At 36.2% G+C, this 288,358-nt stretch overlaps 2 protein-coding genes across 19 annotated transcripts; one reads left to right on the top strand and one right to left on the bottom strand.

Annotated features, from left to right (window-relative positions):
* Positions 1 to 47,737: 47,737 nt before the first annotated feature.
* POF1B (POF1B actin binding protein) lies at positions 47,738 to 161,166 on the top strand (the record flags this gene model as incomplete). 5 transcript variants are annotated; one of them, XM_082715975.1, is made up of 17 exons in its annotated part: positions 47,738 to 47,818; positions 47,944 to 48,267; positions 62,773 to 62,847; positions 65,580 to 65,660; positions 78,990 to 79,091; positions 84,438 to 84,620; positions 112,704 to 112,834; positions 123,282 to 123,309; positions 125,839 to 125,913; positions 139,448 to 139,540; positions 140,378 to 140,491; positions 141,296 to 141,448; positions 142,171 to 142,290; positions 143,356 to 143,484; positions 144,505 to 144,587; positions 156,973 to 157,087; positions 159,457 to 161,166. In XM_082715975.1, exons 2-17 carry the CDS (start codon positions 47,986 to 47,988, stop codon positions 159,460 to 159,462), a joined length of 1,770 nt encoding a protein of 589 aa, XP_082572101.1. In that variant the 5' UTR covers positions 47,738 to 47,818; positions 47,944 to 47,985. The 5 variants fall into 5 exon arrangements, with proteins under 5 accessions (XP_082572101.1, XP_082572102.1, XP_082572103.1 ...); XM_082715976.1 differs by having other exon boundaries at positions 62,773 to 62,820; XM_082715977.1 differs by lacking the exon at positions 78,990 to 79,091.
* Positions 161,167 to 165,356: 4,190 nt separating this feature from the next.
* Positions 165,357 to 189,515, bottom strand: ZNF711 (zinc finger protein 711). 14 transcript variants are annotated; one of them, XM_082717434.1, is made up of 12 exons: positions 189,320 to 189,472; positions 187,460 to 187,587; positions 186,262 to 186,517; positions 185,796 to 185,900; positions 178,874 to 179,434; positions 173,113 to 173,268; positions 172,078 to 172,215; positions 169,854 to 169,991; positions 169,088 to 169,165; positions 168,957 to 169,004; positions 168,531 to 168,674; positions 165,357 to 168,054 (listed from the first exon to the last, which is right to left on the bottom strand). In XM_082717434.1, exons 4-12 carry the CDS (start codon positions 185,872 to 185,874, stop codon positions 166,877 to 166,879), a joined length of 2,520 nt encoding a protein of 839 aa, XP_082573560.1. In that variant the 5' UTR covers positions 185,875 to 185,900; positions 186,262 to 186,517; positions 187,460 to 187,587; positions 189,320 to 189,472; the 3' UTR covers positions 165,357 to 166,876. The 14 variants fall into 14 exon arrangements, with proteins under 14 accessions (XP_082573560.1, XP_082573566.1, XP_082573569.1 ...); XM_082717440.1 differs by having other exon boundaries at positions 186,257 to 186,517; XM_082717443.1 differs by lacking the exon at positions 169,088 to 169,165 and having other exon boundaries at positions 189,320 to 189,494.
* Between the last annotated feature and the right edge of the window lie 98,843 nt (positions 189,516 to 288,358).

Consider the following 288,358-nt stretch of genomic DNA (forward strand, 5'->3'; position numbering starts at 1 on the left):
AACCTAGCTATTGCTTGGATAATTGTTAGCCTGAATTCTCTTTCCGACATATTGTCTATATTGATAGCCATTAGCTCTGTGCAGAAGGTCCATCCTCTATATTTTTCTTCTGTTGGGCATTCCTCCTCCTAGTCATTTTGGTGAGAGATGGCTGAATGGGTGTAGCTGGGTGTATTGACTGTGGTGCAGTCCAGGTGCACCCTGGAATGCTTCTGAGCAATCAGAGTTCCCAACCCAAATAAGAGGAAAAAGAATAGGAAAAGAAAAAAAGAGAGAGGGAGAGAGACATGAAAGAAAGTTGAGATAAAAGAGAAAGTTCAGCCCAAATCGTCCCCAAGGTAAGATTTATGAAGTAGACAAACAAAAACAGACAAACAAAAAGACTGATAAAAGTATATGACAAGAGAAAAACTATATATATATATATATATATATATTTGCATATATTTATATGCAAATAAAGGAAGAACCTCGTCAAAAACAACCCAGAGTGTAAGATTTATATACTATCAGGACAAACACAAAAACACAGAAATACTGGTGGACAAAAAAGATGGGAGAGTAGTTGTAAATTCTCAGTGTGGGTTAGGAAGGTTGTTTTGTTTCTTCCTGGATGTATCTTGATATCTTTGTTAAAGGACTCAACTTTCCTAAGATAAGGGGGGATTAGGAATTGGTTTACCTATAGGGGTGGCATTGATTGGGGAAAGGGGATTATCTTGAACTTTAACTCTATATGAATATTATAAGTTCAAAATTTTAAAAAGGAATAAACTAAACTAAAATATTTTAAAAAAGAAATTTAAAAAATAGAAATGCAAAAGGAAAACACAGGTGTATGTATTAAAAAGTTCAGGTTAGAAGGTTATTATGGAATTTGATATATTGGACATCTCACTGTGATGGTAAATATGTTAAAAATTATCTATATAATAATAAAAAAATTAACTATATTTAAAAAAAAGAGCCAGAAATGTAAGATCGAATTAATAATAAAAATTGTCCTATGAAGTAGTGGTGGCTGTTCTCTTGTCGTCTTTTTTTTTTTTTTTCCTTTCCTGGTTGGTTTTCTGGGGTAGGGGCCAGCCAGGTGGGTTTTCAGTGAATGATGTTCTCAGTTAAGTCCTCCTGCCTGCCTCAAGGGGGTGGGCTCTGAGGAAACTGGTTTTTTCAGGCTTTTGTTCTCTGGAGGTTTTTATATTTGTTCACTTTTGTTTTTCTTCTTTCGCCTTGACCACTTTTGATGGTTTTTGTAGGTTTAGAGGAAAGCAAACTGCACCCTGACCTCCCTCTCAGAGAGAAGCCTCAGTCTGGCTGCAGAGCCCAAATAAATCCCCCCTTGGCCGCTGGCAGAGCAGGTTCCCAGTCGCGGTCCCTGGGGACTCAGGATTTTTTGCTTGTACCCAAAACCATGGCAGCAGTGGCTATCTGGGCAGCTCCAGACTGCCCGAGAAGTTCCAAGCAGCGATTGCACACTGAGATCTTCCCACTGGCCCGGGCTGGGAGTGCCTGGTCTTTCTGGTCTGAGAGCACCCGGCTGGTGCCTGTGTGCACCTCTCTCAGGGGAGGGCGCTGGGCACGACTCAGACTCTGATGGCACGGTGGGGCACTTGTGTGGGGACTGCAAAAAGGCTGTGCTTCTGTTGGCTGGCGAGGCTCTCAGCCCCCCTCGGGAGCCGGGCGCCACACACTCTCAGGCGCGCTGGTGGTTCAGGGACTGAGACCTGGTTTGTCTGCTGCACTCTCTCTGGCTCTGTGCCAGGGGTGGCTGTCCTGGGTCTGGGGACTTAAGCCCCTGACCCTAACACCCCAATTCCAACAATTTCCCCTCAGTGATCCTTTGCTCTTTTTGAGTGCTTTCTACCAGACTTCTGAGTTAATGTTGGTCCCCAGGCGCAGGGCACTCTCATATTGGGATATTACTTTCCAACGGGTCACCTCTGGTGGCTCCCTCCCCCTTTTGTTTATCTTCCGAAATCAGTCCGACTTTCCCACTCCGCTTTACCTGCCCACTGGTGTCTTCTGTTCCAATAGAGATCCAGACGTGTATAATTCTGATCTCAGGCTGATTTCGTGGGTGGTTGCGGAGTTCTTTGGAAGGTAATCAGCTCACTTTAGGGTACATGTTGAAAGGGCACCTCCTCCTACTTCCCAGCCATCTTGTCTCTGTCCCATTGTTCTTAATTTAGTATAAGAGAAAAATACACTGAGAAAATTAACAAAATTTCTCCCCTTGCAAATAATTTTTCCAATTAAGCACACAAAATAGCATTAAAAACACTCATCTACAAATAAAATATTTATGATAATTAGAAATGTTCTCATTTAGGGGAGCCTGGGTGGCTCATTCAGTTAAGTGGCTGCCTTTGGCTCAGTTGATGATCCCAGTGTCCTGGGATTAAGCCCCACCTTGGGATTCTTGCTCAGTAGGGAGCCTGCTTCTCCCTCTCCCTCTGACAACTGTTACCCTTGCTTATGTTCTCTCTCTGTCAAATAAATAATTAAAATCTTTTTTTTTAAAGTCCTCATTTATTCTTTCAATTAAGTTAAATGAACTAATGTGTGACAAAACACACTGTAAGATACAAATGCATTATTTTTTATAAACCCATTACTAAATATAAGCTTTAAAAAAATTTGGAGTCTAGAGAACATCAGCTTAATAATTTTCTTGAGCAAACTATCTAGATGCATGCCTGAGATTAGAAGTCATGATAAAGATGTCCCTATTATATACTATATTCAGGAGCCAGGGGAAATAGATAGCTGTCCTTTTTTTCTCCTGCTATGTTTCTTTTAGCATCCTGAAGTACTTTAATCCTAATGTTTTCATCTGTTCACTCAAGTAACTTATTTTTTCCTGTTTCCTCCATCTCCTGTGTTTGTGAGTAAATTCATATGATTAAATACTTATTAAATGGAATGAAATACTAGTGATCTGAAGGGGCACGTGCACCTGAATGCTCATACCAGCAATGTCTACAATAGCCAAACTATGGAAAGAACCTACATGTCCATCAACAGATGAATGGATCAAGAAGATGTGGTATATATACACAATAGAATATTATGCAGCCCTCAAAAGAAATTAAATTTTGCCATTTGCAACGACGTGGATGCAACTAGAGGGTATCATGCTTAGTGAAATAAGTCAATCGGAAAAAGACAACTGTCATATGATCTCCCTGATATGAGGAAGTGGAGATGCAACATGGGGTTTTAAGGGGGTAGGAGAAGAATAAATGAAACAAGATGGGATCGGGAGGGAGACAAATCATAAGTGACTCTTAATCTCACAAAACAAACTGAGGGTTACTGGGGGGAGGGTTTTTCGGAGGGGGGGTGGGGTTATGGACATTGGGTGGGTATGTGCTATGGTGAGTGCTGTGAAGTGTGTAAACCTGGCGATTCACAGACCTGTACCCCTGGGGATAAAAATACATTGTATGTTTATAAAAAATTTAAAAATAAATAAAAAATAAAATAAACACTGTAGAATAAACAAGTGCAATAGAAAAATAAAATAAATTGAATGAAATACTTTCTGAATGCTATGTCATTTTAGAGAATTTCCATTTTAAAGAGAATAAACCTTAAAGACACTCCATCGATGACATTTTCAACACTATATAGCATGAACACTTGTAGTAGGTATTCGGAAGTACAGGTGGATCAGAAATCATATCACATTGGAATTATCCACTGTTACTGGAATTAGTTTTTCAAGTAAGTTGCTAAAAAATATGCCTCCTTCACAGAAGCCCTAAGACTCTTCCATTTGCAACTACTGAGTTGCACAACAATAATGGGATGAAGGTCACAGAGCTGATTGCTGAATTGTTAATGTTGGGGCATACTTGAGGCAAGACTCCTATCTTTAAGGAATACAAATCTCAAGGGCCTTGGTTCCTTACACTCAATAATTCTCAATTTAGCTATAATATCAAAAGAATATGAAGTTTTCATCCTGAACTAAGAAGGAACTTGCAGCTGCAGTTAAGCCACAAGCAACAGAAAAGTTGCATCCTATAATTTCCTTATGTAATCTATCCCTCTATTCATACACCATGTTCTCCAAACTACTCTTCACCTGCCCCCACTTCAACCTTCAAACTTCTTATTGATAGAGAAGATAGAAGATATTTCCCAAACAAAAACTAAAAGAGCTTGTGAACACTAAATCAGCCCCACAAGAAATATTAAAGGTGACTCTTTGTGTGGGAAGGAAAGACTAAAAGTAACAAAGACTAGAAGGGAATGGAGAAAATCTCCAGAACCAATGAAAAACAAGTAATAAAATACACTAAATGTATATCTATCACTAATTACTTTGAATGTAAATGGACTAAATGCTCCAATAAAAAGTAATAGGGTGTTAAAATAGATAAAAATGCATCATATAGACTCATCTATATGTTTCCTACAAGATATTCTTTAAAAAAAAAAAAAAAAACCAGGACACTTGGGTATCTCAGTAAGTTAACCATCGGCCTTTAGTTCAGGTCATGATCCCCAAATCCTAGGATCAAGTCCTGCATTAGGCTCCTTGCTCAGTGAAGAGCATGCATCTGCCTCTGCCTGTTGTTCCCCCTGCTCGTGCTAGCTCTCTCTTTCTCTCTCTCTGACAAATAAATACATAAAATCTCTGAAGAAAAATAAGCCAAAAAAACACCTGCACATTGAAAAGTAAGGGGATGGAGAAACTTTTCTCATCCAAATGGACATCAAAAGAAAGCCCAGATTGCCATTTTTTGGCAGACAAACTAGATTTTAAACCAAAGACCGTACCAAGAGATGAAGAAGGACACTGTATCATAATAAAGGGGTCTATCCAGCATGGTATAACAATTGTAAATACTTGTGCTCCCAATGTGGGAACACCCAAATATATAAAACTATTAATTTCAAATACAAAAGAATTCACTTATAATAATGCAAAAATAGTAGGGGATGTTAACACCCCAATTACAGCATTGGACTGACCATCTAACCAGAAAGTCAACAAAGACACAATTACTTTGAATAACACATGGGACCAGATGGACTTAACAGATATATTCAGAACATTTCATCCTGAGGCAGCAGAATACACATTCTTTTTGAATGTACATGGGACATTCTCTGGTATAGATCACATACTAGGTAATATACTAGGACTGAACAAATACAAAAAGATTGAGATCATACCATGCACATTTTCTGACTACAACAATATGAAATGAAATGAACCAAAAGAAAAAATTTGGAAAGACAAAAAATACATAGAGGTTTACAGGACATGTTACTAAAGAATGAATGGGTCAACTAGAAATTAAAGAAAGAAACAAACAAACACATGGAAACAAATGAAAATGAAAACATGACTGTCCAAAACCTTTAAGATGCAGCAAAAGCAGTCACAGGAGGGAAGTATATATCAATACAGGCCTACTTCAGGAAGCAAGAAAAACCTCAAATAAACAACCTAACCTGCACATAAAGGGGCTAGAGAAAGAATAACAAACAAAACCTATGGCCAACAGAAGAAGGGAAATAACAAAGATTAAAGGAGAGAAATAACTAATAAAGAAACAAACAAAAACTATAGAACAGATTAATGAAACCATGAGTTGGTTCCTTGAAAAAATTAGTAAAAGTGATAAATCCCTAACCAGACTTATCACAAAGAGAAAGGACCCAAATAAGTAAAATCAAAAATAAGAGAGGAGAAATAACCAACACCACAGAAACAATTAAAAGAGAATATTATAAAAAATTGTATGTCAACAAATTGAACAATCTGGAAGAAATGGATAAATTCCTAGAAACATATAAACAATGAGAACTAAAACAGCAGGAAATTAAAAAAAATAAAACTTGAGCAGACCAATAATCAGCAAAGAAATTGCATCAGTAATCAAAAATATCCCCCCCCCCCAAAAAAAAACCCAGGGTAAGATGGCTTCAGAGGTGATTTTTACCAGATATTCAAAAAAGATTTAATATATATTCTTCTGAACTTCATTCTTAAAATTATTCCAAAAAATAGAAAAAGAAGGAAAACTTTCAAATTAGTTCTATGAGGCCAGCATTACCCTTATTCCAAAACCAGACAAAGAATCCATAGAAAAAGAGAACTACAGGTCAATATCGCTGGTGAACGTGGGTGCAAAAATTCTCTACAAAATATTACAAAATCGAATCCAACATTACATTCAAAGAATTATTCACCACAATCAAGTGGGATTTATTCCTAGGTTGCAAGGGTAGTTCAATATTCACAAATCAATCAATGTGATGCACCATATTAATAAAAGAAAGGATAAGAACCATATGATTATTTCAATAGATGCAGAAAAACCATTTGACAAAGTACAACATCCATTCATTATTAAAATCCTCAACAAAGTATGGTTAGATGGAACATACATCAAAATAATAAAAGATATATATTGAAAAAAAAAAAACCTCACAGCTAATATATCCTCAATGGGAAACAACTCAGAGCTTGTCCTCTATGGTCAGGAACAAGACAGGGATGTCCAATCTCATCATGGTTATTTAACACAGTACTGGAAGTTCTAACCTCAACAATCAGACAACACAAAGAAATAAAATGTATCCAAATCCACAAGGAAGAAGTCAAATATTCATTACTTGAAGACAAACCCAAAAGACCCACCAAAAAATTGCTGGAACTGATACACCAATTCAGTAAAGTCACAGGAGACAAAATCAAGCTACAGAAATCTGTTGCATTTCCATATATGTATAATGAAGCAGAAGACATAGAAATCAAGGAATTGATCCCATTTACAACTGCATCAAAAATAAAATACCTAGGAATAAACCTAACCAAAGAGGTAAAAATCTGTGTGAAAACTAGGGTTCACTAATAAAAGATATTGAAGTTGACACAGAGAAATGGAAAAACATCTCATGCTCATGGATTGGAAGAACAAATATTATAAAAATGCCTATATTACTCAAAGAAATCTACACATTTAATGAATTCCCTACTGAAATACCACCATCATTTTTCACAGAGCTAGAACAAACCATCCTAAAATGTGTATGGACAACCACAAAACCCAAATAGCCAAAGCGAACTTGAGAAAGAAAAGAAATGCTGGAGGTATCACAATTCCAGACTTAAAGTTGTATTACCAAGCTTTAGTGATCAAGACAGTATCATACTGATGGAAAAAATAGACACATTAATCAATAGAACAGAACAGAAAACAGAAAAGAACCCACAACTAAATGGTAAGCTAATCTTTGACAAAGCAGGAAAGTATATCCAGTGGAAAAACACAGTCTCTTCAACAAATGTCGTTGGGAAAACTGGACAGCCACATGCAGAAGAATGAAACTGGACCACTTTCTGACAACATGATGGCAGCAAATGTATTTTTACTCTTGTTTATGTATGACCCACAGTAGGATCTTGATAAATGTTCATTTAATTAATTGGTAAATAACAAAATAAATATTCAGATAAAATAGGTATTTTGTTGATGTGCCATCCCTTGTAAATTGGCTAGTCTATTAGTTGGGTCCACGTTGGTATACTGGGTCTTCTTTCCTTTTTATAAGTTTTTATTTAAATTCTAGTTGGTTAACATACAGCATAATATTACTTTCAGATGTATAATATAGTGGTTCAATACTTCCATTCAACATCACAAGTGTACTCTTAAATCCCCATTATTTATTTAACCCATTGCCCACACCCACCTCCCCTCTCATAACCACCTATTTGTTCTCTATAGTTAAAAGTCTTTTTCTTGGTTTGCCTCTCTCTCCCCCAACCCATGTTCATTTGTTTCTTAAATTTCACATATGAGTGAAATCTTATAGCATTTGTCTTTTTTTCTTACTGTAAACATTCTCCATAGATTATCTCATATGCTTTCAATATTGGAATAGCTATCACCACTAATGACTCTCAAATATCTATCATTTATCCCAGATATTTCTCCTAGGTTCCAGACCAAATACTCTCCACCTGGATGTTTCTCAACCATTTCACATGCTATACATTCATATTTAAACTCATCTTTATCCTCACTAGCATATCTGTTCTGCATTCTCTGTCCCAACAAATGGTATCACTCCCTATCTAATTGCCTAATTCATAATCTAGATGTCATCTTTGATTCTTCCCTCTCCCTCATGTCCTACATTTTATCAACTGCTGAATCAGGTTGATTCTATCTATTTATTAAATTTTTAATTTATCAATTTATTTTCATACCCAACATCACCACCTTAGATCAAGTTGCCATTGTTCCATATATTAACTACAACAACAATGTCTTAACAGGTCGCCTTCCTCAAATTCACTTTCTCTAGTTAAACAAAAACTTTCAGCTGATAAACTCAAAATGCATTTTACCATACAATAACCTATAGGCCAGCTCATTTTTATCTATCAGATTTTAACTTTATTTTTTTTATTTCTCTGACTTTGGATCAGTACAAATTTTATGCTTATATAACATCCCATATTTCACCTACCCTTGTACTTATCACATTATATCATAATTATAGATTTACTATTCTGCATATCCTCATAGACTATGAGATCCTAGAGGCCAGGGGTTAAGTCTATTTCATGTACCTGTCACCTAACCAGTACTTGACACATAATAAGCACTTAATTATTATTAGCTATATGAATAAAAGAAAAGTGGAAAGAAAGGGATAAAAGAAGGAAATAAGGATGGAAGGAAGGAAGGAAAGAAGAAAGGGATAAAAAAGAAATAAAAAAGAGTTTTATCTATCCATCCAGTTATTCCAGTTTTACTGGGGCAGGAGAGACAAAGTAGTCAAGTTCTTAAAAGCCATGGAATTTAGTAGATGTTTTTTTCAGAGTATGTGCTCTATTTGAATTAATCAGTTGAAGATAACACAGATAATTGACAATGCCTTCAGATAACACATAATCTATATGCTTTTTTAAATTAAATTAATTTATTTATTTTCAGAAAAACAGTATTCATTATTTTTTCACCACACCCAGTGCTCCATGCAATCTGTGCTCTCTATAATACCCACCACCTGGTACCCCAACCTCGCACCCCCCTGCCACTTCAAACCCTTCAGATTGTTTTTCAGAGTCCATAGTCTCTCATGATTCACCCCCCTTAAAAAGGTTTTATTTATTTATTTGACAGAGAGAGACATCATGAAAGAGGGAACACAAGCAGGGGGGCTGGGAGAGGGAGATGCAGGACTTGATCCCAGGACTGTGGGATCATGACCTTAGCCGAAGGCAGGCACTTAATGAATGAGCAACCCAGGTTCCCCTGGGTTTATGAGTGAGAATGAGATTTATAAGTGTGAATGAGATGAGACATGAGTGTTTTGGAGAAAGGGTAATCTTTGACCTGGGACATAGGTTTTATTTACTGTTGGGTTTATTTTGTTTGTTTGTTTTGTAGTTTGTTTTTAATTTGGTCTTTTTCTGAGTCAGATCATAGCTGCAAGGTCTTAGTATATTGCAAACAAAAATGTGCCATGTGAGATGCATCATTGTACTTACCCTTCTATTCTACAGAGATAAGTGAACCTGCTCTTTGTCTCCTTCTAGCAAGAGCAAGGGAGTCTTGGGGTTCCTAAATTTCCTAATACAGGATGTCATTATGTTGACTGGTTTGAAATCTATTGAATGATTCATTTGAACTGTAATGGCCTATATTTGCAGTTTGTCTTATCATTTTACATGGTTATTCTGTGATTGGCACTTCTTGCACTTTTACATTTATGCAGACTAATATTTAAAGTGAGTTTTCTAAGCTAAGAGCCATGATGTTTTTATTAATCATGATTAAAGATTACATCTAAGTACCTGACAAACAAAACCTATAATATTTCATGATTTTTTTTATGGACAGTGATAGACAAAGTGGGGATGAAAAGGAAAGACAATAACTGTTTTAGCTCTCATTTCTAGAAAGCAAAAAAGCCAGTTTCTTATTTATCTTATTTAGGGAAAGAGAAATTAGAGTTATGTAGCTTTGCCACAATAAGCATGGTGGTGTTTGTTTTCTGTCTTTGTGTTACTCCTAGCCACATCATATTCTCTGGAAAGAACATCTGAAAATAATCAACTTAGAGCCTCTGGTTGGCTTTGTGTCCCAACCCAAGAGACCTTAAAGTGAAGACTTCTTACAGCACCATCTAGAAAGTATCTACCAGCTGTTAGAAAATGGCAAATTCTACATGTCCATAAGAATAATTCAAGTAGAGAAGACCAATCAATATGAATGCACTCAAAAGATGAAAACAATAGGAATTTGACATCTTGATTACTCTGATAGTATATAGTTCCCATTTTTCTAATGTTAGAAAACATAACTAGAAAGTCTCTTTCTTAAATTTTTATTTAAAAAAATTTCTGATACCTTTCTGACTGTAAATATTCATGTAAACACCATTTTTCAAGCTCAGAAGTACATGAATAGAACAATACTCACTAATGATGAGGGAGCAGGAGGCTGGCTGAGGACAAAGCAAAAGCTGGCGCCTTGCACCCCCTCTTCACCCACTCCCCTCCATATGTGTAGCATTCCTCAGGAACCCCTGACTGCCATAAAACGATAAATAGTTAACTTGCAGGTATCGCAATCCTGCAGAACAGGAATCTCCCTTGCTCTACAAGATGTCCTAGAGACCTAAACAGGGAGGTTAACTTATCAATAGCACAAATTTCCAGAGGCAAATAACTTTCGATTCCTAAAGCCCTAATGTCTCCCTCCCACCATAAACTGGAGGAGATGAGGTAGAAGGGAATGTGAATGATAGCCGGATCATAATACCCCACCAAGAATCCCCCAATTATCTTGATGTTAGTGCCTGACCTAAAGACGACATTGATCAAGCCATAAGGGCAAGGACTCCCCCGGGCACCTTGTAGGCCCTCCCTAACATGTGAGAACTCTGTTGAAATCTCCCATCCCTTCACCACCTCCCCCCAAACGTGGGGTATATAACATGCCTACCCTCACAATCCGGGGCAGCAGCACTTCCTGCCCACGGGTCCTGTCCCCGTGCTTTAATAAACCACCATTTTGCACCAACGACGTCTTAAGAATTCTTTCTTTAGTCGTCGGCTCTGAACCTCCTCACCCCACCGAACCTGACTTAGGTTCTGGGACTTCATCATTTTTGACAAGCCAGCCAGGAGATTTGTGAGTCTTTACATTTGGATTCTGAGCTTTGGTGCAAAATTGGTGAGTACTTTCTCTCATTTTCCTGTACTCTCATTCCAGGGCTTTTTCAAGGAGTATGGTCTTATTGGAACACTTGCATGTCAATTGCTCAGGCTGTAATCCTCTAGCCCGTTGCTACTCCACGGGGAGGAGAGCATCTGCCTTTTGGCTGTAAGTTAGTACCCTGGCCGGAATGGCAATAAGACCCAGAAACTTGATGGCCTCAATCTATTCCTGTTCTTATAGAAAGTTGTCTCTCTTGGGCACGGGACAGCCACTTAAGTCACCAGGACGGCTGCCAATCTTAAGACTCCCGTGTGAGGTTTCCTCCTGATTGATCTAATGTGATCCCCTCCACATCCCTGGTCTAGCCACTTCTGGCCGTGGGACCTCCACTGGGAGCAGGCCGAAACCAGTACCCGATTGAATTAAAACGCAACCGGGGACCGTTTCCTAGGGAAGTTGGCTGCAAGGGCCACATGTGTTGGAATGTCGCATAGACCATGATGGATTTCAGACTTTACTGTTTTTTGTCAGTGTCTTCTACAAACCGCCTAAAGCTATGAAATTGGGTAATTTCCCCTTGCCAAACTTTTCTAGTATTTCCATGGGTTAATATGGCAAAACAGTATGCAGTTTTCAGGACAGACAATGGCATGGCACAATTTCCTAGTCCATTCACCAGGCACCCATCTGTAGCCTGGGATGCGATGGGGAAGTGGAGGGACGCTGGCACCCCTCCAGGGCCTTTTAAGGCATGATGGTGATCAATAGCGTATCTTGAGGTACGCCTCTGGTCGCTTTTAACACCTAAAACCTCTGACATACCCTGTGTGGGACGCCACCCAGGAGTCAGGGGATTTGGTAATAGACCTTTATTACTTTTCTGGAAGCATGGCCTCAGTAGGCTTCTTCAGTTCCCAAGGACTCTACCTTGGCGTGCCTTTTAACACACTGGAAATAATTTGGATTGCAAGACTTAGGAAAGGACTGAGCTCCTGTAACACCGCACGGCCTCAGTGGGATCTATCAGTTAGATCTCCTCTGCAGGAAGCAGGGCAAATGAACCTAGGGTGCCTGCATTGCTCATACCCAGGCCTTCATTGCTCTACACCAGGACCCCAGACTAAGGGGTTTTTGTGGAATGTGTTTGCCCAAATGAGTCAGCTAGTAAACTTTCTCCTGACATATTGGATGGTAATTACGTAAATAAGCCTTCTTCTAGTAAACCCAGGTTGCTGGGCCATCCCTCGCAAAGGGGACTCTGGCTTTATTTCTCTGTTTCTCCTAATAGATGTGGGGGCTTCACCCTACCTCACTTCCCATGTTAATGGCTATAACTGGAGCCAACTGGGGTTGGTCTAACTCGAGACAGAGACCATAAGGAATATTCCCAAGCAGCTGCCGAAACTCTCTTTGTTTCCGGGAAGTTTCCCTGTGTTCTCTGGCCTGACTTGGACTGCCTAACCCCTCCCCCCTTGCTGGTGGGAAAGCATGGTGTCTGCTCCTCTGTTGGGGCTTATGAGCTCTGAAACCAGGAATCTTTTCTCTGCCTCCTGGCGGCGCTTTGTTTCCTCTGTTTTCCCCTTCTGTTTCTGCACCAACGTGTGTGCAGCCTGCATGACTAGCCTCTAGATCATGCACCACAGCTCCTCCTCTCTTCACTGTCAAGGAGCAAGAAGAGCACCCCCTGGACCTAACACCCCCCACTCCAGATCTTCCCACGCATGTCTCAGGTAAACACATTCAAAGTGGAGTGGGCCCAGGTGGAACATAAATCACTATTGGAACTAAGTTAAGTTTGTTGGTTTAATTAAGATAAGACGTGACTTTGAAGTTACAGCAGTAAATGTGAAAGTTTTATTCTATCAAAGTTTACTGAAGGTCAAATAAGCTTATGTTACTTGTTAAAATTTGTTAGCAAAGAAATGACTAAACTGATGGTTAATTGTCTGTCTCAAAGTTCTAATGGGTAATTGCTGAAGTAGCTTTCAAAGTCTTTGGTAACCCGAAAGTTTTAAAGTTTTGCTTGGATGACAAATGGAATTGAATTGTGGACATCTATATCTTAACCAAACAGGATAAAGTGCTAAGTCGTTAATTACTGGATGTAGGGTTGGGCTTTTGACTTCGTACTGCAAAGAAACTAAGAGTATTTAAATCTGCTGGTAAACTTGTTTTCCACTTAACTGATTCATAAATTGCCACCTGAAGAATTCTGTTGTAACAGTTCACAATTGGTTAATAACTAAAGGTGTTTCTAAGAATACAAAGTTCTGCTTAGTGTAACTAAGACTGATGGAAATAAAGGAAAACTCTGTATGTAGGAAAGTAGGAGATATGTAAGAAAAATTTAAGGAATGGGAATACATTTTGTTGAAGGTAAAGGAAGGTAATTTTGTCCTAAATGAGATGATTGTTTGGAAGGAAATGGCTTGGGACAAAACCTGAATGCAAAGGAAAGTTGTAGAAGGTTTGTGAAGGGAAATCTCCAGAAAAGGAATTTTAGCTATGGTCAAGAATGGATTAAGATTGAAATGAATGGGTTTTAAAGGTACATTGGTACAAGACTGAAATTGTCTCTGTTCAAAAGGACAATGTTTTCTTAGATCAATTGATCTGCTGTTAAGAAAATGTAAATGGTTTTCTCTTTGCCTGCCCAGAAAAACCAGTTTCTATGATCAGTTTTATCAGGTGTTTAACAACCCTAATTATATTTAGGCATGTGCTTCAAAACTTTCTAAGATTTTAGCAAATGTTGACAAGATTTAAATCGTAAATCTCTTTAACTCAGGCTTTTCCTTGGTATGTGAAGTTGCTCATGAAGTACTACTGAACCAATGATATACCTTGGATTACAATTGGGAAAATACTATAACTATTCTAGAGATTCTACGCACTTCCTAAAGTTTTAACGTTTTGAGAGATCATCGCTTGATACTGTAATTATGGAAATGTTATGTATCACAGAAATAACCTGATTTCCTTGCAGCTGAATTGTAAACTCCCGTGTCTCTTACCATATCCATTCTGAGTTTTTGTCATTTATAATTGTTTTAATTCTCTTGCAAAATGAGTTTTATCTTCAAGGAGATTCCTATAAAGGACTTTCAGGACAAATACAGATATTTGATATACTTGAAAATCCTAAAACTGAAATGGGTAAGAATTTCCAAAACTGACTAAAGCCGCATTCACCAGAATTAGTAACATGGGACTAAATGAACTAAAAGATTGTAGTGTTGTGTCTCTTAATGTTTTGTCTTACTTTAAACATTGCCGGTTCTCTCTAATGTTTGCTCTTCCAGACTAGGGATACTTGCTCCTAGTTATCTGTAACTTATAGAGATGTAAAAGTGCTCATTTGTAAAAGTGCTCAAAGCATTCACCTTTTCTCTCTATCTGAACCCTCTGAAACCAAAAGGTCTCAGTTAAGTATTCTTTCTTCCAAGGCAATCAGTCATTTGCATAAGTTCAATAAGAATCTGTTCTCCTTGTAACAGGACACCTTTGGAAACTGGTTATTTTACCAAGGCTTTGACTGGGATGTCATATTTGAAAAGACTCAGATATGACCAGACAGTTTAAAGGAACTAAGGTTGACTTTATGAAACCTGGAGCCACAAATCCCCTTGGGACTGTTGGCCTGATACCTTGCTTACAGAGTTCCCAGCAGCCTCACCAGGTGAGTAAAGAATGTCACTCCTTGGTAGGTGCAGTCTCGGGAAGAGGAATTCCCCCAAAGGTACTGCAGGCATGCCTGATGGCAAGTACAGGGCTTGGCTTCTGGCCCGGAGAGGCTACTAAAAGTTCAACCTAGAGATTCCTTATACAAAGTTCCAGCAAAGCAGATTCTAAAAGATCTATTGATCATGCTCACTGTTCTTGCTGAGCTTATGTAAATAATAGGCCAAACAAGTTTGTTAAAACTGGACTTGTTTCACAAGTGAATTAGTCCTGATTTGGCTATCTCTGTAAAAGAGGGTTATTTTAGAGAGAAAAATTATGTTTTAGTAACACGCCTTTATGGATATTAAATTCTAGATTTGATTGTCTTTAAATGTTTGTTTACCTAAGCTAAACAATTTGAGGTAAACTTCAAAGAAGTTGCACAATAGCTTCTTTAGTTTATCTTATTATTTTGTGGGGATATTAGCAGAACCCCGTGGCACATGATTAAACAACTGAAAAAATGGGATTGATTCCCCTACAATTATATAACTTAACTACACCTTATGTGTTGCTAGGATAATGAAGTTGCCTAAAAGCCAGCCTATCACACTCCATAGGATTAACTATGGACTTGTGGAGATAATGGATGACCCCACTTTCTTTATGATAGGATCAAATGATGCATGGGGGACTCCCCTTATCTCTTGACAAATTTTCTCACTTGCCAGTGATCCTCTGTAATCAGGATATTGTTAAGCCTGGACCACTCAAAGGTCTTCTTATTGGTTTCATCCCTTAGTCATATTTATCCTAGAGGCCACCTCTGTTGAGTTGCAATTGCAAACAGATGCTTTAGCTAAGCATAGAGCAGCCCTCCTCATAAAAAGAGCCTTAAATCTCACTATGGGACAGTCCCTGACTGTAATGACTTCACATCAGGTCCAGATTTGTCTTAGAAGCCAAAGGCCACCAATGGATGATGGAGGCCGACTTATTAAGTACTGGGCTACACTAACAGATATGCCAGAAATAATACTTAAAACTTGTCAAATTTTAAACCTAGTTACCTGTATGCCTGAACCTGACCACTGTACTTCTTTCTCTATAGAGCAAAAAAGGTTATTGATCTTGCTTACTCTATTTGGCCAGATTTAAGATGCCCCTGTTAAAAATACGAATGACAGTTGATTTTCTGATAACAGTAGTTTTCATAGAAAGAATAAGAAAAGCTAGGTATGCTGTAGTGCTCACTACAGCAATTGCTGTTGCCAAAGCCTAAGAATTAACATCTATACTGACTCCAAATATGCTTTCCTGGTACTACATGCCCATGGGAGCTATTTGGAAGGAAAGGGGATTGCTATCAAGCCATAGTTCCCCAATCAAATATGGGCCTAAGTTACGAAACCCTCCTTATCACTATACTAAGGATGGTATATATCAAATCTAGGATACATATTTGTGTTTCATACCCACACCCATTGGACAGCTCACTCAAAATGCAGTTTTATGCTGGGAACAAAAGAATCATACGTATGATACTTGGGCAAATAACCTACGACATATGGGATGGCTATCATTAGAAATGTGTTCCCAAATAATAGTACTCCAGACTACTGACTGGTTTGCTACTGACTGGGTAAGGCGACCTGGCATTAGATGGCCAGCTCCAAATGGAACCCACTGGATATGTGGAACCAACCTGTGGCCCTGGCTTCCTCCAGGGTGGATAGGTCGCTGTACTTTGGGATTTGCCTGGATCCATGGGCGCATTACTAAAACCATTACAACTCCAGCAAATCTCTCCAATTTAAAACAAAGATGGAAGCGATCTGTTTTTAAATGGTATGATTACTTAGCATCCATTTTTGTTCCATCTGCGGGACTAGAGGATGTCATGTGACATGTAGAAGCCCTTAATAAATATACTACAAAGGCACTCAATGATTCACTAAATGGCATTTCCCTCCTTAATACCGAAGTCTCACAAATACGCAAGGCAGTCCTACAAAATAGGATGGCCTTAGATGTCTTGACAGCAGCCCAGGGTGGCACATGCGCAATTATCAAGACAGAATGTTGCGTATACATCCCAGACTATTGCAAAAATGTCACAGGAATAATAAAGGATATGAATGACCAGATTAAGGCTCTACAAGGTCCTTCTCTCTCTCTCAGTGAATAGATAAGTTCCTGGTTTGAAGGAGGACTGTGGCCAACAATTAAAAATCTCTTTCTTGGGGTTCTCATTCTTATCGCCTTATTAATCTTAATATGTTGCTTTGTTCCATGTTTCTCTACTTGGTGCCGAGACTCCATTGCTACAATGACTACACCACGGCAGACGATCCTTGTCACGCGCGAGGACGCCTCTTCACTGTCAGCGCTGGATTCAGCTGCCTCACCTTTCGTAACTCCCTTATACGTTCCTACCCTGACCAATATTGACCCGAGCAGGTAGGGACAGCTCTACGCCCCTATTCAGCACAAAGAAGTTACAGAAGATGAGACCTTCCACCTTCAACCACCTTAAAGATTTAAGGGTCAAAATTGTTCAGGGGGGAATGATGAGGGAGCAGGAGGCTGGCTGAGGACAAAGCAAAAGCTGGCGCCTTGCACCCCCTCTTCACCCACTCCCCTCCATATGTGTAGCATTCCTCAGGAACCCCTGACTGCCATAAAACGATAAATAGTTAACTTGCAGGTATCGCAATCCTGCAGAACAGGAATCTCCCTTGCTCTACAAGATGTCCTAGAGACCTAAACAGGGAGGTTAACTTATCAATAGCACAAATTTCCAGAGGCAAATAACTTTCGATTCCTGAAGCCCTAATGTCTCCCTCCCACCATAAACTGGAGGAGACTGAGGTAGAAGGGAATGTGAATGATAGCCGGATCATAATACCCCACCAAGAATCCCCCAATTATCTTGATGTTAGTGCCTGACCTAAAGACGACATTGATCAAGCCATAAGGGCAAGGACTCCCCCGGGCACCTTGTAGGCCCTCCCTAACATGTGAGAACTCTGTTGAAATCTCCCATCCCTTCACCACCTCCCCCCAAACGTGGGGTATATAATATGCCTACCCTCACAACCCGGGGCAGCAGCACTTCCTGCCCACGGGTCCTGTCCCCGTGCTTTAATAAACCACCATTTTGCACCAACGATGTCTTAACAATTCTTTCTTTAGTCGTCAGCTCCGAACCTCCTCACCCCACTGAACCTGACTTAGGTTCTGGGACTTCATCATTATTACATAAGGCTCTGCCTTGCTGACTGGGTTCCAATTCCTTTTTCCCAAAACGTGGGTAATCTGAGAAAGGGGAAGTGTGCTTAATAAAGAAGGTGAAAAAGAAATAAAGAGATTGAGCTAGTTTGCTGAGGTAGCTGGGTTTCCCTTTATTTACTCCTAGCAATACTTTCTACCTAACCATTACATTAAAAATCTGTCACTATTTAAAATAACAATCACAAAGCTAGGAAGTTTCTTATGTTAACTGATTGGTTTAGTATTTTAAGGTTACACAAAAAATCTATGAACATATTATTATTGTAGAAAACTTAAAAATTACAAAAGCACATGCAGTATAAAGTGAAAGGTCCATTAGTTGTGCCCACTCACATCTGAATCAACTCCCTAGTAGTAGCTATTGCTAACATTTAGATGTTATATCTTTCCAAGTCACTTTAGAAAACATTTTTTAATGTTAAAAATACTATATTTTCAAAGAGCAATGACCATGTTTACATGTCTTTTTATTTTTACCCAGACCTTCATACATTGCAATCTCATTGTAAAACTTTATTTTATTTTGCGGGGATATTTAGCAAAAGACATGTTTATCATAGTTTCTCAGGCAATAAAGTAGAAAGAGGACCTCCATAGAAGTCTGTTTCAATTATGAAAACATCTCATTTGGATTCAGAAGAACAGTGGGATGCTAAGGGCTTCCACATACAATGTAGTGGCATTGATTAAAATTAAATAAATGTTTTTCTACATTCTGCCTGATTAACCCTACTAAGAAGAATATATTTCTGTTATCAATCAAAAATATGTGTGTGCCTACTTCATGCAGACTTTGTATGTTAAGTTGTTCTAAAATGTTTTCACTCTTTTGACCCTTTTGATGAGGAAAAATACTTTTTAGACCATATATTACACTTTCAAAAAGAAAGAAACAAAAAAACCCAATCAGATCTTCCCAGAATTAGGGAAAGTCCTACTTTTGTTGAGATGGAATGAAGTTACATCTACATTTTTATGAAATACATAAATTCTACATAACAGAAGGCATAACAGGAACAAAGAATATGCATTGTTATATTATTTTTATTAGTGATATAAGATAGCCTGTAGGTCACCTGGAAAACCCATAGGGACAATGACTTGCAAACCAAAGTTCTATGTCAGAGTTATCACAGAAGTTTGACATACTGGAACAATCATATGAACATGGAGTCAGGCAAACGTAGGTTTGAATTCTGAGCCACTTAGTAGTTGCAATATCTTAGGCAAATTATGTAACCATTTACAGCCTCATTTTCCCTTTCTCAAAATCAAGAAATACCTACCTTATTGGGTTACTGTGAGCATTAAGTGGGAAGTGTATGTGCCTCCTTTCTCTCATTCCTCTCCTCTTTCCCTCTTTTATCCACTCTCCCCTCCCCTTCCTTTTTCCTTTATTTCATCTTAAAATTTGTATTTTTTCTAACTGGCTCTAAGAAAATTGTATAAAATGTCCCTTTTAAAGGATCCATACTCAATGAATCCATTTCTGAACACAAAGAGTCACAGGAATATAATCATAACATTCAAGTTGTATCACTCCTTTAACCAAACACTTTCCCATCATCTTCTACTACCACTTTATTCCCCTTAAGTATAGCTGAGTTTTGGTGATTCAAATCAAGTCTCATGTAAAAACATGTTCTTCAAAGTTGTATCATTACATATATTCCTAGGTTTTCTAACCCCTCCCAATCATTTCCTCCTTGTTTCATGTTAAATTCTATCTTGTTGATTGGTTTTCGAAGCTGCTTTGTATAATACATTATTGGAGAAGTATACATGATTTGATATTTGAATACTTGACACTCTCTGAGGAAAGAGTTACAAACTTGGGGAATGACTAAAATCTTTATTTTATTTATGCATATGATGGTAGCAAAATATTTATGCAAAAAATCCTTAGGAGTTTCTTTCTCACACTTCAGGTGTTGCAGTAAATATGATTTAGCTTGAATCACATTGTTACTGGAGCTACGCCTACAGAAACTGCCCTAGTAATGTGTTTGCCTGGCACGTAATTAAGTGCATGATTTAACTTGTTCCTATTATACATATCAGTTTGGACAATGTACAATATGCAATCATAAAATTAAGGCCTGTGTTATTTATTACATCTGTCAAATTTCCCTAATTTTAAGAGAAGTTGTGACCATCAAAAGAAGTCAACATAAAACATAAAGTCATGGTGCCTGGGAAACACTAGATAAAACAAATGGGGGAGACTTGTTATTTAATTTTACCAATACTTGTCTACCAGAAAAGTCAGATTCACTTCTGGTCTAGCCATAGCAATAGAACTTTCTTATCAAAGTGTTAATGCCCTTTCTTGACATGTGAGCTCCTGCACTTGGGAAGTGCCTTCACTTGTCCAGACCACTGTATGTTATTGCAGGGTAGCCTTAGAGAACCAGAAGTAACAACTACCATCTGGAAACTTTAGTTCCAGAAACGTAGATAGGTTGGGGCACCTGGGTGACTCAGTTTTTAAGCATCTTCCATCAGCTCAGGTTATAATCTCAGGGTCCTGGTATCAAGCCCTGCATCAGGCTCCCTGCTTTCCAGGAAGCCTGCTTCTCTCTATCTCACTCTCCTGTTTGTGTTACCTCTCTCACTCTGTCTCTCTCTGTCAAATAAATAAAAAAAAATCTTTAAAAAGAAAAAAAAGGAAATGAAGATGGGCGCAACTAAGATAGAAAATCAGAAAAGAAGGGAAAAGACAATAAGAACAAAAAGAACAACAGAAAAACAAAACAAAACAAAAACAGAAAACAAAACAAGACAAAATAAGAAAAAATCAAACAAGAAACAAAACAGAACAAAAGAAAAAAAAACTAGATCCTGGATGTGTTTTGATACCAAAAGAAAAACTTATATATGTACAAAAATAAAGTAAAATACAGTGAATGGAAACCAAAATGTGTGTGTGTGTGTGTATGTGTGTATAACATATATATGTAAATTAAAATTTAAAAGTTATAAAAAAGAAGTGAAAAATATTAAAAATTAAAATTAAAAATATTAAAAATAGCTGAAAAATAATGCTGAAGACTAAAGAATGAATAAGAAACCCATGAATGCTATATATTGTGTTCCCCAAGAGTTGAAGCTTTGTAATTTTCTATAATCAGTAAACTTGGTGTTAGCCAGTTGTTCCTGCTGGCCTTCTGGGGGAGGGTACTGTTGCACTGATTCTCAGGTGCCCTTGCCCTTGTGGAAATGGACCTCCCCTACCAGGGATCTGGGCTTAGTGTTAGCAGTTCCCAATTCCATTATGTCATACTCCTTTGCTCCCTGAAGGCTTTTAGACCCAAATGGGGAGATGACAATGTTGGGGTCCCACTGTAGCCCCAGACTTTATACTTTACAGACTTCTGTGGTGTGGACACTTGGAGTTCCTCCCAGGGAAGTGTGTGTGGGGGGTCTTGACACATGCCTGGCTTTTTGGGCCCCTGCCAGGAGAGTGGTCACAGAAATGTGCAACAGTTTACAGTTTATGGCAACATAGAGCAGAAAGTTAATACCTAAACTCCCTGTTTTCAGCTGGCTTTCCCGCTCCAATGCTTGGGAACTCTGTTGCACTTAGGTGCCCTGGTTCTTGTGACTCTGGGGATGCTGAAACCACAGTGTCATACCTGGGATTCCTACCTGCTTTATTACCTGAACACCTTTAAGCTAGGTACATTCCCCAGTGTAGCAGACTCCTAAAATTTTGATTTTGTGCTCCACTGCTTATAATACTCTGTGGTAACTTTCTTAAGCCAGCACCTTCCCCTCCACCATATCCTTTGATATATTGCCCCAGATTCAAGCCTCTGCACTTCCTATCTTCCAAAAACTCATTACTTTTCTATTTATAGAATTGCCGCATTTCTCTTCTCACATCTCCAAATGACACTGCAAGTGTTGAGAATGATTTGATGCTATCTAGTTGAATTCCAGAGACCAGATGAACTTAGGGTCCCTTACTCCTCTGCCATCTTAACTCTTTGAACACTTTGACTGATTTTTACAGATATTATTATTTTTATTGAATTTTTTGTTTCCTACTTTCCTTACTCTTGCTTATGATCTTTACTTTCCCCTCAAGGAGTTTCCTTTAACATTTCTTTTAGTGCTCACTTAGTGGTCATGAATTTCTTTAACTTTTGTTTGTCTGGAAAACTTTTTATCTCTCCACTCATTTTGATTGGTAGCCTTGCTGGATAGAGTACTTTTGGCTACAGATTTTTTCCTTTTAGTATTTTTAATAGATTATGCCACTCTTTTCTGGACTGTGAAGTTTCTGTTGAGAAATCCAGTGATAGTTTTATAGGTTTCCTTTTTATATAACTTATTTCTTCTGCTGTTTTTTGTTCATTTTTTTAAGATTTTGTTTACTATTTATTTGACAGACAGAGATCACAAGTAGGCAGATTGGCAGGCAGGGAGAGAGGGGGAAGCAGGCTCCCCGCTGAGCAGAGAGCCCGATGCGGGGCTCGATCCCAGGACTCTGGGATCATGACCTGAGCCGAAAGCAGAGGCTTTAACCCACTGATCCACCCAGGTGCCCCTCTTCTGCTGTTTTTAAAATTCTCTCTTTATCACTACTCTTAGACATTTTAATTACTCTGTGTCTTGATTTTGTTGGGGGGGGGGATCTCTGGGCCTCCTGGATCTGGATTTCTGTTTCCTTGCCTGGACTTAGGAAGTTTTCAGCTATTATTTCTTCAGATAAACTTTCTGCCACCTTTTCTTTCTCTTTTCCTTCTTGGATCCCTATAATGTGACTGTTATTATGCTCGATGTTGTCAGTGAATTCTCTAAGTCTATTCTTATTTTGCATAATCCTTTTCTCTCATTTGTTTAACTTGATTACTTTCCATCAATCTGTCCTCCCATTTGCTGATTTATTCTTCTGCTTCATTTAGTCTATTATTTAATTCATCTAGTTTATTTTTAATTTCATTTATTTTGTTCTTCATCTCTGATTGGTTCTTTTTTATATTATTTTTAAGGGTGTCACTGACGTTCCCTATTTCTTTCTCAAAACCAGTAAGTATGTTTATAATCATTATTTTAAATTCTCCATCAGGCATATTACTTATGCCTGTTTCACTTATATCTTTGCTGTGATTTTATCTTGCTCTTTCATGTGGTACATACTCTTCTGTCTCATCCTTTTATCTAAATTTCGGAGTCTGTTTCTTTGTTAAGAATGACAGTTACATCTCCTGCACTTGAAATTAATGGTCTTATGAAGAAGAGATTTTGTAGTGTCCTACCGTGTTTATACCCTGTTCACCAGAACCTAGTGCTCCAGGGTGTCTTCTATGCGTGATGCATGCACTTTCTATTGTGGCTGAGCTGCTTTTTTTGTTCGGTGCAGTCATATACAATGGGTCCCTTTGCCTGTTGTGGGCAGTGTTTGTTTCCTATGATGTTAGTTTGCCAGTCTGGGGACTCCCTGGGCTTGAGTTGTGTCAGAACATGTGTTTCTGTCAGACAAAGTATTTGCCAGAGATATAGTAGTGATATGGGAAACAAAGGCAGAAGGGGATGTAAATAAATTTAAATGTCCTTATAAGCTGCAACCCATTGACAAATACTCAAGACAGGCAGAGTATAAAGTTCCTTCATGAAACTCCCAACTGTCTTAATGTTAATGCTTTGCTAGAGGGGAAAAACAACCTTAAACTGATAATAGCCAGGCCTCTAGTACCCTGAGTCTTCTTTAGCATAAGAAAGTCCTTTGAGACACCTCCCATTTTCTTACCTCCTCCAACTCCCAAGTATATAATCAACCATTCCTCATAAACCCAACACAGCAGCTCTTTTTTGACCATGGGTCCTGTCCTCATGAAGATGTCAATAAAAATCACTTTTTTGTACCAAAGATGTTTCAAGAATTCTTTCTTGGACATAAACTCCAGACCCCAACATTAACACTACTCAAAACTACATCACTAGCACCAAACTGCAGGGTGCTTTTCCTGCATTGTTTCCTTAGAAGATTTCATTGGTGGTTGGGGCTTGCAGTCAGACTAGTTGTCTGCTTCTAGCCCATTCTTGTGGTCTCTGTCTGACTTGTGTGTGTGGTTATCTTTCCCTCTTTCTTGGACAGTAGTCACTTTGGAATGGCGCTGGACATTGTAATGGCTGCTTGCACACTGCCAGGCCTATGGCATCACCTTATATCAGCTCTGGCCAAGAGCATACTGGAGAGGGTGGATCTGCTGAACCACAGCTTGGGGTACAGTTGGGATGGGCACAGTGTGGTGGTGCTGTCAAACTTTGAGTCCTACTGTTCCTACTGTGTTCCCCAGTGATTCCTATCCCTCCAGGACATGCTCTGAGATTAGCAAATAGCTATCCCTCCCATATGCCTAAGGTGTTTTTCAAACTGCTGCTTTGATGCTGTATTTCCTGGGATTGTTTGTTGTGCCTTCAGTTAAATGGTGGGGACTCCATTTCCTCTCACCCACTGGCTTTCCCTAGTGAAGCCCACTGATTTTCTTAAATTTCAAGTTTAAAGTCACATTGGTTGTACAAACTTAAGAAGTTCATTCCCTTTTGTTTTCAAAGCCAAATGTTATGGTAATTCATCTTTCCCATGGGGACTCCCCAGTGGGAGGGTCTGTTTCTTTCCCCTCTCCATCCCCATGATATCCCTCCCACCCATGGACATTCTTGGTTTAATTTCCAATGATATCTCCACCCTTTCTACCCTCTTCAGTATGGCCTCTTCCTTACCTTTAGTTGTGGAATTTGTTCTGCCAGTCTCAGGGTCAATTTCTAGGTTATACACAGTGATGTGTTATCTGGTTGTGTCCAAGTGATGAAGTGAGTTTAGGGGCCTCTTACTATGCCATCTTCTCCAGAAGTCCTCTCTTGTCTTACTTTCTCTCTTACTTTCTCATTGTGTGGAAATGCTAGTTTAAAGTCATTGTTGCTTCTCTCTCATTCTCCACTCTTCAACCTCTTTTGATTTGCCTTCCACTTAATCACTCCACTGAAATTTATTTCACTAGTGTCACAGTGGACCTTCCAATTGCAAAATTGAATGCACAAATGTTAGTGTTTAAATTAAAAAAAAATTCAAACCATATTTCCTTTGTCCAGATTGATAATGTGGCCCTTACTTATAACTTTAGTTTTATCCCCCTATCTCTTCTACATAACTTGATTTCCAAATATGTTTAACTATTTGCAATTCAAGAGCATACAATAATTTTTCCCCAAGACTTCTGTATATGCTTTTTTTCCATAATGGAAAACTCATATACCTGATGAACTAGTTTTAAGACTAAACAAAATGTGACAACCACATGAAACTTTACTAGATCTCCTTAGTCAAAGATAAATTCTTCTGTAATTGCACCTCATACATGTAGTATTAATTACATTACTCTAATATTTCACTTTTAAGTCTTTTCTCCCCTCCCAACTATGAGATCTTGGGGGAAGGGAAAAGACAACTTTTAATTTTCTTTGTATCTTTAATTCCTCAGAACTTAGAACAATGTATATTTGTGTTTTGTAAAAACTTGATGAATAAATAAATGCATATTATTATCAATAAACATTTATTCAAAATCTACTATTCTCAAGCACTGAACTAGGTGCAGAGTAAGTCAAAGTATATGATATTGTTTTGACACTCAAGTGACTTCCAATCTACTTAAAGAAACAGAATAAATATATATATATATATATATATATTCATATATATATTTATAACAACATATATATTTACATATATAGACATATATATTTATAACAACATAGGGTAACCTACAACAAATGCCAAATGGATGATAAGGATAAATGTTATGGGTAAGGATATATGTTATGGATATAAATGGATATATATGGATGATAAGGATAAATGTTATGGATAAGGATAAATGTTATAGGACTATGAATGAAGAAATACTATGAAGAAGAAAAAAGTAGTCTGGACTAGAATGGTCACAAAAAGCTTGAACCTGATCCCAAAAGTTTGATAGAATTTTGTTAGAGTGAAGAAATGGCCATTTTTTGTCAGAAAATATGAAATGAACAAATATGCAAAGACATGAATACATGTACTGTGTTCAGAAAATTGTTCAAAAAAAATCTGATAAGAGAGGAAAGTTCAAAATTCTACCACTTTCTCACTGTATGATCTTGAATTCCCTCACCAGTAAAAGGGGATTAGAATGTTTCTTATCTTATAGGATTGTTGGGAAATTAAACATTTACTTATTGTGTTTTTTATAATTTATTAATATATTTATTATCAAGACCTGAGCTGAGATTAAGAGTCAGATGCTTGGGGTACTCAGTTGGCTTGGCTGGTTAAGTGTCCAAATCCTGGTTTCACTTTATGTCATAATCTCAGGGTCATGGGATTGAAATCCACATTGGGCTCCATGCTCAGGACAGATTCTGTTTGGAATTCTTTCCCCTCCCTCTCACTTCCCCTCTGCTCCTCCCCCTGCTCACTCTCTCTTTGTCTCTCCTTTTTCTCAGATTAATTAATTAATTAATTAAATCAAATTTTTTTTGAAGTTTATTGCTTTAATCATTTTTTTTCATTGACATTTTCTATTTTATTGTTTATGTTCTTTTGCTTTAATCATTTTTTTTAATTTTTTATTTTTTATTTTTTTTTTTTTATTCCTTAAATTTTTTTTTTTTAATTTATTTTTTATTTTCAGCATAACAGTATTCATTATTTTTCACCACACCCAGTGCTCCATGCAATTCGTGCCCTTTATAATACCCACCACCTAGTACCCCAACCTCCCACCCCCCACCCCTTCAAAACCCTCAGATTGTTTTTCAGAGTCCATAGTCTCTCATGGTTCACCTCCCCTTCCAATTTCCCCCAACTCCCTTCTCCTCTCTAACTCCCCATGTCCTCCATGCTATTTGTTATGCTCCACAAATAAGTGAAACCATATGATAATTGACTCTCTCTGCTTGACTTATTTCACTCAGCATAATAATCTCTTCCAGTCCCGTCCATGTTGCTACAAAAGTTGGGTATTGGTCCTTTCTTTTTTTTTTTTTTTTTTTTTTTTTATAAACATATATTTTTATCCCCAGGGGTACAGGTCTGTGAATCACCAGGTTTACACACTTCACAGCACTCACCAAAGCACATACCCTCCGCAATGTCCATAATCCCACCCCCTTCTCCCAAACCCCCTCCCCCCAGCAACCCTCAGTTTGTTTTGTGAGATTAAGAGTCACTTATGGTTTGTCTCCCTCCCAATCCCATCTTGTTTCATTTATTCTTCTCCTACCCACTTAAGCCTCCATGTTGCATCACCACTTCCTCATATCAGGGAGATCATATGATAGTTGTCTTTCTCTGCTTGACTTATTTCGCTAAGCATGATACACTCTAGTTCCATCCATGTTGTCGCAAATGGCAAGATTTCATTCCTTTTGATTAATTAATTAATTAATTAAATCAAATTTTTAAAAAGAGTCAAACATGTTGTGTTGAGCACTGGGCCTTTTATGCAACTGATGAGCTGATGAACACTACATCAAAAACTCATGATGTGCTCTATGTTGGCTAATTGAAATTAAAAAAAAAAGTCAGACACTTAACCAATTGAGCTACCCAGGCTCCCTGAGACAAACTAGGTTTTAAACCAAAGATTGTAACAAGAGGAGAGGAAGAGTACTATATGATAATAAAGGTATCTCTTGAACAAGAAGATCAAACAATGGTAAATATTCATGCCCCCAACTTGGGAGAACACAAATATACAAAACAATAACAAATATAAAGAAACTCACTGACAATAAAACAATAATAACAAGGGAATTTAACACCCCACCTAAGCAGAAAATCAACAAGGAGAAAATGGCTCTGAATAACAGAGTGTATAAGATGGACTTAACAGATATATTCAGAACATTTCATCTGAAAGCAATAGAATACACATTATTTTTTGGTGCTAGGGGACATTTTTCACAATGGGTGATGTACTAGGTCACAAGTTAGACCTCCACAAGTCCAAAAAGATTGAGATCATACCATGCATTGCATATTTTCTGACCACAACATTGTGAAACTTGAAGTTAAGCACAAGAAAAAATTTGGAAAGACCACAAAGTTAAAAGAGGTCATCAGTCTGTTGAAGTTCTCTATTTCTTCCTGTTACAGATTTGGTTAAAGAACATGTTACTAAAAAATGGAGATTAAAAAATATGTTACTAAAGAATGAATTGTTCAACCAGGGAATTAAATAATAAATAAAAAATACATGGAAACAAATGAAAATGAAACCATGATGGTCCAAAATATTTTAGATGCAGCAAAAGAGAGAAGTATATACCAATACAAGCCTACCTCACATAGCAAGAAACATCTCAAACATGCAACCTCACTTTACACTGTAAGTACCTAGAAAAAAACAACAAGGCTAAAGTCATTAGAAAAAGGGAAATAATAAAGATTAGAGAAAAGATAAATGATATAGAAACAAAACAAAACAAAAAAACCCTAGTAGAACTAATCAATGTAAGTGGGAAATGGTTCTTTGAAAAAAGATAAATAAAACCAGCTTTATCACAAAGAAAAGGGGAAGGACTGAAATAAGTACAATCATGAATGAGAGGAGATTTCTTAGCCTGGCCCCTGGCAAGGTCAGTGCATTTCTGCCTCAGGCAAAGACACTTGAGAAGCACTACGACAGGCCCCTCCCTCAGAAAATCAGCAAGAACATACAGCCAAGACCAAGCTTACTGATCAAGGAGAAGAGTAGAACTGCAGAACTAGAGGAAAGCAATAATGGAATTTGTGGTTTTCTTCCCATGATCCCTTAGTCTTGCAAAGTGGTAAATTTTTGTAAACTATTTTATTCTAATTTTTTAACTTTTTTTCTTTCCTCTCTTAATGTTTTTGTAACTAGTTTACCTTACCAATAACTTTCTTAAAAAAATCTTTTTAAACTTTCATTATTATATTCATATTTTATCCTTCATTGTATTTAACCTTATATTTTGTATACATAGAGGGTATTCTTTTCTAAAAAATTTGGGATACAATTTCTTCTAATTGATCAAAATATACCCTAAATCTAGCACAGGGCTTTGTTCTAGTCTCCAGCCTAAGAACATTCTCCCCCCCCCCCTTTTTTTCTTCTTTCTTTTTCCAACCAACTTATCTTATCAGTTCATTTTTTAAAACTATTTAAAATTGTCATCTTTACAGTCATATTTCATCCTTTCATTGTGCTTAACCTTATTTTTGTGTATATATATATAAGTTTTGCTGTCTTTAAAATTATGGGAGGTAATTTCTTCAAAGAGACCGAAATACACCCAAAATCAAGTGGGTAGCTCTGTTCTATTCACCAGTCTAATATATATATATATATATATACATATATATGTATATATATATATATATATATAGCAAGTATGTATGTATGTATTTATTTATTTATTTATACCCCCTTTTTTATCTGCCCTGTATGGGATCCCTTCTGATTTGGTTAGTGTACATTTTTCTGAGGACTTTGCCACACTTTAAATATTTTAATCTCTCATTCATATATTCTTATCTGGAGAAAATGACAAAATGGAAAAACTCACCTCAAAATAAAAGAACAAGAGGTAATACCAATGGTTAGGGACCTAATCAATACAAACATTGGTAATATGTCAGATCTAGATTCAGAATGGCGATTATCAAGGTGCTAGCTGGAACCAAAAAAGGCATGGAGGATATTACAGAAACCCTGCCTGGAAAGACAGAATCCTTTCCTGGAAAAATAAAAAAACTAAAATCTGAGCAAGTTGAAATAAAAAAAGCTATTAATGAGGTAAAATCAAGAAGGGAGACTCTTACTTCTAGGATAAATGAGGCACAAGAGATAATTGGTGATACATAAGACCAAGTGAAGGAGAGTAAAGAACCCGAGAAAAAGACAGAAAAACAACTATTGGACAATGAGGGGAGAATTCTAGAGATAAGTGATACCATAAGATGAAACAATATAGGAATAATTGGGTTCCCAGAAGAAGAAGAAAGGGAGACAGGGGAAGAAGGTACGTTGAAGCAAATTATAGTAGAGAATTTCCCTACTTTGGCAAAGGGAATAAGAATCACAATCCAAGAGGCACAGAGAATCTCCCTCAAGATCAATAAAAGTAGGACCACACTCCGTCATCTAGTAGTAAAACTTACAAGTCTCGGTGACAAAAAGAGAATCCTGAAAGCAGCTCAGGACGAGAAGTCTGTAATGTACAATGGTAGAAATATTAGATTGACACCACACTTATCCACAGAGACCTGGGAGGCCAGAAAGGACTGGCATGATACCTTAAAGGCACAAAAGTGAAAAATATGCAGCCAAGAATACTACAGCCAGCTAGGATGTCATTGAAAATAGAAGGAGAGATAAAAAAGCTTTCAGGACAAACAAAAATTAAAAGAATTTGCAAATACCAAACCAGCCCTACAGGAAATATTGAAAGGAGTCCTCTAAGCAAAGAGAGAGCCTAAAAGTAGTAGACCAGAAAAGAACAGAGACAATATAGAGTGTCATTTTACAGGCAATACAATGGCACTAATTGCATATCTTTCAGTAGTTACCCTGAATGTAAATGGACTAAATGCCCCAATCAAAAGACACAGGGCATCAGATAAAAAACAAAACCCATCAATATGCTGTCTACAAGAAACTCATTTTAGACCCAAAGACACCTCCAGATTTAAAGTGAGGGGGTGGAAAATCATTTACCATGCTAATGGTCATCAGAAGAAAGCAGGAGTGGCAATCCTTCTATCAGATCAATTAGATTTTAAGCCAAAGACTATAATAAGAGGTGAGGAAGGACACTATATCATACTTAAAGGGTCTGTCCAGCAAGAAGATCTAACAACTTTAAATATCTATGCCCCTAACATGGGAGCAGCCAATTATACAAACCAATTAATAACAAATTCAAAGAAACACATTGACCATACTACAATAATAGTAGGGGACTTTAACACCCCCCCTCACTGAAACAGATAGATCGTCCAAGCAAAAGATCAACAAGGAAATAAGGGCTTTATGTGACACACTGGACCAGATGGACATCACAGATATATTCAGAACATCCCATCCCAAAGCAACAGAATACACATTATTCTCTAGTGCACGCGGAACATTCTCCAGAATAGATCACATGCTGGGTCATAAATCAGGTCTCGAATGGTACCAGAGGATTAGGATCATTCCCTACATATTTTCAGACCCCAAAGCTTTGAAACTAGAACTCAACAACAAGAGGCAGGTTGGAAAAAACTCAAATACATGGAGGCTAAAGAGCATCTTGCTAAAGAATGAATGGGTCAACCAGGAAATTAAAGAAGAATTGGAAAAAAAATTCATGGAAACAAATGAAAATGAAAACACAAGTCCAAAATCTTTGGGACACAGCAGTCCTGAAAGGAAAGTATATAGCAGTACAAGCCTTTCTCAAGAAAGAAGAAAGGTCTCAAGTAAACAACCTAACCCTACACCTAAAGAAGCTAGAGAAAGAACCGCAAAGAATGCCTAAACCCAGCAGGAGAAGAGACATCATAAACATCAGAGCAGAAATCAATGAAATAGATATCAAAAGAACAGTAGAACAAATCAACAAAACTAGGAACTGATTATTTTATAGAATTAATAAGATTGATATACCCCTGGCCAGACTTATTGAAAAGAGAAGAGACCCAAATAAATAAAATCGTGGATGAAAGTGGAGAGATCACAACCAACACCAAAGAAATACAATTTTAAGAACATATTATGAGCAACTATACGCCAGCATATTTGAGAATCTGGAAGAAATGGATGCATTTCTAGAGACATATAAACTACCAAAACTGAACCAGGAAGAAATGGAAAACCCGAACAGACCCATAACCAGTAAGGAGATTGAAGCATTCATCAAAAGTCTCCAAACAAACAAGAGCCCAGGGCCAGATGGCTTCCCAGGAGAATGCTACCAAACATTTATAGAAGAACTAATACCTATTCTTCTGAAACTCTTTCAAAAAATAGAAATGAAAAGAGAACTTCCAAACTCATTTTTAGGAGGCATTTACTTGATCAGCAGGCAGGAAGGACAAAGACCCCATCAAAAAGAATTACAGACCAATATCTTAGATGAACATGGATGCAAAAATTCTCACCAAGATACTAACCAGTAGGAATAACAGCATATTAAAAGGATTATTCACCATGACCACATGAGATTTATTCCTGGGCTGCCAGGTTGGTTCAACATCTGCAAATCAATCAATGGATACAGTACATTAATAAAAGAAAGAACAAGAAACATATGATACTCTCAATAGATGCAGAAAAATCATTTGACAAAAAAAGCATCCTTTTCTGATTTAAACTCTACATGGGTAGAGATGGATGGTACATACCTCAATATCATAAAAGCCATCTACAAAAAACCACAGCAAATATAATTTTCAATGGGGAAAACAGAGATTCCCCCCTAGGTCAGGAACATGGCAGGGATCTCCATTATCACCTCTATTGTTCAGCATAGTACTAGAAGTCCTAGCCTCAACAACCAGACAACAAAAATAAAAGACATTTGAAACAGCAAAGAATAAGTCAAACTCTCACTCTTTGCAGATGATATGATACTTTATGTGGAAAATCCAAAAGACTCCACCGCAGAACTTCTAGAATTCATACAAGCATTCAATAAAGTGTCAGAATATAAAATCAAGGCACAGAAAAAAGTTGCATTTCTGTACACTAACAATGGGACCAAAGAAAGATAAATTGAAGAGTTGATTTCATTTACAATTGTACCCCAAAATCATAAAATACCCAGGCATAAACCTAACCAAAAAGGCAAATATCTATAATCAGTTAACTACAGAATACTTATGAAAGAAATTGAAGACACAAAGAAATGGAAAAAATGTTCCATGCTCATGGATTGGAAGAACAATTATTGTGAAAATATCGATGCTACCTAGAGCAATCTACACATTCTATGCAATCTCTATAAAAATACCATCAACTTTTTCAAAGAACTGGAACAAATAATCCTAAAATTTGTATGGAACTAGAAAAGATCCCGAATAGCCAAAGGAATGTTGAGAAAGAAAACCAAAGCTGGTGGCGTCAAAATTCTGGACTTTAAGATCTATTACAAAGCTGCAATCATCAAGACAGTGTGGTACTGGCACAAAAAGTAACACGTAGATCAATAGTATAGACATTTTAACAATATTTTTTCTTCCAAACCATTAGAATACAATGGTTTTCATTTTTTTGTATTGTCTTAAATTTCCTTTCATCAGTATTTTATAATTTACAGAGTGCAGGTCTTTCACCTCTTTTGTTAACTTTATCCCTAGATATGTTATTGTTTTGGGAACGATTGTAAATGGTAATGTTTTCTTAATTTAACATTCTGCTGCTCCATCATTGTATAGGGATGCAAACTTCTATACATTGATTTTGTATATGTGACTGTTTAATTCATTTATCACTTATAGTTGTTTTTTGGTCAAGTCTTTAGGATTTTATACATACAGTATGTCATTTGCAAATAGTGACAGTTTTACTTCTTCTTTACCAATTTAGATGTCTTTCATTACTTTATGTATTCTAATTGCTGTGGGTAGAACTTCCAGTATTATGCTGAATAAAAGTAGAATGTAGGAAGCAGAAAGAGTCAGCACCCTTGTCTTATTCCTGACCTTGGGGGAAATCAATTAGTTTTTCAATAATGAGTATGATGTTTGCTTTGGGTTTTTCTTTTCTTTTTTCTTTTTTTAAAAGATTGTATCTATCTATCTTTCTATCTATCTATCTATCTATTTATTTATTTATTTAACATAGATAGAGATCACAAGTAGGCAGAGAGACAGGTGGGGGGGGGTAGTAGGCTCCCCACTGAGCAGAGAGCCCAAAGCAGGGCTCAATCCATGGACCCTGAGACCATGATCCGAGCCAAAGGTAGAGGCTTAACCCACTGAGCTACCCAGGTGCCCCAACTTTGGGTTTTTCATATAAGGCTTTTATTATGTTGAGGTATGTTTCCTCTGACCTTACTTTGCCAAAGGATTTTATTATGAATGAATATTATACTTTTCAAGTGATTTTTCTGTATCTACTGAAATGATCATATGTTTTATATCCTTTCTGTATCTTTTCTGTTATTTATATACAACATTAATTTGTGAATTTTGAACCACTTTTACATCTTGGAAATAAATCTCACTTGATTGTGGTGTATGATTTTTTAATGTTTTTTTGGATTCAGTTTCTTAATATTTTATTGAGGATTTTTGCATCTATATTCATGAGAGATATTGCCCTCTCTTTCTTTTTTGTTGAATCTTGCTAGAAATTTATCAATTTTTTTGGTCATTTCAAAGAACCAGCTCCTGGTTTCATTGATCTGTTTTATTGTCTGTGTGTGTGTGTGTGTGTGTGTGTGTGTGTGTGTTTAGTTACTATATCATTTACTTTTGCTCTAATCTATTATTTCCTTCTTTAGCTGGATTTGGGTGTTACATGTTCTTCTTTTTCTCCCTCCTTTAGATGTAAGCATAGGTAGTTTATTTGACCTTTTTCTTACTTCTTGAGGTAGGCGTGTATTGCTGTAAATCCCCTTCTTTGAACCACATTTGCTACATCCCACAGATTTTGAACTGTTTCGTTTCCATGTGTTTTTCGATTTTCTTCTTTGTTTTCTTGGTTGATCCATTCACTGTTTAGGAACATATTATTTAACTTCCATTCATTTGTTCTATTTCCGTATTTTTTCTTGTGATTGATCTCTAGTTTCATAACATTGTGGTCAGAAGAGTTGCATGCTATGACTTTTGTTTTGTTTTGTTTTAATTTGCTCAGACTTGTTTTGTGACCTAATATGTGATCTATTCTGGAGAATGTTCCATATGCACTTGAGAAGAATGTGTATTCTGCTGTTTTATGAAGGAATGGTCTGAATATGTCTGCTAAATCCACCTGGTCCAGTGTGTCATTCAAAACCATTCATTGATTTTTCTTTTCTTTTAAATTTTAACTTATTTTATATAAATTCAGTTAGTTAACAAATAGTGCATCATTAGTTTTATATGTGGAGTTCAGTAATTCATCAGTTGCACGTAGCACACAGTGCTCATTGTATCATGTGTTCTCCTTAATGTCCATCATCAAGTTACCCCATCCCCCCCACCTCCCCTCCAGCAACCCTTAGTTTGTTTCTTATAGTTAAGAGTCTCCTATGGTTTGTCTCCCTCTCTGATTTTATCTTATTTTATGTTTCCCTCCCTTTCCCTATGATCCTGCTTTGTTTCATAAATTCCACATGAGTAAGACTATACAATTGTCTTTCTCTGATTGACTTATTTCACTCAGCATAATACCCTCCAGTTTCATCTGTGCTGATGTCAATGGTACAATATCATCCTTTGTGATCACTGGGTAATATTCCATCCTATATAATATAGGTATAGGTATAGATATACAGTATATGTACACACACACACACACACACACACACCATATGTTCCTTATTCATTCACCTGTCAATGGACATCTGTGATCTTTCCATAGTTTGGCTATTGTGGACATTGCTGCTATAAACATTGGGGTGCAGGTGCCCCTTCCGATCACAATGTTTGTATCCTTTGGGTAAATATCTAATAGTGCAACTCCTGGGTCATGGATATCTGTCCATTGGTGTAAATGGTATGTTATTAAAGTTCCCTCTTATGATTGTATTACTATCTGTTAGTTCCTTATGTTTGTTAACTGTTTTATGTGTTTGGGTGACCCATGTTGGGTACATAAATATTACAATTGCTATATCCTCTTGTTGGATTGTCACCTTTATTATTATATAGTATCTTTCTTTGTCTTTTGTTACAGTGTTTATTTTATGCAGTTTTTTTAAAAATAATTTTTTATTTTTTATAAACATATATTTTTATCCCCAGAGGTACAGGTCTGTGAATCACCAGGTTTACACACTTCACAGCACTCACCAAAGCACATACCCTCCCCAATGTCCATAATCCCACCCCCTTCTCTCAAACCCCATCCCCCCAGCAACCCTCAGTTTGTTTTGTGAGATTAAGAGTCACTTATGGTTTGTCTCCCTCCCAATCCCATCTTGTTTCATTGATTCTTCTCCTACCCACTTAAGCCCCCATGTTGCATCACCACTTCCTCATATCAGGGAGATCATATGATAGTTGTCTTTCTCTGCTTGACTTATTTTACAGTGTTTATTTTAAAGTCTGTTTTGTCTGATACAAGTATTGCTACCCCACCTTTCTTTTGACATCCATTTTCATGATACATTTTTCTCCAGCCCCTCACTTTCAATCTGCAGGTGTCTTTAAATCTGAAAGGACTCTCTTGTAGGCAGCATATAGATGGATCTTCTTTTCTTTTCTTTTTTTTTAAGATTTTATTTATTTCACATAGAGAGAGAGATCACAAGTAGGTAGACAGACAGGCAGAGAGAGAGGGGAAACAGGCTCCCTGCTCAGCAGAGAGCCCAATACAGTGTTCGATCCCAGGATCCTGAGATCATGACCTGATCCAAAGGCAGAGGTTTAACCCACTGAGCCACCCAGCACCCCTAGATGGATCTTATTTTCTTAATGATCTTGTCACCCTGTCTTTTGATTGGAGGAGTTAGTTCATTTATAGTTAAAGTTATTTTATTGATAGATGTATTTATTACTCTTTTGTTACCTGTTTTTTGGTTATTTCTATAGATTTTCTGTGATTCTTTCTTCTCTTGTCTCTTTCATGGTTTGTTGGCTTTCTTTAGCAAAATACTTGGATCCCTTTCTCTTCATTTTTTGCATATCTATTCAGGTTTTTGATTTGTGGTTACCACTAGGATTGTATACGACATCTTCTTTATGTAGTAGTCTACATTAAGTTGATGGCCACTTAAGTTTAAACCCATTCTTTACTCCTCCCCATCCCACATTTTAGGTATATGATGTCATATTATTAATCCCTTTATTTTATTAATCCCTTGGCTGATTTTCATAGAAATATTTATTTTCACTGCTACCCCACCTTTCTTTTGACATCCATTTTATGTGTTTTTGTTTTTGTTTTTGTCTTTGTTTTGTTTTGTTTTTGTTTTTGTTTTGTTTTTTACTTTTACTTTTACTTTTGTTTTTTACTTTTCATATTCTTATTTATGGTATTTCCTTTCCACTCAGAGTCCTCTTTAATACTTTTCTGTAGAACTAGTTTAGTGGTCATGAACTCCTTTAGTATTTGTCTAAAATCTATCTCTCCTTCTATTCTGAATTATATCCTTATTGGATAGGATATTCTTGGCTGCAGATTTTTCCTTTCCAGTACTTTGTATATATCACCCTATACTCCTCTTGCCTTCAAAGTTTCTGCTTCAAAACCCACTGTTAGGCTTATGGGGTTTCCCTTGTATGTAACTGTCTTCTTTCCTCTTGCTGCTTTAATTTTTTTCTTTATTGTTACTTCTTGCCCTTTTAATTACTAGCATCTTGGTGTGGACCTCCTTGGGTTCAATTTGCAGGGGGATATCTGTGTATCCTGGATCTGGATATCTGTTTCTTTCCCCAGATTAAGGAAGTTTTAAGCTATTATTTCTTCAAATAAGTTTTCTGACCCCTTCCTCTCCCTTCTCCTGAGATCCTTATAATGAGAATGTTAGTATGCTTGATGACATCACTGAGTTACCTAGAACTCTCCTTAATTTTCATAATTTTCTTTCCTTTAATCAGGTTGGTGACTTTCCATTTATCTGTCTAATAACTAATTCATTCTATATATCTAACTAATTCATTCTTCTGGTTCATCTAGCCTGCTACTTGTTTTATCAAGTGTATTTGTAATTTCATTTATCCTGTTCTTCATCTCTGATTGGTTCTTTTTTATCTCTTTGTTAAAAGTCTCACTGATGGGGTGACTGGGTAGCTCAGTGGGTTAAGCCTCTGCCTTCGGCTCAGGTCATGATCTCAGGGTCCTGGGATTGAGCCCTACATCAGGCTTTTGGCTCAGCAAGGAACCTGCTTCCCCCCACACCACCTGCCTGCCTCTCTGCCTACTTGTGATCTCTGTCTGTCAAATAAATAAATAAAATCTTTAAAAAAAGTCTCACTGATGTCCTCCAATCTTCTCCGGTCCAGTGAGTATCTTTATGATCATTACTTTAAATTATTTATCAGGCGTGTTACTTTTATCTGTTTTGCTTTGGTCTCTTGCTTTGGTTTTATCCTATTATTTCATTTGACAGATAATTCTCTGTCTGATTTTGTCTGACTTTCTGTATTTTTTTTCTGTGTGTTAGGAAAGTGAGCTACTTCTCTTGCTATTAATGATAATAGCTTTATGAAGAAGTCTTATAGCTACAGTGCAGTTTCCCGGGTTCCCAGGGGCCTGGAGCTTCAGGCAGCATCTCCTATGTGTGTTGTATGTGCTCTGTTATTGGTTTTGCCTCTTTTTTTATTCAGCCTACTTATTTGAAGATGCTATTTTTGCCTGTTGTGGGCAATGTTTGGTAAACAGGAGGGTTGGGGTGCATTTTAGGTAGGTGTGCAGTGGTCTGCTTGAGATATGAGACCTACCCCTGCTTTTGTCAGAACTGAGGCCCCACAAAACACACATTTAGGAGATATGCTGTTGACAGAGTTTGGGCTGGTCTTCTGGGAGAGGGGCCTACAATGCTGAGAATGAGGCCAGTATGACTGGGAAGGGTGGATCTGCTGAAATACAGAGGATGAGGGTTTGGTGCAAACCAGTCAGGTGGTGAGTGTTGGTGCTGTGCTAGTTCTTGCAGGTGACAATTGTTTATGCAGGGCGAGTAAGGGAGAAATGTTACCTGCCAGGTCCTTTTTTCCTGGAGGGATCACCCCATGATCCCTGTCTCTTTAGGGCACAGTGAGATGAGCAAATCACTCTCCCTCCCATCTGCCCCTGACATTATTCCCACAGATTATAAGAACTTATAAAATTTGGTCCCTCTCACTTTCAAAGGCAAATATTATGGGAATTCATTGTCATAAAGTCTGGGGTTTTTTGCTCTTCTCTGTACCACCAGCTCCCTCCCTACTGTGGATGGTGATGGTCTGTTTAACTCTTAGACCACATCTTCACCCTTCCTATCTTCTCTAGTGTGGCCTCTTCTTCTACCTTTAATTGTGGAGTTTGTTCTGCCAGTCTTCTGGTCATTTTTTTTTTTTTTACACAAACATCAGTGTTATCTGGTTGTATCCAGGGAATGAGATGAGCTTAGGGTGCTCCTACTCGTCCACCTTCCCAGCAGGCCAATTTTTAGTAGAACTTAAGTGATACTCCTCCTACGTTGTTAATTTTTTTTTTTTTTCAAAATTTGTATGGCTATTCTAGTAGCTTTATCTTTCCATATAATTTTTAGAATCCACTTGTGTATATCTACAAAGAATCTTGTTGGGATTTTTATTGAGATTGCATTAAATTTGTAGACCAATTTGGAGAGAACTGTCATCATAACTATATGGAATCTTTCAATCTATGAACATAGGATCTTTTTCATTTATTTAGGGCTTATTTGATTTCTTTCTTTCATTGGCATTTTGCAGTTTTCAGTATGCAGCCATTATTTTATTTGATATATGCTTCAATATTTCTTTTTTTTCTTTTTTTAAAAGATTTTATTTTTTTATTTGAGAGAGTAAGAGACAGCATAAGAGGGGAGAAGGTCAGAGAGAGAAGTGGACTCCGCATGGAGCTGGGAACCCGATGTGAAACTCAATCCTGGGACTCTAGGATCATGACCTGAGCCAAAGGTAGTTGCCTAACCAACTGAGCCACCCAGGCATCCTGCTTCAACATTTCACTGGGGGTTATGAATGTTATCAGTTTTTTATTTCAGTTTCCAATTATTCATTGTACTATATAAAATTCTATTGATTTTTGTATTTCACCTTGTATCTTCCAGTCTTTCCAAACCCACTGATCATTTCCAAGAGTTTTTTTTGTAGAGTCCTTAGAGTTGTCTGCATAGACAATCATGCCATTTTCAAATAGAGGTAGCTTAACCTTTTTCCTTTCAAATGTGAACTCCAGACATTCTTGCTAGCTCCTAATTGTAGGAGGAAAGCATTCAGTTTTTTATCATTAAGTAAGGTACTATAAGTTTTTCATAGATGCTTTTTATCTGATTGAGGAAGTTTCTGTTTATCTAGTTTACTAAGACTTGTTATCAGGTACAGATGTAGGGTTTCATCAAATGCTTTCTCTGCATTCACTAAGGTAATTTTATGTTCTGTTTTTTTGTTTGTTTGCTAATACGGTGAATTATATTGATTGATTCTCAAACATTGAATCAGTCTTGCATTCCTGGGGTAAATCCCACTTGCCCATAATGTATTATTCATTTTGTGTATTGTGGATTTGAATTACTAATATTTTGATGGGACTTTTAAATTTATGTTCATGGGGGTTGTTTTTCTGTTGTTTTTCTGTAGTTTTCCTTTATTGCCTATTTTTAACGATTTTATTTATTTATTTGACAGAGAGAGATCACAAGTAGATGGAGAGGCAGGCAGAGAGAGAGAGAGAGGGAGGGAAGCAGGCTCCCTGCTGAGAGAGAGAGAGCTTGATCCCAGGACCTTGAGATCATGACCTGAGCCGAAGGCAGCGGTTTAACCCACTGAGCCACCCAGGTGTCCCCTTGTATTGTCTTTTTAATATCAGGGTAATGCTGACTTTACAAAATACATTATAAAATATTCCTTTCTTTTCTATTCTGTGGAAGGGATTATATAGAGACTGTATTAATTTTTCCTTAAATGTTTGGTGTAATTCAACATTTTTCTTTTTGGAAGTTTTATTATTTATTTTAGTTATTTTATAGATGTAGGGTTGATCAGATTATCTGTATCATCTTGAGTGAGCTGTGGTATTTTGTGGCTTGCAAGGAATTGGTCCATTTATTCTAAGTTGGAGAATGTATGTGCATAGTTTTTCATAGGGCACTTCATTATCTTATTAATGTAGGTGGAGTCAGTAGTGTTATTCATGATTTTGGTTATTTGTACTTTCTTTTTCTGTCTATCTTATTAGAGGATTATCAATTTTATTATTTATTTTCAAAGCACCATCTTTTGGTTTTATTACTCTTCTCTATTCTTTTGCTTTTCTCTTATAGATTTTAGTACTTTTTTATTTGTTTGTTTGTTTCAAGTTGTTACTTAATTTCCATTTAGTTAACATGTGGTGTAATATTAGTTTCAGGAGTAGAATTTAGTGATTCGTCGCTTACATAAAATACACAGTGCTCATCACAACCAGTGTCCTCTTTAATAGCCATCACCCATTTAGACCATCCTCCACTAACCTTCCCTCCAGCAAGCCTCAGTTTGTTCTCTACATGTCTGTTTTATGATTTGCCTCTCAGTTTTTCCCCTATGTTCATTGGTTTTGTTTCTTAAATTCCACATATGATAGAAATCATATGTTATTTGTCTTTCTCCGACATTTTGTTTAACTTTATACAGTTCTTATATTTATTATTTCCTTTTTTCTGTTTGATTTGGGTACTTTTATACAGAATTAAGGGAGGTGAGGGAATGGGTGAAATAGATAAAGGAGATTAAGAGTACACTTATCTAGATGAACACTGAGTAATGTATAGAATTGTTGAATCATTATATTTTACACCTGAAACTAATGTAACACTCTGGTTGTTATACTTCAATAAAAAGATGTTGATTATTGAAGATACTCTAATGGATCCCCCTCTAATGAAAATAGCCACTCCCCCAAGGAAACAAAACTCCTTATAATTTATCTATATTGCACACCAATATCTAGAACAGATATCAAAAGACTTGGTTTTTTTAAAAAGATTTTATTTATTTATTTGACAGACAGAGATCACAAGTAGGCAGAGAGGCAGGCAGAGAGAGAGGAGGAAACAGGCTGCTTGTGGAGCAGAGAGCCTGATGCGGGGATCAATCCCAGGACCGCAGGATCATGACCTGAGTGGAAGGCAGAGGCTTTAATCCACTGAGCCACCCAGGTGCCCCCAAAAGACTTGTTTTATCTCCTAACTAAACTCTTTAGTCCAAGTCAAGCTTTTTAAATAAATGATTGCCTTACAATCAAGCTTCTTTATACCTTCTCCTTTTTGTTAAGTTGATTGGGGCTTCTCGGTAACTAAGTTACCTAGTATTTCCCCACATTTTTCCCCTTTGTAAGTCCAGTCTGCCTCATATATTACTTTCTACTCTAAGCAAATTTCCACTGGCAAATCCATAGCAAGCTCTTTTTCCTTTATCCCAAACCAAATTTGGAGCAGAATCTTTAAGAAATGCCATTTATTGTGTAGTTACTATGTACCAGACACCATGATAGACACTTTATATGCATTTTATCTAATCCATACAACCAATCTTTTGTTATAGGCTATTATCCATTTCACTGAGAATAACAGAAGCTCAGAGAAGTAAATGATTTACCAAGCCATAGAGCTAATATGTAGTACAGCTAAAATTTAAATCTAGGTCTTTCTAACTTCAAAACTACACTCATCAACACTATATAGTCTTTTGGTATCTCCAATATTTTCCTTTTATTAAAATAAAAATATTTTATATTTAACATCAGATAATTTAGATAACATAACTGATGTACTACACCATAGTTCATTCTTATTCTAACTTCTCCTTATATATAAAACAGTTTGACTCTTACCAAGGGTTGTAGCTCACCTCTATTATAATCACCTGAGCTGCTTGTGAGTTTTTACTTAATATACTGAAAGTCTCATCCCTCTGGCACTACCATCTTCCTCTTTTATCCAAGCTTGTCCAAAACATACTGATATCCTTGGAATCACCAGCAGAGTTTGTTAAATAGATTGTTGAGCCCCACCCCAGAGTTTCTGACTCAGGAGATCTGGGGTGGGGCCCAAGAATTAACATTTGTAAAACTTTTCCAGGTGAAGCTACTGCTTTTGTTTCAGGGACTATTGATAGAATTATAAATTAGGTGTGAATTCCCACCTGCTTTATGAGTTTAGTTTAGAGGAAATAAGCATAAAGAAGAAAACATCTGAAGAATACAAGTAACTGAAGTTATTCCACTCAAAATATATTACATCACTAACAAAACTTGAAAAACTCTGCACATTACATCGTCTATTTAGATCATAATGTATATTAGCTTATGAAAAGCTATAATTATGTCAGTAAAGCTATTTCTCAAATGATATTTAACCAAGTATTTCTTGAACTCATTTGGAGGCAAAGCACTTCTCTTTTCTAGGTAAAACACTCTGGTGTTATTCAAGACATACTTTTTTTAAAGGAAAGGTCAGATATCCCTGGGGGTCTGCCAGAATCACTGAGGCTTGGTCTTTGTTCAACTGCATTAAAATCATACCGAGGAGTGATTTACTTTGTCTAGAAATGAAGTCTCGTTTTCTCTAGTGTGGCTCTTGGAACACTGAAATTAGTTCTGAGCAAAATTATGCAGTTAAAATTTATCCACAAATTATCCACAGTTAAAATTTACTAAAGGACTGAGATTCAGAAACCAGGATAAAGGATAACCAAAGGTCTTTTAGAGATCACAAATTTCCATTCTAAATTTGTGTATCATCAGATAGCTGATAATCTGATAAAGACTTTTGACTGGATTGCTGTTAGACTAAGCTGTTCAGTTTGTAAACTTTACCATTCATTTTTTTAAATCGAAACAATGTTTCTTCATATCTGTTATTCTGAAACATTTCCCAGTCTGAAGTTTCCCAATAGCAGTTAAGCAAGCTCATCTTTAAGATCTGTCAGAAGGCTGGAATGGAGTTCTGCTAGATCAAGTGACTTGGACTCATTTAGTAAATCAGAGGTGCTTTCATATAATATCTCATTATCTTGGGCTTCAGCTCTCTCTGACCAATGATTATTGACTCTTTCCATATGAACATACTTCTCTTCGATCATAGAGAAGGCAGAAGTAAAAAGACTTTAGTAACTTCACTTTAACTTTCTACCCTTTGACATTACACCATAAGCTTTAATAGTGGACTAGGGCTTGAGATAGACCTGGACATCAATCCCATAAAACAAGAGGTGGAGTACAAGATTAGTTATACATATAAAAACATTACTGCTGATGCTGATGAAATTCATTTGGTGTTAAAGTTATAATAACTTAAATTGCTTAATATTCTAAGATAGTTCTGTATACCCATTTTGGTAAATTTATTACTGATCTATTTTACCTCAATGTTTTAGGTAGCTAAGCTTTTCAAAAGCCAGGCCCATCATATTTGCTTTTCAAACCTTACTATTTTACAAAAATCACATACATCATCTATAAGTAATATTTTTAAGCTTGTATATGGATAGTGCATTATAATTAGCAGACATTTTCTCTTTTGATTCTAAGAACAATTTTATGAGGTAGGTAAAATCAAGACTTTTTCAGATGATCTTCAAAACATCTCAGTCAAAATATAATCAGTTTTTTAAATTACTGATAATGTATACAGCAAATATTCCTGATCTTTAGCCCATCCCTTTCTCCTACGATCAATATGGGAAGTTTCATTTTCTACTTTATGCATCTCTTTAATTATTTGAATTTTTAAAATAAAGATTTATTTATTTGAGAAAGGGAGAGAGAATGGTTAGGGGATTGGGCAGAAAGAGGGGGAGAGAGGCAGACACTGTGCTGAGTGCAGACCCCAACATAGGGCTCAATCTCACTACCCTGAGCCAAAAACCTGACCTGAGCCAAAAACAAGTCAGTCACTTAACTGACTTAGCCACCTAGGTGCCCCAATTATTTGAATTTTTAAGAATGAATTATTTTTATAATCAGGAACAATAAAATTTATTTTTAAAATATCTGTGAGAGTGGTGCCTGTTTGGCTCAGTCCTTGGGCATCTGCCTTCAGCTCAGGTCATAATCCCAGGGCCCTGGGATCAAGACCCACATTGGGCTTCCCTGCTCTCCAGGAGGCCTGCTTCTCCCTTTTCCATCCCCCTGCTTGTGTTCCCTCTCTCACTGTGTCTCTCTCTGTTAAATAAATACATAATATCTTAAAAATAAATAAATGAATAAATAAATAATCTGTTAGAATTGAATTAGTTTCTAAGAGTTTATTAGTTCTAAAGGGAAATCAAATGTATCATATAAATGAGTTTTTTCAGTAATAAACATAAAATATCTATATTACTGAGTAAAACAAAATAACTGCCAGAAATATAATTTAGAATTATGTGAACAAGTCTGGAGCTGAGAATAAGGAATCAACTCTGATTATTCTATCCACCAATGTGAGAAGGGTAGCATAGTCATGAAGCTTGTAGAATGCAGTGTCAATCCCTTAGGTTTTCAAGTAGAAAACAGGCAAATACCATTATTAAACAGTCTAATATAGTTATATGCATTTATTAATAAAAATAGATGAGAATATCATTTGCATTAAGGAGAAATAAAACAATTGGAAATTCAGATCATTAAAAGCACAAGTGAATTCTCAGAAAAGGAGCAGGAACTTTGATAAGAATATTGTTAATCCTCTCTAAGGTGAACTACGGTGGTCAACATATATTTCATAGTTAGATGTGGTTTGTCTGCCAGATAACGCCTAATCTCATTTCTTATACACTATTCCTGAGCTTTAAGCTCTCTTTCTGTCTCATACCCACAGATGGGGAAGAATATTGGACAAGGCTGGAGGATATCACATGTTAATTTTTGCCCAAGTTAGGGCAAAATAAAGGTGGTTGCCTCAAAATGCCATATATCCAAGCAATATGCACAACAGGTATAGTCACCCTTTTATGGATGAAGGAAGTTTTATTATTCATTGCCATTTCTATTTAGTATGCCATCTTTTGGCTGAAATATTAACAGTACTATGTTTATGTGTTTGTTTGTGTGTATTTTAAATTCAGATTTCAACAATCAGAGCTGACTGGATGACCTCACTTACCCATTCCCTGTTCACACATGAAGCCTATCCAAAATGATACTGTTAAGGATATTAACAGGTTATCAATCTGATATTTTCCAAGACTGCTCTGCAGGTCACTGTTTCTAATTAAATTTTTATTGATTCTTGAGAAATAGCATTAAAATGAAAAAGGATTAGATTGGCAGCATACAGCATGCAATGTAAATACACAATAATTTATTTTTAATAATTTTAAAGAGTTTTCAAGGTTGATTTTCAGCATTTTGCTTGCTTCTCTCCCATAAAAAATCCAAAGATGCCTTTAGAGTCACTTACAAGCCAGCAGTTCAAAACTATACTTTGATTTCCCACATAGAAGATGAGGGATGGTGCAGAGCATAATTTTGAAATGTATATAGCAGAATAATGCAGTAAATAAGAGCTTAACCTCTAAAATGAGCTAAAATCCTAGACCCACCATTTACTAGTTGTTTCACTTTGGGAAATGTCTGTGGCTTTCTGTGTCTGTGCCTCTGTTTGTTTCCTATACACATGCATAAAGTTGTGAGGATGACAGCTAATCCATGTAAAGCTCCTCGCACAGTACCTGGTCATAGTAAATTACCATTAAATCACTACTTTTTGTTCACTTAGCAGATAAAAGACTGGCTAGCCAGCTCAATGATACTCTCCTCCTCTCCAGAATGATGATGGTGTGTTAGGTTCTGTGATGTATATACACAGCAGGAAGACACCCCTTTTCTGAAGACATACTTAGTGAGTATTCTATAGTTCAGTGATGCTAAAGTATCCTGCAGGGCAAAATATGGTGTGTAAGTAGGCATTATTATTGTAATTTCAAGTAGTAATAAATATAAGTGCTGAGCATGTTTAAATCTCATTTCATAAAGTCAGGCCCCTTTCAAGACTCGCAGCTTCCTTAACAACTAGATACTAAAAAAGAAACCAAACTCAGTATTTTTTAGGACACACATGAAATCAGAGTACATTCCTTTGTAAAAATGCAAAACAATAAATGTAAATGCTGAAATGCAAAGTATTTGTGGAACGGTAAGATCTTTTTTGACCAATCTCCCATTTATAGACAACAATCATGTAGACAAATCTACTTCAATATAAGTTAAGAAAGTCATATGAGGTCTGGAGCAAGATACACAGGTCCATAAATTAAAGTTGTTAGAAGGAGACCCCATGACAATCTTCCTTAAATGAAATTACCAACTGGGTTTTCAAAGAATGCAAATTTATCTGTGAAAATTAGTGTGTTCCTACGCTAATACTTTGTATTTTGATCTGGGACTCTGGAATGATAATATCCATGCCCGTAATTTTCTTTAGTAAGCTTAAGAACCATGGGAAAGTCACTTTCATGTGATGTTTGTTACTTTTTCTCTAATAAGCTTAGACACAAGCATGTCTTTGTATGCTTATTTACAGTTAAATGAATTTCCAAGACTGTGGACTTGGAAGCTCTGGCTTCAGCCCTAAAATTTTTCATTTCTATTCTTTCCAGATTCCCTTACCTACTTGAATGCAGCCTTGTATCTCTGTGGCAAAGCAGGGCCTCTCTTGGCAAGTAACGCTGCCAGGTGAATCCACCCCTGAGGGGCGTGTCAGTACCATTTCCTGGAGCAATCTCACAGGGTGGCTCTACTTTTCATTTGCACTCAAATAATTTTGCTGCCTCCTCTGCAGCTGCCAGACCTGTTCCTGCTGCTGCTCAGGTAACTCTAACCTCTCCAGGGGCACCACTACAGGCAGAGGGGGTTGATAAATGACTTCTACTTGTGCCTGCTTGCCCTCTTACCCTTATTCACCAGCGCTTTCTCTCTCTCTCTCTGTTCCATAGGGAGAGCGTCTGCAGAGTACCTTGCTGACCACTGAGAACATCATGAGCTCAAGCTATTGGAGTGAGATGAGCAGCAGCAGCTGTGGGACTCCACAACCTCCAGAGGTGCTGCAGTGCCAGCCCCAGCATTACCAGTGTTACCATCAGTCAAGCCAAACCCAGCACCCACCAGAAAAAAATGTAGTGTATGAGAGAGTGAGGACCTACAGTGGGCCCATGAACAAAGTTGTTCAGGCGTTGGACCCCATCAGCTCACAGGAAGTTCTCTCTCCTCTCAAAACTGCCTCCTCCTACCAAAATTTGGTTTGGAGCAACCATTCTCAGGTACCATTAAGATAACTCTGTGTGATTTATAGAGAGTGGATATCTTGAACCACATATATTTTCTTTCTGCTTCTCTGCCTCTGGTCTACAGGATGTTATCTTTTGGTGGATTGTAGCTATACAAGCAATGTATGGTCACTTAAATTCCATCTCTTGCAGTACTTTTCTTTACTAGTTCCTGTGGTTGTTTAATGGCTCCTATGAGTTTAATGATCTAACTAGAGCACAGTTAGATCAGATATCTGATCCGGGGTATTCCCTTGCTCTTACCATAAAGCAATCTTCAACTTGAATACAATAACTTTTATAGACTAGTTCCCACTGATTCACTTTATTTCAGAAGTAAACAGATTTTTTAGATAAAATATGGTAGTTCAGAGATAATGGCTCATATGGAGTAATGAGCAGTTATTTGTGTTCAGCAAATAGTACTCTGTTGCTGGGTAAGTGACATGCACAAATATCTGTTCAAATTGTTGTATGTGTTTCATCTTGTGAAAATGACACACTGGTTCTTATACAGCCAAAGTGAATAATTCATGAATATTGGTCGAAAGAGGATTGAAAGAATAGATATAGGATTGAGGAAGGCAAGATGTAATCAATTGTTATATAAATGCTTAAAAAAGCAAAACTCTAAGACATTTTTAAAAATAAAATACAGTTATTTTTAAAGGGGTTATTTTAGCACCAGTATCTGTGCTAATAATCTTGTCAATGAATGTAAAGGAACATTGCAAGACTATAAAATAAGAGCTCTATGTCTATTTTCATTCTTTAAATCCCTTTACATTAAACTTGCATGACTTTAAGTTTTCTGGAAACATCTGTCCAAACTAAAATTATGTTTTCAAGATAAAATTTAGACTGTAAAGAATTAAAAAAGTAACCATTGCGATGATATTATCTGATGTTCCATTATTTTACCAACCTGGAATAATATGGGTTATTTTTCCCAAAACCACAATTTAAAATAGGATATGAAGCAAAATTTCTAAAGTATGTAATAAAACTATTTTAAAAGAATTTTTAAAGACAGAGATAAAAAGGCCACAATTTTACAGATATTTCATGCTTAGCTTAATTTGAGAGAAAAAATATGAAGAAAAAATCTAGGATTTACTGTCATTAATTTCCTAACTGAAAAAAACAAAACAAAACAAAACAAAAACAACAAAAAACAAACAAAAAACCCTCCACCTGTATTGAAGTCAAAGGAAAGAAAAATACAAAGGGAAAAAATACTGCTTTGCATAACTGATAAATAATTATGTGAATGTACATTCCAATATATAGTATTAGGTTGTTAATAAACAGTAAAGTGGGTGACATCTATGTTCCTTAGTAGCTCCAAAACAATACAAAACCTAGTTACCGTTATTATAGAAATGTTAAAATCACCCTAACTGTAATAGTTATTTAAAAACAACCTATTTTCTTGTCATCTTGCTAATAAAGACAGATAAAAATTTAACAGCATAAATTTAACAAGTTACAAATACTGACTACAGAGCAAGTTTTAGGAGCCCTGTATTCTATTGTATTTAGTTCAACTTTCTTTTTTTAGTCATCTCAGGACCAAGCTGATCAAGATTTTTACATGGCTTTTTCTTCTTTCTACCTGATAATTATTAAAGTGATCCTTATAAAACTATCTCCATCCTGGGACACAGTTCCCCATAGAGGAGTTTATAAAGAACCCTAGGCACAGAAAATATGGCCACAAAAACTGGGATATGAGATTGGAATGGAGTGTTCTGAAGTCTGAAGTTATAATTGGAAAGAAAGAAAAATAAGGGCTGTGTGAAGATGAGATAGGTGATGTATAGTGAAGGACAAACCAAGAAGCTTCATTCCCTTAGTGAAACAAGAAGAAAGAAAATTTGACTATAAAATTTCAAACTGAGTTAGATATCAAAGGGCATTCACAAATCCACTAAAAGATAATTTGGCAAGAAAGCTTTGAGATAGTTGTCACAAATAATGTGATGAAGAAACTCTTCTATTTTATTTTTCTTTCTTCTTGTTTCTTGGCAGGATGGTATTGTGTAAAGTAAAACTTAGATTTGATCTGAAATTACCTTCATGTTAATGTAATGGGTAAGATGAGGCAGCAGCTTTATTATATACCATGAGAGGCACAAGCAAATAGTACATATTACTCAAAACCCTTTTTGTTCGTTTTTTTTTATGTTTTAATAAAGTCTCTCTTTAATATGACATATTTTAGAAACATTTTGAGTTGGTATGTAGCAACTATTCTGATGCTCGAGCTTGTGATCCTTGCAGGTAGTAAAACGTGTAGTATAATCAATTGTTGGTTATCATAAAGTCAGTCAACCTCTTACTTTGTCTGTTAGCATTTTGGTGTTTAGATAACATTCAGATAATTCATAAGATTTAAAAATATGCATAACTGGGGCACCTGGCTGCCTCAGTCAGGTCTTGAGTCTTGAGACTCTTGATCTCAAGACTGAGTTCAAGCCCCATGATGGGCATGGAGCCTACATAAAATAAAATAAAATGAAATATAAAAAATCTATAATTTTCAGTAGTACAATATGTTCCCTTTGAGAAACTGAAATTGGTGTCACTTTTCTTTGTTTCCTGATCTTAATTTTAGCTCATATAGTAGACATTTTAGATTTAACTAAATGTTTTTTGCAGCACTTCAATATTTTCTATTTCTGGCTTTTTTTTTTTTTTGAAGATTTTATCTATTTATTTGACAGAGAGAGAGAGATCACAAGTAGGCAGAGCAGCAGGCAGAGAAAGAGGGGGAAGCAGGCTCCCTGCTGACCAAAGACCCCCCCATGGGGGCTAGAAGCAGGCTTGATCCCAGGACCCTGAGACCATGACCTGAATTGAAGGCAGAGGCTTAAATGAGCCACCCAGGTGCCCCTATTTCTTCTGGCTTTTTAGTATGTTTTTTCCTTTATGGCCTTCTTGTGCACTACACTGGTATTTATAAATACAAACATATTTTAAATTTCTCCAGATATACTGTTGCTTTGTTTCTTGTCTATAATTAATAGATACATTTTATTATTCTCTCAGTTATTATTTTATCTGATTGCTAGATCAGAGAAAATTGAATGTAGAAAATAGTTGCTGGTGAAATTGCCTAAATTAATTCTAGGATTAAAATTACCAGGTTTATCCATATAGATAGGTAAAATTAAACATGAGGTAATCAAGGGCATGGATGCATTTTTAAAACTAAAAGCAGTCTTATAAATAAATGAAGTTCTAGAAACTACATAAAACAACTTACCACTCAGCCTTTTAAAAAGCTTAAATATTAACCTACCATCATTAACTCAAAATGAAATACTGCCTTAATGAATACCATCGATGTAAAATCACTCAACATATATATTTCCCACCCACCAATTAAGCTTTTCATGAAGTTCAAGATATTTTCCACGTATGCAAAGGAATTCTGTTGTTTGAGAGAGAATTGAATCAAAATAAAATATTTTTAATAGCAGCCTTCATTGAATTTAATGTTTATTAAGTGCCTATTACATAGAAAGCACTGTGATTATTTGGATAAATAACCACTGCCTTATCCCAGGGAGAGTCGACTTTGAGGATAGATGTGCGGGACCTGGTCTGTAAGTGTTCCATATGTCTATATTTCATTTTTAAATATTATTTTGTGCTTTGGGCATTAGTATTTTATTGAACAAAACAAGTTTTATTTAAAGAAAGGATCTTATAATCTGTGTGTCATGTGGGTTACCATTCTTTTGAAGTTAAAACTTACAACCAAATTTAACTCTAGAAAGCAGCTGGGGAGAATGTGCTTTTATGTGTGTTATTGACAGGCTCTGCTATCAACAATTACTCAGCTTGGGTTTATCTTTGTTTACATGATTTTTTTCCCCTTTTCTTTGGTTACAAAGATTGTGGATAGCTCCTTTGCTGTGCCAGATTCCTATACACTATCAGAAAAATTTCCTGTTCTGCAGGGAGGAGTGTGTTGCTTTGATAAATTGTTGTTCAAGGGTGTGGTCACTAAAAGTCAATGATTGTTCAGGGAAGTAGGTTGTAGAAAAACGAATGAGGTCATAGGATAAAGAGGCCCATGTTTTCAGCTTCGGTCAGCCCTTTTATGCTTGCAGTTAAAAGCTATAGAAATCGTGAATGCAACTAATTGCTGAGTAAAAATGCCCATGCCAATTGTGTCTTGTTTAAGGGAGGTTTGATAAATTGCTGGGCCTGTTTTCAGGCCGTGACATTCACAAGCTCTGTGTGTTTGTGTGTGTGTGATAGACAAGGTGAGAAAGGGAGATAGGGCAAGGGGAAAGGAGGTGAACTGGTCCTTTAACTGCTGTGATCCAAATTTCTTTTCTTGACAATTCATGGTAAAACAACTGGGAGATTTGCCATTTATTTTTATTTAATTTTTGTTATTTGACTATAGTTGACACACAATGTTCCATTAGTTTCAGGCATACTAATAGTAACTCAAGTTCTCCATACATTATGCTGTGCTCACCACAATACAGCTACAATCTGCCCCCATACAATGTTATTACAATATCATTGACCTTAACTCCTATGCTGTGCCTTTTATTCCAGTGACTTATTCATTCTATAACTGGGAGCCTGTATCTCCCACTCCCCTTTACGCATTTTGTCTATACCTTCACACCTCTTCCCTCTTGCAACCATTAATTTGTTCCTTGTATTTATGTCTGATTCTGCTTTTTGTTTGTTAAACCCCATTTAAAAGTGAAAACTTTTTTAAATAAGTGCATTTGAGCTAACGTTTTTTTTTTACACCAGAAGCTACTTCTTTTTTAAAAAATCTCCAACAGAGCATATGTACTTTCAGTTTTTATTTTTGTTTTATTTTATTTTATTTTTAAGATTTTATTTATTTATTTATTTGACAAAGGAAAAGAGAGAGCACAAGCAGGGGGAATGGGGGAAAGAGAAGCAGGCTTCCTGCTGAGTAGGGAGCCCAATGCAGAGCTCAGTCCCAGGACCTAAGATCATGACCTGAGCTGAAAATTGACACTAAACTTATTGAGCCACCCAGGCACCCTATATACTTCTAAAGTCAAAAAGCATGTACTGCAAAGAGACTGTATACTTATTTTCTCTCCTAGTTTCCTTCAGGAAAAGAGAAAGAATGAGTCTCTTAAATGAGAAATTTCTTTTGGAGGAAAGAAATGAGGGGAAGAAGTTCTATTTCTAGTACATTCTATTGCTTTCTTTTTTTTTTATTTTTTATAAACATATATTTTTATCCCCAGGGGTACAGGTCTGTGAATCACCAGGTTTACACACTTCAACACACTTCACAGCACTCACCAAAACACATACCCTCCTCAATGTCCATAATCCCACCCCCTTCTCCCAAACCCCCTCCCCCCAGCAGCCCTCAGTTTGTTTTGTGAGATTAAAGTCACTTATAGTTTGTCTCCCTCCCAATTCCATCTTGTTTCATTGATTCTATTGCTTTCTTAACATGAGAATAGAGTTACAGATTTTATCCTAAATCAAGGAAGTGTTTGTTTCATCTAAGAAAATCAGTATAATTTATGTTTCTTCCTGTACAAAGTTCAGAACAACACTGAACAATAACCTAAGGCAGGTACTTAACCATGTTATTGATTTCGAAAAGTTTTAACAAAAACATCTTTTAAACTATTCAGAGAATGTATTCGAATAGCAGTTTGCCTTGGCAAATTCTGTCAGCATAAATGTCAGTTGGTATTTAAAGATATTGCCTCTTTTTAAAGATTTTTAATTATTTATTTGACAGAGATCACAAGTAGACTAAGAGGCAGACAGAGAGAAAGAGAGAGAAGGAAGCAGGCTCCCTGCTGAGCAGAGAGCCCGACCTGGGGCTCAGTCACAGGACCCTGGGATCATGACCTGAGCCAAAGGCAGAGGCTTTAACCCACTGAGCCACCCAGGCACCCCAAGATATTGTCTCTTTTGAAACTATTGGTCCTAAACTGTTCCTAAGTCACTATTATTACTTTTGGTGATTCTCAGTCATTTTAAGACTCTGTCTTGGAACATTATATTATTTATTAGTTTTTCAAAGTTTTAAAGTTCAAATTAGACAGCATGCAAGTTCCATATTCATTTCAACAAGCTTCCAAATATTTAGAGAACAAAGTCCTATATTGTGTATGTAATCTCTATTGCCTAATTCTCATTCCCAGCAATCTTGCCATTTCTCCCGTATTTATTGCACCAAAGACTTGAATTCTTTGATAAGTTATCAATAGTAAATGAAAGATAATAGGTGTTGGCTGCAGAGGTTCATATTTTGCAGAGTATAAAGATGAGTCACAGAAAACACTGTGCAGAGAAAATTCCCATACAAATGAATCTATGGGGAATAGCTCATAGAGAGCTGCAAATAATAAATGAGCAGTGATGAGGTAGACTTTAGCAGACCCAAACTATGAAACAGTCTAGTGTAGTGGCTAAGAGTGTAGGTTTATGTTTTAAATGTCCTGGATTTAATTCCTGGTTCAGGGACATGCTAGTTATAGGTCTCAGTTGCTTAATTGGTAAAATGAGACAATAACACCTAATTCATAGGATCATTGTTAGAGTCAAATTTGATAATACGTGATGGAAAACACACAGCATAGTGTCTGACGCATAGTATTAGTGTCATAGAACCTAGAATACATTTTGACCTCTCAGGACCTCAGTGTCCTCAATTTTAAAATGGGAACAATGATACCTTCCTTCAGGGTTTTAGTGAGCATTAAATGAGATAATATGTGAAGGTGTTGAATACACTGTCTGGACACTCGCTGATTCTTTCCATTTTTACCACTGCTGTGAAAATATGGCCAACAAAAGTCCCTAGTTGCACAGACAAAATAGGCTAATAGATAATGAATGAATAGGCTATAAAGTAAGACTTCTTTTAATACTGGAAAGATTACGTATGCTTGAAAGGCTTATTAAGGTTCTATTAGCTAAGAAAGACTGATGAAGAAAACCATTAGAGCAATTTTCTAAAACTCATGGTATATGATCAAAAGACTGGAATGGCAGGAATATATTTATAATGTTTACTGGCATAAGACTCCCTTAGAAAGAGTAATTTGGAAGTTCCCATGCTCTTAGAGTCTTTGAACTTGAACCTTAATATTTGAGATGGAGTTTTTTTAGTTTGTGCTTACTTTTTTCTTTTTAAAATGCAAAGACACTGGGCATTAAAACTTGTTTGCTATCTGCCTCTTAATGTTTCCTCTAGAGCTACAGTTCTAATAGGATATCATGAGGCTTTCCATTTATATCTAAATTAATCAAAATCAAATAAAATTAAATATTCAGTTCCTCATTGAACCAGGCACATTTTAACTGTTCAACAGACATATGTAGCTGATGGTTACTATATCAGACAACACAAATGTAGAACATTTCCACCATTGCAAAGTGTTCTACTGGACACTGCAAATCTATACAGCCAGGCTACACATTTGAAGACAGAATTACCTCTAAGATCATCACATTCAAGGAAATTTATGGTGGTACAAAGTGCTTCCAATTTACATGATCAGCTATAATGGATAGATAAAAATGAAATAAAAAATGAAGCTACAAACTCTCAAAGTAAAGTGTAGAGTGACTATTTTAGGAGAAATAGAATTAAATTCATAAACCTTTAAAAAAGAAATTCATAAACCTAAATAAAACATTGTTATGTATGTAATCTATCCTTCTGTTTGTCTATATGATTTTCCCAGAACCTCACTTTTTGGCAAAGCAAATGGTTAAGAAGAGGAAAAAGATAAAAAATGACCATCCTCAATCAAAATGCATCTTTATTTCTTTTAGGAACAAGATCTATTTTTTATAACCTCTCTGGAACTTCCTATTTTCCTTAATCCACTGAATTAATTTTAAACTTTAGTAAGTAAAGTCCAAATATCATTCTCATCTTTACAGATGTGATAACTGAAGCACAGAGATGTTATATGACTTACTGAAGTTCATATAGCTAGTATGTGATAGAACTAGTATTTAAATCTAGCAGTCTGGTTGTAGGTCAATGCTTGTAACCCCCATGCTATGCTATATATTTTGGTCTACACATTCGACTCTTACTTATTTTACACAATAACATCTCTGATACCTGTTTCTTATTTTTACTTCATGATCATGTATATGCTTCTATTTATGAATGACTTAAAATCTTTTGACACAAACCAAGGCCTAGATAATAATGTAATGAACATTTCAATGTGTTAACAATTTGTAATTTATCAAGAAGGCAGACATTTTTTGCTGTTATTCAGAATTCTTTTTTAAAAAATATTTTTCTCATAAATTGTATTGATTGTTTTGTATCAAAATATATAAGGCTCTAGCGCTGGGTAATAAGTTGATTAATTTTTAGTTGTTAAAAATTCATCAGTGCTTCAGGAGAACTTTGATAGAAATATTATGAAGAAATAAAATCAATTTTTACTTTGATGTGGGATTAATAATCTCAGCAATAAAATGTCATTTACTTTGTGGTACAGAATTTTTTCAAAAACTTTAATTATCAAGTTCCAAAGGTAGGTTCAAACTCCTCACCTCGAGGACATCAAAGTGTCTCCTTAGAATAGCACTATTCTAGGGGTGCCTGGGTGGCTCAGTGGGTTAAAGCTTTTGGCTCAGGTCATGATCCCAGGGTCCTGGGATTAAGCCCTGCATCAGGCTCTCTGCTCAGCGGGGGGCCTGCTTCCCTTCCTCTCTCTCTCTCTCTCTGCCTGCCTCTCTGCCTACTTGTGATCTTTGTAAAATAAATAAATAAAATCTTTTTTAAAAAAAGAATAGTCCTATTCTACTTTTACTATGTCACTTCCCACTACCCACTTCCTCCCACCTTGTGTCCTGGACACACTCTACTGCTGTTTCTTGAAGAAACTCAGCATTTTGCCTCTCTTCCACCCCTGCCTTTGTTCATTTCATTCCCCACACTGGCAACAGCCACACTTCCCTCACATCTTCTCTGGAATCCTACTTAACCCTTAAAATACATCTGGAAAATTTTCTTCTTAAAGACACATCCAGTACTGAATCTTCTTACCCTCTCCTCAATGTAGTACTCCATTCCCACCTCCATCTCAAATGTGTTCTCCTAGATAGTATCACTTTTTACTATTTAACTGTAATGTACTTATTTTTTTTGTTTTGTTTTTGTTTTTTGTGTGTGTGTCTGGTTTTTTTTTTTTTGTTTTTTGTGTAATGTACTTATAATACTGAGTAATATATTACAGATGTGGTCCTTCCTCCCCTCCACTATAGACTGTACACTAACTGAGGGTTAAGATTTTTAGAAATCAAAATCTTTAAAAATCAAAAATCAAAGATAAACCAAAATAAATATTTTGGGCAATGGGATGGAACTGGAAATTCTCCTGCTCTTTCTCCCATCTTCCTTTTGCCTTCTCCCCTCTCCCTTCTCCTCTTCCCTCTTTCTTTCATTTCCTCTTCCTTTGCCCTTTGTGATTATGGTTTGCAAAATGCCTGAATGTGGCTTTAAGCAATGGCATTAATAAAGATATATGGTTATGATTATTTGTGATTTTCACTCTTCAATGCCTTCTCTTTGAACAGAAAATGGAAAGTAGGGCACAAATTCCTTCTTTAAAAAAGTGAAAAACACATAAAGTAAGTATTAGGAAGCTACTTAATAGGCCAGTTAGTTTCTGTTTTAGTCCTTGGGTCACATTAAGAATCTGGACTTGAGTTGTTTATATTTGATTTATGCCTTTTTCCACTATGAACAAATATTTACCATTACTTATTAAGGCAAATGATGTAGAAGGGTTAGTGATTCTGATCTGTCATCACATTATTTCCCTGGGATCTTGTTGTGTTGCTTCTTTTAAGCAAATTACTTTGAAGCTGCTAATTAGTAGTCTGCTTATAAAGATATCTCCTTTACTTCCCCTGCTACTTAAAATCTGTCTGGGTAAAGCGACTTTATTTACTGAATCTTGCTCAGTTACCTTATAATTGTTTTAGTGTATCAGTTGTGTGCCCAAAGATTCCCTCATAAAAAACTACTACTACTGCTCAGTACTCAGCCAAAATTATTTTAAAATATTCACAAACATATTAAATCTAAGACCATGTTATCTAGAAAAGTTGCTTAAATTCCCTACAAATACCTCATATCACTCTTCTGCTGAAGAAACCATCAATAACCCTCAGTATTTATAAATTTCTTAGTCTGACTTTCAGATCCCTTCATTATCTGGCTTCTAGGGACCTTAATTCCTGGAACTCCCCTTCTAATATTCTATTTCAGCCAAAATGTAAACTGTTGTTCTCTAAATATAGGCCCTGAAGTTCCATAAATATGCCTTTTTCACTGTTGCTCTTACACCCAAAATGTCTTATTTCCCCATCCTCACCAATCTAGATGAGCTGAAATTAAACCAATTTTTCAAAACTTTCCTCAGGTATAACCTTGTGATGAAATCTTAAATTGTCCCAGGCTGAACTCATCTCTTAGCCCTCAAAACACTCATACTAAGCTCTTCATAGCTTTTATAATAATCTATTATTATTTACACTAACAGTTTTTACTCCTTAAATAATTATACGCCTGGTGAGAACAGAGAGTGTATCTATCTATGCTTTATATCTCTTCCAATACTATTACATAACAAGTATTGAACAAATTAATTATACATGTAACCAATCCAGTAAAAATAATGCCTCACAGTAACAGATGGTATTTCTATTTTTCAAAATTCTTTTACATACATTATTTACCCACTGGAATTTAAGAAATTAAGTAGAAAAACATTATTACATCCATTGTATAAATTGTACAGTGTACACATAAAAATAGGCATTGTGCATTATTTTTCTGTTGTACAAATAAAGAAATTGAGATGCAGATATGTCAAAATAGCCTGGCCAAGTTAAAACAGCTAGTTAATAAATGTCCTGGTTTAGAAATCAGCTCTTGATAGTTTCACTATATCAACTATCAACCTTGATTAGCCTTAGTTCAATACTAAAGTATGTTCAGTATAAACAAGTTTATATTTTTTTGGTTTCAACAAGTCATTTGATGATTACCCTTACAGCAAATCATTTGGCAGATTTCCCCCTTCTAATATTCTATTATCAGAATAGAAAGTATAAATAAATAAATAAATATACATACAAACATATATATGAACAAAAAGAGTTTCTGTTCAAATTTTCAAGGCCTTGCCCTGAAATAATCCTGGAATTCAGAGTATGTCTTAAATTTTTAAGATTTTTCTTCTACCTAAAGGAGAATAACACCTCTCCAGCTTCTGCTTTCTCTCCTTTCTACCCTTCACTGAGCTACTTGTAAGCGCTTTCACTAAGGTAAGTAACTGAGAAATTGTAGCTATTTGCATTCTATATGATTTGTTAATTCTGAAAAACATTGCTTTTTAACAAACAGAAATAAAATGCAGTTTTATTAATTCTCTCTAGGAAAACTAGAGCTTCCCAGCTCTGATTTGGGTATACCAAGGTATGGACAATTATTTCAGGTGATGTAGTGAAATTATCCCAAAAAGCAGACTGATTTTAATCCACTCTGATATTAAAATTGGTAATGCCATATGTGCTTTATAAAAGGAGAAGGAAAAAAAAGGAAAGGAGGAAGAGGACTGATACAATTTTACAAAGTTGAAAACCATTACCTTAGAGAGTGTGGGAAAAGCAGTCTGGATTTTATAATAAGGCTGAGCCCACCTAATTATAAACAAAATTATTTTTTATGAGAATTCTACCTAAAGAAAGCTGCCTGTAAGATAATAGTTATGTATTTAGCACATATGAGCCACAGAATAAAAAACTCAATACTATGCTTAATATTTAATCAAAAAAAGTAGGGCCTTCCTAGAAAATTGAATATGAATATTAAAGAAAAATTCAATGTTTTATCAAGTTTGGAGTCCTGTGAATACACTCTGCAAATATATCATATTATCTACCAAAAAAAAAAAAAGAAAAAACGATTGGATTTTTAGAAGTTTAAGTTATTTAATCAGGGTTATTCTTTCATACACTTTTGGGAGGATCTCTTGTTTTCAGCCACTCAAAAGTTACTTTTGATAATAAATAATAAAAAAAATCATATATCTAGCTTCCTATTATAAGAACTAGTCAAATCTAACAGTAGAATTACGTTCAACAACTTGAAAAACAAAAAATATAGTGTGACATCCTATAGATGCGGCAAAAATGAGCATTTAATGGGAAAAGCTACATTTACCTAAACCAATTCTAATAATGAAGGCTCAAAACAATTATGTAAATTATAATTTAATTATAATTATATAGGCATATCTAATTTATAATACAAAAATATTTACTTGTACTGCAGAATAATAAAAATAATAAATATTATTATTTATAGATACATATTTATGTTAAGGTATACCAGATAATAATGGTTATTTCTGGGTAGGGGATTTGGATAAAGGGAGAATGATTAAGGGAAGATCTTTGACTTCATCTGTATACATTTTTATGTTCACATGTATTCATGTACTATTGCATAAATAAAAAACACCTTTTATTTTCTTCCCTCTCTTTCTCTTTCTTACCTGCTCCTCTTGGCCCTGTGGGCCAAACCCACCTGTACTTGGTTGTATTTATAACCATTATCCTGAGCTGAAGACCACATACCTGTTTGGCCTACAATCTTTAATTCTCTGCATTTGTCTGAGAAATTCTCAGCTATAGCAGGAAATCTGAGAACATATTCAAAGGCTGCCTTGAAGTATTAAGCTTGCAGTATTACTGCTGATGTAACACGGAAAGGGAGGATGAAAATGTTATAAGGTGAACCAAAAGAAAAACAAAAAAAAAAACCCCACAGCATGAAAAATATTTGGCAATTTGTTTTAAGAACAGCACATTACACCTACATTATAGCTATACTTCCATATGAATCTGCCGGTGTTTCCCTTGCAAGTCTGTGATTCTGATTTTCAATAGTCTCCTTGTTCTAAAAAAAAAAAAGAAAGAAAGAATTGTTTTTATTGTGGAAATATATCCTGGAGTTCTGTCAATTGGTTGTAAGTTATAGTAATGTATGAAGAGATTGACTAATGCTATCAACTCTTTGCACACTAATAAAGCAACAGTTTCGCTGATTTGGGAAAAATGTAAAGAATGTCAGCATAATCAATAAAGTGACTTTTATCTAATCATCATTAAAAATCGTACTATCACTTTTATAGACCATTTTCCTTTAACATCAGAGCCTAGTCTTTGAAATTTCACCAGAAGCAGATCAGACAAACCATAATTAAAAGTTAGAATGAAGTAATCTCAGAGCAGTAGTCTTTTTTTTAAAGATTTTATTTTAATTCCAGTTTGTTAACACACAGGGTTCTATTAGTTTCAGGTGTACAATATAGTGATTCAAAAATTCCATACATCACCCACAGCTCATCACATATGTACTCCTTAATCCTCATCAACTATTTAACCCATTCCCCCTCCTACCTTCCCTCCAGTAACCAGTAACCATTAGGTTGTTCTCTATAGTGAATAGTCTCTTTCTTGGTTTGTCTCTTCCCCCAACCCTGCCAACTCATTTGTTTTGTTTCTTACATTCCACATATGAGTGAAATCATACAGTATTTACCTTTCTCTGACTGTCATCTCACTTAGCATTATACTCTTTAGCTCCATGTATGTTGTTGCAAATTTCAAGATTTCATTCTTTTTATTTTTGAATAATATTCCATTGTATATATATACCACATCTTCTTTATTTGTTGGTCAATCAGTAGACCCTGGGCTGCTTCCATATCTTGGTGATTGTAAATAATGCTGCTATAAACACAAGGGTGCATGTATCCCTTTGAATTAGTATTTTTGTATTTTTTTGATAAATATCCAGTAGTGTGATTGATTCTGGATCACTGGGCAGTTCTATTTTTAAATTTATGAGGAACCTCCATACCATTTTCCAGAGTAGCTGCACCAGTTTGCATTCCCACCAACAGTATAAGAGGGCTCACCTTTCTCCACATCCTCGCCAACACATGTTGTTTCTTGTGTTTTTTATTTTAGCCATTCTGACAGTTATGAGGTAATATCTCATTGTAGTTTTGATTTGCATTTTCAGGGCAGTAGACTTAGTTGAGTTTTCAAAGGTAGTTTTCTATCATGGTTAGAAAATTTTGTATTTTATGTTGATAAGTTTTGCATCTTGTTAAATTACAGACCTATAATAACATCGGGATATATATTAGCAGAGATCTCAAGAAGAAAAGAAGGATGTAACCTAGAAATACAAGAAGAATGTGTTATTATGAAATTATTCAAGAAATTATTTTATCCTTAGTTTACTAGCAAAGCTGACAAAGGAATTCAGTACTGTGCTTTTTGGAAGTTCTTCTGACAAACTGGGTTATTATAAAATTAAAGGAAGTTATACCTAAAGAAGGTAAGATATTCAAATGACACAACTTAGTAACAGTTTCTGAACATCCCTTTTTTTCTCAACAGGAAATCCATTCTCCAACTCTGAAAATATCTACTTTTCCTCCAAGCACTGTACGTATAACCCCAAATACTGAACAGGTAAAAGAAGTTATGGATTAGATTAGATACTTTTCTTTTTATGTAAGCCTTGCTCATATGTTTAAGTAATCTTTAAGCTCTCCTAAGGCTTTACACATTTACAAAATGTCAGGAACACAAAACTAGAAAGGGGATTCTCATATATGAGAATTATCATATATGATAATCAGCTCAACCCATTAAAAGAATGTGAAACAGATGCTGAAAAAATGCTATGAACTGAAATTTTTCAGTTTCATTGTCTATTCAATCTAATTGCTTTTAGTTTGAGTGTAGTTTATTTTTAGTCAAGGATCTCCAGCATTTATATTATATTAATTATATTATATTATATTATATTATATTATTATATTATATTATAAAATATATATTTTAGGTTCCTTGAGTTTAGCACAAGTAAAGTACTTAAAGATTTTATTTATTTGACAGAGAAAGAGAGATAACAAGTAGACAGAGAGGCAGGCAGAGAGAGGCGGAAGCAGGGTCCCCACTGAGCAGAGAGCCCAATGCTGGGCTCGATCCCAGGACCCTGAGATTATGACCTGAGCTGAAGGCAGAGGCTTAACCCACTGAACCACCCAGGTGCCCCACAAATAAAGTACTTAGATCTTGGATTGGTCAAGGACCTGACTTTGGGAGTGATAGCACTGTCAGTTTGCATTCAGAGAGAAAAGCTTATAGTGTTATAACTAGACCTTCTGAAAGGTACATGATTTGGAAGATATGCAAGGATCTAGTTCCCCTAGTTTTTAAAACTTAATAACCCCAAGTTTAAGACTACCCTGGAGTTTAGGCACTATATCTCCAAAAGGTACCTATAATAATAATTGAATACCATGTTAACAAATATGTATTTAATGAGCTAGTCACCATTCATTAAAAAGTGAATCCAAAGGAAATAAAATAAAAAACATCCTAAATTTGTTACTACATAGGACAGGAGTATAAAGGATGTGACACTTGGAGGCTAGGAGGGAGAAAGATGGTGTTCTAAGAAAGCAGTCCTGCCCAGATGAGGTACCAATGAGCTTGAACAGTAAGGGAACAAAGGGACAAAAACGGGTCTCTAGACTTTAGTACAGCAAGGAAAAGCTGATCTTATGCCAAACAAATAAGATTATCAAAAGTTTGTCTACCATTTCCCAATTTGGCCTAGCCTAGAGCTGAGTCGGCTAGAGTCATGCTTTTATTTATTTATTTGTTTATTTAGAGAGACAGAGAGCAGGAGTGGGTAGGGAGGAGGGCGGGGTGGGGAGAGAAGTAGACTCCCTGCTGAGCATGGAGCCCTGTGTGGGGATGGATCTCAGGACCCTGGGAAATCAGGTCAGTCATTTAAGCCACTGAGCCACCCAGATAACCCTAGGGTCATGCATATATTTAGCAAACAATTGCTGAGTGCTATGTATCAAATATTGTACAAAGATGTATTAGATCCAATTACTATTCTCAAAGAGCTCTCAGACTAGCATGGATCCCACACACAGCAAAACATAAGTGGGATAAAGGCTACAACGGTGATAGAAATAGAGCTCTACAAGATCACCAAGACAAGATTACCTTGGAAAAGTAAGCCCACTTAAATCACAGAGATATTCACTACATTCAAATCCAGGCAGCAAACTGCATTAGCTGTTATTTTTTATAATGAAGGCTTTAAAACTGGGTTTACAATGTGTTATTTATGATAATACAAATATGCTTATTGTGGAGAATTTTGGAACCATAAAAAATGTAGACAAGAAGAAATAAAAATCACTCATGATCCCTTCTCTTACCCACAGATAGTATTATTAGCATTTTACATTTTCTTCCATTCAAATAAAGAATTGAGATCATACCATATATGCAGTTCTATATCTTCATTTCTCACCTAACCTTATATAATATTATGAGCTTTTTCATGTAAATTTGTATTACTCAAAATCATTATTTTAGTAGCTACATATTTTAGCCTGTAGATGATTAATCTTTCCCCTCTCCATAGGAAAGTGCTCCTTTTAGTGTACCTTCATCAGTATTATTATTTGAAATTTATTTCCAGTTAAAATATGGTACCTTTGTTATGTTTATTTGATTCTTAGTTTGGTTGAATAGTTCTTGCTATTTATTAAACATTTGTTTTTCTTTTATAAATGTTCATGCCATTTGCTTATTTTTTTATTAGCATGAATCTTTTTCTTATTGAAGTATAAAATCTCTATATTAATGATATTGATTCTTTTTCCATCAAAAGTTTACAAATTACTTTATTCTAATGTTTTGTCTCACTTTTAATGTTATTTATGGCCCTCTGCCATCACCACACTGAAGATTTACGTGTTTAAGTACACACACACACACACACACACACACATGCACATTTTTCTCTCTGTATTTCTTTGATTTTTAAAAATTATAAGATAATAAATATTAAGCTACATTTTCTTCTAATATTGCGGGGGCATTACAATGCAATGAAGATTTTGAAACTTCCATCAGCTATAGCTTGGAATGTGTAATGAATTATCATGAAATGAGTATTTAATAGAAATACCCAGCACAGTGCTGAACACATAAGCACATGCTTTCATATATGTTTCTAAGACTGAAGTTAACTAGAACCATAAATTCATGTCATCATTTATGCAAATGAATTTTAAAATTTCACTCTGAAAATTGCTTCCTATTATTATTAATGGCTTCAAGGTCATTAAGCAACTATAATTATATGAAGCTTTTATCTTTCTTTACAGGAACTCCATTCACCAACAGTGAAAGTCAGTGCATATCCACAGACTACTATTAGGAGATACATAGTACAAAATCCTGAACAGGTGAGCTATATCACACAAACTCCTGTTCCAACCTATAATTCCTTAGAAGTTGATAGCCTAAACGAGAAGGGTGACTCAGTTACCAGATCCCTAAAATCAGATCATTGGGAGTTTCTTCTAGTTTTAAAGCTAATTTCTAATCATTAGTATTAGAAATCATTTTAAAATATTTTTAAAGATTTTATTTTTTAATTTTTAAAATTTTTTAGTGGTTTATCAGTTGCATATAACACCCAGTGCTCATTACATTAAGTGCTCTCCTTAGTGCCCATTACCCAATTATTCCTTCCCCTTACCCCCTTCCCCTCCAGCAACTATGTTTGTTTCTTAATTAAGAGTCTCTTATGGTTTGCCACCCTCTCTGTTTTTATCTTATTATATTTTTCCTTCCCTTCTTCTATGCTCATCTGTTTTGTTTCTTAAATTCCACATAGGAGTGAAGTCATATGGTATTTGTCTTTCTCTCACTGAATTATTTCACTTAGCATAGTACACTCTAGCTTCATCTATATCATGGCAAAAAGCAAGATTTCACTCTTTTGCTGGCTGAGTAATATTCCATTGTATATATGTACCACATCTTCTTAATCCATTCATCTGCTGATGGACATCTGGGCTTTTTCCATAGTTTGGCAATTGTGGACATTGCTGTTATAAACACTGGGGTGCATGTGTCCCTTTGAATCACTATTTTAAAGAGTCATTTTTAATTCCAGACAACTATGTGCCCATATACTCTGATTTAGTGATGCAACTATTCCAAGCAGCATGGACATTCTTGGGTTATAAAATCTTTCTACTTCTATACCACCACCTTCATACTACAAAGGATTTTGTATCCTTTGAACCAAAGGAAAAAAAGACAAAGTTCTTTCACAGATTTCACATAAAAGTTATCAGCTATTACATCAGAGGTTGGAGTCCTTAGTTTATTTAGATTTGCCATTGAGACATGGGCTAGGAGGAAGAAAATGAAAAATCAAAAGTTCAAAAGTGTCTCCATGCCTTTATTGCCTATGCTATGAACTTCTGTGCCTAGCAATAAGCTCTTTTGAAAATTATAGTTATATCTTCTACTGAGATATATAACCTTATATTTTGCAAACTATGATATTATTGTCTATCTCATTTTGAGGAGAAAATTAAGAAAACTTCCTACAGTAAAAAGCTTTCCTCTACACACATGCAAAACCATATGCAGCCCTTCTTTAGCTGCAACAGGATGTTCTGTGGGTTTATAAGGACAAAGTTTCACAAATAGAAACAGTGTACCACAGATAATAATACAGCAATTATTTGTGTTGTTCTATATTTTATTTCTCCACAATTGCAAGAAAGAATCCTCCTCTCTGTCACAAAATAAAATCAATTATTTGCTTTAGCTGTGGAAAGCAAAGGATTAAATTAGAGTAACACACTTGATATTACTTCAGGTGCATGGGTGGGGGTGCACTGTTTTTTTGCTATCTGTTCTCCCCTCTTCTTTCTTTGTTTATTTTAAAATCATTTTCTCATGTCCTTTCAGCTACAAAGGGAGTTAGTTATGTACATATGCATGTGTGAACATATGAGCATGTAAGCTCTGTGGTGGTGGGGATGATTATTTTGAACACTTGCTTCAGTTTTCACATATCCATTATAAGTATCAAAACTGAATGTGATTACACTAAAGCAATTGCTTGTGCTTTCTTTTGCAGAATCAAATGTTTAAACAACAAATCTCAAAAGTGTGTTGGGGGAAGGGAGACATAAAGAGAGCTTGAGAGATGACATGACCACTTTACCCTTTCCCATTCTTCCTCCCTTGTTCTCCTTTTTCTTTCTTTCACCCACAAGCTGGGGAATATGTGTACTTGGATGCATATTACATTTGATATCCCTGGGTTTCAAAGAATTAGTTCTGGATAACACTTTTTTTTTTTCATAATGTGAGTTGCTGTGTTTACCTAGCATATATTCACAGAATAATTTTTAAATATCAAATAATTTAAATTCCAACACATTTTGCCAGTGATTCTTATGTGATTTTGGATAAATTCTTATTATTTTTCTTTAGATTTTATTTATTTATTTGACAGAGATCACAAGTAAGCAGAGAGGCAGGCAGAGAGAGAGGAGGAAGCAGCACCCACCCCCCAGTAGAGAGCCCAATGTGGGGCTCCATCTGAGGACCCTGGGATCATGACCTAAGCTGAAGGCAGAGGCTTTAGCCCACTGAGCCACCCAGGTGCCCCGATAAATTATTATTCTTAAGTTAACGGAGAAAAGGAAGAATTAATGTTTATTGGATATATGCTCCATGCTAAGAAATTACATATTTTATCCTGTTTAAATCTAAAAAGTTGAGAAAACAGAAGCACAAAGAAGTTAAGTTATTTATTCAATGAATATTTATCAATTGCCTACTATGTACTACAAATCGCTCCAAGAATTAGGGATAGAGCAGTGAACAAAACAAAGTCCAATCATCTTTAAACTTAAGCTTTTAACTAGCCTCAAACCATTTAGTTAAAAAGTGACAGAGTGGGAACAGAAATTGAACAATTCTCATCTGGGAAAGATATGTTGAGGATATAGTTGATTTAGGATCCAGAGACTCATCTACATACCAACTTTCCCCCATCATTCCCTGTGACAGTGTAATACAAAGGCAGAGAAATTAGATGTATGGAAACACATATTTGTAACACTGAGCCTGCCCATGTAAAAGCGTATTATTATGGCTGTGTTCAACTACAAAGAAGCAAATGGTTTCTTAGGGACCCCCCTCCCGCAGAGGGTAATGATTATTTTAAAGCTTTTAACTCTTTCTATTATTGAGGAATAAAACAAATTTCAATCTCTATGCTTTGTAAACCAAAATAATCTGATTTTGCAGAGCAGCTTGAATATCCTATTTAAATATATTCCTCATTTTGTTTATCTAAGAATATGCCTTTTTGTTGGTTCTTGTAAATCCCTCCCCAGGAGAAGATTCTGGCTTAGTTACAATATTTATAATAAACTGAGCCTCCTAAATGGCAACTTTATCCTCTTTCACCTCCCAGCTTGCCTAATCTTCACTTCTCCTCCTTGTAATTAAAATGATCTCAATCTACTTCTCATTATGATTTCCTTCTACCTCTGTTCAGCCTTTTTAAATTTTTCATTGCTTGTGATCTTCTTTAGCTCCATTTATTGTCATTTTAGTCAAAGTATTCATGCATTCTGGTATATAACTTGACCTAGAAATGATGAAACTATTTTTGTTCTGCCAGTAGAGAGAATCCAATTGATATTAATAAGTTTTATTAATTTTCTAGTTGTGGAACTCCTGATATGGACAGGAAACTGTACAGCCTTCATATGGTTGGGGGTAAGGAAACAAGACATGGTTCCCATAACAAAAGAGTTCACAGTTCCTCTTGGCAAGGGAAATAAGATATGTCCACAAATAGCCATGCAAAATACATGGTGGGGTGTATGATAGATGACACAAGAAAATTACAGATGAAGTCTTATTGAAGTTCTAGGGGTTGGAGACAACACATTTGTTTCAGAGAATCAGAGAAGGATTTACTGTGATATTCAAGGTATTATTACAGTTAACATTGTTGCTAGTATCATTTTACTAATGAAGAAACTAAATCTTAAATAAATGTGACTTGTTCAGGTCTTCTGACTCCAAATCTATTATTGTCTTTTCTGAGTTATTCTGGGCTTATTTTTGAAAAGATTTGATAAATTATGTTGAATATGGTGTTAAAAAAAGAAGAAAAGTTGGGTGCCTGGGTTTCTCAGTTGGTTAAATGGCTGACTCTTGATTTTGGCTCAGTTCACAATCTCAGGGTCCTAGGATTGAGCCCCATGTAGAGCTCCATGCCCAGCAGGGAGTCTGCTTCAGGATTCTCTCTCTCCCTCTTTCTCTGCCCCTCCCCCTGCTTGTTCTCTCTCTCTCTCTCAAAAAAAAAAGTAAATCTTTTTTTAAATTTTTTAAAAAATTTTCACCATAACAGTATTCATTGTTTTTGCACCACACCCAGTGCTCCATGCAATCCGTGCCCTCTCTAATACCCACCACCTGGTTCCCCCAACCTCCCACCCCCTGCCCCTTCAAACCCCTCAGATTGTTTTTCAGAGTCCATAGTCTCTCATGGTTCACCTCCCCTTCCAATTTCCCTCAACTCCCTTCTCCTCTCTATCTCCCCATGTCATCCATGCTATTTGTTATGCTCCACAAATAAGTGAAACCATATGATAATTGACTCTCTCTGCTTGACTTATTTAACTCAGGATTCTCTCTCTCCCTCTTCCTCTGCCCCTCCCCTGGCTTGTTCTCTCTCTCTTTCAAAAAAAAAAAAAAGTAAATCTTAAAAAAAAAAGACCTGGAGAGGGCAGCTAGGTTGCTCAGTTGTGAGTACCTGATCTTGATCTGAGCTCAAGTCTTAATCTCAGGGCCATGAGTTCAAGCTCCACTTTGGGCTCCACACTGGGTGTGGAACTTACTTAATAATAATAAAAAATGACCTAGAGAAATGTCACATTTGAGATAGTTATTGGGAGTTATTCCTTTGAAAATTGTCATTGTAGCTGTGAGAACGAATGAAAAACCTGATGGGTAATGGAGAGGGTTGAGGCACAGAACCTTGAGAAATGCCTAGCTTAAGTCATTTAAGGAAAGGCATGTTCCTTAATGCTGTTAAGGAAACAGAAATGATCCACTTTCATGGGCAGAGAAGTTGTCAGAAAGAAATGTGAACACAGAGTAACTAAAACAAATAGGGGAAAGGAGTGGTCAACTGTCTCAAATAGCCAAAAGGCCAAAGAGGATGAGGATGAGGTTTGAGAATAAAGAGTTCGACCATTAAGTAATGGTGATATTTGAGAGTTTCCTTATAATTTTGGAAGCAAAACCCAGATGTGCAAAGTTAATGGGTGAATAGATCAAGACGTGGAGGAAATAAAAGAGGATTACTCTTCTAAGAAGGATATTGCTCAAAAGAAGCAGATAGGATGGTATCTAAAGGAGAAAACAAAATCCTGGCGATCTGAGAGATTTACAGGCAGAGGAAAAAGAACCAGTAGTAAGACTAAAGATGCCACAGGGCAAGGGGACAAATGGACACAATTGTGGAAGAAACAAGAGGGGATAGGATTCCAGGTATAGAGAAGTGACTTCAGTATAAAAGGAGGAGTTTGTCTTTCTTGGTAATGAGATGGAAGGAGCAGAAATTGAAGAGAGGCTTTTCAGGTAGGAAGATGAAGGAATCTCATTGAATAGGTCTTTGTTTTCTCAATAAGAAGGAGAATGAAGGAATGTGACCATAGGGGATTGAGGAAATTGAACAGAAAATTGCAACCACAGTTACAGAGAATTTGATAAATACAACTATGACCATGAAGGTTAGAGGTGCTCTTAAATTTAGATAACTTGCATTTGTACTGAGTCAAATCAGCAAATATTTTTTTTAAGTTTCTCCAACAAGGTTTCATGGCCTGGGAACAGCAAAGTAGATGCTGGGGATTATGTACTTTGTTAGATGTGAGAACTACAGCCAGAGGTTCTAAAAGTAACAATTAAAATGATAAAATCAACTATCTTTGAAGACACCTACTAATTTTTAGGGTGGCTCTGGCACCAATTCAAATGTACAGATTAAAAAAAAATAAGCTGCCAAAATAGTAAAGCTGTCTAACAGCTCATTTGTGAAAAATCTAAGACTTGTAATTAAATTTATTTTGGTGAACTGTTTTACTAAGAATGATATATTCATATATACTAAAATTTGGTTTTACTTCTTTGAACATTTTGGGGAAAAATAGCTCCCTAAATTTGGAATTTTTTTCAGTAAGTCATTTAAAATAATAAGTCAAACACACATTTAGGAGAGAATCGACACTGTTAGGACCCAAACCATTTTTCTTCTTAAAAATAATGATGATTCAGCATTTATAGTGAACAGAGAGAAATTTTCTTTTGCTCTGTTTTCCCCTGTTAGAGGGTACTTAAATCCTTAAGATAAATATTCATATCATCTCTCCTCATCCAGTCATCTGTTCATTTACTATTGCGTATTCAAGATGAATACAGTCCTTGCCTTCAATAAGCCTATTTTTGTATATACTTTATCTTGACATCTTAGAATAGTTCAAACAAGGTTTTCATTAACTTTTTAAAATGCAGTACAGAGTTAAAGTATTATATTATTAAAAACCAGTATCATTTGTACATTAAAATCACAGATTAAATGTAGTTTAAAATACGTTTTTTTTTGCTTGGTATGAAGTATTCTTTTTTAAGATTTTATTTATTTATTTGACAGAGAGAGATCACAAGCAGGCAGAGAGGCAGGCAGAGAGAGAGGAGGAAGCAGGCTCCCTGTGAAGCAGAGAGCCCAATGTGGGGCTAAATCCCAAGACCTGGGATCATGACCCGAGCCAAAGGCAGAGGTTTAACCCACTGAGCCACCCAGGTGCCCCAGTATAAAGTATTCTGCGTTACTATCTCTGTGATAAGAAAACTAAGCCTCAGAGAAGGTAAATGACTTTCCTACATTTCCACAGCAGGTGGGTGATAGAGGCAGAGTTGAATACAGGGTTTATGACTCTAGAATTTTTTTTTTTTCCATTATCCTTCTTTCACTAATTTCAGTAGTCAGATCCAATGGCTCTATAGTAGTCCGAATCAAATCCACTTTAGAATTCTCATCTGTTGACATCTCTGAAGTGTGAAGTGTTTTTTGTTTTTTTTTTTTAATTTTTTATTTTTTATAAACATATATTTTTATCCCCAGGGGTACAGGTCTGTGAATCACCAGGTTTACACACTTCACAGCACTCACCAAAGCACATACCCTCCCCAATGTCCATAATCCCACCCCCTTCTCCCAAACCCCCTCCCCCCAGCAACCCTCAGTTTGTTTTGTGAGATTAAGAGTCACTTATGGTTTGTCTCCCTCCCAATCCCATCTTGTTTCATTTATTCTTCTCCTACCCACTTAAGCCCCCATGTTGCATCACCACTTCCTCATATCAGGGAGATCATATGATAGTTGTCTTTCTCTGCTTGACTTATTTCGCTAAGCATGATACGCTCTAGTTCCATCCATGTTGTCGCAAATGGCAAGATTTCATTTCTTTTGATGGCTGCATAGTATTCCATTGTGTATATATACCACATCTTCTTGACCCATTCATCTGTTGATGGACATCTAGGTTCTTTCCATAGTTTGGCTATTGTGGACATTGCTGCTATAAACATTCGGGTACATGTGCCCCTTTGGATCACTACATTTGTATCTTTAGGGTAAATACCCAATAGTGCAATTGCTGGGTCATAGGGCAGTTCTATTTTCAACATTTTGAGGAACCTCCATGCTGTTTTCCAGAGTGGCTGCACCAGCTTGCATTCCCACCAACAGTGTAGGAGGGTTCCCCTTTCTCCGCATCCTCGCCAGCATCTGTCATTTCCTGACTTGTTGATTTTAGCCATTCTGACTGGTGTGAGGTGATATCTCATTGTGGTTTTGAATTGTATTTCCCTGATGCCAAAAGATATGGAGCACTTTTTCATGTGTCTGTTGGCCATCTGGATGTCTTCTTTGCAGAAATGTCTGTTCATGTCCTCTGCCCATTTCTTGATTGGATTATTTGTTCTTTGGGTGTTGAGTTTGCTAAGTTCTTTATAGATTCTGGACACTAGTCCTTTATCTGATATGTTGTTTGCAAATATCTTCTCCCATTCTGTCAGTTGTCTTTTGATTTTGTTAACTGTTTCCTTTGCTGTGCAAAAGCTTTTGATCTTGATGAAATCCCAATAGTTCATTTTTTCCCTTGCTTCCCTTGCCTTTGGCGTTGTTCCTAGGAAGATGTTGCTGCGGCAGAGGTCGAAGAGGTTGTTGCCTGTGTTCTCCTCAAGGATTTTGATGGATTCCTTTCGCACATTGAGGTCCTTCATCCATTTTGAGTCTATTTTTGTGTGTGGTGTAAGGAAATGGTCCAATTTCATTTTTCTGCATGTGGCTGTCCAATTTTCCCAGCACCATTTATTGAAGAGGCTGTCTTTTTTCCATTGGACATTCTTTCCTGCTTTGTTGAAGATTAGTTGACCATAGATTTGAGGGTCTATTTCTGGGCTCTCTATTCTGTTCCATTGATCTATGTGTCTGTTTTTGTGCCAGTACCATGCTGTCTTGATGATGACAGCTTTGTAATAGAGCTTGAAGTCCGGAATTGTGATGCCACCAACGTTGGCTTTCTTTTTCAATATCCCTTTGGCTATTCGAGGTCTTTTCTGGTTCCATATAAATTTTAGCATTATTTGTTCCATTTCTTTGAAAAAGATGGATGGCACTTTGATAGGAATTGCATTAAATGTGTAGATTGCTTTAGGTAGCATAGACATTTTCACAATATTTATTCTTCCAATCCAGGAGCATGGAACATTTTTCCATTTCTTTGTGTCTTCAAAATCTGTGGGACACAACAAAGGCAATCCTGAGAGGCAAATATATAGCGGTACAAGCCTTTCTCAAGAAACAAGAAAGGTCTCAGGTACACAACCTAACCCTACACCTAAAGGAGCTGGAGAAAGAACAAGAAAGAAACCCTAAGCCCAGCAGGAGAAGAGAAATCATAAAGATCAGAGCAGAAATCAATGAAATAGAAACCAAAAAAACAATAGAACAAATCAACGAAACTAGGAGCTGGTTCTTTGAAAGAATTAATAAAATTGATAAACCCCTGGCCCGACTTATCAAAAAGAAAAGAGAAAGGACCCAAATTAATAAAATCATGAATGAAAGAGGAGAGATCACAACTAACACCAAAGAAATACAAACTATTATAAGAACATACTATGAGCAACTCTACGGCAATAAATTTGACAATCTGGAAGAAATGGATGCATTCCTAGAAACATATAAACTACCACAACTGAACCAGGAAGAAATAGAAAGCCTGAACAGACCCATAACCAGTAAGGAGATTGAAACAGTCATTAAAAATCTCCAAACAAACAAAAGCCCAGGGCCAGACGGCTTCCCGGGGGAATTCTACCAAACATTTAAAGAAGAACTAATTCCTATTCTCCTGAAACTGTTCCAAAAAATAGAAATGGAAGGAAAACTTCCAGACTCATTTTATGAGGCCAGCATCACCTTGATCCCAAAACCAGACAAGGATCCCACCAAAAAAGAGAGCTATAGACCGATATCCTTGATGAACACAGATGCGAAAATACTCAACAAAATACTAGCCAATAGGATTCAACAGTACATTAAAAAGATTATTCACCACGACCAAGTGGGATTTATTCCAGGGCTGCAAGGTTGGTTCAACATCCGCAAATCAATGTGATACAACACATCAATAAAAGAAAGAACAAGAACCATATGATACTCTCAATAGATGCTGAAAAAGCATTTGACAAAGTACAGCATCCCTTCCTGATCAAAACTCTTCAAAGTGTAGGGATAGAGGGCACATACCTCAATATCATCAAAGCCATCTATGAAAAACCCACCGCAAATATCATTCTCAATGGAGAAAAACTGAAAGCTTTTCCGCTAAGGTCAGGAACATGGCAGGGATGTCCATTATCACCACTGCTATTCAACATAGTACTAGAGGTCCTAGCCTCAGCAATCAGACAACAAAAGGAAATTAAAGGCATCCAAATCGGCAAAGAAGAAGTCAAATTATCACTCTTTGCAGATGATATGATACTATATGTGGAAAACCCAAAAGACTCCACTCCAAAACTGCTAGAACTTATACAGGAATTCAGTAAAGTGTCAGGATATAAAATCAATGCACAGAAATCAGTTGCATTTCTCTACACCAACAGCAAGACAGAAGAAAGAGAAATTAAGGAGTCAATCCCATTTATAATTGCATCCAAAACCATGAGATACCTAGGAATAAACCTAACCAAAGAGACACAGAATCTATACTCAGAAAACTATAAAGTACTCATGAAAGAAATTGAGGGAGACACAAAGAAATGGAAAAATGTTCTCTGAAGTGTTTTTACTGTCACTCACCCCTCCACTGCTTTATGGAAATTCTTCTTCTCTTGATTTTATGTCATTTTTCTCTTCTGATTCTCATATCCCTTAAGACTTATATAGTTATGTCTTTGATATTCACTTGGCTTTTCAGCAATTGCATGATTTTAACAGGAACTTCTAAGCATATGATTCTGAAATCTAGAACTAGAACTGTAGCCATGAAATCTCCACTCATGTGTGTGCTGGACATTTATAACCTGAATGCCTTCCTGTGCATTTTGGTAAAAGTCCCTTTGCTAACTCTTCGCAGTAATTTAATACATGTTTAAGGGGTTGCTATGCACTACATATTTACTAAATGTTATAAGGAATAAAAACATGAATCAGACCTAGATTTTTACCAGGAGCGCATAAAATTCAGTGTGTCTCAACTTTCCTTGTTTTTGTTTTTGACACCATCAGCTATGTAGTAGATTTCTCAGATTTAAGATCTTAGAGTCATCTTTGGAAAGTACTGTCCTTCGTGATTTAAGATAGTCTCTTAACTGGTCTCCTTACCTGTACATTTTTGTTTCTCCAACAAATCTCCCTGAAGTAGATTTATATTCACCTCAGTCCATTCTTAAAAGCATTCAAGGACTCATTTGTGTCCCTTACATGTAATTTACACTTTCACAGGCTTGGTTTCGTGAGTTATTTTGTTTACTTCATTTGGAGTACCATTTTCTTCCATTTCCTCATATTCAAGGCCCACTTTAATCTTCTCTCAAATGCCACTTGATCCAAATAACTTAACCTGAACACTGCCAGATGGAATTCAATTTTTCCTCTTCTGAATTCCATTCCATAACTTATTTCTCTGTACCTTTTACAGGGGTTAGCTTCTTTCTACCTTGTATCCCAGATGTTTATGTTCATATATTATCTACACTGGGGATCAAAAAAAATGTCCTGTAAAGGGCAATATAGTAAATATTTTAGGCTTTTCTGTCACCATAAGGTTTTGGCCATCTTTGTACTTGTAGTTCTTTAAAAATCTAAATATCATTCTTAGCTTGAGGACAATATAAAAATAGGCTGCTGGCTACAGTTTGGTGAATACTGATCAATATTCAGTGTTCTTGGTAATAAGCTAAGTGTGATTCATTCCTTATAAAACTCAGCACTGGTTGTTATACACAACTAATGAATCATTGAACACTACAACAAAAACTTATGATGTACTATATGTTGGCTAACTGAATATAATAAAAAAAGAATTTCAAAATAGCAAAGCAGAAAATGAGAAAAAGAAATGTATTTTTTGTAAGAAAATGTAGCCACTTTCTAAAAAACAGATCATTGATATACAGCCTACATTTACATAAATGTGCATATTTCAGTCGTCACCTTTTGTATTTTTAATCTTTACTATTACCAAAAATATGTACTAAGCTAAAGTATGTTGATATCATTAAATAGGTATAATGACTATAGTGTTACAATTTGAAGCTATTGTAATGCTAGACTTATATATAACTGTAAGTATTAAATATCTCAGTAAAAATGGTCAAAAAAACATAGCAAAGCATATTGTGCATAGTAAGCTCTCAAACATGTGTTATACAATTGCAAATAACTACAAAAAGTCTTTTTTAATGTTTTACAAAGACATAAAAACACAAAAGAGCTTCTAGGAGAATCCTTCTAAATATATCTACCTTTAGATTTAAAAATTCATCAGCTAGCCAAATTTAATCAATTGCATATTTGTTTCACCAAAATATTCCAGGAACATTTAGTTAAAGCACTCTTTTTTAAAGATTTTATTTATTTATTTGTCAGAGAGAGCGAGCGGGAGCGAGCACAGGCAGACAGAGTGGAAGGCAGAGTCAGAGGGAGAAGCAGGCTCCCTGTGGAGCAAGGAGCCCGATGTGGGACTCAATCCCAGGACGCTGGGATCATGACCTGAGCTGAAGGCAGCTGCTTAACCAACTGAGCCACCCAGGTGTCCCGAGTTAAAGCACTCTTTATTCAAACTTGAATATAAGAAGTAAATAGCTTTGGATTTAAGAGTGTCTTGCATTCTCAACAACCAGTGTTTTCATCCAGTTGTTTTGAGAGTTTTTACAATACCAGATGACAAAAACGCTAGCATGTTTTGATTTTGAAATGGTCTTAAACACATTAACTAGTAGCAGGTTTGGTCAATCCCCTTCTGTACTGTTACCCTGTATTATAAAAATAAATGAATGCAATTAATCTTTGTAGTAAAACAACCATAACTTCCCCCATACAAATAGACATATGAAAACTAAAAGAAGGATAGGAAATATAGTAGTATTCCATTTATTTTATTTTATTTTTAAAGGTTTTATTTATTTGACAAAGAGAGACACAGCGAGAGAGGGGGACACAAGCAGGGGGAGTGGGTGAGGGAGAAGCAGGCTTCCCATTCAGCAGTGAGCCCAATGCGGGGCTCAATCCCAGGATCCTGGAATCATGACCTGAGCCGAAGACAGAGCCACCCAGGCTCCCCTGCATTTGTTTTAAACTATTGATTTGATCCTTATTAGTCCTTCCCTGATTTCTTTCAGATACTAGACATGTCACCAGCCTTTATTTCATTGGCTGATATCTTTCAAGCACTTGGATAATCCTGCATCAACTTAGTTGATTATATGGGGATACCTTGGCACTTACTGACTCTACTCTGTTCTCAGTATTCAAAACACATGTTGTAACAACAGCCTTAGCTTTGGTTATAATCACAAGTAAGAATTGTACACTTCAAGGGCACCAAAGCTAAGTTCCAGGGAAAAAAATCTTTAATATAGTTTTACCTAATTTACAGCTCAGTGATGAATTGTTTATTTTACATATCTCCAATAATACTTTTCCAAAGAAAGAAACCTGCCAGTGAACTCAATTTAAATGAAGTTGACCTAATGCCTGTCTACCTCAGAGGAAACTCACTGTAACTTGCCTTAAGAACAGAATAAACTCTTTTCTGTCCTCTGGAAATTTTTGTATGACGTTGGGGTTGTCTGTTTGAGGCTTTATTTTTTAAAAAAAGGAAAAATATCTTTCTCAGCCCCTTCCTATTTCCCCTGAAATACTTTGTTAGGCCTAGTAAAAGGTAGTAGGAGAGATCCACATTACTCTGTTTAAGAAAACAGACTATCTTTGTTACTATTTCCTTACATCTTTCAAAACTTTATTGGGTCCTCATTCTATTCCTAATATGCTACTAACTCAGAGTTTATTAAAGACTAGATATTTGCTTAAGTTAAGGTTCCTCTGAAAAGGTATCTTTCAAAAAAAAAAAAAGACAAAAACACAGTCATTATTGTCTTTATAGGAACCACTTTCTCCATTCCTAAGAGGAGGCCATTTCTTCCCAGGAAACAATGTTATTTATGAAAAAACAATAAGAAAAGTAGAGAAACTGAATATGGATCAGGTATGTAAAATTTGTTTTAAAGCTTATTAAGTGTATACTTTTGAATTGCCAGCATTTTAATAAAGTGAAAATGACACTCAATTGTCAAGTGCCCATCAAGGCCACTATGAGTCATAATAATACCTTATTATGTCTAAAAGTCCTTCATATCATCCTTAACACTTTCATATTCATTCTATCCATGTGAAGTATTATTGTCCCTGTTTTACTGAAGGGGAAACTAAAGTAAAAATGTGTCAAGTCACATACAAAATTAATGGTAAAAACTGAATTTAATACAAATGTCCCAATGCTTTGTATGTCTCTTTTGAAATGGTCTCACAAAAATTATAATTTAAAACATTATAACTTTGTCTTAATTGTGGAATTTGAGAAGAAAAACAGATGAACATAGGGGAAGGGGGAAAAAGACAGAGAAAGAAACCATAAGAGACTCTTAACTATAAAGAGCAAACTGAAGATTGATGGAGGGGAGGTGGGCAGGGGATAGACTAAGTGGGTGATGGTCATTAAGGAGAGAATTTGCTGTGATGAGCAGTGGGTGTTACATGTGAGTGATGAATCACTAAATTCTACTACTGAAACCAATGTTGTACTACATGTTAACTAGATAGGATTTAAATAAAAACTTGAAAAAATGCAAAAAAAAATAAAGTGAATTTTCAAATGAACACTACATATGAATAGATATGTACAATACTATATTCTGTAAAAGTATAGAAAGCTGTAGTTCAAGTCTCATTTTAAAAAATTTCATTAATTCATCTCAGAGAGCAACTACAACATTCAAAACTGTAGCAGGGCAATGGTAATTCCATAGCATGTAAATATACTAGACCTACAAACAGGGTTGTTACTGTAGCCAGCAGAAGTTTCACATTGATCTCAGTGGATACAAACATTTCCAGCCCAGAAGAGCCTAGGACTTGTCTTTTGGACATACTTGAAATGGGGCAGTGTGTTAGTTTCTTAGGACTGCTGTAACAAAGTACCACAGTCTGGTTGGCTTAAAACAACACAAATTTATTGTCTCACAGGCCTGGAGGTCAGAAGTATGAAATCATGGTGTTGTCAGGGCCATGCTCCCTTTGAAACCTTCAGGGAAGGATCTCTTCTATGCCTATCTCCTAATTTCTTGTGGTCTCAGGTGTTCCTTGGTTTGTAGATGCATAACTTTAATCCTTTATCTTCACATGGCATCCTTCTTGTCTTCATGTCAACTTCTCTCTGCGCAAGTCTGTCTCTGTGTCCAAATTTTCCCTTTTCATGACAATACCAGTCATATTTCATTAGGACCCATTCTAATTACCTCATTTTAATGTCTTACTTCTATAAAAGCCTTGTTTCAAGGGGAAAACAAAGGAGCAGCTCCAGTTTCTAAACAAGGTCACTTTCTGAGGTACTAAGGATTAGGACTTTAACATTTGCATTTTTTGGGGGGGACAAAATTTAACCTATAACAGGCAGTTAAATAATACCAAATAAATTTTTATCACAAAGTCATTTTTTCTCATATGCAATTGAAATATTAAAGTATGTTAAATTCTTTTACATTTTCTTGGAATAAGAACATATCTTATTTTTATGAGTATTTACAAGCAGTTGTTATCAGATTCATAGGAACTAATACATTATTACTTATCTGATGCTTATTAAAAATAAAATAGTGTAAACTCTCAGAATAATAAAAATCCAGACCTTTAAGACTCTGGTCTACTTAGAAAGTTGGATATATTAGAAGGCTTGGTATGGTATGTATTGAACACATATCTTTCAGAAGAATAACAGAATATTTCTGGACATTATGATTCCAAATAGAAAAATTTTATCAAATATGTCAGTTCTTTAAGGGGCACTTTCCTCAAGCTATCAAATTATAACATCTGGGGCGCCTGGGTGGCTCAGTGGGTTAAGCCGCTGCTTTCGGCTCAGGTCATGATCTCAGGGTCCTGGGATCTAGTCCCACATTGAGCTCTCTGCTCAGCAGGGAGCCTGCTTCCTTCTCTCACTCTCTATCTGCCTGCCTCTCTGCCTACTTGTGATCTCTGTCTGTCAAATAAATAAAATCTTAAAAAGAAATTATAACATCTGTCCTTTATCCAACTAGACTGACAAAACAATAAATCTGACATATTTTAAAAAGTAAGAAATTTTTGAGACACATCATTTCATGCTCTTTTTAATTTCTTGTCTCAAAAAGGATAAATAATTTTTTAAATCTTGGCTCCTAGAGGAAAATGCTGAATATCCTGTACATTCTTATTGCTATACATATGGAACAGTTAAAGAAGAATTCCTTTGAAAGAACAATACAGTTACTTACCATTAATTTCAATATTTACCTTTTTATGTACACTTTTTTTTATTAGTGCCTTAAATGATTTGGGAGTTTGGGGACTGCCATGAGAGACTACCCAGAATAAAAGGAACCACGCATATGGAACAAACTACAATTGCCTTGACCTAGTTGAGTTTCCTCGGTGATAGAGATGCAGTAGGACATGAAGTAATTAATGTTATATGAGACTAGTTCAAGTAGGACTAGCTCTTAGGAGATAAGACCTGCCCAAAACAGAGGTCTTTGTCATGAAAAGGTGGTAAATTGGTGCCAGTTGCAAGATAATTATGTAGTTCTTATGAACTGTACTCTGTATATTTTTTTCTCTATCAAAGAAAACAAAATATATGATTATTCAGAAATGTTTGATTTTTATACATTAGAAATCTACCTTGTGGTACACATCAAAAATATGAGTAATATATGAATATCATGCTTTAGAACAATAATTTTAGTAATCAGGTATGATAATTGAAACTGAAAATCTGCTAAGTCTTCAGTGATACTATGAGTGGTTCAGAGGCCAGATAGGCTCAGCAAAACCACAAGACACCCCAGATGGAGAGACTGTCAGCATTCTATTTAAGAGTCAACTAGATATATTAATAAAGAAAGATGATTGAGAAATTAGTTTTGTTTTGTTTATTGTCCTACATTGATATGTCTTTCCAAGTGTCTCCTAACTTGCTTTTTAAAGACAGTAATTTTTTTTTTCAGGAGGAATTCTATTGCAGTAGTGTACAAGTTCCCCACTGGGTGAAGGTTTTCTTAACCTATCATTCTGACTTTATTCTAATCCAGTGTATGAGGGTATTTTGTAACATAAAAGAACATTCACCCATACAATTTGTACCAAAATAGCTGATAGTACACAGTCTGACTTCTAAACTGTACAGATCTTAGTGTTAGCATATAAAGTGCATCATATTTGAAAAGATCCTGGAGAAAATGATTCTATGAACAGATTCTATGACCTTTATTATCAATTACTACTAAGATGGTTTCTATTTGTAAAATATGTTTCTTTATATCTTTTTCTTTCAAAATAATTTGGTACACATAAGATAATTTGTATACATGTTAAAAATCTCAAAGCATAAAAAGTATAAAAAGGTCTAAAAAGTATATAAAAAAAGAATAAAAATATATACAGTAGTAAAACAAAAAACAAAAAAACCCAAACCTTCTCTATCCTAACCCTCTTGTCTTTCAGTTCCTCTTCCCATGGGCAGTCACCCTTAAAAGATTTTTGCTCTATGCATTTAAAAGAAGTTGTATATATTTGTAAATATACACATATGTATATATTTTAAAATGTTATATAAAAGGGAGCATAGCATATTATCTCTTATGTACCTTGCTTTTTTCATTTAATATAGTTTGAAATTGCGCCATATTAAAAGAAATATAAGATTTGAAGTGCTTTACTTTATTAATGCATGTCAGCTTTCCACTGTCAAAAGGAAATAGAGGATTCAATTTATACTTCCAAAGCTAAATATATGTGCATAGATGTGTTCTTTTTAAAAAAATATTATCTATCTATTTATTTATTTATTTATTTGACAGTGAGAGAGGGATCACAAGCAGGGGGAGTGGAACAGGGAGAAATGGTTTTCTCGCTGAGCAGGGAGCCTGATGTGGGGCTCAATCTCAAGACCCTGGGACCATGACCTGGGCCAAAGGTGTGTGTCTACATAATGACTGGGCCACCCAGGCACCCCTGAATGTAACATTCTGATTCAAAATAGAGAATTTTTTTTGAACACTATCTTTCAGATGCCTGTTATTAAAGTAGAATAATAACAAAATAATTTAGGAAATTGAAATATACCTGAAATCCTCAAACCTGAAAAAACCTTTATTATTCTTTAAAGGATATATAGTCTTTAAAGGATATTTTAAAATATCCTTTATTATTCTTTGACCTATACTTTATCAGAAAAAAGAAAACCAAGACAAATGAACAAGCAGATAGTAAATATTTAGTTTAAAAACAAGTTCCAGACTATTTTGAGGGCTGTAAAAAGTCAGCTTTATGTTCTGAAAGAAATTTGAGCCAGAAATTATCAATTCCAATCACAGTTTTTCCAAGAATTAGTCATGTCATTATAAGTAAAACATCTTACCTCTCTGGACCTTAGGGTTTTTTTTTTTTTTTTGGTTGTTGTTTGTTTGTTTTTGCCACCTGCAAAATTAGTGGGGTGGATGATGATTCATGATAATAAAATAATAATATAATAATAAATGTTTATTACCCACCTACTTTTTAATAGGCACTTTATAAACATTAGCTCATTTACTCCTCACAGCAACCCAATGAGACACATGTTATCTCCATATTTGCAAATGAGAAAACTAAGGCTCATAAAGATTGCATAGTTTCCCAAAATCATAGAGTAAGTGGTAGAATTAGTTAGGATCCCCGTTTTCTAGATCTGAAGCTTCAGTCACTGTTTTCTAATCTTTCCTCTTAATTTGTGCTTGATTTTCATAAGCATAAGAATTTTGTCTGCCCCCACTGTGATTCTAATAAGCTTCCTGATATTGAAAATAACTGCATTATATTATTATCTAATTTTATATCAATCTATATCTTCAGTATGATAGTATTGTTATGAAATTAGATGCTGAAGTGCCTGTTGAATCACCAAAGATTAATTAATATTCATTGTAGTCTTAGTGTTAAGTGTAACTGGAATATTAATTTAATCAGAACATGCAATTCTCTGGCCAATTTAGAATTTAGGCAAGTATTTGGATGGTCACAGCCACCTGATCAAAAAAAAAAAAATATATATATATATATATATATATATATTCAATAAAATTTCTCCCAATGAAATACTTTGAAAAAAATAATATACCATATACTAAAACTACAAATCCTAGGGATTGAGTTACCTTGTGAAAGAACACATTAAATTTTTACAAATGTTTTCAGTGGGTTTTTCTCAATTAGTAATTTGTATTCTCAGTGGCTATTTTGACGTGTATGTGTGTTTTAGGAATACTATCCACAGATCCAATGCCATCATCACATTGTCCAAGAACCTCGGATCATCCACTCTCCACATTGTCATCAATCCCATTCTAGCCAACAAATCCAAACCATCACAGGAAGTGATTCAATTTCTACAAACACTGGAAATGAACTGTGCCATGGTGGATCAAGCCATATACATGATCAGGTAAGATCAATCAACTGATTCCTTATAAAACTGAAGTAACTCTTAAATCCTTCTCACTTCACTGTATAGGCACCCACATTGAATTTTCAACAAAATATTGAGGTATTTGTGTTTCATTAGCACCATTTCTAAAACAAAACTTTCTACTTCCTCTCAGAAGACAAAATAATTCATGTCTATTAGTTCATTAAATCTGAGGAAAATTATAAATTGATTAATGAATACTTAATTTCTAGCTGGTCCTCAGTTCTAAAATGGGTTCAATGGCTGTGCAACATTAAATATTTTCATGGGGAATGGTATTTAAATGAACAGTGAATTGGAAATAATATTATCTAAGGCTTATAATGGTCACTTTTCACAAACTGGCAATTGCTTCCTATATGCATTCTATGAAAATATGGTATATTAATTTGAGTCAGAAAATATATATATTTTATTGTATATTACATCAACAAAATAAAAACTAAAGCTTGGTTGCTAAGGAGAAATCTCTTAGGATACAATCATCAGTGACTAATTTATATTCCAAAGACTTTGGAATCTTGGAAACATCTGTTATACAAGTGTTAAAAGAAAAAAAAAATTTCTTGTATCTTGGTAAAACTAACAACAATAACTGAAACGGTGGGGAAATCATTCATCATTTGTATTTTTTCAGGTCTTCTTTCCTAGTAAGGAATAGCTTGCTCAAATTGACCTCTTTCATAAGGAAGCTCTTAATAAAAGATAGAAGGAAAAGAATAAGAAAAAATAAAGTAAAAGCTTGCACACATAAGAGTTTTGTTTTATATTAAATATACACAAGATTATTTCTAAGAACTAAAACTTTGAAATATGTACTTTGGCAGGGCGCCTGGCTCAGTGGGTTAAAGCCTCTGCCTTCGGCTCAGGTCATGATCTCAGGGTCCTGGGATCGAGCCCTGCATTGGGCTCTCTGCTCAGCAGGGAGCCTGCTTCCCCCTCTCTCTCTCTGCCTGCTTGTGATCTCTGTCTGTCAAATAAATAAATAAAATCTTAAAAAAAAAGAAATATGTACTTTGACTATATTGGTCAAAATAACCATAAAAGATTTAAAATCCATATTCTTCTACTCTAAAAAAAATCTAAAATTATATTTTCTTTGAATTTCATGTATGGAAATATTTTGTTATCTAGGACTACGCTAAAACATGGTTCAGATGGTGTTGAACATCTTACATTGATAATGCTTAAAAACATTTTATTGAGTTAAGTTAGATCACTTAAAATTGTCATTTTTATAGGGCAAAGTTTGTCAAATAGCAACAATTTCATACAGTTTAGTCTAAGTTTTTGCTTTGCTTCAGTTTCCTCATCATAAAAATAGAGATTTATTACTCATAAGTTAATTGTAAAGGTTTGCACAGCTATCATGCAGTAGAGCCAGGATTCATACAGAGAAATGTGGGGAGCCCTTTATCAATAGTGTAAACATAAATAGAGCAATGGACTAAGAGCCTGCTAGTGGAGAAGTATGGGTAACATAACAGAAAGTGGACCAGATTTAGAGAAGGAAGAACTGGGCTCCAGTTCCAGACTCTGTACCTCTCAAACTGTGTGTTTTTAATAAATACTAAATCTCTCAGAAACATCTTCATCCATAAAATTTGGATAGTAATGTCTACCTCACAGTGTTGATGTAAAGTCTAAGTAAAAACATATGTTGAAAGTTCTTTATAAACTATAAAGTCTACAACTTAAGAAAATGGGTGGCTCAGTGGGTTAAAGCCTCTGCCTTTGGCTCAGGTCATGATCCCAGGGTTCTGGGATCAAGCCCTGCATCAGGCTCTCTGGCAGGGAGCCTGCTTACTCCTCTCTCTCTGCCTGCCTCTCTGCCTACTTGTGATCTCTGTCTGTCAAATAAATAAATAAAATCTTTTCCAAAAAAAAAAAAGAAAGAAAGAAAGAAAGAAAATGACAGAGAGAAGACATTCAGGGATTATTATTAGAAGCTATTTCAAGTGTAAAACATAAGCTAGAATAATAACAATAAGAATGGAGGGGAGGGAGCAATCAGACAACAAAAAGAAATTAAAGGCATCCAAATCAACAAAGAAGCCAAACTCTCACTCTTTGCAGATGATATGATACTATATGTGGAAAAGCTAGAAGACTCTACTCCATAACTGCTAGAACTCATACAGGAATTCAGTAAAGAGTCAGGATATAAAAATCAACACACAAAAATCAGTTGCATTTCTATACACCAACAGCAAGACAGAAGAAAGGGAAATTAAGGAGCCAATCCCATTTACAATTGCACCAAAAACCATAAGTTATCTAGGAATAAACCTAACCAAAGAGGCAAAGAATCTCTACTCAGAAAACTATCAAGTACTCATAAAATAAATTGAGGAAGACACAAAGAAATGGATAAACGTTCCATGCTCATGTACTGGAAGAACAAATATTGTGAAAATGTCTGTGCTACCTAAATCAATCTACACATTTAATGCAATCCCTATCAAAATACCATAAATTTTTTTCAAAGAAATGGAACAAAGAATCCTAAAATTTATATGGAACCAGAAAAGACCCTAAATAGCCAGAGGAATGTTGAAAAAGAAAACCAAAGTTGGTGGCATCACACCTCCAGACTTCAAAATCTATTACAAATCTGAAATCATCAAGGAAGTATGGTACTGGCACAAGAACATAAATCAATGGAACAATATAGAGAGCCCAGAAATAGACCCTCAACTCTATGGTCAACTAATCTTTGACAAAGCAGGAAAAAATATCCAGTGGAAAAAAGACAGTCTCTTCAATGAATGATGGTGGGAAAACTGGACAGCTACATGCAATAGAATGAAACTGGACCACTTTCTTATACCACACATATAATATCATAGTTAACTAAAAATAAGCATTCTTAGTTACAAATGTAGTGATCTGGAGGGGCATGTGCACCTGAATGTTTATATCAGCAATATCCACAATAGCCAAACTATTGAAAGAATCTGGATGTCCATCAACAGAAGAATGGATAGAGAAGATGTGAGATATATATATATATATATATATATATATATATATTACGCAGCCATCACAAATGAAATCTTGCCTTTTGCAATGACGTGGATAGAACTAGAAGATATTATGCTAAGCCAAATAAGTCAACCAGAGAAAGACAATTTTTTTTTCATTTTTAAATGTTTTAATAGGATTTTTAGTAATTTCCCTAATTTTACTCTTTACATATATTTGCAGGCTTTGGATTTAATTTCTCAATCATTCACGTTAAACTATTTATGCCATTGCTTCTAGCTTTTGAACTTTAATTTAGTGTTTTGGGGGGAATGATATCATCAAGGTGGCAGAAGAGATGGTTTCTAACTTCAGTGGCCCTCGCAGAAAGACCCACTAGCAGTAGCTGTACATAGAAGGACACCTACGTGAAAATCTCATAACCTGGTGGTGAGGCTGAAGCACCCTCTTTGACCAGAAAACGATTGGAAAAAAGGAAGGAGGGAGGGAGGAAGGAAGGAAGGAGGGAAGGAGGAAGGAAAGAAGGAGATATAGAGGAAGGAAGGAGGGAGGGAGGAAAGGAGAGAGGGAGAGAGGAAGGAAAAAAAGAAAAGAAAAACCACAAGGGAAGAGTAAGAAGAGTTTGCATTGCCCTTTCCCCTGCTGGCACAGAACATCATAGAGATGGTCCCCTGGACCTATAATTTCTCCAGTGGGATCAAGAGAGCCCAAAGTGAACATCCAGCTTCTCCAGTACTATAGGATCTATAGGATGTCTTCTTTTTTTTTTATTTTTTATAAACATATATCTTTATCCCCAGGGGTACAGGTCTGTGAATCACCAGGTTTACACACTTCACAGCACTCACCAAAGCGCATACCCTCCCCAATGTCCATAACCACCCCCCTCTCCCAGCCCCCCTCCCCCCAGCAACCCTCAGTTTGTTTTGTGAGATTAAGAGTCACTTATGGTTTGTCTCCCTCCCAATCCCATCTTGTTTCATTGATTCTTCTCCTACCCACTTAACCCCCCCACATTGCATCTCCACTTCCTCATATCAGGGAGATCATATGATAGTTCTCTTTCTCCGATTGACTAATTTTGCTAAGCATGATACCCTCTAGTTCCATCCATGTCATCGCAAATGGCAAGATTTCATTTCTTTTGTGGCTGCATAGTATTCCATTGTGTATATATACCACATCTTCTTTATCCCTTCATCTGTTGATGGACATCTAGGTTCTTTCCATAGTTTGGCAATTGTAGGCATTGCTGCTATAAACATTCGGGTGCATGTGCCCCTTCGGATCACTACGTTTGTATCTTTAGGGTAAATACCCAGTAGTGCAATTTCTGGGTCATAGGGTAGTTCTATTTTCAACATTTTGAGGAACCTCCATGTTGTTTTCCAGAGTAGTTGCACCAGCTTGCATTCCCACCAACAGTATAGGAGGGCTCCCCAAGAAAGACAATTATTATATAATCTCTCTGATATGAGAAATTTGAGAGGCAGTGTGGGGTAAGGGTAGGAAAAAAGGCTGTGAGAAGTGTGCAGGGTAGGGAAGGAAAAAAGAAACAAGATGGGATCAGGAGGGAGATAAGAGATTCTTAATCTCATAAAACATACTGAGGGCTGCTGGGGGGTGGTGGGGAGGGATAAGGTGGCTGTGTTATGGACATTGGGGAGGGTATGTGCTATGGTGAGTGCTGTGAAATGTGTAAGCCTGATGATTCACAGACATGCACCCCTGGGGCAAATAATACATTATATGTTAATAATTTTTTTTGAAATAATAAATAAATAAATAAGAATGGAGTGAGGGACAATTATCAGAGATGGGAACAATATCGCAGGATTAAGGATCTTGTCCAGTGGCAGTGGTGATGCTATGATATCCTTTCACTAACTTAGTACAACTAATAGTATATTTGACCAGACTAGATATTGTCTATTTTCAAAATGGGAAGAGTTGAATTACTAACATATTAATTTATTTCATTATTTATGCTTCAGTTTGAGATTCTGATGTAGCTTTGTTAAATATTGGAGGGTTTTGTATAGATTAATTTTTTCTCGTTTTTCTGCTTAAAACAGGATAGTGCCCTGGGAAGTAGAGCTAGTAATTCCATTTATATAGATTGCATAGGATTTACTCCTGATCAGACTGAGGATGGGGTAATCTGTTTGTGCGGATCCCATAAATAAAGAAGGGAAGAAAATGAGTTCTTGCAACTAGACTCCTTGATATTTGTTTTTTTAAAGATTCTATTTATTTATTTGAGAGAGATATATATATTAAAAGAACAAGTGGGAGGAATGGCAGAGGGGGAAGCAGACTCCCTGTGGGGCAGGTAACCTAACACAGGACTTGATTCCATGATCCTGGAATCATGACCTGAACTCAAGGCAGACATTTAGCAGACTGAGCGACCCTGGCACCCCCTAGACTCCTTGGCATTTAAATGTCTCTTCCACATGGGTGGGAGAGTCTCTTTATTTTATTTATTTTTTCTTTTTTTTTAATTAATTTTTTATTTTTTATAAACATATATTTTTATCCCCACGGGTACAGGTCTGTGAATCACCAGGTTTACACACTTCACAGCACTCACCCAAGCACATACCCTCCCCAATGGGGAGGGAGAGTCTCTTTAAATAGTTATAGAGCAGATATAAGTCAGACTCTTAAATCTAGGGATTGGCCATTTTTAGTTTGTTTTTAGAGTTAAATTGTAATTTGGAAGTAGCATAAGGTGAAAATAAATAAACCTAACCAAGACATAAAAGATCTGTATTTTGAAAAATTTAGAACTGTTATGAAATAAACTGAAAATGACATAAAGAAAAGGAAAAACATTCTATGTTCAATGATTGGAAGAACAAATATTGTTAAAGTGTCTACACTTTGCCCAAAACAATCTATACATTTAACGCATTCCGTATCAAAATACCAACAACATTTTTTTCAGACAGCTAGAGCAACCAATCCTAAACTTTGTATATAACTACAAAAGACTCTGAATAGCCAAAGCAATCTTGAAAAAGAAAATCAACACTGGAAGCATCAAAGTTCCTGACTTCAATCTCTATTACAAACTGTAGTCATCAAGACAGTATGAACTGGCACAAAAAAAGAGACATAGATCAATGGAACAGAATAGAGAATCCAGAAATGGATCCACAACTCTATGGCCAACTAATTTTTGACAAAGCAGAAAAGATATCCAGTGGAAGGAAGACAGTCTCTTCAAAAAATGGTGTTGGGAAAATTGGACAGCAACATGCAGAAGAATGAAACTGGACCACTTTCTTATACCATACACAAAAATAAATTCAAAATGGGTGAAAGGCCTAAATGTGAGACAGGAAACCATCAAAATCTAAGAGGAGAACATAGGCAGAAACCTCTTTGACATTGGGCAAAGCAACTTAGCAAACATCTCCTGAGGTAAGGAAAACAAAAGCAAAAATGAACTATTGGGATTTCATCAAGATGAAAATCTTCTGCATAATGAAGAGAACAATCAACAAACTAAAAGGCAAACTACAGAATGGAAGAAGATACTTGCAAGTGACATATCTGATAAAGGGTTAATATCCAAAATCTATAAAGAACTTAGGAAACTCAACACCCAAAAAACAAATAATCCTATTTTAAAAATGGGCATAAGACATGAACAGATGTTTTTCCAAAGAAGACATCCAGTTGATTAAGAGACACATGAAAAGATGCTCAGCATCACTCATCATCAGGGAAATATAAATAAAAATCACAATGGGATACCCCCTCACACCTGTCAGAACAGCTAAAATTAACAACACAGGAAGCAACAGATGTTGCCAACGTTGTGGAGAAAGGGGAACCCTCTTACACTGTTAGTGAGAATGCAAACTTGTGCAGCCACTCTGGAAAACAGTATGGGGTTACTCAAAAAGTTAAAAATAGTGCTACCCTATGACCCAGCAATTGCACTGCTAGGTATTTACCCAAAAGATACAAAAATACTGATTTGAAGGGGCACATACCCCCTGATATTTATGGCCACATTATCAATAATAACCAAATTATGGAAAGAAACCAAGCATTCACTGATGGGTGGATAGGGGAGATGTGGTATAATCTCAAAAAGAATGAGATCTTGCCATTTGTGGTGACTTGGATAAAACTAGAGTGTCTTATGCTAAGCAAGGTAAGTCAGTCACAGAAAAATAAATATGATATGATTTCACTCATATGTGGAATTTAAGGAAAAAAAACAGATGCACATAGGATAAGGGGAAAAAAGAGAGAGGGATGCAAACTATAAGAGACTCAACTATAGAGAACAAACTGAAGGTTGCTGGAGAGGAGGTGGGTTGGGGATGGGCTATTAGGGTAGACCACATGTGATGAGCACTGGTTGCTATATGTAAGCTCTATATATACTAAGTTATATACTAAGTCCTTCTCCTGAAATCAACACTACACTATATGTTAACTAAGTAGAATTTAAATAAAAACTTAAATTTAATTACTTAATTAATTAAAATAAAGGAAAAAAACCCACAGTGAACATTGTAGTTTTTAAAATGGAAGTGTAATTGACATACATTATATTTCAGGTGTGTAACATAATGAATTGATATTTATATATGTTGTGAAATGATAACTACAGTAAGTCTCATTAACATCTGTCACTTTCTACAGTTTCCTTAACTTCTTTCTAATGATAAGAATTTTTAAGATCTATTCTCTCAGCAACCTGCTTACATGTAATATTGCATTATTAACTGTAGTCACCATGCTGTATATTAAATCCCTGTGACTTATTTATTTTCTAATTGCAAGTCTGTTCCTTTTGAAGCCTTCATCCATTTCACCTACCCCCACCCCTATGTCTCCATCATCTCTTCACTCTATTTATGATTTTTTTGGGGGGTGGGGTTGTTGTTAATTTAGATTGCACATATGAATGGGATCTTAGGGTATTTGCCTTTCTCTGACTTACTTCAACTAGCATTTTGCCCTCAAGGTCCATTTATGCTGTCACAAATGGCAAGATGTCATTCTATTTTTATGACTGAATGATGTGTCATTGTGTGTATGTACCACATCTTCCTTGTCCTTTCATCCACTAGTGGACACTTAGCTTATTTCTGTGTCTTGGCTATTGTAAGCAATGCTGCAATAAACATGGGGGTGAACATGTAAAAAAATACATAAGGTGAGGGGTACCAGGATGGCATAATCAGTTAAGCACCCAACTCTTGGATTTGGCTCAGGTCATAATCTCAGGGTTGTGGGATCAATCCTATGTTGGGCTCTAGGCTGAGTGTGGAGTCTGCTTGAGTTTCTCTATCCCCCTCCCTCTACCCCTCCCTGCTGTACACATTCTCTCTCTCTCTCTCTCAAATAAGTAAATAACGGACATATTGACATAACTGAACCTCAATTTCCCCCTCTATTGTATTAAGGACAATAAAATATGTAAAGTATTCAGCTTAGAGCCAAGTACATAGTAGATGCTCAAATAAATATTTGACACTATGCCTTCTTTGTTTTCCACCTCCAGGCTCCAAATCCTTAAAAACATCAATAGAAGACATTGGTTCCCATTGTAACGATATTTTTATTTTTTAATTTTTTTTTTACATTTTTAAGATGATTTTTGTTTGTTTCAAGTATTTGCTTAAATTCTAGATAGTTAATGTATAGTGTAATATTAGTTTCAGGAGTAGAATTTAGTGATTCATCACTTATATATAACACCCAGTGCTCATGTAATGATATTTTTAAATGAAACTAAATCACATTTAAAATTCTTTCCACTAAGAAAAGTCATTAAAATATTTCTAAAAACCAAGTATCCAAAAACCTGGCTTCAAAATATTTTTTATAAAACTAATTTATGTATGTTTTCCATAAAACATCATCATTTTGACTTCAAACTCAAAACATCAGCAGTTCGGCCTGTTTCCTCTCTCATGAAAAAGTGGTTAAAGTCTTTTTTCATATTTCTTGCTTTCTTCATCCCCATTGTTGAAAATGAGGGGTTATTTTGTGCAAACCTCTATCTGATGCTTACCCCTTCCAAAAATTTAATCCGTATCTATTTTGGGCCTTTCTTTTCCAAACTCCATTATCTGTCTGTGGCTATTTCCTGCATTGGTGCCTTTTTAAACTCTGTTTTGTGGCCAGCAAGAATTGTTATTTTCAAAAAGCAGTTTTTATGCTTTTAAGTCAAAGTAATGCATGTATGTAGCTTAAAAATTCAAATAGTACTAAAAGACATATTTTAGTAATTCTATTGCAACCCTTTTCTTGCATACCCATTCCTCAGAGACAACCATTTTCAATCCTTAGCGTTTTCTTTTGGTATTTACTTCCATACAGTAAAATAGTATGCAAATTCTTATGCTATTTCTTGATGTTATCAGTGTTGTATGATATCTGTTGATAATCCCAGGTATATAAAGTTTTAGTTCTATTAATCCCTCATCCATCTGTTTTTATCCCTTCCAACATCCCAATATAGTTAAATCCCCATTTCTTAGCTAAAGCAGTATTCAGTGTTTACACTATTATCGTTATGGAAATATTATTCACTGCTGAACCAATTTGTGTACTATTTTGTTTCTTTTATTAATACAACTGGGTAGTTTTTTTTTTTTTTTTTTTTGGTGGTGTTAGTAATTCCCTAATTTTTTTTCATTTTTTAAAAATATCTATTACTAATTCTTTTCTCAATAAAGTTTTACACACTCAGGTGGTTTGGGTTTTTTTGATCAACCATCTCCTTTCTCTAAAACCCTGCAAACCATATATAGAATATGTTTTGGCTTGAATTGTCACTATTATTGATCTAGTTACTCTCCCCGTATTTTGACAGTTTCATTGGTAGGTTTACAATCTTCTCTCCACTTCCTGCTGACTCCTGCCCTGGAATCATCTAAGAGAACTTCATCACTCATATCAGTGATATGCCTCACACTCTGTCCTCATGGTTCTTTATCAATTTCTTCATTTCCACTACATCTTTAGGCCTCACAGACTTTTGCTACTCCTTGAAACTCATCAGTTGAAACTATTTAATGTCTGTTCTCTTATCATCACCTTCTTACTTCATCTCTTACTCCCTCATTCCTACTGAACCTCACCCTCATTAAGGTCGCCAGCCCTCATTTCCAAGCCAGGCTGGACTCCACTGTTATCCAATCTAACAATGCTTTTTCTATGAACCCTTAAAATCTGTGTTGTCTTCTCTGATTACTGTCATCATTTTGCTGATTCCTTACTTTGGGTAGCTACCATCCACTTTCTCTGCCCCTAGATTTTGACTTAGAAAAAGTCCACAGACTAGGCCAATTTAGTCTAAAACAGATGGTCTCTATCCTACTGGACTCCCTCTTTTGCTAGACATTCTTTTTAATCACTCTAATAGACTTACTACTGCAGTCGTCAATACCTAATTCTTATCTTTCCGACCCTCCTCATATTCTGGGTTCCTCTGCTCTTCTCTCTTTGCAGGTGATTTTACCTTCTACTGAGAATGGCCAGTGGAACTCAAATTTTATTGTGCACCATAATCAGCTGGAGGTCTTGTTTAAGTAGAGATTGCTGGGACTGGATAATTTGCATTTCCAAGTTCTCTGATTATCCTAATACTATTGGTCCAGAAATCACAATTTGAATTCACTATGAAAACTCCTTCAATGTCCCACTTCACTGATTTTTTTTCTGCATTTTCAGCAAACTTCTAATTCTTTTTATTTTCAAGAATTAAGAATCATGTCTTTAAAGTGACTCCCTTAGTAACTCTACCATTCTATTGACTTATGTTTTCATTTCCTTCAATCTGCAAAATTCCTGAAGGAGGAAAGCATGCTCACTATGGCCATTTTCTCAGTACCCACACATTCCTTAACACTTTGAAAAGCAGATTCTAGTTTCAACCTGCTCCTAAAAATGCTTCTATTGACCTGTAAGTTGCAAATTTTATTTCCTTTTCTTTGTTCTTATCTTATTCCAGCCCTATAGCATGTGACATCATTGATCCATTCTATTTTTGATATTTTTTTTCTTCCCATTATACTGTACTGCTGCTTCTAAGGCTTGTTCTCAGGCTTCTCTTGATTGTTTCATCAGGTGATCTTCCGCAAGGACCCATCCACGGTTTCCTTCTCCTTTCTCTACCCCCTCTCCCTTGACTATATGATATAAAATCTTGACTTCTGCAACATTCTTATGCACACCTGCACGTGATTATCTTTATATGAACAACTTCCAAAACTTTCTTCCTCAGCTCTAATTCATCATTTTAAGGGACTAGTTGACATTTCTACTTGGCTGTTCCACAGTCACCTCCAAAGGACTCCATAATTTTTTCATTCTATGTCCCCTATTTATATTAATATTTCCAGTGTCCTAATCACAAAGCTTAGAATTCAATGTTATTTTTACTTTCCTTCTCCTTTGCCACTCTAAACCTAATCAGTTGTCATAGTCTGAAGATTCGTCCTATGATTAACCTCCTTCATATGGCTGAAAGTTAAGTTTCCTTCTTATAGCTCCCTTAGTATTTGGTCTGTGACTCTCTTTCTAGCCCTTACTAATTACTCAATCTACTCCTTACATTAAAGTTATTTAGTTACATACCTTACCTCTTCTAAAAGAAGAAGTTCCTCCAATGGGTTACCTTACATAAAGATGTGGTTCCATTTCTTGAATAAATTATATACTAAAAATGACAGGATATAGAAATGACAGAGAAATAGAAAGGACAAAAAGTACCAACAAAGATGTTACCAAGAAGTTATGTACTAAAAAATACACATTCATTTAAAATTAATTTCTTTGGTATATATCCCACTTCATTACAAAAAAAAATTAACTATCTTAAGAGAACAAATAAGAGGTAATAGAATAGAAAAAGATGTCATGGACAATGTAAATATAATGAAGAAAAACAACCAGAAGAAAAAGAGAGTACACAGACATGGAGGCCACAGACTTCCATGTCATTGGTATAAATGGGCTAAAAACATCACTCTGAGCTTCCTCAAAACCATAGAGGGGAAAAAACTGATTAGTGACAAAGTTTCCATTGTCCATGAGAAAAAGCTTCATGAATTCTTGATAGTCACTTGTATTAGAGGAAAACATTAAATATTTTATTTTCTAATCAGAAAGAATAATGTAAGCTTTCATAAAATATAAATTCAATCACCTGTATTCATTATAAAATGACAACCTAAACCACCTACTTTTTTTTCACTTGATTGGGAGTGAAAAAATCATCTTATTTTATAACATTTAATGTCAAAATGTACACACACACACACCAAAGAGGAATAAGGACAGCCTTCATTAAGTTTCACTAAAGTCCATGTTCAGTGTGTTTTGTTAAAGCACCTCTTTCAGCTACGGCTTTTCCATCTATCATACATAATATTCAGCCCCAACTTCATCCTTTATTGAAAACAACTTTCTTACTATTTACCTTGCAACAAATGTTTACTTAGTATCTACTATATTCAGGTACTACCCTATATGGTGGAATTAAGGAAAGATATAAAGACAGTGTCTCTCCTCTTGGGCAGCTGAGAGTTTTGTAGAAAATTTACAAGGGTCTTCTACTCCTACTATTCAAACAGCCAATTGTCCATTTGCCTTAGGTTAAATAAAACCATTAATTTGTATGATGGTTTGACAATTTGCCAAAAAATGTGATATCTCCAGTAATTTGATAAAATAGGTCCTAAATTATCTACAATTTACCGTTGGAGTTGAGGTAAAAAATATACTTAACCTCCAACTAGGAAGTGGAAGCCCTAACTTTGGCTCCAATTTCCATTCTTTCAACATTTTACTGCCTGTGTTTACTCACACAGAAATTTAAATTGGGCTTTTATGTCAAGTACAAAACTGTTGTTATGAGTAAAGTCTTATTTTAGAATTGTGATTGTTGTATAATACATTCAATTCACTGTCAACATTTATTGAAAACTTTCTACATATTAGGTACTGTATAATGCAACCTTTCTTTATTAAAGTATCTAGGGAGATTAAATAGAAGTGAGGATTTTCAGAACCTAAAATTCTGACACTTTTTATCCTGCTAGAATTTCTTCTTGTGGTAAAACATAAGACAAGACCGATGAATTTTTTTACCTTATTAGCCAAATGATTTAGCTAAAATGCACTTAATTTCACCAGGATTAACTATGTCTGCAATCAGTCTGACAGCTATTAAATTCCCAAATCAAAGCAAAATTAATGAATCAGTAACATTGTTTATCTATAAATGTCACTATATCATTATGAGCTTTGCAAGATAATGATCTATATATCGCAACCTTTTATTAATATTGACATTTTCCATTACCATGTAGCAAAAAAGTTACTATTCAGAGGTCTAAACACAGCAGATCTTGTTACATAAGATGTTCATAACCTTTTGAAGGGTTAGATATTTATGTATAATCACTTTTATATAACATGACACTTAAAGTACTTTATAATCTGCTAACCAGCCCTTCTAAGTAAATGAAAAATGTACACACTTAAGCCAGTTACACTTTGGAAATAAATATAATTAAGCCAATGCTCTGTACTACTGGATTATGTTTTATGCCTTGATCACAAACTACCCCCAGTTCTGAGCAGTATTCTCACAAATGTGTGTCATTAAGCTTAAGGGGCACCAGGCAAGAAAATATAGATGGCTCAGCTGAAATCCACTATATGTCTACTATCTGCAGAAGCTCTATAATCACTACAATGAACTTTATAAATATGGTTAAAAGTATCATTTTTGAATATCAAAATCTATATAATGTAGATGCTAGCAAGAAATTTCCACTCCTGGAATATCATAGACTTCAAATAATAAGCAAAACCCCAAAATGGAACCAGGACAAAAACTTCCAAGGCAGAAGTAAAGTAAGGCCCATGGTTTCCCTTTATAAGGTACTTACTTTCTACAGATTTTCTGAAAAATGAATGCTAATCTGCCTCTGGTTTCACTCCTAACTATTGTTGCCTGGCCTTGGGTTTGTGGCAGAAATTCTAATCAAAGGCTTGTTTGTTTGGTTTTTTTAACCTGAAATCAGACATAAGAAGTTGGACTGCCCACCATTATTACAGTCAAATAATAATCTGATTGAAGGTAATTGATTGATGCATGCTACAGAGTCTTTAAAGATTTTTGTAATTTTTTGGAGAAATATCTCATTTTTTGGACCTGGGAACAACTATTCTTCGGCAAAGCTTGTATTCCTGCCTTGTTTATATGTTAAAACCTAAAGCTATTATCTAAGATTGACATTTAAGTTCACTCTCATTCATCAGGAAGATGAGTAGTTAAGGGTATACCTATATCTCAAGTATCCTATCAATTCAATATTTATCACAGAGAAAACCTCCAAACATAAGAACTACCATTATTCTGATCCCCAAATCCTTGTTTTCTTGGGACACTCCTTATCTTGGCCTTTCAAAGCAATGAGAACATGGATTTGAGCCAACTCTAAAAGATATTACACAACATACATTAAAACAGATACTGCTATGCTGAAAATAAATAAATAAACAAACAAACAAACAAACAAAAAACAGTTCAAATAATGCTAAGGAGCTTCAAGGATCTGTGATTTAGTAATAGAAAATATTTCTAACTAGCACATCACAGTCCAGGGTTAGGAAATTTCAACTTATTGTTAAGCATAGTTCTGTAAAATCTTAACACTATATGAGAATCTCACTTCTGTCTGTCCTGTCCCTCAAACTTTTTAATCCAACTGGGTTTTGGTTTTTGCTGAGTATTACTCAGATGTTAATGTAAATCGTAGACTGTACAAAACTGACAAGAAATATACACACAAAGGAATGATATTTTGTTTCCTGCTTTTCCATTCTGACATTTTTTTTGCCAAAAGAACCTCTTTTTCTTCCTTCTTTTGATGGTATTTATACCTTATTTTTTTTTAAAGATTTTATTTATTTATTTGACAGAGAGAGATTACAAGTAGGCAGAGAGGCAGGCAGAGATAGAGAGGAGGAAGCAGGCTCCCTGCTGAGCAGAGAGCCCGATGCGGGACTCGATCCCAGGACCCTGAGATCATGACCTGAGCCGAAGGCAGCGGCTTAACCCACTGAGCCACCCAGGCGCCCCTATACCTTATTTTTTTAAATGTTATTTTTTTCAGTGTTCCAAGATTCATTGTTTGTGCACCACACCTAGTGCTCCATGCAATATGTGCCCTCCTTAATACCCATCACCAGGCTCTTCCATTCCCCCACTCCCCTCCCTTCCAAACCCCTCAGTTTGTTTCTTAGAGTCCTCAGTCTCTCATGGTTCATCTCCCCCCTCCAATTTCCAATTCCCTTTTCCTTTCCTTCTCCTAATGTGCTCCATGTTATTCCTTATGTTCCACAAGTAAGTGAAACCATATGATAATTGAATCTCTCTGCTTGACTTATTTCATTCAGCATAATCTCCAGTCCCATCCATGTTGATACAAAAGTAGGGTATTCATCCTTTCTGACAGAGGCATACTATTCCATTGTATAAATGGACCATATCTTCTTTATCCATTCATCTGTTGAAGGGCATCTTGGCTCTTTCCACAGTTTGGTGATTGTGGCCATTGCTGCTATGAGCATTGGGATACATATGGCCCTTCTTTTCACTGCATCTGTATCTTTGGGGTAAATTCCCAGTAGTGCAATTGCAGGATCATAGGGTAGCTCTATTTTTAATAAAAGAACCTCTTCTTCAATTCTAATGCTCTTACCTTTTCTTTTCTCAGACTGATTAAAATTTATTACCTGAAATTCAGACATATTTTGAAAAGTTTCACACTGATAAAATCATACTCCTACTGTTTCAAGTCCTAGCCTAAATAAACTCCAAAATAATGCAGTTAGGAAGAGTATAATTCTAAAGTAGTTGTAAAGACAAATATAAGAGGTCATCTGGGGAGACAATATTATGTAGTGGTTATAAAAAAGTATCGCTTCATTTAATATTTATGTAGAGCTCATAGCACAATATCTGGCACATAGTAAGGACTAAATATATATTATTTATTATCATTTCTCAAAATAATCTGGAGGTGTCTGGGTCTAAAATGAGTTTCTTGCAGATAGCATATTGATGGATCTTATTTATTTGTTTTATCTATTCTGATACCCTGTGTCTTTTCATTGGGGCATTTAGCCCATTTGCATTCAGGGTAACTATTAAAAGCTATGAACTTAGTGCCATTGTGTTGCCAGTAAGGTGACTGCTACTGTATATTGTCTCTGTTCCTTCTGGTCTACATTATTTTGGGGCTCTCTTTGCTTAGAGGACCCCTTTCAGTATTTCTTGTAGGGCTGGCTTGATGAGAACAGATTCTTTTAGTTTCTGTTTGTCCTAGAAGATTTTTATCATTCCTTCTATTTTCAATGACAACCTAGCTGGATAGAGTGTTCTTGGCTGCATATTTTTCTCATTAAGTACCCTGAATATATCAAGCCAGTCCTTTCTGGCCTACCAGGTCTCTGTGGAGAGGTCTGCTGCCAATCTAATATTTCTACCATTTTAAGTTACAGACCTCTTGTCCTGAGCTGCTTTCAGTATTTTCTCTTTGTCACTGAGACTTGTAAGTTTTACTATTAGATGACAGGGTGTAGACTTATTTTTTATTGACTTTGAGGGGGATTCTCTGTGCCTCCTGGGTTTTGATGCTTGTTTCCTTTACCAAATTAGGGAAATTCTCTGCTATAATTTCCTGAAATATACCTTCTGCCCCCCTCTCTCTTTCTTTTTCTTCTGGGATTGCAATTATTCTGATACTGTTTTGCTTTATGGTATCACTTATCTCTCAAATTCACCCTTCATAATCCAGTAATTGTTAATCTCTCTTTTTCTCAGCTTCTTTATTCTCCATCATTTGGTCTTCTATATCACTAATTCTCTCTTCTGCTTCATTTATCCTACCAGTTAGAGCCTCTATTTTTTATTGCTCTTCATTAATAACCTTTTAAATTTTGACTTGTTGAGATATTATTCTCCAGAAAGAGATTCTCTAGCTTTTTTCAAGCCCTGCTAGTATCTTTATAATTGTTATTCTGAACTCTAGTTCTGACATCTTACTAATGTCCATGTTGATTAGATCCCTGGCACTCTAGAGAACAGTAGATGAAAGGGAGAACAAAATGCTAAAAAAGTGTAACAATAACCCCAGAGAAATACACACTAAACACATCAGAAAAGACCCAAAACTGAGAGAAAAAGAATATGATCAGGCTGGTGAATAGAACAGAGCCATACATTAGATGTTGGGTGTATTTTGGTCTGTTATAAGAATCTGCATCCCAAAATTTTAAAGAAAGAAAAACGTAGATATACAAAATAAGGGTAAATACAATGAAGAGATGGAATATGACTGTAAAAATGAAATTTAAAGAAGATTTGAAAAAAAGAAATTGATAAGATAAGAAGTTGGTTGAAAAAAAAAAGAAGAAAAATTTTAAAGATGTAATCAGTCGGGTGAATAGAACAGTGTCATACACTAGACTTCGGGCTATTTTGGTCTTTTAGAAGAAACTACATACCAAAATTTTAGAGAGAGGATATATATATATATATATATATATATATATATATACACATATGTATATATATACATATTTGTGTGTGTGTGTAGAAAAAATAAGGTTAAATACAATGAAGGGATAGAATATGACTATAAAAATGAATATTAAAAAAAATTTAAAAATTTAGAATTTTTATATAGAATATGACTATAAAAATGAAAATTTAAAAAAATTTAAAAATTCATAAGTTGGTTTAAAAGGAAAGAAGAAAAATAAAAAAATAATAAGAATAAGAATAAAAGTAAAAAAAATTAAAAATTAAAGTTGAAAGACAAATAATCATAGTAAAAAAGCCATGAATTCCATCAGCTGCATTTCCCAAGTACTGGAATTTTGCAGTTCTCATCGATTGGTAAATTTGGTCTTGGCTGGATGTTCTTGCTAATTTTCTGGGTGAAGGGCCTGTTGCATTGGTTCTCAAATGTCTTTGGTTCAAGTAGAATTGCTTGCCAGGGGCCAGGCTAAGTAATCTGCTCTGGTTTGCTCTCTGTAGCCTCTCTGTAGCTTTTTTTTTTCCAGATTCTTTATTTATTTGTTTTGTTAGAGAGAGACAGAGAGAGAGAGAGCACAAGCAGGGGGAGAGGCAGAGGGAGAGGGGGAAGCAGGGAACCCTCTGAGCTGAGAACCTAATGTGGGGCTCAATCCCAGGACCTGGATATCATAATTTGAGCCAAAAGCAGTTGCTTTTTTTTAATTTTTTTATTTCTTTTTAGCGTAACAGTATTCATTGTTTTTGCACCACACCCATTGCTCCATGCAATCTGTGCCCTCCCTAATACCCACCACCTGGTTCTCCCAACCTCCCACCCTCCTGCCCCTTCAAACCCCTCAGATTGTTTTTTCAGAGTCCATAGTTTCTCATGAGTTCACCTCCCCTTCCAATTTCTTTCAACTCCCTTCTCTTCTCCATCTCCCCTTGTCCTCCATGCTATTTGTTATGCTCCACAAATAAGTGAAACCATATGATAATTGACTCTCTCTGCTTGACTTATTTCACTCAGCATAATCTCTTCCAGTCCTGTCCATGTTGCTACAAAAGTTGGGTATTCATCTTTTCTGATGGAGACATAATACTCCATAGTGTGTATGGACCACATCTTCCTTATCCATTCGTCTGTTAAAAGGCATCTTGGTTCTTTCTACAGTTTAGCGACCGTCCTTCTTTTCACTGCATCTGTATCTTTGGGGTAAATACCCAGTAGTGCAATGGCAGGGTCATAGGGAAGCTCTATTTTTAATTTCTTGAGGAATCTCCACACTGTTCCCCAAAGTGGCTGCACCAACTTGTATTCTCACCAACAGTGTAAGGGGGTTCCCCTTTCTCCACATCTCCTCCAACACATGTTGTTTCCTGTCTTGCTAATTTTGGCCATTCTAACTGGTGTTAGGTGATATCTCAATGTGATTTTGATTTGAATCTCCCTGATGGCTAGTGATGATGAACATTTTTTCATGTGTCTGATAGCCATTTGTATGTCTTCATTAGAGAAGTGTCTGTTCATGTCTTCTGCCCATTTTTTGATATGATTGTCTGTTTTGTGTGTGTTGAGTTTGAGGAGTTCTTTATAGATCCTGGATATCAACCTTTTGTCTGTACTGTCATTTGCAAATATCTTCTCCCATTCCGTGGGTTGCCTCTTTGTTTTCTTGACTGTTTCCTTTGCTGTGCAGAAGCTTTTGATCTTGATAAAGTCCCCAAACTTCATTTTTGCTTTTGTTTCCTTTGCCTTTGGAGACATATCTTGAAAGAAGTTGCTGTGGCTGATATCGAAGAGGTTACTGCCTATGTTCTCCTCTAGGATTCTGATGGATTCCTGTCTCATGTTGAGGTCTTTTATCCATTTCGAGTTTATCTTTGTGTATGGTGTAAGAGAATGGTCGTTTCATTCTTCTACATATAGCTTTCCAGTTTTCCCAGCATCATTTATTGAAGAGACTTTTTTCCATTGTATATTTTTACCTGTAGGCCATTGTTTAATGATCTGAGCCACCCAGGCACCCCTCTCTGTAGCTTTTGTTCCCTGAAGGCTTTCCACACAACTTTAGAGGAAGAAAATTAAAATGGTGACCTCCCAATCTCTGGCCCCAGCACTGAAATCTCAGAGCCCTACTCTTCAGTGGGCCCTCATAGAAAAGTAGTCAATCACTCCTGTCTCCTGGGTTCTGCCTGCACTCAGTGCTCACCCAGCCTGTGTAGAAGCATTTCTATTTCTGGCACAGGGCCCTGCTTGGAGTCTCCAAATCTAGCACATTCCTGCAGTGTGCACCCAAGCCGCTCCTCTCAGGGGAGGAAGAGGAGTCTCCCCAGATCTGATGCTTGTTGAACCCCTGCTTGGGAGGCAGTCACCCGATAGTGTGGATCCTCTTTTATGGCTACTCCTTGGCTTACTCTTTACAGCCAACTTCCAAGCTCTGACACCTGGGAGAACCTGCCACACTCAGGGAACCCTAGTCTTTCTGTGACACCAAGTGTTCTGAGACCACACTGTTCTAGCTAAGGTTCCACCCCCTACTTAGCTACCAGAGTGACGTTCCTCAGTGGAGCAAACTTATTATAGTTCTGATTTTGTGCCCTATTGCTCTATCACTTGATAGTAGCTGGCTGAGAGAGGTTCCCTCCCCCATGACCTATCTTCCAATATATCACCTCAGGTTCACTATTCAACATGCCCTACCTTGCAGAAAGTGATCATTTTTCTGTCATAAAGTTGCTGCTATTCTTTTCTTCAATCTCTTGTTAAGTTTGTAGGTGCTCAGAATGGTTTGATAGCTATCTAGCAGAATTCCAGGGACAAGAAAAAATTTAGATCACCTACTCCTCCACCATCTTGAACCACCCCTAAGAAAGAAATATTTTAAGACAGTTTGAAATCATGAAATAACTCTGTGAAATGAATCATACTGAAAGGAAAAAAAAAAGATTTTCAAAGCATTATATTTCACAGGGGATTATAAGAATCTAAGAGGAAAATATGCAAAATACTAATATCAAATATCAAATTAGTTCTTTAGAGATTCTAATGGGAGCTTAGCTCTTGAATATTATTGGCTAATGAAACGCCCTCTTCCACTTGGGAAAGTTATAGCTTTGCAAGGAACACACAGAGAGACAGGGAGAGGTTATCTATCTGTCCACTTACAGCAATGAACTAACCTGAAGTTTGTAGAATGACACTGACATGACAGCTAGATTTTCCTTATATCCAGTTAACCTTGAATTTTAAAGTCATATTGGAAAATGTGTTTTTAAGCCACTCCCAGTTTGGTAAATATATATAGATGCTTCATGCTTCATATGGGAGAAATGTATGTGTAAAACTTGAAATAAAAAAATATTTTCAATTATTTTGAATAAAAAGTTGCCTAATTTGATCTTCATTTCCTGAGAGTGGTCTACCACTAAAGAGCTGACTGCCAAGTTCTAGAAATCTGGGTAAAACTCAAATGTCAGTCTCTGACTCGGCAAAGAATCCAGTTTAGTTGCTGCAATCAGACTTAACCTACCCTTAGGAAGAGAATGTAAGGCATCACCATGACATTCTGGAGGAAGTGCTTCCTATGTTCTTTTTGTCTTTAACCATTCTTGGTCAGCTTCTTTGAGAAACCTCTAAAAAAAAAATCTTTCCAGAATCAGCCAGCATTTGGGATCACTTCTAACCAGGTAGGTAGATGACTTCTTTCAATTCAACGAGTATTTACTGAGCAACTAACTAAAAGGGTGTTCAAGCAGTATTGTGCTAGATACTATGGCATATATCAAAAAGTATGACTCAGAGTGATGGGAGCTCAGCAATGGCTGCCCCGCAGGAACACAAAGAGCTGTTGCAAAGCTGGCGAGCCAGGGCCCAGGGCCTTCACTATCTATGCTGCAGTTCCTGACTGGGCTCCTGGTCCTTAGAGCTTTTATATTTAAAGTATCCAGAAAAAAAAGGTAGTGAATGCTAGCAAGCTAAGATTAAGTCTTACATTTTAAAGGAAGATTACAAAAGCTAAGATTGCTTATGAAAGCTAAGATTGCTAGTTTCTAGAAGAAAGGGATATCACTTCACAGATAAGAAAAGATATATAACAGAAGAGAAATCAGCAGTTAACTCATTTGGCAGAGACAATAAGGACAGAATGGAAAGAATCTGCAAACTCAGAAAATAAAGAACTTGGAAAAACTCTTATTTGGCAGGTTTAAGAGGTATGGGAAAGGGGCACCAATAGCCCAAAGAAAATGAACCTTATTTAAGTGCTCTGGCAGAGCAGGCAGCAGAAAAAAGAAAGGCAGAAATAAGGTATAAAATGTCACTGAGATTACAGAAAAATAAAAGAACTAATGGGGCAAAATGTGGCATATAACAACTGGAAAGGAAGCACTGTTTATGGGAGAAGAAAGATCTGCCAAAATTACAAGTCTACCACCACCACCACCTCTAACTCTTTTTGATAACATTGATCTAAAGAGAACTTCTAATGTGAAAACCAGTGGTTCCACCTATTATCATCTTTGCACTTTTGTGAATAGAGAGATAGACACAAAGCAGGTGATTGACTTACTGTTGTTCACAATCCTCATTTTATTTCTCTGTTCATTGAAGTGAGTTATATCTATACATGTTCTTTGTGAAACATTTGGAACTATACACATAAGCATAAATTATATGAAAAAACTACAATTCCATCACCAAAAAATAACATGATTAATCCATTAATGAAGTCATTGTAACATTTATATAAAAATATATACACACACTTATCAAGACATAATTTTTATAGATAGTTAATATTTAATCATAGATGTAACCATTGTTCTTTTGTTCTTTTATTTTTGCCTCTGGAAGTAATGCAAGCATAATAATCTAGTACATTTTTATCTACAACTCTGAGGTATGTGTAGTGTAGACTCCTAGAAGAGAAATTACTGTTCCAAACTATATAACATTGATACAGATACTTGATATGAATCATTAAATTGCTTTTTAAAAAGTATTGGCAACATAAAAGAATGGCCATTTTATCATATCCTTATCTATCTTCATATATGGATTATTACAGTTTAGAAATTATTGCCAGTCTCAAGAGTGATAAATGATAATCCTAGTTATTGAACTTGCTATTTCTTTGTAACTGGATTTTAATTTTTTTTCACATTGGATATATTTGGCTACTAGGAAGACAAACTTTCTCAATATAGCTTTCCTGTGGAAAGAGTTTAGAATGTAACAAATACACATTATGGTTAACTGCTTAATGGAAGTTACTATTCAGTCAAGATCTAAGATGAGTATTCTCATTATATAACTAACTTCTAAGAAATAAGAATAAATCTTGATTTGTTTAAAATTGTAAATTATTATTACAACTTCAGTATTATTATAACATAGAAACAAAAATTCAGTCTGTGATCAACTTGCTTTTTTTTTTTTTTTTTTTAATAAACATATATTTTTATCCCCAGGGGTACAGGTCTGTGAATCACCAGGTTTACACACTTCACAGCACTCACCAAAGCACATACCCTCCCCAATGTCCATAATCCCACCCCCTTCTCCCAAACCCCCTCCCCCCAGCAACCCTCAGTTTGTTTTGTGAGATTAAGAGTCACTTATGGTTTGTCTCCCTCCCAATCCCATCTTGTTTCATTTATTCTTCTCCTACCCACTTAAGCCTCCATGTTGCATCACCACTTCCTCTTTTTTTTTTTTTAAAAGATTTTATTTATTTGTCAGAGAGAATACACACAAGCAGACAGAATGGCAGGCAGAGGCAGCGAGAGAAGTAGGCTCCCTGCCTAGCAAGGAGCCCAATGTGGGACTCAATCCCAGGACCCTGGGATCATGACCTGAGCTGAAGGCAGCAGCTTAACCAACTGAGCCACCCAGGCGTCCCTGCTTTTGTGGTTACCAAAATGTAGTTACATTTTGCAGTACTAAATAAATGTTCTCTCTCAAATTAGATTGATGAAGAAAAACACATTTTTACCTAGCTGTAATATGTGGTACCACTGATGGTCTTATTGAACTTTTCTCTTTGATAGTAACTAAAAGACCTCTCTCCTCTTCAGTTTCTGGATTGAAGATTGAATCAGTAGTTATAATTTATAAAAACGGTCCCACAAACTAAAACATTCTGATATTTTCTTTATTTTCAACTTAATACCATCACTTAAGAAAAATTTGTCATAGGAGATCTGGGTGGCTCAGTTGGTTAGGCATCTACCTTCAGCTTGGGTCATGGTCCCAGGGGCCTGGGATCAAGTCCTGTATTGGGCTCCTTGCTCAGCAAGAAGCCTACTTCTCCCTCTGACTGCTGCTTTCCCTACTTGTGCTCTTTCTCTCTCTCTGACAAATAAATAAAAAATTTAAAAAGAGAGAGAAAGGAAGGAAGGAAGGAAGGAAGGAAGGAAGGAAGGAAGGAAGGAAGGAAGGAAGGAAAAAGAAAAGAAAAGAAATATCTTTCTATGTCTGGTTTTCCAGATAACAAAATTACCTCTGAATTTTCATCTGCATCTAAGCTTATGTCACATGAACAATAATTTAGCATTTTTTTCTGAAGTAGAACAATAGCATCTTCACAGCAGGTATCATGTGAAAAATATTTGCACCTCTGGCATACATAATTGGTGATTTCTTTAGCAGCTTTCTGCAAATAAACTATTTTCAAGTGTTTACTCAGCCTTTTTAACATGTATCAGTGCTATCATGTTTTTCTTGAATATCCTGATAAAGTAGTTCTAAAATCTCTAATATGTCATAGTATTTGTCCTTGGCTAAAGGATGATCAGCCAGCATCCTATATCCTCACTTAGAGCCAGTTTTTCTATGAATTATGTTTAGCTACGTTTACTTTCTATGCACACAACTAATAAAACATGCTTGCAATTTCTGACTTACTTGTGCCCTTCATTGTGTGTGTGTGTGTTTTCTGTCAACAACAGTTGCACAGCATTTGTTAGAAATGGAATTTTTTTGTCCTAGAAGTGTTTTCCCAATCAGGTACATTCTATTATTTGCTGTGAGACCCAGCAAAGTACACAAAGCAAAAACTGTTAAATTCATCAGTTTACTCTGCTGTTATAATTTAAAAGGTTTTTATCCAAATGTCTGGTGTATAAGATTCAGAAGTACCATATTTAATAATAGCATTTACTGATTTGTGCCCTGCAGATTGTAATTTATGGAAACATTTTATAAACATGTTTTCTAAAAAGAATTTTTGCTTAGAATTCACAATTTTTGCAAACATATACGTTTTGAGTTCAACTACTAAAATGTAATCTACCAATTATTTAAACCAGATTATTGTGTCAATTTTTATTGTCATTAATACAAATATATAAGGGATTGTCTTCCTAAAGAATTCTTGCAAAATCTTGTTTTGAAGTTTGGGCAGTCACTCTAACCCTTTATTTTCTTAATATTTTCTATATACCTTATTATGTTTGGGCTGAATATATTTATTGTGAATGTTGCATATTTTGAAGTTTTTCCTTCCCTTAAAATTTTGGTTTAGTAAAATTGACATTCTGCTATCAATTCGCCCTCAAATGATGTAAAAATTTCCAAACAACTTTTTTTCTTAAAAATGTCATGGGCTAAATGGAATGAAATATTGTTCCTGGAAGTTATTTCATTTAATGTTATGCATTTTAATTCCTAAAATAAATGTTTTGGAGCCAAAAAAATGTATTACTTATTATTTTTTAAAGATTTTATTGATTTATTTATTTTAGAGAAAGAGTGTTAGAGGGGCAGAGGGTGAGGGAGAGAATCTTAAGCAGACTCTGCACTGAGCATGGAGCCCAATGAGGAGGCTCCATCTCACAATCCTGAGATCATGACCTGAGCCAAAACGAAGAGTCGTATGCTTAGCTGACTGAGCTACCCACGTGCCCCTCCTTCTTTACGCTGAAGTTTACCTTTTCAGGGTAGGGAGAGGGTCCTGAGAGAACAAGATTTATATACATAAAATAATATGAAAACAATTTAACATAATGGAGCACAGAGAACTAAGTTGAACTATCTTGTTAGCTGGTATACTTTCAGTTTTCATGGTGGTATTAAATCTTGAGATGGGGGCGCCTGGGTGGCTCAGTGGGTTAAAGCCTCTGCTTTCGGCTCAGGTTATGGTCCCAGAGTCCTGAGATGGAGCCCCACATCGGGCTCTCTGCTCAGCAGGGAGCCTGCTTCTCCCTCTCTCTCTGCCTGCCGCTCTGCCTACTTGTGATCTCTATCTGTCAAATAAATAAATAAAATCTTAAAAAAAAATCTTGAGATGGTTTTCAAAGTGTGGGTAAGATTTTGATACACAGCAAGAAGAAAAGAGTATTCCAAGGAGTGAAAAATGTAAGACTAGAGACAGGAATAACATAATGTGTGCCCAGGTCAGTGAAATCCCTTATGGTTGGAACAGAGAAAATGTTGGGAAATAGAAAGTGTTACTGTGTGTTAGCATTTTTTTATAATTTATTTTTTATTTATTTTCAGCATAACAGTATTCATTATTTTTGCACCACACCCAGTGCTCCATGCAATCCGTGTTAGCATTTGAAGGTTTTGTATTGAATATTCCCAAGTTAGTAATTCTATGGCATGTAAACATATTATATGATGATATTGACTTTACCAGTTTATCTACTCATGCCTTTATATAGGACACTTTACTTTCTTTAGGAGGCAATCATTACTTCTCTAAGAAACCAACTTCAAAGGATACATGGGCAAGATAAAACCGTGGCGTATTCATCAGACTTTCAAAATGTGAAAAATCTATGTATCTTAATGAAAACATGAAGATACTATACTGTACTTTGAATATGACCTTTTCTATTTATCTGTACTTTTTATTTTATTTATTGATTTTTTTATTTTGAGAGAAAGAGAGTGAGTGGGAGGGAGGGACAGAGGGAAGAGAGAGCCATGTTGGGGAACCCAATATGGGGCTTGATCTCATGATCCTGAGATCATGACCTAAGCTGAAGCCAGGAGTTGGATGCTTAACTGACTGTGCCACCCACATGCCCCAATTTATCTTTATTTTAAAAGTTACTTATCATATCACAGACATGGTTATGAAAATTCATCTTTGTTTACTTTGTAATATTTTCAAATCTTCCATTTGTCTCAGCATACATGATTTTTTAGGGTCAGAGGACCCTGTCAGAGGACAGGTTGAAAATGAAGTAATAGTGGTCAAAAATTTGAAGTCCATTTGTCAAATATATACTTAGGAATAAATGCATTAATAGGACAACTTTGGTCCCACATGCAATATCAAAGGTAGTATGGAATACAATCTAAGTTATTAACCTTCAAGTAGTGTTTTGGAGATGGAAAAAAAGGCGATCAGCATTTTTTAAAAGATTTGTACCAAATTACATGAAGCCAAAAGAATAGGTCTTATTTAGGACACTGTTCATAGTAATTTGTGTTTAGGATTTCAAATGCCTTTGAAGTCTATTATTTATCTACATTTGGCCCTTAGCTACTCTTTCCCATGTCAAATTGACTAGATTTTCAGTCCAAATAATAACTGGAGGGAATATAAGAAGAAATACATAAAAACATATTGAATTGAGAAGGTTAATTTAATCTAACTTTAATATATGCTAATAAATTAAGCTGTCTTTCACTGAGAAGATGCAAGTCCAAATAAAATTAATTATTTTATGTCAGTATAATTCAAATAATTCACATGTACTTTTCCAACAGAAGAGTAAGCCATGTGGTGATAATAGGCAATTTAGAGATTTTGGTTAACTTGTTATGTGTGTGTGTGTGTGTATATATATATATATATATATATATATATATATATATATGATGGGCAATTTAGAGATTTTGATTAACTTGTTATGTGTGTATATATATATATACTATGTAGTATATTATATATAGCATATATAATATATATTTATATTTTATACAATATATACATTATATACATTTTTAAGGATTTTGTTTATTTATTTGACAGACAGAGATCACAAGTAGGCAGAGAGGCAGGCAGAGAGAGGAAGGGAAGCAGGTTCCCTGCTGAGCAGAGAGCCCAATGTGGGGCTCGATCCCAGGACCCTGGGATCATAACCTGAGCTGAAGGCAGAGGCTTAACCCACTAAGCCACCCAGGTGCCCCCATGATATACATTTTCCATAAATTATTTTATAATTTTATATATATTTTTAAATAAATTATATAAATATAATTTTATATAGATTATTCAAGTTTTGCATTCATTAGATCAATTGGATTAGTGAAATAAAATTGAGAATGCTATTGTAATGTTGTTCTTCCTTTAAATTCCTCTTATATTGAAAAATGTGTACCTCAGTTGTAAAGAAAATTTAGTGGGTTAGCTCATGTGATATCTTTGTAATGAGTTACTTGTATTAATAGGTTATATAACTTTTTCTTATTTGACATCAAAACATCTATCAACTTAGAAATACTTAATGTTGTTTATAATGGTGCTTGATGCTTTCTTCAGGTGATAATTCAAGATGATGGCCCTGAAAAGTTGGACCCCAAATATTTTGGAGAGTTACTTGCTGATCTAAGCCGTAAAAATACAGATCTGTATTATTGTTTATTAGAACATTTGCAGAGAATTGGAGGAAGGTACTGTAAATATATAATATCATTTGCCTTGATATTGTAGTTATCAAACATTTTATGATACTTTGGTATTTTTTAATATACTTTATTTTTTACAGCAGTTTTAGGTTCACAGAAAAACTCTAGTATTTTTTTAAGGTTTTATTTTTAAGTAATCTCTACACCCAACAGGGGCTCAAACTCACAACCCCAAGATCAAGAGTTACATTCTCCACTGACTGAGCCAGCCAAGTGCCCCAAAACTCTAGTATTTTAATGGAGAAATGGGGTAACTATATGAGCATATCTGATTAAATGTCTCATTTTAAGAGTTAATGTATTTCATGAAAATCATCAAAAGAGATCCTATCAGTCCTTTTAGGTTCAGTAAAGAATTCTTTGAACTTTCTTTCATAACATACTTTGATAGTAAATGCAACCTCTTGGACAGGAAGCTCAAAAAATGCATGGCATACTATGACTTGTTATAAGATATTATACTGATGATATAAGATGCAATCCATTGTCAATACACCACTATTCGTCTTCCATTGATTTATGCTCAATGTACAAAGGCCAGAATTTAATATACACTTAGTGTTATATATTAGAAAAAGTGTTATGTATTATTTTAATATATTACAGTACCTATAAAAATTAAATGTAAATTATATAAGTATCTATATATTTATATAAATATGTATGTTTTATAATTATATACTAAATAATTACATATATTTAAATATATACACATAAATAATTTATCAGTTATTCATGCATAGATGAGAGCATATTATATCATGAAATGAATTCCATAAGCTACGTAATTTATAAAAGTTGTCTTTTACTACACAGTCACATCCTATATATGGCCAACTATAAGACAAATTCTAGGAGAGCTCTACAAATACAGAAAAATATGTAGGATAAAGGAATGTTGGTAGAATTTTTTTTTAGTTTACACTTCACTAATGAATTCTTTTTGTGTGTGTGTGTCTTAAAGATCTTTAATCTCTTATCTAGCTTTTTTCCACTCCATTTATTGCACTCCTTTCTTTCCACATTTAGCTCCATTCTCTCTAACTTTCCTTGCTTTCATATTCATGACTGCAACCATTCTCATACTATCATCCTCAAGTGCCTTACCTTCTTATCTTATTGTCCCTCCCACTTAGCAAAATCCCAATTCTTGAGTACTCTAGCTCTCTTCTTTATTTATTGATTCTTTTTACCACTATCTACTCCATCCAATACATAACACTCACTACTCTCAGAATTCAGAGGGCTCTGTGAAGACTGTTTTATTCACCCTGGTTTCCTTGGGGTTTAGCATGGTGACTAGTTTAGTGTGGTGCTCAATAAACATTTATGGACTATATGAATGTCTTTTTTTAATTTTTTTAAGTTTTTATTTTAATTCCAGTTAGTTAACACATGGTGTACGATTAGTTTCGAGTATATAATATAGTGTTTTAACACTTCCATACATCACCTAGTGCTCATCACAAGTGCCCTCCTTAATCCCCATCACCTATTTAACACCCCCCCACCTCCCTTCTGGTAACCATATATGTTATAGTTAACTTATGAAACTCAGCACACAAAAAATAAATAATCCAATTAAAAATAGGCAGAAGACAAAGGATACATGTATCCCAATGTTTATAGCACCATTATCAACAGTAGCCAAACTATGGAGAGAGCCCAAAATCTCCATTGACTGATGAATGGATAGAAAAGACATGGGGGGTATATATATATATATATATATATATATATATATATATATATGAGAAAGACAAATACTGTATTATCTTGCTCATAATTGGAATTTAAGGAAGAAAACAAGAACATATAGGAAGGGGGAGAAGAAGGGGGAAATAAAGTAAGACAGTATTTGTGATTCAGAGCACATGGATTTGACAAAGTTGTTACTCAATAAAGGGTTATAGAATAAGAGTTAAATATATTCCAAATTTATTAGTTTCATACTAATTAGAAGTAGACAAAGTAACTGAGCAAAGGAAGTTATGTTATTTCATAATGATTAACCCAGTAAACGTGTAATCTGTGGTTTTGGAACAACTCTTTCATTGAGGGTTTTGATAAACATACATAGATGACTTAAATATGTGATTAAGCAATACAAAGCCTTGAATTTAATTCTTAGAGTACCTACAGTACTACACACACAAAAGAAATAGAAAGGTGGTGTCTGCACATTACTTTTAAAATTTTGGTGATTTAGACATTCTATTAGAAGGTTGTCAATTTAAGGGGCACCTGGGTGGCTCAGTGGGCTAAGCCTCTGCCTTCAGCTCAGGTCATGATCTCATGGTCCAAGGATCAAGCCCCACATTGGGCTCTCTGCCCAGTGAGGAGCCTGCTTCCCCCTCTCTCTTTTCACATGGTATTTGTCTTTCTCTGACTAACTTATTTCCGTTAGCATAATACTATCTAGCTCCAACAATGTCATTGCAAATAGCAAGATTTCATTCTTTTTATGCCTGAGTAATATTCCATTTTATGTATACCACCTTTTCTTTATCCATTCATCTGTCAATATTTGGAGCATTATACATGGAATATTATATGTGGAACATCTTCTTTATCCATTCATCAGTCAATGGACATTTGAACTCTCTCCATAGATTGGCTATTTTTGATAATGTTTTCTGCCCATTTTTACATTGGATTATTCATTTTTGGGGTGTTGAATTTCATAAGTTCTTTGCATATTTTGGGTACTAAACATTTATCAAATATGTCATTTGCAAATATCTTCTCCTAATCTGTAGGCTGCCTTTTATTTTGTTGATTGTTTCCTTTGCTTTGCAGAAGGTATTATTTTGATGAAGTCCAAATGGTTCAATTAAAAAAAAATCCCTCAATTTTGCTTTTGTTTCTCTTGCTTTGGGATTCATTTCTATAAATAAGTTGCTATGGCTAATGTCAAAGAGGTTACCTGTGTTCTCTAGGATTGTTATGGTTCCAGGTCTCACACTTAGGTCTTTAATGCATTTTGAACATTTTTTGTGTGTGTGTGGTTGGTGCAAGAAAGTGATCAGTTTCATTTTCTTTTTCTTTCTTTCTTTTTTTTTTTTTTTTGTATGATGCTCTCCAGTTTTCCCAATACCATTTTTTGAAGACACTGTCTTTTATTCCCCCATTGGATATTCTTTCCTGCTATATTGAAGATTTATTGACCATATAGTTGTGGGTTCATTTCCGGGTTTTCTATTCTGTTCTATTCATCTATTTGCCCATTTTTGTGTCAGTACCATAGTGTTTTGAACACTACAGCTTTGTAATATAACTTGAAGCCCATGATTGTGATGTCTCGAGCTTTGCTCTTCTTTTTCAAGATTGCTTTGTCTATTCTGGATCTTTTCTGGTTCCCTACAAATTTTGGGATTGTTTGTTCCAGCTCTGTGAAAATGTTGATGGTATTTTGATAGGGATTGCATTGAATGTGTAGATTGCTCTAGGTACCATAGACATTTTAACAATATTTGTTCTTCCAATCCATGAGAATGGAAAGTCTTTCTATTTCGTTGTGTTTCCTGCAATTTCTTTCATCAGTGTCTTGCAGTTTTCAGAGTCTAGGTCTTTCACTTCTTTGGTTAGGTATCATACTGGTTTGGGCACAATTGAAATTGGGATCGATTCCTTGATTTCTCTTTTGGCTGCTTCATTACTGGTGTGTAGAAATGCAAGATTTCTGTATGATGATTTTGTGCCCTGCAAGTTTACTGAATTCCTGTATCAGTTCTAGGAGATTTGGTGGGGTCTTTTGGGTTTTCTATATGTTGTGCCATGGCATCTGCAAATAGTGAGAATTTGATTTCTTCTTTGCTGATTTGGATGCCTTTTATTTCTTTTTCTTGTCTGATTGTTGTGGCTAGGACTTCCAGTACTATATAATAACATCAGTGAGAATGAACATCTCTTTGTTGTTTTTGACTTTAGGGAATATCCTCTGGTTTTTTCCCCCATTGGGAATATTAGCTGTGGGTTTTCATATATGACTTTATTATGTTGGTGGTATGTTCCCTCTAAACTTTTTTGAGGGTTTTTCTCATGAATGGATGTTATACTTTGCCAGATGCCTACTTTGCATATATTGAAATGATTATATGATTCTTACCCTTTCTTTTATTAATGTAGTGTATCATGTTGATTGATTTATGAATATTGAACCACCCCTGAAACCTAGGAATAAATCCCACTTGATTGTGGTGAATGTTTTTTAATGTACTGTTAGATTTGGTTTCCTAGTATTTTATTGAGAATTTTTGTACCTATGTTCATCAGGGATATTGTCTTGTATTTCTCTCTCTCTCTCTCGGAATCTTTATCTGGTTTTGCAGAGCTGGTTTAGTGGTCATGGCCTCCTTTAGTTTTTGTTTGTCTGGGAAAGTCTCTCTCCTATTCTGCATGTTAGCCTTGCTGGATAGAGTATTCTTGACTGCATATTTTTCCCATTCAGCACATTGAATATACCATGCCGCTCTCTTCTGGCTTGCCAAGAAGAATCTTTATCTGGTTTTGGTGGTATCAGGCCTCACAGAATGAATTTTCAAGTTTTCTTTCCTTTTCTATTTCATGTAATATTTTGAAAAGAATAGGTATTAGCTCTTCCTTAAGTGTTTGGTAGAATTTTCCTGTGAAGACACCTGGCCCTGGACTTTTCTTTGTTGGGAGTTTGTTTGTTTGTTTTCTGATTCAATTTCTTTACTGGTTATTGGTCTTTTCAAGTTTTTTTTTTTTCCCTTCCTGTTTCAGTTTTGGTAATTTATATCTTTCTAGGAATTTATCCATTTCTTCCAGGTTTTCCAACTTCTTGGCATATAGCTTTTCATAATATTCTTTTATAATTGTTTGTATTATTGTGGTATCAGCTACTATTCTTCCTATCTTACTTACAATTTATTTATTAGGGTGCATTCTCTTTTCTTTTTGATAATTCTGACTAGAGGTTTATCTTTTTTTGTTTGTTTGTTTGAAGACCATTCCCTGGTTTCATTGATCTTTTCGGTTTTTGTTTTTTTTTTTCAAATTTCGTTATCATTTATTTCTTCTCTAATATTTATTATTTCCTTTCTTTTTGTAGCTTTTTTATGTGTAAGTTTAGGTTGTTTATTTGGGACTTTTCTTGGTTCTTGAGGTAGGTTTGCATTGCTATATATTTCCCACTTAGGATCACTTTTGCTGCATCCCAAAGGTTTTGAACAATTTTGTTTTCATGTTCATGTATATTTAAAATTTTTTCTTTGATTTCCTGTTTGTCTGATTCATTGCTTAGTAACATATTGCTTAAACCTCATGTATTTGTGGTCTTCCCAAGTTTTTTTCTTGTGGTTGATATATTTTTCATAATGTTGTGGTCAGAAAAGGTGCATGGTGTGATTTCAAATTTATGTATTTGTTGAGACCAGTTTTGTGATCTAATATGTGATCTATTCTGGAGAATGTCCTATGTGTACTTGAAAAGATGGTATATTCTCCTGTTTTAGTATGAAATGTTCTGAGAATACCTGTTAAGTCCATCCAGTCCAGTGTGTCATTCAAAACCATTGTTTCCTTATTTTTTGTTTAAATTATTTGTCCATTGATGTAAGTGAGGTGTTAAAATCCCCTACTATTATTTTATTATTATCCATTAGCTCCTTTATGTTTGTTATTATCTGTTTTATGTATTTGGATGCTCCCATGATCAGTGCATAAATATTTATAATTGTTGTATCTTCTTGTTGGATTTTCCCTCTTTAGAATTATATAGCCCTTCTTTGTCTCTTGCTACAGTCCTTGTTTTAAAGTCTAGCTTGAGGGGCACCTGGGTGGCTCAGTGGCTTAAGCCTGTGGCTTCAGCTCAGGTCATTATCTCAGGGTCCTGGGATTCAGCCTTGCAATGGGCTCTCTGCTCAGCATGGAGCCTGCTTTCCCCCTTTCTCTGCCTGTCTCTCTGCTTACTTGTGAGTTCTTTCTCTCTCTCTCTCTGTCAACTAAATACATAAAATCTTTTAAAAAATAAAGTTGAGTTTGAGTGATATAAGTATGGTTCCTTGGGCTTTCTTTAGACACTCATTTGCATGATAAATGTTTCTCTATCCCTTCATTTTCAATCGGGAGGTATCTTTAGATCTAAAATGCGTCTTTATAGGCAGCATAAAGATGGGTCTTGTTTTTTAATCCATTCTGACACCCTAAGTCTTTTGATTGGAGCATTTAGTCCATTTATATTCAAAATAATTATTGGTTTATATGCATTTATTACTTTTTTGTCATTGTTTCTGGAGATTTTCTCTGATCCTTTCTTGTCTATGTCACTGTTGGTCTCCCCTTTGTACTCAGAGCCCCTTTGAATACTTCTTGCAGAGCTGGTTTAGTGGTCATGACCTCCTTTAGTTTTTGTTTGTCTGGGAAAGTCTCTCTCCTATTCTGCATGTTAGCCTTGATGGATAGAGTATTTTTGACTGCAGATTTTTCCCATTCAGCACATTGAATATACCATGCCACTCTCTTCTGGCTTGCCAAGTTTCTGTTGAGAAATCTGCAGCTAGACTTATGGGTCTTCCCTTCTATATTAAGGACTTCTGTCTTGCTGCTTTTAAGATTTTTTTTTCTTTTTCACTATATTTTGCAAATTTAACTACATTATGTTTTGGTGTTGGCCTGCTTTTGATGATTCGATAGGAATTCTCTGTGCCTCCTGAATCTGGATGTCTGTTTCTTTCTGCAGATTAAGGAAATTTTCAGCTATTATTTCTTCAAATAAATTTTCTGCCCCCCTTTCTCTCTCTTTTTCTTCTGTAATCCCTATAATATGAATGTTATTTCATTTGATGGAATCATTGAATTCCCTAAGTCTATTTTCATATTCCACTAATTCTTCTTTCTCTCTTTTGTTCATCTTCATTATTTTCTATTAGTTTGTCTTCTGGGTCACACATTCATTCCTCTGCTTCTTCCATCCTGCTGTTGACTACATCAGGCTTGTTTCCAATTCATTTATTCCATTATCCATCTCTGGCTGAGTCTTCTTTAACTCTTTTATCTCTGCAGTAAGGGTCTCACTGATGTTCTGCATTCTTTTCCGAAGCCCAGTGAGTATTCTTATGATTGTTTTTTTAAAGTCTCTATCAGGCATGTTACTTATATCTGTTTCACTTAGATCTATGGCTGTGGCCTTATCTTGTTCTTTCATTTGGGATAAGTTTCTCTGTCTTGGCATTTCATCTAACACACTTCTTTGTGTTAGAAAAGCCAGTTATGTCTCCTGTTCCTGAAATTATTGGCCTTATGAAGAAGAGGTTTTCTTGTGCTCAGGACCTAGCACTTCAGGGAGTATCTCTGGTATATGCTGTGTGCACTCTGCTGTGATATTTTGGCTATGGGATCCTTCAGGCCAGTCATATGCATAGGCTCTTGTTGACTGCTCTGGGCAGTGTTTAGTACCTGGCCTGAATGTGGTGAGTTTTTACTCAGTGTGATCTGGTCTGCTTATAAAATAAGACCTGAACCAGCTCAAAGCAGGACTAAGGCCCTGCTTATCTCTTGTTAAGAGATGTGGTGTGAGCAGGGGTTTAGGCTGGTCTTCTGGAGGAGGGGCCCACAATGCTGTGAGGTATGCTTGACTTAGGAGGTCAGTTCCACCAAAACGCAGGCAGATAGGTTTGGTATAAGCAAGTTAGGCAACCAATGTTTTTGCTGAGAGGCTTACTCTCCCTCTATATATGTGGTTCTCTGTTTATGATGAGATGGGAGTAAGAAATGGCGTCAGCCTGCTCCTTTCTTCACAGAGAGGCCTCTACGTGAAAGCTGTCTCTCAGAGACTTGCTCTGAGAGGAGTGTAAAATCTCTCTACTGTGTGCCTCAGGCATACTTTAGATCTTTGTTGCCATACCATCTGCTCTGTAGATTGTCTGTCTCTCTTCTCTCCAGGAGCAGAGCAGTAATCTCAGGGCTCTAGATCAGCCGAACCTGCTGTCCTTTAAAACCAGGCTTTAAGCCCTGCTGGTTGTAAGGTCTGACTAAATTCAGCCCTTCTCATTTTTTAGGCCAACGGCTTTGGGAAAATATTTTCCATGTGGGTTTCCCTGTGTGCTCCCCTCTATCTCTCTCTTTTTTTTCTCTCTCTCTCTGACCCCTCTCTGTGACCATGGCTCACCCCTCCTCATCACTCAGAATCCATTTCTCCCTTAAACCACATCTCCACACTTTCTACCTTTTCGATGTGACCTCTTGTCTCCCTTTAGTTGTGAAATCTGTTCTGTCAGTCCTCAAGTTGATTTTTAGGATGTTTAGGATGATGTGATAATAATCTAGTTTTGTTCATGGGTCCTCCTACTCTGTTGTCATGTTCCCTCCTCTCCTGCCACTGTTTTTTTTTCCCTACTCATTGTAATTCTAGTCAACACCCCCTGGTGAGAATGGAGATGTAATCCACATTGGCCTCTCCACTTCCTTGCTCTGCTGTCTTTGTTTTCACTCTTTCTCTTTTCCTCTCCTTTTTCCCGCATTTTTCTTCTTTTTCCATGTTATGATTTAGCAATGAGAGGGTACAGGGTCAGAATTAAGGAAGGTTGTCTCACAAAACCATTCTGGTTACCTTAAAACATTACAGTATTAAGTACTGTTAATTTTTCATTGCTTTATTTCCTTGTTTTGTTTTGTTTTGTTTTACTTTAATAAAAATATTTATTTTTTTAAAATTTTTATTGTTTTATGTTCGTCACCATGTAGTATATCATTAATTTTTGATGTAGTGTTCCAAGATTCATTGTTTACATATAACACCCAGTGCTCCATGCAATACATGCTCTCCTTAATACCCACCACCAGATTTCTTATTTGTAGAAAGAAATAACTAGGGACATGTGTACTAGCTTTGCTTGGCAAGTGGAGGTTTTTTTTTTTTTTTAAGATTTTATTTATTTATTTGACAGAGAAAGATCACAAGTAGGCAGAGAGGCAGGCAGAGAGAGAGAAGAGGAAGCAGGCTCCCAACTGAGCAGAAAGCCCGATGTGGGGCTTGATCCCAGGACCCTGGGATCATGACCTGAGCTGAAGGCAGCGGCTTAACCCACTGAGCCACCCAGGCGCCCCGGGAAGTGGAGTTTTTAACATAAAGTTCCATTAATACTGTGACAATTCCAGTTAGTAATGGAAGATGACTAAAACTGCATTGATTCATATTTTTAACTTGTTGTAACTCCCAGTATATGCATGCCATTACTTTAGTAAATCATTAAAAAAGTATATGATACTTTATTTATTTATATTTCTAGGACCTCCCCACAAATTTCTATTTTGGGCAACAGAGGAATGCCACATATTTGTTGTTGCCAAACAACAGCAAATATGTAGTCATGCTTCTGGAAATTGAATCTGCCATTATCTTCCTCCACATTAGTCTTTTTTTTCTTTTAACATATGCAAGATGTTCTGTACAGTGAATGACCCTCTTATCTCTGTAAGCAATATATTACTCATAAACACTTACTTAGAAGGTAAAGGTAGGAGATAATGTCCTAATATATCTCTAAGATACTTATCTCTTATACTGAACATATGGCACTTCTATACCTCTGACTTTATAAGACCATCTTTAAAATATTCTGCCTTGCTCTCAGAACACGTGTACTGTTCTTGTTTGAGGTGTTGACCATATATTTTGTGCCCAGTACTTCAATTAAGCACAGATGGAACAAGTAGACAGAAATAAAGGCCTGTCTCTTGCCCCTAACACTAGAACTGTATGCTTTTCCACTATCATTATTTTCTAAAGGAGCAAGTGCCAGACTGGCATAATCACTAACAATTCTTTTGCAGCATTTGGCTACTTAACATGACTTCACAAAAGATCTTCCAACCCTGGTACCCAAACATTCATTTTGATACTGAAAGTTCTATTATCCCACTAGAATTTTGGTCCTGTTGCCTAAGGCTCTGACCCTATTCAGATGCCTTCTAAGTTTCTTCACTGCCATATATATACTGTAGTGTAGAATGAATGAGTTAGCTTTGTCTTGCAAGTTTTCATTTTGATGAAAAGGGTATGAATAACTTGGAGGCTCTATGGAAAGAAGCTAGATTCAGTCCTGAAAGTGAGCAATATAGGAGAAATAGGAGGTGGAAATAGAGAACAACTATTACAGTTATTCATTCACTCAGGTAGCATTATTGCCAGTGTCAAGAACTTGTACATCTATCCACAAATGGACAAGTCCTAATGGATGGCAGTAACTGATTCTCTATATTCTTTTGGTTGGTTGTTTTGATATTGTTTATTTTTAATAGATTAGCTAGTTCCAGGAAAATTATCTTTAGTTTTGTCAAGTTCTAATAATTGAAATGTTGCTATTATGATATATTAAAAAGTAAGATAAAATAATTTGAACATTACAATTTATATATGATCATTATATACACTTTCTTAAGATTGTTTATTTTTTTTTCACTCTTACAGCAAAGAGGACTTTGAGTCTACAGATGAAGTAAGTACAAAAATAGTTGAAAATCAAATTTAGTTGATAACAAAGCAGGTTATGATATTTTCACTAATGATATTTTTTAGTTTGGTACCTTTATTAGACTGGAAACACGGATTAGTGAAAAGCATGATGATTATTTTACCTTTAAAATGATATAACTATTTATATATTTGTAATGGCTATAAAAAGTAATAATCATTGGGTTGCCTGGGTGGCTGTTGGTTGAGCTTTGAACTCATGGTTTCAGCCCAGGTCATGATCTTAAGGATATGGAATCGATAGCCACATTGGACTCTGTGCTTGGTGTGGCATCTGCTTAAGGTTCTCCATCCCCCTCTTCCCCTCCCCACCACTGTCTTTCTCTCTCTTTAAAATAAATAAATAGACAAAATCTTTAAATTGATAATAATAAAAGTAATAATTATTCATGCAAAATGTTTTATCAGCTGTTATTTATGATTTAATTTGTCTTTGCTTATCAAAACATTTAAAATTTCATTGACCAAATGCTCTGATTTAGGAAATTTAAATCTACATTAATTAAATCAATAGCAAATTTAGTTTTAGTATATTTTGAAACCGTATATGACCCATGCCAAATAGAGAACAACTTAAAGTACATTTTTTCAAGTATTAATTCTAATATATATGTCTTTATTTGTTAATAATTACTTTTAATGGAATAAGTAATCAAATAAAGAAAACTGATTTCAATGTAATAAAAAAAGCACAGTGGCCTCCTTTGTGTTATTTTTTTTTCTTTATTTCCAATGTAGTGATAGACTGTTTCATTACAATAATTCAGAAAGCCCTAGATTGCCATTAAGAAACACTACTTCAATTTAGCTTCTCACTTAAAAGTAGTTGAAACTTGTAACCAAAGGGCAGGTTGGTGGGGTGACAGGTAAAATAGATAAAGGGGCTTAAGAGTACACTTAATTTGATAAACACTGAGAAATGTGTACAGCTGTTGAATATTGTATACCTGAAGCTAACATAAAAGTGTGTTAATTGCACTCAAATGAAAAATAGAGAGACAATGGTGTTTGGTGGACTAGGCATGTCTGACTGTGATATCTTAGCTTTAGTACATGGCTCTCTGTGTGTGTTAATTAATTTATTTATTTGAGAGAGCATGTGTGTGAGTGGGGGTAGGGGCAGAAGGAGAGGGAAAAAGAGAATCCTAAGCAGGCTCTGTACTCAGCACTGAGACCAGGGTGGGGCTTGATTCCAGGACCCTGAAATCATGACTTGTGCCCAAATCAAGTGTCAGACACTTAACTAACTGAGCCACCCAGATGGCCAGCAATCTGGGTTTTTGTAAGGACATCATCCTTCTATGGTTTGGAGGAGAGATACTGAAGTCAGAGGTACTGGATGATATTGTAATGAACTTGTCTTGCAACAGCCATAGAGAAAGGTCACCCCCTGTGGAGGAGGGCAAGAAGTGACCTGAGGATGTGGATTCTCAGTCAGTCATCCAAGGAGGAAGTGGAGGGGGAGGTCCTGCCTTTACTAGATTCTCCCTCTTTTGGATCTATACCTCACAAAGGGAACCATATACATATGAGCTTCAGAATGAGGGCAATAACATCTTATTGGATGATAAGTATAATGCCCCCCCCAAAGATGTCCACATCCTAATCCCTGAAGTCTTTGAATATGTTACCTTAACATGGCAAAGTGACTTTGCAAATGTGACTAATTTAAGGATCTTAAAGTAAGGAGATTATCCTGGATTATGTGGTTGGCTCCAATGTAATTACTAATCTTTAAAGGAGGGAAGCAGGGGGTCAGAGTTAGATATGACAAGAGAAGCTGAGGTTGGAGTGATGAGGCCACCAGCCAAGAAATTTAGGTAGCCTGTAGAAACAAAAATGCAATGAAATAGATTCTCTCCTAGAGCCCACCAAAAGAATGCAGTCCTGCTGACATGTTAATTTTAGCCCACTGACTTCTAATCTCTAGAATTATGAGATAATACATTTGTGTTTCTTCAACCCCCCCAAATTACTTAAATCTTCTCAATGTCGTAGCAACATCTTAATTTTTCCGAAGTTATCATAGCTCAGTGTAAGTCATCAATAAGCCCTCAATTTAATTTCTCCAAATTTACATTATTTTAAAACAACAGCCTTTAAAATATCATATTTACCACCCAAAAAATCTTCCATTTGTTGAAAGATACACTGAAATAAAGTGTTAAATGGGATTTGAGAACCATCCTATTGTTTTTTAAATTGCTCTTTTAAAAATGTAGAAATGTAACGTCTGGTTGGTTGCACAAAACTTTTCCCTAAAATGCCTGAAAATCAAGGTTTTTTCCATAGTGTATATAGTATAATCAGTTTTTAAAAGTAAGAACTGATAAGGTTAAAAATGAAGTTGGTAGCAACTATTGCCCAGAAGGTGAAAAATCTTTTGATGTTCCTAAAAATATGCTCTGCTGCACAGAAGTCTATAAACTACTCACCCTAAGATAATGATACTAATATGTATCTGTTAAATGTATAACCTTCTCTCTTCTTACAGTCAGAAGACATTGAATCCTTGATTCCTAAAGGATTGTCAGAGTTTACAAAACAACAAATTCGTTATATTTTGCAGGTAAGGTGGGGTCAAGAGTGAGTGTGAGATCAACAATGACAAACCACTAGCCAAGAATGCTTCCCTTAAATAAGAAAAGAAAGTTCTCAATAAAAATCCTGTTTCACAAAAGTTGATTATACTTTGATTAAAAAAGTGTTGCATTATGGTTTGTTCAGACTTTCACTTATATTGAAAAACATTCAGGTAAGCATTCCAGAAATAATGTTCCCTGCTGTGGAATCGTCTTATTCTCTCCTCACTGCTATGGCACAACTTGACTCTAATTTATAGTTTTGCCCTCATCTTCATTTTACATTCTACCTCCACACTGCCACCCCTTGTGGTAAGAGATGGGAGAGGCCAATGCCTTGCTTTTTCTGATTTGCTGAATGATAGAGATTACTGGAGCAGTAAATTCCCTTACAATGAAGGAAGAAACAGAAGAAGACAGATGTTAAGGGAATATGGCTAAAGAGTACATCTTTTTGTAAGAAAGAATTGTAAAGACAACCTAGCTCTGTTTAAGTGAGGCCAATTTCTAAATTATTGGTCTTAAACCTTTGTTGTTCATCCAGCAAAGGTCCAATATTGGACCTGATGTCATTTTTGTGAAATTTAGATAAAATATTTTTAGTAGAACACAGTATGTATTATAAAAAGACAGTGGTGTAGGAAACACATATGCTTCACAAAATCTGAATCTTGGAGACACCCTTGATATTGACATCTCTGGTGGTGGGGATTTTCAGTAGAAAATTGAAAGGTCTATTTCTTTGAAAAACTCCTTCAGAGGATTTTACATCTAAGTTCATGAGAAACATTGGTCTATACTTTTCTTGTATTCTCTTTGGTTTTGGTATCAGGAGAATACTAGCTTCATAAAATGAATTGGGAAGTGTTTCTTCTTTTATATTTTCTAGAAGAGAATGTATATAGACTGGTATTAATTCTTCTTCAAACATTTGGTAAAATCCTTTAGTAAAAATATCTGGGCCTGGAGATTGTTTGGGGAGTTTTAAAAAAATTCCAAATTCAACTCCTTAATAGTTAGAGGTTTATTCAAATGATCGGTTTCGTATTGGAGGAGTTGTGGTAACTTATATTTTTCAAGAAGGTAGTCTATTTCATCTATATTGTCAAATTTATAGTGTATAATTGTTCATACTATTCCCTTATTATCTTTTTTGCAGGGTTTGTATTACTATCCTTTATTTAATTATTGATACTAGTCATTTGTGTCTTCCTTTGTCTTTGACAGGTTTGCTGGAGGTTTTCAATTTTAACAATTTTTTTCAAAGAAAGAGACTTCAGGTTTATTGATTTTTCTCTATTATTTTCCTGTTTACACTTCCACTGATTTTTGCTCTTGTGTGTATTATTTCCTTCCTTTGTTGTTTTTGATATGTTGCATTCTTTGGTTTCTTGATATAGAAGGCTAGATTATTGATTCAAGACATTTTCTGTTTTCTAATGTGAACATTTAGTGCTATAAATATCCTCTTGGCATGGCTATAGCTGTGTCCCACAAATTATGATATGACTTTCATTTTCTTTCAGTTCTATGTACTATTTAATTTCTTTAGACTTCTGCTTTGACCTGTGGATCATTTAGAATTATATTATTTAGTTTCAGAGTGCTTAAAGATTTTCCTGTTGTCTTCTAGTGCTGGTTTCTAGTTTAATTCTACTATGGTGAGAACATACTTTATAAGAGATCAATTTCTTGGTAATAGTTAAGTTTTGTTTTATGGTCAAGGACATGATCTATCTTGGCATATGTTCCATGGGCACATGAAAGGATTAGACACTTTCTTCAGTGGGGTTGCTGAGTTATTTTATATTTTTGCTCATTTTCTGCCAAATGGTTCTTAATCAGCTGCTGAAAGAGGCATATACCAATCTTTAGTTGTAACTGTGGACTTGTCTTTTTTTTCCTTTCAGTTCTATCAGTTTTGCAGTTCTATACATTTTGCAGTTCTATTGTTTGGTGTATAAATGTGTAGATTGCTATGTTCTCTTGGTGGATTGACTCTTTTATCATTATGTAATTGTCCCTTTCTGTTCTTGGTAATTTTATTTGCTCTAAAGTCATTTTTATCTAATATCAATATAGGACTTTTACTTTCTTCTATTAATGTTTGCCTGGTATCTTTTTTCCCTAAATTTACTTTCATCATATATTTTTAAACTTTTACTATATTTGAAGTTAGATAGAACACTTGTAGTGGATCAAATTTTTTTCACACTCTGTAAATCTGTTTTTAATTGATGCATTTAAACCAAGTTGTAATTATTGATCATCAGGGCTAGCTCTGCTATTTTTATTTTTCGTATTCTTTTTGTTCTAGTTTTTTTTTTTTTATTGCTTTCCTGTGTATTAGTCAAAAATGCTTTTAGTATTCCATTTTTATTTCTCTCTGGTACTTTTTCTTTTTTAATTTATTTTTTATTTTCAGCATAACAGTATTCATTATTTTTTCACCACACCCAGTGCCCATGCAATCCGTACCCTCTCTAATACCCACCACCTGGTACCACGACCTCCCACCTCCCGCCCCTTCAAAACGCCGAGGTTGTTTTTCAGCATCCAAAGCGTCTCATGGTTCGCCTCCCCTTCAAATTTCCGCCAACTCCCTTCTCCTCTCTTTCTCCCCATGTCCTCCATGCTATTTGTAATGCTCCACAAATCAGTGAAACAATATATAACTGACTCTCTCTGCTTGGCTTATTTCACTCAGCATAATCTCTTCCAGTCCCGTCCGTGTTGCTACAAAAGTTGGGTATTCATCCTTTCTGATGGAGACATAATACTCCATAGTGTATATGGACCACATCTTCCTTATCCATTCGTCCGTTGAAGGGCATCTTGGTTCTTTCCATAGTTTGGCGACCATGGCCATTGCTGCTATAAACATTGGGGTACAGATGGCCCTTCTTTTCACAACATCTGTATCTTTGGGGTAAATACCCAGGAGTGCAATTGCAGGGTCATAGGGAGGTTCTATTTTTAATTTCTTGAGGAATCGCCACACTGTTCTCCAAAGAGGCTGCACCAACTTGCATTCCCACCAACAGTGTAAGAGGGTTCCCCTTTCTCCACATCCCCTCCAACACATGTTGTTTCCTGTCTTGCTAATTTTGGCCATTCTAACTGGTGTTAGGTAATATCTCAATGTGGTTTTAATTTGAATCTCCCTGATGGCTAGTGATGATGAACATTTTTTCATGTGTCTGATAGCCACTTGTATGTCTTCATTGGAGAAGTGTCTGTCCATATCTTCTGCCCATTTTTTGATATGATTGCCTGTTTTGTGTGTGTTGAGTTTGAGGAGTTCATTATAGATGCTGTATATCAACCTTTTGTCTGTACTGTCATTTGCAAATATCTTCTCCCATTCCGTTGCCTCTTTGTTTTCTTGACTGTTTCCTTTGCTGTGCAGAAGCTTTTGATTTTGATGAAGTCTCAAAAGTTTATTTTTGCTTTTGTTTCCTTTGCCTTTGGAGACATATCTTGAAAGAAGTTGCTGTGGCTGATATCGAAGAGATTACTGCCTATGGTCTCCTCTAGTATTCTGATGGATTCCTGTCTCACGTTGAGGTCTTTTATCCATTTTGAGTTTATCTTTGTGTACGGTGTAAGAGAATGGTTGAGTTTCATTCTTCTACATATAGCTTTCCAGTTTTCCCTGCACCATTTATTGAAGAGACTGTCTTTTTTCCACTGTATATTTTTTCCTGTTTTGTCGAAGATTAATTGACCATAGAGTTGAGGGTCCACACCTGGGCTCTCTACTCTGTTCCACTGGTCTATGTGTCTGTTTTTATGCCAGTACCAGGCTGTCTTGGTGATCATGGCTTTGGAGTAAAGCTTGAAATCAGGTAACGTGATGCCCCCAGCTTTATGTTTGCTTTTCAACATTTCCCTAGCGGTTCAAGGTCTCTTCTGATTCCATACAAATTTCTGGATTATTTGTCCCAGCTCTTTGAAAAATACTGGTGGAATTTTGATCGGAATGGCATTGAAAGTATATATTGTTCTAGGCAGTATAGACATTTTAACAATGTTTATTCTTCCGATCCAAGAGCATGGAATGGTCTTCCATCTATTTGTGTCTTCTTCAATTTCTTTCATGAGTGTTCTGTAGTTCCTCGAGTACAGATCCTTTACCTCTTTGGTTAGGTTTATTCCCAGGTATCTTATGGTTCTTGGTATAGTAAATGGAATCGATTGTCTAATTTCCCTTTCTGTATTTTCATTGTTAGTGTATAAGAAAGCCACTGATCTGCACATTGACTTCGTATCCTGCCACGTTGCTGAATTGCTGTATGAGTTCTATTGGTTGGGGGTGGAGTCTTTTGGGTTTTCCATAAAAAGAATCATGTCATCTGCGAAGAGAGAGAGTTTGACTTCTTCATTACCAATTTGGATACCTTTTATTTCTCTTTGTTGTCTGATTGCTGTTGCTAGGACTTCTAATACTATGTTGAACAAGAGTGGTGAAAGTGGGCATCCTTGTCTTGTTCCTGATCTCAACGGGAAGGCTGAAAGCTTTTTCCCATTGAGGATGATATTTGCTGTGGGTCTTTTATAGATGGATTTGATGAGGTTCAGGAATGTTCCCTCTATCCCTATACTTTGAAGCGTTTTAATCAGGAACGGATGCTGGATTTTGTCAAATGCCTTTTCTGCATCAATTGAGAGGACCATGTGGTTCTTCTCTCTTCTCATATTAATTTGTTGTATCACATTGATTGATTTGCAAATGTTGAGCCATCCTTGTAGCCCAGGGATGAATCCTACCTGATCATGTTGTATAATCTTTTTAATGTGCTGTTGGATCCTGTTGGCTAGGATCTTGTTGAGAATCTTAGCATCCATATTCATCAGTGATATTGGTCTAAAATTCTCCTTTTTGGTAGGGTCTTTGCCTGGTTTGGGGATCTGGGTAATGCTGGCTTCATAGAAAGAGTCTGGAAGTTTTCCTTCTGCTTCAATTTTTTGAAACAGCTTCAGGAGAATAGGTGTTATTTCTTCTTTGAAGGTTTGGTAGAATTCCACAGGGAATCCGTCAGGTCCTGGTCTTTTGTTTTTTGGGAGGTTTTTGATCACTGCTTCAATCTCGTTATTAGATATCGGTCTATTCAGGTTGTCAATTTCTTCCTGGTTCAATTTTGGTAGTTTATATTTTTCCAGGAATGCATCCATTTCATCTAGGTTGCTAAACTTATTGGCATATAACTGTTGATAACAACTTCTGATGATTGTTTCTACTTCCTTGGTGTTAGTTGTGCTCTCTCCCTTTTCATTCATAATTTTATTAATTTGGGCTTTCTCTCTTTTCTTTTGGATTAGTGTGGACAATGGTTTATCGATCTTATTGATTCTTTCAAAAAACCAGCTTCTAGTCATTGATCCATTCTACTGTATCTCTGGTTTCTACCTCATTGATCTCAGCTCTAATCTTGATGATTTCCCTTCTTATGTGTGAAGTTGGTTTGATTTGTTGTTGATTCTCCAGTTCTTTAAAGTGTAGAGACAGCTGTTGTATTCTGGATTTTTCAATTATTTTGAGGGAGGCTTGGATGGCTATGTATTTTCCCCTTAGGACCGCATTTGCTTTATCCCATAGGTTTTGGACCAAAGTGTCTTCATTCTCATTGGTTTCCATGAATTGTTTCAGTTCTTCTTTGATCTCCTGGTTGGTCCAAGCATTCTTAAGCAAGGTGGTCTTTAGCTTCCAGGTGTTTGAGTTCCTTCTGAACTTTTCCTTGTGATTGAGCTCCAGTTTCAAAGCATTGTGATCTGAGAATATGCAGGGAATAATCTCAGTCTTTTGGTATCCGTTGAGTCCTGATTTGTGACCCAGTATGTGGTCTATTCTGGAGAAGGTTCCGTGTGCACTTGAGAAGAATGAGTATTCTGCTGTTTTACGGTGGAATGTTCTGTATATATCTATGAGGTCCATCTGGTCCAATGTGTCATTCAATGCTCTTGTTTCTTTATTGATTTCCTGCTTCGATGATTTGTCTAATTCTGAGAGAGGCGTGTTAAGATCTCCTACAATTAATGTATTCATATCAATATGACTCTTTATCTTGATTAATAGTTTTCTTAAGTAATTGGCTACTCCCATACTGGGAGCATAGAGATTTACAATTGTTAGATCATCTTGGTGGATAATCCCTTTAAGGATTATGTAGTGTCCTTCTGTATCTCTGACTACAGTCTTTAGATTGAAGTCTATTTTATCTGATATGAGAATCGCTACCCCAGCCTTCTTTTGAGGCCCATTGGCATAAAAGATGCTTCTCCATCCCTTCACTTTCAGTCTGGGTGTATCTGTAGGTTCAAAATGGGTCTCTTTTAGAAAACATATGGATGATTCCTCTCGTTTTATCCAGTCGGCAACCCTATGCTGTTTTATGGGCACATTTGGGCCATTCACATTGAGGATGATTATTAATAGATACGTTTTTATTGACATTGTGTTACCTTTGGAGTCTTTCTTTCTGTAGATTGTCTCTATATTTCTGTTCCATGCTATTCTTGGGCTTTTTCCTCCTTTAAAGGAGCCCTCTTAGTATTTCCTGCAGTATCGGCTTGGTGGTTGCATAGTCTTTTAAGCCTTGCCGGTCCTGGAAACTCTTTATCTCTCCCTCCATTCTGAATGTCAGTCTTGCTGGATAAAGTATTCTTGGCTTCATGTTCTTCTCATTCAGTGCCCTGAATATATCTTGCCAGCCCTTTCTGGCTTGCCAGGTCTCTGTGGACAGGTCTGACGTTATTCTGATGGGCTTTCCTCTGTACATAAGGATCTTCTTTGTCCTAGCTGCTTTCAAGAGGTTCTGCCTACAATTATAATTCTTCATTCTTACTATTAGGTATCTTGAGGACTTTCGAGAATCTACAGGTAATCTTGGGGGAACCCTTTCGGCCTCTAGTAATGAATGCTGGTTACATTCACGACATTTAGAAAAATTTCCTGAAGAACTTGTTCCACTATATCTTCTAGACTTCTTTCTTTCTCCTCCCCTTTAGGGATTCCAATAATTCTGACATTGGAACATTTCATGGCACCATTTATTTCTTTGATTCTGTTTTCGTGGCTTCTAAGCTGTTTGTTCCAAGCTTTCTCCTGATCCTTTCTCTCTATCAGTTTGTCCTCCAGATCACTAATTCTATCTTCTGTCTCAGTTACTCTAGCATTGAGAGAATTTAGATTAGATTGCAACTCATTGAGAGCATTGTTGAAGCTCATCCCTGGTAGCTTTCAGCTCTTCCCTAATATTGAGAACATGATCTCTGGTCGTTTTCAGTTTGTCCCTAATCAATTCCATTTGGTCACCCATGGCTTTCTCCAACCTAGCTATTGCTTGGATAATTGTTAGCCTGAATTCTCTTTCCGACATATTGTCTGTGTTGATAGTTGTTAGCTCTGTTGCAGAAGGTCCATCCTCTGTATATTTCTTCTGTTAGGCATTCCTCCTCCTAGTCATTTTGGTGAGAGATGGCTGAATGGGTGTAGCTGGTTGTATCAACTGTGGTGCAGTCAAGATGCACCCTGGAATGCTTCTGAGCAATCAGGGTTCCCCACCCAAATGAGAGGAAAAAAGAATAGGAAAAGAAAAAAAGAGAGAGGGAGAGAGGAAAGAAAGGTGAGATAAAAGAGAAGGTTCAGCCCAAATGGTCCCCAAGGTAAGATTTATGAAGTATACAAACAAACACAGACAAACAAAAAGACTGATAAAAGTCTTATGACAAGAGAAAATATATATATATTTGCATATATTTATATGCAAATAAAGGAAGAACCTCGTCAAAAAGAACCCCAAGTGTAAGATTTATATACTATCAGGACAAACACAAAAACACAGAAATACTGGTGGAAGAAAAAGATGGGAGAGTGGTTGTAAATTCTCAATGTGGGTGAGGAAGTTTGTTTTGATTCTTCCTGGATGTATCTTGATATCTTTGTTAAAGGACTCAACTTTTTTAAGATACAGGGGGATTAGGAATTGGTTTACCTATAGGGGTGGCATTGACTGTGGAAAGGGGATTACCTTGAAGTTTAACTCTATATGAATGTTAGAAAAACAAATTTTAAAAAAAGAATAAACTAGACTAAACTAAACTAAAATTTTTAAAAAAAGAAATTTAAAAAATAAAAATGCAAAAGGAAAACACAGGTGTATGTATCAAAAAGTTCAGGTTAGAAGGTTATTATGGAATTTGATGTACTGGACATCTCACTGTGATGGTGAATAGGTTAAAAAATTATCTATATAATAATAAAAAATTATCTATATAAAAAAAATGAGCCAGTATAGTGGGATCAAATTAATAATAAAAATTGTCCTATGAAGTAGTGGTGGTTGTTCTCTTGTCTTCTTTTTTTTTTTCCCCCCCTTTCCCAGTTGGTTTTCTGGGGGAGAGGCCTGCCACGTGGGTTTTCAGTCAATGATGTTCTCTGAGTTAAGTCCCCCGCCCCCCTCAAGGGGGTGGGCTCTGAGTAAACTGGTTTTTTCAGGCTTTTGTTCTCTGGAGGTTTTTATATTTGTTCACTTTTGTTTTTCCCTCTCCCTTGATGGCTTTTGATGGTTTTTGTAGGTTTTGAGGAAAGCAAACTGCACCCTGACCTCCCTCTCAGAGAGAAGCCTCAGTCTGGCTGCAACGACCAAGTAAATCCCCCCTTGGCCTCTGGCAGAGCAGACTCCCAGTCATGGTCTCTGGAGACTCAGGATTTTTTGCTTGTACCCCAAATACAGCAGTGGTGGCTGTCTGGGCAGCTCCAAACTGCCAGAGAAGTTCCAAGCAGCAATCACACACTGAGATTTTCCCACTGGCCCAGGCTGGGAGTGCCTGGTCTTTCCAGTCCGAGAGCACCCGGCTGGCACCTGTGTGCACCTCTCTCAGGGGAGGGCGTGGGGCACGACTGGGACTCTAATGGCACAGCAGGGCACTCGCGTGGGGACTGCAAAAGGGCTGTGCTTCAGTTGGCTGGCGAGTCTCCCAGGCCCTCATGGGAGTCGGGCACCACACACTCTCAAGTGCACTGGTGGTTCAGGGACTGAGACCTGGTTTGTCTGCCGCACTCTCTCTGGCTCTGTGCCAGGGGTGGCTGTCCTGGGTCTGGGGACTTCAGCCCCTGTCCCTAACACTCCGATTCCCGCAATTTCCCTCTGGTGATCCTTTGCTCTTTTTGAGTGCTTTCTACCAGACTCCAGAGTTAATGCTGGTCCCCAGGCCCAGGGCACTCTCGTATTGGGATATTGCTTTCCAATGGGTTGCCTCTGCTGGCTCCCTCCCCCTTTTGTTTATCTTCTGATATCAGTACGACTTTCCCACTCCACTTTACCCGCCCACTGGTGTCTTCTGCTCTGGTAGAGATCCAGATGTGTATAATTCTGATCTCAGGCTGATTTCGTGGGTGATCGGAGTTCTTTGGAAGGTAATCAGCTCACTTTAGGGTACAGGTTGAAAGGGCGCCTCCTCCTACTTCCCCGCCATCTTGTCTCCTCTACACACTGCACTTTTTAGTACCTATCTTCAAGTTGGTGACAAGTTGGTGAAGTCTTCAGTCAAAATGAAGGCTGAGTCAGCGGGGCTCCGATGCCATCCCTCACACCCTCTGCTGGCAGTCCAGCTCTCTCTGGTACTTTTCAGTGTATCTCTTAGTATAGCCTTCTTAGTGGTTGCTCTAAGAATTACATTATATACCCATAATTTATCCAGTGTATTGGTGTTCAACATTTTGTAAGTTTCAGTGAACTGTAGAAAATGTTGCTTCTTTTATCACTCTTTACTCTCCACATCTATAACATAATTTTCTTAAATATTTCCTTTTTGTGCATTAAGATCCACTGTTAGTTTTTTGCTTCAAACAATCAAATATAATTTAGAAAATGAGAGAGAAGGAAAACCTACTCTGTTTTCTCATATTATTATGATTCTATTTCTTCTTGATGCTCCAAATTCCTTCCTTTGTCATCTCTTTCTTTGCAGAGAACTTCCTTCACCCATTTTTTTAGAGTAAGTCTGTTAGTGACTTTTTTTTTTTTTTCAGTTTTCTTCATCTGGTAATGTGATTTCCCCATCACTTCTAAAGGGTATTTTCATTAGACAAAGAATTTATAGTTGACAATTCTTTTTTTTTTTTTTTCGACACCTAAAAATGGTGTCCTGTGTTCCTCTGGCCATTAAGATTTCTGATGAAACGTTTACTGTCATTTCAATTGTTATTACCAATAGTTAAGATTTATCTTGCTCCTTTTGGAATTTAAAAATTGTCTTTAGTTTTAAGAAGTTTGATTGATTTGTCTGAGCATGGATTTCTTTGGGTTTATCCTGTTCGGGCTTTCATCAACTTCTTGAATCTGTACTTGTGCTTTTTGCTAATTTGGAGAATTTTACACCCATTATTTCTTCAAATACTTTTTCAGTTCCAGACTCTCTCTTCTTTCTTTCTAGGAATTTTATGAAATGTGTGTTAGATATGTCTTCTATTCTTACAGGTCTCGGAGGATCCTTCAATTATTCTGCAATCTATTTTCTCACTGATGTCCTGATAAAGTACTTTCTTATTGTTCTGACCTCAAGTTTACTGATTCTTCATTCTCTTCTTTCCATTTTGCTTTTTAGTCCATCCATTGAGGTTTTTCTTTTTCTTTTTCTTTTTTTTTTATTTATTAAGCTTTACAATTCTAGAATTTCTATTTAGTTATTCTTTATATCTATTTCTTTTCTGAGAGTTTCTGTTTTGCTGCTGAGACTTTCTATTGTTAGGTCTGTTTTTAAATTTTTATTGAAGTATGTTTATGATGGCTGCTTTAAAATCCTTGTCAGACTATCCTAACAGTTCTGTTATCTTGATGTTGTCATCTATTAATTGTTTTTCTTATCAAGGTAAGATAGATATTCCTGCTTCTTAGAATGACTAGTGATTTTTTTAATTGAAACCTGGACATTTTGAGTATTATGTTATGACTCTGAATCTTATTCAAATCTTCTGTTTTAGTAGATCTGATTTGATACCGAAAAAAAAAAAAAAAGAGCACATGGGGGCACTGCCTGTTACTGCCAGCTGGGGTGGAAGTCTAGGATCTCCTCTCAGCCTCTGTTGACACCAGTCAGGGAAGGAGCTCCTTGTTTTTTCTGGGCAAGGGTAGAAAATGTGGTTCTCTTTTGGGACTTCATCAAGATCAAAAGCTTCTGCACAGCAAAGGAAGCAGTCAAGAAAACAAAGAGGCAACCCACGGAATGGGAGAAGATATTTGCAAATGACAGTACAGACAAAAGGTTCATATCCAGGATCTATAATGAACACCTCAAACTCAACACACACAAAACAGGCAAACATAAAAAAATGGGCAGAAGATATGGACAGACACTTCTCCAATGAAGACATGCAAATGGCTGTCAGACACATGAAAAAATGTTCATCATCACTAGCCATCAGGGAGATTCAAATTAAAACCACATTGAGATATCACCTAGAATGGCCAAAATTAGCAAGACAGGAAACAACATATGTTGGAGAGGATGTGGAGAAAGGGGAACCCTCTTCCACTGTTGGTGGGAATGCAAGTTGGTTCAGCCACTTTGGAGAACAGTGAGGAGATTCCTCAAGAAATTAAAAATAGAGCTTCCCTATGACCCTGCAATTCCACTACTGGGTATTTACCCCAAAGATACAGATGTCGTGAATAGAAGGGACATCTGTACCCCAATGTTTATAGCAGCAATGGCCATGGTCACCAGACTGTGGAAAGAACCAAGATGCCCTTCAACGGACGAATGGATAAGGAAGATGGGGTCCATACACACTATGGAGTATTATGTCTCCATCAGAAAGGATGAATACCCAACTTTTGTAGCAACAAAGATGGGACTGGAAGAGATTATGCTGAGTGAAATAATTCAAGCAGAGAGAGTCAATTATCATATGGTTTCACTTATTTGTGGAGCATAACAAATACCATGGAGGACAAGGGGAGATGGAGAAGTGAAGGGAGTTGAGGGCAATTGGAAGGGGAGGTGAACCATGAGAGACTATGGACTCTGAAAAATAATATGAGGGGTTTGAAGGGGCGGGGGGGGTGGGAGGTTGGGGGAACCAGGTGGTGGGTATTAGAGAGGGCATGGATTGCATGGAGCACTGGGTGTGGTGGAAAAGCAATGAATACCGTTGCGCTGAATAGAAATTAAAGAAAAAAAAATTGTGGCTCTCTATGAGGACCCCACTGATTTCACCTTGGTTTGGATGTAGAGGGGTGTCTTTTTATTGTTCCTGAGTTGGCCTTCACTAACACTGCAAGGTGAGTGGCCTCATTTCTATTGCAGTGTTGAAAGTTTTGACTCCTCATTGAGAAAACTCAGATATCACCCCAGCAGGGAGACAGAGCAGTGCATAATTACTACTAGATAACTTGGAAGCCTGGGTTCCTTTCATACTCTCAACTGAGCCACAGTGCTTGGGGTCTCATTTTTTCTTCCTGGTGGGGATGAAAGTCCTATCTCTCCACTCTGCCTTCTCTAACACCAACCTGAACAACAACCTGGTAAGTGATGTTGGTGAACCTTTTCAGAGCCTGTTGAGGGAGAAGGTCCAGGTTCCCTTCTTGGCCTTTGATGGTTTGGGTGGCAGTATAAATTTGAAGGTTATTTTCTGTGGTGTTTGGTTGGAATAGAGTGATTATTATCTAAAAGGCTTCTGCCTTGCTATTTTCATGGTCCTTTGGCTAGAGAGAGCAGGCTTTCCTAAAGAATTTTGTTGTCTGCATCCAGTGGTGTTTCTGGGTTCTGACTTCTCCAACACTAGTCTGTGATACATGAAGCAAAAAAGAAAACCCAGGAACTCACTTCTGTGTCATTCTGGGGGTCACAATGTTCCTAACCAGACTTCCCTCTTCTTTCCACCTTTCTGAGTCTTTTCATGTTTGTTTTATACATAGTAATGTCTAGGGCTTTCAGTTATACTTATAAGGAATAGGGGAAAGTATTTCTACTCCATCTTTCCAGAAATGAAGTTGACTGTTTTTTAAAGCATTTTTTAAATAAGCGAGTTTAATCTAGTAAAAACACTTTTCTCACTCTTCTTTAAAATTTGGGATGTTTCTATACTTCAAGGTTAAACTTAGTACTATATTCCTCTCATCTCAGGAAAATCCATACATTTGGCAGCACACTTAAAGATATGCATTTTATTATTTGAAGTTTGACTGCCTCATATTTTCTAACCTTTAAATAAAGAATAAAAGCAAATTTAAGAATTTGCTGACAGAGTTCTGTCTTATGAGAAAGATGATACTTCATCATGGAAAAAATAATAGACTCTTTTCTATTACATAGTTATGATGTCTTCAGAAATACTGATTAGATTACTTATGCATGTTATTGACAAAATGCCTTGTATCAGTATTCTAATATTGCTATACAAAAAATAAAACTGTTAGTAAGTTTGCTTATGGTAATGGAAAAATAAGACTACTATCACTTATACCTACTGTTTATAAATGCTGTAAATTCAAACCATCAATCCTTTTCTTATTCCAGATGAGGGGTATGTCTGATAAATCACTCCGGCTAGTGCTGTCCACATTCAGCAACTTACGGGAGGAGCTTGGACATCTTCAAAATGACTTGACAGTAACATTTATTTTGATTTTTCTTTCCAAAGCCTTCCTAGTTCCTAACTTCCTAACATAAAAATGAAGTCATTTAGTCTACATTTCAAAATTTAATACAATGCAATAATATGCTCACCCAGATATACTTATTTTCTTGAAACAATTAATTGAGGTTGAAAGAGGAGATGAGAGCTCTCCAATGTCAAAATAAAATAAAGTTCGGTATATACTTATTTAGTTTACCACTAAGGTAATTTAATACCTATAGCCAGGAAGTAGCCTGAAAAATTAGAATAATCTAACTCACTGAATGGGAATTTCCCTTTTTTTCTGTAACAATAAAGCACACTCTGAATTTCTGTGAATACATGACAACATCTTCCTCCAAGAAGTTAACCTTTTCAATTTTTCATTTTGTTGGTGTTCTTGATGCCATCAGCTAAATACATTAGGAATGCCTTCCATATAATAAATAACTCCCTAAAAACTGGAGTGGGTTATTTCATTTCTGGGGCCGGATAAAAACATTTAGATTCTAATTTCAAAATTCACCACCTGTCGGAGTTAACAAGGAGTCTCTGTAGGTTCAGGCAAAACATTAAAATATTTGAAGGTTTTGTTTCATTGAACTTATAATGAAATCAATTCATCAAAACTTTTCTAAGAATGCAGGTTTTTAAAGTTTCATCAATTTGGATCCTATATTTTGCTTGATTTTTTAGAATTCTGTTTCATCAAGCAAATGCAAGTGAAAGAAGTGCTTATTTAATCCTTCCAAAGTAAATTAGTCTTTGTATTATATAACTGTTGACAAGTTTCTGTAATTCTGAATCTTAACAACTAATTTTGCTTCTAGTCACTGGAAAATGACAAGGTTAGACTTGAGAAAGATGTGGCATTCAAAGAAACTCAAATAAAAGAGTATGAAGAACTTTTAGCATCAGTGAGAGCAAATAACCACCAGCAACAGGTAAGTTGATCTCTTCATCGATGATAAGCTAGATTAATAGTTTTTCAAATGCAGAATTACTGACACACTGAAGTATGATACACAATCCAGACATAATTAAAATGCAATAGCTGGAACAATGTATTCATATAAGAATTGAGTGGCTTGGATTATTTCCATTGACTTAAAACTCTCTCACAAAAACAGATAACTTCATATACTTTAGATATAAAGTATATACTAATCCACAATTATCTGTGCTGTTGGGTGACAAGAATTGTATAAATAATGAAAAGTTAAGTTCATTCATTCCTTTAATCTACTAATGTGTTGATAAAAAAGGTTTTGTTGGTCTTAAGACATGTTTGTGCAGTGAATAAGCAAATTAAGCCTAGAAATACTCTCCAGATGTCTGAGCAGAGATGACTTCTAAGAAATTGAAATGAGTCTCTAAGGCTGATCTGTTCCTAATCTTCATTCCCATGACAGTCTCAGTTTTTTCTGTTTCCACATAAATAACCAGGTATATACTCATATCAGTGACTACTAGAAGGAAAAATATTGTTGAAGAGTACCAAGGGTCAGATTGAAAAATTGAAACATTGAAAATTTGCCCAGTCTTGATGACTTCTCACTCAAGCATATCAGACTAGGGGCAAGAAACACTTTCATGGTTGATTGAACTTATCATTTAAGGGTAAATATATAAGAAAACTGAGCATGGAAAAATATTTGCTTTATTTCATTGAATTAATCAACTAAGAGAGCACTCTCCTCCAAAAAAGAAGAATCCTATTGTCTTACTTATTTGTGTCTTCTTTATAGCAAGGACTTCAAGATTCAACCTCAAAATGCCAAGCATTGGAAGAAAACAATCTCTCTCTTCGACATACACTATCAGATATGGAATATAGACTAAAAGAACTGGAATACTGTAAGCGTAATTTAGAACAAGAGAATAAAAATCTTAGAATACAGGTATTAATATTTTGTTTTAAATATATGTTATTACCCTAGTTATACCATTGTATTATATATATATATATATTATTCCTTTTAAGAAAACACATGGTGGGGCACCTGGATGGCTCAGTGGGTTAAAGCCTCTGCCTTCGGCTCAGGTCATGATCCCAGAGTCCTGGGATCGAGGCCCGCATGGGACTCTCTGCTCAGCAGGGAGCCTGCTTCTCTTCCTCTCTCTCTGCCTGCCTCTTTGCCTACTGGTGATCTTTATCTGTCAAATAAATAAATAAACTCTTAAAAAAAAAAAAAAAGGAAAGGAAACACCTGTTGGGGCACCTGGGTGGCTCAGTTGCTTAAGCGACTGCCTTTGGCTCAGGTCATGCTTCTAGAGTCCTGGGATCAAGTCCCACATCAGTCTCCCTGCTCAGCAAAAAGCCTGCTTCTCTCTCTCCCTCTGCCTGCCGCTCTGCTTACTTGTGCTTTCTATCTCTCCGTCAAATAAATAAATAAAATCTTAAAAAAAAAAAAAAAGACATGGACTTCTTTCTGATATCTTAGATGTAGTTATGTCTCATCTCACTGCCATTTGAGATGTATAGTGCAATTCCTAAAAATCACTCATATTATTTCAATGTCTCATTTAATCATGTAGTTTTCATCTAATAATAAATATTATAATATAATATGTATATCTTTCATAACAATCTAGTTACAGAAAGTTATTTTGCCTTACGTAGGTTTCTGAGACTTGCACAGGCCCAATGCTGCAGACAAAAATGGATGAGATTGGGAACCATTACATGGAGATGGTAAAAAACTTAAGAATGGAGAAAGATAGAGAGATCTGCAAGCTAAGGGTATGTTGATCCTACAGTACATAAATACACAGGTCAGGACAAATTTTCTAATAAGATAATGATGGTTTCAAATTTAAAGTTACAAGGAAAAATCAACTGAAGGTAGAGTCAGGAATATGACATAGAAACATTTGTTTAAATATATATTACTGTGTGTAGAATATTGCTAAATTGTTTTCTAATTTAGGTTAATCAAAATTAGGGTGATATTTGTGAGATTAAATGTACATTGCCTTATTTTATAATTCTAGATTAAATTGACTAACTCTTAATTACTGATCTCTAAATATAGTTAAATATACTAAAATATTTAATGGAAAAAACAACCGTAGATTTTTCTCTCCAAATACCACTGTAGAATTTTTTCCAAAAACCAAAATGATACAAAATACAATCTGCTCAAAAGCCCACTATGTTTTCTAGCAGTTTTCCTTCACTTGTTTCTTTTTTATCCCAACATTACTTATAACACTTTAACTTAACAGCCATCTATGCACACATGATGCAGTAAAAAGGAAAATGGGCAGGATTTGGAATCAGAATACCTGTGTTGGAGTTGCAGCTATGTTGCTGACTAGCTGTAGGGCTGTATGTAATGTAATCTCTCTCTCTGGTAATCTCATTTACCTGTTTTGTAAATAAAGATTTTCATAATATTTCACAGAGCTGTTGTAAGAATTGAGATAAATCATGCAGGAGGAATATTTTGTGAAATGCAAATCACAATATAATATTAGTTACTAGTGAGTTTTCTTTAATTAGTATTTGAAGAAATCTAAAGTACCTATTTTCTTAGCTTTATTTTAATTATTGTGGCTTAGGACTGTTACTTAAGTAATGCCTAGCCCAACAGTAAAAGGTATCTTTAAAAAATGAGAAATGCCTAATTGGCATTTTTATTTGTATTTTATATTCATCAAACTCTACAAAAGTTTACAACAATTGGGACTTTGTTCTTCATTTCTTAACTTGGTGTCTGACTTTATGTCACCGAACCTCTTGAAACTCAATTACCTATCTCATAAATCAGATTTATAATAATTCTCCTTTCTTTTAAATCACTAGACTCAATTAAATCAGTACCAAAAAGATGTTTCAAGAAGAGAAGGAAGTTGCAGTGACTTCCAATTCAAGCTTCATGAACTGACAAGCTTGCTGGAAGAGAAGGATTCCCTTATAAAGCGTCAGTCAGAGGTAAGAAAGGAAGTGGTAGAGATGGAACTCAGCTAAGTATGATAAATACTTCCCACAGACTAGAGAAGGACACATTCCCAAAACTCATTTTATTCATGAAATAGAATATAACTGACTGTGAAGAAGTGGAAGGTTCATATTTTAGGATATATAATTTAAGTGAAACCAAGAACTGAAACAAAAAAAAAAGAGTGTTATTGGGCATTTATTACTTTTTGAAGATTTTTTTGAGAGAGAGAGAGGAGAGAGAATGAGGAGGAAGAGCTGCAGAGGGAGTGGGAGAAGCAGACTCCCTGCTGAGCAGGGGGCCCAATGCAGGACTTGATCCCCGGACCCTGGGATTGTGACCTGAGCCCAAGGCAGACCCTTAACCAACTGAGCCATTCAGGCATCCCATGCATTTAATATTTTTAATGTTATATCTCATTAGCAATGAAACTTCCAGAAAGACTGTGAGGTCTTTGCTCCTTATTATTAGTTGCTTCAGTGAAGGAATGTGTTATATTCCTCTCTGTATCTGTAGCATATGGCCCAGGATCTGTTATAAAATAGGTACTGAAGGAAGGAACTACCAAAACATTGTGGCTGATGTTATACCCCTGTTATTGAACTAATGGTGCTTATAGTAATGATCTGTGGTAACCTTCTGCTAGGAAACAATACCTGCTTCCATACTGAAGTTTCAGTACTTTTCTGCTATGACTATGCTTTTCAAGCTTCCTAGGAAAAGAACTTTCTCATCTTTATCTTGAGAATCAGGCCAGTTCAATATCATGATATCCCTTAAATATAGAAATCCTATACCAGTTAGTGAATTCTTGACCACGCATATTATGTAACTTATTAGGTACCATGAAGCAATAGTATATAGTTTTCAACAGGTAGGATTAGAACATTGTCATGTCCAAGCTAAAAAGGAAGGGAAAAAGTATTCTTAGTAACCTTGTTAAATGATCGAACATACTTCTTACCCCATATTTCTACTGTTTTCAAATAATTGTATTGTCTTTTATTTGTAAGGAACTCTCAAAGTTGAGACAAGAAATATTTTCATCTCATAACCAACCCTCCAGTGGTGGAAGGACTACTATTACCACTAAAAAGTAATGTATTTTAAAATGAATTTTGAATATGGCTTAGTTATTACTTAATCCAAGTTATAGCATGTTTAATTGATACATATACCCTAAGACAGAGTTTGTTCTGTGGTACAGTAAATCTACTGAAGGATGAATATTTACAAAAAGACATAGCTATTAATGGTAAACAAAATTCTGTAGCACAGTTTTCCCATATTGACAATATATCAAATACAATGTATGTGAAAAACAAATAATTTGTTGTTTACCCAACCATTTGAGTTAAGATTCTTTCAGTTGCACATGACAAACCCAGCTTCAACTGGGAATTATTTAATTCACTTAATTCTTGTTGTTTGATGTCCAGATGGATTTGTGTGCTCAAAATACATGTTCAGAAATATGTCCTTCTTTATCTTTGGCTCTGCTCTTTCCTATGTAGACATCATTCTTAGGCATCTCCCTTCACAGTGACAATCTGACCACAGCTTTACATCCCAGCTATTTAGCAAAATGAAATAGAAAGTGGCCCTTTAGGAATAGGTTGAGCAAAAGTCTACTGTGGGTATTTCATATAAATGATGTATATAAATATATATATATTTCATATAAATGGAATACAAAATGTGGTCTTTAGTGACTGGATTCTTTCACTTTGCATAAGGTTTTCAAGATACATCCACATTAACATGTGTCATAACTTCATTGCTTATTGTTACTAAATAATATTATATTTCACAGATATGCAACACTTTACGTATATACCTAGAAGTGGGATTGCTGGGACACATGGTAACTCTGTTTAACTTTTTGAGGAGTTGCTAAACTGTTTTCCAAAGCCGCTACACAATTTAACATTCCCACCGGCAGTGTATTGAGGGTTCCAATTTATTTCCATCCTCCCCAACATTTGTTACTGTTAATCGCTTGGATTATAGCCATCCTAAGAATGGGAGGTGGCATCTTCCTGTGGTTTTCACTTATATTTCTCTAATAATGTTTAGTATTTTTTCACGTGTTTATTGACCATTTATAGATCCTCTTTGGAGAAAATTCTTTGTCCATTTTTAAATTAAATTTTTTGGTTTTTTACTGTTGAATTTCAAGAGATATTTATATATTCTATATACAAGTCCCTTATCAGAGATATGATTTTGCAAATATTTTCTTACATTCTATGGGTTGCCTTTTTACTATCTTGATAGTATCATTCCCAGCACAAGTTTTTAAATTTGAGGAAGTCCAATTCACCTATTTTTTCTTTTTTTTTTTTCTTTTTTTTTTTTTTTTTACCTGTGCTTTTGGTATCATATTAAGAAACTGTTGCCTAGGGGCACCTGGGTGTCTCAGTGGGTTAAGCCACTGCCTTCAGCTCAGGTCATGATCTCAGGGTCCTGGGATCAAGCCCTGCATCGGGCTCTCTGCTCAGCAGGGAGCCTGCTTCCTCCTCTCTCGCTGCCTGTCTCTGCCTGCTTGTCATCTCTCTCTGTCAAATAAATATATAAAATCTTTAAAAAAAAAAAAAAGAAAAGAAACTGTTGCCTAACCCAAGGTTGTGACAATTTGCACCCATGTATTCTCCTAAGAGTTTTATAGTTTTACCTATTACATTTAGATCTTTGAACCATTTTGAGTTATTTTTTTCTATGGTATGAAGTAAGAGTGCAAGTTCATTCTTGTGCATGGGGCTACCTGGTTGTCCCAGTATCTTTTGTGGAATATGCTATTCTTTCACCCATTGAATTAACTTGGCATCCTTGTCTATAATCAAAAGACCATAAAGGTAAGGGTAAATTTGTAGATTCTCAGTTTTACTCCATTGATCTATTCATCTGTCTTTATGCAAGTACCACACTGCCTTAATTACTATAGCTTTTTTAGTTAGGTTTGAAACCAGGAGTGTGAATTTTTGAACTTCTTTTCAAGATTGCTTTAGTTATTTTTGGTCCTTTGCTTTTCCATATGTATTTTAGGATAAGCTTATCAAGAGATTTCATTAAATATGTAGAAAACACTGGGTATTGTTGCCATGTTAACAATATTAAGTCTTTTAATCTATGAGCATTGAATCCCTTCCATTTAGATCTTTAATTTCTTAAATCAGTATTTTGTACTTTGATTGCATGAGTTTTATACTTCTTTTTCTTATATTTATTTCTAAGTATTATATTTTTTGATTGTACTATAACAGAATTGCTTTTAAATATTTTATTTATTTATTTGACAGAGAGAGATCACAAGTAGACAGAGAGGCAGGCAGAGAGAGAGGGGGAAGCAGGCTCCCTGCTGAGCAGAGAGCCCAATGTGGGGCTCAATCCTGGGACCCTGGGATCATGATCTGAGATGAAGGCAGAGGCTTAACCCACTGAGCCACCCAGGCATCCCAATAGAATTGTTTTTGATGTTACTGTGAATAGACTTCTTTCTTTTTCCTTTTTTATGTTTTATTTTTTAATTTAAATTCTAGTTAGTTATCATATAGTTTAATATTAATTTCAGGAGTAAATGCAGTGATTCATCTCTTACATATAGCAGCCAGAGCTTTAATTTGAGTGTAGTTGACACACAATGTTATATTAGTTTTAGATGTATAATGCAGTGTTTCAACTTCTCTTTATGTTATGCTGCATTCACCACAAGTGTAGCTACCACCAGTCACCATGCAACACTATTACAATATCATTGACTATATTCCTGATGCTGTGTCTTTTATTCCTATGACTTATTCATTCCATAACTGGAAGCCTATATCTCCTACAGACCTTCACCCATTTTACCCATCCCCCAACCACTTACTTTTTGGCAACTATTGGTTTGTATTCTGTATTTATAGGTCTGATTCTTCATTCTGTTTATTTTTTTGTTACTGTTCTTGTTTAGGTTCCATATATGAATGAAATCAAGTGGTATTTTTCTTTCTTGGTCTGACTTTTTTCACTTGGCATAATACCCTCTAGTTCCATCCAGTTGTTGTAAATGGCAAAATCTGATTCTTTTTATGGCTTAGTAATATTCCATTATACATTTCTTCTTCCTTATCTATAGACACTTACTTTGCTTCCATATCTTGGCCAAATAATGCTGCAATAAACACAGGGGTGCACATATCATTTTAAATTAGTATTTTTGTTTTGTTGGTTAAGTACTCAGTAGTGGAATTATGGATCATATGGTATTTCTATTTTTATTTTTTATGGAAACTTTATGCTGATTCCCAAAGTAGCTGTACCAATGTATATCTCTTTCAACAGTATATAAGGGTTCCTTTTTCTCCACATCCTTGCCAATACTTGTTATATCTTGACTTTTTTTTATTTTAGCCATTCTGATAGGTGTAAGATGTTATCTTATTGTGGCTTTGATTTACATTCCCTGATGATAAGTGATGTTGCGCATCTTTTCATGTGCCTGCTGGTCATCTATCTGTCCTCTTTGGAAAAAGAAGTTTCTCTGCTTTTGTTTAAAACAAATTGCTGGGTTTTAGATGTTGATTTGTATAAGTTCTTTATAAATTTTTGATGTTAACCCTTTATCAAATATATCATTTGAAAATATCTTTTCCCATTCAGTAGGTTGCCTTTATGTTTGTTGATGATTTTCTTTGCTGTGCAAACTTTTTTATAACTTATTTTTGCTTTTCTTTCCCTTGCTTTCAGAGACATACCTAGAAAAAAATTTGTTATAGCCAATGCCAGAGAAATTACCGCCTGTGTTTTCTTCTAGGATTTTTATAGTTTCAGGTCTCAGTTTAGGTCTTTAATCCATTTTGAGTTTGTTTTTGTGTATGGTGTAAGAAAGTGGTCTAGTTTCATTATTTGTGTGTTGTTGTCCAGTCTTCCCAATACCTTTTGTAGAAGAGACTGTCTTTTCCCCTTGTATATTCTTGTCTCCTTTTTCATAGACTAATTGACCATGTAAGTGTGGGTTTCTTTCTGGTATCTCTATTTTTTTTCCCATTGACATATGTGTCTGGTTTTGTACCAGTACCATAATGTATTGATTATGTACTTTGTAATGTGTCTTGAAATTTGGAATTGTGATACTTACAACTTTTTTCCCCCTAAGATTGCTTTGGCTACTTGGAGTCTTCTGTGGTTCCATAAATAGTTTAGGATAATTTGTTTAGTTCTGTGAAAAATGCTGGTTTTATTTTTTTTAAGGGACTGCATTATATCTGTAGATTGCTTTGGGTAACATAAACATTTAAAAAATATTAGGGGTTCCAATCCATAAGCATGGCATATGTTTCCATTTGTTGTGTTGTCTTCAATTTCTTTCTTCAGTGTTTTATACTTTTCAGAGTGCAAGTCTTTCACCTCCTTAGTTAAGTTTATTTGTAAGAATCTTACTCTTTTTGGCACAATGAAAATGGGATTGTTTTCTTAATTTCACTTTCTGCTGCTTCTTTATTGGTTTATAGGAATGCAGCAGATTTCTGTACTTTGATTTTGTATCCTATGACTTTACTGAATTCATTTATTACTTCCAATTATTTTTTGAAGAGACTATAGGGTTTTCTAAGTATAGTATGTTGTCTGCAAATAGTGAAACATTTACTTTTTCCTTACCAATATAGACACTTCTTATTTCTTTTTCTTGTCATCTGTGGCTGATACTTTCAGTACTCTGTTGAATAAAAGTGGTGAAAGTGGACATCCACATATTGTTCCTGGTCTTTAAGGACAAGCTCTCAGTTTTTCACCATTGAATATGATGTTGGCTGCAGGTTTTTCATATGTGGCCTTTATTATGTTAAGGTATGACTTCCCTGAACACATTTTCTGAGAGTTTTACTCACGGAGAGACGTTGAATTTTGTCAAATGCATTTCCTGCATCTACTGAGATGATTATATAATTTTAATCCTTTCATTGTTGATGTGGTTTATCATGTTGATTGCTTTGGGAATATTGAACTGTCTTTTCATCCTCACAGTAAATCCCAGTTGATCATAGTGAATGATCCTTTTGATGCACTATTGAGTGTGGTTTGCTAACATTTTGTTGAAGATTTTTGTATTTATGTTCATCACAGATATTAGCCTGTAGTTTTCCTTTTCTGTGGTGTCTTTAGTTTTGGTGTCAGAGTGATTCTGGCCTCATGGAATGTATTTGGAAGCTTTTCTTCCTCTTTTTGGGGGGAATAATTTGAGGGGAATATGTATTAATACTTCTTTTTTAATTTAAATTCAATTTAGTTAACATATAGTGCTTTGCTAGTTTCAAGGGTAGAATTTAGTAATTCATCAGTTTCATATTACACCCAGCTCTCATTATGTTGTGACCTCCTTAATGCCCATCACCCAATTACACCATCCCCCAACCCACTTCTCCTCCAGCTACTCTCAGTTTTCTCCCTATAGTTAAAATCAAAAAGTCTCTTATTGATTGTCTCTGTCTCTGTTTTTATCTGATTTTATTTTTCCTCCCCCTCCCTAAGTTCGTCTGTTTTGTTTCTTTAATTTCACATGAATTAAATCATATGGTATATGTCTTACTTTGACTGACTTATTTCACCTACCATAATACACTCTAGTTCCATCCACATCATTGCAAATGGCAAGATTTAATTCTTTTTGATGGCTGAGTAGTATTTTTTGGTATTTCTTTATATATATCTATATAATGATATATATGTTCTTTATACATATATATATCTATTATATGTAATAGATATAGATAGATATAGATAGATATCTCCACATCTTTTGATCCATTCATCTGTCAATGGACATCTGGGCTATTTACATTTCTATAGTTTGGCTATTATGGACATTGCCTTTATAAACATTGGGACGCATGTGCCCCTTTGAATCACTATGTTTGTATCCTTTGGGTAAATACCTAGTAGTGCAAATGCTGGGTCATAGGGTAGCTCCATTTTTAACTTTTGAGAACATTCCATACTGTTTTCCAGAGCGGCTACACCAGTGCATTCCCACCAGAAGTGTGGGAGTGTTTCCTTTTCTCTGTGACCTTACCAATATCTGTTTTCCAAGTTGTTAATTTTAGCCATTTTGACCAACCTGTGGTGACATCTCATTGTGGGTTTTAATTTGTATGTCCCTGATGCTGAGTGATGTTGAGTATTTTTTTTTTTAATGTATCAACCATTTGGATGTCTTCTTGGCAGAAATGTCTATTCATATCTTCTGTCTACTTCTTGACTGGATTTTTTTTGGGTTTTGGGTGTTGAGTTTGATATGTTTTTTATAGATTTTGGAAACTAGTTCTTTACCTGATATATCATTTGTGAGTATCTTCTCTCATTCAGTAGGTTGACTTTTAGTTTTATTGATTGTTTCCTTTGTTCTGCAAAAGCTTTTTATCCTGACAAAGACCCAATAATTGATTTTTCCTTTGTTGTGCTTGCCTCTGGAGATCTGTCTAGCAAGATGTTGCTGTGGCTGAGGTCAAAGGAGTTGCTGTCTATGCTCTCCTCTAGGATTTTGGAAGACTCCTGTCTTACATTAAGTTTTCTCAACCATTTTGAGTTTATTTTTCTGTATGGTTTAAGAAAGTGGTCCGGTTTCATTCTTCTGAATGTAGTTGTCCATTTCCCAATGCCATTTGTTGAAAAGACTGTCTTTTTTCCCACTGGATATTCTTTTCAGCTTTGTTGAAGGTTATTTGACCATAGACTTGAGAGTCCATTTCTGGGTTTTCTATTCTGTTTCATTGGTCAATGTGTCTTTTTTGGTGCCAATATCATGCTGTCTTTATGATCACAGTTTTGAAATACAGCTTGAAGTCTAATTGTCATGCCTCCATCTCTGATTTTCTTTTTCAACATTTCTTTGGATATACAGGTTTTTTTCCTGGTTCCATGCAAATTTTAGAATTGTTTATTCTAGCTTTGTGAAAAATGCTGGTGGTATTCTTTTTTTTTTTTTTTAAAGATTTTATTTATTTATTTGACAGAGAGAAATCACAAGTAGATGGAGAGGCAGGCAGAGAGAGAGAGGGAAGCAGGCTCTCCGCTGAGCAGAGAGCCTGATGCGGGACTCGATCCCAGGACTCTGAGATCATGACCCGAGCTGAAGGCAGCGGCTTAACCCACTGAGCCACCCAGGCGCCCCGATGCTGGTGGTATTCTGACAGGGATTGCATTGAATGTGAAGATTGCTTTGGGAACCATAGACATTTTAACAATATTGTTCTTCCAATCCATGAGCATGGCACATTTTCCATTTCTTTTTGTCTTATTCAATTTCTTTCATAAGTGCTCTTAGTTTTCAGAGTACAGATCTTTACCTTGTTGGGTAGGTTTATTCCTACATATCATATGGTTTATGGTGCAGTTGTAAGTGAGGATCTATTCCTTGATTTCTCCTTCTTCTGCTTAATTGTTTATATATAGAAATGCAACAGACTTCTGTGCTTTAATTTTATATCCTCTGACTTTACTGAATTCCTATATCAATTCTAACAATTTTGGCGTGGAATCTCTTGGCTTTTCTACATAGAGTATCATGTCACAAGCAAAGAGTGGAAGTTTTGCTTCTTCTTTGGTAATTTGGATGCTTTTATTTCTTTTGTTGTCTGATTGTTGAGGCTAGGACTTATGTTAAACAACAGCAGTGAGAGTGGACATCCCTGTCCTTTTCCTGACCTTAGGGGAAAACTCTCAGTTTTTCCCTGTTGAGGATGATATTCACTATGGGTCTTTCATATATGGACTTTATGATATTAAGGTATGTTCCCTCTATCCCTACATGGAGGGTTATTATCAAGAACAAATTTTGTATTTTGTCAAATGCTTTTCCTACATATATTGAAGAATCATATGTTTCTTGTCCTTTCTGTTATTAATGTGATGTATCACACTGATTTGTGAATGTTGAACCACCCTTGCAGCCCAGGAATAAGTCCCACTTGGTTGTGGTAAGCAATCCTTGTAATATACTATTTGATCCTATTAGCTAGTACCTTGGTGAGAATTTTTGCATCCTTGGTCATCAGGTAAATTGGTCTGTAATTCTCCTTTTTGGTGGGGTCTTTGGTTTTGGGGGCAAAGCAATGTTGGTCCCATGGAATGGGTTTGGAAGTTTTCCTTTTAGTGCTATTTTTTGGAATAGTTTCAGAAGAATAGGCATTAATTCTGCTTTAAACGTTTAGTACAATTCCCCGGGGAAGCCATCTGGACCTGGACTCTTGTTTGTTGGGAGACTTTTGATTACTGCTTCAGTTTTTTTTTTTTTTTTTTTTTTGCTGATTATGGGTTTGTTCAAGTTTTCTATTTCTTCCTGATCAGTCTTGGTAGTTTATATGTTTTTAGGATTTATCTGTTTCTTCCAGACTGCCTAATTTTTTGATACATAATTTTTCATAATATTCTCTTATAATTGGTTGTATTTCTTCAGTGTTGTTTGTGGTCTTTACTTTTTCATTCATGATCTTATTTGGGTCTTTTCTTTTTATAAGTCTGGCTAGAGGTTTATCAAAATTGTTAATTCTTTCAAAGAACAAGCTCCTAGTTTTGTTAATTTGTTCTACTGGTTTTTTGATATCTATATCATTCATTTCTGCTCTAATCTTTATTTTTCTCTTCTGCTGGATTTTGCTTTTATTTGCTGTTCTTTTTCCTGTTCCTTTAGGTGCAAGTAAGTTGTTTTATTGCTTCTTAGATAGGCCTGTGATGCTATATAGTTCCCTCTTATGACCACCTTTGTTACATCCCAAAGGTTTTGAACTGTCATGTTTTCATTTTCATTTGCTTCCATGTATTTTTTTAAATCCTTCTTTAATTTCCTGGTTAACCCATTCATTCTTTAGTAGGATCTTCTTTAACCTCCATGTATTTGTGGTCCTCCCAAATTTTTTCTTGTGGTTGACTTTCAAGTTTCATAGTAGAGTTGTCTGAAAATATCCGTGGTATGATCTCAGTCTTTTCTTGCCAGTTGAGTCCTGATTTGTGATCCAGTAAGTGATCTATTCTGAATAATGTTCAATGTTCACTCAAGAAGAATGGGTATTCTGCTGCTTTAGGATGAAATGCTCTGAAGATACCTGTTAAGCCCATCTGTTCCAGGGTGTCATTCAAAGCCCTTATTTCCTTGTTGATCTGTTTAGATGATCTCTCCATTGCTGTGAGTGGGATGTTAAAGCCCCCTACTGTTATTATATTATTATCAATGATTTTCTTTATTTTATTATTAATCAGTTTATCACTTGACTGCTGCCAAGTTAGGGGCATGAATATTTACAATTGTTAGATCTTCTTGTTAGATAGACCTTTTAGTTATAATACAGTCTCTTTCTTCATCTCTCATTATGATCTTTGGCTTAAAATCTATGGGTATCTCAGCTTTCTTTTGATGTCCATTAGCATAATAAATGATTTTCCACTTCCTTACTTTCAATCTGGAGGTGTCTTGGGTCTAAAGTGAGTCTCTTGTGAGTAGCATGTTGTTGGGTCTTGTTTTTTTATCCATTCTGTAACCCTATGTCTTTTATTGGAGCACTTAGTCCATTTACATACACAATCATTATTGAAAGGTATGAATTTAGTGGCATTGTATTACCTATAAAGTTGCAGTTCCTATAACTTGTCTCTGTTCCTTTCTGGTCTGTTACTTTTGGTCTTTCTCTCTGCTAAAAGGGTTTCCTTTAATATTTCCTGTATGGGTGGTTTGGTGTTCATAAATTCCTTCAGTTTTTTTTTTTTTTTTTTTTTTTTGTCCTGGAAACTCTTCATCTCTCTTTCTATTCTGAATGATAGCTTTGTTGGATAAAGTATACTTGGTTGCATATTTTTCTGATTTAGATGTTGAGTATATCATGCCAGTCCTTTCTGGCCTGCCAGGTCTCTGTGGACAGATCTACTGCTTAACCCTATAGGTTAAGGATCTCTTTTCCCCAACTGCTTTCTAATATTGTCTCTATCTTTGCAATTTGCAAGTTTCACTATAATATGTTGTGATGTTGACCTATTTTTCTTGATTTTTAGTAATGTTCTGTGCCTCTTGGACTTGTATGCCTTTTTCCTTACCCACATTAAGGAAGTTCTCAGCTATAATTTGTTCAATTAAACTTCTTCCCACTTTTCCCACTCTTCTGAGACTCCTTTAATATTGACATTATTTCACTTTATGGCATTGCTGAGTTCACTAAGACTGGGTTCATGATCTAATAATTTTCTTTCCCTCTTCTTTTAAGCTTCATTATATTCCACAATTTTACCTTCCATATTACAGATTTCCTCCTCAGATTCATATATTCTTGTTTTTATCACCTCCTCTTGGGGCTGCATCTTGGTTATAGCTTCTTTAATTTTAACTTTATTAGATTTTAGTTCCTTTGTCTCTACCATAGGGGATTCTCTAGTGTCTTCTAGCTTTTTTCAAACCCAGCTAGTAACCGTATAATTGTAATTTTAAATTCTAGCCCAAACATCTTACTTATATCTGTATTCATTAAATACACTATGAGTAATACCTCTTGTTCTTTCTTTTGGGGTGAATTTCTTCATCTCATCATTTTTTCCAGAAAAGAAAAAATAAAAAAGAAAAAATAACAATAACAACAACAAAACAAACAAAACTAGATCATGGGTGTATTTTGGTCTGCTTGTTGAAAGAAACTATATCCAAAAATAAGAAATATATATATATATATATATATATATATATATATATATACACACACACACACACATAAAATATGATGAGAGGAAACAAAGAATAAAAATAAATAAAATTGAAAAAAATTGGACAACCCTGAGATCATGACCTGAGTGGAATCAAAAGTCAGAATCTTAACTGACTGAGCCACCCAAATGCTCCCTAGACTTTATTTTTTGCTATTTTTTTGGACAATTCATCCAATTTTGTTACTTGTAATCAGTATATTCAGATTTTTTATTTCTTCTTCTTCATTCAGTTTTTGGAAGATTGTATGTTTCTAGGTATTTTTCCTTCTGTGTTGTCCAATTTTTTGGCATATATCTTTTTTACAATATTGTCTTATAATGCTTTCTATTTCTGTGGTGTCAGTTGTTACTTCTTTCTTTTCTCATTATTTACTTGGGTCCTTTCTCTTTGCCTGTTTTTCTTCATCACTCGTTATCTTGAGGTTCACTGAACTTCTTAGACCTGTGTGTTTAAAGTTTTCATAAAATGTAGAAACAATTTGGTCATTATTTTTTCAATTATTTTTTGTCTCCTGCCAATCATGTAGGATTTCAGTTACACATATATGAGGGCAGCTAATATTCCCCATGGGTAACTCATACTCTGTATATTTTTCCAGGTTTTTTTCTTGTGTTTTATTTTGGATCATTTCTCTTCATGTCTTCAAATTCAGTAATATTTTCTTTTGCAGGGCATATTCTGCTATTAATCCCATACAATGTAATTTTCATTTTTAGAAGTCCGAGGTAGATCTTTATATCCTCCATTGTTCTCCTCATTGCATTCATACTTTCTTCTAACTTCTTAAGTATACATTTAAATATATATATATATTTTAATAGATGCAACCATGAATACTTATTTCTTTTATCTGTCATTTCTTGTTCTGTTTCTACTAATTTGTTTTTCTCCTCATTACCAGTCATATCTTCTTGCTTCCATGACTACTAATTTTTTTTACTCAATGACATGTATTGTAATTTTACATACTTTAGTTCTAGATATTTTTATTTCACTGCAGGTGTTCTGTGGTTTTATTCTGAGACAAAATGAACTGGATATAGTGTAATACTTTCAAGTCTTACTTTTAAACTATTAAAACCTGCAGCATAGGACTAACATCACCCTAATGCTACCAAAATACTCTTCTGTAGTTTCTTCTTGATGCCCCCCTGCATTAGGAGATCTTTCCATTCTGGTTAGTGAAACACAAGCTATTCCCTTCATTATGTGAACTCCAGGGATTTCCAGGCTCCTCCTTTCCAGTGGTTCTTTCTGCAGCTTCAGTAGTTTTTCCATATGCCTACCTTTATCAGCAGCTATCCAAAGACTTGTGGAGAACCCTCTACAGGACTCTTGACCTTTATCTATATAGTTGTCTTCTGTCTGGTATTCTGCTCCACACCAGGTGCTTTGGCATAGCTTTACTTGAAATTCTGTCATTTCAATTTTGTGAGACAGAAGGAATTTATTTGGCTCCACTTTCCCCATCCTGTGACCAAGAAAATCTCTATGTAGTGAGGTAGGTACTGATAGGGCTCATGTAATTTGGTTCCCTTCTCTCAGATCATTGTCTTGTGCTACCAGTGGTCCATTATTGCAGAAGCAGTACTATTACTCTTTTGAAAATAATGGTAGTAAAGCTTTGTAAGTATTTTCTTTTTAGAGTTAAAAGTCATTCACAGCCAACTTGACTTAATAAGGAAAATCAAACTTGGAGTGACTAAAAAAAATGAATCATTTTTTTATGCAGGCTGTAAACTAACTTTTTTCTGTATAGGTACAGGACACAATATCCAATCCTAGGCCTCCTTTATGATGACTATGAATATATACCACCAGGTAGTGACACACAGACTATTGTGATTGAGAAAACAGAAGACAAATGGACTTGTGTAAGTTGCCTTGTATATTTCTAGTCCTACAAAGAATAGAAATTTATATATATTCTATTTATAACAGCCCTCAGAAATTGTGGTAAAATATTAAAGTGAACTAAAATCTTGCAGTTCATTTTTTTCTTTTCAAAATTTCCCCATGTTTTCCTTACTGACATGTAGTATGAATTAAGAAACTTTAGAGTGATTCATACACGGGTAATATAATTGTTTTTGAACTGATTCTACTCAAATTTTCAAAAAAATCCCAATTTTTTCTTAAGCAGGTAGAAAATGTTATAGACAATTATGAAGAAGAATGGTGTATGGAAAAGAGGCATGTTTTAATAGAATTTGTCTTTCAGTCTTGAATGTGGTACTTTTTACTATAGATAGAAAATTTTCAGTATTTTGGACGTGAGGAGGTATGTCTGTCTTTCTCAACAGATTTTAAGATCCTCCAGCCTTAAATCTCACAGTTATAGTGAGGCTGATGAAAAATATTTTATAGGTCATGCATTCTAATATCTACCTTCTATAACATCCTCCAAGATGACCAAGTGACATGGACCTTAGCACCTTCTTAAGTAGGCCAATACGTTGCTAAGTGGTGCTGATTACTAAAACCATCTTCTTTTAAGGGACTTAATGCTACTTTACTAAAACTTTTACTTATTGTCCTGTCAACGTTTAAAGTAGTGAACATCAAATAGGGAATATATTCACCTCAGTGCAGTGGCTCTCTATCAGGCAATTTTGCCTCCTAGGGGACATTCAGCAATGTTTGGAGACATTTTTGGTTTCCACAACTGGGGAATGGGTACTATTGGCATCTGATGGCTAAAAGCCAGGGATGCTTCTAAAGATCTTACAAAGATCTTTCTAGGACAGTCTCCCACAGAAAATAATTGTCCAGCCCAAAATGTTAATACTGCTGAGGTTTGAGAAACTCTAACATAATAGAATCACCTTGGGGTCTTTTCTTCCTAACTGCATACTCCTATACTACTGCCAAAAAATTCTTACAGAAACCATTGATAATGATGGGAATGTATGATATCCCTCAAGTGTAATGGACATAAAAAATGTTGAAGATGGCAGCTCTAAACCACACAGAATCTAACTTTAACAGTGAAAATGATGGCCTTTGTTATGTTAAAAACTGCTTAAGTACTAAAAGCAGGTAAAACTAATCTATGGTTATTAAAATCAGTAAGTGGTTATCCTTGAGGGCAGGTACTGATTAGAAGGGAGTATAAGGAGGGTTACTAGGATACTAATGTGTTGTTGCTTGATCTGAGTAATGGTTGCATATGTGTGTCCAGTTTGGGAAAATTCATATTGTTATATACTTACATGTGCACTTTTCCTATAGATTTACTATACTTTAATAAGTTTTAAAATGCCTACGAATGCCATGAGGAAAAATAGATAAATATACAAATGCCAATTATTCTGCAGAACCTTTTGAAGAAATTTTAAATTGCAGATTTATAGCTAATAAAAGACTGCAGCTATTGTTAATAAATTACTGTAGATGTGTAGTTAACAAAATGAAGTCTGTTAACTCACTCTAAAAATGATTTTTTTAGTTGAGAGCTCAAATATTTGAGTAAATAAAAAATTCAAAATGCTTTTAGATCTGAAGCCCTTCTTTAATTACAATCAAGCCATCAATCTTGATTCTATGGTTGTCTATCATCAACGAAAGCAAGCAACATTTGGTAACCTCTCCCCAAAAATAATTTTAGCGCTGACATGTGTTGTATTTCTTAGGACATTAGCTGATCATTATTTATTACTAATTAAATGATTAAGGTACTTGGTGTCCCAAGAACCAGATGAGCAGCAAGGGAAAGTCAGCATAGGATTTAAAATTTATCACTCAGAGATTTGATACTGAAATTTAAGTTTAGGAAACAACTGCAGCTACTAACCACATATGCATCAATGTGAGGACTTGCCAAATGAAGGGTCTACAGAATAATAGTTATTATTTCTCTCTCCATTAAAAATGTGCAGCAATAAACATCAAACTTGATATCTGGAAGGGACTAGATACTGAGAGGAAGTTCAAAATATATTTTAGTAAGTTCACAGATGGTAGATTTATATTTATTAACAGATATGTTTAGCCTCTAAATAAGACACAAAGAAGAAACCTACTCAACGCTCCCTTCAGTCATTGAAACATGTATCTTAACTAAAGTCAGATAAACCATTGTTTCACTGAATGTACATAAAAAAAATTACCACAAAAGTGCAGCACATTTCCTTTGGTTTTATGAATATCAATTTAAATCATTTCCTATAACTGTGTATATACAAGAATATCTTAAATGAATTATGAACTAGTTGTAAACTAACTTTTTTTTTCCCTTTTCTAGCCATGAATGGATCCCCAACTCAAAGGAGCTTTTTGTGCATCTACATTAGTACTTTTCCATACATTTTCTGTAACTAATGGTCAATCAAAATACTGAACCATGCAACTACCCAGTAAATTTAATGGAATGAATTATTTCTGCAGATAACAATTTCTCCAGCCACTAATGAGGCTTTTCTATCACATTTTTCAATAGCATTCAATAGTATTCAATAGTAAAATCTGCTTGTTTAAACATCAATTCCAGACACTGTAGAACATAATACACTGTTTTTTCAGTTAGGGTACTTCCTAGACACTGAACTAATTTGTTGGGGTAGAGATTTTACAAGTTATTCCATTACAAATTTTAAAGTAAATACTGTTTTTTAACAAAAAAGAAGGCAAAACTATTGATTTTTTTTTAAAGTTAACTATATTGTATATACAGCATGTTTGCTTTTCTCACATTAAACTCTGTGACTAAAAGAGATGCTCTATTACATGCTATTTATACCTTTTAGAGACATAACTAAATTGAAGGTGATGGTTAATTTCATTTACCAGGGAAGTAGGATAATATCTTTTAAAATAACTAAATCCACTAAATTACACATTATACTACTGTGATTCTAAGAACATATCAGTGGTTTGGCTTGGCAAATCTGTTCTTTCAAAGCATATCATCCTCAAATGAGTCCATCCACTTCCTTAGAAATATGTAATACTATTTTGTAGGAGTGGGTAGAAGGAAGGCGGGCTTTTTAATAGAAGTATACAACATGTAATACTGAATTGTTGCATTAAGGCTTTGGGAATAAAAAGAGCAAGAACAAATACTTGATACCTGTATCCTATTTGGGAGAAAAAGATTTTATAGTATTTAATGGACTTATAAGTTGGTTGATTAATTGGGTTCTAATGACTTTGCTACATGAACAAAAATATTTTCCAAATACATTAGTAAATAAGAATGAAATTTCTTAATTTCAACCCCTATGGTTAAAGTTGAAATTGGTGAAAATTAAAATGAGATAAATGCTTTTAATATTCTTATATAAATATTCAAATAGACCTTGAAATGAAGCTAAGATCTTTATGTTATTATCTTAATACATTTACTAAAATGTTAAGCTCTATAATTGGATTAATACAATTCCACTTTTATCAATATTTTGTGATAGAAAATGTTAATATTCTTCATGAGCTATACAGTCCTTACATTTTTTTCCCTTGGTGTAGGAACAACAGCACAGTTTCTCCCCTGCTAACTACACATGTAACAAAATTATGCCACATTATCTACCCATTACATTTGATATAAATGGAAGATTTTAGTAGCCTGATAGAAAATTGCTGCCATAACTGTTTGAAAATTAGAACAAGTGTGATTTTCTCAAAATGTTCTTAAGTAAAAATAACAATGTCCAAATTTGGGGACAGTTAAAAAATTAATACTTCAGTGACTCACTTGATCCATGCATAATGAATGGGTTTTGAACAGGGTGCTCATTATACTTAACAAACTTAGATGTATGTATTCTTTTTCCAATGTATGGTTAAGATCAATAGAAATAGTAGTGATTTTTTTTCCCTCTCTCAAGTTTCAGACAGCTTATCTTTGAAAATTACAAAGATATTATCAGGTGAGAAATACCTGTTTATCTAATTTATGCTCCAGTATCTTTTGCTTTAGATATCAAATAAAATGGAGACTTGTAATTACATGCAAGATAATTTACGTGTCTAAATAAAATATGTGAAGGGACGCATGGGTGGCTCAGTCATTTAAGCGTCTGCCTTTGGCTCAGGTCATGATCCCAAGGTCCTGGGATCGAGCCCCTTGTTAGGCTCCCTGCTCAGCAGGGGAGTCTTCTTCTCCCACTCCCTCTCCCTCTGCCCAGGCTCCTGTGCTCTCTTTCATATATATATGTATATATACATATATATATGAAGTATTCATGTGGTCTTTGTGGAAGTCCTAGTAGGAAACATATTTTTAGCCTAGCTGTATATTTTCATGAGGAAGTTATATGTTAACTACCAAGCGCCATTCTAAGATTTTTAAAAATACCTGATGTTGACTACTAAAGACAACACTGTAACATAGACAGACCCCTGGCTGATGCAGGTTTCTGCTTTACATGATACATGTAAATTACATGCAATTTACAAATTACAAACCTAGTCTTCCCAGTTCCATAACTCATTGTTTCAAATGTGATTCCATGAATCATTCTTCAGCCCCTTGTAGTGAATAGTGCTTTAACTGTAATACGTTTTCTTAACACAAACAGTACAAAAGGAAAAAAGTAAGCCTTAAAATCTTTATCTCACAACCCAATTTATATGACCCAAATAAAAAGCCATTCTTACTTCTTTCCATTATTGTAATCTACAGAGATGACATGTAGACATAATTCTTTTGAAAGTGAATAATATGCTGTGAAAAGACTTCTCAACAAGGTACCTCTCCCCCACCACACATCATTATTACATTTATTGGATTTCCATAGTATTGTTTATTCAATAAAAATATATTTCATGCTCATCCTAGAATAAATAAAATAAATAAAGAAATAAATAATAAATAGAATAGTAAATACTAATATTTTTGAAAGTAAAGATTCTAAGAAATAATTATGTCTGTCTTAATAAAACCTTTAACATTTAGTGACAAATAACACATAGTTCTTTTGCATCTACAAAGGAACACTGGAACTGTTATATAACATAATTACATGATAACCAGGAAGTCTTGGTAATCTTGAATCGGTCTCTTATAGATGAGATATTGTTAAGTCTAAGGTCTTTATGTTTGGTTTCCCCTCCCATTATGTTAAAATAATTACATTATTAAAGTTTATGTTCCAGAGATCCTTTACATTAAGAGATAGCCTTTGCGATATGCTTTGATTCAGTACCTGGTATGCTAACAAAATCAACATCTTACAATCCTAACTCCTACGTGCCAAGATTTAACAAAACAGACCAATTTCTTAAAATGGGAGAATATATGAGCCTTTTGAGATGGTTTCCTAAAGGGTTCTGATGAGCCAGTCATCAGGGTATGATGGGTAGGTGGTGCTGGGATCTAGGATGACGAGGTTTTGGGCTCAAATGGATGGTGACTAGGACATAACATTATAGGTTAAAGGAGATAGTTTCAGTATGGTCAATTGGTCTAGATTTTTAAATGAAGCAGAGTTCCCTTTGGAATATTTACTTGGACAATGCTTAGAACAAAGGCATAGCAACTGGACATTTTCAGCTTCAGATATCTAGTACTAGAGCCTTGACCCTACAAATTATACAAGTTCTTCTATGAGGCCTCCAGATTCCAATTAACAATATCCAGTCTTATTCTAGGATCCAAGATTCTAAGATACCTTTCTTTCTTTTTTTAAAGATTTTATTTATTTATCTGACAGAGAGAGACACCGTGAGAGAGAGAACACAAGCAGGGGGAGTGAGAGGAGGAGGCTTCCCAGTAAGTAGGAAGCCTGATGCAGGGCTTGATCCCAGGACCCTGGGATCATGACTTGAGCCAAAGTAGAGCCTAAGGCAGAGGCTTAACAACTGAGCCACCCAGGTGCAGAGACCTTTCTTAAGCAGTATCAAATTTACAAAGCTAATTCTTTTGGAACGACAGAATGGGGCTGAACAAAGCTGGGAAGTTTCTCTAATCAAGTGATATAATATAATCAAGGTTCTAGTTTAGTTCTGCATTTTCTCTAAGTCTTTTCTTAGTCTTAAACTTACTGAACAGAATTCCAAGTCTAGTCAGTTTTTTTCTTGATTCTCACTAGGGGAAATAGGAAGATCTGAATAAGTGGATTCTTCTGTTCCTCTACCTTCACAGGAAGTGATTAATTTTTTTCCTGGAAGTAGGCATATTTAAGAATCGTGCTATATTTTTCTTCAAAACTTTTTTTTTTAAAAAGCGGTCAGGGATTTACTTCACATTAAAGCCATTGGGAGAAGGGGATCTTCAGATTAAGCCAATCGGGTGCGGGTGGGTGAAGGGAACAATGAAGAATATAAATGAGTCAAAATTGGCCAAAAAGTGATTGTTGAAGCTGGGTGATAGTTATATAGGGCTTCATTATATTTTTTGTATGATTAAAATTTTTCTGCAATAGATGTTATCTATTATCTATATTTGATATATATATCATATATACCACACATATCTTTAAGGGCAGTTCAAGGTCCAAACTGGTAGTTGTCCTGTATGAGACATGGGTTGAATTTGAGAGCCCTACCCGAGTAACAATTCAAATAATTTCCTCTCCATTGTGGTATAGGCCATTTAGAAGTGACAACCAGACAAATCCATCTCCACATAATGACTGTGAACTGTTCCGGAAAAACAATTTTTTAGTAATTACCAAATTATTTCTCCTTATTTCATCACTTTGACCTGCTGGTAAAAATCTGTATTTTTTGACAATCTTTTGTTTGTGACATGGATTGAATTCTTATTTGTAATATCTTAGCTGAGATTTTCTAGACCCAATTTACTTTTTTTAAAAGATTTATTTCTTTGAGAGAGACAGAGAGCTTGCATATGAGTGTGCACATGAGTGGGGGTTGGGGCAGAGAGAATCTTCAAGCAGACTTTGTGCTGAGCACAGAGCCTGACGGCAGAATCAATCTCACAAACCTTGAGATCATGACCAGAGCCAAAACCTGAGAATTGGAGGCTCAACTGACTGAGCCACCCAGGTGCCCCTTAGACCCAATTTATAAGTAAAAGAAAATCCATATATTTCTCTCCAGCTACACTGTAACTATGAACAACTGGAATAGCCTCTTCACATGGCTGTTTCCCTCAGCTTCTCTGCAATGCATTCCTCAAAGAGCCTCCAGAGTGATCTTCAAAATGTAAATTGTATCATATTACTCCCTTTCCTAAAATCCTCTAAGGGTTTCCCATTTCAAATTCTCACAGGTCTCATCTCTTATCAGTCAGACTCCCTCACCAAAGTCCTGCCAAAGCTTGTTCCATCTCAGGTTATGTGTATTTGCATGTTTCTCTGCCTTGAATGCTCTTCCACAAGATCTTCATATGCCTTCTTCCTTCTTGCCACTCATGCCTCCCATGTCTTCAGTATGGATCACCTGTATCCACTTAGCCATGGCTATCTGTTGAAGCAAACTTGCTGAAGTGTACCAGAATTACACTGGGGGATTTTGTCTAACACATTTTTAATCCTATGGTGGTAACACATGGGAGCTTATTAGAAACGCAGAATTGAGGGCCCCATCGCACACTTACTGAAACAAACAAACAAAAAAAAAATGTATTTTAATGAGATCACTAGGTGAACTCCATAGACCTTAAAGCTTATAAAGCACTGGTCTAACATAGAGTGGCTAAAAGATTTCTTCTTTTTCTGTTAGTAATCATTTAGGAATAATTAGCCCAATTGACAATTTTAAGCAATAGGGCTATATATATCTAGGTTCATGAATTCTATTGAATTAGTTGACTGATTTGAATATAGTCCGTTATTTTTATGCTCATTTGCATAAATCTTTCCTAAACACCTGATTTAATGCTTTTCCTTTTGAATGTGTATTGGTCTATTTGGAACATAATTAGATTATTTTCTCAGGTTTGGGTTACTTAAGCAGGAAAGGAATTTCTAGTTTTCTCTATAATACTAAACCCCAAGTCTTAAAATGAGCACCTTTATAGTATTTCATCATGGTTTTAGCAAAAATATACATTTCTGAGGAATAATAATGCCATAACCATCATAATTGTTTAAGTTTCTAGCTCATGTTGTTAATGCACAAAATCTACAAGACATTAAATTATGGACCAAATTACCTAAGAGCAGTTTTAGGAAGAAAGTCTTTTAATAAAGAGTGAACACTACAACAAACTTTAAATAAATTCATAAAACCTTGAAGTGCAATAAATGCTTTTTATTGTATGCTCATTTCAATGAGTAACATTTAGAAATAATAATCCCACATAACAACGACAATCTTATTTTACAGCGTGTACATCATTTACAGCCACATAACACACTATTTTAAATTTTCCAAATTTAATATTCTGAAGTGAAGAAAGATAAAAAATTTATTCTCAAGGAACAGATTCTCATCTGGTGCAGAAACAGAAAGGTGAACATTATTTCAAACACAAAGCCACAATATAGCATAAAGTAAAATTACATTTTAATTATGTTGAACAGCTGAGTGTAAACATGAAGCAACTATAACTTAAAAGTACACATCATATGCATTACATTTATGAACAAGATTTTCATTAAAATTTCCCTAAACCAGCTTTTTATATTAAGCGCCATTTTGATTTGCAGCATGCTAACACAAAGCGTTGTTAAAAGGATGCATATTTTAAATTTATACACTGTAAACTGAATATCCACCTCCAAACTCTATTGGCAACACAGTGTTTTGCTAAATACTGCATATATGCTGCCTCACGTTGAAAATGCATGTTAATAATATGGTATATAGATTTTTAAAATCAAAATTTTCAATAATGGCATAAAATTGCACCTTGAAACATTAGAGCAAGTAAGACTAAACCAACCCTACTTGCTGAGACTGACCTAAAAAGAAATTTCTAAACATTGTTTTTTAAGAAAACTGTGTTCTCTCAATTTAATCTTAAGATCATTAAGAAATATAGTGCTAACTTTATTTGCAACACTACTGCTGCATCTGTTTTAGAAAGCCACATTTGACTCAAAATACTTTTGTCATATATGCCATACTGAAAAATCAACTTGAACATCAGAAAAAAGGGAGCTTTCATCTCAGACTTCACCTTAGACTTCAGCAAAGAATGCTGTATTTTAAACATCCTATCCTGTGATAAAATCTTAGCAGCTCTGAAATTCTTTTTAATAGCATTGAATTAATATAAGCTGTTTTTCAGTGACATTTCTTTTAATGAATACACAAAACTTTTGCCATTTCTGGAATTCAATTTTCAGATACCATAAAAAAGGATCAATGACTAAGTGACTGATGGATGACTGCATTTTATTGCCCCACCTCATTTCGAAAATCACATAAAAGTGAGACTTGCTTGCCACAGCAAAGCACTGCTAAACTCAATTGATTATGATTTCTTCAGAAACATTTATCTCTAATGTGATCAGCCAAATAAAGTCATTGTCTTTGCTTTTCCCTTCTGTAGTTTAATTATACATATAATACTATTAAATAGACACTTAAGAGTTTTTCTGCAACCGTTCTATGGTGCTTCTTAAATTCTTTAATTTTCAAAGGGCTACAAGATCCCCTGTCAATTCAAATATTTCAAGATCTCTAATACAAAGAATGTAAAGTTATGATTTACTATCAAGCTTTGGAACTACATGAAACAGTTCATGAAATTTTCCTCCCATGTAGCATATCATATTCTTGAAAAAGCTTCCTTCTTTATATTGATCTTATTACATAAGAGCCTCTTTGTGGTGCCTCATAATATGCTGATTTTTTTCTGATGGTCTTCGGAATCCCTTCTTGCAGAATTCACACCTGTGTGGATAGTCTTTTGTATGTATTGATATCACATGTCGTTTAAAGCCAGATGCATCTGTAGTGCTATATTCACAATACTCACATTGATAAATCTTCCTTCCAGTGTGGGTCTTCATATGTTTTTTGAGCTCATTTTGTTGTCTGAACCCTCTCTTGCACCTTTTACACTTCAATGACACATCCTTTGTGTGAACTGAAAGGATATGACCACTAAGAATAAACGGATCTGATGTTTTAAAGTCACAGTGCCTACACTGATGAATCTTCCTACCCTTATGGATATCACTATGCTTTTTGAGCTCAGAAGGACGATGGAAACCTTTTTCACAGACCTCACATTTGTGAGGAAAATCCTTAGTATGGACAGATATGATGTGCCGCTTAAGGTCACTTGAGTTGGTGCTCTTATGGTCACAATGAGGACACTGGTGTGTCTTATGTCCTTGAAACAAATCCAGATGGCGTTGAAGCTCCCTCTCATCACCAAATGCTTGAGGACAATGCTCACATTTATATGGTAAACTGCTACCATGCTTAGACTTAATGTGAGTTTTCAGATTTGACTGATCTGCACATCTGAAGACACAATACTGACACTGATATGGCTTCTCACCAGTATGGGTTCTCATATGTTTCTTGAGTTCAGAGGGATGTCGAAAGCCCTTCCCACACTCAACACAAACATGAGGAAAATTCTTGCTGTGAACAGCCAGTAAATGTCTGTTTAATAGTCCTTGTTCTGCAGTTTCATAGTCACAGTATTTGCACTTGTGCATCTTCGGCTCCTTGTCTCTTAATATAAGTTTATTTGAACTCAGTGGACTAGCCTCTCTGTATCTTCGTGTGTATTCTGTAAATTCATGGGTTTTGTCAACTTTGTTTATAAGCTTATGGCTTTCCAAGTGGTTATGGAAACTTACTTTCTTGTTAGTTGTAAAGTCACAATCTGTACACTGATATTTTTTTCTCATCAAGTGATCAGGATGATTCTTCATGTGTCTTTTCAAGAATCCCCTGGATTTAAACTTTTTTGTGCAAATATGGCAAGGGTATACTGTCAGGGGCTGTCCATCAGGGCCTATTATAACAGCTACATTAAAAAAAAAAGGAAGTTGTGACATTTGGCCAGATGTTTTAAAGGGTTTTACAATAAAGGTGCTAAAATTAGCTGGCATTCACAATATGAACACTATACTAGTAGAATAAAATCTTGCAGGATAAAATGTACGTTAAAAGCAACTTATGATAAAATAGCTCACTAAAAAGTACTAAGCATCTTTGTACTATAGATTATTCACCTACCAACATTTTATATACATTTTGTAAACTAGAAAATAGGCACCCTTTATTGTGAAACCAACCTGAAAATTCTCATTTGGGTAAAGAGCAAACAAACATAGTTTATATACCAGTCAAATATTAAAAAAAAAAACTATTTAAACCAAACACAGGTATATGTAAGAGGGTCTACACTGTACAAACTGACTCTTTCCTTTGCTTATAAAAAAATGACTTCTACATTTCAAATCATGGCAATATTCATAAAAGAAAGTAGTAGTATTTTACCCGTTTGCCACTGCCTCGTTTCTCCCCTTCTCCTCTTCTTGGCTTTTTGTTTAAGTACTTTATTTGTATTAATGCTATCACAAATTTGAAGGTACTGTGCTGCTGTACTACTTCTGCTCTCTAATGTTGAGTCCAAGGCATTTCCTGGAAAAAAATTGATACACTATTAAATTATATAATATTTATACTTTTTGCTTTTGGTTAGATGAATTACTAGATAGGACATGGCATTAAGTTGCCATTGTGGTGCTAAATTTCACAAAGTATATCCATATTCTCTCCTATGTAATTAACTAGATAAGATATGACCAGGCAAGTCAGAGTCTAACATATGTGTCTTTACACACAAACCAGTAACTACTTATTTTTCAACCAGTATATAAAACTGGCTATTTAACTTACATCTCATATATAAAGCTCTCTCACCTGATGCTTGACAATCTTCATACCTCCGGGAAACTCTTCTTTCATCTCCTAAAAAAAAAAACTAATTAAAAACTTACATGCTGAGTATAATGATTACTAGTGGATCACATCTTAATCTACAAAAATCTTACTTTGACCACTGTTCCTTGGATTAAAAATATTTTTTGTTGAGTTCTTCCTCTCCCATAGATTAGATATAATTTCACGCACTGAAAATAAGGGCTACCGTTAGCATCCTTGGAACTGTTAACATCCAGAACAATCTTACATTTTAAATAAAAATTGAGTAGATATTTCTGCAGAATACACTCAAAATTGAAGATTCAATAAACGACTGTTGAATGAATGAACCTTTGAAAAAAACCAAGATAAGATAATGAATTGGAACACCAAAATTTTTCAAAGTAAAGAGTATACCTGGACCTTCTTGTAAATTAAGTAGGAATGAGGTAAAATAGAAAAAAAAAAACTTGATAAATTAACCTTCCATTAGATACTTTGTAGAAGAGCATACCTGGATTTGTTTCTTTTCAAACCCCCAAAATCTTATTTGTGTCATTAAAACATGAAATAAGTTTTTGAAAAAAGGGAAAGATCAGTTTTGAAAGGATATTCCTATTTTAGAAAAATAAAATCTTTTTAATGGTACTCACTAATGCAGGTAGGATTTTAAATAAATCCTACTGAAAAACAATGCATTAAGCAAGGTTTATTTTAAATAACATAAGATATATGGTAGGAAAATCATGTAAAACTACCTCGAGATTAATCAGTCCACAGCAAAACATTTTATAATATTAGTCAACTCAGGGGGGGCATTAGCACAGCATATTTAATGACCTAAAGGCTGATCAAATAGATATGTACTTATCAGGTGAAAAAATACCAGTGTCCTACCATATGCCGCAGCCCAGACAACAGGGACAATTGTTTTATTAACATCAGAGTCCTCAAGCTGAGTCTCAGGGAGAGAAGTTCCTTCCTCTTCCCCTACAATGACTTCCATGTAAACTTCATCTGCTATTTCAGCGCAACCTAAATTTTAGAAATAATTGCTTGTTTATAACCCCAAATATTTAATAAATGGGTAAAAATTCTAAACAATTTAAATCTTTCAACTGTCAAGATTTCAGTTTTGTTAATTTAAAAATGACATTAGGCACTTTGGAGACTAGTGCCACTAGAGACAATCATTTATCAAAACTCTTACTCTCTTAGAACCTACCCTATGAAAAGGACTTTTAGGTTATATAAAACATGTGCGCTTGAAATATACGGACTGATTTTACAGTCCATTGGGCATTACAAATTTGTAAAAAAAAATGTCGCAGTCCATAATTCTGCCTGATTGTTCTTTGGAACTCAGAAAGCATTTCGCATAGAACCAATACTAGAAAGTGGTCCTTGCTACCCCACATTCTTTAACTTAAATGCAGTAGTGTACATGCAAAGAAAAGTAGTAAAAAATACTAGTAATTGAAAAAAAGTTAAATAAAATAATTAAAATCACATATATATGTAATATATATCCATACACACACACACACACACACACACACGCACACACACTACACATATAAGCTGGTGCTCACGAATATGTGGACACCTTTTAAGAGGCAGGATTTTCAGAGACCCTACTGAGAAAAGAAAGCATTAAGTGAGATTCATTTTTAAAGAATGTATTATTGGTGTAAAAAAATTTAAACCTACAGGGTCATTTAGTGTATTTTATGTGCTTTAACCCACTTAGATTTAAGCTGTTAAGTAAAAAATTGGCTTGAATTTATGCTTTTCCTTTGACTCACACCCTGGGATCTTCTGTTCACTATGGAAGAAATGTGGAAAAAATTGTGGGGAAAAAGTATCCCTCTTCTCCCAAGTTTCCCTTCTTTCAACTGATGAGAAAGAGACACTGATTGAAGTTTGCCACATGCCCAAGGAATTCTGGCATCAGCTAACCTCAGCTTCAGTCTCCCACCTTCCATTGTGCCCCTTTACCAACCAATGAGTAAATAAATAAATAAATAAATAATTTAGAGGCCAATAGAAATTATTTTCCTCTTCGATCAAATCCTCTAGACTTACTTGTTCTTATATTTTCAACTGTAGTGTATTATTCATGTTTGGGATTGGAATTCAGCTTCCCATGGCTTCTAGGGAAGGAAATCTGAGGAGTGGAGATCAGAGTACAGTATAGGCAAAACTCAGTATCATCCAGGTAACGTACTGAAGTGGAGGCTCTTGCCCTTCTAGGGCAAAACAAAATAGTTTTTTTCTCAGCATATCAAGAAAACAGAAGAAGTCTTAGGGAAGGACTGCATTCCTACACTGAGGTGAAAAGAAAGTAGGCAGAGAGTAACATGTCTTCGTAAGGAAATGGGCAGCATGGCAGGAAAGGAAATCTGAGGAGTTATTTTCACCCTATGGTACTCAGCCCCAAGACACCTTAAACAGCAACTACTTGGAGACCATCAAAGGCATAATAAGTAAATATTCTGGCAGCTTCACCTATTTGGAAGAATATTTACTTATCTAATCCTTCAGTGACAGAAGGAGAACCACCAGTTAGCCCTTCCATTGCTAAATACAGAGAGAGGCCAACAGTGTTCACTGCCATGTGGAAAGTACATTGACAGTATATAGGCAGATATGAGTTGAAATCCTACATTCCTCACTTAATATTGAAATTATCTTGGGTTATTCAATATCCCTGAGCATTTTTTCCTTCCATAAAACAAAGATAATACCACCTACCTCAGAGACAAGTTGTGAGTTTTAACATGCATGCAACATATCCAATAACACACAAAATAGATTTCCAATAATTCCACATATATTCTGTGGGGACTAATGAAGTCAGGAACCATATGTTATTTATCTCTGTATCCCTGGAATCTGAGACATAGTATTTCATGTTTGCTGATTTGAACAATATGTGTATGCATGACTGGACAAAAGGACCATTTCCTTTTAAAATAATTACAGCAAAGGTCAGACTTATTTTATTGTACTTAGTTCCTATATAGTGCTTGTATTTCTGAGATTGCTTAATCTTTTTTTAAAAAAGAATTCATGATGGCTACTGACAAGTCACTACAGTGCCCTTGTACTGATATCTTACTAATATCATCTTCTTCTTGAGAAGAATCTTTAACTGCCATGTAAACCATCTTCTCCCGCTGCATTCGGCTCTGGTCAAGCACTCCAGCTACAGAATGTCCATTGGTGTACTCACTCTCTGTGACAATTTCTGTTCCACCTTAAAAATTAAATCACATATCAAAATAGAGAAGTATCATGGAATAATTTCCTAAATTAGTAAGAAGGATGTATAAGAAATATTTTCCTGGGTGCCTGGGTGGCTCAGTTGGTTAAAGTGCTTCGGCTCAGATCATGATCCCGGAGTCCTGGGATGGTGCCCTGCATCAGGCTACCCACTCAGCAGGGAGTCTGCTTCTCTCTTTACCCCTCACCCCACACATGCTCTCTCTCTTACTCTGTCTCTCTCTCCAATAAATACATAAAATCTCCAAAAATTTTTTAAAAAATTTTTAAATTTAGAAAAATTTTAGAAAAAAGTATTCCCCAAAATATTCCAATATAAATTTCCAAGTGTCAAGAGAATTTTCTTATAAATTACACTCTAAATTTCAGTAACCACTGAGAAATAAAAACAAATGTTAACACATTATACACATGCCAAGCACTATATAAGTCTTTAATATGTGCCTTCCCCATTTAATCCTCACAATAGCCCTATGAGGTAGTTACTGTCATTATGGCCATTTCATGGATGAGGAAACTTGAGACAGAAGGAGGTTAAGTAACTCACCAATAGCCACTAAGCTAAATTGCAGAACTAGGATTTCTAAGCAGCCTGCCTCTAGCAGACCCTTAAACACTCAATATAACTTTCTACTCTAAATCAAATCCTCTCTACTCATTTGTTTTTGTAGTTCCAAATGTAATAGTCTACTTATGCTGAAAGAATCCAAGAATGACATATTCTGCATTCCTTTTTATTCATATACAATTTTTTAATATTCCATCCCCAAAGAAACCTATAAAAAATCTGCACTTTAAAGACAATTTTAGAATAGTTGCCAGAAAAGAATTAGTTTTAATTCTTATTATAGCAATAAATTAAGATTTGTACCTATTTCAACATCATCTTCAGCCTCAGCTTTAAATATATACACTTTAATTACTTCTGAACCAAATGCATCTTCTTTAACATCTTCTTGTGAACCATCACCTCCGATTTTTAATGGTGTGTTCCCCATATGCTCTAATTTTTCCCCAACATCATCCACTGTAAAATATAAAGAAGAAACTATTTTAGTCAAAAAGTACAATTGACATTTAGTGGATGTTAAGCATAAGTGAAACACGAATGTGTTAATCACCTATCCACTATCTTCACTTAATGAATTATTGTGCAACTATTGACAGTGATATGATTCATGAAAAAAAACAGTATATGAGATCAGATACATTTCATGATCATAACCATATAAAAACTTATTTGGAAATTTTAATTTATATATGAAATACTTAATAACCATAGGGTTTTAATTAAAACAGTTTGGGAAATTATTAAATCATCTTCCATTACGTTCAACATTTTAAGTTAAATCTTAATACCCAGTCAATAAACAGAAAAAAATCAAAACATAAAATACATAGTACTCATAAAATAAGCTCACATAAACAACAATTTCTAAATAAAATAGCAATATTTCTAAAACAAATTAGCATATGAAATCTAGAATTAAATAAGAGAGAACAGAAAACAACTGAATTATTTTATAAAAAGGGCCTTTTAGGAATTAAAAAAATAAAATCTTAATACTTTTGATTCCTGTTAAGTCAATGGAAGACAACTTCAAACCAGAAATTTTGTGTACTTCTATATTTACTAACATATGCTAGACTCCAAAATCATGTAGAAAGGTAAAGCAACAATATGAAAATATTACTTACATTTTAAGTATGCTTAAAATTTTGATTCTCTGCTCTACAGTCTTTAAGAATAACCCTTATTTTTATGTGAATACTATGTGCAAACTATGCAGTAAATATATATTAATAAACTTTGTTCTTTGACCCCAAATATTAAGTAATACACTTCCCCAAATATTATATTTCTACCATTTTTTATTTCAATGTTTGTACCTATGAAAACTGAAATGTAATCTGTATGAAAAATCTGCTCCTTCCTATTATGTATATCATAGCATCATATATGAAACATAAAATCCTAAAGACTCTGCCTATATCTAAACTGTTCCAGAACTGCTTAGAACAAGAATAAAGTGACATAAAAAAGATAATTCAGTAATCTTAAAAAAATGAATTTTAAGAAGATCTAAATGGGTCAAAATCCAGATTTCCCTTACCTAGTTTCAAATCTATACCTACAAGTTCAAAAATATTCTTTTGGCCTTTCAAAATGGTGAAAGACACTAAGTTTCAGAAATTCTTTTTAACAATGCAAAACTACTTTAACTTTTTGATAAAACAGAAATGATTCCATACTATTTAAGAGTTCAAATAGCCTGTCTTTGAAAGAAAGGACCCAAATGATCAAAATAAATAGAATAAATATTGTCATTCCATAATAGCCCTTTAATTCTAATACAATGTTTTTTTGGCAAAATTATTTTTGACAATGGGACAGATTAAAATGAAAGAATAAAAGATGATAAAGTATCTGATGTTGAATTAGTAGCTTCTTTCAAAATCTGTTAAATTAAAACAATGATATCACAGAAAAAAGAGGCAAGTTATCCTTCCAGAAAATGCTTTCTCATTCTTGAAAATAAAGACATAGGTTATGCAAAAACCTCAGAAAGTGTCCAAAATATTAATTTCTTAACTCGGAATAGCTAACAGTAAATTAATAGAATACTGAAAATACTCTCATTTGATATAATTGAATAGTTTAAAGTGATCACAGTTCCTTCTGCAAAAACTGAATTAAAACTATAATTCACAAAATTTAAGCTCATGAAATGAAATATAGTTTGTGGTCACTTCTCCATAGCTTTGTACCATAGCTTTTACTTTAAGTACTGAAATAACTGTGGCTATTCTGATACCTACAAGCTCAAAAATATTCTATATATTTATATCTATATATCTATACCATGCCTTATATCTATATCTAATATATCTATACCATGCTTTAAGGTCCATAGCTTAATGTATCCGTTATTTTCTACTTACATTCCTCAGAATGAACAATTTTGAAATATATGGAGTAACCAAACTTGTTCTCTATTTTAAGTTCATAAAAGATGATAAAGTTATTAAGGATGCTCGTGTGCAGTTTTAAAAGATAAACCATGAACTTAACCAAGATATATTCTATATTCTTTGTTATAGAAAGTAACAAAGTTAACAAAGACTTAATAGACAATGGAGTGATTTTAGAAAAGGATCCTCAAAGATCTTCTGAATGCAAATACTACTCAAAATACCCCAAACTAAGGCTTAACCTTTTTGCTTGTTGTAAGGCTTGCAATATCCTAGTCTCACAGCGCTCTTTCTTAACCCACAAGATGTTCCAGACAGTAACAGCAGGTAATATTATACGTATCACAGAATTCTACTGGTGCTAAATATAACATAAAATAGTAAGATGCATTGTTGGCAAGTTTGCTAATGTTTAATATTCCTTTATATATCTCAACAGCACAATTTGATTAAAAATTTAATAATTCCTTTTAAAAGCTGAGTAGGCTTTTTAACTGTACCCCTTTTGTGTTACATCTACCAAAATTATCTGGTAGATATGTTATTATCAATATAGAGTATATGAATGCTCTATTATTATAATAACCATAGAAATCAGGTCAGGCAACATGTAAAGGATCTATACTTCATAGCACTGAAACAACCAAAAGTTGGCAACATTTAGATTACGAAGGTGTTCTATTCCCAGGTATAAACCCAAGATATCTTAAAACATATGTCTGCATCATATCATGTACATGAATCTTCATAGCAGCATTATTCATAACAGCCCCAAAGTAGAAACAACCTAAATGTCTATCAACCAATGAATAGATAAATAAAATGTATACCCTTATAATAAAATATTAGTAACAAAAAGGAATGAAGTACTGACACATAACACATGCTACAATATGGATGATCCTTGAAGGCATTATGCTAAATGAAAGAAGTCAGACATAAAGGGCCACAAATTACATGACACTGTTTATATGAAATGTTGAGAATAGGCAAATCAATAGAAACAGAAATTGGATTAGCGATGGCCAGGGGAGGGGGAGTGGTAGGTGGAGGGAGGTGGGTCCAGGGTGACTACTAAAGGACATGGGGTTACTTTTTGGAGTGAGGAAAAAAATTCCAAAATTGTGGTAATAGCTATACAATGCTATGAATATATTAAAACCACTGTGTGCCTTAAATGGTGAATTTTATGACATGTGAACTGTGTCTCAACAAATTCATTATATTAAAAAAATACAAAGGTTTTAACTTTTCATTTTAAGCCTTGAAAGGGGTGAGGTTTGATGGGATTTCCCATAATGACCCTGCCAAGAAATTTTGCTTTATACAAAATTATGTTCCTGAAAGAAATATTAACAAATTTTATAGGTAAAAAAACAATTGAATACTTTATATTGGTTCATTATCTAATGGAACATCCCTCTTCCAGTGCAGCTCTTATAAAGGAAATCATCACCCATAAATGTTTTATGGATGTTAGGTATTTTTAAAGAACAGCACACCTAAGATAATTTTAGAATTATACAGTTGTTCTATATTAATTTTCAAGTTGCTTATGCACAAGTGGGAAACCCTAAACATCTGCTAAGACAGAGAACTTGTGACATTTGGCCTGAATGGGGAAAAAGCTCAAATGCTCCTCAGATATGAGATAAGACAAATTCCCTAACTGTAAAATTCAGCTACTGAAAAGATTTCCTTATGGGAATATTTAGGGATTCAGGAACAAGGCAAAGGTCTGTTTTAATTCCTCTACTCTATCTCTTAGATATTTTGAAAATCTCTATCTTGGGAAAAAAAAACACACAGAAAAGAGGACTTTTAAAATTAGCACTGAGGCCTTTATGGCAATTTATTCTCATAACTCCTGTAAGATTCAATGGCCAAGAGAAACCAAGAGGTAAAGAAAATGAAATGAAAATTATGAAGGAAGAAATGGAAAAGCTAAATCAAAAGAGAACAAAATAAAATAAATGAAAATTGTAATGAGTAAGTAGCTCCAATTTGAGTATAACCATTATAAAAACGGTCAAGGATCTGTGTGGTGAGAAAATGGGTGATATAAAAAAATATTTAATTTTTGCATATTCCATTTGCTACAGTAAAAAACTGCTTAGGTTTTAAATGGATTAAAAAAATCATTGTTGTTTCTTTACTAATGATTAAGGAGTTAATTAATTCCCAGTCTAAATTTCCTCTAGAATGGTCCCATAGCAGTCCCAGCATTATTCAAGCAATACAATTTTCTTTATAATCTTCAGTTTACTCCTATTAGAGTAGGACAAAAATCCTTTGCATTTAACATATATTGCAATATAAAGATAAACAGTATAAATTAAAATATTCTAGAAACTCTTAAAAATCTTCTGCAGAATTAAATCATAGCAGATATGTTAAGGTCTGACAATTCACAAAACATATGATGTCTAAATTTTAAACTACTCTAATATCAAAAAGTTTGATCTGACAAGTACTTTTTTAAAGGCATAATATTACTTTGATACAGAAGGGCTGCCAACTTTTGTCACACTATTTTTATATGATCATAACCATAGTTTTTTTTAACATCAGGCTAAGATGTAAATATGAATTGCTTTAGTAATGGACATCAATTTAAAAAGAGGTAATAACATTTGCAGACAGTATTTTAGTGCCACAACTTATTCCCTTAGAAACAATGTAAATATTCACCCTGAAAAGTAGTTATAGAGGGAAAAAGTTAACATGCTAGACTTCAGATCATATTTACAAATTAAATAAATCCAATTGGTTTTTAGTTTTGTATTCACTGATACACATATAACATACAATCACTTTATAAACACATACACATAACTCTACCTGTTGATGTACTTCCCAATCAATCCTTTTTTATTTTAAAAAGAGAAGCACAAAAATCCACCATGAAAAAGTGAAGTTTTATCTAATCTTTAGTACTTCCAGCATGATCCCTTCAAATTTTTAAAGAATAGACCCACTTCTTCCTCACGCTCCTTCAATAACTCATCATGAGATTTTTATTATTGTTGCTGTTCAGGCAAACCCACCACTTAAAATGAGAACAAGATATTTCTATCTTCCTCCTTCAGATAGAATGTCTTATAGACATCATAAAGCAATCTGAAATAAACACAGTAAAGTATTTTTTGCTTAGAATATACACATGCACATTTAGACAAACAAAATAAACACAGGGAGAATTACAGAACACAGAGTTTAAGATCTCCTTTTCAAGTATTTATTAAAGTTAATTACACATTTCTTAATATATTATGCTTAAATTCCTCAGCAAAACTGAACTGACAACTCCAGTACCTGCTACAATAAAAAGAAAGCAGTGGCTACATAAACTTCCCACTTTGAAATATATATATTTACCATTAAAAATTTTATCAGTTAATGTTCTTATTGAACCTTCCTTTCTGCTCTAAGATATTAATTACATTATTTTGCTTAGTTCTGGATATGAACTTTCAATGAGCAAATTAAAAATATGAGCAAGTTCAAAAAAGCATCACAATCATACAGCTTTGGAAAAAATTATTTTTCAAAAAGATTATCCCCATGATTTTTATTGAATAGATTCCCCATCCCAGAAAGCCTTCCCAGGTTTTATATAAATCAATCTCCCAAGTAATTCTGTCTTTTGTTTCACTTACAAGATATCATTAAGTAGTCTTCAGAAGTGCTCTTGACATCATCATCATCATCATCATCATCATCATCATCATCTTCGGTTTTAATAGTAACTGAAGAAGCAGGAACACCACCAGCTGCTTGAATCACAGTTTCTGTATCCGAATTAGTTACAAGAACCTCCTCTGATACCATTGTGGGAGAGTCAACTCCTGAAACACAATCTTGGACCACATGTTCTAAGTGTCCATCAGGACCAGTAACAAGGTCAGCCACAAAAACCTGCTCAGGTACTCTAACAGTTTCTGTAATTAGCTCAGAAGTCAAGATATGATCACTATCATCTTCCTCTAAATCTTCTTCAATAGCAACATCAGCTTCAAGTACAGCTTCAGGAACAATTACACCTTCTGTTACTACATCAGTCTCAGTGATGATATCAGGCCCATGGACAACTTCAGCTGCAAGGCCATGATCAAGGGTTATCCCATCATCTGTGACAACATCAGAAACTAATACAGCCTCAGGAACTGAAACAACAATATGGTCTCCATCGATATGTGCAGTACCAGCCATTCCAGCCACTATAATACAAACAATTATCCAAAAAAAGTAAAGTTATTTTATTAATTAAAAGTACCATATTTAATGTATGAGATGATACAAAACATTTTAAAAATAGGAAATCGTTCTGGCCAAACTATCATTAAAAAAAAACAACAACAACACTAACAAATTAACTGCACTAAAAACCATCAACAGCGGCACCTGGCTGGCTTAGTCAGTAGAATACATGACTCTTAGAACCAGGGTTGTGAGTTCATGCCCCACATTGGGCATAGAGCTTACATAAAAGTGAAAAACAAACAAAATAGCACCAACCAGGCACTGGGGTGAAGGTAGGTGAAAACAATGTCAGTAAAATCTAAATCACGACCTTAAAAATAATGCACTTTATTTTCAAGTAAAACATGAAAGCCACATGAGATATCATTATATTAGAACAGCTAAAATTTAAAAAAAAAAGAATAATATCACCACAGGTTGGTGAGGATACAAAGAAATGGTCTGTCATACATTGCTGGTAGAAATGTAAAATGGTAGCAGCAACTCTAGAAAATATATGCCAGCTTCCTACAAAATTAAACATGTATTTACCATACAACCCAGAAATAACACTCCAAGGCATTTTTCCCAGATATATAAAAACATATGTTTACACAAAAAACTATAGATGAAAACTCATAACAGGGGCACCTGGGTGGCTCAGTCATTAAGCATTTGCCTTCATCTGAGGTCATGATCCCAGGGTCCTGGGATCAAGCCCTGCATCAGGCTACCTGCTGGGCGGGAAGCCTGCTTCTCCCTCTCCCACTCCCCCCTCTTGTATTCCCTCTCTCACTGTCTCTCTGTCAAATAAATAAATAAAATCTTTAAAAAAATTCATAAGAGACCATAGTAGCTATTACACATAATAGCAAAAAATTGAAAATAACCTAAATGTACTCCCAGTAGATAAATAGTTGGTAAAACCAACTCTGGCACATCTTTACCATGGAATACTACTCAGTAATAAAAAGGGGATAGACTATCCACACATTCAACACCTGAATGAATCTCCAGAATTGATATTGTACTACAGTTATATAAGATGGCACCACTGCAAGAAGAGGAGTACAGGCTACACAGGACACTATGTATTATTTTTTCTACTTCCTGTGAGTCTTGTATTTCAAAAAACTAAAATTAACATAAAAAAGACACAAACATAAATGGGCACTAAAATGTTTAAGTTAGTAAAATACAACAAGTTGGCTATATTATAAAATATGCATTATAAACATAAAAGTCTCTAAACTTATAAAATTGCTATATTCAAAAGAGGAAGGAATCTTTTAACACCTGATTTTGGGGGGAAAATTCCAACTCATTTTAGATAAAGATTTGGTTTGATATAATTAATACACAGGGACTCTAAATTGCACTAAATTCTAAACTAGTAAATCTGCAGGAACAAAGCTTTAAACAATGTTTTTCTTGAGTAGCATGGTAAACACCAACTCCTACCCCCCTTACAAATGTAAAAGTATAAAATCCCTTCATGAGGAACTCTTAAATCCTGCCTCACTGAAGTGTACAGATAACAAGTTAATAGAGTTTATGGACCAGGTTATAACAAAATTATCTACATTAAATAATCTAATACAAAGCCTTCTTCACATAAAGTCATACCTTAAAGAGTGTCATCTGCTATCCAGCATTCATTATTATTAACCAATGCATTATGGAAGTCAGTTAACAAGTCAGGATGGAGACCAATGGACATTATTTTTTTTTTTAAGATTTTTATTTATTTATTTGATAGACAGAGATCACAAGTAGGCAGAAGGCAGGCAGAGAGAGAGGGGGAAGCAGGCTCCCCACTGAGCAGAGAGCCCTATGTGGGTCTCCATCCCAGGACGCCGAGATCATGACCTGAGCCGAAGGCAGAGGCCCAAACCACTGAGCCACCCAGGCGCCCCACCAATGGACATTATTAATACTCTTACCCAACAAAAGATAAGGTGAGAAGGGAAAGCTACCTTTCAGAATTATCTTCCTTTCAATCCCTCTGCATTGTTCTCAGTATTCTCAAACTCTTGCCTAAACCACCATATTATCCCAAAAGGACATAGCCTCAATCTTGGAAATCTGGTAGACAAAGAGAGTATGTATGAAACAAGTACTTCCTATTCACTTGTTTCTCCACTGGCCATTTTGGAGATAGGCAGTTGGTGAAGGTTCAAATTCAGCATTCAACCAGATTAAGAACGTGGTTTTTAGCAAGGAAAAATTAAATGCTAAACCTATAAAATTCACAGTATTAGAATTCTATGTATATAAAAAGTTAAATTAGTATTTTATAAAATCCTTCCACAGGTCAGACTTAAAATATGGAAAATTCTGGAGGTTAGTGTGATTCCTGAGAATAGACACTAGGTAATGATGGAAGCAGCGAATAATGTTTAGTGCTGGCCTGGGTTCAGATGAACCCGGCTGGGAGCCTCTACTAGCCTCTACTCTAGTAGGAACTTGCCCACCAGAATAAATCAGATCTAAGCTAAAATAAATCCAAATATGCTTATTTACACTGAACTAAATAATATCAAGGATGCTAGATAAGGAATTGACAAGTTCCCCATAGGGTGCTGGCAGATTACTCAGGACAAGATCCAAGACATTTCCTATTAAATTTGCTTTTTCCTCTTATCAGCTCATCTGCTAGATCCCAGTGAATTTCTAAATAAAGTCAGGTATTTAACTACACACTAGCTATATGAACCAATGACTATGAACCAAGCAAACTGCTAATATTTTTACATGTATTACCTGTGTTATTATCTCCTATTTAAATATGAAGGAACTATAAAAAGTATGAAGGAATAATGGTTTAAAGAAGTTAAATAAGCTTGATCAAGGTTCAAGCTGAGGGCTGAACTTACTGTTTAACTCTAGACTTAATTCTACCCGCCAAAAGGAGAATAGAATTTACTTACCATAGAGACTGCTGTTTTGCTTTTTAAGAGATTTATAGGGTTAACCTCACTATTAAAGGAATAGTTTGAGAGAGGAAAGAGTAAAAAATCTGGGGCACCTGGGTAGCTCAGTTACGCATCCAACTCTTGATTTGGGTTCAGGTCATGATCTCAGGGTTGTGAGACCGAGCCCCACATTGGGCTCTATGCTGGGCATGGATCCTGCTTAAGAGTCTCTCCCTCATTCTCCTTCTCCCCATCCCTACTTGTGAATGCATTCCCTCTCACTCTTTAAAAAAAATGAGTAAAAAGATCTATCACATAGTTACTCACTCAATTAAATTTTAAAACATTTAATAAGCAGCATTAAGTGGCATTAACTATTTATGTCACTAGGTGACAAATTATAAATGGTAAGAAATCATTTAAAAAGTGTGAAAGAAATTGTATAACCAAACAACAGTAAGAAATAAGTCATCATTTCAAGCATTCCCCATTTTACTAAAGTTATTTCACTTAAATGTAAATACCTGGAATTTCACCAGAGGTATAGGATAAAATTTGGTATTTGTTGGGTCTATCTTGGGCCACTATCTAAGGTTGTTTTGCTATTTAAGTCACAGAACAACACAGAGTTTTTGCATCAATAAAATCTTAACTAGTAAATTCAGAGGCATAGATTCCAAGGACAACTATTATACTGAGACATAAGCAAAGTTATTCATAAATCATGTAATTTTTTTTAAAACTCAGGGGCACCAGGTTGGCTCAGTTGGCTAAGCTCTGCCTTTGGCTCAGGTCATGATCCCAGAGTCTTGGGATCCAGCCTGGGCGGGGCTCCCTGCTGAGCGGGAGTCGGCTTCTCCCTCTCTGCCCCTCCCCCGTTCATGCTCACTGTCTCACACTCTCAAATAAATAAAATTTTAAAAAAGATTTAAATCTCAAATATCCTTCAAAAGAAACTGGTCTAATGAGTTTTCTGAATTAAATTACGATTTCAAATCCTTAATATAGTAGCTATCCTATCCCCACCAACAACATTATAGAATTAAAAGATCCTGTGATACATAGTATTATTACACAGTATCCTTACTTGGCTAGCTCTACCTGTGTATCCCAAAGTGTTTCACAAACATCATTAATTTATGGGATTACAAATATCTAAGTTTTGATATTGGCAGAAATTTAAAAAGAAGCTGATACAGGCTACAATACTGATAAAACTTAAAAGGCCACATAGTGTATGGTTCCACGTATATATAGGTAAATCCATAGTCAAAAATATTAGTGCTTGCCTAAGTCTGGAGCAGGGTTGGGGGTGACTGCTAATGAGTATTAAGTTTTATTTTTCCAATGACAAAATGTTCTATAATTAGGTAGCAGTGATGTTTGCACAACTCTGTGAATACACTAAAACCATTGAATTCTATTCTTTCTTTTTTAATTCTATTCTTTAAAATGGGTGAATTGCATGCTATATGAATTATTATCTCAATAAAAAAATAAAATAAGAAAAAAAAGAATATACATAATGTATTTCAATATGCATGTTCTATTTCCCTAGCAACTAAAAGGAAGTATTAGACATAATAAAGGATTGATTAAATCTTAAGACACCAAGGAGGAATAATGAAAAAGGTAAGAGGAAGACCAAGTAAATATTCACCAGCACTAAATAGATTTTTTCTCAATCTTAGAAAGGTGTCAGGCTTTACTTGTTAACAGGCAACTTCTTCAGGAGTGAAGGGGGTCTGACACTTCTCCAAATGCTACAGGGTAGGTTAAATTTTGTATCATATGGAGAAAATGCTGTATTTCTTCCATTTATAAGATATTTTTATTTTATTTTATTTTTTAATAGATTTTATTTATTAATTTGAGAGAGAGAAAGAGAGCACAAGCAGAGGGAGCAGCAGGAGAGGGAGGAGGCTCCCTGCTAAGCAGGGAACCTGATGCAGGGCTCTATCTCAGACCCTGGGATCATGACCTGAGCCAAAGGCAAACACTTTAACCAGCTGGCCCACCCAAGAACCCTCTAAGATATTTTTAAAAGGCAAAAAATTAAAGGTGACATTTCAACCAACACTTATTTACTCTTCTGAAGTTGAAGTGCTCCAGTATTTTAAAAACTATTTCTAGTGAGGAATTCACAAAATTCTTTGTGAAATCTTTACTCTTCAGTTCTTTGTTCTGCTTCTAGAATTTATTCTTGTACTTTTTTCATCCAAGATCACTTCTAAGTCATCCATAATCAACATAATTGACTACTGACTCATTTAGCAAAATGAATCAATGATTGTTTTCTATTTCATCAATTCACTACACAGTCATCTTGATCTCCCACCACATTTAATCTTGATCTGTGCACCACATCTTTATTCATCAGACAAAAGTGTCAAGGAATCATAGAACTGGAGAGGACCTTAAATGTTATCTAGTCCAATCCCCTGACAAAAGTGAATTAAGTAATTTGCCCAAGTTTACACAGATAGCTAACAGGACTGCCAAGACTAGAATCCAGTTCTTCTGACTCTCAATACTGTAGGCCTTACAAGGGACAAAATAACATATTCACATTAATGTGAAAGCATTGGTAGCATCTTCTTAACTGAGAAAAGCATTACTAGTTGTAATCCCCCATCCCAATATCATCTTTGATAATTCCATAATACCTTGTTTTCTCTTTACTTTTTATCCCAATTTACTATTTGTCTTTTCTACTCTCACTCCACTTTTCTTCAATTCTCACCACACTATCCCTGCCTCTTATACTTCGGATACTTCAATCTCTTCTATAATTCAGACTGACCCTGCCCCAATTCAGTTTCTTTGTTGACTGTGATAGTCTTAACATTTCATCCAAATAAATACTGTTATGAGTCTACTGAAAAACTTGGCCACAAAAGTAGGGAATCTTTTTTTTTTTTTTAAAGAAAAAAGTGATGTTATTAGAAACAACTTTCTGAGGATATTGCATCAGAATATAATTCATCACATAATACATGATTTTCCTATATCTCACTATATAAACACCTAACTTCTCTGTAATGACTGAAGTAGTTCTTTTTCCAGCTTTAGCAGCAATACAATTTAAAATGAACTTTAAGAAAGTCAATTTAATAATTCCTGCATTTGAGAACTGATGTTTTTATTTATGTAAACTGAGGCTTTTTTTTTTCATTTTCAGTGTCACATTACCACTATATTCTAAGTTTCCTTACTTCACCCCTCCCACAAAATTTTAAGAATGATTTTAAGAAGACTACGGACACATAGTTTACTTTAAGAAAATGAGCCCTAAATATGAATTTTCCTAGCAAAAGAACAACTTTTCTTAAACTATCCCTTTCTTCAATATAGTTTTGATATTTAGTATGCTATGACTCTTAAAAAAGAAAGAAAAAAAAATACAACAAAGAAAATGCTTTACCAAAATCCTGCATAATCATGGTATGGGCCATTCTACAGTCTGATGTGTGCAATCCAAGACTTCCACCACCTGAATCCATATTTAGCAAAGTTCATTCACAAACCTCTGTAAAAGAAATGGTTTTAAAAATAGTTTAAATACATTTAGGCCAAAGTATGTTGTTCTGAGGAAAATGCAATGGATAATATGCCTCAGAACCAAGTGTGCAAATCTTATTACAAAGGAAAATAAAAACCTTGATTAGATACTTTATGTGACAAGCACAAGTAAAAGAAGGGCTAAGTGAAAGGAAATAAATCAAAGATAATGGAGAATAAGGCAGAGTAAGGGTGACAAGCCACAGGGGAAGTGATAGAAGCAAGCAAAAGAACAAAACAGTAGCATTGACGCTCCAGTTAAAATGTAGGTTATAAAAGAAGAAAAAGAACAAGATGATAACAGACAATATGGGATATGTATACATTACTAGAGGACTCAGATGTCTAGTATTAGTGAATTTCATCCAGTGGCTCTCATCCATTTCTTCCAGACCCAGCTCAGCCCTGCAGCGGAGCTCTGCAGATAAACTTGTGTTCACCTCTGGCTCCCGGGGTTCTACTTATAATGTAAAATGTTCTATCCCAGTTTCCCTGGAGTTCTTTGAGTCAGTAAGGACTTCTGGCCTCACTCTACTACATTCTCTTGTCTCATAGTTTTGAGGACTCATGAAACATGACTGCTTCCTAAATATGGTAGAGATAAGATCAATCACATACAAACATTTAGCAAATTGTTCCTTTCAGAATATCATTTACTTATAATTGTACAACTGATTTTTTTCTCTTAATCATTAATAAAGTCACTCTAGCTTCAAGCTAGTTTTGAAAGCAAGGATTCTATTTCATTTCAAGTGATGTATCCTATATTTAAGATCACCAGACAGTATGGAACCTAAAGTCAAATGCTGTCACTAAGTATATTTCTTACAAGTATATATGTGCATTTCCCCTTCAAACATAAAATTCTAAGTATATCAACCAAAAAACTGTCAATTTTATAAAGCGTTTGTCTCATTTTTATTTAGGAGTGTTGAATAAATTGGGCTATATTGCACAAAAGATGAGGCTATATCATTAAACTTTTAGAAAGCTGCCATGTAAAGCAACTTAATCTATCCTTAAGATCACAAAGATTTTGTTTCCTTGCCTTAAAGTTCTGTTAAGTGTACAAAAGGCAGGAGAATATAACATTTTAATCATGTATATAAAAATCCTGACAGCAGGTGTTCTTTCTGTTTATCAAATATTTCAACAAAATTACTTTATGTATTAACAAAATTTCAAAGTTTTAGAAATTCTTGGCGATATTTTGTCTTTTTTTCCCTTTTTTTTTTTTTTTTTTCAAATACCATATCGTTTCCTGCCTCCAAAATGAAGCCATCAGAGGCCAGGAGAGTTCATGATAAACTACTTAGAGTTCATGATAAACTACCCCAGTGTTCACGGAGATAAATCAAAATGCCATAAGGACTTATTTTTAACATTTAAAACAGTGTACTATTTCAACTTTAATTAGAATAATTGCTTTCTTTCTCATATAACTAATAGAACAATTACAAATGCCTGAAAATGTTTTAAACACTTACTTTTAATTATTAAATAAGATAAAACAATTTTGTTAATCACCTTAATATGACTGTCTCGAAGAGATTGTAGATTTTCTTACATATTGTAAAATAAAATCTGCAGCAATTTGTTTTTGTTATTTTTCCTTCTGACTTATGTTATTTTCTTTGGAAAAACGTTCTCTTTACCTATTGTAAAAATACATTCATAATTAGACATTTTAAAATATCTTAAACCAAATCTCTTATACAACTTGGGAGTTTTCTTTACACTTTAGCATGCAGGTTGAGGATGAGAAGGGCTCAGATGCTCAAATCTGTTCATCTAAAAAGCATCAGAATGGATTCCGACAGAAAAAACTATCTACTACGATATAAGCAACAATACTACACTAAGAATTCAACCACTTCATTACATCAAATCTTCTCTAAAGCACATTTAAAAATCACTAGTAACACCTTGTTTCAGAAAGGGAAAGAGAATCAACCAAGGGCAAGCTTTCTCCTTGCCAAATGGATAGAGAAAAATCTGCACTAGCGCTCAATTAAGTGTAAAATTTTTTAACACATAGTGCAACTACTGCAGGAAGTATCACACTGTATGAATACCCAATAAATAAACTGGAGCGCCTTTTCCCATACAGGAAGTTTAAAATAAGATCAATAATAAATAAGGTATGAGAATAGCATTGCGTTAAGTATTCAATAGCCAAAGATAGATGGGCTCCTCAGTATTCTCAAGAGTATCTCACATCCTTATTGAATGGAGGTAACCACTAAGTACGCTTCAAGTAAACACCTCCTATCAGTGTACGGGGAGAAGAAATCACAAAACAACCAAAAGAAAAAAAAAATTTACTCTCATCCGTCTCATCCAAACAGCTCATTCCAGACCTAGCTTCTTCATGATGTAAACAGGGTGAGAGGGGAAGAGAAATCTTAAGGCAGTAGAGCAAGAGAATGTGAAAGTAGTATTTGCGGAGACAGCAGACAAAGGAGCTCTGGCAAGTAGCAGTATTGCAGCTTTGGACGCAACCTGCTCCCCGCATAAGTCTCCCTTTCCCACGACCATGCCAAGTTTCAGTCATTTAGGGCAGAACGCACACACGTGTCCTCTTCTATATTCCCCATATGACTGGATCTTAAACCGAACCAGAGAACCTTCTCCGTGGAAAGGCAGAAAGCGAAGAGACAAGAATACCCTTTCCCCTCCTCCCTCCTCTCACTTGGTGCAGCGGTTCCCACCGCTGCTACCCACGCCGTGCTGCCCAACCCCTCATCCTCCTCGCGCTCTCTCAGCCCCGCTACATGGGAGACGGCTGGGAACCAAAATGGTGGTATTTCAGTGGAGGCGACAACTGCCGCACACACCCGCCCTCCCCCCAGGCTCTGCCTGCTCCCTACCCCCTAATATGCCCGATTCGGTGCCACCTCCTTGCAAACCCCAACATCCCTCACGCATTCCAAGGTTACCATAAACAGCAGGCAGGGTGGGGGACAGAGAAACGGGAGGGGGCGCCAATGAAAGGAATACTGGGGAGTGTCGCCGAGAGAAAATGCCAGGGGGATGCCGCATTCTTCAATTCACCGTTTTGTTTTCCGCCATTTTCCCGTCACCCTAAACCACCGACGGTCTCAACGACGGCTCTTGCCCCTAGGGGTTCTGGCCTAGAGGAAGGAGAGGTGGCCTGTAGAGGGAAACACTCCACTTCCCTCCATTCCTCCAGTCGCTAGCTGCGGCTGAGAGGAAAAACTGCCAGACCGAGGGGGAGGTAAAGCTGAGGGACTGACTAGACGCCACTTCCATTGTTCCCTTCGCCCCACACTACAGGCTGGGTGTGAGCCTCTCCTCCTCTTCCACGGGCGACACGGAGCGTCGCGGACCCAGATCCCTCGACTTTCTCCTCAGGCGTCTCCTTACCTGCTGCCACCACTACCGCCGCCGCCGCCGCCGGTAGGATTCTGACCGCGCTCCAGATTTCTGCAGGGGTCGGCAGCTGTGGATCTGTAAGGTCCTCACATTCGGGTTTCCGAGGTTCCGCAGCCCGAGCCAATCACAAGCTACTCTGCGTCTGGGAGGCGCGCCGCCTTGTCCTTCTTTATATCGCTGCCGACTTGCTGAGGTTGCATTACGTCACGCTGCCCTTGCTGCAGGGTAGGGGGCCGAAGAGAAAACGCGCGCGCGCGCGCTCGGGAGCTCGAGAAGCCCGCGCTGGGTTTGTGCTGGAAGATGCCGCGGACTTGCAGTGGGTGGTTGGTAGTGGGTCGTGGATGGCGGGGAAGGGTGCAGGGCGCGCGAGTCCAAGTAAAGAAGCTTTGGATGTTGGGGCGCCCCTGAGGAGTTTCCGTGGGCAGATTTTGTTTTCCAGGATTCCCAAGGGAGAAGGGGAGAGGAAAAAAAAAAATCAATGACTGAATGGCAATTCACTGAACCTTTAATACATGTTGGAAGATATTTAAAAAAGCAAAAACAAAATAAACAAACAAATTAAAAAAACCGGCCCTACTCTTGAGGATTTGACCTATTAGGCCGTCCAGAGTGGTTAAGAGGTATGTCTCCCTACCAAAAACCCTGTGTGTGGTTCGCAGTTTCCTTCCCTCCCTGCTTGAAATTCCCTTTATATTTCATAAAGGTAGACAATTCGATGAGGAAAGTAAAGAAGAATGAAAAAAGGCATGGAAGGGAGAGGTGGGCAAGGGACCTAAAGTAAACGAACATGAGATATCTTCCGTGTGTCAGTTTCAGCTTGGGTCTGCACAAAATGGGAGAACAGTGAGAAATTCAGTGGTGATAAGTAGGAAGAGAGAGATGAGATATGACTAAAAGGCTGTATTTGCAAAAGCTTTATAATCTGAAAATTTAGCTTCAGTACTCTAAGCATTTGGACTGAAGAGCAGTGTTAAAGCAGGGAAAGAATACCATCCTAAAAAATAAATGAAAGGTGACTCATTACCTTTGCCTAAATAATTAGAATATTTTACAAATAAAACCTATCACTGTTCTTAATTAGCTAATTTCTCCAGTTCCCTATGGCCTAATAGACCATTGAAGGATTCGACAAAATTAGAGGGCACATGATGTGAAAGCCCTAGGTACAGTCCCTGGCTCACAGTGGACCAGAAGTCAGCGACTTTCTCTGTACAGGACCAGGTAGTAAATATTTCAGGCTTTGAGGGCTCTAGGGTCTCTGAAACAAATATTCAAGTCTGCAGTTGTAGCCCCAAACAACCAAAGACTGCTTGTACACATAGTATGTTCACAAATGAGCATGGGTGTGTTTCAGTAGAACTTTTATTTGTGGACACTGACATTTGAACTTTATATCATTTTAATGTGTCATGAGAAATTATTTTTCTTTCAATTATTATTCAATTACTTTCCACTATTAAAAATGTCAAAACTATTTTTAGTCACAGGCCATTAAAAATATAGGCAGTGCTCCAGATTTGGCCTGTGGGCCATAGTTTGCCAACCCTTGTAGGTGCTACATTTTTGTTTTCCCTCCTAAATGAAGAAGGTATTTTTATGAGTGTATCTCCATGTGGATGTGCTTCTATATTGACTACTCTAGCAAATACTACTGGAAATGTCTTCTCCCAGAGACTATTCCAATGGGAAGAAAGCTAAGAAAGATGTCGGGTTTTTAATGTCAATCACCTTTGTGAAGAATTTAGGTAGATAATTTTTAAAACCTGAAGATCATCCTTGCTCTTTTCTCTTTCTTGAATCATTGGAGCCATAAAAATGTCCTGAGAATTCTACTTCCTTAATATCTATGGAATTTATCCTTTAAAAAAAAAAGATTTTATTTCTTTACTTGGGAGAGGGAGAGAGAGTACAAGCAGGGAGAGTAACAGGCAGATAGATGGAGAGGGAGAAGCAGGCTCCCCACTGAGCAGAGAGCCCTATGCAGAACTGGATCCCAAAGACAGATGATCAACTGACTGAGCCACCCAGGATCCTCATCCTTTTTTCTTTTTTTTTCCCATTCCTAATATCATTACCTTATTCAGGTTTACATCCCTTCTTACCTGGATTACTGCAATACTTTCCTAACTAGTTATTCTGTATTCATTTGCTCATCAAATCATGAAATCAGAAATCACCAAATGTGAAAAATATCTCAAACCGAGCTTCCCCACTCCATTTTCATTTTAGTTGAGGTTCTTAACAAATGAGACTGCAGAACAGCTTCCTGACTCATTTCTCTGCGACAAGTATCTCTTTACTCCCCTTGGTAACTTTTACAATATAGCCTACACCACCACAGAGTCACTTGCATAATAAAACAAAGAAAACTGATTATCTCACTCTCCTGCTTAAACAATGCTGTCAACTTCCATTGGCAGTCAAGGATGACACCCACACAAGGACAGAAAGAGACTTGTGGGAATCCCAGCTGGGCAACAATGTGAAAGACCATTCAGCATACGTCTTTTAAATATTTGGTCAGTATTTATTTAGAGGAGTAAATTGAATGCTATCTTAAGGATGGCTGTACTATTATTTTGAATAGTGTTTTCATATCTAGACTTCAGCATTTTTGCAGTTTCATAGTAGCAACAAGACCAATAGTATTAATTAGGTGCTATAAACTCTTCTTGGTTTGTAGCTTTCTTTGTTTTGTAGTTTGCTCACTTTACTACTTCTACTTCACCCACTAATCTTCGCCAACTAATAGTGTCTTGCTGTGGTACATTTAGACGTCACATATTGCTGTCTCTTCTGCCTCATATGCCTCTGGAATCACAGTTTGTTGTCAGCTATATTTCCTTTAATCTCAACCTCTTCCATAAAAACTCAGCCTTCTTTCTTTAACTATAACTTGACCATCTCGTAAAGAAATACTCTAAATTAACATGAGCATATTCTGGGTCATCTAGAAGGTCACTTTATAACTGAACCCCATTATGCATTATCAACACTCATATTTGTGTTTGTATTTGCAAGTACATTGTCACCAGATAGTACCACTTCAATTGTTGAGGTTGATTTGAAATGAAGGAGTCAGATTTTGTAAATTATATGGTCCTATACCAGGTGTGCTGTACATAATACAGTTTCTTGGTAGTTAGAAAAAAGTGGTAAGAAAAGAGCCATCCCAAAGCACACAAGACAAGCTGCACTCAACATGCCATTGTGGAGTCATATGTTGTGAACTGTAATTTAGCTTCAGCAAAATAATATAATGCCTAACTTTAATGCTGTGAATATATTATTTTTATTGTTTATTGTTTTGGCTTTATAATTATATAAACACCATAAGCCCAAGGCATTTATCTATACATAGTTCCACTGTTGTTTAAGTAACAGTATAATAAAACTAATTTAAATCAACATTGAGAATACAAATTTTCTTCTGTTAAAAAAAATACAAAATGATGCACAAATGGTCTTTAAATACTATTCTACATAAAAAGTATCAGGACTTCTTGGAGGAGAGGGGAGAAGAGCTAATTCCAGATTTGAGACAGGAAATAAATAAGATAAATTGTGTCAGTGAGCAAAACAGAAAAGACTAAGGGAAGCATGTTAAAAGTACACAAAGGCATCAAACAAATAATATTAATTGGAAGTAATTGAAACACATGGAATATATAAAAATCATGAGATTATTAGGAATACAGAAAGAGATATAGAGATCCCCCTCACTTCCAAAGAAAAACCTCATTAGATACCATTTGAAGTAAATAAAATATCAACTTCTTACTCAACAATGAACAATTAAAGGAAAAAGAACTCAGTATTTTAATTCTACTTTTCTTCTACAAACTATTTCAGGACAATTGAAGAGCCCTAACTTGAAGAAAGGAAGTTCTTTAGAAGAAATAAAATTAATAACTGTAGAATAAATGTGGAAAATCACCATTTTACAACCTTATTGGTTGTAGTAACCTGTTGAAGTAACAGGTTCAGACAATGATCACAGATAGGTGAAACATAAAATGAAGACTGATAGAAAAACTGTAAAGGAGTTTGAGCTCTCATCATCTGAAACCTCTAATCAGTTTTTCTGTCTCCTCACCAGAATTTAGTATTGTAACTATTTTTTGCTTTAGCTGGTCTAATAGTTATGTATTGATATCACATTGTGGTGTTAATTTGCATTTGTCTGCTAGCTAATGATGTTAAACATCTTTTTATGTGCTTATTTGCTATAACTTCTGGTGAAGTGTCTGTCCAGTTTCTTTTTCCATCTTTTACTTTGGCCGTTTCTCTATTGTTGAATTTCAGAGCTTTAAAAACATGTATTGGGAAGCAAGTCCTTTAACAAGTATGCTGTTTTTAGTTTTTTTTTTTTTTTTAAGCTATTATCGCGTGGGATTTTCTTTTATATATATATATATTTTTTCTTTTGCATATACTATACACTATAGTATACCATACATACAGCAAAGTTTTTAATTCTGATAAAGTTTAACTTATCAATTTTTTTCTTAAATAGATTGTGATATGGTATGTATTTTATGAATTCTTTGCCAGAAAAAAAAAAGAAAGAATTCTTTGCCTACTTTTAGCTCATAAATATGTTCTATTTTTTTTCTAAAAGTTTTATCTTTTTAGGCTTTACATTTACATATATGATCTATTTTTAGTTAGTCTTTGTATAAAGTGTGTGATGTAGGTTGTGGTTCATTTTTATGCTTATTAATGACTAGAGGTTCGAACAACATTTGTTAAAAAGACTGTCCTCTCTTCAGTATTCTGTGCCTTTGTAAAAAATCAAATGGCCCTACTCATGGAGGTCTATATCTGTCCTATTTACTAGGTTCCATAGATCAATGTATATCCATTATCCCTTCACCTATACAACACTGACTTGATTACTTTAGCTTTTTAGTAATTCCTAAAATAGGGTACTATAATTCTTCCAGGTTTTTTTTTTCAGAATTGTACTAGTTATTCTTGTTCATTTTAGTATCATCTTGTCTATATCTTTAAAAATTTGTGCTGGCATTTTGGTTGATATTGTGTGAGTCCTTTGATCTCTAAGGAAAACTGACATTTTTTTTTTACTACTTCCATTCTTCTAATATATATAACACAGTATGTCCATTTATTTGAGTCTTCGTGGGTGATTTCATCAGCATTCTGTAGTTCTTAGCATTCAGATTCCATACAGGTTTTGTTATATTCATGCATAAGTATTTCATTTTTTTTGAATTACTGTAAATATATATGCTTTAAATTTTTGTTTTCAATTTGTCTTTAGTATTAAGTAGTTTGATGACAATGTATCTGAGCTTGGATTTCTTTGGATTTACTGTTTGGAACACATTCAGCTTTTTCTTTGTATATTTATATCAAATAATTTGCCAAATTAGGGACATTTTTAACCATTATTTCTTTGAATACTCTTTTAGCCCATAATCTTTTTCCAGTCCTTCTAAGACTTTGACTATATAAAGTTGAGATATTTTGTTGTTCCCCAGTCTCCTGAAGCTTTATTCATTTCTTTAATCTTCTTTCTTTTTACTGTTCAGATTGGATAATTTCTACTGGTCTAACTTAAAGTCACCAACTTCTTCTGTCATATCTATTCTGCTGTTAAATTCAGAAAGAGGGTCTTAGGGGTTTTAGATTTTTTGGTTATTATATTGTTAGGTTCTAAAATTTCCATTTGGTTCTGCTTTATATGTTCTATTTCACTGTTGATAATTTATTTTAATATTTGATTCAGTAGTGTTCATGATTGCTTTTTATTATTTTAATTCCAGTAGATTTAACATACAGTGTTATATTAGTTATAGCGATCCAACAATCCCAGACATCATCCATGCTGAACACAAGGGCACTCCTTAATCTCATCACCTATTCACCCATTCCATCCACCTCCCCTTTGGTAACCACCTGTTGGTTCTCTATAGTTAAGAGTCTGTTTCTTGATTTGTCTGTCTGTCTGTCTGTCTCTCTCTCTCTTTTTTTACCTTGCTCATTTGTTTTGTTTCTTAAATTCTATGTATGTGTCAGATGGTCGACAGACACATGAAAAGATGCTCAACATCACTCATCATCAGGGAAATGAAAATCAAAACTATAATGAGATAGCACCTCACACTTTTCAGAATGGCTAAAATAAAATATATATATATATAAGAAAAAAATATGGATGAGGATGTGAAGAAAAGGGAACCCTGGGATGCCTGGGTGGCTCAGTAGGTTAAGTGTATGCGTTCAGCTGGGTTCGTGATCCCAGGGTCCTGGGATTGAGTCCCACATCAGGATCCTTGCTCAGCAGGGAGCCTGCTCTCCCTCTGCCTGCTCTGCCTGTTCTGCTTGCAGCTCTCCATGCTTCTGTATTCTCTGAAAAATAAAAAAAAAGTCTTAAAAAAAAAGAAAGACAAGGGAACCCTCTTACACTGTTGGTGAGAATGCAATCTGGTGTAGCCACTGTAGAAAACAATATGGAAGTTCCTCAAAAAGAGATCACACTACTTTTTACCCAAAAGTGCTATTTACTCAAAAAACACTAATTCAAAAGGATGCATACCCCCCTATGTTTATAGCAGCATCATTTATAATAGCCATATTATGGAAGTGGCCCAAGTGTCCAGCAATAGATGAATGGGTATAGAAAATGTTATATACTATATATATAGATGATAGATAGATAGATAAATGATAGATAGATATAGATATAGATATTCAGCCAAAAAAAAAAAAACTTAAATCTTGCCACTTGAAATGGTTGGAGCTAGAGAGTATAATGCTAAGCAAAATAAGCCAGTCAAAGACAAATACCATATGATTTCATTCATATGTTGAATTTAAGAAAGAAAATAAATGAGCACAATCATTTATTTGAGCATCTTTTTTTGTCATAGTTACTTTAAATTCTTGTTAGATATTTCCAACATCTTTATCATCTCATCATTAGCATCTGTTGATTATTTTTTCTCATGTAAATTGAGATTTTCCATGGATTTTCATGTGTTGAATACTTTGGTTTGAGTCCTGTACATTTTGAGTAATACATTGATACTATAGATCTTGTTTATATCCTATGGAGTATGTAGATATTTTGTTTGAATATACACTTGACTTGGTTGGGTCAACTGAATGGAGAAGAGTGAGAGAAAAGAACAAATAAATGGGGATTTCCCTTACCCTCTTGAGCTTTAGAAAATCTCCTTTTTCCTCTATCCCAGCCAGAGCTAGTGGATTCATCATGTCTCTCTATCCCTGGAACCCCAGTACTCACTTTTGGGTTTCAAGTTATATCCAGTTAAGGCCAGGGAATAATGGAGGGGGAAAAGGGGATAAATTAACCCCTGGTGCACTGGTACATTGAATTTTGGTTTTCTTCCTTGACCTTTTTGCTGACATTTACTTTTCAAAGTTCTCAGCTTTTATGAAGTCTATCCATGTTTTATACTTGAGTTTGGAAGGTGATAGAAGGAAACATGTGTTTACTACATCTTACCTAGAAGAAGTTTCAAAGTAAACATTTTCAACTGTTTTAAATTTATTCAAAAATCATTTTTCTAAAAACAAATATGCAAGGAATGCTCAACAGTATCAAAAGCTCTTGACAGACAGTTCGAGTGTAATAACAGCTAATTATTGATTATTGGATTTGATAATGTGAAAATAATTTGTGTTCTAAATTTTTTATTTTTTATAAACATGTATTTTTATCGCCAGGGGTACAGGTCTGTGAATCAGCACTCACCAAAGCACATACCCTCCCCAATGTCCATAACCGTACCCCCGCTTCTCCCAACACCCCTACCCCCAGCAACCCCCAGTTTGTTTTGTAAGATTAAGAGTCACTTATGATTTGTCTCCCTCCCAAACCCATCTTGTTTCATTGATTCTTCTCCTACCCATTTAAGCCCCCATGTTGTATCACCACTTCTTCATATCAGGGAGATCATATGATAGTTGTCTTTCTCTGCTTGACTTATTTCGCTAAGCATGATAGGCTCTAGTTGCATCCATGTTGTCACAAATGGCAAGATTTCATTTCTTTTGATGGCTGCATAGTATTCCATTGTGATTATATACCACTTTTTCTTTATCCACTCTTCTGTTGATGGACATCTAGGTTCTTTCTATACTTTGGCTATATGATATCTCATAGGTTGGATACTAGCCCTTTATCTGATATGTTGTTTGCAAATATATTCTGTCAGTTATCTTTTGGTTTTGTTAACTGTTTCCTTTGCTGTGCAAAAGCTTTTGATCTTTTTGATCTTAATTAAGTCCCAATAGTTCATTTTTGCCCTTGCTTCCCTTGCCTTTGGCGATGTTCCTAGGAAGATGTTGCTGCGGCTGAGGTCGAAGAGGTTGCTGCCTGTGTTCTCCTCAAGGATTTTGATGGATTCCTTTCACACATTGAGGTCCTTCATCCATTTTGAGTCTAATTTTGTGTGTGGTGTAAGGAAATGGTCCAATTTCATTTTTCTGCATGTGGCTGTCCAATTTTCCCAGCACCATTTATTGAAGAGGCTGTCTTTTTTCCATTGAAAATTCTTTCCTGATTTGTCAAAGATTAGTTGACTGTAGAGTTGAGGGTCTATTTCTGGGCTCTCTATTCTGTTCCATTGATCTATGTGTCTGTTTTTATGCCAGTACCATGCTGTCTTGATGATGACAGCTTTGTAATAAGCTTGAAGTCCGGAAGTGTGATGCCACCAACGTTGGCTTTCTTTTTCAATATCCCTTTGGCTATTCGAGGTCTTTTCTGGTTCCATATAAATTTTAGCATTATTTGTTCCATTTCTTTGAAAAAGATGGATGGCACTTTGATAGGAATTGCATTAAATGTGTAGATTGCTTTAGGTAGCATAGACATTTTCACAATATTTATTCTTCCAATCCAGGAGCATGGAACATTTTTTCATTTCTTTGTGTCTCCCTCAATTTCTTTCATGAGTGCTTTATAGTTTTCTGAGTATAGATTCTGTGCCTCTTTGGTTAGGTTTATTCCTAGGTATCTTATGGTTTTGGGTGCAATTGTAAATGGGATTGACTCCTTAATTTCTCTTTCTTCTGTCTTGCTGTTGGTGTAGAGAAATGCAACTGATTTCTGTGCATTGATTTTATATCCTGACACTTTACTGAATTCCTGTATAAGTTCTAGCAGTTTTGGAGTGGAGTCTTTTGGGTTTTCCACATATAGTATCATATCATCTGTGAAGAGTGATAATTTGACTTCTTCTTTGCCGATTTGGATGCCTTTAATTTCCTTTTGTTGTCTGATTGCTGAGGCTAGGACCTCTAGTACTATGTTGAATAGCAGTGGTGATAATGGACATCCCTGCCGTGTTCCTGACCTTAGCGGAAAAGCTTTCAGTTTTTCTCCATTGAGAATGATATTTGCGGTGGGTTTTTCATAGATGGCTTTGATGATATTGAGGTATGTGCCCTCTATCCCTACACTTTGAAGAGTTTTGATCAGGAAGGGATGCTGTACTTTGTCAAATGCTTTTTCAGCATCTATTGAGAGTATCATATGGTTCTTGTTCTTTCTTTTATTGATGTGTTGTATCACATTGACTGATTAGCGGATGTTGAACTAACCTTGCAGCCCTGGAATAAATCCCACTTGGTCGTGGTGAATAATCCTTTTAATGTACTGTTGAATCCTATTGGCTAGTATTTTGGTGAGTATTTTCGCATCTGTGTTCATCAAGGATATTGGTCTATAGCTCTCTTTTTTGATGGGATCCTTGTCTGGTTTTAGGATCAAGGTGATAACTTGTTAACTCATAAAATCAGTTTGGAAGTTTTCCTCCAATTTCTATTTTTTGGAACAGTTTCAGGAGAATAGGAATTAGTTCTTCTTTAAATGTTTGGCAGAATTCCCCCGGCAAGCCGTCTGGCCCTGGGCTTTTGTTTGTTTGGAGATTTTTAATGACTGTTTTAATCTCCTTACTGGTTATGGGTCTGTTCAGGCTTTCTATTTCTTCCTGGTTCAGTTGTGGTAGTTTATTTGTTTCTAGGAATGCATCCATTTCTTCCAGATTGTCAAATTTATTGGCGTAAAGTTGCTCATAGTATGTTCTTATAATAGTTTGTATTTCTTTGGTGTTAGTTGTGATCTCTCCTCTTTCATTCATGATTTTATTTATTTGGGTCCTTTCTGTTTTCTTTTTGATAAGTCGGGCCAGGGGTTTATCAATTTTATTAATTCTTTCAAAGAACCAGCTCCTAGTTTTGTTGATTTGTTCTATTGTTTTTTTGGTTTCTATTTCATTGATTTCTGCTCTGATCTTTATGATTTCTCTTCTCCTGCTGGGCTTAGGGTTTCTTTCTTGTTCTTTCTCCAGCTCCTTTAGGTGTAGGGTTAGGTTGTGTACCTGAGACCTTTCTTGTTTCTTGAGAAAGGCTTGTACCGCTATATATTTTCCTCTCAGGACTGCCTTTGTTGTGTCCCACAGATTTTGAACTGTTGTATTTTCATTATCATTTCTTTCCATGATTTTTTTCAATTCTTCTTTAATTTCCCGGTTGTCCCATTCATTCTTTAGAAGGATGCTGTTTAGTCTCCATGTATTTGGGTTCTTTCCAAACTTCCTTTGTGGTTGAGTACTAGCTTTAGAGCATTGTGGTCTGAAAATATGCAGGGAATGATCCCAATCTTTTGATACCGGTTGAGTCCTGATTTAGGACCGAGGATGTGATCTATTCTGGAGAATGTTCCATATGCACTAGAGAAGAATGTGTATTCTGTTGCTTTGGAATGAAATGTTCTGAATATATCTGTGATGTCCATCTGGTCCAGTGTGTCTTTTAAGGCCTTTATTTCCTTGCTAATCTTTTGCTTGGATGATCTGTCCATTTCAGTGAGGGAAGTGTTAAAGTCCCCGACTATTATTGTATTATTGTTGATGTGTTTCTTTGTATTTGTTATTAATTGGTTTATATAGTTGGCTGCTCCCACGTTGGGGCATAGATATTTAAAATTGTTAAATCTTCTTGTTGGACAGACCCTTTGAGTATGATATAGTGTCCTTCCTCATCTCTTATTATATATTTTTTTAAAGATTATTTATTTATTTGACAGAGAGAGATCACAGTAGACAGAGAGGCAGGCAGAGAGAGAGAGGGAAGCAGGCTCCCTGGTGAGCAGAGAGCCCGATGCGGGACTCGATCCCAGGACCCTGAGATCATGACCTGAGCCGAAGGCAGCGGCTTAGCCACTGAGCCACACAGGCGCCCTCTCATCTCTTATTATAGTCTTTGGCTTAATATCTAATTGATCTGATATAAGGATTGCCACTCCTGCTATCTTCTGATGTCCATTAGCATGGTAAATTCTTTTCCACCCCCTCACTTTAAATCTGGAGGTGTCTTCGGGCTTAAAATGAGTTTCTTGGAGGCAACATATAGATGGTTTTTTTTTTTTTTATCCATTCTGATACCCTGTGTCTTTTGACAGGGGCATTTAGCCCATTAACATTCAGGGTAACTATTGAGAGATATGAATTTAGTGCCATTGTATTGCCTGTAAGGTTACTGTTACTGTATATGGTCTCTGTTCCATTCTGATCCACCACTTGTAGGCTCTCTCTTTGCTTAGAGGACCCCTTTCAATATTTCCTGTAGAGCTGGTTTGGTGTTTGCAAATTCTTTCAGTTGTTGTTTGTCCTGGAAGCTTTTAATCTCTCCTTTATTTTCAATGATAGCGTAGCTGGATATAGTATTCTTGACTGCATGTTTTTCTCGTTTAGTGCTCTGAAAATATCATGCCAGCTCTTTCTGGCCTGCCAGGTCTCTGTGGATAAGTCAGCTGCCAATCTAATATTTTTACCATTGTATGTTACAGACTTCTTTTCCGGGGCTGCTTTCAGGATTTTCTCTTTGTCGCTGAGACTTGTAAATTTTACTATTAGGTGACGGGGTGTTGGCCTATTCTTATTGATTTTGAGCGGCGTTCTCTGAACCTCCTGAATTTTGATGCTCATTCCCTTTGCCATATTGGGGAAATTCTCCCCGATAATTCTCTCCAGTATACCTTCTGCTCCCCTCTCTCTTTCTTCTTCTTCTGGAATCCCAATTATTCTAATGTTGTTCCGTCTTATGGTGTCACTTATCTCTCGAATTCTCCCCTCGTGGTCCAGTAGCTGTTTGTCCCTCTTTTGCTCAGCTTCTTTATTCTCTGTCATTTGGTCTTCTATATCACTAATTCTTTCTTCTGCCTCATTTATCCTAGCAGTGAGAGCCTCCATTTTTGATTGCACCTCATTAACAGCTTTTTTGATTTCAACTTGGTTAGATTTTAGTTCTTTTATTTCTCCAGAAAGGGCTTTTATATCTCTCGAGAGGGTTTCTCTAATATCTTCCATGCTTTTTTCGAGCCCGGCTAGAACCTTGAGAATCGTCATTCTGAACTCTAAATCTGACACATTACCAATGTCTGTATTGATTAGGTCCTTAGCCTTCGGTACTGCCTCTTGTTCTTTTTTGTGTGTTTAATTTTTCCGTCTTGTCATTTTGTCCAGATAAGAGTATATGAAAGAGCAAGTAAAATACTAAAAGGGTGGTATAACCCCAGGAAAATATGCTTTAACCAAATTAGATGAGATCCCAAATCCTGAGGGGGGGATAAAAAGAGGTTCAAAAAGGACGAAAGAAAAAAAAAAAGAAAAAAGAAAAAGAAAAGAAAAGAATTTAAAAAAAGAAAACAAATAATAAAAATATAAAAAAGAAAAAATATATATATTAGATAAACTAGTTAAGAAACGTTAAAAAAGAAAAAGGTAAAAATTAAAAAAAAATTTAACCAGAAGGTGAGAAAAAAAACAAAAAATGAAAAAGAAAAATATTAAATTACCTGCAAGACTAAAAAAAATCACAGGGAAAAAGCCATGAGTTCCGTGCTTTGCTTTCTCCTCCTCTGGAATTCTGCTGCTCTCCTTGGTATTGAAACCGCACTCCTTGGTAGGTGAACTTGGTCTCGGCTGGATTTCTTGTTGATCTTCTGGGGAAGGGGCCTGTTGTAGTGATTCTCAAGTGTCTTTGCCCCAGGCGGAATTGCACCGCCCTTACCAGGGGCCGGGGTGAGTAATCCGCTTGGGTTTGCTTTCAGGAGCTTTTGTTCCCTGAGCGCTTTCCATAGAACCCCGGAGGACGGGGAATATAAATGGCGGCCTCCTGGTCTCCGGCCCGGAGGAGCCGAGAGCCCAGGACCCACTTCTCAGTGCGCCCTCAGAGAACAGCGCCCAGTTACTCCCGTCTGCCTGACCTCCAGCCGCACTCTGAGCTCACCGAGCTGCGACCGGTTCAAGGTAACACCATGCTGTGAGCTTACTGTTGGCTCTGTCTCTGTAGCCGGCTTTCCCATTCCAATACCCACAAGCTCTGCGACACTCAGACACCCCCAATCCTTCTGTGACCCTGCGGGACCTGAGGCCACGCTGACCCCGCGTGGGCTTTGCCCCGGTTTAGCCTCTGGAGCGATGTCCCTCAGCGGAACAGACTTTTAAAAGTCCTGATTTTGTGCGCAGTTGCTCTGCAGCTTGCTGGGAGCCGGGCCCTCCCCCCGGGGTCTATCTTCCCGTCGCTTTGGATTCACTTCTCCGCCAGTCCTACCTTTCAGAAAGTGGTTGTTTTTCTGTTTCCAGAATTGCTGTTCTTCTTCTCTTCGATCTGCCGATGGATTTTCAGGTGTTTGCAATCTTAGATAAGCTATCTAGCTGATCTCCTGCTAGCTGAAGTAGTCTCAGCCTGCTACTTCTCCACCATCTTGACTCCTCCCAGATCATATGTTTCTTGTCCTTTCTTTTATTAATGTGGTATATCATGATGATTGACTTGTGGATGTTGAACCACCCTTGCATCCCAGGAATAAATCCCACTTGATCATGGTGAATAATCCTTTTAATGTACTGTTGGAGTCTAATGGCTAGTATTTTGGTGAGAATTTTGGTCTATGTGTTCATAAGGGATACTGGTCTGTAATTCCCCTTTTTGGAAGCTTCTTTGTCTAATTTTGGGATCAAGGTATTCATGGCCTCATAGAAAGAGTTAGGAATTTTTCCTTTCATTTCTATTTTTTTGAAACTGCTTCAGAAGAATAGGTATTAGCTCTTCTTTCAATGTTTGGTAGAATTCCCCTAGGAAGACATCGAGGTCTGGACTATGATTTGTTGGGAGATTATGATTACTGCTTCAGTTTCCTTACTGGTTATGGGTCTGTTCAGGTTTTCTATTTATTTCTGCTTCAGTAGTTTATATTTCTGTAGGAATGCATCCATTTCTTCCAGATTGCCTAATTTGTTGACATATAGTATGTCATAATACGTTTTTATACTTGTTTGTATTTCTTTGCTGTTCTTCATGATCTCTTTCATTCATGATTTAATTTATTTTTTCCTTTCTCTTTCTTTTTGCTAAGTCTGGCCAAGTGTTTATCAGTCTTATTAATTCTTTCAAAGAACCATCTCCTAGTTTCACTGATCTGTTCTACTGTTCTTTTGGTTTCTATTCCATGGATTTCTTTTCTGATCTTTAAATTTCTCTTCTCCTGCTGGGTTTAGGCTTTATTTGCTGTTCTTTCTCCAGCTCCTTTAGGTGTAGGGTCAACTTGTGTATTTGAGACCTTTCTTGTTTCTTGAGAAAGGCTTGTATTGCTATGTAGTCTCCTCTTAAGACTTCCTTTGATGCATCCCAAAGGTTTTGAAGAGTTGTGTTTTTATTTTCATTTGTTTCCTTGAATTTTTTTTTAAAAAATCTTCTTCATTTCCTGATTGACATTTGCATTTTTTAGTAGAATGCTCTTTAGCCTCCATGTATTTGAGTTCTTTCCAACTTTCCTCTTGTGATTGAGTTCTAGTTTCAAAGCATTGTGGTCTGAAAATATGCAGGAAATTATCTCGGTTTTTAGGTACCAGTTGAGAACTGATTTATGACCAGTATGTGAACTATTCTGGAGACTGTTCCATGTGCACTCAAGAAGAATGTGTATTCTGTTGCTTTAGGATAAAATTTTCTGAATATATCTGTGAAGACAATCTGTTCCGTTGTGTCATTCAATGTCCTTGTTTCCTTGTTGATATTCTGCTTAGATATCTGTCCATTTCAGTGAGTGGGGTGTCCCCTCTTATTATTGTTTTGTATTATTGTATAATATTGTATATGTATTATCGTATTGTGTTATTATCAATGTGTATCTTTAATTTTGTTATTAATTGGTTTATATAATTGGCTGCTCCCATGTTAGGGGTATAAATATTTAAAAATTGTTCTTGGTTTTGGCATAACCCTTTAATTATGATATAGTGTCTTTCTTCATCTCTTATTATAGTCTTTTTTTAAAAGATTTTATTTATTTATTTGACAGAGAGAGATCACAAGTTGGGAGAGAGGCAGGTAGAGAGAGAGAGAGGGAAGCAGGCTCCCTGCTGAGCAGAGAGCCTGATGCGAGGCTCAATCCCAGGACACTGAGATCATGACCTGAGCCGAAGGCAGTGGCTTAATCCACTGAGCCACCCAGGCGTCCCTCTTATTATAGTCTTTGATTTGAAATCTAATTTGTCTTTTTTTTGAGCAAAAGGAAATTTTATTGATTTAAAGAAATGTGTAAACATATTGACAGAAATGTGTTTATACAAAAATGTGTAAACAGACTGACATGCATTCTCTTAATGTTACAGACAAACTTTTCAAATTTTCTCACCATACCCAAGAATATTAGAAGCTAATCAATTTTACTTTGAATACTAGAATATTCATTCTTACACAGTAGTTTATTGTTTCAATATTTTAACTTCCAGGGTGGAAAATTTATGATAGTAAAAATCTTCCCAACACTCAGTATCTGGGTCTGATAGTATCTTAATTTGCAAAATAGATTTGAATACTTCAGTTAAGGTTAGAGGAAAATTTCTTTCCAAACCATAAATATACGGGAATCTAATTTATCTTATATAAGAATTTCCACCCCAGATTTCTTTTCATGTCCATTAACATAATAAATTATTTTCCACACTAGAGGGAGAGAGAATCCTAATCAGGTTCCATGGGCAGTGCAGGTCCTGACATGGGCCTTGATCTCATAATCCTGAGATTGTTATCTGAGCCACAATCAAGAATCAGACACAACCAACTGAGCCACCCAGGTGCCCTCATTATTTTATTAAATATTATCACCTTTACTAACAGAAAAATTTAATTATATCCTTTCTCTAAATTCTCTGCTAGGAATCAGAAATAATTTACTCAAGACTCATTATCTGTGAGTGGCTATTCGATTTCTTAAACTTTGTTTTTATGGTTTCTGATAGTTCAGTGGTAGGCTGGGAAGTAATGTGGAAGAATATGTGAACTTCTATTTATTTTGTTTCCTGATATTCATGGGGGTAATTATTCCCACAAGGGACAAATTAAGCTACCAATGTGACATCACTGAATGCAGATTTGAAATGAAATCAATACAACAAGCTTTAGTGAGTATGTACTTTTGATTCTTGAACAACACAGGTTTGAACTTCTCAGGTCCACTTATACACAGATTTTTTACAGTACAGTAATGTATTAACTCTTCCTTATAATTTTCCTAATAATATATTCTTTTCTTTAGCTTCTATTATACTAAGAATACAGTATAAAACATATAACTTACAAAAAATATTTTATCAATTGGTTATTGGTAAGGCTTCTGGTCAAGAGAAGACTATAAAGTTTTGGGGGATTTAAAAGTTATATGTGGATTTTTGACTGTGTGGGCATTGGTGCCTCTAACCGCTTGTTCAAGGGTCAACCATATATGTATGGGTCTAACACATACATATTTCCTTGTTATTTCCTGAATTCCTATTGTAGGAACCAATGTCACTTCAAACCAAGTAAAATTTAGGCAACTTGTGGCATCAAATACTATTTTTTTGTAATGTTACAAGCATCTTGGAAAATACTTTCACATCATCGACTAAAGCTGAGCATATGAATGCCTGATACCTAGAAGTTCCTCTCCTAGATATATCCCCATCAGTAATACATACATAAACACGAAAACAACAACAACAAACATATACAAGAACATTAGTAGCAGCATTATTTGTTTCTAGGAATTTATCCAATTCTTCCAGATTGTCCAGTTTTTTGGCACATAGTTTTTCATAATATTCTCTTATAATTATTCATATTTCTGTGGTGTTGCTTATTTCTCCTCTCTTGTTTGTGACTTCTCTTAAAAAAGATTTATTCATTTATTTAAGAGAGAGAGAACATGCATGAGTGACGGGGAGGGGCAGAAGGAGAGAATCTCAAGAAGACTTCCCTCTGAGCATGGAGTCTGATGCAGGGCTCCATCTCATCCTGACCCTGAGATTACGACCTGAGCCACAATCAAGAGTAGGATTCCCAACCAAGTGAGCTACCCACACACTCCTCTTGTTTGTGATTTTATTTATTTGGGTTCTTCCTCATTTATTCTTAATAAATCTGGCCATCACTTTATCAATTTTATAATTTTTCCAAAGAACCAGCACCTAGTTTCATTGATCTGTTCTATAGATTTTTTTAAATTGTTGTTGCTGTTTCTGTATCATTTATTTCTACTCTAATCTTTATTATTTCCCTCCTTCTGCTGGCTATAAGCTTCATTATGTATAAGATTAAGAGGTTTATTTAACATTTTTTTTCGTCTTGAGGTAGGCCCATATTGCTACATACTTCCTTAATAAGACCACCTTTGCTGTATTGCAAAGATTTTTGACAGTCAGACTTTGATTTTCATTTGTTTCCTTGATTTTTTTAATTTCTTCTTTAATTTCGTGGTTAATACATCCATTTTATGTTATTTAACCTCCATGTATTTGTGGTCTTTCCAAATTTTTTCTTGTGGTTGATTTCAAATTTCATAATGGTGTAGTCAGAAAATATGCATGGTGTGATCTTAACCTTTTTGCAGTTGTTGAAAGCTGATTTGTGACCTTGTACATCATCCTTTCTGGAGAATGTCTCATGTGCACTTGAAAAGAATGTGCATTCTGCTGTTTCAGAATGGAATGTTGTGAATGTATCTGTTAAATCCATCTGGTCCAGAGTGTCATTTGAAATTATTCATTGTTTCCTTGATGATTTTCTGTTTTAATGATCTGTCTATTGCTGTGAATGGGCTGTTAAAGTGTTCTACTATTATTGTATTATTATCAATAAGTTCCTTTATGTTTTCTAATTGTTTTATATATTTGAGTGCTCCTAAGTTGAGGGCATATATATTTACAGTTGTTGGATCTTCTTGTTGGGTTGTCTCCCCTACCCTTTTTTATGTTATAGTGTCCTTCTTCATCTCTTTTGTCACAGTCATTGTTTTTTTTAAGATTTTATTTATTTATTTGACAGAGAGAGATCACAAGCAGGCAGAGAGGCAGGCAGAGAGAGAGAAAGGAGGAAGCAGGCTCCCTGCTGAGCAGAGAGCCCGATGCGGGACTCAATCCCAGGACCCTGAGATCATGACCTGTGCCGAAGGCAGCAGCTTAATGCACTGAGCCACCCAGGCACCCTCACAGTCATTGTTTTAAAATCTATTATCTGGGGCACCTGGGTGACTCAGTGGGTTAAGTCTCTGTCTTCGGCCTAGGTCATGATCTCAGGGTCTTGGGATTGAGCCCCATATCGGGCTCTCTGCTCAGCAGGGAGCCTACTTTCTCCACTCTGTCTGCCTGCCTTTCTGCCTACTTGTGATTCTGTCTGTCAAATGAATAAATAAAATCTTTAAAAAAATAAAAATAAAAGCTATGGTCTGATACAAGTATTGCTAGTCTGGCATTCCTTTGACATTCGTTTGCATGAGAAATGTTTCTTCATCTCCTCACTTTCTTTCTTTAAGACTTTAGTTATTTGACAGAGAGGGAGACAGTGAAAGAGTGAACACAAGCAGGTGGAGTGTGAGGGTGATGCAGGCTCCTCACTGAGCAAGGATCCCAATGCAGGGCTCAATCCCAGGAATCTGGGATCATGACCTGAGCTGAAGGCAGACACTTAATGGCTGAGTCACCCAGGCACCCTATCTCCTCACTTTCAATCTGCAGGTGCCTTTAGATCTAAAATGAGTCTCTGATAGGCAGCATATAGATGGGTCTTGTGGGGTTTTTGTTGTTGTTGTTTGTTTTTAACCATTCTGAAACCTTATGTCTTTTGATTGCAGCATAGTCCATTTGCATTCAGAGTAATTATTGATAGATATGCATCTAATGCCATCTTATTACTTGTTTTATTGCTGTTTCTGAAGATTTTCCGTGTTCCTTTTTCTCTTTGTTCTTCTTGGTCTCTCTTTTGCACTCAAATAGTCATTATTTGAAATAACCAAAAGCTGGAGACAAAATATCATCAAGTCATTTATTCATTCAAATTCTTTGAGTGCCTACCATGTGCCAGACATTCGTCTAGTGTGTCTCTGTTTCTTGGAGTTTACATTCTAGTTAAGGTATAGAGATAATAATAAAAAAACAACTAGCAAATTTTAGGAAGTGCTGTGAAAGAAAAGGTGAGTGCTTACATAAAGCTTCTCTGGGGACATGATAAACTGAGAACTAATTTTTGAGAAAATTTCAGTGAGAAGAATAATTAAGGAAAGAGAAGTACACAGAGAACAAGCATAAGCAAAGGTCCTAAAGCCAGAAAAATACTCATGCACTTAAGAAATTGAATGTGGGTAGGAGGAGTCAAGATGGTGGAGAAGTAGCAGGCTGAGACTACATCAGGTAGCAGGAGATCAGCTAGATAGCTTATCTAAACATTGCAAACACCTACAAATCCAACAGGAGACCGAAGAGAAGAACAGCAACCCTAGAAACAGAAAATCAACCACATTCTGAAAGGTAGGACTGGCGGAGAAGTGAATCCAAAGTGACGGGAAGATAGACTGCGGAGGGAAGGGCTGGCTCCCGGAAAGTGGCAGAGCAACGGAGCACTAAATCAGGACTTTTAAAAGTCTGTTCCACTGAGGGACATCGCTCCAGAGGCTAAACTGGGGTGAAGCCCATGTTGGGTCAGTGTGGCCCCAGGTCCTGCAGGGTCACAGAAGGATCAGGGGTGTCTGAGTGTCGCAGAGCTTGCAGGTATTAGAACGGGGAAGCCAGCTACAGAGATAGAGCCAAGGAGTGAGCTACCTGCTCGGGGTTACCTGGAACTGGTCCCAACCTGGGTGAACTCGGAGCACGGCCGGAGGCCAGGGAGACAGGAGTTATTGGGCACTATTCTCTGAGGTCACACTGAGGAGTGGGGCCCCGAGCTCTTGGCTCCTCTGGGCCGAAGACTGGGAGGCTGTCGTTTTCATTTCCGTCCTCCAGAACTCTACAGAAGGTGTTCAGGGAATTTGTTGGCTCCCGAAAGCGAACCCGAGCAGATTACTTAGCCTGGGCCCTGGTAAGGGCGGTGCAATTCCGCCTAGAGCAAAGACACTTGAGAATCACTACAATAGGCCCCATCCCCAGAAGATCAACAAGAAATCCAGCCGGGACCAAGTTCACCTACCAAAAAGTGCAGGTTCAATACCAAGGAAAGCAGCGGAATTCCAGAGGAGGAGAAAGCAAAGCACTGAACGCATGGGTTTCTCCCCATGATTCATTAGTCTTGCAGTTAATTTATTTTTTTTTCAATTTTTTTCCTTCTTCTGCTAAATATTCTCTAATTTTTACCCTTTATTTTTTAACATTTTTAACTAGTTTATCTATCTATCTATATATTTTTAATATTTTTTATTTATTTGTTTACTTTTTTAATTGTTTCTTTTTTTTTTCTGAACCTCTTTTTATCCCCTTTCTCCTCCCCATGATTTGAGGTCTCTTCTGATTTGGTTAAGGCATATAGCTCTGGGGTCTTTGCCACGCTTTTAGTATTTTACTTGCTTCTTCATATACTCTTATCTGGACAAAATGACAAGGCGGAAAAAGTCACCACAAAAAAAAGAAGAGGCAGTACCGAAGGCTATGGACCTAATCAATACAGACATTGGTAATATGTCAGATCTAGATTTCAGAATGATGATTCTCAAGGTTCTAGCCAGGCTCGAAAAAGGCATGGAAGATATTAGAGAAACCCTCTTGGGAGATATAAAAGCCCTTTCTGGAGAAATAAAAGAACTAAAATCTAACCAAGTTAAAATTTTAAAAAAGCTATTAATGAGGTACATTAAAAATGGAGACTAACACTGCGAGGATAAATGAGGCAGAAGAAATAATTAGTGGTCTATAAGACCAAATGACAGAGAATAAACCAATTAATAACAAAATCAAAAGAACACATCAATGATAATACAATAATAGTAGGGGACTTTAACACTCCCCTCACTGAAATGGACAAACCATCCAAGCAAAAGATCCACAAGGAAATAAAGGCCTTAAATGACACACTGGACCAGATGGACATCTCAGATATATTCAGAACATTTCATCCCAAAGCAACAGAATACATATTCTTCTCCAGTGCACATGGAACATTCTCCAGAATAGATCACATCCTGGGTCCTAAATCAGGTCTCAACTGTTATCAAAAGATTGGGATCATTCCCTGCATATTTCCAGACCACAATGCTCTGAAGCTAGAACTCAATCACAAGAGGAAATTTTGAAAGAACCCAAATAAACATTGGGGTACAGATGGCCCTTCTTTTCACTACATCTGTATCTTTGGGGTAAATACCCAGAGTGAAATTGCAGGGTCATAGGGAATTTCTATTTTTAATTTCTTGAGGAATCTCCACACTGTTCTCCAAAGGCCATCTGTACCCCAGTGTTTATAGCAGCAATGGCCACGGTCGCCAAACTGTGGAAAGAACCAAGATACCCTTCAACGGACGAACTGATAAAGAAGATGTGGTCCATATACACTAAAGAGTATTATGCCTCCATCAGAAAGGATGAATACCCAACTTTTGTAACAACATGGATGGGACTGGAAGGGATTATGCTGAGTGAAATAAGTCAAGCAGAGAAAGTCAATTATCATATGGTTTCACTTATTTGTGGAGCATAACAAATAGCATGGTGGACATGGGGAGTTACAAGAAGGGAGTTGGGGGAAATTGGAAGGGGAGGTGAATCATGAGAGACTATAGACTCTGAAAAACAATCTGAGGGGTTTGAAGTGGCAGGGGGGTGGGAGGTTGGGTTACCAGTTGGTAGGTATTATAGAGGGCACGGATCACATGGAGCACTGGGTGTGGTGCAAAAATAATGAATACTGTTATCCTGCAAATAAATTAAAAAATAAATTAAAAAAAAAAAAGAAAGAACCCAAATACATGGAGACTAAACAGCATCCTTCTAAAGAATGAATGGGTCAACCAGGAAATTAAAGAAGAATTGAAAAAAATCATGGAAACAAATGATAATGAAAACAAAAAAACAAACCTTCAAAATCTGTGGGACACAGCAAAGGCAGTTCTGAGAGGAAAATATATAGCAGTACAAACCTTTCTCAAGAAACAAGAAAGGTCTCAGGTACGCAACCTAACCCTACACCTAACGGAGCTGGAGAAAGAACAAGAAAGAAACCCTAAACCCAGCAGGAGAAGAGAAATCATAAAGATCAGAGCAAAAAATCAATGAAATAGAAACAAAAAAACAATAGAGCAAATCAACGAAACTAGGAGCTGGTTCTTTGAAACAATAAGATTGATAAACACCTGGCTAGACTTATCAAAAAGAAAAGAGAAATGACCCAAATAAGTAAAATCATGAATGAAAGAGGAGAGATCACAACCAGCACCAAAGAAATACAAACAATTATAAGAACATACTATGAGCAACTGTACGGCAACGAATTTGACAATCTGGAAGAAATGGATGCATTTCTAGAGACATATAAACTACCACAACTGAATTAAATTAAGGAGTCAATCCCATTTACAATTGCACCCAAAACTATAAAATACCTAGGAATAAACCTAACCAAAGAGGCTGAGAATCTATACTCAGAAACCTATAAAGTACTCATGAAAGAAATTGAGCAAGGCACAAAGAAATGGAAAAATCTTCCATGCTCCTAGAGAGGAAGAACAAATATAGTGAAAATGTCTTTGCTACCTAAATCAATCTACACATTTAATGCAATTCCTATTCAAATACCATCCATATTTTTTCAAAGAAATGGAACAAATAATCCTAAAATTTATATGGAACCAGAAAAGACCTCAAATAGCCAAAGGAATATTGAAAAAGAAAGCCAAAGTTGGTGGCATCACAATTCCGGACTTCAAGCTCTATTACAAAGCTGTCATCATCAAGACAGCATGGTACTGGCACAAAAACAGACACATAGATTCATGGAACAGAATAGAAAGCCCAGGAATAGACCCTCAACTCTATGGTCAACTAATCTTTGACAAAGCAGGAAAGAATGTCCAATGGAAAATAGACAGCCTCTTCAATAAATGGTGTTGGGAAAATTGGACAGCCACATGCAGAAAAATGAAATTGAATCATTTCCTTACACCACGCACGAAAATAGACTCAAAATGGATGAAGGACCTCAGTGTGAGAAAGGAATCCATCAAAATCCTTGAGGAGAACACAGGCAGCAGCCTCTTCGACCTCAGCCACAGCAACATCTTCCTAGGAACATGGCCACAGGCAAGGGAAGCAAAAGCAAAAATGAACTATTGGGGCTTCATCAAGATCAAAAGCTTTTGCACAGCAAAGGAAACAGTTAACAAAACCAAAAGACAACTGACACAATGTGAGAAGATATTTGCAAACGACATATTAGATAAAGGGCTAGTGTCCAAAATCTATAAAGAACTTAGCAAACTCAACACCCAAAGAACAAATAATCCAATCAAGAAATGGGCAGAAGACACGAACAGACATTTCTGCAAAGAAGACATCCAGATGGCCAACAGACACATGAAAAAGTGCTCCACATCACTCAGCATCAGGGAAATACAAATCAAAACCACAATGAGATACAACCTCACACCAGGTGAGTACTTTGTACTTTTCTGAGTATCCCCTAGGGATAAAAATATAAGTTTATAAAAAATTAAAAATTAAAAAAAAAAAGAAATTAAATGTGGCAGGACCATGGTAGGTGAGGTGGAGAGTAGAGGAAGATGAAGTTGAAGGCATGCAAAACCTAGATCATTCGGGGTCTTTTTTTATCAATGTTCAAATGTTTTTATTAACATATAATGTATTATTAGCCCCAGGGGTACAGGTCTGTGAATCACCAAGTTTACACACTTCACAGCATTCACCATAGCACATACCCTCCCCAATGTCCATAACCCCACCATCCTCTCCCTACCCCCTCCACCCAGCAACCCTCTGATTGTTTTGTGAAATTAAGAGTCTCTTATGGTTTGTCTCCCTCCCAATCCCATCTTGTTTCATTTATTATTTTCCTACCCGCACCCCTTGCATTGCATCTTCCCTTCCTCATATCAAGGAGATCATATGATAGTTGTCTTTCTCCAATTGACTTATTTCGCTAAGCATGATACCCTCTAGTTCCATCCACGTCATCGCAAATAGCAAGATTTCATTTCTTTTGATGGCTGCATAGTATTCCATTGTGTATATATACCACATCTTCTTTATCCATTCATCTGTCGATGGACATCAAGGTTCTTTACATAGTTTGGCTATTGCAGACATTGCTGCTATAAACATTCGGGTCCACGTGTTCCGTTGGATCACTACATTTGTATCTTTAGGGTAAATACACAGTGCTGCAATTGCTGTGTCATAGGGTGGCTCTATTTTCACGTTTTTGAGGAAACTCCATGCTCTTTTCCAGAGTGGGTGTACCAGTTTGCATCCCCACCAACAGTGTAGGAGGGTTCCCCTTTCTCTACATCCTCACCAGCATCCGTCATTTCCTGACTTGATAATTTTAGTCATTCTGACCGGTGTGAGGTGGTATCTCATTTTGGTTTTGATTTGTATTTCCCTGATGCTGAGTTATGTGGAGCACTTTTGTGTGTGTGTGTGTGTGTGTGTGTGTGTTTAATTTATTTTTTATTTATTTTCAGGATAACAGTATTCATTATTTTTGCACCACACCCAGTGCTCCATGCAATCCATGCTCTCTCTAATACCCACCACCTGGTACCCCAACCTCCCACCCCCTGCCCCTTCAAAACCCTCAGATTGTTTTTCAGAGTCCATAGTCTCTCATGGTACACCTCCCCTTCCAATTTCCCCCAACTCCCTTCTCCTAACTCCCCATGTCCACCATGCTATTTGTTATGCTCCACAAATAAGTGAAACCATATGATAGTTGACTCTCTCTGCTTGACTTATTTCACTTAGCATAATCTTCTTTAGTCCCGTCCATGTTGCTACAAAAGTTGGGTATTCATCCTTTCTGATGGAGGCATAATACTCCATAGTGTATATGGACCACATCTTCCTTATCCATTCATCCATTGAAGGGCATCTTGGTTCTTTCCACATTTTGGCGACCGTGGCCATTGCTACTATAAACATTGGGGTGCAGATGGCCCTTCTTTTCACGACATCTGTATTTTTGGGGTAAATACCCAGGAGTGCAATTTCTTGAGAAATCTCCACACTGTTCTCCAAAGAGGCTGCACCAACTTGTGTTCCCACCAACAGTGTAAGAGGGTTCCCCTTTCTCCACATCCCCTCCAATACATGTTTCCTGTCTTACTAATTTTGGCCATTCTAACTGGTATAAGTTGATATCTCAATGTGGTTTTAATTTGAATCTCCCTGATGGCTAGTGATGATGAACATTTTTTCAGGTGTCTGATAGCCATTTGTATGTCTTCATTGGAGAAGTGTCTGTTCATATCTTCTGCCCATTTTTTGATATGATTGTCTGTTTTGTGTGCGTTGGGTTTGAGGAGTTCATTATAGATCCTGGATATCAACCTTTTGTCTGTGCTGACATTGGCAAATATCTTCTCCCATTCCTTGGGTTGCCTCTTTGTTTGTTGACTGTTTACTTTGCTGTGAAGAAGCTTTTGATTTTGATGAAGTCGCAAAAGTTTATTTTCGCTTTTGTTTCCTTTGTCTTTGGAGACATATCTTGAAAGAAGTTGCTGTGGCTGATATTGAAGAGATTACTGCCTATGTTCTCCTCTAGGATTCTGATGGATTCCTGTCTCACGTTGAGGTCTTTTATCCATTTTGCGTTTATCTTTGTGTACGGTGTAAGAGAATGGTTGAGTTTCATTCTTCTACATATAGCTGTCCAGTTTTCCCGGCACTATTTATTGAAGAGACTGTTTTTTTTCCACTGTATATTTTTTCCTGTTTTGTCAAAGATTCTTTGACCATAGAGTTGAGGGTCCATATCTTGGCTCTCTACTCTGTTCCACTGGTCTATGTGTCTGTTTTTATGCCAGTACCATGCTGTCTTGGTGATCACAGCTTTGTAGTAAAGCTTGAAATCAGGTAGTGTGATGCCCCCAGTTTTATTTTTGTTTTGCAGAATTTCCTTAGTGATTTGGGGTCTCTTCTGATTCCATACAAATTTTTGGATTATTTGCTCCAGCTCTTTGAAAAATACCGGTGGAATTTTTATCAGAATGGCATTAAAAGTATAGATTGCTCTAGGTAGTATAGACATTTTAACAATGTTTATTCTTCCGATGAAAGAGCATGGAATGGTCTCCAATATTTTTGTGTCTTCTTCAATTTCTTTCATGAGTGTTCTGTAGTTCCTCGAATACAGATCCTTTACCACTTTGGTTAGGTTTATTCCCAGGTACCTTATGGTTCTTGGTGCTATAGTAAATGGAATCAATTCTCTAATTTCCCTTTCTGTATTCTCATTGTTAGTGTATAAGAAAGCCACCTATTTCTGCACATTGACTTTGTATCCTGCCACGTTGCTGAATTGCTGTATGAGTTCTCGTAGTTTGGGGGTGGAGTCTTTTGGGTTTTCCATATAAAGAATCATGTCATCTGCAAAGTGAGAGAGTTTGACTTCTTCATTGCCAATTTGGATACCTTTTATTTCTCTTTGTTGTCTGATTGCAGTTGCTAGGACTTCCAATACTATGTTGAGCAAGAGCGGTGAGAGTAGGCATCCTTGTCTTGTTCCTGATCTCAACGGGAAGGCTGCAAGCTTTTTCCCATTGAGGATGATATTTGTTGTGGGTCTTTCATAGATAGATATATGAAGTTCAGGAATGTTCCCTCTATCCCTTTACTTTGAAGTGTTTTATTCAGGAACAGATGCTGTATTTTGTCAAATGTTTTTTCTGCATCAATTGAAAGGAGCAAGTTGTTCTCTCTTTTATTAATTTGTTGTATCACACTGATTGATTTCTGAATGTTGAACTATCCTTGTAGCACAGGAATGAATCCTACCTGGTCATGGTGGATAATCTTTTTAATGTGCTGTTGGATCCTGTTTGCTAGGATCTTGTTGAGAATCTTAGCATCCATATACAATAGTGATATTGGTCTGAAATTCTCCTTTTTGGTGTGGTCTTTGCCTGGTTTAGGGATCAGGGTAATGCTGTCTTCATGAAAAGAGTCTGGAAGTTTAACTTCTGCTTCAATTTTTTGAAACAGCTTCAGGAGAATAGGTGTTATTTCTTCTTTGGAAGTTTGGTAGAATTCCCCAGGCAATCCATCAGGTCCTTGACTCTTGTGTTTTTAGAGGTTTTTGATAACTGCTTCAATCTCGTTACTAGATATCATTCTATTCAGGTTTTCAATTTCTTCCTGGTTCAATTTTGGGAGTTAATAGTTTTCCAAGAATGTATCCATTTCATCTAGGTTGCTTACCTTATTGGCATATATCTGTTGATAATAACTTCTTATGATTGTTTCTACTTCCTTGGTGTTCATTGTGATCTCTCCCTTTTTATTCATAATTTTATTAATTTGAGCTTTCTCTCTTTTCTTTTGGATGAGTGTGGCCAATGCTTTATCGATCTTGTTCATTCTTAAAAAGAAAATTCTAGTTTCATTGATACGTTCTAATGTATCTCTGGTTTCTAACTCATTATACCTCATCTACCTCTAGATCTCTGCTCTAATCTTGATTATTTTCCTTCTTATGTGTATAGTTGGTTTGATTAGTTTTTGATTCTCCAGTTCTTTAAGGTGTAGAGACAGCTGGTGGTTTCTGGATTCTTCAGTTTTTTTGAGGTGGCTTAGATGGCTATGTATTTCCCCCTTAGGACAGCCTTTGCTGTATCCCATAGGTTTTGGGCCAAAGTGTCTTCATTCTCATTGGTTTCCATGAATTGTTTCAGTTCTTCTTTGATCTCCTGGTTGATCCAAGCATTCTTAAGCAAGGTGGTCTTTAGCTTCTAGGTGTTTGAGTTCCATTCCGAACTTTTCCTTGTGATTGAGCTCCAGTTTCAAAGCATTGTGATCTGATTATGTAAAGGGAATAATCTCAGTCTTTTGGTCTCAGTTGAGTCCTGATTTCTGACCCAGTATGTGGTCTATTCTGGAGAAGGTTCCATGTGCACGTGAGAAGAATGTGTATTCTGTTGTTTTAGGGTGTTATGTTCTGTATATATCTATGAGGTCCATCTGGTCCAATGTGTCATTCAATGCTCTTGTTTCTTTATTGATTTTCTGCTTCGATGATCTGTCTGTTTCTGAGAGAGGTGTGTTAAGGTCTCCTACTATTAATGTATTCATATCAATATGACTCTTAATCTTGATTAACAGTTTTCTTATGTAATTGGCTGCTCCCATATTGGGGGCATAGATATTTACAATTGTTAGATCATCTTGGTCGATAGTCCCTTTAAGAATGATTTAGTGTCCTTCTGTATCTCTGACTACAGTCTTTAGTTTAAAATCTAATTTGTCTAATATGAGAATCGCTATCCCGGCCTTCTTTTGAGGCCCAGTGGCATGAAAGATGCTTCTCAATCCATTCACTTTCACTCTGGTTGTATCTTTAGGCTCAAAATGGGTCTCTTGTAGACAACATATGAATGGGTCCTTTCGTTTTATCTAATCTGCAACCGTGTGCCATTTTATGGGCACATTTAGGCCATTCACATTGAGAGTGATTATTGATTCACCTCAATAATCACCTTGAATTGAATCACCTTTTTATTGACATTGTTTTAGCTTTGAAGTCTTTCTTTCTGTAGATTGTCTCTATATTTCTGTTCCATGATATTCCTAGGATTTTTCCTCTTTTATAGAACCCCCCTTAGATTTCCTGCAGTGTTGGCTTGGTGGTTGCATAGTCTTTTAAGCCTTGCCAGTCTTGGAAACTCTTTATCTCTCCATCAATTTTGAATGTCAGTCTTGCTGTATAAAGTATTCTTGGCTGCATGTTCTTCTCATTTAGTGCCCTGAATATATCTTTCCAGCCCTTTCTGGCTTGCCAGGTCTCTGTGGACAGGTCTGATGTTATTCTGATGGGCTTTCCTCTGTAAGTAAGGTGCCTCTTTGTCCTAGAGGCTTCCAAGAGATTATAGCTACAATTATGATTCCTCAATTTGACTATCAGATGTCTTGATGTTTTTCTGGAATCTATAATCTTGGGTGGAGACCGTTCGGCCTCTAGTACATGAACACTGGTTCCATTTGCGAGATTGGCAAAATTTTCATGAAGAACTTGTTCCACTATATCTTCTAGACTTCTTTCTTTCTCCTCCCCTTCAGGGATTCCAATAATTCTGACGTTGGAACATTTCATGGCATCATTTATTTCCCTGATTCTGTTTTCATGTTTTCTAAGCTGTTTGTTCCAGGCTTCCTCCTTATCTTTTCTCTCTATCTGTTTGTCCCCCAGATCACTAATTCTTTTTTTTTTCCCCCAGATCACTAATTCTGTCTTCTGTCTCAGTTTCCCTAGCTTTGAGAGAATTTAGATTAGATTGGAATTCGTTGAGAGCATTGTGAACCTCAGCCCTGGTAGCTTTCAGCTCTGTCCTAACATTGTGAACTTCCTGTCTGGTCTCTTTCAGCTCGGCCCTAATCAATTCCATTTGTTCATCCATGGCTTTCTCTAACCTAGCTATTGCCTGGATAATTGTTAGCCTGAATTTTCTTTCCGACATATTGTCTATGTTGATGGCCGTTAGCTCTGTTGCAGAAGGTCCATCCTCTGTATTTTTCTTCTGTTGGGCATTCTTCCTCCTAGTCAATTTGGTGAGATATGACTGAACAAATGTAGCTGGATGTATCGATTGTGGTGCAGTCAAGGTGCACCCTGGAACGCTTCTGAGCAATCAGGATTCCCCACCCAAATGAGAGTAAAAAGAAAAGACAAAGAATAAGAGAGAGAGAGAGAGAGAGGAAAGAAAGGGAAGATAAAAGAGACGGTTTAGCCCAAATGGTCTCCAAGGTAAGATTTATGAAGTAGACAAACAGAAATAGACAAAGAAAAAGACTGATAAAAGTATATGACAAGAGAAAAAATATACATATATAACCAAAAAAGAACCCCAAGTGTAAGATTTATATACTATCAGGACAAACACAAAAACACAGAAACAGTGGTGGAAGAAAAAGTTGGGAGAGTGGTTATAAATTCTCAGTGTGGGCGAGGAAGATTGTTTTGATTCTTCCTGGATGTATCTTGATATCTTTTTTAAAGGACTCAACTTTTCTAAGATATAGGGAATTAAAAATTTGTTTACCTATAGGGCTAGTATTGATTGGGGAAAGGGGGTTTCTTTGAAGTTTAACTCTACATGAATATTACAAAATAAAAATAAAAAAGGAATAAACTACACTAAACTAACATTTAAAAAAAAGAAATGCAAAAGGAAAACACAGGTGTATGTGTCTAAATGTTCAGGTTAGAATGTTATTATGGAATTTGATATACTGGACTTCTCACTGTGATGGTAAATAGGTTAAAAAATTATCTACATATATATTTTAAAAATGAGTCAGAATAGTGGGAACGAATTAAAAATAAAAGTTGTCCTGTGAAGTAGTGGTGTTTGTTCTCTTGTTGCCCCCCACTTTTTTTTTCTTTCCTGGTTGGTTTTTTGGGGGAGGGGCCTGCCAGGTGGGTTTTCAGTCAATGATGTTCCCTGAATTAAGTCCTCCCTCCCCCCTCAAGGGGGTGGGCTCTGAGGAAACTGATTTTTTCAGGATTTTGTTCTCTTGAGGTTTTTATGGTTGTTCACTTTTTTTTTTTCTCTCGCCTTGACCGCTTTTGATGGTTTTTGTAGGTTTAGAGGAAAGCAAACTGCACCCTGACGTCCTTCTCATAGAGAAGCCTCAGTTTGCTCTCCTGTGGGTGCTGCAGAGCCCATATAAATTCCCCCTTGGCCGCTGGCAGGGCAGGTTCCCAATCGCGGTCCCTGGGGACACAGGATCTTCTGCTTGTACCAAAAACCATGGCACGGAACTGCCAGAGAGGTTCCAACCAGCAATCGCACACTGGGATTTTCCTGCTGGCCCGGGCTGGGAGTGCCTGGTCTTTCTGGGTCTAAGAGCAATGGGTTTGCACGCACCTCTCTCAGGGGAGGCTGTGGGTTGCACATGCATCTCAGGATCTGAGAGCAGAGCACGGGTCTGAGAGCACCAGGCTGGGCCTTAGCCCACCTCTCTCAGGGGAGAGTTTGGGACACGCACGCGTCTCAGGCTCTGAAACAATGAGCGGGTCTCATACCACTGGGTGGGCCTTCACTCACCTCTCTCAGGGGAGAGTGAGGGGCGCATGTGTCTCAGGCTCTGTAGCATGCCTCGGTGTTTTGCCATCTGGTGACACTCCCAGCCCCTCACAGGAGCCAGAACCCATGTCATCTCAGGCGTGCTGGTTGTTCAGGGACCAAGACCTGGTTCCTCTGCCGCACTCTCTCTGGCTTAGCACCAGGGGAGGCTGTCCTGGGTCCAGGGACTTAAGCCCCTGTCCCTAGCTGCCCCAATTCCCATAATTCTCCCCCGGTGATTCTTTGCTCTTTTTGAGTGCTTTCAACCAGTCTCCAAGTTAATGCTGGTCCCCAGATGCAGGGCACTCTCGTATTAGGGGTATTACTTTCCAGTCGGTCACCTCTGGTGGCTCCCTCCCTTTTTTGTTTATCTTCCAATATCAGTCCAACATTCCCACTCTGCTTTACCTGCCCACTGGCATCTTCTGCCCCCATAGAGATCCAGATGTGTATAATTCTGATCTCAGGCTGATTTCATGGGTGATCAGAGTTCTTTGGTAGGTAATCAGCTCACTGTAGGGTACAGGTTGAAAAGGAGCCTCCTCCTACTTCCCCACCATTTTGTCTCCGATCTGCTCTGATCTTTATTATTTCTCTTCTCCTGCTGGTTTAGGCTTTCTTTGTTGTTCTTTCTCCAGCTCCTTTAAGTGTAGGGTTAGGTTGTGTATTTGAGACCTTTCTTGTTTCTTGAGAAAGGCTGGTTTTGCTATATATATTTTCCTCTCAGTACTGCTTTTGCTGTGTCCCACAGATTTTGAACTGTTGTGTTTTCATTATCATTTGTTTCCGTGATTTTCTTCAATTCTTATTTAATTTCCTGGTTGACCCGTTCATTCTTTAGAAGGATGCTCTTTAGTCTCCATGTGTTTGGGTTCTTTCCAAATTTCTTCTTATGACTGAGTTCTAGCTTCAGAGCATTGTGATCTGAAAATATGCAGGGAATTATCCCAATCTTTTGATACCAGTTGAGACCTGATTTATGACCCAGGATGTGGTCTATTCTGGATAATGTTCCCTGTGCACTAGAGAAGAATGTGTATTCTGTTGCTTTGGGATAGAATTTTCTGAATATATCTGTGATGTCCATCTGGTCCAGTGTGTCTTTTAAGGCCTTTATTTCCTTGTGGATCTTTTGCTTGGATGATCTGTCCATTTCAGTGAGGGGAGTGTTAAAGTCCCCTATTATTGTATTATTGTCGATGTGTTTCTTTGATTTTGTTATTAATTGGTTTATATAGTTGGCTCTCCCATGTTAGGGGCACAGATATTTAAAATTGTTAGGTCTTCTTGTTGGACAGACCCTTTGAGTATGATATAGTGTCCTTCCTCATCTCTTATTATAGTATTTGGCTTAAAATGTAACTGATCTGATATAAGGACTGGCACTCCAGCTTTCTTTTAATGTCCATTAGCATGATAAATTGTTTTCCACCCCCTCACTTTAAATCTGGAGGTGTTTTCAGGTCTAAAGTGATTTTCTTATAGACAGCATATTGATATTTGTTTGTTTGTTTGTTTGTTTGTTTTATCCATTCTGACACGCTGTGTCTTTTGATTTGGGTATTTAGCCCATTTTCATTCAGGGTAACTATTGAGAGATATGAATTTAGTTTCATTGTATTATCTGTAAGGTGACTATTACTGTATATTGTCTCTGTTCTCTTCAGATCTACTACTTTTAGGCTCTCTCTTTGCTTAGAGAACCCCTTTTTATATTGCCTGTAGAGCTGGTTTGGTGTTTACAAATTCTTTTAGTTTTTGTTTGTCCTGGAAGCTTTTTATCTCTCCTTCTATTTTCAATGATAGCCTAGCTGGATATAGTATTCTTGGCTCCATGTTTTTCTCGTTTAGTTCTCTGAATATATCATGCCAGTTCTTTCCTGCCTTCCAGGTCTCTGTGGATAAGTCTGCTGCCAATCTAATATTTTTACCATTGTATGTTACAGACTTCTTGTCCCAGGCTGCTTGCAGGATTTTCTCCTTGTTGCTAAGACTTGTAAATTTTACTTAGATGATGGGGTGTAGACCTATTCTTATTGATTTTGAGGGGGGTTCTTTCCACCTTCTGGATTTTGATGCTTGTTCCCTTTGCCATATTAGTGAAATTCTCTCCAATAATTCTCTCCAGTATACCTTCTGCTCCCCTCTCCCTTTCGTCTTCTTCTGGAATCCCAATTATTCTAATGTTGTTTTGTCTTATGGTATCACTTATCTCTTGAATTCTCCTCTTGTGTTCCAATAGTTTTTTTTTTCTCTCTTTTGCTCAGCTTCTTTATTCTCTGTCATTTGATCTTCTATATCACTAATTCTCTCTTCTGCCTCATTTTTATTGCACCTCATTAATAGTTTTTTTTTAATTTCAACTTGGTTAGATTTTAGTTCTTTTATTTCTCCAGAAAGGGCTTTTATTTCTCCAGATAGGGTTTCTCTAATATCTTCCATGCCTTTTTCAATCCTGGCCAGCACCTTGAGAATCATCATTCTGAACTCTAGATCTGACATATTACCAATGTCTGTATTGATTAAGTCCCTAGCCTTTGGTCTCTTGTTCTTTTTTGTTTTTGTTTTTGTTTTGTGATGAGTTTTTCTGCCTTGTCATTTTATCCAGATAAGAATATATGAAGGAGCAAATAAAAATACTAAAAGGGTGGCAAAGACCTCAGGAAAGTGTGGTTTAACCAAATCAGAAGAGACCCCAAATTGTGGGAGGAAGTAAGGGGGGAAAAAGAAGTTCAGAAAAAAATTTTTTAAAAATAAAGAAAAGATATAATAAAGAATCTATATCTATGTCTATATCTATAGAGATCTCTCTATAGATATATCTATATATCTCTAGATATATATATCTATATATCTCTATGTATATATCTATATATCTCTAGAGAGATCTCTATATAGGTCTATAGATCTATAGATCTATATAGATATATAAGATATATCTTAATGACCTATCTTAATGACCTAACGTCTTTCTTATAACCCCACCTACACTATATAGATAGATCTAGATAGATCTAGATCTATCTATAGATATCAATATTGATAGATCTATAGATCGATCTCAATAAAGATCTCTATAGATACAGATATAGATATTAGACTGGTGAATATAACAGGTTCACTCACTTCATTCAGGGTCTTGTAATGAGTTTGGATTTTATTTTATTCACAATAAGAAGTCCTTGAAAAATTCTATTGATTCTACCTTCTAAATATATTTTGTATTCATTATCCCTAGGGCCTATACTGTATTTCAGTTTGTTATCATCTCTTACTTGCATCACTGATAAAAGTTTCTGAATGGTCTCTTAACTGATTCTGCACCTTCCTTTAGGCTAGCATTTTCATGTCCACAAAGAGATCTTTTAAAAATAAAAATCTAATAATTCTGCTATTCACTTATATACTTTGCTAGTTCCTCTTTATTCTACAAGATGAAGTTCAAATCCACAACTAGGCTCATCAAACCTAGTATGTAAGAGTACTTCATGACATTCATGGGCCTGGCATCTTGGCCTTCTTACATAAGAATATGTAAAAAATTACATTTTGTGACTGCATTAGTATACAGCCTAATATTATATATTCATTATTAATTTTAAAAAATATTTATATATGTTTAGAGAGAGTGTGAGCAAGAGGAAAGACAGAGGGAGAGAGAGAATCTTAAGCCAATTCCATGCTGAGCATGGAGCCAGATGTGGGTCTTGATTCCACGGCCTTGAGGTCATGACCTGAGCTCAGATAAAGAGGTGTACACTTAACCAACTGAGCCACACATGTGTCCCCATTATTATTATATTCCTTTTTCCTTCTTATTTTAGAATAAAGTTAAAACATTTTCATGATCTTTAAAAGTATCATGGGGTTCTAAGCATGGTGACTATTATACTAAATGAATAGTCAAACTTGCTAGTGTGATTTAACTGAAGCTTAACTCACTAGATTCATTCACTGATTAATTTAAAAATGTCTATTGAGTACCTTCTATATGCCAGATACTGTTATAGGAACTGAGAGCACATCAATGTACAAAAAAAAACCCACGACTTTATATTACCTTCATTGAGGAGGGAGGGGGGCAAAATTGAGGAAATGAATAAGTAAATGAGTAGTATGATAGACAGTGAGGAAGTAGGGAAGAATAATGAGCATTTGTGGGATGGCTTGCAATTTGAAATCTGGTGTTCAAGGAAAACATTACTGAACATATATTATTTAAGCAAACACCTGAGAGAGATAAAAGAGTGAACTAGATGGATACTAGGAGGAAAACACTTCAAGTAAGGCAAGAGAAAATATAAAGGTCCTGAGACAGGAATCCATCTAATGTACCTCTGAATAGCAAGGAAGCCAGTGTGGTTGAAATCAGAGAGATGAAGTTTTTTCACATCACTGGCTTTTTATCATCATAACTTGTCTGAAGGAAATGGAAACCTAATGGAGGGCTTTAACTATGCAAGTGACATGATTTGACATATTTTTTTAAAGGCTGTGTTGAGAGTCTGCTGTGTTGAGAGTAAACTATAGCAGTGTAAAGCATGAAGTAAGGAAACCATTTAGGAATTAATGACAATAATTCAGATGAGAAATATGGCTTTGACCATCATGGGAAAAATGGGTGGTGAGAAATGGTCAAATTCTAGATATAATTTTTAGGTAGACCTAATATATTTCACTGATAAATTGGATGTGGAGCAGAGACAAAGAGAAAAGTCAAGAATGAAGGGGAAAAAAAGGGTGACGCCATATTTTTCAGCCTAAACAACTGGAAGGATGGAGTTTCTATCAACTGAAATGAGGAAATCTGTAGAAAGGAAGCATGTTTTTAGTGAGTTCAGTTGTATACCTGTCAAGTTCATGGTGCCTATTAAATATCCAAGTAGAGTGGATTTTAGAGCAAAAGATCATATAGAGACATAAAATATAGAGATGATCAAGAAACATAAAATGTAGAGATGATCAAGAAAGAGTGTAGATACAAAAGAGAAGGACCAAACTCTAGGGAGGTAATTGTTTAGATACCAGAAAAGTGAGAATAAGCTAGCAAAGGGAACTGAAAAGGAGAGAGCGGTAAGAAAGGAGGAAAATCAACAGATTATGTTTTTTGGAAGCCAAGTGAGGAAAGATTTTTGAGAAGGGAGCAATCAACCATATCAAGTGTTAATGATAGTTCAGGTAATATGGGGACTGAGAATCGATCGGTGGATTTACCAACATCGAGGTCAGTGTAGTGGAACAAGTAAAAGCCTGGTTGGAATGGATTCTAGAGAGAATGGGATGGGAGAAATTGGAAACTATGAATGTAGAAAATTCTTTTGAGTTTTACTCTTAAAGGATCAGGAAAATGGGGCAATGGTTGGAGGGGGATACAAAGTGTCTAAAGAGGATTTTTTTCTTTAATGTTAGAAATGATAGCAATATTAATATGGTGATTAGGGTTGATCCAGTAGAAATGGGATAATTAATAATGCAAGTGAGAAAAAGGAAAATTTTTGGAATGATATCTTTGAATAAGTGAGAGGGGGATAGGTCCTTATGCACAAAGTGTCTCCCTTACCATGGAGCATGGATTGGCACTAGGGAAACAGAATATGTGTGCACTGTTGCAGGTGGGTCAGTAGGATACTCTCATCTGATTGCTTGTGGAGAATCTCTTTTAAGATGTGCTTTGTTATGGAAAAGTTCAAACATATGAAAAATAAAGAGAACAAGATAATGAACCTCCATGTGGCCATCTTTAACAACTATCTTTAACAATTATCTTAATGACCTAATGTCTTTCTTATAACCCCACCTACACATTCTCCTTTCTCCAGATTATTTTGAGGGAATCCCATATGTCATATTATTTCAACTATAAATACTTCAATTTATGTCTTTAAAAGATGGCTCTTTAAGAAATATAACCACATTACCACACTTGAGAGATTAATAACTAATAATTCCTTAGTATCATCTTAATATCATTCCTTATCCTTAATTCACAATTCTCCAATTGCCTGGTAGAATTTTTATTAAAATAAGATATCCAAATAAGGTCCATGCATTGCAATTGGTCAATATGTATCTTAGGTCATTTTTAATTCATAGATTCTTTTTCCATCTATTTTCTCCACTTTATTTGTTGAAAAAACTGAATTATTTGTCTGATAGAATCCCCTACAGTCTAGATGTTTTGCTTCCATCCTCATGGTGACTTTTCACATATTCTTCTTTTCTCCGTAATTTCTCTTCTACATGTTTAATGAGATTTGTGTTCAAATTTTTACAAAAATACTTCATAGATGGTATTGTGTACTTCTATTAGGAGGCACATAATGTCCAGTCATCTTTCTTGTTAAGATGTTAGCAACATGATGGTTTTTGTTTAGATCAATTAATTTCTTAGGGGTTTCTAGTATTAGCTGGAATATTTCTAAAATCAGAAACTTCTCATTTCTGATAGGGTTACACTCATGTACAGTTGGAAGTTTTATTTTGATTGCTTCAATTTTCTCAGTGAAATAAGAAGGAAAGTCACCAGCTAGAGTGCTGAGGGACATGAGATATTGGAGATTTGAGGAAGATAAGTTACGAAATAGATATCCAAGAGAGTGGGAAAATGATGGACCAAGGAAACTTAGTATTATTGCCAAGTAGTATTAAGAGCACAGGTGAATTCCATGATCATGAATTTGAAGTAATACGAGCAGGTGTGTTTTGTATACTTTTTTCCAAGCAATATTTGGCTGCATGGATGCAGGTAAAACTAGATGAAGAACTGGGTTTAACCAGGACTGGGTTTTGGCAGATGAGCACAGCAATAAAAGAGCAAAAATATTAAGGATATATGCAAGAGAGTGATCATAAAGATGAAGCATCGAATTTGAATTAGGTAATAGAGGAAATTAGAGCATGAGAATGATGAGGAACAGTGAAAATCTGATGGGGTCAAGAAGTGCATATTCTGTAGAGGTTGCAAAGTGCTAAAAAGAAGTGTGCTGAAGAGAAAGGAGGTGTTGATTAAATAGTGGAAAGTTTAAATTTGAGATTATGGAGAAGGTAATTACTAGCACTAGAGAAAGATTAGGGGAATAAGTGGTTGAAGTGGAGTGAGGGACAAGATCCTTGGAAGAAAGGAGATCAAGAAAATGAAAGGCCAAGGAATTGGAAAATTCATTAACATAAATATTGAAATCATTAAAATTATATGACAATTAGTGGGCAGAGACCAAGGTCTTCAAGGAATGAGTGGTATAATTTCAATAAAAATGAGTAATAAAATATAAACTTCATGTGGGCAGAGATTTTTTTTTTATCATGTTTTATTTTTCACTGTATCCCCAGCTCTTAGAATAATACTTGACATATAGTAGGGTGCTCAATAAATGATTCTTATATGAATGACTGTGTAAATAACTTGAAATTCAAAACTAGGGAGTGTTTAAGAAAGAGAGAGTATATGGTCTGGAAATGGCAATGAGGTGTAGGTAAGACATTTAATCCACAACCAGGACCACTGATTTGAGGAGTATGGAAAAGAAAACAACTGCCACTTGATAAGACTTAAGGTGAAGCAGTTAGAGTCCCTAGATCAAGAAAGTGAGAGAAATTTTAAGGAAAGAATTTGAGGTTATAGAGTTTTTCTAGTAGGGAACTGTAAGTTCTACTAAACATTGTAGACAAAATCCAGGAGGTTAGGAGGGGTGGGGGAAATGGTGAAAACGAGAATGTGCATAGTTATAAACAGATTAGAGTCTAGGGATTTGTGATTTCTAAACCACTTGTGTGACCAAAGTAAACAGAGATAAAAGGCATAATGATATGATTCTAATGATCTCAAAGCAGATAATAGTTGTGAGGCTGTGAGTGTTGTGGGTGAGGGAGAGATAGATAAGAATTTTGCAAGGAGCACAGAGAGATATGAGGCCAATTCTTCATACATGTAATGAAAAGTTTGAGACCAGGGGAAGGGGGGGGTGGCTTCCTCCTAATCCCTAGAGAACAAAGAATTCTGGAGTTCCCTTTTGATTCCCATTATTGTAGTTTTGAATACCAGAAGACCCCTGTTAACTATTACCAACTGTAAACATTTCAGGAAAAGAAGTTCTTCTACATATGCTCTTTATGTTTCAGCCATACTTGAATTACTTGTGTTTCCAACAATTCAGCATACTCCCTCAGAATTCCTTGCTTGCTAGTCCTGGAATATACCCTATATCTGTTACCATCCACCTGGAGTGCTCCTACTCATTCTTCAAGGTATCTTCTTCAATACAAGATCTTCCCCCTTCCTTACTTCCAAGGTAGATTTGGGTGCTTCTTATTTTATCCCTTAGCACTCTCTAAATACACTACCATATTTACCCCAAAGATACAGATGTAGTGAAAAGAAGGGTCATCTGTGCCCCAATGTTCATAGCAGCAATGGCCACAGTCTCCAAACTGTGTAAAGAGCCAAGATGCCCTTTGAGAGATGAATGGTATGGTCCATATATACAAAAGACTATTACACCTCCATCCACATTGTTGGGACTGGAGGAGATTATGCTGAGTGAATAAGTAAAGCAGAGAGAGTCAATTATCATATGGTTTTACTCAATTGTGGAGCATAAGGAATAACGCAGAGGACATTAGGAGAAGGAAAGGAAAAGTGAATTGGGAGAAATCAGAGGGGAGATGAACCATGAGAGACTGTGGACTCTGAGAAACAAACAGGGTTTTGGAGGGGAGCAGGATGAGAGGTTAGGTGAGGCTGGTGGTGGGTATTAAGGAGGGCACGTATTTCTTGGAGCACTGGGTATGGTGCATAAACAATGAATCTTGGAACACTGAAAAAATAAAATTAAAAAAAAACACCATCATGATAGTGAATTTTTATTTGAGATAGTATAGATTTACATGCAGTTATAAGATATAATACAGAAGTATCCTAGGTACCCTTTAACGATTTTCCCCCAATGGTAACATCTTGCAAAACTAGTACAACATAGCAACGAGGATATTGACATTAATACAATTCACTGATTTTATTCAGATATCCCCAGTTTTATTTGTACTCTTGTGTGTGTGTGTGTGTGTGTTAAATTAGTTCTGTGCAATATTATCATATGTCTAAGTTTTTTAAACCACTACTATAGTCAAGATACAGAACAATTCTGTCACCATAAGGATTCCTTTTGTTCTTTTATAACCACAGTAAACTCTTTCCCACCTCCTGCAACCCAACTCCTGAAACCACTAATCTTCCTGTTTCTAAAATGTATGCATTTCAAAAAATATTATAAAAATGAAATCATACATTATGGAACCTTTTGGGATTTTTTTTTCACTCAGCATAATTCTTCAGAGATCCATCCAGGTTGTTGCATATACCAGTAGCACATTCCTTTTTACTGCTGAACAGCATTACCTCATAGAGATGTATCACAGTTTATCCATTCGCCAGTTGAAGGACATTTGACTTTTTTCCCGTAGTTTCTGGTTACTACAAATAGTTTCTACTCATATAAAGGATTTTGTGTGAACATAAATTTTCCTTTCTCTTGGATAAATACTTACAACTAGAATTGTTGGATACAATAAAAGGACCAGAGAAGTTCATGTCCTTCTATCAGGAATGCAAAAACTTTCCCAGGATCCTATACCCATCACAGTTCTTTAATCTCATTGACCAGAACTGGCTGTAAGGGAGGCTAGAAAAATAAAAGGGAGAAACTTGGATGTCCCAAACAAAATTGGGATTCTCTTAGCAAAGATGAAGATAATACTGCTTATGAAATTAACAATGTCTGCTAAAATGTGTGTGAACAAAAGAAACTGAGCTGGGAACAAAATAAAGTATATTATAGTAGTTGCAGTGAGCTGAATGGTGGCCTCCCAAAAGATAATCCTGGAATCTAAAAACATTATTTGCATGGTAAAAGATGTGATTAAGTTAATGATTTTGCTTGTCTGTTAAGATAGAGACAGAAGAGGAGATAGACACATACAGAGAGAGGAGATGATGTGAATGTGAAGGCAAAGATGAGAGTTATATGGCTACAAGCCAAGGAATACCAAAGACATCAGAAGCTGAAAGAGGTAAGGAGTGAATTCTCCTCTAGAACCTCTGAAGGGAAAGAAACCATGCCAACATTTTGAATTCAGGGTTTTATATTCCAGACCTGTGAGATAATAAATATCTATTATTTTAAGTCACCCGGTTTGTGGAAATTTGTTATGGCAACCAGGAAACTAACATACTAGTTAAGAGCAATGACTTTAGAGTCAGATCTGAATTCACAGCCTTGCTCAGCTATTTAGGACTATGACGTTGGAGAAGTGACTTAACTTTTCTATATTCAGGTTTCCTCATCTGTGAGATGGAAACACAATATAAAAACATTTAGCACTGTGCCTGGCATGTAGTAAGCACTTACTAGTTTTTAGCCATTAGTGTTATTAAGAGAAGTGAAGCTACAAAGGAAGGCAAGAAAAGAACTGACATTAGTACAATGATATATCTATCTGTATGTCTTTTTCTCTGTCTCTCTCTTGCAGTGTTATCATTTGCATAAAGAATGCTTCATTATTTTGTATTCTGAAATATAGGCAGCATACTCCCAACTATATTTGTGCCTCCATTTGTCCTTTACTTCCAGCAACATAAAAGTGTACAATGCCATCTTCATTCCTACACATATACTCTTTTCCTCTAGGCCTGAATATATGGTTTTTTCAATACTGACAAGGGAAAATATCATATTAACATAGTTATAGATCTGATTGCATCTACTAGCTAAGGTTCTGAGCATTAAAATATTATACTACTACAGCTACCAAAATGGTCCTAGAACATCAGTAATGAGTTCACCAGAGAGAAGTAATGTTGCTTCAAGGAGCCTTGGACAGGAAAGAAGATTTAATATATAACATAATACTTGATTTTAATCATGTAATTCGAAAACAGGTAATATATTTGTGTTATAGCTGATGTTAAATGGATCCACCTAATCAGATATTGAAGTGTTAAAATTTGGGGTTCCCATCAGAAATCTTACTATATTCACCAGTCCTGTGTTTTAAAGTAAGCATGCTATTACTAACTGTTACCTTTCTTAAAAGAAAAACAATTCATGAATTGCAGGCTTCTGATTAACACAGATTTTGTCTCTCATTTGGGGACCATAACTGGACATTTGGTTTAACACAGAAGAGAGATAAGTTTATCAGGACTTCAGAGTTTTAAGAACTTTTTGAAAAGATGATGCATACCCTGATTTCTTTACAAATGTTAAAAGATTCAGACTTTTAAAATCCATTCATAATGGCCAACTATAAAATTGGATGCAGCTTTGTTTTAATATCATGATAATGTAAACTATCTTGTACTATATCTCAACAAAAAGTTATTGCTGAAAGAAAAGAAACTGCTTTCTTTCTAGAAATGAAACCTAGTATTTTTTAGGATTTTTATAACTCACTCAGAATGTAATTTTTAGGTAGGAACTTTCCTTTTGAACTCATCCCTCAATCCCTGACAAAGATAATTACTATAATGGCCATTTTCTGGAACTATCTCTTCCCCTGATCCTCTACTCCCTTACTTCAATCACTCCTACTTTTGTCTATATTGAGCCTTCACCTATGTTGAAAACTATTCTGAATGACCCTGGGAAGGATGAATAGGAAATTCCTCTCTAAAAAGGTCTTTGGCTCACTATCAAGCATCTCTGCTGATATCTTGTTGATGCCTTATGCCTATTTCCAGATCCCATAATTAGACAGCAACATTTTTGGCCCTGATTCTCTGGTGTAGAATTTTTATTTCCCAGGAATCAAGCCTGGGTTTATGATCTCTGCTAATTGTCCTCCTTGATCTGGCCCTCTTTCTGGACCAGGATCCTATCTTGCCTCATGCTCCAGGATTTGGAAGATGTCTGGTAGGGAAATGAAAAATCCTCTAGTCTAGTCTTATCCTTTTACAGAGAAGTAAACCAAAAACTTGACCTCTCTTTTCTTTCTAGTTTCATCATGTCTGTCTTAGCTGACCTCTCTGAAATTCTCTTTTCTGTCTTATTCAAAATATTATCCCTTTTCCTTTTCCAGTCTAATAAACCTCCAGCCAAGCATTCACCTAATCCCATGAAGTTTCTAAATTACAAGTGTGGTAACACGAGTTTGTGGGCAAGGACATGAGATAATTCCTAAGATAAAATATTTTTACTGTGACAGTATCTCAACCAGATGATATTAAGGCCCAAACCTTGAACCCGTACTACCTAGACCAATCATAACTAAATATACAATGTGTTCAAAACATCTATTAAGATAAAAGCCTTATCGTAGAAAAAAATGGAAAATTATTCTGAAACTATTAAAAATCCCAGAAGGGATGAATATTCTTTCAGAAAACATCATGAAAAACTTTGTATATAAGACTATAAAGTTGTAGCCATTTCCAGGATAGCTAAAACAAAAGCTATTTTGTATAAACTTTAAAGGAATCTTAGCTAGATATTTCTAGTTAGAAAATTAATATGAAGTGTAATATTTTATTCCTTAAGAGTTTAGGGGGAAAAAAATCTCTCCTGGTTGAGGAGAACTTATTTGTGGAGGTACTTACTCTCTTAAACTGTTATCAATGTTATTTTTTTTTATCTCTTTTAGTCATGAAGAGCAAAGAATATAAATACTTATGTGTATTGCTTGACAATGTTAGGAAGACAAACCAAAATCATACTTGTGCCTAGCAGGAAGCAATTAAAGAACAAATTGCATTTATCACTGTGAGATATAGGAGTCAACAAAACAGACCTGATTGTAATATTGTAGGTAGTTATGTCAGGCAGTCTAGGTGGTATACACAAAAGGAATAGAGAGAATTGGAAACAGTCAGCTAAGGAAGGTATAATCAGGCATGTACTGTAAGTTCAAATGTGGTATTTGTTCATTGAAGGATCAAAAGCATAAAGGATAAAACCCTCACCCAGTGTCCCATAGCTAGTAAGAAAAGAAGCTAGGATTTTAATGCAGCACGCTGACTACAGAGCTGTCTAGACTGTTACCCACTATGCTATATTATCTTCTGTGTATAGACTATACCTTTAACCACCCTGGGTCTTTCCTGCTCTAACTCTATCACTTACAGCAGAAACTTCCAAAACTTTGGGAACTCCTTAATAGATACAAAATCTTTAACCACTTACATAGTTCTTATGCCAGCCTCATTATGAAGAGACCGATAGTGAATATCCAATGTACATTCCTTCTTAGACCTTTAAGTGCCAGATAGAGCCTGCTCTTATGTTGTATTAAATGCCTACAGAAGTTCTACCACCCATGGTCTGGTCCTACACAGCTCTTAGGATGAGTAAAGGAAGCTTTAAACAACCTGAAGCCTGTTCTGTTCAGGACTACATGGCATTTCATATAAAACTTTTTTTAGAATTTATTTTTAATTTATATTCAGCACAACAGTATTCATTATTTTTGCACCACACCCAGTGCTCCATGAAATCCATGCCCTCTCTAATACCCACCACCTGGTTCCCCCAACCTCCTACCCCCACCCCTTCAAAACCCTCAGGTTGTTTTTCAGAGTCCATAGTCTCTCATGGTTCACCTCCCCTTCCAATTTCCCCCAAGTCCCTTCTCCTCTCTAACTCCCCATGTCCAGCATGCTATTTTTTTTAAAAGATTTTATTTATTTATCACAGAGAGAGAGGGGGAGAGAGCGAGCACAGGCAGACAGAATGGCAGGCAGAGGGAGAAGCAGGCTCCCTGCTGAGCAAGGAGCCCGATGTGGGACTCGATCCCAGGACGCTGGGATCATGACCCAAGCCGAAGGCAGCTTCTTAACCAACTGAGCCACCCAGGCGTCCCATGTTATTTTTTATGATCCACAAATAAGTGAAACCATATGATAATTGACTCTCTCTGCTTGACTTACTTCACTCAACATAATCTCTTCCAGTCCTGTCCATGTTGCTACAAAAGTTGGGTATTCATCTTTTCTGATGGAGGCATAATGCTCCATAGTATATATGGACCACATCTTCCTTATCCATTCATTTGTTGAAGGGCATCTTGGTTTTTTCCACAGTTTGGTGACCATAGCCATTGCTGCTATAAACATTGGGGTACAGATGGCCCTTCTTTTCACTACATCTATATATTTGAGATAAATACCCAGGAGTGCAATTGCAGGGTCCTAGGGAAGTTCTATTTTTAATTTCTTGAGGAATCTCCACACTATTCTCCAAAGAGGCTGCACCAACTTGCATTCCCACTAACAGTGTAAGAGGTTCCTCTTTCTCCACATCCCCTCCAACACATGTTGTTTCCTGTTTTGTTAATTTTGGCCATTCTAACTGTTGTAAGGTAATATCTCAATGTGGTTTTAATTTGAATCTCCCTGATGGCTAGTGATGATGAACATTTTTTTTCATGTGTCTGATAGCCATTTGTTTGTCTTCATTGGAGAAGTCAATGTACAGAAATCAGTGGCTTTCTTATACACTAACAATGAAAATACAGCAAGGGAAATTAGAGAATTGATTCCATTTACTATAGCACCAAGAATGATAAGATACCTGGGAATAAACCTATCCAAAGAGATAAAGGATCTGTACTCGAGGAACTACAGAACACTCATGAAAGAAATTGAAGAAGACACAAAAATATGGAAGACCATTCCATGCTCTTGGATCAGAAGAATAAACATTGTTAAAATGTCTATACTGCCCAGAGCAATCTATACTTTTAATGCCATTCCAATAAAAATTCCACCGGTATTCTTCAAAGAGCTGGAGCAAATAATCCAAAAATTTGTATGGAATCAGAAGAGACCCCGAATCATTAAGGAAATGTTGAAAAACAAAAATAAAACTGGGGGCATCACGTTACCTGATTTCAAGCTTTACTACAAAGCTGTGATAACCAAGACAGCATGGTACTGGCATAAAAACAGACACATAGACCAGTGGAACAGAGTAGAGAGCCCAGATATGGGCCCTAACTCTATGGTCAAAGAATCTTTGACAAAACAGGAAAAAATATACAGTGGAAAAAAGACAGTCTCTTCAATAAATGGTGCTGGGAAAACTGGACAGCTATATGTAGAAGAATGAAACTCGACCATTCTCTTACACCATACACAAAGTTAAACTCAAAATGGATAAAAGACCTTAATGTGAGAGAGGAATCCATCAGAATCCTAGAGGAGAACATAGGCAGTAATCTCTTCGATATCAGCCACAGCAACTTCTTTCAAGATATGTCTCCAAAGGCAAAGGAAACAAAAACAAAAATAAACTTTTGGGACCTCATCAAAATCAAAAGCTTCTGCACAGCAAAGGAAACAGTCAAGAAAACAAAGAGGCAACCCACGGAATGGGAGAAGATATTTGCAAATGACAGTACAGACAAAAGGTTGATATCCGGGATCTATAAAGAACTCCTCAAACTCAACACACAAAAAAACAGATAATCATATAAAAAAATTGGCAGAAGACACAAACAGACACTTCTCATATAAAAATTTTGATCATACAGGGACTCTCTCAGGATCAGCCTAACTCAAAGGCTTCTTTCTGGGATGGCCACATTTTCCACAGAAGCATCTGAATGTCAGGGATTTATATCTGTTAGGTTATCCATGTATAAGGAACTAAATGTAAGAAGGTCCTAAAAGAGAAACTGAAAGTTCATTATGATTAGGGAAGATAGCAAGATGGAGAGTGATGTGTGAGGAAACTATAAACTAAAAAGAATATATTGTAGTAGTTACAGACTTTGGAGTCAAGCCGATTGTGTTTGAATCCTGGCTCTGATACTAATTGTGGGGACTTGGGCAAGTTACTAGATCACTTGAGGCATTAATTTCCCTATTTGTAAATCAGGAAAAATAATATCCACCTCATAGAGACTTGGCGATGCACTTATAAGATAATGCATATAAAACATTTTAGTAATTACATCATATTTACTATAAATATCATACACTAACACACTTGATAGATACAGATGTAACGATATATGATAGTTAGATAATAGAGAAATAGATACTCTAGGTCTTGTGGCTTTGGAGAGCCTTGTAAACTACATGAGGGCTTGAAGCTTTATTTTAAGGTAATTAGAAAATATTGAAGGGTTTTTAAGAGCGAAGTAATAAGATTGGCATTTTATTTATTTATTTATTTATTTATTAAGATTAGCATTTAAAAAATATTACTCTGGGCTGTACTGTGGCAAAAGGATTGGATGAAAGCAAGTATAGATATAGAGTCTAATTAGGAATCTGTTATGATAGTCCAGGGGAAATTTAGACTAGGACAGAGTACATAGAGATAAAGGTAGAAAGAAGGAACATACAAGAGTTATACTTAGAAAGTAGAAGGGACAGCCTTTGGTAGTAAGTGAAATGAGGCTTGCCAACGCCCACCCCCTTTTCCCAAGAGGATTAAGGAGATATGGCTAAAGAACAGGAACATTAATCAAAAAGTTATTGTAAGATGTTTTGTGATGTATCTTAAATCTAGGAGGGGGCAATTGTTCTACTGTAATAGTTTCAGTGGATAAATGTGTTTGATCTTAGGTTACTCTATAGAACAACTAGCCTTACTGAAGCTTACACTGGAAGACCTCTATGTTTTCTGCATCCCTGTTCCACCCATGAATTCTGAACAGATGCTACATTCAACACTGGAGGCCATGGAATTTGCAAAACTCCAAAGAGGTCTTAGGACTTAATCATTTCTGTACAGCTTTCCCTGGGAGAGACTGACATACAAAGTTGGCCAGGGAGGGAAAGGGGAAAAAGGAAAAGTTTGCTGGGAGAGTAGCTAGAGTGAGAGAGTAAGGGAGACAGAAGGAGATAGAGAGATTGAGGAATTAATGAGGGAGGTCCACTTGGTTTACTCTTCAAAGGCTTAAGGAGTCGCTACATTATCTCACCTCTGTGAAGGAGGCCTAATAAGATCTTACCCCTTATTCAATACAAAGGAGTGAAGTTAATGCCAAAAGTACTATGCTGGATTTTTCCTCCACCAACTTTGGAACAAATATGAACCCTTTCTTTCCTGTTGTTGACAAGACTGCAAGCATCTTCTCTGTGGAGTACTAAGTGGCAACTGAACATTTTCTTAAAAAAATAGCCTAGATGGAGAAACTGTTAAGTCAATCCCCCATCTACCCATGCCATCTGCCTTTCTCTAAAAACAAGTGCTGCATGAGTGGAGTTCTGTTTGAGGCATGTGGCAGACACTTTTGGATTCCATTCCAATATCCATTCTCTCCTTCCCTCTGCTAACACAACTCTCACTAATCAAACAGCTTATTCATTGAGCATTTTAGAATACCTTGCAATTAGTACTGGCTGTGCCACAGTTATGACCAAGGAGGTGTAAGGGGAAATTGCTGAGCAGGACATCCAGGGAGGTTTCCTAAAAGTGATAAATAGCTGGAAAATGCTTGGTCTTTCACCTCTCTACTCATTTGCTACTACCCATCCCTCCTAAACATTGATATGAAGCTACAGGTGAAACCATCTTGTAACCATGGATGGTTGTCACATGCTGAGGATGAAAGCCACATGCTGAGAAGTGTGGAATAGAAAGATGATATCCTTGAAATATGCTGCACCAGCACTAGCTTCTGAGCTCAGGACTTCATATTATATGAGATAAATAAACCCATTTGCTGAAACTACTGGAATCAGATTTTCTCTTACCTGCCCTCATATGGGACCCTAAAAGAAACAAGGGTACTAAAGAGATTAAGGAGTGAATTATGATTCTTACATTTCTGGCTTTAATAATGCAATAGTAGAATGCCTTTTCCCTGAAGATGTCCATGTCATAATCCCTGGAACCTGTGAATATTACCTTAATTAGTAGAGGATAATTAAAGTTGCAAATGGAATGAAGATTGTTAATCAGCTGACCTCAAGTTACAGATATTATCCTGGATTTAACTGAGTGGGCCCAATGTAATTCTTAAAAGTGCAAGAGGGGGGTAGAGGAGTTTGGAGTGATGCAGTATGAAGACTCAACCTACCACTGATGGCTTTGATAGGGGCCATCAGCTGAGGGATGTGGGCAGCCTCTAGAATCTGGAAAAGGAAAAGAAATTGGCTCTCCTCTACAAAAGAAGAAATAAAACTGTATTGTACTTTTATTTTAACCCAGTGAGAATCATGTCAGACTTCTGACCCATAGAACTGCAAAATCATAAATATGTGTTATAAGCTAAGTTCCTGGTAATTTGTTACAGTAGCTATAGGAAAATAATACAAGAAACCTACAGGTGAGCTCACTTTTAGAAATATTGAGCTTTCAATGCTTTTGAGATATTTAAATGGAGATGTCCAATAGGCAAATGGATCCATGGGAAGGTCATGAAGATGTCTAGACTGGAGATACAGAATTGAGAGTTATAGAAGATAACTAAAACAATGGACTAAAATAAAATTGCTTATGGAGAATGAGATGGATTAAAGAAAAAACCCTAACTCTAATAGTGAATTGAATAAGGGGAGAAGGAAGCAAAAGAAGCTGAGAAGGAGGAGCAAAGAGTTAGGTATAAAACAAGGAGAACATAGCCTTTCAAAATCAAAAGAAGAAAATGTTTCAAGGAGAGTCATTAGTGGTGAATGCTGATTACCAGTGCAGTAAGAGATTGGAAATCATATATTATATTTTGTGACACAAAGGTAATTTTTTACCTTAGTAAGAACAATTTGGATGGGATAGTAGACAATGTAGGTATTGAAGCTAAACAGATGTGAACTGAGGGATAAGGCAGAGATAGAGAAATGAAGGATGGGAGTACAGACGATTCATTCGAGAGGCTTGACTATGAAGGTGAACAGAGAATTTTCAGGAAAAAATGGTGTTGAGGAAGCCCTCCTAGAAGCAAACATCAGGATGGGATTAGACTCTGAGTATTTATTTGAGTGAATATCTGGGAAGGGATTTGGAAAAGGCTGAGAGTCCTACCCTGAATTCAGGAGAGAAGGAAGATTGGGGAGAAGTGCCCTAGACTCTTATGCAGTCTAAGGAAGATTCATAAAGCCATTAGGGAGCCTTCAAACCAAGGTCAGCCATCAGTAGAATCCCATAACTCTTAGAAATGTGCTCATATTGGCATCTTCTTTCTATCATAAGCCAGGAGCAGCCTAGGGGAAGCATAACCTCCAGGCAAATGCAGGGCCCTTGGTTAGAGGTGAGGCAGATTCTCTCAGTTTCCATAGAAGGATTTTTCCTTTTCTTTTTCTCTCTCTCTCTCCCTTTTTTTTTTTTTTTTTTTTTTTTTTTTACAGTTTAGTGTATGATTCAGCTGATGAGATGGAACCATCTCATCAGGATATGCAGAAGAACAGGAAGGTAATTGATGAAGAAAGATAGCAAGATACAAGTAAAGGCTGGGGAGGGTGGGATTCAGCGAACAGGTAACACTGTTGCCCTTAGATGGGATGTGAGATAACTTGGAATAAGAGGGTGAATGCAGGGCCACTTGTAGGTCTGGGAGTTTCTGTCTCTGGTTTCCATTTATTCTTTAAATTGCAAATTGAGGTCATTTCCTGAGAATGGGGACTGAAGAGTGAGGAAATTGTCAAAGCTCAAGGAAAGGTGTATAATAATCACTGTGGGAGTTGCAGAGTGACCTATCTCATGGTCAGATGGATGGGCAGTGTTTAATGGTCAGGGTCATGGGTTAATGAAAGTCGTGAGTTTACAGTGGCATTAATTTTCCCCTATCTTTCCAGTTCTTCCATTCTCTTACCCCCAACCTGGATGCTCGTTGACCTGTTAGAGAGCTACCTCCATGAATAGTGAGTAGTAACATCCTTTCAATCATGTCTTCTTCTTATCTGAAACATCTTGTGAGGCTCCAGGTCTTATAAATCTAGTTCCTAGAAGTTACATCAATTTCCCTTTCTTCTCAGTCCTTTTTCTCACTGTTCCAGTTATAGTACTGATTATCTTTACTTTCTAACTAATTTCCCTGCCTCTCAATTTTATTTCTTTCAAATCCATCCTTCACATAGTTATCAAAGTGATAAGTCAAAAACATAAAACCTGATTATGATTTTTAAAAAACACTTCAATGGATCCCCATAACTAATAAAATTTAGTCTAAACTCCTTAATGAGGAATATGAAAGCTTCCATCACTTAGTCTTTAGCTTCCTCCTCAGCCTCACCTCTTCTCCTATTCTCTTCCTCACTTTTACACTTCAGTGGTATTCGAAGTTCCCTGCATATTCCATGTTGTTTTTTTACTTCCTTGCTTCATCTCATAAAGCTGACTCCCATTTACCATTTATGACAGCTTAAGATCATCTTTTTTTAGAATAACTTATTTATTTCTGAGAGAGAGAGAGAAAGAATGAGTGGGGGAGGGGTTAGGGGGGAGAAGCAGACTCCCCAGTGAGCACGTTGCCCAAAGCAGGACTTAAGTCAGGGTTGGACCAAGGGATGGATAGCAGGACCCTGAGATCAAGACCTGAGCTGAAGTCAGATGCTTAACCAGTTGAGCCACCCAGTCATCCCTGGCATCATCTTATTTTATGGCCTTCTTCCTCCGCTATTATTAGCACAATTAATCCCTAGGTTTGTTTAATAGTTCTTTGATTTCTTACTTTCTTGTATACATTTTTATCATTACATTGATCATATTGAATAATAAGCGATTTTTTATTTTAAACTTTTGTTTTATTATTTTTTAGGTTTTATGTATAGATTTATTCATTCATTAATTTGTTTATAAAACGTTAAGGGCTGAAAGATTTTTCCCCAAGTTTTTTTAAAAACTATTTCTTTTTTTTTTAAGATTTTATTTATTTATTTGACAGAGAGAGATCACAAGTAGGCAGAGAGGCAGGTAGAGGTGGGGGGGGGGAGCAGGCTCCCCGCTGAGCAGAGAGCCTGATGTGGGGCTTGATCCCAGAACCCTGAGATCATGACCTGAGCCAAAGGCAGAGGCTTTAACCCACTGAGCCACCCAGGTGCCCCTTTTCCCCAAGTTTTAATTTAAATTCTTGTTAACATATAGTGTAATGTTGGTTTCAAGAGTAGAAGTTAATGATTCATCACTTGCATATAACACACAGTGCTCATCACAAGTGCCCTCCTTAATACCCATGACCCATTTAGCCCATCTCCCACCCACCTGCCCTCCAGCAACTATCAGTTTGTTCTCTATAGTTAAGAGTCTCTTATAGTTTGCCTCCCTCTCTTTTATTTTTCCTCCTTACCCTATGTCCATCTGTTTTGTTTCTTAAATTCCACATATAAGTGGCATTATATGGTATTTGTCTTTCTCTGACTTACCTATTTCACTTAGCATAATACAGTCTAGCTCCATCTATGTCATTGCAAATGTCACAATTTCATTCTTTTTGATGGCTGGATAATATTCCATTGTATATATATACTATACCTTTATCCATTCATCAGTTGTTCTTTTCATAATTTGGCTATTACTGATAATGCTGCTATAAGCACTAGGGTGCATGTGTCCCTTCAAACCAGTATTTTTGTATCCTTTGGGTAAATGCCTAGTAATGCAGTTGCTAGATTGTAGGAGAATTCTATTTTAACTTTTTGAGGAACAGCCATACTGTTTTTTACAATGACTGTACCAGTTTGCATTCCCACTAACAGCGTAAGAGTGTTCCCCTTTTTCCACATTCTTGTCAACACATGTTGTTTCCTGTGTTATTAACTTTGACCATTCTGACAGGCATGAAATGGTATCTCATTGTGATTTTGATTAGCATCCCTGAGGATGATTGATGTTGAGCATATTTTCATGTATTTGTTAGCTATATGTGAACAATAAGTGATTTTTACATTTGTCCCTTCTACAAGTCTGAGCTCCAGGGATTATTTCAGCTTTGTCTTTGTACCTTAGCAACTAGCCAATGCTTGACAAATAATTGGTATGAGATAAATGCCTTTTAAAGAAAGGAAGGATAAAAGCAAGAAGAAGGAATAAGGAAAAAAAGGGAAGGAGGAAAGGTGGAACTTAGATCATTCTACTGCACCACTCTGTTTACAGAAATCATTTATCAATTCTTAGTTTATTTTAAGGAATTAGTTTACAACTAAATTGCATATTTCAAATAAAATTCATTATTTATATGCTTATGCTTTGGTGCAATTCCTTAGATTTATCCAGTAACTAAAATTATTTAGTATTATCTATAAGCAATTTGTAGCCAAACTTATATGCATTTGACTGAGCATTTTATAAAGATATATGTCATAAACCAGTAAGCAAATGATATGCTGAATTTTGGGGTATTTGCCATCTCTGCTGAATTAATGAAGTTGGATATGAAAGTGAAAGTTTTGCTCTGTAGTCATGGGGTGGAAGAAATGAAAAGTTAAAGGCATAGGGGTACCTGGGTGGCTCAGTGGGTTGAAGCCTCTGCCTTCAGCTCAGGTTATGATCCCAGGGTCCTGGGATTGAGTCCCACATTAGGCTCTCTGCCCGGCAGGGAGCCTGCTTCCCCCCTCTCTCTCTGCCTGTCTCTCTGTCTACTTGTGATCTCTGTCAAATAAATAAATAAAATCTTTAAAAAAAGTTAAAGGCATAAAGAGTTAAGAATTGATGGCATAAACACAGAAAGAAAAGTAAGGTATAATTTACAGCAAGTCATACTCACAGTGTTTTCTTAAAGTATTCAGAGTATGCTTTTGAAATGATCATATGTATGTATGTAATATACATAAATACACACATACATATTTTTTTCCACAGGAAACTTTTAATAGTTGGGTTTATCTGCACATGTCCTATCTTATAAGGGATTTCTGGCTCTTCAGAACTTGAGTATCCAATTTGTTGTTTTTCTTTGAATGCAGCTTGACTTTGGAACTTCTGGTGCAAACTTCTCTGAAAAGAAGTTAAACATATCAAACATAATTAAGTGGTACTTAATAAAATTTCTATTCTTGTTTAGCTATGCTTAAGCATTAGAAAAATTGGTTGTACAATATCTGAGTCATTTAAAAAACCTTTTTAATCACATTATAAATTTTACTGATTTAAAACACACAAAAATAATTTCTTTTAGCAAATGAATTACTGGCTGTTTTTAAATAATCATTAAATAATGTAATACAGTTACTCCAGAAAAGCCTAAATATTGTTCAATCCAAAAATCTCTGTACTAAAATAAGAAACAAATATTACAGAAGTAAATTTACATAAAAAACAAATATCCCTTTTTAAAAAATTATATTACCAACATAACACTCCAGTCTTGCACAGTGATGAATGTTAGTACTGTATAACTACAAAATTAAATTTGTTGATTTTACAAAGTATTCTCCTTTTTATTGTACATATGTTAAATTACAACATGTGTTTCATATATTTTATTATACTAACATTATTTATGTCATACTAACCAGACTTTTGTCACTGCTGTAGAATTGTTTTATGTTAGGCATTCATGAAGTAAAACTTCATTTTCTCAACCTAACATGTCACTTTAAATTTTTTTATTTGAGTATTGTTGACATGTTACTTTCTGACAATTAAAATTCTCCACTCACAGATGGACTTTTCTATTGCAGAGATACAGAGAAAACATGTTCATGAGTATTTAAAATATCATTTAAGAATAGATTTGAGGGGTGCCTGGATGGCTTAGTCAGTTGAGTGACCCACTCTTAATTTTTGTTCAGGTCACTAATTCATGGGTCATGAGATAGAAACCCACATTGGGCTCCACACTCAGTGGGCATCTGCTTGGGCATTCTATATCTCTGCCTCTCCCTCCCCACAGACACATGCATGTGCTCTTTCTCTATTGAATAAATAAATAAATTTTAAAAAATACATTTGAGAAAGTATGAATATGGTAGCTTTTTATTTTAACAACTTTCTATTTTTATTAAAAATCATTGTACTGAACACATCTCCATTTTTAAGAGAATGGCCCAAAGATAAATAAATATAAACATTTAAATAATTATAACATGTAATTATAACATTGTACCTTAGTACAAGAATAAAGGCAATAACAGTGCTGTTGGGAGGGCAGATGACAGAGCACTAACACTGCTTAGAGATTTGGGAAAGCCTTCATAAAAAATGTGATATTCAAAGTACATATTTTAAGTTAAAAATAGAGCTACCATATGACCCAGCAATTGTACTACAGGATATTTACCCCAAAGATACAGATGCAGTGAAAAGATGGGCCACATGCACCTCAGTGTTCATAGCATCAATGTCCACAATAGCCAAACTGTGCAAAGAGCTTAGATGCCCTTCAACATATTAGTGAATAAAGAAGATGTGGTCCATACATACAATGGGATATTACTCAGCCATCAGAAAGGATGAATACCCAACTTTTGCATCAACATGGAGGGGACTAGAAGAGATTATGCTAAGTGGAATAAGTCAAGCAAAGAATGTCAATTATCATATGGTTTCACTTCCTTGTGAAACATAGGGAATAACATGAAGGACATTAGGAGAAGGAAGGGGAAAATGAAGGGGGAAGATGAGAGGGGGAGAACCATGAGAGACTATGGACTCTGAGAAACAAACTTAGAATTTTAGAGAGGATGGGGTGGGGGAATGAGTTAGCCTGGTGACGGGTATTAAAGAAGGCATTTATTGCATGGAGCAGTGGGTTTTATACACAAACAATCATGGAATACTACATCAAGAACTAATGATGTGGGCGCCTGGGTGGCTCAGTGGGTTAAGCCGCTGCCTTCGGCTCAGGTCATGATCTCAGGGTCCTGGGATCGAGTCCCGCATCAGGCTCTCTGCTCAGCAGGGAGCCTGCTTCCCTATCTCTCTCTCTCTCTCTGGCTGCCTCTCCATCTACTTGTGATTTCTCTCTGTCAAATTAATAAATAAAAGCTTTAAAAAAAAAAAGAACTAATGATGTACTGTATGGTGACTAACATAACATAATAAAAAAAATCTTTAAAAAACCTGGACTACTTTCTTACACTATACACAAAAATAAACCCAAAATAGATGAAATACTTAAATTTGAGACTCCTAGAAGCAAACACAGGTAGCACCTCTTTGACCTTGGCTGCAACAACTTCTGGCTAGACACATCTCCAAAGGCAAGGGAAAGAAAGGCAAAAATGGGATATTGTAACTTCATCAGTATAAAAAGCTTTTGCACAGCAGTAGAAACAGTCAATAAAAAGGCAACCTATGGAATGGGAGAATGTATTTGCAAATGGCTTAACAGATAAAGGGCTAGTATCCAAACTCTACAAAGACCTTATCAAAGTCAACACCCAATAAACAAAAAATCCAGTCACAAAATGAACAGAAGGCATGAACAGAACATTTTTTCCAATGAAGACAAAGAAATGGCTAGCAGACACATGAAAGAGATACTCAACATCACTTGGCATCAGGGACATACAAAGAAAAACACAATAAGATACCACCTCACACTGGTCAGAATGGCTAAAATTAACAAATCAGGAAAGAGAAGTTGTTGGTGAGGATGTGGGGAAAGAGGAACTCTTGTACACTACTGGTAGGAATGCAAAGTCATGCAGCCACTCTGGAAAATAGTATGGAGATTCCTCAAAAATTTAAATAGAGCTACATTATAATCCAGCAATTGTGTTACTAGGTATTTATTCAAAGGATACAAACATAGTGATTCAATGGGACACATGCACCCTAATGTTTATAAAAGCAATATCTGCAATAGCCAAAATATGAAATGAGTCCAAATGAATGGATAAAGAACAGGTGGTATATGTGTGTGTGTACACACATACACACACACACACACACACTGAAATATTATTCAGGCATCAAAAAAAATGAAATATTGTCATTTGCAACTATGTGGATGGAAATAGAGGGTATTATGCTAAACAAAATTAGTCAGAGAGAAACAAATACCATATGATTTCATTCATATGTGGAATTTAAGAAACAAAGCAGAACATAGGGGAATAGAAGCTAAATATAGTAAGATGAAAACCAAGATGGAGGCAAACCATAAGAAACTCTTAACTATAGGAAAAAAACTGAGGTTTGCTGGAGGGGAGGTTAGTGGGTGGATTGAGTAATTGGGTCATGGACTTTAAGGAGGAACTTTACGTAATAAGCCCTGGGTGTTCTATGTAGCTGATGATTCACTAAATTCTACTGAAACTAATAATACAGTATGTGTTAACTAAATTAAATTTAAATAAAAAATAATAACATAAATCCAAGACTGTTCCAAGCACACTATGTTGATTGGTCACCCCAGATTTATGATAAAATAATCCACATATATGTAACTGTTCATCTTGCCTTAGAGTAAAAAGCTATTTCACTTAATAATATTTTAGTCCCTTTTAAGGGCTAGCATGCTATTTATCTGGCTACACACTCCCAAAGTGATGTACCTTACATAACTCCCTATTCTTAAGTGTAATCAGAACCTGCAACTTGCTTCTGGACAATAGAGTATGAAGAAAATGATAGGGGTTGTTAATTGGATAGATACTTCCTTGAATAGGTTTTGTTATATAAGACTCTCTCCTGGCAGAATGGAGCTAGAGATTCTTATTCTAGGCTTGGTCTTGATGAAAACTGCAATGTTTTAAGAAGGTCTGTCAGAGGGACATGTTACAATTATACATTGCATTTAGGAACTGACAATGACTCTGTATCCAGTAGCCAGCAAAGAAAGAAATGGGGCAGGAGGAGACTACCTCCTCCTGGAGGAGGATTCTGACCAGGACCAGGATTCTGACAACAACCATATGAACTTGCAAGAGAACCCAAAGTCCAAATGAAATTTAAGCCCACCTGATGCCCTGATTGAAGCTTTGTGTAAGACCCAGAGCAGAACACACCCAGATAAGCAATATCGAGACTCCTGACCCACATAACTGTGACATAATAAATGTGTATTGTTTTAGGTTGGTAAGTCTGTGGTAATTTGCAGCAACGGAAAACTAATACACAGATCAAAACTAATTCTGAAGCTACCTGCATTCAAATCCAGCCAGTTTTCCCTCTTTATTCTCTCTTTTTTTTAATTCACCATTTTTAATTAAATTGATTTATTTATTTTCAGAAAAACAGTATTCATTATTTTTTTCCACACCCAGTGCTCCATGCAATCCGTGCCCTCTAGAATACCCACCAGCTTGTACCCCAACCTCCCACCCCCCACCACTTCAAATCCCTCAGATTGTTTTTCAGAGTCCATATTCACCTCCCCTTCCAATTTACCCCAACTCCCTTCTCCTAACACCCCTTGTCCTCCATGATATTTGTTATGCTCCACAAATAAGTGAAACCCTATGATAATTGACTCTCTCTGCTTGACTTATTTCACTCAGCATCATCTCTTCCAGTCCCGTCCATGTTGCTACAAAAGTTGGGTATTCATCCTTTCTGATGGAGGCATAATACTCCATAGTGTATATGGACCACATCTTCCTTATCCATTTGTCTGTTGAAGGGCATCTTGGTTCTTTCCATAGTTTGGCGGCCGTGGCCATTGCTGCTATAAACATTGGGGTACAGATGGACCTTCTTTTCACGACATCTGTATCTTTGGGTTAAATACCCAGGAGTGCAATGGCAGGGTCATAGGGAAGTTCTATTTTTAATTTCTCGAGGAATCTCCACACTGTTCTCCAAAGTGGCTACACCAACTTGCATTCCCACCAACAATGGAAGAGGGTTCCCCTTTCTCCACATCCTCTCCAACACATGTTGCTTCCTGTTTTGTTAATTTTGCCCATTCTAACTGGTGTAAGGTGATATCTCAATGTGGTTTTCATTTGAATCTCCCTGAGGGCTAGTAATGATGAACATTTTTTCATGTGTCTGATAGCCATTTGTATGTCTTGATTGGAGAAGTGTCTGTTCATATCTTCTGCCCATTTTTTTATATGTTTGCCAGTTTCATGTGTGTTGAGTTTGAGGAGTTCTTTATAGATCCTGGAGATCAACCTTTTGTCTGTATTGTCACTGGAAATATCTTCTCCCATTCCGTGGGTTGCCTCTTTGTTTTCTTGACTGTTTCCTTTGCTGTGCAGAAGCTTTTGATTTTGATGAAGTTCCAAAAGTTCATCTTGGCTTTTGTTTCCTTTGCCTTTGGAGACATATCTTGAAAGAAGTTGCTGTGGCTGATATCGAAGAGATTACTGATTATATTCTCTTCTAGATTCTGATGGATTCTTGTCTCACGTTGAGGTCTTTTATCCATTTTGAGTTTATCTTTGTGTACGGTGTAAGAGAATGGTCGAGTTTCATTCTTCTACATATAGCTGTACAGTTTTCCCAGCACCATTTATTGAAGAGACTGTCTTTTTTCCACTGTATATTTTTTTCTGTTTTGTCGAATATTAGTTGACCATAGAGTTGAGGGTCCATATCTGGGCTCTCTACTCTGTTCCACTGCTCTATGTGTCTGTTTTTATGCCAGTACAATGCTGTCTTGGTGATCACAGCTTTGTAAGAAAGCTTGAAATCAGGTAACGTGATGCCCCCAGTTTTATTTTTTTTTTCAACATTTCCTTAGCGATTTGGGGTCTCTTCTGATTCCATACAAATTTTTGGATTATTTGCTCCAGCTCTTTGAAGAATACTGGTGGAATTTTGATCAGAATGGCATTTAAAAGTATAGATTGCTCTAGGTAGTAGAGACATTTTCAGACCAATATCACTGATGAATATGGATGCTAAGATTCTCAACAAGATCCTAGCCAACAGGACCCAAGAGCACATTAAAAATATTATCCACCATGATCAGGTGGGATTCACCCCTGGGCTACAAGAATGGCTCAACATTCACAAATCAATCAATGTGATAGAACAAATTAATAAGAGAAGAGAGAAGGACCACATGGTCCTCTCAATTGATGCAAAAAAAAGCATTTGACAAAATCCAGCATCCATTCCTGATTAAAGCTCTTTAAAGTATAGGGATAGAGGGAACATTCCTGAACCTCATCAAATCTATCTATGAAAGACCCACAGCAAATATCATCCTCAATGGGAAAAAACTTGCAGCCTTCCCGTTGAGATCAGGAACAAGACAAGGATGCCCACTTTCACCACTCTTGTTCAACATAGTATTAGAAGTCCTAGCAACAGCAATCAGACAACAAAGAGAAATAAAAGGTTCCAAATTGGCAATGAAGAAGTCAAACTCTCTCTATTCGCAGATGACATGATTCTTTATATGGAAAACCCAAAAGACTCCACTCCCAAACTACGAGAACTCATACAGCAATTCAGCAACGTGGCAGGATACAAAATCAATGTGCAGAAATCAGTGGCTTTCTTATACACTAACAATGAGAATACAGAAAGGGAAATTAGAGAATTGATTCCATTTACTATAGCACCAAGAATGATAAGATACCTGGGAATAAACCTATCCAAAGAGATAAAGGATCTGTACTCGAGGAACTACAGAACACTCATGAAAGAAATTGAAGAAGACCCCAAAAGATGGAAGACCATTCCATGCTCTTTCATTGGAAGAATAAACATTGTTAAAATGTCTAAACTACCCTCTTTACCTTCAATATTGGCCTTTCTTCTTTTATTACTTAGATTTTCTTTTCTTATATTTCCACAGATATTGACCCACAATGAGTTCAGTACCACTCTTTTGTTTTCTTCTCTTTCTAATTTCACAGGTCCCTTAAAATCCCCCAGTTTCTTCCCACTTCCTTCCAGAATCACTGGTCAACATAGATGGTACCATCTATGTAATGTGTGCTGAGAAAATTACAAAAATCAGTTTTTATTCTATCATATATCCAGCATTTTGTGTTCACCTTTCATAATTACCATCTTTAAAACTCCATATTTGAATTTCCTTAATTTACCTCTCTAATATCATTCATCAGCTCACAATAAATTTTTCCATTTTGTTGAAAAATAACTGACATGCAACACTTTATAAATTTAAGGTGTACATCATGATGGTTTGATTCACATATATTGTGAAATGACTGTCACAGCAGGTTTAGTTAACATCCATCTTCTCATATAAATAAAATAAAAAGTAAAAGGAATCTCTTTGTGATGAGAATTCTTAGGATTTAGTCTTTTAACAATTTTCTTATATATCATACTGAAGTGTTAACTATAATAATCAAATACACTGGGGCGCCTGGTTGGCTCAGTGGGTTAATGTCTCTGCCTTCAGCTCAGTTCATGATCTCAGAGTCCTGGGATCAAGCCCCACATCGGGCTCTCTGCTCAGCAGGGAGCCTGCTTCCTCCTCTCTCTCTCTGCCTGCCTCTCTACCTATTTGTGATCTCTGTCTGTCAAATAAATAAATAAATAATCTTAAAAAAAATAATCAAGTACACTACACACCTAATACTTATTTATCTTATAACTGGAAGTTTGTTCCTTTTGACCACCTTCCTCCAGTTCCACGTCCTCTAACTCCCCACCTCTGTTAGATTCCACACCTAAGTGAGATCATACAATATTTGTCTTTCCCTGTTGGAATCATTTCACTTAGCACAATCCCTGCAAGATCCATCCATGTTGTTACAAATGGGAGGATTTCCTTGTTTTTTAAGGCTGATAATATTCCTTTGTTTACATATAGCACAACTTTTTTATCTATTCACCTATGGATGGACACTTATGTTGTTTCCACATCTTAGTAATTGTAAATATTGCTGCTGTGAAAGTGGTGGTGCAGATATCTTTTTTAATTAGTGTTTTCATTTTCTTTGAACATATTCCTAGAAGTGAAATTGCTAGATCATACTATAGTTCCATTTCTAATTTTTGGAGGAACCTCCACACTGTTTTCTGTAGTGGTCAATCTATAATCCCACCAACAATACACAAGTGTTTCCTTTTCTCCACATCCACACCAACATTTGTTTTCTCTTGCCTTTTTGATGATGGCCAGTCTAACAGACACAACGTGTTATCTTATTGTGGTTTTAATTTGTATTTCCCTGTTGACTATTGATGTTGATCATCTTTTTTCATGTACATGTTGGAAATTATTTTATCTTCTTTTTTTTATTATTAATTTTTTATTTTTTATAAACCTATATTTTTATACCCAGGGGTACAGGTCTGTGAATCACCAGGTTTACACACTTCACAGCACTCACCAAAGCACATACCCTCCCCAATGTCCATAATCCCACCCCCTTCTCCCAAACCCCCTCCCCCCAGCAACCCTCAGTTTGTTTTGTGAGATTAAGAGTCACTTATGGTTTGTCTCCCTCCCAATCCCATCTTGTTTCATTTATTCTTCTCCTACCCACTTAAGCCCCCATGTTGCATCACCACTTCCTCATATCAGGGAGATCATATGATAGTTGTCTTTCTCTGCTTGACTTATTTCGCTAAGCATGATACGCTCTAGTTCCATCCATGTTGTCGCAAAAGGCAAGATTTCATTTCTTTTGATGGCTGCATAGTATTCCATTGTGTATATATACCACATCTTCTTGATCCATTCATCTGTTGATGGACATCTAGGTTCTTTCCATAGTTTGGCTATTGTGGACATTGCTGCTATAAACATTCAGGTGCAAGTGCCCCTTTGGATCACTACGTTTGTATCTTTAGGGTAAATACCCAATAGTGCAATTGCTGGGTCATAGGGCAGTTCTATTTTCAACATTTTGAGGAACCTCCATGCTGTTTTCCAGAGTGGCTGCACCAGCTTGCATTCCCACCAACAGTGTAGGAGGGTTCCCCTTTCTCCGCATCCTCGCCAGCATCTGTCATTTCCTGACTTGTTGGTTTTAGCCATTCTGACTGGTGTGAGGTGATATCTCATTGTGGTTTTGATTTGTATTTCCCTGATGCTGAGTGATATGGAGCACTTTTTCATGTGTCTGTTGGCCATCTGGATGTCTTCTTTGCAGAAATGTCTGTTCATGTCCTCTGCCCATTTCTTGATTGGATTATTTGTTCTTTGGGTGTTGAGTTTGCTAAGTTTATCTTCTTTTTTAAAATTATTTTTTGTTATGTTGTTAGTCATCATACAGTACATCATTTGTTTTTTATGTAGTGTTCCAAAATTCATCTTTTGCATATAACACCCAGTGCTCCGTGTTTATCTTCTTTGGAACAAAATCTCTATTCAGCTTTGCTTATTTTGGATTATTTGAGGTTTTTTGAAATTGAATTGTATGAATTCTTTAAATATTCTAGATCCTAAACTCTTATAAGACATAAACAAATATGGTTTACAAATATTATATCCTATTCCATAGGCTGTTTTTTCGTTTTGTTGATGGTTCCTTTTGCTGTGCATAAGCTTTTTAGATTGAGGTAGTCCTGACTGTTGACATTTGATTTTGTTGCTTGTGTTTTAGGTCTGATTTTTTAAAAATCACTTCTAAGATCCATATCAAGGAGATTATTCTATGTTTTCTTCTAGGAGTTTCATGATTTCAGTTCTTATATTTAAGTCTTTCATCCATTTTGAGTTAATTTTGTGAATCCTGTAAGATAAGGGTCAAGCTTCAATTTTTTTACATGTAAATATCCAATTTTGCCATTTATTGAAGATACCACCTTTTCTCGATTAAGTATTCTTGGATCCCTTATCAAATATTAGTTGATGGTATATGCTTGGCTTCCATTTTGTTACCTTGATTCTCTTCCACTGGTCTATTTGTCTGGATTTATGCCAGTTTCATACTGTTTTAATTACTCTACCTTTATAGTATAGCTTTAAATCATGAAGTATAATGCCTCCTGCTTTGTTCTTTCTCAGGATTTCTTTGGAGATTGGGGTCTTTTGTGGTTCCATATAAATTTTGGGAGTGTGTTTTCTATTTCTGAAAAATGTCACTAGAACCTTGATAGGGATTGTATTGAATATATAGATGACTTATGATAGCATGGATATTTTAACAGTATTAATTATCCCAATGTGGGAGTCCATGATAAGGCTTGAGATGAGGACCAAACCAGGCACTTACTTGCGCCTCCTTTAAAGTCCGAATAACCTAACAAAAGGTTCAGGAAGGGAAAAGTTGAGTAGCACTGAGAAAGGGTCTGTGCTATGCGTTGTACGCTCACCTAGGTGACTTCCCACACACTTGCTAAACAAATGAGAAGAATTTGGTTGGGGTCAAAAGTTCATTGCTGGTCCTTGCTGCCCTAGTACAGCCCATAAATTACTTTCAGGTTTGCTGTATTTGTACTGGCATCAGCCATCTGGTGTCACGAGGAACTTGTGGTTGTTTAAGTAGACACAGGTGTAATATCACTATATATATGGCCTAAATGCTTTGAATAAACTTAACACTGTTGGACATCCTCCTCAGTGCTCCTGAGTGAGAGTGTGGGGTGGGCTTGGAGACCTGGTGGGAAGTGGTACTAGTTAACACCCCCATCCCGGGATCCCAGGGCCCAGTCATTGCAAGGACAGTGTAGGGTGGGTGTGCAGTGGAAAAAGGGTAATTGTTGCCTGTTTCTACCCTCTTATCCCTGGAGCATGTAGGCCCTGGGAGCAAGGTGGCTCTGGGCTAGGGGTGCTGAACAGGTGCTGTCAGTCCAGGAATCCTACTGGCCAGGCAAGAGTGTTGCTGGGCTCAGCTCTGGCACTTATTAGATGTGAAGAATGGCAAATTTTTAAGAAGATTTTTTATTTATTTCAGAGCTCGACAGAGAGAGATAAAGCATGAATGGCAGGGGCAGGAGGAAAGAGGGAGAGTCTCAGGCAGACTCTCTGCTGAGCATGGAGCCCACTAAGGGCTCAGTCCCATGACCATGAGATCATGACCTGAGCTGAAGCCAAGAGTTGGAGGTTCTTCAATGACTGTGCCACCCAGGTGCCCCAGCAATGGGCTAATTTTTTTCTACTGGGATCTGGCTCAGCAGGAAACCAAAGCTGAGGAGCTCATAGTTCTTCTGGGTGGATCTGACTGGGTGGAAGCCAGTCACAGGGCAGCAGGGAAGGGAAAATGCTGTGACCTTCATCCCAGGGGTGTGGGGGGCACATTCTCAGAGAGGACCAAATTTTAGTACCTAGGCATGTATGTTCCAGGTCACTGTGTTGGTATGGAATCCAGAGCCTATCATTGGGTAATGGAGGTTCACTCTTGGACACTTAGGAGGAAAGGTGTCAAGGGAAAGGTCTATTAGAGGGCCAAATATAAGAATACCCCTCTTAAAGAGAAGGGACATTCCCACCAAATTTGTTAGGCACCTCTAGAGCTGGCAAATGTGCTATTTGAGAGTGTCAAAATCAGTAATCCAAATAGATTCCTGACAGATCACCCGTCCTGACAAGATGGAAGCAGAGAACAGACACTCTAACATAAGACCAGAGAAATGATCCAGGAAAGTAAGAGGGAAGAGTCCTGAACAATTAAAAAAATGGGCATGATGTTTTGTTTGCATCGTTCCTTCAGGATGGCTGGCTGTGTATCAATACAGAACACCTGTACTGGCTTCAGCCATTTGGTGTCACAAGGTCTGCTTATAGTTAATTGTAAAACTTATTATGGGAACTCGTGGTTGTTTAACTAGACACAGATGTATAGCTTCTCCTATTATCACTATATATATGGACTTAATGCTTTGAATAAACTTAGCACTGTTGGACATCCTCCTCAGTGCTCCTCCTGCCCCCATCTCTCTGCTTCTCGAGTTATTTTCTTCATCCTCTTACCTCATGTTCATGGTCGATTTGTCACACCAGCTGCAACATCCCAATCCATGAACACATTTATGTTTCCTTCAATTCCTTTTATCAATGCCTTAAAGTTTTCAGAATAGAGCGCTTTCACCTCCTTGGTTAAATGTATTCCTAAGTATTTTATTGTTTTTCATATTATTGTAAATGGGATCTTTTTTTCTTTTTCAGAAAATTTGTTGTTAGTATATAGAAATGTTATTAATATTTTTATATTAATTTTATATCCAGCCTTCCATGCTCATGGATAAGAAGAATAAACATTGTTAAAATGTCTATACTGCCTAGAGCAATCTATACTCTCAATGCCATCCTGATCAAAATTCCACTGGCATTTTTCAAAGCGTTGGAACAAACAATCTAAAATTTGTATGGAACCAAAAGAGACACCAAATTATTAAGGAAATGTTAAAAAAGAAAAACAAAACTGCGGACATAACATTGCATAATTTCAAGCTTTACCACAAAGCTGTGATCACCGAGACAGCATCATACTGGCACAAAAACAGACACATACACCAGTGTAACAGAGTAAAGAGCCCAGATATGGACCCACAACTCTATGGTCAACTAACCTTAAACAAAGCAGGAAAAAATATTCAGTGGAAAAAATACAGTCTCTTCAATAAATGGTGCTGGGAAAATTGGACAGCTATGTATAGAAGCATGAAATTTGACAATTCTCTTACACGATACACAAAGATAAACTTGAAATGGATAAAATATTTCAACGTGAGGCAGAAATCTATCAAAATCCTAGAGAAGAACACTGGCAGTAACCTCTCTAACATTAGACACAGCATCTTGTTCCAAGACTTGTCTCCAAAGGCAAAGGAAAAAGAGCAAAAATGAACTTTTGGGACTTCAAGATCACATGCTTCTGCACAGCAAAGAAAAGTGCCAACAAAACAAAGAGGCAGGGACGCCTGGGTGGCTCAGTTGGTTAAGCAGCTGCCTTCGGCTCAGGTCATGATCCCAGCGTCCTGGGATTGAGTCCCACACCGGGCTCCTTGCTCCGCAGGGAGCCTGCTTCTCCCTCTGACTCTGCCTTCCACTCTGTCTGCCTGTGCTCACTTTCGCTCGCGCTCTCTCTCTGACAAATAAATAAAATCTTAAAAAAAAAAAAAAAACTTTAAAAAAAAACAAAGAGGCAACCCACAGAATGGGAGAAGATATTTGCAAATGACACTACAGACAAAGGGCTGATATCCAAGATCTATAAAGAACTCCTCAAACTCAACACCCACACAAAACAGGTAATCACATCAAAAAATGGGCAGAAGACATGAACAGACACTTCTCCAATGAAGACATACAAATGACTAACAGACACATAAACAAATGTTCACCATCATTAGCCATCAGGGAGATTCAAATCAAAACCTCACTGAGATACCACCTTATACCAGTTAGAATGGCCAAAATTAACAAGACAGGAAACAACAAGTGTTGGAGAGGATGTGAAGAAAGGGGAAAGCTCTTACACTGTTGGTGGAAATGAAAGTTGGTGCAGTCACATTGGAAAGCAGTGTGGGGATTCCTTAAGAAATTAAAAATAGAGCTACCCTATGACCCAGCAATTACAATATTGGGTATTTACCTCAAAGATACAGATGTAGTGAACAGAAGGGCCATCTGTACACCAATGTTCATAGTGGCAATGGCCACAGTCACCAAACTGTGGAAAGAGCCAAGATACCTTTCAACAGATGAATGGATAAAGAAGATATGTTGCATATATACAATGGAGTATTATGCCTCCATCAGAAAGGATGAATACCCAACTTTTGTATCAACATGGAGAGGACTGGAGGAGATTATGCTGAGTGAAATAAATCAAGCAGAGAGAGTCAATTATCATATGGTTTCACTTACTTATAGAGCATAAGGAATAACACGGAGGACATTGGGGGTTGGAGAGAAGAAGTGAGTTCTGGGAAATCAGAGGGGGATATGAACCATGAGAGACTGTGGACTCTGAGAAATAAACCGAGAGTTTTGGATGGGAGAGGGATGGGGACTGGGAAGGCCTGGTGGTGGGTCTTAAGGAGGGAACATATTTTATGGAGCCCTGGGTGTGGTGCATAAACAATGAATCTTGGAATCCTGAAAAAATGAAATAAATTTTTAAAAAATATATCCTTCAATTTTACTGAGTCCATTGAATAGCTCTCAGCATTTTTCTTTTAAAGATTTTATGTATTTATTTGAGAAAGAGAGACCACAAGCAGGGGGAGCAACAGAAGGAGAGGAAGAGGGCCACCTGGGTGGCTCAGTGGGTTAGGGCCTCTGCCTTTGGCTCAGGTCATGATCTCAGGGTGCTGGGATCGAGCCCCGCATCGGGCTCTCCGCTCAGCAGAGAGCCTGCTTCCTCCTCTCTCTGCCTGCCTCTCTGACTACGTGTGACCTCTCTCTCTGTCAAATAAATTTTTAAAAAATCTTAAAAAAAAGAAAGAAAAGAAAAAAAGAAGGAGAGGAAGAAGCAGGCTTCCTTCTGAGCAGGGAGCCTGAAGCAGGGTTCAATCCCTGGATCCTGGGATCATGATCTGAACTAAAGGCAGATGTTTAACTGACTGAGCCACACATGTGCCCCAGTTTTAGGGGTTTTTTGTTTGCTTGTTTGTTTGTTTTTGTTTGATTCTTTAGGATTATCTATATATAAAATCATTTCATCTGCAAATGGAGACAAATTGTTCCTTCTACTTTTGATGCCTTACATTTCTTTTTCTTGCCTGACTGCTCTAACTAGAACTTCCATTACTATGTTGAATAAAAATGGTGATAGTGGGGACCCTAGGTGGCTGAGTCAGTAAGCATCTGTCTTTGGTTCAGGTCATGATCCCCAGGGTCCTGGGATCAAGTCTTACCCACATTGTGCTCTTTGCTCAGCATGGGGCCTGCTTTTCCCTCTGCCCCTCCCCTTGCTTGTGCATGCTCTCTCTCTGACAAATAAATAAATAATTTTTTTAAAGAATGGTGACAGTGGGCACACACACTTTTCTTGTTCCTGATCTTAGAAGAGAAGGTTTTAGGGGTGCCTGGGTGATTTGATCAGTTAAGTGTCTACCTTCAATTTAGGTCACAATCTCAGGGTCCTTGGATCAAGCCCTGGGTTGGGCTCCCTGCTCAGCAGGGGAGTCTGATTCTCCCTTCCCTTTTCCTTCTCCCTCTCCCCTGTGCTCATGTTCTCTCTCTCAAATAAATAAATGAAATCTTTTTAAAAAAGGAAAAAGTTTTTAGTCTCTCACTATTGAGTATAATGCTAGATGTGGGCTTGTCCCATATGGATTTATTATGTTGATAATATGTTCCTTTTATGTGTAATTTGTTAAGTGTTTTTATCATGAACTGATGTTGAATTTTGTCAAATGCTCTCTCTGTCTATTGAGATAAACATCTTTTTCCTTCATTCTATTAGTGTTATGTATCACATTGACTAGTTTGCATATATTGAACCATCCTTGTATCCCAGGGATAAAACCCACTTAATAATGGTGAATGATTCTTATAACATGCTAATTAATTTGGTTTGCTAGTATTTTATTGGTAATTTTTGCATCTATATTCATCAAGTATATTGGTCTATAATTTCTTAGTAATGTCCTTTTCTGGCCTTGGTATTAGGATAATAGGATAATTAGGATAATGCTGGGCTTGTAAAATGAGTTTGGGAGTGTTCCCTCCTCTTTGGTTTTTTGGAAGAGTTTGAGAAGTATTAGTGTTAATTCTCCATCAAATATTTAGTAAAATTCACCAGAGAAGCAGCTGGTCCTGGGTTTTCCTCCATTGGGAGATTTATGAAAACTGATTCATTCTGCTTACTAGTAATTGGTCTATTCACATCTTCAAATTTTCCTGATTCAGTATTGGTCGGTTGTACATTTCTAAGAATTTGTCCATTTCTTCTTGGTTGTGCACTTTTTTGGCATAGAGTTTTTCATAACAGCCTCATGATCCTTTGTATTTCTGTGGTATCAGTTATAATATCTTTTCATTTATAATTTGATTGATCTCTTTTTCCCTTGATTAGTCTAACTAAAAATTTATCAATTTTACTTATCTTTTCAAAGAACCAATTCTTAGTTTGGCTAATCTTTTCTATTGTTTCACTGTTCTTTATTTCATTCATTCTGCTCTAGTGTTTATTTTTTCCTTCCTTATACTAACTTTGGGCTCATTTTTTCTTTTTCTAGTTGCTTAAGGTCTACAGTTCAGTTGTTTATTTAGGATATTTCTTGCTTTTTTAACTAAGACATTTTTAATTTAGACATTTGTTGCGATGAACATTCCTCTTAGAACTGCTTTTGTTGCAAACCACAAGTTCTAGTAGTTTGGATTTCCATTTTCGTTTGTCTCAAGAAATTTTTTAAATTTATTATTTATTTCCTCTTTAACTTTTTCTTCAATCCCTTGGTTGTTCAGGAAAGTGTTGTTTAATTTCAATGTATTCATGAACTTTCCAGTTTTTTTTTTCTTATTATTGATTTCTAGTTTCAGTCTATTGTGGTCAGGGAAGATACTTGGTATGATTTCAATCATCTTTAATTTGCTAAGATGTATTTTTTGGCCTAACATATGATCAATTTCTCCTTGAAAATGATCCATGTGTATTTGAGACAATGTGTATGCTACAGTTATTGAACAGAATGTTCTGTATATATTAGTTAGGTCCATTTGGTCCACAGTGTTGTTCAAATCCACTGTTTCTTCATTGATTCTCTGTCTGGATAATCTATTTTTGAGAGTGGGATATTATGTTTTCAACTATTATTGTATTTCTGTTTATTTCTCCTTTTAGATCAATTTTATATATTTAGGTGCTCCAATGTTTGGCATACAAATATTTATAATTGTGACATCTTCTTGATGGATTGACTACTTCATCATTTTGTAATGGCATTATTTGTCTCTTTTTACCATTTTTACTGTAAAGCCTATTTTGTCTGATATAATTACCAGTTGTTTTTGTTTGTTTGTTTGTTTACCATTTGTTTGAAAAGTCTTTTCTATCCCATCAGTCTGTGTGTGTCTTTAAAGCTAATGTGAGTTTCTTGAGAGCAATTTATTGTTGGATCTCACTTTTTTTTCATTTAGCTATTCTATGTCTTATCATTAGAGAAATGAATCTTTCTTTTTCATGATGAATTCTCTTTTTTTTTAATTTTTTAAATTTTTTTTTATTTTTTATAAACATATAATGTATTTTTATCCCCTGGGATACAGGTATGTGAATCGCCAGGTTTACACACTTCACAGCATTCACAATAGCACATACCCTCCCCAATGTCCATAACCCCACCCCCCTTCTCCGAACCCCCTTCCCCCCAGCAGCCTTCAGTTTGTTTTGTGAGATTAAGAGTCTCTTATGGTTTGTCTCCCTCCCAATCCCATCTTGTTTCATTTATTCTTCTCCTACCCCCTTAGTCACCCACGTTGCATCTCCACTTCCTCATATCAGGGAGATCATATGATAGTTGTCTTTCTCCGATTGACTTATTTCGCTAAGCATGATACCCTCTAGTTCCATCCACATCGTCGCAAATGGCAAGATTTCATTTCTTTTGATGGCTGCATAGTATTCCATTGTGTATATATACCACTTTTTCTTTATCCATTCATCTGCTGATGGACATCTAGGTTCTTTCCATAGTTTGGCTATTGTGGACAGTGCTGCTATAAACATTCAGGTGCACGTGCCCCTTCGGATCACTACGTTTGTATCTTTAGGGTAAATACCCAGTAGTGCAAATGCTGGCTCATAGGGTAGTTCTATTTTCAACATTTTGAGGAACCTCCATGCTGTTTTCCAGAGTGGTTGCACCAGCTTTCATTCCCACCAACAATGTAGGAGCGTTCCCCTTTCTCCACATCCTCACCAGCATCTGCCATTTTTTGACTTGTTAATTTTAGCCATTCTGACTGGTGTGAGGTGATATCTCATTGTGGTTTTAATTTGTATTTCCCTGATGCTGAGTGATATGGAGCACTTTTTCATGTGGATGTCTTCTTTGCAGAAATGTCTGTTCATGTCTTCTGCCCATTTCTTGGTTGGATTATTTGTTCTTTGGGTGTTGAGTTTGCTAAGTTCTTTATAGATTTTGGACACTAGCCCTTTATCTGATATGTCATTTGCAAATATCTTCTCCCATTCTGTCAGTTGTCTTTTGGTTTTGTTAACTATTTCCTTTGCTGTGCAAAAGCTTTTGATCTTGATAAAATCCTAATAGTTCATTTTTGCCCTTGCATCCCTTGCCTTTGGCGATGTTCCTAGGAAGATGTTGCTGTGGTTAAGGTCGAAGAGGTTGCTACCTGTGTTCTACTCAAGGATTTTGATGGATTCCTTTCTCACATTGAGGCCCTTCATCCATTTTGAGTCTATTTTCATGTGTGGTGTAAGAAAATGGTCCAATTTCATTTTTCTGCATGTGGCTGTCAAATTTTCCCAACATCATTTATTGAAGAGGCTGTCTTTTTTCCATTGGGCATTCTTTCCTGCTTTGTCAAAGATTAGTTGACCAGAGAGTTGAGGGTCTATTTCTGGGCTCTCTATTCTGTTCCATTGATCTATTTGTCTGTTTTTGTGCCAGTACCATGCTGTCTTGATGATGACAGCTTTGTAATAGAGCTTAAAGTCCAGAATTGTGATACCACCAACTTTGGCTTTCTTTTTCAATATTCCTTTGGCTATTCGAGGTCTTTTCTGGTTCCATATAAATTTTAGGATTATTTGATCCATTTCTTTGAAAAATATGGATGGTACTTTGATAGGAATTGCATTAAATGTATAGATTGCTTTTGGTAGCATAGACATTTTCACAATATTTTTTCTTCCAGTCCAGGAGCATGGAACATTTTTCCATTTCTTTGTGTCTTCCTCAGTTTCGTTCATGAGTACTTTATAGTTTTCTGAGTACAGATTCTTTTCCTCTTTGGTTAGGTTTATTCCTAGGTATCTTATGGTTTGGGGTGCAATTGTAAATGGGATTGACTCCTTAATTTCTCTTTCTTCTGTCTTGTTTTTGGTGTAGAGAAATGCCACTGATTTCTGTGCATTGATTTTATATCCTGACACTTTACTGAATTCCTGTACAAGTTCTAGCAGTTTTGGAGTGGAGTCTTTTGGGTTTTCCACATATTGTATCATATCATCTGTGAAGAGTGATAGTTTGACTTCTTCTTTGCCAATTTGGATGCCTTTAATTTCCTTTTGTTGTCTGACTGCTGAGGCTAGGACTTCTAGTACTATGTTGAAGTGTGTTTTTTTATGTTTTTATGTTTTTTTTTAAAAAAAATTTGAAAATAAAAGCATTTAATATCTCTTAAAAGGCAACCACGCTGCTTTCTCTGTGGTAGGGAGGGGGCGTCACACAGTAGCTCTCCTCAGAGGGACTCCAGCTGCCCAGATCCCTGAGGGCCTGGGTCAGGGCGTCCCCCCTGGTGCTGCCAGGCTGTGCAGCTGGGGACCGTGGCACTGGGGGCCAGGTGGCTGAACAGGGGCTGCCATCTGCACACAGCCTCTGCCAGCGGCAGTGGACGGACGGGCCACCCCGGCCCAGAGCTCAGGGCTGCAATGGGGGTGCTGTAGATGGGGGCACTTGCTGTCCTAGGCCAGAGCCTTGCGGAAAGTGCTCCAGGCGTGGAAGCAGCGGGTGAACGTGTGCTGCTCGTTGCCCTTGCAGACCAAGTGCAGGCGGCATGGCTGCTCATGCTCTTTGGATCGCATGTGCTGGATGTACACCTGTCAGGCCTTCAGACTCAGTTTGAACTCCACCTGGCCTGTCTGGGTCCCCACCCACATGTAGACCTCTTGACCATTGTCCAGCAGCATGATGTCGTCATCTGCCAGATCGTCCTGGCAGAAGTCCAAGCACTTCTTCGTCATCGCAAAGTAGCCCTTCTCATTGGAGCACTGGAAGAGCCTGGTGTGCTTCATGTACTTAGGGTCGTCATCATAAGGCTTCTGGGCCCCGATGCCCACCCAAAAGAAGTTCTCGGGCTCCTCACCTTCATTGATGACCTGCTTGCTGTAGAAGGTGTCAAACATGGTGTTCATATCTTCCGCCAGCTTGGCCTCATCTGGGTCTGACGCCCGGCCCACCCACACTTACACAATGCCCTGGTTGTCCTCGCTCTCAAAGGGAACCTTGAGGATGAAGCAGAACTCAGAGTTGAGGAGGCTGGAGTCAGTGTTGCTCTGGATGCACTGGGTGCAGAGGGCGCTGCCATTGGTGCAAATCTGGTAGCGGCTGGGCTACTGGGCAGCCTGAGCCACCTTCCTCTTGCCCCGATGGATGATGAACTTTCTCTTGAAATGGGACAGGAACTTGGGGTTCTCCTGCTGCTGTGTCATGCGTACCACCTCTCGTTTGCCAGGGAAGAGGCTCTCAAACTTCTGCAGGCTGAAGGTGAAGGTGAGCCAGCCCATGTTGGAGGCTTGCTGGCCCTGCCAGAAGTACACGATACACTGGAGGTCTTCTTCAAGCTGCTTCTCCTCTGCCTCAGCTGCTGCCTCCTTGCCTTCTTTGCCCTCTGCGTGTAGAAGTGGCTGAACTCCTCCGGCAACCTCACGAATTAGTTGCCCTCCAGCATGAAGCCCTCCATGCCATCCAGGTCCTAGTTCCACTCCTCCATCAGCTGCTCTGCCTCTGCCAACACCATGGGTGACTGCTGCAGCATAAACAGCGCAGTGAGGTCAGCCTTCATCTGATCTTTCTTTTCCGCATCGCGCTTCACCTTCCCGGTGAGTCCCAGACCCTGCAGCACAGCCTCCGCATTGTGCGTGTAGTCCACGTCAACAGTAGTCCCAATTCTTGAACTTGGCCTTAAACACCTGCGCCTCAGTGCCCTCCAGGCTGCTGGTGAATGTGGCGTGGCGCCAGCCTGTGCAACATCCCGCACAGATCCTGGCCCAGCTTGAGGGTGGTGGATCGGACCAGGCGCGGGGATTTGCGGCCCAGCCAGATGAACAGGTCGGACCACCAGTCCAGGATGTATATGCAGTGCGTGTCCAGCAGGCTCTGCAGCAGCCATCATGGCAGCAGTTCCACCTTGGGACGGGTGACCACTGCTGTAGTGTTAATGGACATCCCTGACGTGTTCCTGACCTTAGTAGAAAAGCTTTCAGTTTTTCTCCATTGAGAATGATATTTGCAGTGGGCTTTTCATAGATGGCTTTGATAGTATTGAGGTATGTGCCCTCTATCCCTACACTTTGAAGAGTTTTGATCAGGAAGGGATGCTGTACTTTGTCAAATGCTTTTTGAGCATCTATTGAGAGTGTCATATGGTTTTTGTTCTTTCTTTTATTAATGTGGTGTATCACATTGATTGATTTGCGGATGTTGAACCAACCCTGCAGCCCTGGAATAAATCCCACTTGGTCATGGTGAATGATCCTTTTAAGGTACCATTGAATCCTATTGGCTAGTATTTTGGTGAGAATTTTCACATCTGTGTTCATCAAAGATATTGGTCTGTAGTTCTCTTTTTTTGACAGGATCCTTGTCTGGTTTTGGGATCAAGGCAATGCTGACCTCAGAAAATGAGTTTGGAAGTTTTCCTTACATTTCTATTTTTTGGAACAGTTTCAGGAGAATAGGAATTAGTTCTTCTTTAAATGTTTGGTAGAATTCCCCCGGGAAGTCGTCTGGCCCTGAGTTTTTGTTTGTTTGGAGATTTTTGATGACTGTTTACTGGTTATGGGCCTGTTCAGGCTTTCTATTTCTTCTGGTTCAGTTGTGGTAGTTTATATGTCTCTAGGAATGCATCCATTTCTTCCAGATTGTTAAATTTGTTGGAGTAGAGTTGCTCATAGTATTTTCTTATAATTGTCTGTATTTCTTTGGTGTTAGTTGTGATCTCTCCTCTTTCATTCATGATTTTATTTATTTGGGTCCTTTCTCTTTTCTTTTAGATAAGTCTTCTTTCAAAGAACCAGCTCCTAGTTTTGTTGATTTGTTATAATGTTTTTTTGGTTCCTATTTCATTGATTTCTGCTCTGGTCTTTATGATTTCTCTTCTCCTTCTGGGTTTAGGGTTTCTTTCTTGTTCTTTCTCCAGCTCCTTTAGGTATAGGGTTAGGTTGTGTACCTGAGACCTTTCTTGTTTCTTGAGAAAGGCTTGTACCGCTATATATTTTCCTCTCAGGACTGCCTTTGTTGTGTCCCAGATTATGAACCGTTGTGTTTTCATTATCATTTGTTTCCATGATTTTTTTCAATTCTTCTTTAATTTCCTGGTTGACCCATTCATTCTGTAGAAGGATGCTGTTTAGTGTCCATGTATTTGGGTTCTTTCTAAATTTCCTCTTGTGATTCAGTTCTAGCTTCAGAGCACTGTGGTCTGAAAATATGCAGGGAATGATCCCAATCTTTTGATACCGGTTGAGACCTGATTTAGGACCGAGGATGTGATCTGTTCTGGAGAATGTTCCATGTGCACTAGAGAAGAATGTGTATTCTGTTGCTTTGGGGTGAAATGTTCTGAATATATCTGTGATGTCCATCTGGTTTAGTGTGTCATTTAAGGCCTTTATTTCCTTGTGGATCTTTTGCTTGGATGACCTGCCCATTTCAGTGAGGGGAGTGTTAAAGTCCCCTACTATGATAGTATTATTGTTCTTGTGTTTCTTTGTATTTGTTATTAATTGGTTTATATAGTTGGCTGCTCCCACGTTGGGGGCATAAATATTTAAAACTGTTAGATCTTCTTTTTGGACAGATCCTTTGAGTAGAATATAGTGTCCTTCCTCATCTCTTATTATAGTCTTTGGCTTAAAATCCAATTGATATGATGCAAGGATTGCCACTCCTGCTTTCTTCTGATGTCCATTAGCATGGTAAATTCTTTTTTACCCCCTCACTTTAAATCTGGAGGTGTCTTCGGGTTTAGAATGAGTTTCTTGTAGGCAAAATATAGATGGGTTTTGTTTTTTTATCCATTCTGATACCCTGTATCTTTTGATTGGGGCATTTAGTCCATTATCATTCAGGGTAACTATTGAGAGATATGAATTTAGTACCATTGTATTGCCTGTAAGGTGACTGTTACTGTATATTGTCTCTGTTCCTTTCTAATCTATAATTTTTAGGCTCTCTCTTTGCTTAGAGGACCCCTTTCAATATTTCCTGTAGAGCTGGTTTGGTGTTTGCAAATTCTTTCAGTTTTTGTTTGTCCTGGAAGCTTTTACTCTCTCCTTCTATTTTTAATGATGGCCTAGCAGGATATAGTATTCTTGGCTACATGTTTTTCTCATTTAGTGCTCTGAATATATCATGTCAGTTCTTTCTGGCCTGCCAGGTCTCTGTGGATCAGTCTGCTGCCAATCTAATATTTTTACCATTGTATGTTACAGACTTCTTTTCCCGGGCTGCTTTCAGGATTTTCTCTTTGTCACTAAGACTTGTAAATTTTACTATTAAGTGAAGGCGTGTGGACCTATCCTTATTGATTTTGAGGGGGGTTCTCTGCACCTCCTGGATTTTGATGCTTGTTCCCTTTGCCTTATGGGGGAAATTCTCTCCAATAATTCTCTCCAGTATACCTTCTGCTCCCCTCTTTCTTCTTTGGAATCCCAATGATTCTAATGTTGTTTTGTCTTATGGTGTCACTTATCTCTTGAATTCTCCCCTCGTGGTCCAGTAGCTGTTTGTCCCTCTTTTGCTCAGCTTCTTTATTCTCTGTCATTTGGTCTTCTATATCACTAATTCTTTCTTCTGCCTCATTTGTCTTAGCAGTGAGAGCCTCCATTTTTTATTGCACCTCATTAATAGCTTTTTTGATTTCAACTTTGTTAGATTTTAGTTCTTTTATTTCTCCAGAAAGGGCTTTTATATCTCCCGAGAGGGTTTCTCTAATATCTTCCATGCCTTTTTCGATCCTGGCTAGAACCTTGAGAATTGTCATTCTGAACTCTAGATCTGACATATTACCAAAGTCTGTATTGATTAGGCCCCTAGCCTTTGGTACTGCCTCTTGTTCTTTTTTTTGTGGTGAATTTTTCCGCCTTGTCATTTTGTTCAGATAAGAGTATATGAAGGAGCAAGTAAAATACTAAAAGGGTGGCAAGAACCCCAGGAAAATATGCTTTAACCAAATCAGAAGAGATCCCAAATCGTGAGGGGGGAGAAAGGGGATAAAAAGAGGTTCAGAAAGAAAAAATAAAAGCAAAGAAAAGAAACAATTAAAAAAAAAGAAAACGAATAAAGAAGAAGTATAAAAAAGAAATATATATATATATACATATATATATATATATTAGATAAACTAGTTAAAAAACGTTAAGCAAGAAAAGTGTAAAAGTTTAAAAAAAATTAGCAGAAGAAGAGAAAAAAATTGAAAAAGAAACAAAAATTAAATTAACTGCAAGACTAAAGAATCATGGGGAGAAAGCCATGAGTTCTGTGCTTTGCTTTCTCCTCTTCTGGAATTCTGCTGCTCTCCTTGGTATTGAAACTGCACTCCTTGGTAGGTGAACTTGGTCCTGGCTGGATTTCTTGCTGATCTTCTGGGGGGAGGGGCCTGTTGTAGTGGTTCTCAAGTGTCTTTGCCCCAGGCGGAATTGCACCACCCTTACCAGGGCTGAGTAATCTGCTCAGGTTTGCTTTTGGGAGCTTTTGTTCCCTGAGTGCTTTCTGTAGAGTTCCGGAGGACGGGAATGAAAATGGCGGCCTTCTGGTCTCTGGCCCGGAGGATCCGATAGCCTGGGGCCCCACTCCTCAGTGTGCCTTCAGAGAATAGTGCCCAATTACTCCCATCTCCCTGGCCTCCAGCCACACTCCGAGCTCACCGAGCTTGCCCCCAGTTCTAGATAACCTTGAGCTGGGAGCTCCCTCTTTGGCTCTGTCTCTGTAGCCAGCTTCCCTGTTCTAATACCTGTAAGCTCTGCGATACCCAATCCTTCTGTGACCCTGCGGGACCTACGCCACGTTGACCCTGCATGGGCTTCACCCCAGTTTAGCCTCTGGAGTGATGTCCCTCAGCGGAACAGACTTTTAAAATTCCTGATTTTGTGCTCCGTTGCTCTGCCACTTGCTGGGAGCAGGCCCCTCCCCCCAGGGTATATCTTCCCGTTGCTTTGAGTTCACTTCTCCGCCAGTCCTACCTTTCACAAAGTGGTTGGTTTTTTGTTTCTAGAATTGCTTTTCTTCTCTTTGATCCACTCTTGGATTTGTAGGTGTTTGCAATCTTTAGATAAGCTATCTAGCTGATCTACTAGCTGAAGTAGTCTCAGCCTGCTACTTCTCCTCCATCTTGACTCCTCCCCCAAATTTAATCGATTTATGTTTAAAGTATTGTTTACAGGTAAGGACTTACTGTTGCCATTTTGTTAATTCTTTTCTGGTATTTTGTAGATTCACTTTTTTTTTCTTATCCTGCTGTCTTTTTTGTGTATGTTTTAATGTATTTTGTATCAGTGTAATTTGACTTCTTTGTCATGTTATTTTGTGTAATTGCTGCAGTTTTTTCCTTGTGGTTACTATGAGGATTACATAGTAAGGTTATATTATAACATCTTATTTTTAAGCCAGTAACAACTTAACTTCAATGTAATTCTTAAACTTTACACATTTATTTTTCCTCCCCTTTACATCTTAGGTTACTGCTGAAACACTTTACATTTTTTTACTGCATAACTAATAATGGATTATTGTAGTAACAGTTATTTTTACTACATTCATTGTTTTTATTTTTAAACTAGAATTGTAAGTGAATTATGAACCACCATTACCAAGTTACAGAATCTAACTTTGACTATATGCTTACCGTTGAGTGAATTTTACATTAACTTCTAATGTTTTCATGATGTTAATTAGCATCCTTTTACTTTATTTTTTATTTTTTATTTAAATTCAATTTGCCAGGGTATGGTACATTAGTTTGCATCCTTTTACTTTCATTCCAATAACTTGTTTGAGTAGTTCTTGTTAGGCAGATCTAGTGGTGATGAAATCCTTCATTTTCTGTTTGGAAAAGTCTTTATCTGTCCTTCATTTCTGAAGGACAGCTTCACCAGGTATAGTATTCTTTGTTGATAGGTTTTTTTTTCTTTGAATAATTGAATCTGTCATTCCATTGTCTCCTGACCTGAAATGTTTATTTTGAGGAATCTATCCTTGGTCTTCTGGAGGTTTTCTTGTATGTAACTTCTCTTTCTTCTGTTGCTGCCTTTAAAATTCTTTTTTTTTTTTTTTTGTCTGTGACTTATGATGATTTAATTATAATTTGTATCAATGTAGCTCTATTCAGGTTCAAATTATTTGGGATCTTTAGGGCCTCGTGGATCTGGAAGTCTGTTTCCCTCCCCAAGTTCAGGATTTTTTTTCTATGTCTCTTCTCCTTCTATAATACCCATAAAGTGAATATTGTATATATTTTTGTGCATAAGTCTTATAGGTCTTTTTCACTCTTTCATTTTTTATAACATTTTTTGCTCCTCTAAGTGATTTCTAATATCCTGTCCTCAAGTCACTGATTCTTTCTTCTGCATGGTTGAATCTCCTTTTGAATCTATCTATTGAATTCTTCATTTCAGTTATTGTATTTATTTTAATTTGAGAGAGAAAGATAAAGAACAAGTGGAGAGGAGGAGCAGAGAAGGAAGGAGAAGGAAGGGGAAGAATCTCAGACAGATTACATGCTGAGCATTGAGCCTGGTATGGGGCTCAATTTCATGACCCTGAGATCATGACCTGAGCCAAAACCAAGAGATGGATGCTCAGCTGACTGAGCCATCCAGGCATCCCTCAGTTATTGTATTTTTCAACTCTAGGATTTCTGGTTTTTTTATGGCTTCTATTTCTATGTTGAATTTCCTGTTTTGTTCATGCATTGTTTTACTGATTTTCTTGAGTTGTCTCTGTGTTTTTTTAGTTGCTAATCTTCTTTAAAGGTATTACTCTGAATACTTTGACAGTTCATAAATATCTATTTATTTAGGATGAGTTATTGGAGCTTTATTAGTTTCCTCTAGTGGTGACATATTTACCTGATTTTTCATTATATTTTATTTCTTATATTAGTATCTACACATTTGAGTAGTTGAGATTTTCTTCCAGACTTTATAAGTTTCCTTTGGTAGAGACATATTTTCACCATTCAGTGCAGTTTGGTTTTCTGGGTGTCTTCTGGTAGTGTCCTTGGTTGGGTGGGACCTTCTATTAGGGTATATTTTGGGGTGAGGCAACAGTTTAAGCTCTGAAGTCAGGACTAGAGGAGGGTGTATCACTAACTGAGAACAGTTATATAGGACTGGTGGCTTGGTTCCCTGCTCATGTTAAACTGTAGCATGGGCACTGGGGTTGCCCTGAATCTCTGGTTAGGCTTACAGCATGGTTGGGCCTGAGTACTATATTCAGTAGTAAATGGGAATATAAATTAGCTTTCCTGCTTTAGCAGGGCAGCAGTTTGGGATCCAAGGGATGGGGGACTCCAGTCATGTAAATGTATGACTGAATCCCCTGGTCAGGTGAGGCCACTAGTTTTTCTCTACAGATAGGGAAAGCCATAGGCTGTGCTCTTAGTTCAAGTGTCACTGTGAGCAAGAATTTTGGATGAGCTACACAATTTCCTATGTTTTTTTGTTAGATTCCCTTGTCAGGAAGGCTGAAGACTATATTAACCAATGAGTGGGGCTATGTATTAATTTCCTTTTCCAGGTACAGCAGGAGAAGCAGTTCTTAAGCTGATAAAGCTCTTTGTTTTCTTAACTTAAGGCAACACAGCCCCAAGTTACCTGGCTACACAGGGCTTCTGGCTTTCTTCTGATGACTGTTGGCTCTGCCTGCCTATCTCTCAGCTTCAGCATTGCTGGGTTACACAGCTTCCAGGTCTTGTAGCCAGCCATTCTGTTCAGATGGGGTTGGGAAATACTCTCCACAGTGGGTGGAGCTATGTCTCAGTTTCCTTGTTTGGGCAAAATAAGGAGGGGTCCCTCCAAGTCTCTCACCATTTTCACAAAAAGGCTTTCCAGTTTGGAGGATCTGAGAGCTACAAATTAATGCCCATTCCTGGACTATAAATTAATCCCCCTGCCTGGGCATAGCAGGGGAATCCTTCATGCCTGGTACTTGCTTTGTTCGGGGGGCAATTGGCTCCATGTGCCTCTCAGGTGGAGAATTGTTGGACTATATAGCTATGTGATCTTGCCAGCCCCTATGGCAGATGAGGCCAAGAGACACTCTCCCCTTTCAGGGGTTTGCCTGGGAATAGGCAAACTGACACTAAGGTTTGCAAAACTCACTTAAGAACCCAAATCAGGCAGATCTTCATTCCAACAAGGTCTCTAGTCAAAAGGTGCCATCAACTTGGTTCTTCAGATGAGCAGAACTTCTAGTTGGGATTACTACTTGGGCACTGCAGATATGAACTCAGTTTTCCAAGATTTGTGTACTGGTTGTTGCAAGCTCCCTGCCTTCTCTGTCACAGATTGCCAGTGATTGAGACCTGCATATTCCACTGTAGTCTCCATGGGGTGAGTCCACATTAGGGAGCTCCACAATGCTAGGGGTTAATGCTAGGGACAATTCTAATTGTCCCCTGGGCATTTTATTTCCCACTGGAGGAAACGGAGACTCAGGGGAGACTTCTTCAAGTGGTGCCATCTTAGTCTATGTGGCACAGGTGGGTGCACCAACCTCAGTCCTGTGTTCTAGGATTTTCTCAATGGTGTCTTGTTCGTTAATAGTCATTAGTTCTTCTTCTTGTGAGGGAGAGTGAAGTCATGAAAGCCTTATATTACTCTCTGAGTGATATCACTCCACACAGTGGGTTTTTGGAAGAAGGTTATTTTGTCATGTGATCAACTTAATAATGCCTCTCAAAAAAAAATCAATATGTAAACAAACACGTTATTAATTTTTGCTGAATTAGTCCATTTTTCTATAGTTTATTGTATTTCAAGAAAATTTATAAAGATAACTTTTAGGTGATAATCCATTTCATTATTTTTTTCTGATTGCTATTTCTACTTTTACAGAGGAATACAGTTTGCAATTAATGTAACTACAGATCAGCAATCAATGAGTATTCATCATTAGCTTGAGCAGTGTATTATTTCATGTATTATGTACACCAAAGCATGAAGTAAGAGTTGCCTTGTTAAACTATGACAAGTTAATGATTATAATAACATAAAATCATTCTGACCTCTGAATTAGTCTCATGGCATTTAACCAGTCTTCCTTTGATATCAAATCTCCTTTCTAAAAATTGCACATTAAATAAGAAATATATATATGTACATATATATAATATTGATATATATGAAGTATTATATAGACTATAATTTTTACTTATAGTACTCATATAACTCATACATACATTATGTATACAAAATATTATATAAATAAGGTATATTCATGCATATAGACTATTAAATATACTATACCCTTGACTCATATTTCCTAATCTAATTTTACAAATGGAATTATAGTAGTAACAAGTATTTTATAAACTAAGCTTTCCAACTTCATCTCAACTGATACTTTCATATCATTTTGCCATAGCGAAGTCTTAGCATTCATGTGTTACTTTTACTTGAAATATGGTGATGACAATCACATATAGAAATTGAAATGTACAATACATACAAAGAGTGGCTTTAAGTGTGTGGTTGAAGAATACTTGTTCTCATAATTTGTTTCAAGTTTAGCTGTTTCCAAGAGCCATCCCAGTTATAAGTTGGATAGATGTAAGGATTGTCCTCTTTGGGTTCATGAATCATAAGCTATTTGAAATTTAAAAATAAATATAAAATATTTTATTGTACTTTAAAAAAAACTAAAATATGTAGTGTTAAGTGTTATGGTAAAATAGATTCTTACCACATTATACAGGAAGCAAATTAATGAAATCATCCAGAAGTCACATCAGACTGATTTAACACATAATAAAATAATGGCACCCTCATAAAACAAAGAAAACCATTCTCCTTTTATTCAATTTCTCACTAGGGTTTTTGTTAAGGAATATTTCCTGTTCTTTCTTAGAATGTTTGAGAAATTATTATGATATTTAGATAAATGAAGGAAGTACAATTATAAAAATCTTACAGATTAATTTGGTCAGTGCTGACTTTTTTCTTAGGAAATTTGTCAGAGTTATCTTCTAATCTGGCATAAATACAGCTATGTAGATATTTGTGGTTAGAAACATTGTTATCTTTGACTATGCCTCTTCCTATCTGCAAGCCCACCTCTTACTGAAAAATAAATGCATAAAACTCTCTACTAAAATTCTTTCCAAATAAGATTGAGCTTTTTTTCTTTTTCAGTATTTACAAATTTTAACTTTCCTTTTAAGAGAACTTACTTGTAATTTCTTCCACAGAACTTTGGTGGTGGAGGTACAGGACTTCAAGGAAGGATGCTCTGATGGGATGAGCTCCAGGGGCTCTGCACATAGAGGAAGGAAAGAAGGAAGGAAGGAAGGAAGGAAGGAAGGAAGGAAGGAAGGAAGGAAGGAAGGAAGGAAATGTTTAACCATGATTTTAAGGAAATTTGAAACAGAATAGCCTACATTGATTCTACCTGCTAAATATTTAAATGTCAAGGTAGTTCCAGGCAAGATTATTATGAATCACACATAAACAAAGGTATTGCTAAAAAAACAAATGCTTACTGATAGTGACAACTGAGCAAGCTTATCTCACATTTCTGTCATCTATCATCTATCTATTATCTAACATATATCTACTTATTTATCTATCATCTATTTATCCATGATGGAGAATGGCTTACTGAAGGAGATATAGAAATGGAAGATTTACTTCAGCTGTCACTCTAAGCATTAAGTGACCTTTCTATCCAAAAGAATTAAATATAAACCCGCCTTCCGATTGTTATAGTGTGGAAAACGTACGCAGATAAAACACAGTTGACAAAAGTAACTCAGACTCAATTTTGAGAGCTGCAGCCTCAAATAGTGACAGCACACTGCAGAGAATTTTGGAGGGAAACTAATACATACAAATCAATTTTTAAATAGTTGGTACTTAAAGACTCTACTTTAAGTGCATTAGCAAAGAATAAGTTGTAATAATTATGAGCATTGGAACAAGATATTGGCATTTTATCACAGATATGAGGCATATAACAATGTATCCAGACCAGATCTACACAAAGCTTATTCTTATAGCCACACTGGTTATGTGTGGGTACATAACTTTGTGACATGGCCATTTTGATGGAGCCACATTGAAATCAAGGATTTTTTTTTAAAGATTTTATTATTTATTTGACAGAGAGAGATCACAAGTAGGCAGAGAGGCAGGCAGAGAGAGAGAGAGGAGGAAGCAGGCTCCCTGCTGAGCAGAGAGCCCGATGTGGGACTCAATCCCAGGACCCTGAGATCATGACCTGAGCCGAAGGCAGCGGCTTAACCCACTGAGCCACCCAGGCGCCACTGCTACTTTGATAGAGCTATTTTGATATGGAGAAATTTGATGCAGACTATAAAACATTGTACTTTCTGATTAAAAAAAACATTATTGTATGCACCATGACTCATTACTAAGTTTCAACTCATGTCCACAACCACCTCTGGGGAGTGGGGAATCTTGGACTGGTAATAATATCAGAGATGAGATAAAAATTAGGTATTTGGAAAGACAAACTGATATAAACAAGAAGAATGAGACATACCCATTATTTCTCCTCTGTTGTCTAATTAGCTTTCTTTTGTCTTTGGGCCTTCCTCTTCTGCTTTGTTTTTGCGATCTTCTTTAAAATAAAACAGAAGACCACAAAAAAACAAAAGAAGAAAATCATGACTTTTGAAAGTGTGATTCCTATGAAGCTTGAGAAGAAAGCTTCACTTGTGTCTATATCCAGTCCCTCTGGTCTTTGATCCCTGATGTCATAGTAGTCAGAATCAAGGGTTCCTGACCATTCCATACATCAGGTCTTAAAAGGGCTACCTTTCTTTCCATTGTGGACCTAAGTTCATAAGTCCAGGTCTCTTTCTTCAGCAAGCAAGAGAGAATAGTATTTCTGATGTGACGAAAAGAGGCTTATCTAAAATTTGGCCTTGGAAGTCATAAACCAAATTCTCTAGCTTCAGCAGTGTGGATATACTGAGAAGAATACCATAGAAAAAAAGTGAGGGGGGGTCTCAAAATGTAGATGGACTTTCATGTACCTCTCATTTTCCCAGTTTTGGTTTAATTTAAAGTCATTAATGCAAACCCAGCCTTGGTTCAACTAGGTAAATGTCAAAAAATGTTTTAGGTAGAATGTAAGGGTAGAATATTATAGAGTAGAAGACAGGGCCACACTGACAGTGTGAGATTATTTTTGAGACCTAAAGGTACTGGTGATGGTAGTGGTTATAGCAGTGTGGCATTCTACTCTGATGAGCACATGGGGATCCAGAAAGAACAGCAACTAACTACAGAAGACAGTTTTCTCTAGAGTCAGTGACTTATCAAACCCTTGAGGCAGGGTGATAATATAGTGTATTGTACAAATTAGAACACTAAGGTGTATAATGGGGACTGTTAATGTTTACATTGGAACAACCAATAGAAAGTGGGACTATCCTGATCACTCTATTTTGGAGTCACTGTTTTAGGACCCATAGCTGAGCCTCTTAATCTTTTTCAGAAACACAGTCAGTGTGGCTTTCACTTTCTCCATCAAAAGTAATTCCTTTTCCATAGTTTGTTTAAGAAAATCTTGAAATATCCTATCTGGTATTACATGAGCAAAATAATTAATTCCATTATTCAGTAACTGTAGTAAGATTGATGATGTGAGAGTGTGAGACGGATGTGTTCAGTAGAACATTAAGCCATGGTCTAACATGACAATTTCAAAGGACAGAGAAAAATCATGTGGAGGGTTCCATTAAGACATGATAAGGAAAATCAGCAGATTCACATTTGAATTCATGATCAAAGAACAAAACATCATCTGAGGATTGGGAAAAGTAAAGAAATCAACAGAAGTTTCTGGAGCTCTCTGATGACATTCCAACAAGCAAAAAAAAAAAAAAAAAGTGTGCAGGAATATACACAAAAGGTCCATCTAATCTGGCTGGACTGCCTGACTAGGTGCCCATGTATTGGAATTCAAACAAATCAGTTCTCCTTTCCAGTGTCAATAAAGTTTTTCCAATTGTTATAGATTAAGGCTCAATTTAGGACAGCGTTACCAGGAATCAGGAGTAGACTGCACCACAGGGGACTGGATCTGATTTTTCCAGATGAACTTCAGGTTTGAAAATATGTGATAAAAATTTTTGTAAAGGGTCTGATAGCACTGCCTAACCATACTACAATTCATTAATTTATTAATACTCCTATTCTCTAAGACAATTCTTTCACCACACCCTCTCTCCACAAACCTCCAACTTCTCCTCCATCTCCTTTATTCTCAGTTGATGATCTTATTTTTTATTTGACTAAGAAAATACAAATTATTACAAAAGACTATTTTTATCTTCCCACCACCAAATTACCAACCTACTTCCCTCTGTATCAATTAAATCTATTTGGATAAAGTATCTGTGCGTGTGTGAAAAACCAACTCCTCTAAATGTGCTCAGGATCCTTCTTCTGGCCCTCTCAGGACTTTATTTATGTAATGATTCCCATTCTATCTTGTAGTACAACTTTTATTCTTCATTACTGGGTCATCCTTTTTGATATATAGACTTTCATTACAAAAAAAAAAAACAAAACTTAACTCCACATTATCTCCCTGCTACTACCTCATTTTTCCGCTTTCTGTCACTATAGAAAATTTCAAAATAAATTTGTCCACCCTTATTGTAGCCACTCCCTAACCTCTCTTTCACTTGTCAATCCATGCCAGGCTTGTTTCTATGGCCATTACTCTGCTAAAACAACTCTTGTCAAGGATATCAACCACCCCATGTTGCCAAGTCCAAAGTTATTTCTCTCTTCATCTGACTTTTCTTGCAGTATCATTAAATAATAGAATTAAATATAGTTGGTTATTCCCTAATTCTTGAAATACTTTCTTTTCTCTCTTTGCTCCCATGACACCACACTCTCTTTTTGCTCCTATTGCTTTATGTGATCTGTCCCAATTCCTTTTGCTGGCCCAGATGCTCCTTCATTACCTGATTATTAAATGTTGGAACACCTGAGGTCTTGTTACTAACCTCTCTTTTTCTCTATATCTACACTCTGTCCATAAGTCCAGTAACATGACTTTAAATAGCACCCATATCCCGATGACTATCAAATTTCTATTTCTACTTCAAAATTGTTTCCTGGGATCCAGATTTATATCTTGCCTACACAAGACTTCCACTTGGGTATTTAGTAGGTGTCCCCAACTAACCATTTCAAAAAAAAGATTTCATCCCTACCCCCACAAAACACCCCTCTTCCTCATCCAGTGTTCCCCCTTCATTCAGCTACTTAAACCAAAATTTTTGGTCACACTTAGTTTCTCTTTTTCCCTTATGTCCCATGTCCAATCTATCAGTAAACATTACACTTCTAAAATAGATTACTTCTTTTTCTTTCCACTGTCAATTTCTAGTCCAAGATATCAATACATTTCTCTTAGAATTCTGTCAGATTTTTAACTTTTCTCTCTCCTTCCAGTTGTGGAACCCAGAAAACCATTCTCTGCACAGCATTCAGAATCATTCCTGCAAAGAAAGCCCTCTAATGTGATTTTCCACTGAGCCGGCAATAAAACTAAACATCTAAACATATCCTACAAACTTGCTCTTGCTGCTTAGTTCTTTCCCTGGATTTTTTCTTTTTCTTTTTTTTTTTCTTTTCTTTCTTTCTTTCTTTTTTTTTTTTTTTTTTTTTTTTTTGACAGAGAGAGAGGAGCAGAGAGAGGAGGAGAGAATTGTAAGCAGACTCTATGCCCAGTGTGAAACCCAACATGGAGCTCAATCTCACAACTTTGAGATGATGGCCTGAGCCAAAGTCAAGAGTCATACTTAGCTGATGAGCCTCACAGGTGCTTCTTTCCCTGACTTTCTGTACAAAGGGTTTTGCTCAGATTTCAGTCTCAGTTCAAATATTATCTCTTCAAAGAGTCTTCCCATCTAACATTGTTCACTTCCAAGTCGCATCACCCTGTTTTCTGTACCTTTATAATTTATCACAATCTAAAATTATCTTATTTGCTTCCTTATTTGTTAACTGTCTGCCTCCTCTCCCTCCCCACAATGGAAAATCCATGAGAATAAGACTTAATCTCAGATACCCCTGTATCCACAGGGTATACAACAATTCCAAGCAGATAGTAGGCAATAATTTTTTGTTGTTGTTGGCTGGATGAATGAATGATGATGTCTAATAAACACTACTGAGTGTGGTTCTATGCTGAGGGCCAAAGGGAATAATATTGGTTTCTTCTAATATGGAGACTGCACTCCCTTTGTTATAATCCTATACTTTAATGTCCAATTCATGTGTTTATCTTGAAAGAATACTAATCCCAGATGAGGAATAGTCTGAAAAATAAATAAGGCATAATGAGTTTTCAATCAGAACCAGCCTACTGTTTATGCAGGATGCTTTATATCTCAATCATTCTGCCTGCCTACCTTTTGATACCTTTGTGTCCTCATAAGGAGAATAAGAATGAGAAATAAAATTTGGTTCTCAAGCTCATCAATTTGTCTTCCATTAGCAACTTTAATCAAAAGCTAGTAGCAGAAAAAATACTGTGAAGGGGAATTTGATTATTTTCTAGAGATAAACTATATACACATTTCCTCTTGCCTCACTTCCTGATCAAAACAAAAGATATTTAGATATTGAATATTTAAGATCTAGTGAATATGGGCAACACATCCAGGAAATACATGAGTCAAAGAAGTAGAAGAAAGGGAAAGAAACAGGTAGTCTTCAATCCCTTACTCTAGGGTTACTACAATAATCAGAAAGAAGCTGTTTCTTTTCCCGCTTCTGCCTCCAAATAATAGCTTTGTTTACCAAAATTAGTCTCTTTTTGAACTCTTATGGGTCATCTGTAAAGTGAATATTTACTTTCTTAATGTTCTTTAATTCATACTAGGCTGGCCTGGGAACTTAGAGAAAAGTTTCACATCCATGATTTTAAAAAATCCATAAATATTATAGAAAGTACATATAAATGGAGCAAAAATAACTCATTGGAACCACAACCATAAGACAGATCAAGTATGTCTCTACAAAATTCTCCTTGATTCCAACTCTAAATTGGTTTACTAAGTTCTTTTCTTTCTTTCCCTGTTCTTTTCTTTGTATTACAGTTTATTTCTATCACTAGTCACAATTGTGATATTTTCTTTAATTTTGTTTAACTTCTTTAATGTTTTCCCCCATTATATTCTAAATGGATAAAGTGGGCACATATGTTGGTCATGTATTAATTTGTAGCATCTTGCACTCACAGGCAAGGTACTAGGAGAGCATAAAAAATGAATGTGGTAATATCTTTCATCAAGGACCTCACAAACTAATAGGAAGAAAAGTATTTTTTAAAAAGTCAGCAATACTAGATTGAGTCTCAAATTATAATCAAGACTTGAAAATATATGAAATTAGCAGAGAGGAAGGTCATTTTAAAAACTATAAAGTCAGGAAGAATTTATGAAAAGAAATGCTTAAGCCAAGGTAGGAAGAATGAGTTCACATGGACTAAAAAGGAGAAAACTACATGCAAAGCGGAACAAAATATAATAAATAGAATTTGCAAAGAGGAAGAAAGCAGGATAGAACAAAACTTTAAAAAATATTGTTTGGTTGTCTTTGGACCTCCATTGCTTTTGATGTAACTTTTTATTTCCTCTGGCTACTTTCCGTTAATTTTTGCTTTTCAGCAGTTTAACCATGATGTACTTAGGTGTAGTTTTCCTCATGTATATATTGCTTCGAGTTTGCCAAGCTACTGGTAACTGTAAGTGTGTTTGCAACAATTTAGTGAAATTCTCATACATTATTTCTCCAAATATTTTTTCTGTCTCCATCTCTCTGTTATTCCAAGTCTTTGTAAGCTAGACTGACTCCTTGTAGTCCTTTTTTCCCTGTTTTAGATTAAATAATTTTTATTGACCTATCATGTTCACTGACACTTTATTTTTCCATTTGTATTTTGCTGTTGAGTCTATTTAGTTCTAATTAACAATAAGCAAGGCAGAGAGGCAACTTAAGTGTCCATTGATAGATGAATCGATAAAAATTCTTTATCTATCTATCTATCTATATATATATATATAATATATATAATATACATAATATCTCTTACATACATAGTGGAATATTACACAGCCATAAAAAATGAGTTCTTGTCATTTGTGACAACATGGATGCACCTAGAAGATATTATTACAGTGAAATAATTCAGAGACAGACATGATATGATTTCACTTATATGAGGAATCTAAAAATCAATCCACATTGAGATATCACCTTACACCAGTTAGAATGGACAAAATTAACAAAACAGGAAACAACATGTGTTGGAGAGGATGTGGAGAAAGGGGAACCCTCTTCCACTGTTGGTGGGAATGCAAGTTGGTGCAGACTCTTTGGAGAACAGTGTGGAGATACCTCAAGAAATTAAAAATAGAACTTCCCTATGACACTGCAATTGCACTCCTGGGTATTTACCCCAAAGATGCAGATGTTGTGAAAAGAAGGGCCATCTGTACCCCAATGTTTATAGTAGCAATGGCCACGGTCACCAAACTATAGAAAGAACCAAGATGCCCTTCAATGGACGAATGGATAAGGAAGATGTGGTCCATGTACACTATGGAGTATTATGCCTCCATCAGAAAGGATGAATACCCAACTTTTGTAGCAACATGGACGGGATTGGGAGAGATTATGCTGAGTGAAATAAGTCAAGCAGAGAGAGTCAATTTTCATATGGTTTCATGTATTTGTGGAGCATAACAAATATCATGGAGGACAAGGGGTGTTAGAGAGGAGAAGGGAGTTGGGGTAAAATGGAAGGGGAGGTGAATCATGAGAGACTATGGACTCTGAAAAACAATCTGAGGGGTTTGAAGTGGCGTTGGTGTGGGAGGTTGGGGTACAAGCTGGTGGGTATTCTAGAGGGCACGGATTGCATGGAGCACTGGGTGTGGTGAAAAAGAAATGAATACTATTTTTCTGAAAATAAATAAATTGAAAAATTTATTTTAAAAAAAGAAAATATAAAAAAATAAAAAAATAAAAATCAATACAAGTGAAAAAACAATAAAGCAGAAACAGATTGCAGTCTGTTCTCCAGAAAGCCCTCCAGACCACACCAACTCCATTCTGCCTTTGCTGTATCAAAAATGTTTTGAACAGATGTCCTTTCATTCTCATTAGTGTCATGAATTTTATAAATTCTTCTTTAATTTCCTGGTTGGTACATTCATTTTTTTAGTAAGATGCTCTTTAGCCTCGAAGTGTTTGAGTTCCTTCCAAATTTTATCTTGTGATTGAGTTCAAGTTTTAAAGCATTGTGGTCTGAAAATATGCAGGGAATAATTCCAATCTTTTGGTACCAGTTGTGACCTGATTTGTGACCCAGAATGTGATCGATTCTGGAGGAGGTCTAGGTGCACTTGAAAAGAATAAATATTCTGGTTTTTTAGGATGGAATGTTCTGTATATACCTGTGAAGTCCATCTGGTCCAGTGTGTCATTCAATTTCTTCATTTTCTTGTTGATATTCTGTTGATAATTCTGCTTAGATATTTTGCAATGAGAGGGGTGTTAAAGTCCTCTACTGTTATTGAATTATTATCAATGAATTTCTTTAAGTCTCTTTCTAATTGATTTATATAATTGGCTGCTCCCAAGTTAGGAGCATAAATATTTATATTTGTTTGATCTTCTTGTTTGGATAGTCCCTTTAATTATGATATAGTGATGTTCTACATCTTTCATTACAGTCTAAAATCTAATTTGTCTAATATATGTATTGCTACTCCAGCTTTATTTTGATGTTCGTTAGCATGATAAACATTTCTCCACTCTTTGTTTTCAATCTAGAAGTGTGTTTGGGTTTAAAATGAATGTCTTGCAGACAGCATATCAATGGGGCAACTTTTTAAATCCAATCTGATACCTTGTGTCTTTTGACTGGGGCATTTAGCCTTTTTACATGCAGAGTAACTTTCAAAAGATATTTAGTGCCATTTTATTAACTGTAAAGTCAGTTTGTAAAAAATGTCTCTGTTCCTTTTTGGTCTGCATTACTTTTGGGCTCTCTCTTTGCTTTAAGAATCCCCTTTAATATTTCTTGCAGGGCTGGTTTAGTGATCACAAATTCTTTTAGTTTATATTTGTTATCCAAGCTCCCCTACTATTCTGAATGTCAGCCTTGGTGGAAAAGTAATCTTGGCTGCATCTTTTTCTAATTTATTACACTGAATATATCATGCCAGTCCTTTCTGGACTACCAGGTCTCAGTGAATAGGCCTTCTTCCAGTCTAATATTTCTACCTTTGTAGTTTACAGACCCCTTGTCCTGAGCTGCTTTCAGGAATTTCTCTTTGTCTCTAAGATTTGCAAGTTTCCCTATACTATGTTGAGGTATTGACCCATATTTATTGATTTTGATGAGGGTTTTCTGTGCTTCTGGACTTGACTACTGAAGCATTATTTACAATAGCTAAATTATGGAAGCAGTCTGAATCTCCAGCGATAGATGAATGGAAAAAGAAAATATGGCGCACATATATATATATTATATTGAGAATGATATGAGCTGAGGGTTTTTCACATATCACTTTTAAATGATGCTTTAGGTATGCTTGCTCTAACCTGATGTTGCTGAGGGTTTTTAAACGTGAATGGATGGTGTATATTGTCATGTGCTTCTTCTACATCTATTAAAATGATCTTATGGTTCTTACCCTTTTTTTTATTAATGTAGTGTGACACATTGATTTGTGAATACTGAACCACACATGCAGCCCAGGAATAATTTCCACTTGCATGTTGTGACTGATTCTTTTAACGTACTGTTGGATTCATTTTGCTAGTATTCCAATGAGAGTTTTGGCATCAATGTTCATCAGAGATATTAGCTTACAGTTTTTTTTTTTTCTGTGGTATCTTAATCTGATTTTGGTATTAAGGTAATGCTGATCTCATAGAGCGAATTTGGAAGTTTTCCTTCCTTTTCTATTTTTTGGAATAGTTTCATAACAGGTATTAACACCTCTTTAAATGTTTGGTGGAATTCACTGGTGAAGCCATTCAGACCTGGACTTATTTGTTGAGAGCTTTTTGATTACAGATCAGTTTCTTTGCTGGTTATTGGTCTGTTCAAGTTTTCTATTTCTTCCTGTTTCAGTTTTGGTAATTTATATCTTTCTAGGAATTTATCCCTTGCATGTTGTCCAATTTGTTGATATGTAATTTTTCATAATATTCTCTTATAATTGTTAGTATTTCTGTGAGGTTGGTAGTTATTTCTCCTCTCTATTTTTTTTAATTTTATTATCTTGGTTTCTTTCTATTTTCTTTTACAAATATGATGAGGGTTTTATCAATTTTGTTAGTTTTTTTCAAAGAATCAGTTCTTGGTTTCATTGTTATGTTCTGGTTTTGTTTTGTTTTTGTTTTTTATTTAGTTAGTTAGTTATTTTAGTTTCTATATCATTTATTTCTGCTCTAAACTTTATCATTTCCTTCTTTTGCTGATGTTAGGTTTTATTTGCTGTTCTCTTTCTATCTCCTTATTTGTATAATGTTTGGTTTGTTTATTTGCTTTTTTTTCCCTTCTTGATGTAGGCCTGTATTACTATATACTTCCTTCCTAGGACTGCCTTTGCTGCATCCAAGAAATTTTGGACCATCATGTTTTCTTTTTATTTGCTTCCATGTATTTTTTTTAATTTCTTCTTTTATTTCCTGGTAGACCCAGTCATTCTTTAGCAGCATGTTCTTTAACCTCCATATATTTGTAGTCTTACCAAATTGTTTTTTCTTGTGGTTGATTTCAAGTTTTATAGCACTGTGGTCAGAATATATGCATGGTATGATCTCAGTCTTTTTGTACTTATTGAGGCCTAATTTGTGATCTACTATGTGACCTATTCTGGAGAATGTCCTACTGCACTTGAAAAGAAATTGCTTTCTGCTGCTTTAAGATGAAATGTTCTGAATATATCTGTTAAGTCTGTCTGGTCCAGTGCATCATTCAAAGCCATTGTTTCCTTGTTGACTTTCTGCCTAGGTGATACTTATGATTGTTGTTTTAAATTCCCCTTCAGGAATGGTACTTATATTGGTTTGCTTAGATTTCTGGCTTATGAACTTATGAACTTATCTTATTTTTTTCAGTTGGGATTAATTTCTCTGTCTTGACATTTTGTCTGAGAGTCTGCTTCTGTGTTTTAAAAAGCCTATTATGTTGCTTTTCTTGATAGTAATAACTTTATGAAAAAGTTATTATATAGCATCTCAAGCCTCCCACTTCAGAGTGTGCCTCTTGTGTGTGCTGCATGTTCTGTAATGTTGTGTTATGGTTGGTCTATCTTTGGTCCAGTCATCTTTTTTGCTCTCTTTACCTTCAGTGGTTAGTGTTTTCTCCTTGCCCAGAATGTGGCAAGTTTTAACTAGGTGTACTCCAATCTGCTCTTTGAATGAGACCTGATACTACATCCACTAGAACAGAAGCCCTACAGAATCTCTCGTTGGGAGAAGTGATGTGGGCAGGTGTTTTTGCTGGTTTTCTAGTGAAGGGGTCAGACATACTGGGATTGAGGCAAACTTGACTGAGAATGGCAATACAGCCAGAGTGCAGTCGTGTTGGACTTGGTGTAAGCAGATTAGGCAACCAGTGTCAGAACTTTGGTGCTTGCTTTATGTAAGTGGCTCTTGGTTTATGCTGAGGCATGGGTGGAGGGAAATGGCATCAGCCAGTTCCTTTTTCCCTGAAGAGGCATTTCCATCATGATGGCTCTCAGGAAAGCACTGGGAGAAAAGAATACAATCTCCCCCACTGTGTGTCCTAGGCATTTTTCAGACCGCTATTTCCACACTGTGTGCTTCTGGGTTATTTGTCTTATCAACAAGAGCAGTGAGGTGCCCTTCAACCTCTATCCAACCCAAGTCTGCTGAGTTTTAAAACTCCAGGCTTTATGGACATAGATTTGGCAGGAGCCTTTACTGACCTTGTGAAGAAGGGTCCTGCCATGCTGGGACTCAGGCAAGTTTGACCAAGAAAGGCAGTCACACTGGAGCACAAGGGTATGTGACTTGGTGTAAGCAATTTAGACAGCCAGTGTCAGGGCTGAGCTGCTTTCTGCACGTGGTTCTGTGTTTATGCTGATGTCAGAGTAGGGAAATAGTGCTGCTAGCTCCTTTGTTCTAGGAGAGGCCTCTCCATGGATGCTGCCTCTCTGGCACAAGCTCTAAGAAGAGTGAATAATCTCCCCTCTCTGTGCCCCAGGAGTTCTTTGCATTGCTGTTTCTATGTCATCTGTCCCAGGTAGTTTGTCTGCCTTCTATCCAGGAGTAGGGCAGGGCCCTCAGGGTTCTATTCCAGCCAAGTCCAGGATCTTTAAAACTTCAGTCTTTAAGCCCTGCCTGCTGCAAGAACTCATGAAAATCAGCCCCTCTTGTTTTCCCAGCCAATGGCTTTGGGGAGATGTTCTCTTTGTGTGTTCTGTATGCTCCTCTCTCTCTCTCAACTTTCTCCATGACATAGCTCTGTCAACTCTGCACTCTCCATTTATCCCCCACACCAAGTCTCTGTACTTCCTATCTTCTCTAATGTGGCTTCTCTCTCTTTAGTTGTAGGGTTTATTCTTCCAGTCTTCAGGTTGATTTTTGTGGTATTTAGAATGATTTGGTAGTTATCTAGGTGGGTTTGTGGGATGAGATGAGCCTAGGGTCCTCCTGCTCCTCCACCATCTTCTCTCCTTCCTACAAAATTAAGTATGTAAATGTTACTAGTGGGGCGCCTGGGTGGCTCAGTGGGTTAAAGCCTCTGTCTTCAGCTCAGGTCATGACCCCAGGGTCCTGGGATCGAATCCGTGTCAGGCTCTCTGCTCAGCAGGGAGCCTGCTTCCCTTCCTCTCTTTCTGCTTGCCTCTCTGCCTACTTGTGATCTTTGTCTGTCAAATGAATAAATAAAATCTTTAAAAAAGTTATTAGTAAAACTTCTTCCTTTTGAGTGAAGTCACACACATGCATATGCACACTTGCAGAAACACACATACACATTTAGGTGAGTGTGTTGGCAGCTGCATTAAAAATGCAACCACCTCTCTTGGATTCTATTTAGTACCACAAAATGGTACCCTGAGATATTGCACACCAGAAAGAGTGAAGGGATTTGCAAAAGGTACTCCTTTTACAACTGCTGAGTAATTTAAATTCTGAGGCAATCTGACTCACGTTACTCACAGTTTCTTCCATTGACACTACAGGTAATAAAGACACCATACACCTGTACTTTTTATATGGACAACTCTGAGTTCATGTAACTTCCTTTTAATAATGGAAATGTGCCATATATATTACCTAAATATGATGCCATATCTGTGCAAAAAAATATACAGAACACACAAATTTTTAAAAAAATCATTTTCAGACCATATGTCTTCATTTTCAGATCAGCAAATATAATTTCTATTAATTTATTACCTCTTATGATAAGGAAATTCCTCCAGGATTCAGTGATGAATAAAAGAACACAATATTTAGTAAGATGAACCTGATTATCAAGGGTGTTTTATTGTTACTTCCTTTTTAAAACTGAAGTACAGTTGACATAAATATTATATTAGTTTAAGTTATACAACATAGTGATTCAACAATTCTATACATTATATTTTTCCCATGATAAGTGTAGTTACCATGTCACCATACATTATTCCAATTTTAATGACCATATCCTCTATGTCATGCTTTTCGTCATCATGACCTACTGATTTATTTTATAACTGGAAGTTTTTAACCTATTAATCCCATTCACTTATTCTACACATCCTTCCCACCCTTTTCCCTCTGGCAACCACAAGTTTGTTCTCTGTATTTATGGTTCCATCTCTGTTTTTGTTTGTTTCTTCATTTGTCTCATTTTTAAGATACTACATATAAGTGAGATCACATGGCATTTGTTATAAGCATGGGGGGAAAACGTGAAGAAAACCAAGAAACAGACTTAATTATAGAGAACAAATTGATGATTACCAGTGTGGATGTAGGCATGATGGTGAGTTAAACAGGTAATGGGGATTAGGGAGAGCACTTTTGAATAACACTGAAGTTGTATGGAAATGTTCAATGATTAAATTGTATGACTGAAAGTAATATTACACTGTATGTTAACTAACAGGTATTTAAATAAATATTTGAGGGAAAAGGAAAAAAAGAATCCAATGAAGCAGGTATTATTATTATCCCCATTTTATTTACTTATTTGCATTTTAGGTTATTATATTTTATTTTTATTTATTTTTATTGTTATTTGGTCACCATACAGTATATCATTAGTTTTTAATGTACTGTTCCATGATTCATTTTATGCATAAAGCACCCAGTGCTCCATGCAATACATGCCCTCCTTAATACCCATTACTAGGCTAACCCATCCCCCCCCCCATCTAAAACCCTCAGTTTCTTTCTCAGAGTCTATAGTCTCTTATGCTTCATATCCCCCTCTGATTTCCTGCCCTTCATTTTTCCCTTCCCTCTCCTAATATCCTCCATGTTATTCCTTATATTCCACAAATTAATAAAACCATATGAAGATTGACTTTCTCTGATTGACTTGTTTCACTCAGCATAATCTTCTACAGTCTCATCTATGTTGATGCAAAAGTTGGGTATTCATCTTTTGTGATGGCTGAGTAATATTCCATTG

The sequence above is a fragment of the Mustela nivalis genome, assembly GCF_964662115.1.
Source record: "Mustela nivalis genome assembly, chromosome: X".
Classification (NCBI taxonomy): Eukaryota; Metazoa; Chordata; class Mammalia; order Carnivora; family Mustelidae; genus Mustela; species Mustela nivalis.

Excerpts from the sequence above, each read along its gene's own strand:
- ZNF711 (XM_082717442.1), bottom strand. The coding sequence starts at position 185,874 with ATGGATTCAGGTGGTGGAAGTCTTGGATTGCACACATCAGACTGTAGA. Across the intron at positions 179,435-185,795 it reads CATGATTATGCAGGATTTTG|TGGCTGGAATGGCTGGTACT; the intron begins GTAAAGCATTTT and ends TTTGTATTATAG. Across the intron at positions 169,005-169,087 it reads TCCAAGGAACAGTGGTCAAA|GAGATGAAAGAAGAGTTTCC; the intron begins GTAAGATTTTTG and ends TTTTTTTTTTAG.